Source organism: Eublepharis macularius, chromosome 4 (assembly GCF_028583425.1).
Source record: "Eublepharis macularius isolate TG4126 chromosome 4, MPM_Emac_v1.0, whole genome shotgun sequence".
Classification (NCBI taxonomy): domain Eukaryota; kingdom Metazoa; phylum Chordata; class Lepidosauria; order Squamata; family Eublepharidae; genus Eublepharis; species Eublepharis macularius.
Window position 1 is genome coordinate 48,835,981 of NC_072793.1, and position 226,268 is coordinate 49,062,248.

At 44.0% G+C, this 226,268-nt stretch overlaps 12 protein-coding genes and 2 non-coding genes across 19 annotated transcripts; 7 read left to right on the forward strand and 7 right to left on the reverse strand.

Moving 5' to 3' along the window:
- Nucleotides 1-734: 734 nt before the first annotated feature.
- IER2 (immediate early response 2) lies at nt 735-3,420 on the forward strand. Its single transcript, XM_054978781.1, has one exon. It carries the CDS (start codon nt 896-898, stop codon nt 1,667-1,669), a length of 774 nt encoding a protein of 257 aa, XP_054834756.1. The 5' UTR covers nt 735-895; the 3' UTR covers nt 1,670-3,420.
- A 10,976-nt stretch (nt 3,421-14,396) lies between these two features.
- WDR83OS (WD repeat domain 83 opposite strand) lies at nt 14,397-24,606 on the reverse strand. The gene is made up of 4 exons (XM_054977779.1): nt 24,337-24,606; nt 21,224-21,329; nt 15,728-15,825; nt 14,397-14,651 (listed from the first exon to the last, which is right to left on the reverse strand). Exons 1-4 carry the CDS (start codon nt 24,384-24,386, stop codon nt 14,585-14,587), a joined length of 321 nt encoding a protein of 106 aa, XP_054833754.1. The 5' UTR covers nt 24,387-24,606; the 3' UTR covers nt 14,397-14,584.
- A 142-nt stretch (nt 24,607-24,748) lies between these two features.
- Nucleotides 24,749-33,772, forward strand: WDR83 (WD repeat domain 83). 2 transcript variants are annotated; one of them, XM_054977665.1, is made up of 10 exons: nt 24,749-24,791; nt 25,253-25,516; nt 26,041-26,161; nt 28,495-28,600; nt 29,631-29,679; nt 29,779-29,905; nt 31,316-31,383; nt 31,749-31,857; nt 32,176-32,290; nt 33,247-33,772. In XM_054977665.1, exons 2-10 carry the CDS (start codon nt 25,414-25,416, stop codon nt 33,397-33,399), a joined length of 951 nt encoding a protein of 316 aa, XP_054833640.1. In that variant the 5' UTR covers nt 24,749-24,791; nt 25,253-25,413; the 3' UTR covers nt 33,400-33,772. The 2 variants fall into 2 exon arrangements, with proteins under 2 accessions (XP_054833640.1, XP_054833639.1); XM_054977664.1 differs by having other exon boundaries at nt 24,761-25,003.
- Nucleotides 33,773-38,787: 5,015 nt separating this feature from the next.
- Nucleotides 38,788-40,695, forward strand: LOC129327585 (guanine nucleotide-binding protein G(I)/G(S)/G(O) subunit gamma-7-like). The gene is made up of 2 exons (XM_054976338.1): nt 38,788-38,874; nt 40,546-40,695. Exons 1-2 carry the CDS (start codon nt 38,788-38,790, stop codon nt 40,693-40,695), a joined length of 237 nt encoding a protein of 78 aa, XP_054832313.1.
- Nucleotides 40,696-43,450: 2,755 nt separating this feature from the next.
- On the reverse strand, nt 43,451-53,525 carry FBXW9 (F-box and WD repeat domain containing 9). 3 transcript variants are annotated; one of them, XM_054978752.1, is made up of 12 exons: nt 53,425-53,525; nt 51,620-52,467; nt 50,406-50,840; nt 49,184-49,326; nt 48,417-48,545; nt 47,795-47,907; nt 47,259-47,350; nt 46,203-46,351; nt 45,369-45,482; nt 44,933-45,022; nt 44,397-44,462; nt 43,451-44,181 (listed from the first exon to the last, which is right to left on the reverse strand). In XM_054978752.1, exons 2-12 carry the CDS (start codon nt 51,627-51,629, stop codon nt 44,107-44,109), a joined length of 1,416 nt encoding a protein of 471 aa, XP_054834727.1. In that variant the 5' UTR covers nt 51,630-52,467; nt 53,425-53,525; the 3' UTR covers nt 43,451-44,106. The 3 variants fall into 3 exon arrangements, with proteins under 3 accessions (XP_054834727.1, XP_054834729.1, XP_054834728.1); XM_054978754.1 differs by lacking the exon at nt 51,620-52,467; XM_054978753.1 differs by lacking the exon at nt 53,425-53,525 and having other exon boundaries at nt 49,184-49,323; nt 51,620-52,574.
- A 1,053-nt stretch (nt 53,526-54,578) lies between these two features.
- On the reverse strand, nt 54,579-82,590 carry TNPO2 (transportin 2). Of its 2 annotated transcripts, none has more exons than XM_054976024.1 (25): nt 82,458-82,590; nt 79,737-79,852; nt 78,724-78,799; nt 76,441-76,590; nt 74,406-74,512; nt 73,303-73,436; nt 72,501-72,582; nt 71,923-72,045; nt 71,638-71,756; nt 70,751-70,811; nt 69,098-69,266; nt 68,435-68,587; nt 68,104-68,329; nt 67,540-67,711; nt 64,399-64,485; nt 63,915-64,022; nt 63,453-63,611; nt 62,161-62,248; nt 61,257-61,355; nt 60,606-60,701; nt 60,034-60,109; nt 58,790-58,889; nt 58,545-58,619; nt 57,775-57,905; nt 54,579-57,119 (listed from the first exon to the last, which is right to left on the reverse strand). In XM_054976024.1, exons 2-24 carry the CDS (start codon nt 79,833-79,835, stop codon nt 57,798-57,800), a joined length of 2,667 nt encoding a protein of 888 aa, XP_054831999.1. In that variant the 5' UTR covers nt 79,836-79,852; nt 82,458-82,590; the 3' UTR covers nt 54,579-57,119; nt 57,775-57,797. The 2 variants fall into 2 exon arrangements, with proteins under 2 accessions (XP_054831999.1, XP_054831998.1); XM_054976023.1 differs by lacking the exon at nt 82,458-82,590 and adding an exon at nt 80,595-80,616.
- On the reverse strand, nt 67,919-67,989 carry LOC129329505 (small nucleolar RNA SNORD41). Its single transcript, XR_008596993.1, has one exon. It is a non-coding gene; the product is annotated as a small nucleolar RNA SNORD41 (small nucleolar RNA).
- On the reverse strand, nt 69,731-69,799 carry LOC129329506 (small nucleolar RNA SNORD41). Its single transcript, XR_008596994.1, has one exon. It is a non-coding gene; the product is annotated as a small nucleolar RNA SNORD41 (small nucleolar RNA).
- A 5,004-nt stretch (nt 82,591-87,594) lies between the features above and the next one.
- LOC129327386 (RING finger protein 11-like) lies at nt 87,595-100,853 on the forward strand. The gene is made up of 3 exons (XM_054975993.1): nt 87,595-87,821; nt 96,138-96,307; nt 99,210-100,853. The coding sequence occupies exons 1-3, from the start codon at nt 87,690-87,692 to the stop codon at nt 99,379-99,381; spliced, it is 474 nt and encodes a 157-aa protein (XP_054831968.1). The 5' UTR covers nt 87,595-87,689; the 3' UTR covers nt 99,382-100,853.
- Nucleotides 100,854-101,892: 1,039 nt separating this feature from the next.
- On the reverse strand, nt 101,893-109,177 carry TRIR (telomerase RNA component interacting RNase). Its single transcript, XM_054975994.1, has 3 exons — nt 108,920-109,177; nt 105,673-105,750; nt 101,893-104,972 (listed from the first exon to the last, which is right to left on the reverse strand). The coding sequence occupies exons 1-3, from the start codon at nt 109,169-109,171 to the stop codon at nt 104,865-104,867; spliced, it is 438 nt and encodes a 145-aa protein (XP_054831969.1). The 5' UTR covers nt 109,172-109,177; the 3' UTR covers nt 101,893-104,864.
- Nucleotides 109,178-109,474: 297 nt separating this feature from the next.
- GET3 (guided entry of tail-anchored proteins factor 3, ATPase) lies at nt 109,475-122,820 on the forward strand. Its single transcript, XM_054975207.1, has 7 exons — nt 109,475-109,899; nt 112,892-113,039; nt 113,942-114,090; nt 114,866-115,016; nt 115,370-115,477; nt 117,650-117,847; nt 121,545-122,820. The coding sequence occupies exons 1-7, from the start codon at nt 109,739-109,741 to the stop codon at nt 121,674-121,676; spliced, it is 1,047 nt and encodes a 348-aa protein (XP_054831182.1). The 5' UTR covers nt 109,475-109,738; the 3' UTR covers nt 121,677-122,820.
- A 7,067-nt stretch (nt 122,821-129,887) lies between these two features.
- On the forward strand, nt 129,888-149,460 carry BEST2 (bestrophin 2). The gene is made up of 10 exons (XM_054976045.1): nt 129,888-129,929; nt 136,531-136,710; nt 139,312-139,406; nt 140,161-140,394; nt 144,270-144,424; nt 145,111-145,188; nt 146,616-146,768; nt 146,977-147,057; nt 147,248-147,402; nt 147,956-149,460. Exons 2-10 carry the CDS (start codon nt 136,559-136,561, stop codon nt 148,542-148,544), a joined length of 1,692 nt encoding a protein of 563 aa, XP_054832020.1. The 5' UTR covers nt 129,888-129,929; nt 136,531-136,558; the 3' UTR covers nt 148,545-149,460.
- Nucleotides 149,461-150,549: 1,089 nt separating this feature from the next.
- On the reverse strand, nt 150,550-176,851 carry HOOK2 (hook microtubule tethering protein 2). Its single transcript, XM_054976044.1, has 22 exons — nt 176,719-176,851; nt 171,846-171,931; nt 169,008-169,080; nt 168,426-168,476; nt 167,791-167,923; nt 167,377-167,444; nt 167,003-167,065; nt 166,694-166,774; nt 162,710-162,867; nt 162,456-162,596; nt 159,967-160,168; nt 159,564-159,674; nt 159,312-159,399; nt 158,825-158,894; nt 158,070-158,207; nt 157,134-157,221; nt 154,328-154,362; nt 153,989-154,071; nt 153,666-153,769; nt 153,350-153,457; nt 152,418-152,489; nt 150,550-151,775 (listed from the first exon to the last, which is right to left on the reverse strand). The coding sequence occupies exons 1-22, from the start codon at nt 176,764-176,766 to the stop codon at nt 151,602-151,604; spliced, it is 2,175 nt and encodes a 724-aa protein (XP_054832019.1). The 5' UTR covers nt 176,767-176,851; the 3' UTR covers nt 150,550-151,601.
- A 39,187-nt stretch (nt 176,852-216,038) lies between these two features.
- Nucleotides 216,039-217,988, forward strand: JUNB (JunB proto-oncogene, AP-1 transcription factor subunit). 2 transcript variants are annotated; one of them, XM_054978862.1, is made up of 2 exons: nt 216,039-216,077; nt 216,498-217,988. In XM_054978862.1, exon 2 carries the CDS (start codon nt 216,522-216,524, stop codon nt 217,371-217,373), a length of 852 nt encoding a protein of 283 aa, XP_054834837.1. In that variant the 5' UTR covers nt 216,039-216,077; nt 216,498-216,521; the 3' UTR covers nt 217,374-217,988. The 2 variants fall into 2 exon arrangements, with proteins under 2 accessions (XP_054834837.1, XP_054834836.1); XM_054978861.1 differs by having other exon boundaries at nt 216,044-217,988.
- The last annotated feature ends 8,280 nt before the right edge of the window (nt 217,989-226,268 follow it).

Here is a 226,268-nt window from a genome sequence, read left to right on the forward strand (position 1 = left end):
GGAACAAAGGAACTATATTGCCTTTGTTGATAAACAGTGGGTATTTTTTGCAGTGCTCCAAATTACATTAAGCATCTGTAAAAGTTACTGCATTACACACTGACTGTGTGCCTATGGTTATTGCTTTGTGCCTGCATGCCCCCACAGCTCATTAATGACTTTCATGGAAGTATCAGTGGGTCAGGCATAGCTACAATTTACTTCCACTGGCAAGTGTATTCTAGCATGCATTCATCAAGGGAAGTACATGTATGCGCGAATTGGAGCCAGTCTTCCTGCTTGATTCTCAGTCTTTCAAACACGTGCAACTGCAAATCAGCCCCGCTTACTTCAATTGAACCGGAATGCAATACATGTGCTTCCCCGGGGAAATTCCCGCCCAAGCAAACCGCTCTACTCTGAAGTAACGACCCGAGGAATCCTCCGCCACGGGTCGTGCACTCTCTTAATCTCCAGTTCCTAGGGGATGCACGTTCTAGGGCCAAATCTGCGCCGCAGTCGGAGCACAGCCTGCCGAGGGTCGAGGCTTTTCCTGTTGGGCGTCGTCCCCTTGGGCTGCGGGGCCTTTCGCTTTCTCCTCCTCCTCCCCCACCGCCTGACATTTCCGTCTACCCCTCCCCCTCGCGGAGAGGGCGGCCAGAGGCGCGCGGCAAAAGGGCCGGATGCGGCTCGCAGAGTGGGCGGAGGAGGCCCAGGCGCTGAGATCACCGGCAGTATAAAAGGGAGCGCGCTGGGCGCGGCCCCGCTCAATCGGGGCGGACGACGCGAGCGAGGGTTCTTCGCTGAGGCTACGCGGCCGATAGCATCGCGCACAAAAAAGGTGGGGGGCCACTTTCGCCTCCGCAGAGAAAGGACAAAGGCTTCCTGCCCGCGCCTGGAGTGTCCAGAGGCTACCATGGAAGTACAGAAGGAAGCACAGCGCATCATGACCATGTCCGTGTGGAAGATGTACCACTCACGCATGCAGCGCGGCGGCCTCCGGCTCCACCGCAGCCTGCAGCTATCCCTCGTCATGCGGAACGCCCGGGACCTCTACCTCTCCGCCAAGCTGGAGGAGGAGGACGAGATGGCCGCTGGGGTCGGCCCTGAAGGGGACTTTGCCGGGCGGCAGGCGCAGCTGGACTTGCAGACGCCGAGCCCTGGACATCTGGAGGGAGCTTCGTCGCCCCCCAGCCCGCAGGCGCTGGAGGAGAGACTTCCCCGGGCGCAGCTCGACGCGCCTCTTCTCAGCCCGCCACCTTCGGAGACGCAGCCGCTCGCCGCGCTTTCTGCCGGCCTCGAGCCGGAGCCCATGGAGACCCAGGAGGAGCCCAGCAACTCGCCCGCGCCCCCCCAGCCTCGGACTCCCTGGGGCCGGTGCGCGTCGGGGCCTCCGCCGGGCGCTGCCAAGCCTAGCCGCAAGCGCCGCAGCAGCAGTCTGGGCAAGATAGGCGCTGCCGAAGCCGGCTTGGTGCCCAGCAAGAAGGCGAAGCTGGTGGAAGAGGAAGGCGAGCGGCAGCCGCAGCGCCAAGAAGGGCCTTTCCCGAGCTTAGCCCGAGTCCTGCAGGACCGCTTCTCGGGCTTGATCCTCCAGCCGCCGGCGACTAAGGGCGGCGAGGAGCCCAAGGCGAGCTGCAGGCAAGGGGACGGCGTGCTGAGCATCATGGTCAGGGCCGTGGTGGCCTTCTAGAGCGCCCCCAGCAGGACTCGGAGCTGAAATGTCTCTCCAGAGAAGCGGCGCCTGCTGAAGCCCCTCTTTCTCGACGGGGCAGCTGCACACCGCCTCCCACCCCCGGCCCAGCGGGCCCATCTCCTCGGTGGCGGGGCCTCGGCGGTCGGGAAGGCGCGCCGCGGGAGGCTGGTGACGGACGGGGGCGGGGGGGGGGGCACCAGCGGGTCCCTCCTCCTTTCCCTCCCTGTGGGCTTAGGCGAGAGACACTCGGGTGGCTTGGGAGCGGGCGAGACAAAGCCTGCGGGAAAGGGAGCGACGATTGCTGAAGAAGGACGCCCCGACTCTGCCGGCGAGCCCGGGACGCAGCTGCTGTGAGCCGGACGAAGGACTGGCCTCGCCAAGGAGAGCGTCCGTGTTCGTTAATGGAGGAGCTGGAACGACTTTGGGGGGAGGGGAACCCCGGAACATGGGACAGACTTTAAGCCAGTCGGTTCTTTCAGTCTGATTTCAGACGGTTGATTCATGTGGAAAGCAACCACTGTCTGTAGGGCGTTCGTGGTGGTGTTTTTTTTTTTTTTGTTTTTTTTTTTTGGTGCTAGTCAACAACAATGACGTGCTTATCCTGCCTTTTAAAAAAGTTGTTACCTCCTCTGGGTGGCTGTTCTGTTTCTCCCTCATGGTTTTTTGAATGAGATTAAAGGGAGGGGAGTCCAAGATCCTTAGGCAGCTGGACTAGCTCCCCTGAAGGGCTAGAAAGCCCTGCTGAGAGCTGTTGAAGAAAAGCAGCTTTGTCGGTTCCCCTCAGCCCTGGTGGTGGGGGAGAGAGCTACTCTGCATTCCTTTCCTCAGGGCCATCCCTTTTTTCTTACCTTGTAATTAAGGATGATGAAGTGGCCTCTTTCTTTGTGCCAGAGAAGATCTCAAAACCAGATTAGTCTTGCCTGTGTGTGTATGATGAGAGCAGGAACAGAAGGGGAAGAAAAAAACCCCAACCGGTCATACTAGTTATGACACATTTCTCATATGACTGGTATTTGCATTACACTGGGTCCAAGAGGGCAGGGGATTTCCTGCTCATGCTGCCTTAGCTTTTTTTGTGTTTGTGGCTACTGTGTGTGTGTGTGTGTTTTGTTTTTTTTTAAGGTGTGGGAAGAACCCTGAGTGAGTTGACTGTGGGGGAGGGGTGGTTAAAGTACAGACATCAAAGGCAGTTTCCCTAGATGACTTAAGCTGTTGAGATAGGCCTTGAACATTGGAGTGGGGGATACTGTTTTTACACCTGCGCAATATTTTTCTCTTGACGTTTTTCACTCAGTGTTTCAACAATGAAGCCTCTATTCTAATTCTTCAGATTAGTGGGATTTCTGCATCATGTCATCTCCTTAAAAAAAGAAACTGACCATTCTGTGGAGTTCCAAGACCCCTTTTTTTGCCTTTGCTCATGCAGTATTTCTTCTGTTTGGTCTACTGTGAAACGCAGCTTATTTTCCTGGTGTCATCTGTGTTCAATAGAAATCCTTAACTGTGTGTTTAATTTAAGACAAACTCTAGATTGAAGGTTGGGGATGTTCATGAAATACTGTTTGTTTCAGATTGATGACTGTCGAGGTACTCTGTAATGCTACCTGTATGGCTTTAACGTTTTGTAACTTGTGTTTATGTTCTGTTGCTTGACACGGGGAAAATACAGGCTTCTTAGGTTCTGGTTTTCACCCTCATGGAGTTAATAATTTTGGTCACTGAAATAAAGACCATCTTTGAGTTTTTAACTGCTTTGGTGTTTCATTCTTGATGACAACATTTTAAAAATGTGTACTTAGAGGGTTATTACCCTTAGTTCCTGTGAAAGGGTGGAATGTTCAAACACTTCCTGGGTTCTGCCATCTACGCCTCGTACATTAAGAATGGTTGGATGTACAAAAAATAAGAAAATAAAGAACCAAAGGGGCCTGAAGTTGAAACAGCAAGCTGGTGGCAAGAGAGAGCAGCACATGCTAAGGGCCAGAATTCCAGATGTGATATCTAGGCAGTGAATTGGATAAAAATCTGAACTCAACTCCCATCTCCCATAGCTCAATGGTGTTCCCTTAAAAACTAGCCTAGAAGGCATGTATAACTTGACTGGGTATGCTAGACTCCTAGTGCAGCCAGAACTAAATCATGTTCCTTGTTATGTTGCAGTTTCTAAGAGTGGATGGAGGCAATGCTTAACCCATAGTTCTCCCTGTTTGTCTTTTAGGCCGTTACCACTCACATTTCAGAATTCTCCCTGTTAGGTAGCTTGGGACAAGCTATTGAGTTGCATAACAATACGTGGCTTCAGGATGGGTGTGAGAGCATTGGCTGCTTATATTTAGAACTGCAGTAACAGAGCTTGTAAACTTGTTTATGATGAACTAAAATAGCATTTCCATAAACACAGGCCAGTAGCCAGCTGGACAGTACAGGAACACAGTACAGGAGGTTGGCTATGAGTGCTTTGCAAAACATTAGCAGCTGCAGTGTCTCAAAGGTAATCTATGGAAGCATCTTGTGCTCATCTGCAGTTCTTGGGACATGCTGCAGAAACCTTATGATAAGGATTTGTTTACACAATAGTTGTTCAAAGATTGGACCCCATGGGGCCTGTGCACCACAAATTTTCAGATTGCAAAGGCACCTTGAGTAGAATTTTTTATGTCAGAAAATACATACATTCTAGTTGGGTAATTGCTGGCCAACGAAAGAAGCCTTTTGATTATAATTCCAGTATGATTTTTTCTGTTTCAAAATATACACAGGAATGAAACTGAAGAAGAGATAGCTGGTTGTTTAGGAAATTAATGCATATTATTAAAGAATGGGAGTTACGTTTTTTCCCTCAAATCAGTAGTCCTAACAAATGCAAAGAAGCTTTTCAATAATTCATTAACTTTAGGATTTATGATTTGGGGGAAAGTTTAGCATTTAACTTCCCACTAATTTTAAATAGCCAGTGCTCCAAGGATTCATTCTGGTGCATGCATTTGACAAATGGGAACAAAAGCCTATACCACAAATTTTATCTTGTAGCATTTTAAGACTCTGTTGTTCTGGTTTTCAGTAGATGTTCTATGAGACAGCTGGGGGTGTTGAAATCGATGGTGAATGGGCCCCAAGGGCTAAAGGAACTCCTGTGATTCAAGGTTCAGGAATTCACTTGTAACCTGAGCTGCAGCCAGTTTAAAGGCCATAAGCTGGTAATTTTCCCTTCTCCACAATCTAGTTACCGCTTCCCTAGTTAATTTTATGAAATCAGTTCTTCAACTGGTGTGAAGTGCTTGATGTTTCTGTAGGAGGCACAGCAGACACATTAACATAAGCTTTTTTCTTCCACTGCAAAGTTTGGGATTACCATCACTGTTGTTAGAAATAGGAGTCTCTGACCTAGTTCCCCCCACAGAACCTGTGCACTTCATATTGCAGGTTGATACTCAAAAGGAATTTAAAAACCCCTCCATATAGAAAGCTAGATGTAGTTTCTTCTGTGTTGTTTAGTTTTCATGTGAAGAGTTTTTAAAAAAAACCTTTGTATGGAAGTTTGTTCAATTTGAAGTCATACAGCTGAGACCTAAATTTCCCACTAAGTGAGAACCTAGGCATTAGATCAGCCCAACCCTATATCTTCCCACACAAAACCTACTCCACCCCTATCAATGAGTCAGCTGCAGAGTCACTCTTGGTCACAGCTTGGTTGCTCTGATACTATTCACAAAACACCAAAACGGTTATGCTGCAAAGAACCGTGACCTACTTTTCTACGAGAGCTGAGCACTCTGTACAAATGGAAGAACAAGATGCTGTTCTGATTTGGCTCCTGCTGAATGTAATTTCCTCCCCTCTTGTAACATACACTAGGAGTACTGAACACAATTGGGAATGGCTAGGTAGAATCAAAATGCCCAGTTCATATGCCCATAGGCCTGTACTGCTGCTTTCAGTAAGAAAAGTTCTTGGAAGGTCCTGTATTCTTTCTGGTATATGGCTGCTGTGAATCTACAAAGGGAAGAAAAATCTCCCTTGGAGACAAGACAAGATAGCTTTTAGAGTTAGAGCAGGGCTTTGCAGGTGGTCTGTATTATACATCTTCCACACAACCACTAAAAAATAAATGTCCAGTACTAACCCCCACAAAAACCCCTTTGTGGCTTGAGTTAGATTGTGTAAAATCTGGCAGAGACCTGAAATGCATCTTTTTCCTCTTAGGATGCTTGGAAGTCCTGTAACCTTTTGAGCAATGTGATCTTTTGTAAAACGCTAAATACTTTGAGACAGTACTGTTACCTGAGTGAAGTAGTATAAACCCATGCACTGAGGAAAGAATCTGCATGAGAATCTTCCCATCTAAATCTTTGGGGCGGGGGGGGGGGGAAGCTGGGAGCCTTTTTGGAAGATTTTTTTTTAAAGCACAAACTAAAAAGCAGTAAAACAAAACTGTCTGAAACACTTTCTTCCCTACCAAACATGAAATCAAATAATGAAGATGCATTGAAGACATAGCCTTTAAAAAAAGTGTCCAAGTGCAGGATCCAGTCTTTCAACTTACCTTGCTGCATGTTGTTGCTTTCAGCTCTTTTCTTCTGGTCCAGCTCACTTTACAGTATGGAAACTGAGCTGGAAAATAATTCTAAAAACCTCTAAGTAAGGCTGGGCAGGGTTTTATCTCACCTGCATGTTTTATTGCTGTTTAAAAGTGGGCGGGGGGGGGGAGAACAGATCCGCTCACTACTGTCGTATCAGTGAGTGAACACATATATAAAGAAATACACATGGGTTCTTCCATCATGTCCAGTCTGGCCCTTCATAGTGGAGATTATTATGTTGATCTGAATGAGTATGCAACAGAGTTGGGTGAGCCTTGAAAGCCAGAATCCTGTTTCACTAACATCAGTGGAACCAAGAAATGATGTTGCTTATTTCTGGGCATCCCCTGATTTTATCTCTGTCCTTCCACACATGCTGACAGAACAACTAATCAGAGCCAAGAGTTATTCTTAGAGCCACAAACAAAGGAAGAATTGCTCCAGATAAGGGTCTGGCTTGCTTTTGGGGTACGCATAAACCTTGTTCTGCCAGATTATTAAACAAGCTGCATGGCCTTTCAGTCTATCCATGGCTGAAGTAAAACTTTCCATTCAGTGCCTGCCAGTTGCCCTGTGCTGCTTTGAAAATCCCCTTTTTTGCTAGCCAGAGGGTATTTTGAGCCTATGGACTATACATAAGACCATGATAAGTTATGTTTTGGGGAGGACTGAGATTTTTAAAAAGCACTGTGTTAGATATTTACCTTTGCTGCCCCCAGTGAACATGAGAGAGGACGGCACACACAGCATTATGTAAGAAGAGGACTACAGCTCTGTGGCTAAGGGTTTGCTTTGCACATAAGGCTCTCGGGAAGCAGGGCTAGGAAAGATTTCTGCCTGAGCACTTGGTGACAGCACACCAGGAAGAAGCACTGCACCAAACGTATTAATCTGTCTTGAGTGTGAGGAGATGATACAGGTTGTAAAAGGACGAGTGATTTGCTTCAGCATTAGCCAGATCCTTCTCTGTGCAGGATGAGTGACAGAAGGAACACTTACAGATCTATATGCATATTTCATTACCACTGTGAAATATGGGCACAGCACAGCTTTCTAGCCCTATGGTCTTCTATAAAGTGCATTGGTTAATAAACATACATTAAAAAAACCTGTTTGCAACATTATACTATATATTATTTAAGATGTGTTTGAATTGTAGAGTTTCTGTTCTCTTTAGCTTTCTTGCCCTGTGCTGTGTGGGAAGCCCCCAGAAAACCCAGACTATTCTACATTGCACCTAGGGGCCCTGCCACGCCATTCACTGCCTGTACAAGACACTCCCCCCTGTGAATAGACAGAAGGGTCTTTGATAATGCCCCAAGCACATCTCTAGCAGAACAAAGGCAGCATAGCTAATGGCTCCCACTCACACTGTGATTCTCTGCCAGGAATCTGAACTCTCTCCATCTCCCCCCGCCCCCCAAGGCACAGGCTGAAGGACAGAAAAAAATCCAAGTCAGGATATGGGGGTTGCAGAGCAAGAAAGGCCTCACACACCAAATGAAGTCAGGTTGGTTTCCTGTGCATCGCCTACTCCTGGAGACAGGATACCAAAGCGGATGGCCTGTTCCGCTTTACCATGGGCCAGGCTGTATCCGGCACCTGCTGAAGTTCCTGTGTTCTCACGGGTGAGGGGAGGGGGCACCACCATGGGACTATCTTTACACCCTCAATCAAATGAGATTCTTGTCCTAGCAGTCAAAGCTTCTCCCCATATCCCATTTAGTCCCAATGGATGCAAAATATTTTGAAGCTGCATGAAGCTGTCATTTTTCTCCCTTTTGGTTGTACCAAATTTCTCTCTCGCTCAGTGTGAAGCATAAAGAAAAATAGCTCCCAGTCTCCCTAGTCCCTGGATAATCATGCAATTTATTCCATGACAAAGACAGTAATCCTAAGCATGCTTACTAGGGAGCAAACCTTAATGAACTAAATGGGTTTACTTCTGCATGAACATGCTTAAGATTGTGCTGAAAATGTAAGTAGTAGTAACATCATGATCCCTGAATAAAATATACAGGAAAGGCATACAAGTGTGTTAATACCAACTACAAGTGCTGCCATTCCCATCTAAATATGCACATACTTTCACAGGTATAGCTTAGTACCAACTCAGTTGTTTCTGGATTTCATGGTTGCGTTCTCAGCTTTGGAGAAAAAACTTTTCCATGTTACAAAGATGGCAAGAGTGATAGCAGCCAGCTTGATTGGTAACTTAGGCAAGAATTGTAGAATTAGTAGGAATTGCTCGAGTTTTTCATCCTGGGACCGATTTTCCTCTGCTCAACTTCCCTTAGCCTGGGTTCTCCATCAGTGGCAGTCCCTTGCTAGTCATTTCATGTCCTGCCACATTGCTGGAGCAGGCCGGAATCCCACGATTGCTACACCTCTTAGTGTGCAGAATTGCTATTGACTATTATCCTGGGCTGGGAACAGCCAGACAACCTCATTAAAGTGCTCCAACCTGGGCAATTACGGGCCACACCTCAGAATAATTAGCACCCATGGGAAACTGCTTTGTAGACAGGCTGCTTAAATTAACAGCTACAGCAGGTTATTCTAGAAGTGAGAACTCCTAACCCCCCCCCCCCGCTGCCTTCTCACTTGTCGATAAAGGGTTCAGGAAGAGGCAGGACACTTTTAGGAACACGAACTTCATGGCACAATGACCTCTTTGCACCTTGGGTTCTCTGCCTCTAACCACTTAACACAGAAGGGAAAACAAAACCTCTCAGATATTTCAAATCCCAAAATCCTCTATTAGAAATGAACAATCCCTCCTTCAATCCTTCGAGCATGAATAGTAAGAACTAATGCATACAACAAAGTAATTGCTGAATGGAAAAAAAAAACCCTGTCTGAATGAGAAGTCCAGAAACACTCATACTCCCCTCCCTGTATTTCTTAATTCCTTACAGAGACTGATACTTGTGCACTCTATTGATCATTTTAGTCACCACAGCCCCCGTTTTGACGTTCCTAACCATTTTAACCCTCACATTTTTGTAGGAAACAAAAGGATTATTGTGATTTCCATTTTTACCACAAAACGGAGAAGCTAATATTCCATATCCTGCACTCATACAAATAAAACTAGCTTTCTTATCTGATTTCGTGTAGCAGTTCTAAGGAACTCCAAATCAGACTTAACTTGGAACTGGCTGAAAACCAATTCCTCCATGGAATTGACAGAATTTATGTCCGATGGACAGGAGTTATGCTCCAGGCCTGGATGAGTTCACAGTGAGAAATGGGAAACTAGGGTGGAAACAGGGTCACTTCTCCCTTTTTCGTTCTGCTTTTCAGATTAGTGAGACAGCCATAACCCTTTTTGAGCCAGTCTCTTTTCTATGGGAAACCGGGATTCTCTCTTTACCAGTCTTTCCCTTCTACCCCTGCAGCCACTATTGGGGAGAGGAAGGGAAGCCAGAGGAAGGCAAGGTTTTCCCTCTTCCCTTTATATGATAATTCATATAAACATTTTGCCATACACTGTACGAGAAACCTGTTTGGCTAGAACATAATACCTGCTGGGAACCACCAGGGTGATTGGAATCCTATGGGAGAAAGCTAGATGAGGTGAAAGGGCTTTTTTATTTCCTCCTGCCCAGACACAATTCCTTAAGATCTTTTTAGTTTCCACTGATTGTATCTCTAGAGTGTAAAAGTACACCGATTGGGCTGAGCCTCCCCAGCCCTTGTCGCCTTCAGACTACAGAGACCATCTCTCCTCCTGCAATTCCATTTCCTTCTTCCCACACTAGGTGCACAAGCTAGGTGGCTCATGGGAGCTGGCTTAAGGGAAGTGCCATGAGGCTGCTCAGACTGTTCTTACTCCTACTGCTAACAAGGAAGCATTCTCTCAGTTTAGTCTGGGCACACTGCCAGGCAGGCTGGAACAGCCTGGCTGACAGAAGCCTTGACCCTTGATAACAGTTGTGGGAGGGGAGGTGACCAGGATCAGGTAGTTACAGGTAGGCTCACTCAAAACCACTGACACATACGCTGTGAAGATTATTGGCGCCTGTGTTTAGTTTGCCTACTTCCTGTCTTCCCTCAGGGTTTATCCTCAAATTCATCTTCTTCCAATCTTTTCTCCGTTCTAAACTTGTTATGGATTTGGACATAGAAAATCGACAGTCAGAAACCTGGCAATATTTTATCCTTTCTCTGCCAATGACCCCAAATCAGTCTAACTTCTTAGAAACTGCATCAGAGAGAAAAACCCAAGCCCACACCTGGTCAGCAGCTGTTGTCTGTCTGCAGATCTCACTAAAAGCATTTTCTCCTCAGTCCCAAATACAAGAGCAGTGAACTATTACCCTGAAGACAAAGAATGGAATCCCTGCAGCACTTCCCCTTCAAAACTGTGCTAGGCATGAGTCATATGGCTTGCATGTATGTCTGTAGCCATTTTGTTCAAAGCTTGTATGTCTATCAGGAAGATCAGCACGGCCCTTTATAGCAGGAGAAACTTGTGCGTATGTGTGAAGGTGACCCTTTGTGGGCTTTCAGGGTGTTTGAACTAGCATTTGTATATTAATGTGTATGTGTTACGTAGGGATTACCAGCTAATGGCCACTTGGTCAAGTCTTATTTCTCCATAGGGCATTGCCTAACCACCCTTAGTTGTACAGACATAGGCAGTATGGTAGGAGGCAAAGCAGGAACAACACATTAGGGGATGGTGGTTGGGACCTTAACCTGTCAAGCCTCCCTCCTCAAAGTGGACCACAGCAAAACTAGCTACTGATCAGAGGTATAAAAATACACATATTAAAGCAGAGTCTCTGAAAAGGGAGAATAATGCATACAAATTATTTGGGCATGTTATGTATTTGCATGAGGGAATGAAACATCTGGATGCCTCCGTACCAAGTATGGGGCATATATATGTATGTGTGCACTGTATGAGGAGTACTTATTTGCCTAGATCAGTAAGGTAGGTACACCCCATTCTGTCAGCAGCACTTACAGGGTGGAGCTGCGTTCCTTCCTGTACAAAAAATAGTAGCTGTTTTCCCCTGGCCTCAAGCAGCCACTTCTCCTTTTTCTTCCTCTGCATCTAGAATCACCCACCCTTGCGTTGTACCCCTACGGTGTTAGAAAGTCTTGGGACAGTTAATGAGTGGGGAGGTGTAAGCCTAAACAGAATCCCTTGGTGACTGCACTCAGCAGAGCTAGTAGAGAATGCTTAAAATCATGAGGGAGAGAAGCACCTTCCCAACCTGTTACCTCTTACTACAACCATGTACCCATGCTGCTCTATTCCTTCCTGGCTATCCGCTCAGTTCCCGTGGAAAAGAAGCCATTCTCAAAGCTCCTGCAAGTGTAGGCGAAGAGAACACTGGCTTATTCAACAAGGCCTGCAGGGCAAAAGGTTTGCCCACTTGCACCACAGTGCCATCAAACCGGCTGTGCTGCTCAGCTCTCTCCTTGGGAGACAGAAAGGCATTAATCTTGAGTGATTCATCTCAGCCGTGGTGGCCTAGGAGTCTCCTTGTTCCCATAATTGAGTTCATGAGCCCCACTCCACTCCCCACAAAGGAGCAAAAGGATCGAAACTTATTTCCCTTTCTTTCCCCCATCGCCTGGGAGGATACGATTAGAGAGTTTACCAAAGCAAAGGACTGTAACCTTGCAGGCTGAGGTAGCAACCCCCATAACACCTAGACACCAATTCAGGAAGGCGAGAATAACCACCGAGAGAGCGTCTGAGAACGCAAAGTGCGCTTTCTTGATCACTGAGTAATCACGGCCCAGGGGTGTGAAATTAAGGAATAGGGCTTCCCATTCAGCTACCACAGCTGCCACGCAGGCTTATGTCCAGGCACCGAGGCGGGCAAGAATTCCACCCCTTCGCCCTGCACGCGTCGCCTCCTTGAAACTGGGCTGCGACTCGAGCTCTCTGGAGTGCTAACACGCCGCGGGCGGGCGAAGCGACCCGCTTCAAAGGAGGCTCCGGGCGCCTCGCAAACCTCCCGAGTAAGTTCATCTTGCCCACCAGCGTCACGCTGAAACGGGGAGGGGGGCTTAGTTCAGGGGCCAGGCTTCCTTCCCAAGGGCAGAGTTCTTCGAAAAAGGGGAATGTAGGTCAGGGCGGACGCAGGAAGCCTGCCCTGCCTGCCCTGCCCTGCCTCCCGAGGCCTTCTGGGTGGTGGAGCGAGCAAGCCAAAGACATGCTGGTGCCTGCGCCCGGCGCGGCCCCCTCCGGCTGCATTCCACACCAGCTACGCGGCCCCCGCTCCGCCCCCGCCTCCTGCCCGGCAAGCGCGGAAGCGGGGAATTTCCTGGCACCACTTGCGGAACAGGAAGGCGGAAATGAATACAGCGCCGCGCCAAAATAGACTTGAGTGGGGGAGGGCCGCTTCCCTCTTAAAGGCACAGGAGTCCCTGAGGTAGAAAGGGCTGCCCGAGAGGGACGGGCGGATTCCCAGGACACGCGCTTCCTCGACCCCCTCCCCTCCCGCCCATGCTGAAGAGGCGCTGCCAGCTCACCACGGCGAGCAGAGCTTTCTGACGCGCACGTGGGAAGTAGAATTGCTCAACAAGCGGAGCCAAGCGATTGTATCGGGCGCGCAGAAATTGGGTGGAGAGAAGAAAGGAAAACCGCGCTCCCTGGGTCGCTCCGCTTAACTTCTGTATAACCTGCCAGTTCCTGGCTCTGAAGGCATAATTTGCAAGGCGGTAGAATTGCTTCACTCCTAAACATGCCTCGAAAGGGAGGCACCACTCTCAGCCTTTCCAATTGTGAGCATAAGTAACAGCGCCGAAGGTTAGCTAGTCTCAGGTTGCCTCCTTTTATTCCTGCTGCTCCTAAAAGACATGAAGTGACGCTTTTTCGATCGTGCCCCATAGAAAGCATAAGAGGCAAGTTAAAAGTGGCATCAAAATCCATATAAAGTGCTCACGTAGCCTGTGAATGAGGCTCTGACCAGGCCTACTCAGCCAGGTCTGTCTCTGTCTGACAGACACACAAACGACAGGACAAAAACCTCTTACTATCCTTCAGATTGCATTGATCTCCCTCGCAAGCGCCCCCTCCCCCAATTGACCTATAATCCCACTGCAGGTTTCCGCTACCACACACAGCGCCCCTCATCCGGAGCCCCCTTTGCTTTATACTCCAGCTCTGCCACTCCCCCATCTCCTCAGGAGGAGTACAGCAGGAGGTACTGGGGGGAGGAGGATTTGTCTGGAAGCCAGAAAATAGCAGTGGGGGAGGGGAGCAGGCATGAGCCAACAGCTGCATTCCAGACTCTGGAATTTAGCCAAAGAACAGTGTCTTGAAGTAAGCGACAGGCCTAGTGCCCCAAAGCCTTTTGCTGATATTTGATCCTTCTTTGTGTAAAGAGTGCTGCTAAGACAAACCCTTTAAATTAGTTACAGAAAAGTAACTGTCACCCTTGCCTTCTATAATCCTAGTTCAGCACAAATGTCAATCATCTCGTACATAAAACATGCATCATGTAGAAACAATCATATTGCCACTTTTAAACTACACTGAGAAAGAAGTGTATAGATTATATAAGAGGTGATTGATTGATTAATATAATGAGAGTGGCCAGGATTCCCATCTCTGTTTTGCCCCCACTTAGATCAGTGGAGGGCCTCCTGTATCACATAGCTCTCGTACACAAGTCCTTAGCAGAATTCCGTGCTGCATGTTAAAAGCTGTCTGATTACATGCTTCTACAGCACTCCTGATCTGACATCCGACTATAATGGGAAGCTGCCAAACAGCATGGAGATACATAACAACATGAAAGATATTTTCCCAGCCACCATTTCACTCACTTTGACTCTGATAGTTGGTGCGGAAAGCAAAGCTTCCTTCACCTTTATTTAAAACTTTTCTATGCTACCTTTCCACCCAATTCAGGGTCCACAAGGCAGTGAACATTAAAACATTTCAAACATTAAAAAAGCATTTAAAATACACATAAAAGCACATAGACATGGAGGACGGCTAATAATTGATGCGGGTTGTTAGAGTGGTCTGAACCACAGCTTTATTTCCTTCTAAACTTGACAGCCAACTCCAGCAGTCTGGGAAATGTGGTGAGAGCTCTCTGTGTTTATTTGCTTGGCTGAGAGTTGAACTGGTGCTTGAGCAAAATACACTATTAACACAAGTGAGTCAATTTGGCATTGCACCCAAAGCATTTTTAATAGCCATCATTTTATTGACATCTAAATGAGTACTCCCAAATTATGCAACACTTTGCTTGTGCAAATGCAAATGGATTGCCTGAGAAAAATGTCCTCTCCCCTCAACAAGGACTACTTTCTGCTCTATAAGAGCAGAACTCTATGGAGAAGTGTTATCCTTTCACCAAGGAGGAGACATGGGCTGAGGATTTTGCAAATAGGACATCACCACTGCAGAGATAGACAGCCTGGAGACAAAAGAGGGAAAGAGACAATTAGAGTATAGTCCTACTATTACTTTGTCAATAGCAACCAAGTGTTGATATTAACAGAATGAATTACTAAATATGATAGAAGAATTCCAAAATGTGTTTCAATTCTAAAAACCTATATAAGATAGGTTAGCCAAAAACATTCTCCATAGTACACATAATCATCACTGTGTTTCAGGAAGCATGCACACATACAGGAAAGACCACTGTGAGTAAGCAATGGAAAGTGCCACAGAAGCAGTGTCCCTGTTGTGAAGAGGGTGTGGTTCAAGTTGGTACAGGGTGATGTAAATAGAAGCAAGTAGAAAAAAAACATTCTCTGTAGTGAGAACCTGGCTGCACAGAATTTATTTATTTATTTGTTTCGATCTCTATTCCGCCCTCCCCCACATTAGTAGGCTCAGGGCGGATTACATTTATGCACATTAAAAATTTACAGTTAAAAACAAATACAATATAAATATTTAAAATACAAATACAGCACAGCACTAAATTCAGTTAAACCATTTCTACTGTCACTAAAGTTTGTTTGGAGGTGGATGTTTTGATAGGGAGGGCTCTGTTCTACCCTATTCAGTCGGCAGGGGCCCAACCCAGCATCAACCATATGCCTGGTGGAACAGCTCCATCTTACAGGCGTGGTGGAATGATAACAGATCCTGCTGGGCCCTGGTCTCATCAGACAGAGCGTTCCATCACGTTGGAGCCAAGACCGAAAAGGCCCTGGCTTTGGTCGACGCTAGGCGGGCCTCCCTGGGGCCATGGACCATTAACAGTTGTTTTTCACTAGATCAAAGACTGCATGAGGTTTTCCATGGAAACCTGCATTTTTAAAAAACACTGGAAGGTAGCAGTGTGCCTCAAGTTTTGCAGATTCTTCAAATAGAAAATTTAGACCTGGCTGCCAATCGGACTCTGCATTTTCACACAGCTGGGATGTTTGAACTTCCTTAGGTATTTATGAAAGGTAACACTTTATCTTTAGTCAGCAGCAGCAAAGGAGATATTTAGTCAGGAATCAAAAAGGGGAAAGAATTGAGAAGATGGCTCACATGAAGCTGCTCATCATCTGTTTGGTGTCTTCTGAGCTCCTTGAATTAGCAAAGCTGATAAATGAGCAGTAGACAGCAATCCAGGCACACCACTTTAGCTGCAGACACCATGAGATAAACACAGAGAAACCCTCAATAGAATCACAAGGATTTAGCAGTACAATAACATGATCAAAAACACTCAGCCTTGCTCTTCTAGTAAAGTTAAGAATTGGATTCACTTCTAAAGAGGGATAATTTTGCTAGACTATGCTCACTTAAATTCAGTGGCCACACAAGCAATTAAATATACTTGGCTTCTAGAAAACTAGAATGTATTAATAGTACACTCCTATCTCTCAAACAATAAGATGACCACATGATTCTTGGGCATTTGTAATGTCAAGAGCGTTCAGTGTGTTCTCAGACTCTACAAATTAAAGGCTACAGTGACTTAAGAACCCAACAAAAAAAAGAGTATGCAACTGTGTGCTTTTGTAATCTGATTTATGTCAGAAAAACCAACTACGGAGAACCTGAAGAGAGAGATAAGGAATTAGTCAATGTTCATGTAGTTTAAAATTTTGTTAACACACACATTGAAATAGATACAAATATATCTACTTCTACCAACACAGCCAAATTTGTGGATACTTAAATTGGGGGACTGGAGCCATGAGCAGACTAGACAGATCTTTCTACAAACCTGAGAAAAACTCTAGGTATGCAGAAAAATCTGAAATCTAAAAAAAGAATAGACTGACGGAGGGTAGTTTAAAAAACCCAAATAGAAGAACCAGCACCTTTAGCTTTAAGAAATGAACAGCCTCTGTGGCCATTGCTATGCAATCACAACAGTACTGCCAGTTCAAGCCTTGATTTTTGTCAGTAAAAGAAAGAGGGAGGGGGCAAGACCCTTTTCAGGACTGTTTTGGCCTTTGAGGGAGAATTCATTGGGGCCAGGGCTGGCAGCAAGCACCACATGATTTGCTACCACGTGATTTGTATGACTCACCCAGGCCCTGCTGCTTAGCTACTCCACGAAAGCCAGTGTGGTGTAGTGGTTAAAGTTTCAGACTGGGATCTGGGACCCCTGGTTTGGATCATCGCTTTTGTCATGGAAGCTTGCTGGGTGACCTTGGGCCAGCCACAAACACACAGAGACATACACATAGAGCCTATCTGACCTCACAGGGTTATTGTGAAGATATAATGGAAGAGAATTATGTAAGCTGCTTTAGGTCCATAATGTGGGAATAGGTGGGGTATAAATGAATAAATACAGCCGAAGATGGGGAGTGAATAAATGTGGGTGGGTGGGTGGAGAAAAGGAAGCAGAGAAATGTGGGGTTATGGGGGCTGCTGGGAGGAGGGATAGAGGAAATAGTACAGGGAGGAGGATGCATGGGAACCTGAGTGCCCCTTGCAAGTCCTTGCAGGTTTCCCACCACACAACTTGGCCAGACTTTTCCCAGGGAAAGGCTGCCAGGGGAAGGAAAGAAGTGAAAATGAAAGATGGGGAGAGGAAGACAAAGGTAGGTTGGCTGGTGGGTGGAGAGGGGACAGGGAAAGGGGAGAAGAGATAAGGACTTTCAGGGAAGAGAAAGAGGAAATAAAGGGGAGGGGTCCCCTGCTTGTTCAAGTTAACTGTGATATTTAAGATACAAAAAGACATTTTTCTGAATTTTTACTTTAAATAAAGAAAAGATGGAGCTGAATGCTTTTTAAATAATATGTAATATAAAATGTAGTATGCAGGATGTCACTTTGATATTAGACTGGATACAACAGGTTTGTAGTGCCCTTATCATCATTTAATTCTCACATCTATGGAGATGAGAACAGCAGTAGTTAATGCAGGCAACCTTTAAGAATGAGTTTATCCCGACACCATAATAGTAATGTTTGAACTGATGCTATGAGTCGGACATTTTTTACCTTTTGATGGCTACTTAGGGTTTTTTTTTTCCAAACAGTGATTAAAGCAGCAAACCTAAGAGCCATTTCCTGGGAGTAAGCCCCACTGAATGAACTGCAACTCATGTCTGCTTAGGACTGCTGCCTAGGAGTACAATCTTAAAGCCAGGATGTGAAGTGCTGTTCATAGCAACTTATGCCAGCACAAGCCCCATGATGGGTGCTGTGATGAATAGGAACAAGGAATGGTAATGAATCTCCTCAGTGCAGCTGAGGGATGTCTACATGAGAAGGTACTAAGCAAAGGGCTTGGATTTTGACATAGCCAATCAGCAGGAGACCTTCCTCAATGACTGAGGCTGATAGTGCAAAATCTCAGCTATGTATGGGATTCCTTCCAGGGCTGCCAGTATCTGGAGTGTCATACATGCTAAGCCCGTGCTACTCCACAGCATTACTTTTGCTCTGTAATCAAATATCTCATATACTAATAGCCAAGTGGCCCTGATCTGTGGATAGTGGGGGTTGGACGGAGGGGAAACTTGTGGTCCCTCCTCTTGTCTTTCCTATTTTTATACATATGGCAGATTTTGACACCAGTGCCAATGGAGAATCCCCAAATGCCCCATGATATGCTGGTTTTCCTATCTGCCCATTTGGGTATCCAAATATTTATTTATGGCATTTTTACTCTGCATTTCTTCAAAAAACAGGAATTAAGATAAAAACAAAATAAAACAACAACACACCTTGCCATACAGTACACATAACAAATCAAACCCAAAATTCCAGCCTAGAAACCAGATAAAAGGTCCTTTCTGCTTCACCTATCTGAACAATTCAAGCTTGCAAATCTTCTGGAAAATTAACAAATTGGAAGCCATTCCACAAGATATGGATCATTATAGATAAAACTCTAAAGCAGGCAGCAGCATTTTTAACTTGTCCGCATGATGGCATTCACAAAAAGCTTTCATCCACAAAGTGGAGCTGATGTAAAGGAGTCCACTGGGAGAAGCAGTCCTGTATATATAAAGCCTTTTATGGCCTTGGGCTCGCTCACGCAGGTAATAACCAACCAGCATGCTGAACTGAACTTGGAAGCCAACAAACAGTGAATGAAGTATTCTCAAAGATAAAACAAGTGATTTGTAGCTAGCTTCAAATCACAAACAAGCTGCTGTATGTTGTATAAGTTCAAGTTTTCTAATTGTCTTCATGGCAGCCCCATGTAAAGTATATGTCATTAGTCCAGCCACAAGGTTACTGAGGAATAGATTTGCATGGCCAAATAAAATTTCCATATAAGATGGGGGGGGGGGGGGAGAAGCACTTGACTCCAAATGGACTTGCTTCCTCGGCCTTACTGCAGGATCTAACATCTTCCAGACTTTTAAGTGAATTAGACAGACTGTACCACATCAAATGCTGAGAGCACAATATCATCTTACTTTGCAAAATACCGCTCAAGGCATTTTCCTTCCCATCCACAGAGACATGAGCCCTTGCCTTGGGAAAGTGAGGATCTTTCTGTGGGAGTTTGCCCTGCTGAGTGAGCTATGGAAACGTCCCAGTGATTATATAGTTGGATTAGCCATGCTCCCTCTCCTTGCATGTCAGCCTATCAAAGGCTGGAGGGGCATTTGCAGGAGGGGATTCCCACACTCATCTGTGTTAACAAAACTCCTATTGGGCATGTCATTATCTGCCCTACAGCAGAGGGTGCAATGTTTCCTTTGTTCCTTTTCTTGGTTTGGGGCATGTGTGTGTGTAGCAGAGTGAAGTCAGGGAAGCATTTCAGCACTGCTGCACACTGCTTGGCTGCTTTCTTATACAGTCAGCATGAGGGTGCGGTCCGCATGCTACCTGGCAATTGGTGGGTGTTGCTATGGACTCCACTACAGTTGTTCTATTCTCCATTCTTTCCTTTTTAAAATATCTTTTTCTCTACTGGAAGAGCACAGGATACCAGCTAGATATGCTGGCACCATGTGGCATCTGAGCGTTGGGATTGCTCCAGCCATCTCTGAACTGATTAACCTTATATGAAAAAGACCATTTTAATTTTAAAGATTGACTTTAGACCTTAAAATGCTATGCCATATGTTTTGATATAACTGCACATACAGGTCCTCCATCCAGAGTGCAATATCAAATGAAATAAAAATTCGTGTTTGTAAATCAATACACCAGCAGAGATTGATAATTCCTGCTATATTTTAATATATATCTTGATTCTGGAATTTATAGGTGAATCTTAATTACTATTGTAATTATTAACTCATCATAATTCAAGGATTTGGTTGGTGATTGTAGTTCATGCCCTTCTATAGTTTTGTATCCTCCCTTATCTAGAAAAGAGATGTACTCTTGTTCAAAAGTCTTTATTTCTAATTGCAAGTCAGACTCCTTCCACAGAACAAAACCTATAGTGTTTGATACAACTGTTTTACCTACTGCAGGAAAGAGACACAGTGAATATTCAATTAAAAGAGCTTCCTTTAACAGTGTACATTACACTGCCTTGTGCTATCATTTTGGTTTTCTTCCAAAGCCATTAAAACTCACTAATATGTCTTTTGTAGTTCTAATTGCTGGAAACTTCATTAACATGATCTGAAGCACTATGTTATCACTAATTAGTTCTTAGCAATCAGTTCCAGTCAGGGGGGCTTGGTGAAGCTATATTGTCCATGTGCTGTTCTTGTGTTATTACTATATGAAAAGCCTAGGCCAAAGACACAGTAGCTTTGGAAGATCTAGTAATAATAACAACAACATTCGATTTATATACCACCCTTCAGGACAACTTAACGCCCACTCAGAGTGATTTACAAAGTATGTTATTATTGGTTGTTGTGGATTTTCCAGGCTGTATAGCCGTGGTCTTGGCATTGTAGTTCCTGACGTTTTGCCAGCAGCTGTGGCGAAACGTCAGGAACTACAATGCCAAGACCACGGCTATACAGCCCGGAAAATCCACAACCATTGTTCTCCGGCCGTGAAAGCCTTCGACAATATATGTTATTATTATCCCCACACTTAAATGGTGGAGAAATGGAGATGGTCTAGGTTCAAACAACTGAACCTTGTGTATGGTCCTATCAGGTAGTTCTAGGTTGCTTTCTGTTGTTTAATGTATCTTAAAAATGCTTATGCTCTGTTTCAGCATTTCTCTGTTTCTGAACTAGATTTCTGCTGGTTTTAAATCCTTGCAAATTTGTATCTGTAGACCATGTTGAAATGTGCATGAAACTGTACCAACTCACACTGTGTAAAACTGCCTTGAGTCTCATTGAGAAAGGTGGACTAAAAATAACGTAAAATAAGTTAATAAAAATAAATAAACCCATCTTAAAACAGGTAAGAAGGAAACACTGTGGATCTTGTGAACTAGAATAATGTAATCCATACATTTCTTCCAAATATAACTAATCTGGGAGTGTTTATGACTAATCATCTGAAATTTTGTAGAACTATACCAGACCATATCATTTTAGTAGTTATATAGTAATGAGCATCTGAAAGAACATTGTGCTTGATTTGTGAAATCGGTATCTTTGATGCCATGAGATCAAAGGCTAACCACCTACTGCTTACCTTCAGCATCAAGCCACACATACTGAAAATCATTCCCAGTAGATTCATGTAATCTGGTGTAGGGTCTTCCAAGGTAGGATTATTCTCTGTAGATGGAGGCTTGTACCTACAAGTAGAAGAATTACTCATTGTGAGAGAAAGAAAATACTATATTATTCTTGAAAATAAAACATTAGCTCTATCCACAGCAATATCATGACTGGACCAAGATATAGATAACATTTCCCTGCTAACGAACATTTTTCAGGCTGTTTCAGTTCAGCATTCAGAGTACAGGTCTATATCTATAGCCTTTTTTGCATGAGCGATTTTTGCCATGTTTGTCTCACCTCTTTGGGTTTCCTTCTAAATTCCAGACAATTAACTCCCCCTTCAGATTTCAATGCAGCGTTTCAAGGGTTCACTTTCGAGTTTTCTGCCTGCGCCTTTTGTGCCTATGCTTTTTCTATGTGAGGAGAAAACTCAGAAGCAAACTCTTGAAACGCCACATTGAAATCTGTAGGGGGAGTTACTCATTCGGAATTCAGAAGAAACCTGGAGAGGTATGGGGCCAAATGCAGCAAAAATCACCCATGGAAAAAAAAGGCCTATGTGAGAAGAAGTAGTGCCAATACCTCCAATGCCATTATCTCTCACAATGTACACTTCACAACTCTTAAAACACAAAAACATCTTCCTTAAATTGTTCCATGGCCATTTCAGATTCAAAATGGAGGCCATTTGCTTAACCCAGGAGAAGGCAGTCTTATTTTTATTAGGGAAAAAGGCAGAATTCAACTCCATACTTGTAGATCCAGTTCTCACAAGTCATTCAATGGGTTGTATAACTAACCAATGCCCCAAAACTGAGAAATGTGCATGCTATTTCTAAAGGCTTATGAGCAATCTTAATTGAGAAAAAGAACTGTGTTTTGAACCATGGCCAACCATCTCAGTATGAGGTGTATGTAGGCAACCCTACCAGAAGCCAGCTAACGTTAAGGGTGGGAAAATATTGGCCCACAGCTGGAGTTTCTAAGTAGTAAGATGAAATAATATTAAGGGCATCCCTCCATACATCTTTATAGTTATTTTGCACAGCTGAAATAAAATTATGCAGATGGAGAAGAACTTGCGTAAAAGGGAGCAAGAATGAATGTCTGCCTAAAGATGTGAACATCTTTTTTCAGAGCAAAGTTTGCCATGTAGCCCTTTGGTAGGGGGTAGGAAAAGAAAGTTCTTCATCCTGATTGCAAGTGAGGCACTGTGGTACAGTGGTTAGAGTGTCAGATTAGAATCTGGAAGACCCAAATTCGAATACCCCTCTTCCTTAAAAGCTTGCTAGGTGATCTTGAGCCAGTTATACACGTTTAGTCTAAACTACCTCAAAGGGGTGCTGAGAAGATAAAATGGAGAATGAAGCAAAGTGTTTTAGATCCCCCATAGGGACAAAGGTGGGGGTATGAATTAAATAAATGAATATGGCAAAGGATTAAGTTAATGCAAACTGGCTAGCTAGTGCAATTTGCTCGTTTACCCCAAACATACTAAGCCCATCCACATGCACTGTCTGGTAAGATCTCAATCCATATATGTTTTTACCATACTGTTCAGTTTCTCTTCACAGCCTCAGCCAATTAGACTCTCCTAGCATAGATTCTACAGTGAAAAGGACAACATTCAAACAGACAAAAGAAAAACCACTCTTTTAATTACCAAATCCAAACAGTTCTAATATGCTTGCCTTGAATATGTTTGTTAGCAATTTATTTAAATGTTCAGCTCCAAAATAACAGGGAGACTGCTCCTCCCAGAATGACAAACTTTTAAAAAACATCTAGCTGGTTATATGTTCTTTTTACTCGCAATGTCTTTGCTTATTGACCAAAAATACTTTACATGGCAACATTTCTACCCAATGGAGATTACTATTCACTTTAATGTTTTAATCTTGTTTCTTTAATCTCATCATTATCTGGGTTATTTCTCAGATCGAAAACCGTCCCTGCTGTTGGTTTATGTGGACTTGTTAAATTTAATACATACCTATCATACAGTAATGACACAGTATATAAGGGGAATATTCCTATCATACGCCCTGCTGCAACCAGTAGAAAGTTACTCACAGTTTACTTCTTTTGAAATCAACAGGACCTTAAATTAGTGGCGAAATCCATGCTGGATTTCATAATGACATAAGCAGAGCTTGCTTTCGCAGGATTTGAGCCTAGGCCTATAATTTGCAATATTTAGCCAAGGAAGCAGATTTCAATCCATCGTCTATTTTATATCACTACTACACAGAGTACACTTGATGCACAGCTAGTATGCACTTGTTGAAGAAGGATCCAAATATACAATGTCCAAATGCTCATGTTGTATTATTTTGTCAAAAAGTCAAGCTTCTCCCCCACTACGGATTGTGAAACTGTCCACCTATGAAATGTGATTATGCAAATATTATCACACCTATTAGTGTCTGTGATGTAACAAATGATACAAGCTGATCTTGCCATTTTGTAAAGGTTTTGACAGTTCTGTAGTTATCCTACATCACTGGAATAATCATGTAGCTTTTAAAAAAGTGATCCAATCGATCAAGGCCTCCTCTTTCTAATACACTAAAGACCTATCACTATTAAGCCTTTTAATTAAATAATAATAACGTGGAAATCTACTCTCCGGTCCTGAAAGGCACATCTTCCCAGATTAAAAGCACCACCCACCCCGAGGCAGCCCCACACACATCTTTGTGTGGACCTGTAGACCTCTGAACTGAGACTAAAGTTTGGAGTTCGCTTTGATCGTCAAGATAAGCCCCTCAGGCTCCCACCGCCTCTGCCCTAAGACCCTCCTTCTGCCGCGACGGTGGTGGTCTGTCTACTGCAATGCTATTTTGCCTAGCCATTCACAATGTCAACAGCGTTGGCCGTCTTTTTTCGCCCTCCCTAACTCGTTGCCATAGTGACCCCATTGCCTTCCGGGCTACCTTCATGGTGACTCCATGCACCTCAGCGCCCTCTTTCGTAGCACTCTAATCCTCAACTCAACACTATTTCCTTCGGTGCTCTGCGACTCCTGTGCCCTTGCCGGGCCACTGCCTCGGTAATACCCAGGCCCCGACCATTGCTGACCTGAGCACGCGGTTAGGCCGCCGCGGATCCGCCATGTTGTTGCTGGACATCGCAAAGCGTCCCAGGCTACTTCAGGCAGCCGCTTCAACAGCTTCAGCTTCCGTTTCCTTTTAGCCCCATGGGGAGCAATACATACAGTAACACCGCAGAACTCAAAAGGTTTAGTTCCAAACGGTAAAACAAGCTCTGGTACGCGAAAGCTTATGCTAGAATAAATGTCGTCAGTGTATCTCTGGGGTCCTCTCTTATTTTACTTCCAGGTGGTGACCCTCATTCATCTGATTCAAAAAACGTTGGAACTGCCTTTTCTCGGGGAAATGTCTGGTTGCGCGACTGAAGGGGGCGGGGAACACGCAGAAATGACGCGGAACCAACGCATGGCAGCTATACGCCCTGGGAAGCCAATTGGGATGGACGCGGTGCTTTTCCTGTATTCCCCCATCTCCAGTGTTTAGGTTGGGTTTGTTGTAGGCATTAAAGATTTAAGGAAGCTGTAGTAAGAGGGTTCAATTAAGGTCGCAATTAGGCCAGTATTCTATTAAGTGGGGTGTGGGACTGCTCGAATTTCCCTGTAAAAAGAACTAGAGTTGGCTTCAACTAGCTATAGATCGAGAGATTTTAAGACAATAGGGATGGTGAGAGAGTTTGCAGGCGGCTCTCGAAAAATGTAAGAAACCCTAGATTTGTATACTTAGTTGAGACTACAAAAATATTGTTAACTAGTTTGGAGTGGGGTGGTGGAGAGAGGGATCTAGACGGCTGACCGAATGTACTGTAGTATAAGGTAACGTTAAGTAATCTGGAGTAGGCACCCCATTTTAGAGATGCAGTGTCTCATTCTAAAGGCTATGGTAGCTTGGGTGGATTTCAGCGTTGAAGACTGATTTCCAGCCAAGTGCTCTGTGTTGTTTTGCAGTAAGGTGGTGTTCCAAGTTGATAATTCTACCAAAAGCAAAGCATTCCTAACCCTTCAATTCAGTCTGGGATATTCCTGATGCGTGAAACTCTGCACTGGATGTTGCTGTATCTTCAAGTGTATGGGAGCATCGCTTGTGAAGGAAGTTACTTTTCTCCATAATGGCTTTTCCAGAACCCAAACCAAAGAAACCTGAGCTGCCTAAGAAACTGGTGAGCACCTGGGAATGTAAACAGGGAGCTGTCAGGGCTGTACGGTTCAATGGTGAGTGCATTCTCAATCCTACACAATGGAGATTGTTATATAATAGGGCTGGAAAAGCTACGAAAGAGAACGTTTTATGGTCTACAAGGAAGTTGGGATCTATTGTGTGACATCAATTTTTTGTGATTCATTAGATGAAGAAAGCTATTGCAATGGGTGTGAGGAGGTCCTATGCTCCAGGATGTGGATTTTGTGACTGCATGGAGATGGTGTGATCTGTGTAATGTAAACGGACGACAGCACAGGCTGGAACACTGGACAGGATAATTATGGTGTTCTTAGTATAGGCTGTAACTAACAGCATTGGAAGCACTGCTTGTTGGGAGATGCAGTCTGGTAGAACAGAAATTAGGAAATAGAAAGGAAGACATACTGCCTGGACCTAGTTTATTTTACTAAGTGGCACTTGTTTTGTTTTGCTTAAGTTATATAAGAAAGCTAGTTTTGAATTTAAATTGTACTCAGTAGCTTGATTAAATGGTGGTGTCTAGTGATTCTTAATTTTTCCTTTCTCTTTCCCCAAGTGGATGGGAATTATTGTCTCACTTGTGGCAGTGACAAGTCACTCAAGCTCTGGAACCCCCATAAAGGAACTCTTCTCAAGACCTACAGTGGTCATGGCTATGAGGTGCTGGATGCAGCAGGGTAAGAGCTAAGGGGGAGGGATCCACTTTTGTTAAGAAAGGGCATTTTCTGTGAAATATTTTTCTGCAAAATTGAAATGATAAGCAGCCACTGTCTAGGTTGTCTCATAACTTTTGAGCTTTGTCCACACCCATGATAGGTAGAACTGTGTATAAAATAAAAAGCTGTACTATTAAAGAACTGAAATCTTTGACCTGTATGTAATGGGCAAATTAAACAGATGCATGTTCGTAGACTTGGACCCCGCTTAGCATTTCCATGGGTGAACACAGAGAGTGTGGTGTGGGTTTCACTAGTCTCTCCCCACCACCACCACACACAAGAGACATCTCTTGTCTTCCAGGAGCAGCATTTTTAGGGTTGTTCTGGGCTGCTGCAGGAGGAAGGAGTTAGCAAAAATTGTGCCATCCTCTCTTCTAGGAATAATAGGCAGGATCCATCCATATTTTGAAAAACACATTCTGTTTCTGCTATTTACCCAGTGAAATAGATAGTTATTAATTATACCATAATACAGGGTTTTCCCTCATCTGGTGCCCACTTTTCTTGATACCTGCTGAACTTTTTAGAAGGTGGGTGGGGCCATTGTAAGGTAAGGGCTTCTTGCTGGCGGCCCTCATTCAAATGAAGGAGTTTTCCACTGGAGGATCAGAAAGACTGGTAAGCACCAGCACTTTACTTAGTCATTGAATGGTTGCATTCCTCCTTCAGGCTTTCCCTCTTCCCAGGGGGTGTGAGGAGTAGACAGGCCAGATCTCCCTTACAGCAGGAAAACTCCTACTGTTTATACCAGTTTCCCACTGGTACTTCCGCGGCTAGGGTGAGAACAATAGGGGGAAATGGGATGGCTGTGCTGGCATCACTCCAGTGCATGTAGTCTCTTCTAGCAAAAACTGGAAGTGACATCTTAGTGTCTGAGGCAGCACACTATGATTTGCTGGAAATGACATTGCTCACTGATGCACCTGACCCCAATTCTACCTAGTGAGAATTCCTGCATTAATGCTACCCACTGATCACCAAAGAAATAGTTCTGTCACCTTAAAGACTAACAAGTTTATTGTAAGTTAAGCTTTTGTTGGCTTGAGTCTACTTCATCAGATGCAGTGATGTGAACTATCGCTATGCAAGATTCTCTATACATGAGGAAAGATTGAGGCGCTTGGGGCTCTTTAGCCTGGAGAAAAGACGACTGAGGGGAGACATGATAGAGGTTTACAAGATAATGCACGGGTTAGAGAAGGTAGAGAAAGATGTGTTTTTCTCCCTTTCTCACAATACAAGAACTCGTGGGCACTCTATGAAATTATTGAGCAGTCGGGTTAGAACAGATAGAAGAAAATACTACTTTACACAAAGGGTGATAAACACATGGAATTCGTTGCCACAGGAGGTGGTGGCAGCTACAAGCATTGCCAGCTTCAAGAGGGGACTGGACAAATATATGGAGCAGAGGTCCATCAGTGGCTATTAGCCACAGGAGATAGATGGTATTCTCTTTGTGGGGAGGTGGTGCTCTGTTGTCTTGGTGCTGGAAGGAAGGCAGTGGGAGGGCTTCTGGTGTCCTGGCCTCACTGACAGTCCTTTAGATGGCACTGGATTTCTAGCCACTGTGTGTGACAGAATGTTGGACTGGATGGGCCACTGGCCTGATCCAACATGGCTTTGCTTATGTTCTTATGTTCTTAAGAGAGAAAAAAGATGTGACCAATGGGGTAAAAGACCTGGTTTGTGATATAGCTCTTCTCTTCCCTCTATGGGCCCCTCCACATGCAAACTTGTTTTTCCTACTTTCATGATGAGAAGTATTCTTTTTAAAAATGGAATCTGAGATTCTCTGTCAGAATTCTGTACCCACTATGAATTGTGTGCTCTTAGAGCCAAAACACACGTTAAGAAAAACCTAGGTTCAGCACGTGTTCTCTTACCTCAAGGTTTGCCGGGATCTGTAGGAGTCCTGGAAGCTTAAAGATCTGTAGGGGTCCTGGAAGCTTAAAGTCCTGGAAGCTTAAAGGATCTGTAAGCGTCCTGGAAGCTTAAAGGCGTCCTGGAAGCTTAAAGCTTAAAATACAGGCGCCTGTATTTCCCTTTCCCTTTTTGCTGCTCTGTAAATGCTAAACTTTAAGCTTCCAGGACGCCTACAGATCCCAGCAAACCTTGAGGTAAGAGAACACGTGCTGAGCCTAGGTTTTTCTTAACGTGTGTTTTGGCTCTTAGTTCAGTTGAGAACACCTTGGGACTGAGGTCCCTTGAATTAGGTTAGGAAATGTGGAAGCCAAGAAATGATATTTCTGTGCCATCCTAATCCCTGTTTCTTTTATCTTCTCCCACAGATCATTTGACAACAGCCAGGTTTGCTCATGTGGATCAGACAAGACAGTTGTGCTGTGGGATGTGGCTACAGGGCAGGTGATTCGCAAGTTCCGTGGCCATGCAGGGGTAAGACATGCTATAATGTTTTGTCATGTAAATTTTGTTTAGGTTTTATTTCAGCGATTTAATGTGGGTTTTTGAACATATGTTTATTGTGGTTATAAATGTAGACCTCTAAAGCGGGGGGCGGGGGGCTGGTGAGTGAGTGAAGCATGCTGTGAGTGGACAGTAGTGGTACCCTAGAGGGCAGAGTGAACTGAGTTTAGTCAGAGGAAAAGGTTCAGTCATTTTGTGTCTGTGAGTGTGAGAGGAGAGAATTCTGTGAGTGAAGTGCAAGAGAAGATGCTTGTGTTTGACTTTATGGATAAAATCAGCCTATGTGGCAGCTATGGAAAAATAACCTTTTGTGACTGTCCTTTTATAAATGATTGAAGATCTGCACCTGCTTTGAAACCATCATGCTTATGAACTATTCTGAAACCATTACACATATGTACTTACAAATAAACTCTATTTCTGATTAAGTAAAATGCCTGTTTCAGCAAGAATAAAGGATCCTTTTTTTACCTCACAGCCACCCCCACACACTGACCATTCAATCTATAGCTATACTGTAAGTCAAACTGAGAGAGAACTAAGGTCTTTGGTGGCAGCAAAAATCTAAAGGAACACTAAGAAAGGCAGGGAGGCAGTATAATATTAGGTGTCATAAAGGAGGCAGAACACCACACGCCTGTGTCCTTTTAGGGTATCAGGAAAATGTCTCCATCCTACAGAGGTGCAGAGAACAGGAGCTATGTGTAACCATAGTTGAGGGTAGAAATGATATAAAAATGACTCTGTATTGCCTAGAAGAGTCCTTTTTATGTTAGTGTTGTGGAATGGGAGTAGTACTGGAGGTTAAACCTTGGTGAGAATTACAAGAGCATGAAAGGTTGAAGTGATTGGTGAGAATAAGAGCAGAGAGAAAGAAATGGGTTTTACAGAAGGTTATAGTCAAAAGTCTACTTATGTCTGCTCCCAAGGGCAGGGAAGTTTATATGTAGCCTTTGGGAAAGCAGCTGTCTCTAATATCTTCCTGTTTGTTTTTGGGCAGAAGGTAAACTGTGTCCAGTTCAATGAAGAGGCTACTGTGATCATGTCAGGTAAGGAATGCTTCCTTTGCTGCCCCGCTGTTTCCTGAGAACTGCTTTCCTGGCTTAACCTGCTGGGTTTCGTTTTTGTTTTTTGCTGCTATCTTGCAGGATCTATTGACTCCAGTGTCCGCTGCTGGGATTGTCGTTCACGCAGACCAGATTCCATCCAGATACTGGATGAGGCCAAAGATGGCATCTCCAGTCTGAGAGTGTCAGATCATGAAATCCTTACAGGGTAAGGAGGAGTAAGATGAGATCAGAACCAATACTAGCGCTATCATAGTTGGAGACGACTGCTCTACCAAGCCCCAGCCAAACTCTTTGGGTCCTGCTGAGTGTTTCCAGCCCTTTCTGCTCCTCTGTAGTGGGTTCTGAGAACTTTGGGGGGCAGTGGGGAGACCCATATGACCACAATCGGAATACAGAATACAAAACATCATCTTTTTAACATTAAGTCCTATAGCATTTACAAATTTGAGAATTTTAGCTTCCTTTTTTTAGATGAACAGATGTGGTCAGTTTGTACCAAATGCTTGGAAACCAGAGGATACATCTGGTTGTTTTTCATTTTATGTTTTTGCTTCTGTATTTGACATGCTACTGCTTTTATTATAAATGAAAATTTTCTTTTTAAGTTTTTGTTCACATGTAAAGCTTTTTTAAAAAGTTTAAAACAATAACCTCTTTTAAACACCTCCGGTCCACTACAGGCCTTGCAACTTCATGACAGACCCAGTTTCCCCCTCTGCATGTTGTCAAAGCAAATTACTTCTAAATTTTAGTTGACAGTTCATGGCATTTGTATACCAAACAGTCTCCATTTTGTGACTTCCTTCCATCTATAGGAAGTTTAATTTAATTAATCCACCTTGAAGCTTAGTGAGAAAAGACTATAAATAACAAATCAATTTTATTCTTACCAACAATGTACTTTCCTTCCAGTAAATCATTAGCCTAGTCTTTAGAGCAAAGGTCTTGCCTTCTAAAATGCTTTTTGTTTCTTGTCTTTCTCCTCGGCTTTATCTGTTCATTTGCTTTCTGCTCTGTTGTTCTTGACTGAGTAGAAAGTTTTCTGTATGTTCAGTGTTCCCTAGTCCCACACCTGTGCCGTAGCTTAAATGTTCTGAAGGTTTTTCCTCATGGTCTGGTGGGAGAGGAACAGGACAAAAAATAAAAATTCTCTTGCATTCCTTAATGGTCATTCGGGAGCGGAGGGTTCTCTATCAGCAGGACCCTGGCTCCTGCCTTCTCACAGGCCAGTTTTGGCAACTAGCATATCTACATTCAGAAGACTCATTTTCCTCATATGAGAAATGATTTGAATGGCAGTTTCAGGTGAAAGAAGGAATGTAATGCTTCATTCAACAAGTGTTGCTGATCTCTTAGCCCTTCAGGGGCTTTCCCCTTGAACTGCTGAAAATGTTCACAAATACCTGTTGTTTTTTCTCCAAACACATTAGTTCTACATGCAGAATTTCTGCAAAATTTGCAATTTATATGCACTTACGTGAAGGATGCAAATAGTAAATGTATCCTATCTCAACATGTAGGCTCTTATCTTTCTCAACATGTAGGCTTTATAGTTTTAGAATTTAGAAGGCTTAAAGTACTGCTCCATTAGCAATGACTCTCTCTCCTTTCTCAGTTCTGTAGATGGGCGTGTCCGACGTTATGACCTACGTGCTGGGGAGCTGTACTCAGACTATATTGGAAGTGAGTGTGCCTGATTCCAGGCTGTGGCTTCTGGTGCCTTTAAAATGTGTGCCTTTAACTTTCCCTGCCGTGGAAATGACACTGACCATTCCTGTTCAATAGATCTGGTGCAGATACAACATGAAGTGTTGTTGTGAAGCCACATTTTGCATCTTCAGTCATATATTATTTCTCTGCTCCAGATAGTGGCAGAACAGCATGTAGTTGACTTTCTCCCTGCAAGCCAGTATCCCTATCAGTCTTCCTTGGAATCCATAGTATTGGGCAAAAAGCTATCGCAGTACTAGGACAATGTTTATGCTCAGCCTCTTGCTGCCACATGTGCACACAGAACAATAAAACCCAGCACTGCTGTATTATTGTAGGTCCCATCACCTGCGTGTGTTTCAGCAAAGATGGACAATGTACGCTGGCTGCTAGCTTGGACTCCACACTACGCTTGCTGGACAAGGATACAGGCGAACTGCTGGGAGAGTGAGTAGTGAGTGCAGCAGCCGGGCTGTCGACAGGGGTGGGATACAAGGATCGCATTGCCCCAGTGCTGAATATCTGCACTGGCTGCCCACTTTTCTTGTAAACCATCTCAGGGTTCCTGAAGAGGTGGCACATAAGTTTTCTAAATAAATATATAATAAGCATTGTGACTTTTGCCTTCCGTTATTTCCAATGTACCTCTTCACTCAAGCCAGCCACACTTGGACCAGATGGGCTGCTGGAGAGACCTTCACTGTTCTGCATGATAGAAATATTCTTCTCATTCTCATCCCATCTCCTCCCGCCCCATATCTTTAGATACACAGGGCATAAGAACGTAGCCTACAAGATGGACTGCTGCCTGAGCGAGAGGGACACACATGTTGGGAGCTGCTCTGAGGATGGCAAAGTGTATTTCTGGGACCTGGTTGAGGTGAGCAGAATTGTTCTTCCGAGACTTCTCAGTGAGTCATGGCATTAGAGCTTATAGGTATTGTGCATGCTATAGAGCCTGGAGAATCAATTCCCCTCAGGTGGACAGGGGCCATATTTAACTGTGAAGAAAGAAAATGACAGTCTGCTTCCCCCAGATTAGTAGTGGTCAGAGGGAAATGTCAAAGTCCTACTCCTTAGCCTTGTTGGGGGAAGGAATAGTAGGTGTTTTATCTGACCTAGTTGTTTTGGTAGGGCTGCTAACAACATAAGCAGGCTGCAGCAGAGTTAGTGCAGAGCATTTTTGAGCCTAGGAGTTGCCTGGCAGGAGAGTAATTGTGGTCCACCCATTGGGTTGCAGAGCGCTTTGTCATAAGATGGTTGGAAAAGCCTTGCCAAGTGCAGAATTTTGATCTGTGCAGGGCACAGTGAGGTTCACGCACAAGTACGCATCTCTTCTGCTGCCTGGCATTTCTTTCCTTGTCATTGGATATGTTAAACATGGATGTTCCTTCCTAACATTCCTCATCCAGCAATGTGACTCTGCTAGACTCTCTTCATCCTGTAGAATCATAGGGGGAAGAGAGGGGCGCGAAGGGATAGCTCTGTGTTGAGGAAGTAGCTTTAAAGATACTGGAGGCTGAGTACAAAATCCCTCACATTTCATTGACTCCCTATTAGTTAATGAGATGTCGTTGTCAGAAGTGTTGAGGGATGTGGTACTCTCAGGATGGGTGCCATTTTGTTTGAGCATCTAACAAGATGATGCCCTCTGTAGTGGGCAAGCAATGGTGACTGCAGTGTATATGGGACTCTGAACTTGAGCCTCTGAGAAAAACAGACTATAAATGAGGCAAATAATCCAGGTCTGAAGGTTTGGGTACTAGGGCATGTGTAACTTGTAACCTTTGGAGTTCTTGCCTCCCTTATATCTGCAACTGTTCTGTCTCTTCATAGGGATCCCTGGCTGCAAGCTTACCTGTGAGCAACAGTGCAGTCCAGTCACTGTCCTTCCACCCAACAGAGGCTTGCTTACTCACTGCAGCAGAGGGCCTTGTGCAGCTTTGGAGGGAGGAGTCATATGTGGTGGAAGAAGGACCACCTGCTTGATCATCATCAATCTAGCTGGAGCTGAGAACTCCAGATGCAAGCAGATGGAACCCAGTAACCTACCTCTTTTATGAAACATCACAATGTGCTCACTGTCTCTAGGAAGGAGTAGGGCATCGGACTAGAGCTGTTCACACACTGGACATTCCGTCTTCAAGTCTTCTATGCCTTCTAGCAGTTTAAGAAGAGAGGCCTCTTCCTCTGCTAAAATTGAAATGCGTCCTGTCACTTTGCAGTGCTAAATATTACAACCACTAATTCAAGTATAACGTTGTCTTGTAATTTCACCAGGGTAGCTATGTTCCTTGGGTCCCAGTGAGAAAGGCATACTATAAATAACAAAAATAAAATGTTAGTGTATTATAGCAAATTAAATGGGAGCCCAGTGGTACCTTAAAGACTAAATGTTCATTCTCAGCATAAGCTTTTTTGTGTCAGAGCTCACTTCCCCAGACTGCATCAAGTCTATGGACTGAACAGATGTGAGAGTATCTCATTCCTTACATTTCAGGTTATCCGCCGCAACTTTCTGGATACACCGTGTTAAAAAAAACGACTAAAACCATTTCATTTAAACCAGTACCAATTTCAAGGTGCCAAATTAATACAGAATGGCCAACTGTGTAAAAAGCTACCAAGAGATACCCCTGTCTCCATGACTCAAATTCATTCAAGCAACAACTAGATAGAACTCTCAGAACATTCTTCAATTGTCATGAAGAATTAGTGGCATCCAAGTCAGACCAAATGAGGACAATTTCTTCAGCACTTGCTTCTAAATCTTACCTCAGTAAATAGGACTCCCGCTTTCTGCAGAGTGCCCGGGAGGACGACAACAGTGTAGGCAGTGTGTGTGGCTTTTGATATTCTTGCTGCCCCCTTCAGAATGGGAATGGTGACCCTCCAAGCTCAGTGGGAACCTTTCGGTCTTTCAGCCTTCTCATTTTTGCCTGCCCTTACTCCAAAAAGTTTGGGGCAACATCTCCTACTCCATTTTTGCCTTGTGAGATACGTTAGACTTAGACCAAGTGTCTGGCCCCAGGTCACCCAGTAAATTTGATGGCAGAGTAAAGATTTGAACACAGCTCTCCCTGATCTTCATTCAAGACTCCAACCATTATGCAACACTACCCCTCTTTTCCGATCTCTGAGCCTCAAATGCCAAGTCTTTCAAAATGCTAGTACTAGCCATAATTCAGATACACAAGCATCAGAAATAGCAGATGGTAAAATGAGTTAGTAGTGACTCAGACCAAGAGTTGATTTATAACACTTCACCAACAGATATATAGATGCCACAGCCATGTTTCTAGAGATACTGTACCTAGTATAAAACCTGTTTGGGGTGAGATGTACATGGAGTAAGAACAAGTTGGATGGGTTGGAAGAATTTAATGAAGGAAATACTTTTTAGGGGACCTGAACTTCTACAAGAATAGAAGACTTGGAAAACAGGAAGAAAGGAACTGATTTCTACTTCAAAGGATAGTGTTCAAAGACAGCTGAGTTAGTTATTACACAGTCTGATTCCTATTGGTCATTTTCTTCTTCTGAACCTAGTCAGTCTATAGTTTCCTCTACTGTATTTTTTAAATTTTAAAACACCTTTGATAGTGGCACTGTGCTGGTAGCTTGTTTTTTGTAATAAGTTAACTAATTTTTATCTTGGTTTAGAGCAGCATATGAAAGGATAATTCATTTTCTGCTGTGTTGTGGCAGAAGACAAGTTTTCACTTGACTTATACTTGGGGTACATATTTCGACACAAAATACATGTGTATTATACACAAATATGATGGGTGCATCAGAGGGACATTTGGAGAAATGCCTGTGGCATATTGCAATGGCAGAAATGGCAAATTTAGAATCACATATTTATTAGATGTTTTACGAATTTGGTCCAGACAGGTCATTTTAGGAGGTCTAGGTGAAGATTTTTCCTCTCCTTAATGAAGACTGCTACCAAGTAACTAGTTTGTTGATGGGAATAGGTAAAGCTGATGTGTAAATAATTAGGGAGAAACTTTCTCAGAGAAAGTACTTCTGTTGCTAGAAAATCACCTTTTAAAATACTTGCAGGCATGCGTAACCTAAAGCTCTGCTCGTTGTACTTGAAATATAAAGGCCAGGGCCAGATGTACGGTTGCCAGCACCCAGGGCAACCATAGTCAGGCTCTACGTGTGCGCTTGCTCCTGGCGCTGTGTGATGATGTCACTCCCGTGATGTCATCACGCTGGGGCACCTCCCCCCCCCCCCCGCAGCGAGCCGGCTGTCCTGGCGCGCCGCGGAGCTGGCAGCAGCGCGAGTGGCTTGGAGGCTGCCCGCGCTGTTCACCTGCCCCACAGGACAAGGGGCGGCTGGCTTGCCATGCGCCCCTTGTCCTGGGGAAAGGCGAACGGCGCAGGTGGCTTCCCAGCCACTCGCGCTGCCTTTTGCCTTTCCCCAGGAAAAGGGGCGCGCAGCAAGCTGGCACCCCCTTTTCCTGGGGAAAGGCAAAAGGCAGCACGGGTGGCTGGGAGGCCGCCCGCGCCATTCGCCTTTCCCCAGACGCGCTCCCGGGGCTGGCAACGCGCTCCTTGGGCTGGCAACTGCGCCCGGCGCCCCCTCTTTGGCAGCACCAGGGGCAGACTACCCCCCTGCCCCCCCCCCCCCGTCGATCCAGCCCTGATAAAGGCACTGAATGGAAAACAGACCCAAGTACAAGAAATCAAGAAAGGATCTGTGCTGTGAAAGAGTGATACCACCCAGCAAGCTTCATGGCTAACAAGGGACTTGAACCTGATTTGCCCTGTTCAGCCACAGCACCACAGTCACAACACCACACCGGTTCCCAACATAGTCTATATGATTATACAGGGCTTTTTTTCTGGGAAAAGAGGTGGTGGAACTCAGTGGGTTTCTCTCGGAGGAAATGGTTACATGGCTGGTGGCCCCACCCCCTGATCTCCAGACAGAGGGGAGTTGAGATTGCCCTCCGCGCTGCAGCGCGGAGGGCAATCTAAATTCCCCTCTGTCTGGAGATCAGGGGGTGGGGCCACCAGCCATGTGACTATTTTCAAGAGGTTCCGGAACTCTGTTCCACTGCATTCCAGCTGAAAAAAAGCCCTGTGATTACACAATCTACACAGTCTAGAAATTAATTATAGGCTGCACAACTGGACAGCCCAGTGGATTGCAGTATTCCTTGGAAGGAGCCTTCTGGCATGTTTCATCACATTGTTTGAACCAGTTTTACAAGGTTGGGAAAACACTATTGCCTATTCGGTGTCAGTGTCTATTTTCAACAGGATATGCTTTACTTTATTTCAGAAAAGTCTACATAACACATTGGTTTTTAGACAAAACAATAAAAGGTTAAAATAAAAAAGGAACAATATTATTCCTGAGTTTAAGAGAAGAAAATGCACACATTTTTAAAAGCTGAAAAATCAACAGGCTTGCTTCTTGAGTGTCCTAACTCTGACTTAATGGCAATGGTTCAGATTTTAGAAGCAGCTGAAATGTATTTGGCAAGAGTGGTGCAGATTTCATTCCTGGAGAGGAGATTAAATATGTGATAATCATCTGAATGGATGGGGAATGTTACAAGAAAGGACACTATCAGGAGAGCTTTTAAACTACTATGGAATTTACATGAAAAGAAAAAGAGTTTCAGAGGCTGGAAGTTCACATGGAAATATCCTTTGGTACATGAGGTGTTGCATAGTCTACCATATAGGTCTAAAATTGGTAGTGCATTAAAACAGGCCAAGGAGGAAAAAGTGGCAGTATGAAGGAACGGTAAGAAAATGTAGAAACTTGTTTTCTACAAAAGGTGTTGAGGGCATAAAGTCAATAGATAGCAAATTCATCTGGCTCTGTTGTAAAATATTCCCAATCAAGTAATTCTAGCTGTTTTTCAAATCAAAGTGTTAGCTCTACTGAACCGTAACTCAGTCAAGTCTGGAATAGAACCTACTTATACAATTTTGTACTTATACAACAAGCACTAACAAAAGAATCAGAGCATAACCAGAGCAAAAGGGAAGTAAGAGATTCTGAAAGATACAAAGCTAATCTGAATTTTCTGTCAGTAAACCAGGCAGAGATGGTGAGCTGTTTTGTAGCAGCTCCTAGTAGAAGAAATGCCACCCATCATCACACAACGTCTACACATCTGGGAGCACCAAACAATACTAGAAGATGATTGCATCCAAATTGGGGACCTCATATAATTTTTTCTGCAACTGTTGTCTGAAACACCTGTAAAGCTGATGGGATGTGTTGTCTGACACCAGAGAGCTAAAATCTCCAGACAGCTAACACGGTGGGGGCAGCTTCATTTTCCATGCTGTTGCTCAAATCTGGGGGCTTGTGCTAGTGTTTCCTTGTGCTATGAAAGCACAAAGGATCCAGTAAGATCCTTTGGCGCTCCAACTTCTGTCCCTAGCTCTGTTGGCAACTGCCTCTTAATTCAGGAATCTCCAGTGAGCATTATCAATTTGCCATCACCCCTCAACTGGGAACGAGAAAGGGATCCACCTACCTTTCTGTCCTTGTCATAGCAGATACTATTTTTATATTGGATGACATTTTGCAGCCTAACCAGCAACAAGACTCAAAAGAATCAAAGGCCATTGGACACTAGAGATAGATCTATTGACTAGCAGGCAGCTACTGCTCAAGAAGTGAACGAGCAACAAAACAAAGAAGTGCCCTGGTTTGTGACGCCTCAGTCTATGCAAAGAGAATTCTTCCTTTGCAGAATCCAAGAAGCAAGACACAGCAACTGAAGGCCAGGGGTTGCCTTCCATACTCAAGGTGAGCGGCCAATCTTTCCCCCAAGTGCTGTCCAAATTTAGAGAATGCTAAGAAGGCAACACAGTTTGCTCTAGATTAAAGAAAAGTCTTTACATTTTTTCACTATGACCCTAAGGATTTTTAATTAAAAATGAGTGCAAAAGAGCTTGGCTTCTTACTTCTAATCTGTAGTAAAATGTTTAACAGTGAAGCAAGGTCTGGAATGCATCGGTTATATAGCTGCCGTCACCATGACTGCTGGGTTTAAGGGGTCTTGCCCCTTTGGAAGCATCTAATAGCTGGAAAGGATGCGACTAGTGTCTGGATTCTAGCACCAACTCTTATCACTCAGTGATGATCTACTCAAAGTTTGGCATAGGCTTGCTTCAAGCTTAGTACAAGGTTTTGTTTTCGGGAAAACCTGTTATTAGGAAACCAGGGAAGAGAAAGACAAGCAGTCCACAAACCTGCCACCACCCAGTCAAGAAGTGGTTGACTTTCAGTGGCAATGAACAGACACCAGGTAGCAACTGAGGGTTATCTAGGCCTCATCCAGATGGTCCTGTTGCTGTTTCAGGCTGTCTGTCCTATTGGAGAGTCCTGCTTTAATGTCGGAGAAAGCAACCACCAATGCCAGTCAGGGCCATCAGGCTATGAAACTGCTGCAGGCTGAGGCTGGGTTGGAGAGGATGATGGTAATTGTGTATTATAAAACCTATTGGGATTGTGGGTTTGAGAGAAAAACCCTCTGCAACGGTCTCACATGAAAGTGCAGAAAAAGTCAGCCCCTTAGGCTGCATACACATAAATAGATAAAAGATTCTTGGGATTTAGATCAAAGTTAGAGGTGCTGGGAACAATCATAGCCCTGACTCCTTTCTGTTTCCAACAGCTAGATGGGGTAGTGAGAATACCCATCATCTCCACACATGAACACACATACCTTACACTGAATCAAGCCCTTAGTCCATTAAGATCCATATTTTCTACTCAGACCGGCAACAGCTCTCCAGGGTCTCTGGCAGAGATCTTTCTCATCACCAACTACCTGCTTCTTTTAACTGGTGATGCCAGAGATTGAACCTGGGACCTTCTTTGTGCAAAGCAGAGGTTCCTCCACTGAGCCGTGGCCCCTTAGCTTTCCAAGACTTTGGCTAGAATACAGTGACCCTAGGTAGTGCCCTAGGAATGAAGGGCCAGAACCAAGTGAAATTCTGAAGTGCTGTATGTATATCTTAAGCCAGAGACATTGGACCCAATTGGGTTATTAGGAAACCAGCTATTCAAAGCAGTTAATCTTAAATCCCATTTAAGTTTCAAAGAACTTTATTTGGATCATGATTAGTATGTTTTGGGCAAGAGTTCTACTTTAGGAGGATTTCTGTGTGAATTCCAATAGAGGATGCAACATCTATTCCTTCTGTCCATCTCTCATGATCACCTAATCAGAAAGCAGCCCCTGGGACTTGTCTTGTTGCGTGGACTGATGGCAGCAGCATGTCTCTCAATATCACAATGGTTCTCTGGTCATAAAAGCAAGTCTGAAGGAATAATCCCTATCAAGGAGAGTCATCTGCAAGGACGGTTGCACTGGCTCTGTGGCAGGAAGAGTTTCACAAGAGTCAAGAAAACTCTTCCTCTGTATATTAGGCACAAGAGGGTCATCTCTTCCAGCGGAGCAATTTTAGCTCAGTTTTCATTCACTGCTGCTAGTTTAAACTGGGCAGTATAAACTTGCAAGGGGGCTGTGTTATAATCAGTTTTCAGGAAATAATATGACTACTAATACTTAGCACTTGCATAGTATTTTGGAGCATTTCAAGGGCATCACATACATTACCTTGTACGATAAATATCCTCATATTGGAGAGTCAGTACGAGAGAATAGCTTGTTTATAATCATTGTGTAAAGTTGCAGCAGTAGTTAAATGACATGCAAAAGAACTTTAAAAATATATCTAAATGTATCTCAATGTGAATAGAGGTGTTACAGCATCATGCATAAAACCAAAGTAATGATGACTGTGTGCTGGTTTTAAAACATCCTAGAAACCGTTATGGGGATCTTATGAATATTCCATTCACTTTTGTAAGGATTTCCTGACCGTTGGAGGAACTTGAATCTTGATCAACGTCAAAATCTGAACTGCCTTGTTTTCCACATTGTGTACTAAGGATCTGTTACTCTTTTTTTTTAATTGGAGGTGAAATTTAAACCCAGAATTTCCTGAAGCGAGATCAGTCATTAACAGAAAACAGTTAATTCTCACCACCTGCACTAATACTCCATTCCTTCCCACACCAAAAATGGACCCCTATTCCCCTCTCCAGGAGGATTAGCTCACAACTCTTTGTTCTCCTTTCAGGTGTCTAAAGCAGCCAGTGACTTGATGCAATATTGCCTAGAACATGTCAAGAACGATCCACTGCTGATTGGCATCCCAGCCTCTTCCAACCCCTTCAAAGAGAAAAAAGATGTGTGCTATAGCATGAGGGAATTGAAGCATCCCTCTTAACATGTTTTTCCAGCCCTTATGTATTGTTGACCTAAATCATTCCCCCAAATTGTTCAACATGAAGCAGGGCTAGTTTTCCTTCCTCTCAAATCAGACAATGCAGGAAATGCCACATAAGAGTATATGGTGAAGCTACAATAGATACCAAAATTGAAAAATAGTATAATTCTGAACAATGAAACAGTGAAAAGTAGCTTTAAATGTAATCACAACCATCTCAGTGGAATAAGTACAGAGACCAGTCTTAGTCAATTTCACAAGACCAACTATGTGATGGACTGACTTTATTGTGTTTTTGGTCTTGGGAGGCTTGGTCTTGTGAAATTGACTAAGACTGGTCTCTGTACTTATTCCACTGAGATGGTTGTTTGTAATTACATTTAAAGCTACTTTTCACTGTTTCATTGTTCAGAATTATAATATTTTTCAATTTTGGTATCTATTGTAGTTTCACTGAATTGTTGGTCCCTGGGCTATTGTTGTGTGTTTGTTTGAGTTCTGCCCTTAGGGTTGCCCTTGGTTTGTGTGTGTTTTACATAAGAGTATATGGCCGAAATATAACCAGATATTACTAATCAACCTCACATATTTTACTGTTCATAGTGTGTATATCTAGATATTTGATATTTGTTTTGCATTGTGCTCTGAATTTTTAACTGTTACCCACCCCCCCCACCTGCACTGGCCTGAAAGCAAGACAAAAATGGAAATAAAAGCAAGATTTACTTTCCCTAAAATCTGTTACCGATATCGCTATGAAAAGCAGTTCTATTTTGAAAGCACAACTCTTTATGAAACCTTGCAACCCTCCTAGTAATCTCTGCCCTGTGGGGCACCAAGCATGCAAATGCATGGGAAGAGATCTAGGCTATACAAGTTCAGTTCTTCCAGTCATACCCAATCTCTGGCCGTACAAACGAAAGGAAATGGAACACTTTCCAATTCCTCTTTTCCAGCAGTGGCTATGAAGGGGCAAGACGATCAGTCTCCAACCTTTATATACTCAGGGAAACAGTTTGAGTACTTCACCTGCCTCCTCCTTAAAAATCACAGTAGACAGTGAAAGAAGTGCTTTTTGGGACGTGTGTGACTCAAATGGTTATTTCCTTGGGGTCTTTCCTCATCCCAGAAATCTGGCTGTGGATGTATTTTATTCCTTTGATGTGCCTCCACTCACATGCCATGACTAAAAATCATGTTCAAGCTTTTTTTGGAAGCTCGAATGGTTTCAGTCTTGACTTGGGCTGGATCACCAGAACCTGTTCCACAGTTCTAGGAAAGAGTTCCAATGGTTTGCTAGTATCAGTAAGACAGGATTGCTGTAGAATGGCGGAGAACAAAAAAAAAGTATATAGTCTTACCAAGCCTCATTTGTATTGCGGGCCTGTAATTTTGCAGAACTACTGGATTGCATCAGGCCAATTATCCACTTAGTTCAATCATCAGTCTTAAATAGCAGCATACCTGGATGCTTCATTGCAAACCTATAAGGGACCAATTAGTGATATTTTACTGACCTCTACACTCCAGTAATTCCAAAGATGTAGGACAGAGCCACAACCTGAAACCATGATACTCTCCTATGTTAGTTAATTGCTAACAACTCCATGAGCAGGGCTTTACACAATCCGCAAAACATACCCATTGGGTCAATTACCAAACCAGGACAATGACTACAAACACTTTCATCTAAGTCTGGATGAAAATATCTGTTTTTCCTCACATTTGAGACATAACATAATCCCATAGCCCCAGTCCTAAAACACTGTAAGGTGCTATACTTGAAATGTACCCTTTAGTTGAATAATGCAAATCAGTAGTTCCCTGCTAGGAGGTTACATCAAGCAATTCCAAAGTGTGGAGAATATGTATAAATCCTTAACCCACCTGTGCCCTACATCCTTGAAATACCTCTCCCTTTCTTGTGGATTTTTTTCAGATCTACCAAACAGGGATGAGCTAATGGTACAAGACTCCAGATGCTCAGGCTGTCTCATGGAAGCCAGAGACAAGGACATGGTGCTTTTGCGGCCCAGGAAGAAGAAACAGCAGCAACCTGCTCTAATTAAGCAAGGTGGTACGGGGATGGCAGAGGGAATCTTTGTCAGAGTCCGTGATGGCTCTCAGTGCGATTAAGTGGCCTTGGTTAAACTAACTCTGTAATCTGCATTTGCATAAAACATGTATGTATACAGATATCTGTTGGGTTATTACGCTGTTGTGGAACTCTTTTCCTTATAAGAAGGTTAGTCTAGGCTGCCTCTTAGTGGGAACTAGGCTGCTTGGCTATGGAAGGGTAAATGAGTTGAGCAGCACTGGAAGTCCAAAAGTTAGTGTCCATTTGTATTTTGCCAGATTTTTAGGAGTGTTTTTTTAAAGATTGCCTAGGCAAAGAAGAGACCTAGAAATCCAACTTTACAAGAAATGTGAAAAGTATTTTAGTACATAATGTGCTTAGGAATACACATACGTACTTTTGAATTATTTACACATAAGAGTTACCAATTCTTGGGCCAGAGAGAGCTCAAAAATTAAGCAAGTGGATGTGGATAAATCCAGTAGCATACCTGTCTTGTCCATTTGTATCACAAGTTCTATACTTGTATGGAAAGTATGTTCCACAAATTTCAAAGGAATTTGCATTCAAATAATTGGATTAGAAATCCCCCCTTAATCTGTGCCTCATTGCAGCTGGCTTCCTCCTGCTCTTGAAAAATGTGCTAGTATGGAAATAACAGAGCTGGTAAGAAAAACACAGTCAAGTTCTTCAATACACTGTCTTATTTCCAAACCAAGAAATGCAAGGCAGCGGCATTTAAAAGGCAGGCTACGAGCCGTGAGAAATAAACAATCCACCATTACAACACATCAGCCACCACAACAGAACATCTTTAATAAAAATGTAAACATGGACCAGAATTTGGTGGCTAGAAGGTAATTTATGCCTGACTGCAAACTCCAGCCTCTATTCTGTGTGCCCCCCCCGCCCCCCCCCCACTTCAAGTTGTTCTCAGGGCTAGAACTGTGCCTGGAATGTTATAGGGTTCAGCCGCAGGACCAGCATGTTCTCCTTATCCGCCACACCGCTCAACAGGCAGCTCTGCTCCAGCCTGTACAGCAGGCTTAGCAATGAGTGCCCGCCCAGCAAGAGTGCCCACCCAGGAGACAGAGATTGTAAGTGGGCACATGCTAGGGAGAAAGAGGAGCTTGGATGTGTACTGACGTATTCATCACTGTATAAGCCTCTAGAACAAGCCCAGGCTGAAGCCTGTGACTTCACAATTCCATAGTGCATACAAACAACCTAAAGCTCAACAGGAACCAGGACTCTAGTCCCCAACAGGAGGTTGTCCAAGCTGCAAAACTTGGCACCCCTGTAGCTGCAGGTCTGGATCCATGGCTGACTCTTCATCACACACGGAGTCTCCAGACCTCCAAAGAGAGACCACCTGAGGCAGCTACTGCTATGTTCCCTTCAACGCTAATCTGCAAAAGAAGAGAAGAGGAAAAGTGGTTGGGGAATTAGCCCAGCAGATGGTGCTAATCTCAAAAAAGGTTCCCTGGGTGTCTAACCTCAAAGGAAAAAAACAGCTCCAAAAGCCCCCAATTCTAAGCACACCCTGGCTCCCAGGGGGGCTCCCATGAAAACTGCCTGAAATACCTTTTAACAGCATTGCCTCCCCCCATCCAATTGCCCTTACCCCACTTAGCATGTAGTTGTGTGTCCGTGAACAGATGGCCTTTGGTGGATCTGTGGGAATATGGACCTGGAAAGAGAAATACGAGGGATTGAGAGCTTGAAGCTGGAACTCTTGACAGAAAGACGTTGATTTACTATAGCAAACACAAAGAAAGGAACGGGGAATATAACAGATGGATTTTGAACCACTGCAACCTAACAGAGTTCAGCTCCACAAAAAGATATGAGACTGATGAAGACAGACAGTATACTCTGAGGGCATTTGCCTGTAAACTGAGACAGGGAACTCAGCTTAAGGTGGCCCTTGCCATCCTTCATCGCTTCTGTTCTAAGCCATTAGTCCTCTCACACCTTTCACAATTCATAGCTGATGACCAGAGTTCTAGTTCCCTTGAGCTAACAAACATTTTATCTGCATTACAAAGCTGAGGAAGATGGTGAAGTCTGGCTTTGCTCCCATACATTCAGGATGAGAAGAAAAATTGGACCTAAGACTGCCTATGGTTCACAGGCCTGTAACTTAGGTACAACTCTTACACGCAGCGTCTTGTCAGTAGAAGTTGTGTACAGTTTGCCCACCGAGAGTTGGACTCCAGTGATCTGAGAGCGGTGACCCACATCAAAGTGCTGCAGAGAGAAGAAAGAGTGAGGCTCTGAATGTGCCATGGCAGCCAATGCAGGCATGCTTGCTTCATCTTACAGTACCTGCATTGTCTATGGTCAGGCCCTTTCATTCCAGTTTTGAGGAAATCGCTTTCTAGCTTACATTCTATCTTTTGTTGTGGTTGGCAGAACAAAAACCACCCCAAACATGAGATTTCTACTGTGAATCTTAGCGGTGTTTAAAATATCACCACAAGCTACTTAAAGTAGTGTCTTATCTATGCTTATAAAGGCACAGCTTATTTTGTAGGTGTAAATGAGAAGTATAATCTTTCCCTGCTTCCCTGAGATCCAACTTTTCCTAGCATACCCTTATGTGTTGAAAGCTGCCCCCTTGGTTCTGAAACACATACAGCAGCCCATGGTTGTCTCCAGCCCACAGCTGAGAACCCTGGTATGACATGGTGAGGAGATAGGAGTCCAGCTGTGGAAGGAAAGAAATAGAGGTCACTGCCAAAAGGAGGAATAAACCATCACACACGGATGTATCTAAAACTTTGACTCTTGAAAGCTTATAACCAGAAAATCTTGTTGGTCTCCAAGGTGCCACTGGACTTGAATCAAGATATACAAAAGATATCTGTTGGTAGTTTAGTTAAACAACTAAATCAAGCCACACATGGTGCAGTGGAAAGTAAAAGATGCTCAGAAATGATTGCCAATACAACCTTGGAAAAAAATCCTAGTGGTAAACATGAAGATCAGCAAGACTCCAAGTAAAATGAAATACCATCTCTCTACAGGGAATAGTACCATGTATGTGGAGGAAGAGATCACACATTTGAGGGGGGGGACCACAGTTGGAACTGCCATTAAATAATAATCACAACAACTTTCAAGCTAGACACAAAGCTGTAGTTTATGGTGCAACCCTGCCACAAACTCAAAAGTTTTATTTATTTATTTTATTTTTTATTTTATTTTTAACCTACCCTCCCTGCAAGTGGGTTCAGGACGGGATACAACATTAATTAAAATACAACTTGAAATCAATCATAAAAACAGAAATAACCAAGCATCCAAATTTAGAATGGAGGATCAAAGATTCATTACAAATTCAAGAGAAAACAGGTACAAACTGGGCTCTTTCCCACAGTATGCTTGGCTATCCTCATCAGGAAAACAAGACGCTCGGATGTCTCACCTGTAGCCTCTGAAGGACACTGTTGGCCCTCCTGTCAAAAAACACCAGTGTCCGATCCTCACTTCCAGAGATGATGAAGTGCTCATCAGCTGCAAGGGACAGGACCGCACTGGAATGGAGCTTGCGGCTTTTTACTAGGGGTTGAGAAGCTGTGGGAGAGAGGCCAAAAGATGCATCTCAAGTGCACAGTTACTAACACGGGCTTCACAAAACAGGAGGTTTGATCAGCCAACACCTCACACATGGCCGGTCCCTAATCGGTCACATCTCCTTGCAATAACTGCAAAGAAGAGAGGATAGAGCTTTCTCTGGGAGTATTCTGATGAGTTCTTTCCCAACTAAACTGGGGCAAGGCTAGCCCACTGTTTGGTCACCTTTTGCTAGCCCAGGCAAGTGCACTTGGTGGAAAGTGCTGTCAAGTAGCTGCCGACTTATGGTAACCCTGTAGGGTTTCCAAAGAAGGAAATGAACAGAGGTGGTTTGCCATTACTTGCCTCTGCATAGCAAGCCTGGACTTCTTTGGTGGTCTGCCATCAAAGTGCCAACTAGGGCTGACTCTGCTTAGTTTCTCAGCTCTGATGAGACTGGGCCATCAAGATGCAATTAGGAACCACAATTTCCACACAGTGAGCTTTCTAATTAAGAGAGCAGAAGGACGGGGTTGAATGCTAACTGTGTACATCATCTCAATGCAAAGATGCCTGATTTGGGGGGGGGGGTACACCACTGCCTTTCTAAATGTCTGCATCTGTCTTTCTCTTTTCCATTAAGAAAATAAATAGCTTTTCTGTATATCCTTAGTTCCACATACATCAGATACATGCAACTGTGACTGCGTTTAACCAAGCTCCTGATTTGAGCTGGGTAGATTTGATTTTCATTCTCAGCTGACTAAATGGACTGGAGGGGAAGGGAGGCAGAATGTCAAGGAAATAAAAGGACAATGCAAGGAGAAAGTGCATCATGGACCTGTCCAAAGTACAGAATGAAGGCACTGAAAGGAAGAAGGTTTGACCAGTCAAGGCACCAGCACTATTGAAAATAGCTGGCACTAACCTCGTGGGTCATATACTGTCACTTTCTTGTCATAGGTTCCCGTGACCAGGATGTCAGGCAGGTAAGAAAGGCACAACACAGCTGCTTTCCCTCTAGGATGAGGAAGAAAATCAGATGAAGTGCCAGATTGCCAGTACACCTCTGCTTAGCCACAGCTCTCTTTTGCTTGTCATGTTTTGCAAGAGGAATAAGCTGATGTATATTTTGCTGTCTCCTACAGTTATGTAACATCATCTGCCTTATGAGATGATAGCGAAACAGGCAATATCGTATTTACAGTTACTGCTACACTGGCTGGAAACTAGCCTTCTGCCTGCTTTGCTATCTCTCACTCCCAAAATCAGAAATAATGGTTTTCCATATACAAGTGTTTACATATTTTTCTCTGATGATCCCCTTTTCCCATCCTCAAGAACCCAGAATGTTGAGATGGGTCCCCTTATTCAGCAGAGCATGTAGAAGAACTCCAGATCCTGCCATTCTTACTTCACATGCCCAAATACAACCCCCAGGAAAGGCTGCTAGTGCCACATTACCTGAGTTCTCCAAACTGCTGCCCATCAGCAGCTATGTCCCAAAGCTTCACTGTGCTATCCCAGGAGCCTGAGCACACCCGGTCATCTCTTGAAGCCAGTGACCATACCCATCCCTAACAGGGAAAGAGTTAAGACCTGTTTCAGCCTTCTCTCCAACTTTTTAGATGCAACGCAATCTCATGCCAGTGGCACACAAAAACATGTGGCAATTCCCTCCATCTACCTTTTATTATTGTAACTGCCCTAAAGCAAGTAATAGTTCCACATACTATAAACCGGGTAAACTTGATCTCTCACACTTGTTTAGGTGTGAGAAACCGGGATGAGATAGTTTAAGTAACAGCTCCATTTCTTGAGTGGACTGACAGCTTGTTTTGATTTTGACTTTTGAAGGCTGATGGAAATTTGTGGCTAATATTATGCAATTCCTAGTTGTAATTTTTAATTTTGTTTTTTGGGTCTCTAAATATTTTGGTGGTAGGGTTTTTTAATTTCTAAATGTTATTCTAGCCTATGTACAAAGTTACCAGTAATAGTATTAACTTTGCTAGGATAACCTTTAGAAATAAAAAAATACTAACCCCTCTTGAGCGAGCAATTCAAGGCTGCAGATTCCGATTACCTTGTGCGTCCCATTGCGCTCCGTTCCTAGAGCCTTCACGAGCACTTTTTCTGGGGCTTTGCCCAACTGCCTCAGGTCCCACAAGTTGACATTTCGGTCCCGAGAACCTGAGACACAGAGCTCCCCACCCTAGGTGAGAAAAGAATGAATTAACATCTAGAAAAAATAAGCCAGTGTCCCTTCTGAAGGGGGGGGGCAGGTCAGGACAGGCAGCCCAAACCTGATCTCTGCCTAAAGAAAAATTATGCAATCATTACATCTGCACAGATAATCCTGAATGCAATATCTGGAATAATCAGACAAATAATTCAGGGTGTTAAACATCAAGGAAAGGATTCAAATGGGCAGTATAAACAAAGGCAGAAAGAGCTTAGCAGGTCATAGCAGGAGCGTCAACAGGTGCTAACTGGGTAATATTCAAACTCACTGCAGCAAGCATAAAGTCTGGAAGTTTTTTTAAAAAGCAGTCAATGTATGTAGACCAACGTTCTAAGGCTGAGAGGATCAGACCTCTGTCCCAAGGTCTCCAAAAGAAAGTGAATGCAGCATATAAAAACAGGAATCTCCACTGTCAGTCTGACTGGACTGATTCGAGAAAAGTCCCCTCCCAGGTGATTCACCACAAAGATGTTTTGACCAATCTAAATGAAGTGTTCAGGATCCTGATAAAAAAAATTCATGACTGGCTATGTGCAAATGGAAAGACCTGTTATGTCAAGCAGTAATACTGCTCTAGTACAGCAGCTCAGAAATCAAGCAGTTTTTACCTGGAGGAGCAGCACAGCGTCAACTGAAGCAAAGTGCCCATCAGCTAGAGAAAAGTACTCTGTATTCTTGCCATCTTCTGCCCACTGCTGGAGATGTTCCTCTAGTTCAATGCAGGCAGCTGGCCAGTTAAATTTGTCATCTACTGAAACACGGATAAAGGAATGCAGCTATGTAAGACAATCTCAAGCAATGCAAACAAATTTTATTTGGAATAGCTATACACCATTTTCCTAAATAAATTAACACAACACAAATAAAATAACAAAGAATGTCTACAACTAAAAAGTAGCTGCTTCACAACAGAATTGGGTTGTGATCAGTTCAGACACCACTTTTGGAAATGAAAGGCAGGATCTTTAATTCCAGGCTCAACAGCTCAACCTTATCAGTGTCATGTCAAGAACACAGCTAGTGCTGAGCATTGTGCAACTCTCTGAAAAATAAAAGGGATTGTTTTCTACTTACAACAGGGAAGACGAAGAAAAGAGGCAGAAAGGTTAAAAAGGAACTTTTTCACAGCCACCCAAGAATTTGGTCATAAAAAATACACATACACACACACAGCTCAAAAGGTTCCAAAGTTACTTACCAACATTAACAATAAACCATAAACTGGTTTCTGGGAGAACCAAGTTCTAAATTCCCACTCTACTATGGAATGTCACTGGGTTGTCAGGGAATCTGACTATAACGACAGATTCTTGAACAAAGTAGGCCTGCAAATTTGTTTTTAGTTTTCAAATCTGCAAACATGTACATGCTTCTTACTGTTTCAGTAGTGTTCTTAATATCCTGTCCTTGAGAAAAAATAAACGCCTTCATGTCAGCCATATTGGTCTGTAGTAGAACAGCAGCTATGTGTTTATAAATGCTAAACAAAGGAGAGTCGATAATAATAATTTTATTGTTTACTGCTACAGTATTCTTGCATTTTATATTGGGAAGGGAAAGTAGCACAGGGTTACTTTGCAAGTGATCCTGAAAAGCACAGTAAATTTAGTAGTGTGGGTTTCATTTCCCAAAAGTCCAGGGTTGCTATGCACAGGCAAGTAATGGCAAACCACCTCTGTTCATTTCTTTCTTTGGAAACCCTACAGGGTTACCCTAAGTACACAGAGGAAAGAGTTTATCAAACACAAAAAGCTGCTTGAGAAAAAAACACACATTAAGCCTAGTGATGAATCTCATTGACCCAACTATGAAGTTAGCATTAGAGCCCACCTTCCACAACTGGGTAGCAGCTGCCAATCCTCTTCTGCAGGCGAATTCTCCACATAACTCCATCCTGCACAATGTCCCTCAGTGTCTGACAGACCAAAGGAAGGACACTCAGGACAAACCTGGCCTGCAAGTAGGAACAGATCTCCAAGATCAGCTCTAGAGGAAGAGACAACAGCCCCGAGACTGTCTCATCACTGACTGGAGACTTTTTTAGCTCTACAGGAGGTGACTTGTGGTCAGACACTCGGGCCAGCCCACCTCCTGAGAGAGATTCCAGGGGCAGACACTGGGAGGCCTGAGTGGGCTGGCCTGGAGGACCAAGAACGCGTTCAATGTACTCTTGAGCCTGAGCATCCAGATCAGTTTTGCTCTCTGTGTCAGAGTCATTGTCAGACGACTGATGTGCAGCAGAACAATCGGGATCCGCATCCATGGCTATGTGGAGAAGAGAAACAGAGAAACAAAAGCAACAATCTCTAAAACTGGGATCGTGTGCTGCTTTACCATCAATAAGTACCAACGGTATAAGTTTTTTTTAATAAGGCAACCAACAACATGTGTGCTGGAAATTATACCAAGGTGTTTTATTTATTTATTAGATTAGATTTTTAGTCCGCCCTCCCCACCAGGCAGGCTCAGGGCGGAGTACATCATTTCAATGTTCATAAATAACAGTTAAAAACAGATAAAACAGTATACAAATAACATTAAAACAACTTTATACAATACAGCTTCTCTTCAGATAGCGACAATAAAATACTGTTTTTCAAGCCCTGGCTCATATGTAGGATGGTGGACAGATCTTTAATGTGGCCAGTGGGGGCCCAACCTAGCCTCCACCATATGCCTGGCGGAACATCTCTGCCTTATAGGCCCAGCAGAAAGATAATAAATCCTGCCGGGCCCTGGTTTCCTCAGACAGAGAGTTCCATCAGGTCAGTACCAGGACTGAAAAGGCCCTGGCTCTGGTTGAGGCCAGGCAGGCGTCCCTTGGGCCAGGGACCACCAACAGTTGTTTATTTGTTGAACGAAGCATCCTCTGGGGTACATATGGGGAGAGGCGGTCCTGCAGATATGCTGGGCCCAGGCCGCATAGGGCTTTATAGGTCAACACCAAAACCTTGAACCGGACCCAGTACTCAACTGGTAACCAGTGCAGCTGGTGTAGTATAGGTGTTATATGTTCCCTAATCGGGACCCTTGCAATTACTCACGCAGCTGCATTTTGGACCAGCTGTAGCCTCCGGATCAGGCCCAGGGGAAGCCCTGCTTAGAGCAAGTTGCAGTAGTCTAATCTAGAGGTGACCGTTGCTTGGATCACTGCAGTTAAGTCATGGGTTGATAGGTAAAGGACAAGCTGCCGGACATGTCTTAGACAGAAAAATGAAGACTGGGCAACCACTGCAACCTGTGCCTCCATAGTCAAAGAGGCATCCAGGATCACCCCCAGCCTCCTAACTCTCGAAGCCAGCGCAAGTAGCGCTCCATCAAGAGCGGGAAGCTGGAGTCCCGTGCCCATAGCCCCCAGACCCACATGCAGGACCTCCATCTTTGTGGGATTTAATTTCAACCGACTCTGCTCCAACCACCCAGTCACAGCTTCGAAGGCACGCTCCAAGACATCTGGGGCACAGTTGGACCAGCTGTCCATCATCAGATATAGTTGGGTGTCATCAGCATATCGATGACACCCAAGTCCAAAACTCCACACCAGCTGGCCGAGGGGGCGCATATAAACATTAAACAGTAATGGGGAGAGTATTGCCCCGAGGGACACTGCACACCAATGGGTGGTGGGATGACAATTTCTCCCCAAGTGCCACCCTCTGTCCCCGACCGTGGAGAAAAGAAACAAGCCACTGTAAGGCAGTCCCTCGTATCCCCACATCGGCAAGGTGGTGGGTCAATAGATCGTAATCGACTGTATCGAATGCTGCTGACAAATCCAATAGTATCAGCAGCGCCAATCCGCCACGATCCAGCTGCCTGCAGAGATCATCCGTGAGGGTGACCAGCAACGTCTCCACCCCATGTCCCAGGTGGAAGCCAGACTGTAAGGGATCTAGGGATGAGGAATCATTCAGGATTTTCCATGGGCTCCTGTGCTAATCCAGAAACAGTTCCCCTCCTCCCAATAAGATTATTAAATCTCATAAACACAGCAACAGGTTTGAAGCTCTTATCAAAGTTTCCAAGGACAAAACCTGACACAATCCTGGAGAGAACAAGTGGTCAGGAAGTCAGGATTCTCAGATTAAATAACACAAAAAAGCATACCTAACGCACATTCCTGAGTGACATCATTCATAACCCTTAGTAGGTGCATTCATTTCACAATGGCAGGTGGTCTAAAAGGCAATTTACTTCCCCAAACTCTATGCAAAGTTCAGGGCTCTTCGAGATAAAGAAGAGCCAAGCAAGGTCAGACAGGAGGAGGACGGGACACTGCCCTCCCCTTCGCTCAGCCCCTGCGGTCCCCTCGGCCTCCATCACCTAACGAGGAGGGGCCGACTTATAGAACTCGCAGCACTGCGCGGCTGTCAGGGGGAACGTCGAGTCCCTTTCCAAGCAGGGGCGGCCTGGGAGGCCAAACGGCCCCTCCTGCCATCAAGCCCCTCACCCAACGGAGAGCCAGAGGGCTGGCGAGGAGGCTCTGCCCCGCTGGCCGCACCGCGCAGGCCGGGCGCTTTAGGGCAGAAGGGACCAGTAGGGCGAAGCCCGACGCCGCTGCGCTCCTCCCGGCCAGCTCCACTGAGGGACGCGGAGCTCTTGGGCAGGGCGAAGCTGGCCGCCGCCGCCCTTTTCCTCGCCAGCGGCCAGTGGAGGGGGCTGGAAGGTGCATCGGGCCCACTTGCGTTTCCCCCAGTGAATGACAAATGCCCCCTGCCTGCCGCCCCGTTTCTGGGCAGGAAAGAAGGAGCGCGGCGGCCATCCAGCGGCCGGGCGAGGAAGGAAGAGAAGGGGGGACTCCAGCAAGCGGCGCGCCCCGCCGACCCGAGTGGCTGAGCCAGCGACCCACCTTTGCGCGCCCTTCTTCCCTCCAGCTGCGGAGAGCCGCCGCCTCTCTACCCCCGAGCCGAGGCACCACCGCCCCGCCCGCCCGCTCGGACTTGGAACCGGCGCGCCCCATCGCCAAGGAGCTACACTTCCGGCGGCCGCCAGTGACGCGACCAGCGAGCTCGTCCGCCGCGGGTGGGACGACGCGCCCAGGGCTCCCGGGAAGCGCCGGCAGCCCTCCTGCCAATAGGCGGCCGGAAACGTTGCGACCTCCAGGACAGCCTTTAGGCCGCTCCGTGGCGCGTTACGTTCGAAGCCGCTGATGCGGCTAGAATTCTGACGGCCGTTTTAGGGGCTCCGTGGCCGGCAAAGCTTCTCAGCTGGGTCGCAGTTGCAATGTTCCTGAGGAGATGCTGCATATAGTCACGTTTGTATACATCCAGGATGGCACCTAGATCGTTCTAAGCCTTAACTGCAGAAACAGTAGAAGCGGAGGAAGGTGGGTGCACAGATGGCACTTACAGTAGTGAGGTAAATATGTAAGCCAAATGGCGAGTTAAAATTGTATGTTTTATTAGATATAACAGCATTCTGCCACAGACCACAGCAAATATTTTGATGTAACCATTCAGTAGGCTGGGGACAGTCCATTTAACACCTGTCTACCTCATGAGCTGTGCAGGCTTTTCAGTGCTTCTAAAAATAATTCTTTAAACAATCACCTGCTTTCCACCCTTTCCTTTCTGAGGGAAGGAATACTACCATTTTTGAGATTAAATTGAAGGTGTCTGCGCTAAACGTGGTGGGTTTGTAGAAGATCAGGAGATATCTAACAATTGGACTTACTTGCTTCAAGCTACTATATACCGAGTCAGACTACCAATCCATCTTGCTTGTCTGTTCTTTCTGGCTGGCTGTAATTCTGTACAGCCTTACACAAATGGTTTGGTTACACAATCCTCTAATTGGAGATGAAAGCACTGAAGGTGCAAACTTTTGTATGGAAGCACTCCTTGTGGCTTAAACAGCTTCCTATGTCAAGGTAAGACCACCTTCTCATAGCAGCAAAGGGCCATTGAAAGATGAATAAAAACTGAATGTTTAGGATTATACATTAACTGAAGAATGAAGAAAAATGTTCACTTAAGACACTGTCAAGAAAAATGGAAACTAGAGTCACAAGAAATTGTTTTTAGTTGACAAAAAATCATACATAAAATGAGAAAAATCTCATCTGAGCAAGGTGCAAGCAGCTGCTTCAACACTAGGTACACTGCAGTTCCACCATTGGAAACATTACGGCACATTTACAAATATACAAATCCAGGATTAACGAACAGGAGGCAATACTAGAAGCACTTGTACAAAAAAGACAAATTCCATTTCAAGAGGCAGTCATGTCAAGTAGCTTAAACTTCACTAGATGAATGAAGAGTTCACTTCCTTCTTTCTGTATTCCTGGGCATGTAGTTTAGAAGCACAAGCCAGGATACCACCTACTTACTATCTGTGCACACTTCTTGCCCATGCATTTAAAAACAAATTGCTGCTGTAATAGAACCCTCTGGAGGTCCCCCCTCCCTGGATAGGGAGAAGTTGAGAATGAGGCACAAGAGGGACCACTTATAATAAAACCATTAAAATGCAAAGAGCTAGCTGATTGCTTCCAGAGACCTGCTCAAGTTCCACACTATTAAAAAGACAAATCGAGGAATGCATTTGCAAGTTTACTATCATTTCTTTGAACCAGCTACTCCAGAGGAGTACAGGGGTGACTGCCAGTAAGTCACCTTTAGGATCAGGAGAAAGCCCTCAATTGGGGGCCATCTCCAAGCTAAACTTTTTCACATCCCAAAGCCTGTACAACAACACCCCGGCATATTGTACGACAGAGCTCTGAGAGTTTCAAGCACCAGAACATGTGAAACAGAGGTCAGGGACAGAAAATGGGAAGGGATGTCAGAGAAGTTTAAGTTACTGAGCAATCTCACAAATATGTTCAAAACTTCACCTCACTGTTCCCTAAGTGTCACGCCCTCCTCATTCCAAGAGAGCTGGGTGCCCACCCTCAGCACATATTCTTTAATATCACCCACCACCACAGTAATGCAGGACATTAGGCACAGTGCAACCCAGTTGCCTGGCTGTCAAGTCCTAAAAGCTTCTGAAGTTCCACTGGGCTCTGCTCTGAAGAATGCTGGGGCGATAAGCTCCACTCTCTGTCGGCCTCCTCAATATGCTGCTTCCTAACACTTCCTTGCACAAGCTCCATCAATGCTGACTTCGTAGAATGTTCCAGGTGACTGTTTCTCCCCCAACATGTCCCCCTTCTCCAGAGGTTGCTCTTACCAGGTGAAGCAGTTCTGTTCCTTCCTTCCTGCCCCTCCTCCATCTAACTGCCTTTGGGGAAAAACAGGCTGCTTCCCTATTACATGCTCTCCACTTACCATTAAAAGGCTATGGCTTCACTAAGACAAATGTATTCACCAAATCCTGGATTCTATTTCCAGGGGCTAAACTGATTTGATCTAATGAGAATTCCTTAAGACGACAACCCCGTTAAGCATGCAGCAAAAGCTGTGAGCTTCCACTGGCCATGCATGGAGCGCTCTACTTTATTAATTCCTCTATGCTGTCTTACATTTACTGCCCCCTTTTGTAAACCAAAGTGGCGAATGTGGCACAGAACTCTTGAGACAGAAAGTGTAATTTACCCTTATACACAAAAGCCACTCTGGCCACAAGAGTGCAGGACACAACAGATTGTGTTCCATGCAAAACTCATCAAGTGCACATTCGTTTCTGCAGGCCTTTGGGCCATCTACCGTCAGTCCTTCTCACTGCCAGGTGGAATTCAATATCCCTCCTTGCTCTCTCCTGCCTCCTACAGCTGAAGTAATGCAATAGCCGTGTCACAAAGTAACAGCTGAACAATAGGGTAACAGATTCATTGCACTGTGGCATCTTCTTAAAAATTAAAGACATGCTTCTCCAACAGTATTTCTTATGACAAGTACTGCTCCCTAGATGACTGGCAGGTCCCCCACAATGTCAGAGGCTGCCTTTGCTCCGAGCATTACATCCAGCGCACAGTGCCACGGCAGCTATGGCAAAAAGGGCTTGTGGGTTTCCTTAAGATTCCTAGATGAAAATGCTTTACACTTAGTCATTATGGGCTACTCACAGGTTTGCTAGTCTACTTCTTGGTCACCATGCAGTCTTAAAAAGGTGAATTGCTGATCTCTTGAACACCGGTGACTGGAAATATACAGTAGTATAATCCCCTTGGATTGAGTTTTAACCCTTCCCTCTTCATCAACTAGGTTTTAAACCATTAGATCTTTTAATCCCATTTTAGCATCTTAAACCCTATCCTTTATTATTATTAGCTAGTCCTTTATGATGGCCCCTAGTTAGATCCCCTTCTCAAGTGTTGCAGTTTAAGATTGCTCCCCTTTCTCAGCCCTGGGCTGAGCCCCACCCCACCCATCCACAAACAATGGTCTCCAAGTAAAGAGACCTTTCCTTCTGCCAGTGAGATTTAAATTGGTCATGGAGGCCCACCCTCCCCCCCAACTTTGTAAATTTCAGGAGATGAGGAGCTAAGTCATTTATGTCCCACAATGCTCTTCCCGTCCTCCCTAACCCCCCATTAACAGGGATCTGCAACACTGGGTTGTGGACGTTCCCAGTATCCCTCCCAGCGCACACAGGAACCTGAAGGAAGACACAAAGAAAGATTGGTATTAATAGAGGTATGAAGACAGTAAAGACAGTATCATGTGACACAGCAGAGCCTGTCTTAGTTGCTCTAGAACTTAGTTGCTCTAGAACCCATTCAAACTTGTGTAGCCCAATGCAACCAAGTCATTCTGCTCCCACTACATGTAGCAGTACTAAGGTGCAGCTACAATTAATGAGCACATTCAAAGATTAAAACTATACGATGGTGATCCATTCCTTACCACTGTGTTGCAAAAAAATATGGTAAGGGCTGAATCTTGATCATCAGGATGAGAGAACTTATGGGTGAGGAATTTGTACTAGGTGGGGACTATGCAGTTACAAAAGGATCCCTCTCGATATTTTCTGATCTACTTCATGGGCAGGGGAATGATACCTATAATAGATCAGTCTGCAACTTGCTCTCTACATATCTTTTCATCCTCTGCTCAAATGTCACAGAGATGACTGAGTATATAACTTATCAAGCTTCTTCAGTAACCACCACCCATATTTCAACTTTTTCACCTCCAACAGCTCCCCTCCATTAATACTTTTCTTCCTTCCCCTCACTGTTGCTTCCCCATTCCCCTACCATTCAGTTCTGGGGTTGCAGTGCTAGTTTTACTGGCATATGCTTGAAACTCACCGAGTATGGTTTTGCTGCTTTATCTAGACCCCATAGAATGCAGCGAGCCTCTCCTTCAGAAGCGGAGGAAACTGCTCTGAGAACTGCTGCCAATTCTCTTCCCCAACTTGATCTTTGAACCCGTGAAGAATCTGAGAAGGAAGACCACCACATTATGCCTGCCTTCCTCACAAACTAGGCTGTTCACACACTCAGAATGAACCTAGGAGCTCTGGCTCTAGCTGCTAATCAAGGAATGTTCCCTCCATTCTAACATACATAGGTGGCTCCAGTTTTTTTTTTCTTTAAATGCCAAATGGATGCTGATGCAGCAGTTATATTTGCATGTCCATGAAAAATGCCAACATGCACAACTTCAATTTATAACCCATCAATATGAAACACCCTGAATTAAAAAGCAGATGAATAGATGCTTTTCTGACAAATAAGCCACATCATTCCAGCAGTGTGTTTCCAACCTTATCAGTGGAGTCACTGGAGCTCAGACATTTAAAATGGAAGTCAAGGATCAAAAGTATTTGCTTAAATCTGCAGGCAGGGCCAGTCGCAATTAGCCTAGAAGCCATACCGCCCATACTTACATTAGGGACTCTATTAAAACTATGTTAAGGCTAGTGAATTCAACAGTAAGTATCCCTAACTAACAACCTGTGTTATGGAACAGTAAAATGTGCCCAAGACAAATGCTTTACCAAACAAATCATAGGTAAGTGAAAGCCTATCCTTTCAGCCCACTGCCAAAGAAGCCTCATCCCACTACAGTAACATACCTTATAAAACATGTCCCTCAGGTCATCCTTTGGGCTCACCCAGGAAGCAACAGCATCACAGAAGAAAATAAAATCCTGCAGAAGGATGAATTTTTTTTAGAAAAGACCAAAGTACCCTATTCTAAGCACATTATATTAAGAGATTTGCAACTATTCTAAATCTGTGTAGGACCTGTGTATTGCACCTCAGGAATCAGATCTCTGTAGGAACTGGCTACTAAATACAAAACACCCCCAGAAGTTACCTGAACTACTCCACCAGGGTTTACTCCAATCATCATACAGATGCCTCGGAAGGCCGAGTCCTTCTCTTCATTATCACGTATGTTCCTCAGAGATGTACACCTGTGAGCCAGAGCAGACACTCTTGTAACAACCACAGGACGGGGCCACTTGGAGAACACTGACCCTTCGCTTGTTCCTTCAAACCCATGCACCAATATAAACACAGAACAGAAGTACTAGCTCAGTGTTTTTAAAGCAGGCAAGTTACAAGTATGATAAAGAGCAGGAAAGGGATGAAGTTTTACCAAACAGCCAGTATTTCTTCCTTTCTCTAGTCTGTACTCATCCCCTGATTTTTTACTTGCAAGTATTCAATCAGAGCATTCTTTGGGGGGTATTTGGGATTCAATTTAAGTTTAGGTAAATAGAACGCAAATCTCTCCCTCCACATGCTTTTAGTCACTGACAAGCCTCTATCCAATAAAACAAGACTACTACTACACTTCAAGACCTTTCATCAAAATATATATGCTTCAACGCCCTTTATACTTCAGGTTCGATCTTATTGTATTGCCAGCTGAGCGAAGCCTGCAGAGCAGGACTTCACCTAACTCCTCCTCGGGTTGCTGCAGTCCACTGAACTTCTTCATATTTTGCTCCTCTTGAGTCGAGGAATCCGCAGGAACGGGGGGGAGGGGGGTGCAATGGGAAGGGGAAAATTCCCTTCTCCTGCCAATGGAAGCACCATTCAGACTATGTAACTGTTGTTATACCAACGGAACAGCACTTTCCAGCCCTTTGTTTTTTTTTAAAAAATCATTGATACAGTATGAGAATTACATAGCTATTGTCAGATTTGGGGCAGGGGAGGGGTGAGATGGGGAAGCAGGATGTGTGGGAAGAGTTATGGTGCTGGACTAGATTACAGGGACTAGCCAGTGATCCATCCCTGTACAAACCACACTGCACACAGCCATCACAACAGTAATGAATGTGTTCTGTATTGCATTCTGCCAGACACAATATATTGCAGTCTCCCTGCTCAGGAAAATGGGAAAATGTCATATCCTTCTAATAAAATGAGTTTAATGGACAGTATACAGATATGTTTATCTACTGGGCAAAACAATAGTGTAAAAAGGCCTCAAGATCCATTTGCAGTCAATCTAGAAGCAGTAAATGCCCATAGCTGAAAGGGCAGCACTAGTGTGTCATTCCAAAGTGAGGGTCAAGATTGTGGCTTCTTTATCAATATAACACTAACCAGGGTCTGATAAACTGCTGCAGCATTGGTGCCACCTCCTGAGGACATACGTAACCCAAGCGTCCAATCGTGATGGCTAGAAAAGGGAAAGAAACATGCCTGTCACAACTGCATGCAGAGTATCCTTGCCAGCTCTGTAGCACTGAGAGATAGGAAGGATGGGTGTAGCCAGATGGCCACAGCAACTAGACCACATTGTACCAAATGCCTAGTGTGGTAAGAAATAAGGGTCAGAAAAAGTTCACACTCCAGTGCAACACATACCTCAATAACCATGTTTAGCTACAGTGTGCACAGAAGACCAGAAAAGGCTTCTAGAAACCCTTTGATCCAGGGCAACAGAAACATTTAGGCTGGTTGATGGAACTTGCTTAAAGTTACTTCAGTGTCAGTGAAGAAATAAACCCCAGCACGATGGATTATGTGCTCTAGCAGAAATAAAATTAGATCCCATTTCCAAGTGAGATGCATACAAGAAGCCTAAATTCCCTTTGTATGATGAATATTGCTAAGGAACATGAGAATACCTAAAGATAATGCAATTAGACCAAAAGAATCAGGACGCCTCTCACCTGTGTTCTCCAGAAGTGTTTTGGGGGTATTTGGGCGGTTGATGATCTCCACAAGGTTATTCAAGACCATCTGGACATATGGCTGCATTTCAGCTCCTGGTGTGAAGAAATCAGTCAGCCAAGCCATGTGTTTGTCTAGCAGTCTTAGTCCCCAACCTTGGCTCATCAATACCCTGCTCTCTGCTACACATTCCTCACCCAAAAGAGGAACCAAACTGTGATTTGACTTGCTGGTTAATAAGAGAATGGAAAGTCAAAAGAAATTTGTGTCAACCTCAGGAGTAAAGTATGAAGCAACAGGTTACACAAAGGAGGTAACAGAAGGCCACAACTACAGGTCAAGTTGAGAAAAGGAATCATAGTAAAATCTTGGCAGACATCACTACAGTATCTCACTAAGGATTAATTCAGACATAATCCAGACATAAGGCAACCTAGTTTCAACAGCAGCAGAAAGAGAAACTGAAGACCCTTGCAGAAACTCAAGACCCTTACCTGTAGTGAAGTAACCACATAGGGATTAATCATCTAAGCAAACCAATCACTGACTATTCTAACATGGTGAACATATGCAATGGGCCAGATGGGGGTCCACAACTGCCAAGTGACATGAATAACACTCATGTCACCACAGGTCCCTGATACACTTACCCATCTGCATGCAGATTTCTCCAATAGCCCAAGTGGCATTATTGCACACAGAAATGAATTCTGGATTCAAGTTGGTCCCTAAGATGGGCATGAATTCAGCTAAAGAGGGGAGAAACAATACTAGTCAGTTCCAGTTGAATGGCCAAGGCAAGGAAACATGGGGCAAGATCACATTACTAGATCAGATCCCAAACAAATTCAAAGTCTACAGGACTGGCTTCTGTGTAAAAGCACCAAGGCAGGGGACTCTTTCAGCTAGAGTACAGGATCTCCGGTACAATCTTAGACTGTTAAAACAACCCTTGTTTTAGGGTGTAACACTCACTCTGCTAAAAGGGACTGATAGTCTGCCGAGTTCAGTTTTTTTCAAAAGCTGCAGCAAAGTGAAGAAAATCTGTTCTTTGGAAATAGTTGCAACGCTCAAGATCTTGTGGGCCTTGTCTATGTTTTTAGATATGTGCTTCATTTTTACTCAAATTGTTGCAGCTCCCTTGTTTTGCAGGATTACTAGTTCTGCACGGCCACAATGGCAGCAGGGCACCATTTTTTTTTAAAAAAAAGATCCTACAAAGACAGATACACTTTAAAAGCTGTTGACAATATTGGTAGCTCTGTGCCTTTCCCATTAGCCCATACAGAGGCTCAGAAAATTGTTTTGATCTCACAGCAAATTTCTATTAGCAGAAGGGAGGGTTTTGTTAACTCCCACCACCATACTACAGACATGACTTGTCCTTTGTGCTGATTCATGGGGGTCCCTGTTCGCCCAGGAGCATTTTTTATTCCAATAATGGAAATACCTCCTATTTGTGAAGATTTATCACAGGATTTAAGCCAAATATGAACACAGAGACCATAACTGTATCACATCCAGAAGCAAAGGACAATCTTAACAAGTACCTACCAATGCATGGCTTGACGTGCATGAAACAGGCTTTGGTAAGATCCCCCAGAAGTGCAAAAGAGCTCTGCCGAACCTCTGGCATGGTGTCCTACAAGGAGAGTAAGAAAGGTTAGAAGGTCCAGTTCTGTCTGCACTCTTTACTGGGAGTTTGGTACTATAGCTAATGTCTAAATCTTGAAAAGGAAAAATAAATGTGGAAGAGCGAGCTGTAAAAGTCACGTTCAGAAACTTGTTCATTCTTATTCTTAAGGGGTTGCAGTTCTGAAGCTTCATACTAAAGGTGACCTTTTTAGTAGTAGTATTGTAAAGGTGCTTTGTACAGATGTTGTGGAATCTGGCAATTCATGGTCATGGACTCTCTCCTAGACAGTGAGAAATCACTGCATCAGACTCTGTCACAGCTATATGGTGTAGTGAATAGTGTTGTACTAAGAACCAACAGGTCTGAATGCCCACTCTGCCATGGACGCTTGCTGGGTGACCCTGGACCAGTTTCTCACATTCTCAGCCTAACCTACCTCACATGGTTGTTGTGAGGATAAAACTGAAATGAGGACAGTAATGCAAGCAGCTCTGGGTTCCAGCTGGGGAGAAAGGCACGGTATAGATGAAGTAAATGAATAATGTTCTCAAAAAAGCAAATAGGTACAAATCCATTAGACAGCTGTTCCAAAAGCAGACGTCGTACCACTATCAGTCCTTGGCTTCAGAATTTCCTCTAAACGGTGAAATCTCTCACTGCTTCTGCAACATGTATGCCAAAGTCTACTTTATCCTATTCTGCTTCTTCACCATCTAGTCTCATATTAAGTTCAGAATTTTCTCCCATCTTCAAAAGATTGCCAATTTGAACACAGAAAAATACCAAATACACCAACTCCCTCCTCTCCAAATGTTGTGGCAGTAGACGTACTATTCACCCAATCCTGGAAGCATTTGGGATATTTCTGTAATCCTGCACCAGTGGTTTGTTTCTGTTGGGATTCGATGTATTTTTCTACACTAGATCTTCTGCTGCCTAGCCCATTTTTAATCTTAAATTTTCCAAAGATGCTTTCTGTTTCTGCTTGCAAGCCAATTATAGCACTTTTTTGTTCTTCTCTAGTTTACTCATAACCATATAATATGCAACAGAGTTCAAAATTTTACCATCAATGCAGCATATCCCCAGGCTCATTACCTATTTTTCAAAAAGTCCTTATACCTTAGTTTCTCAGGGACTTTTTAAAAAGAGTTCTGGAAACTAATCTGGCCTTAACAACTGCACGTGCAACACTGGAACTTTATCCCACCTGCATGCACTGGAAGAGCAGAGTCATGATATTGCTCCGAGCTACAAGCTGCTCCACATGACATCCCAGACCCTCAGCCAAGCCACTCAGCAAGTCCAGAGCTACAATCATGAAGTCTTTATCAGGAGCCTCGTACTGGTCTGGGTGTTGACTATACATCTGTAAATTGGAGGAAGGAAAGCCATGTGCCTCAAAGAAAACATTCAACTTCAAATACTATATATAAAAATCCACCAAGCAATGGGACAGAACAGTTGTGCCATTAAAGCAACAGATAACTCCACTGAACCAAGGAACAGAGTTCCACATGATAGTTACATCACTCTAATGTATTTATGTTCATTCTAATTAATTCCAGGTTGTGACTGTGCTCCCATATGGCAATCCCCAGTACAGAAGTGGCACAATTTTACTTTCAGTGCTGTATACATCACATTCCCCACCATAACCAGCCTGTCATACCATGGCTTGAGCAAGGGTCTTCTGCACCAGAGTCACGCAACGCTGGTAGACAGGTTCACAGTATGGGAGAAAGCCACTCTGGAGAGCAGTTGCTACAGATGACAAACACTGCAGAAAGAAAACAGATTGGCTCACAGGACATGCACAGAGGACCATCTGGTTCATATTTCCTTGTATGTGATCACCGAATTCACTTAATGTAAAGCCATTGAGCTCAATCTTGAAAGGAAAATGCTGCTGTGTACGTTTTCTTTCAAGGAGCAAATGGTTTACCAATGGCCAGATAGCAGGAAGGATGGGTGAAAACAAGTATTTTTTCCAAAATGTACATGACTCTCACTTCATGCTCAATTATACAGATGTTGTAATCCATTTTCTATTTCAGACCCTGCGTTTGATTCTGACAGACATGCCTTATCACTACAGAGTTCAGTGCTCTGCAATAGAAAGAGCCCATTCAAGCCGATAATGGCTGATCACTCACTTCCAAGAGAGGGAAAAGGTCCTTGTCTTCATCCTTCAGCTCATTCCACTTCTGGATCAGTGGGGGCATCAATTTTTGGATGTATTCCTGGGGGAGAAAATACCATGATTACAACCATATTGCAGGCAACCATCCCCAAAACCACAAACAACCCAGAAACCTTCAGATCCACAATCATTCAACATACTGCTTCAGGATTCGAATGTCTTGAATTATTGGTCATCACAGTTTCTGGACTCATAACAGGAAGCCGCACAACAAGACTCTGATCTCACTTACTCTTAGCTGACAGTAAGAGGCAATTCTGAAACTCCACTTACTTGGGTAATGTTTACAGGAGACCTGTAAATGCTTCCAACCATCTCTAACTCACAGAAACCTGAGCACGATGGATACTCAAAATTTAGATTAGAACTGATGAGAATAACAGATTTCAAGGTTGAAAAAAAGGTAATATATTTAGGCATTACGCTGATGGGGATGAATTGTATGCTATTTCAAAATAACCATGTTAAGACATGGAAAGAAATTTAAAAGGATATGTTGAGATGGGATTAAGTGCAGTTGTCCCTTGTTGGGAAGAATATCAGTTAAGATGAATGTTTTACCTAGGATGCTATTTTTGTTCCAGACAGTATCTGTTTTAACTTCAGAATTACCATTTAACCAGTGGCAAAAAGATACCAACATTTATATGGCAAGGGGAAAAACCAAGAGTTAAATACAAAATTTTACAAGATGCAAAGGAAAGAGGCAGCTTAGGTTTACCAGACTTGAAGTTGTATTGTCTACATTGTCTAATGTCTAATGTCGATGAAGGAATGGATGCTTCTGAGAAAAGATAGGCTCTTGACTTTAGAAGGTCATGACCTGAGATTTAGATGGCATGCTTATTTGTGGTATGATAAAGTAAAAGTCAACGTAGACTTTAACAATCATTATATTACGAGAGCCTTTAAAAATAATTATACTAATTATATTAGGAGAGCCAGCTTGAGAATTTGGAACAAATATAAACCAAGACTATCACAGAAGATACCACTTGGGATTTCAACAGAGGAAGCTTTTTATAGAGCTGAAATGACAACTAAACAGAGATGGTTGACTTATAGAAAATTATTAGAGTTCTCACAAGGAAACTGTAAATTGAAGATCTAATAGCTAAAGGCTATAAATGTCAATGGTTCTTCTCTGCACAATTACTAGGAAGGTTTAAATCAGATAAAAAATTATGGGGCTTTGATGATGATAAGACAGGGTTTGAAAAAGAGCTTTGTACAAATAATGAACATGTTATTTCCAAAACATATAAACTTTTGCTGAAATCTGAAATGGAAGAAGAATGTATGAAAGACTGTATGGTAAAATGGGCTAAATTTTTTGGGTATAACATACAAATAGACCAGTGGGAAAATACGTGGGTAAAGGTGCTCAAATTGACTTTGAGTTCCACACTTATGTGAGCAACATGAAGGAACATTTTATCATCTTTGGTGGACCTGTCACAAATTCATATGAGAATACAGAAAATTTTCAAGATCAATATACAAATTAAACCAGAAGCCTTTTTGTTGGAACTAATGGACAAACAGCTGGAAAATAAACATGGTATCCTATTTCTATATGACAATGGCGGCTAGGCTTCTGTATGCACAAAAATGGAAAAGTCTTGTATTCCCTTCAATGGATGACTGGATTGTGAAAATGATGGAGTTAGCGGAGATGGCTAAACTTACAGCTCTGATCAGAGAAAAAACACTGCCTACTTTCATGGTTAATTGGAAACCCCTTATCGACTTTCTGCATGAGACAAGAAAAAATGAATTGATGACTTGTGCATTTGAAGCAGTATTGAAAAGAAACTTTAGGGGTATTAAAACTACAAGTATAATGTGTGTAAAGATATGATAAGTGTTATAGAGGAAAATGGAAAATGTAATTATTTTTATTTCTTTTTCCTTTAATTTTTGTTCTTTTCTTTCTCTCTTTTTCCTCTTTCTATTCTTTTTTAATTTTTCTTTTCTCTGCCCTTTTATTGAGCTTTTAATATTAATAAAATTAAAAGTATTACTTTTTTAAAAAAGAAAAAGCTGGGAGAACTGAGACCTGTCTCATTTAGTCTGACCCTAAAAAGGGGGGTTTGAAAAAAATATATAAACTATCTGAGAAGATGAGATGAGAAACTGGACATGGTAAACATACTTGACAAGTAAAACTGAGAAGTGTGTGGCATGCTGCTATTTCTGAAAGATTTTCTTAACCAAGGCAAGACCAATTTTTCCTTGCTGAAGCTCAACAACATAGCTTCTAGCATCTGATAGCCAACAGCTGCCTCCAACTGCAGGACACTAAGGCTACTCCTCTCTTAGATGCCCCATCAACCACAGCAATAACTGAGGTCACAATTTCAGGGTGGTACAGCTCATGCCACAGTACCTTGTTTTTGAAATTTTGATACAAGAAATGACTGAGCACTTGTCCTATCATTGTTCTGGCAAGTCTAAATAGGGATCATGCGATATCCTGTAAGCATATGAAACTATACCGTGTCAGACCATTGGTTCATCAACCTCAAATGCTAGTAAAATGTTGTCAGTCTTCCCCAGCCCTCCTACCTATAACTTAACTAAAGACAGCAGAGATTGAATACAAGATCTTCTGTGAGCAAAGAAGGTGCTTGCCATCTGAACTCCAGTGCCACCTCCTCATCCTGACTCCAGAGGGCAACAGGCTGTGGTTCAGTGGCAGAGCATTTGCTTAGCATGCAAGAGGTCCCAGGTTCAATCCCCAGCATCTCCAGTTAAAGGACTAGGTAGCTGGTGATATGAAAAGCCACAGTCTGAGACCTTGGAGGACCAATGCCAGTTTTGATGGACTGATTCAGTGTAAGACACTTTCATCTGTTAATGTTTGTGTTCAGAAATAATGGCAAGAATTCTCTCGTTTCTTTTGCAACCTCAGTAATAGTGAACTTTAACGCAGTTTGGGATTTCTCTTCTCTAGAAATTTCAACTGTAGAATCTCAGCTTCAAGGAAACTGACTTGCTGGACATCAACGGTGGCTTCGTTGATTACTGCTTTAGATGGACTGGCACCTGGCAAAACAATAAAGTTTGGTGCCAACAGAAAGAACGCACATACCGGCTGGTTGAGGTGGTGCCCAACAGAATCAGCCAGAGTGCCAATTGCATCATACAGGATCAGCAGGTTCTTGTGCTGGTATTTCCCAAAGGCAAAAACCAAAGTATCCAGGATGAAGCTGAGATATGGGACCAACTCAGTGCACGCCTCCTCCTCAAGGGTGGCAAATGCACTGAAATTAAAGTTACAAAAGAACAAGTGTTGGTCAGTGACAAGATGATAGAAACACTAGAAATAGTAGGAGAGGAAGACTGAAATCCACAGCAATCTATAGCCAATCGTTATATTCCTAAAGCTTTGGAAAGCAGTTTCATCTTATAAGATATATATCCACAATATTCAAGATATTACATTTGATCTGAAATATCAGGACATCCATCTGGATCAGACAGTACAAATACAAAACCCATCATTTTGGAGATCAAACTTCAAGTTCATCATCACATCCAGAGAACGCCTTCTGTATCTAATAAGGCTGACCTAGAAGCTCAGTGCACCTAATGATGTATTTCATACATCTGTTTAATAGCTTATAAATTAAAATGATGCTTGTGAACAAGTTACCTGCAAGCAGCCTCTTGCACTCTCTTGTTGCTATCAAGAATCCGCTTCAGCAGCTCAGTCATTAGAGGCTTGAGATACATATCCGGGGGCTGGCTCACAACCCAGTGGGCATAACGACTTAAGGTCCAGCAGGCGATGGAACGCACTAGGGCCTTCTTGTCAGAGAGACATTGGATCAAGTGGGGAATCAGCTCCGGGAGGTAGGGAACCATACCCTGCATGCAGCCTTTAAAAAGCAGGTAATTTCGTTAGAAATCTAAAACTAATCAATTATCTGTTTATGTAAGATGACTGCTAGAGGCAAATCCCTTGTTGAGTCCAATATCCTTACCTTCAGCAATGGCTCCTAGAACAAGGATTCCCGACTCCTTGATAACCCACTCAGGGTGGAAGAGCAGCCCCTTCAGCAGTGGAAGCAGGTGTGGGAGGAGCTCATCTCTGAAGACATTGGCTAAGACATCAAGAGCCGCAGCAGAGCACTTTCCTGATGGAAATAAGTGGACTATATAGTAGGAAGCTATCTACTGTAAGTACAGAGTAACAGATAAAGTGCTTCTTAAGGACAGCATCTTTGAACCTTGATACTTACAACGTTTGCACCTCCACCCATGCCACTAACAGTTTCCAATGAGAAACATAATGTACCTGTGAATAAACTAGGGGTTCTAACTTCCCCCCCACACCAACTTCAACCAGTTATGACTGGGTATCACACAAGAACCTCAACTGTTCTTAGCAGTCAAAAGAGCTATACTAAGAAATAACATTTTCCAATGGTACAAAAACATAGCTGGCTAGAGAAAACCTGAACGTTTCACATATATGGAGGCTGCAGTTTACTGGTCAAGGATACCCTAATGGACAAGCCATGAGACACCTTCCATCTGCCCGTCTTTTGCAACACATTACATATCTTCTGCCCTGCTCTTAGCACTATCACAGTTGAAACCCACCAATCTCAGGAATACAGTATCATGGTTATTCCCCTACGCACTCAGATTCCAATCAGATAGCGTATCATCATCATCATCCTCATCCTCTCCATCTTCATCATCCTGTAGCCGTTCCTCTTCATGCTGCAGAGTAACTGTGCGTGACTTGTGAAAACGAGGCTTGATATCCTGTTCACTGTCAGGGATGGCCTCATCTTCTTCCACATCACCCTGCAATTGAGGAGCGGGTTAGTACGTAAATCCATTAGACAGGGAGCCTGGCCAGCCAACAAAAATAGTATCTTACAAACAATATTCCATTTTCCCCTCCAGTACAGGGCTGATCTGTGCCTCTGAATGTATATAGTTACTCCACACAAGGCAAGGTACAACAAGTGTCTCCCCTGCCCCATGATTTCACTTCCACTTCTTTGATGGCCTTCCTCTCCACCAAGCAACAAAACCATCTGATGCTTTTAAGACTTTCCAAAAGACCATGCTGAGTAACATTTCAATCTGAACTGCCATAACCTTTATATAACTATATATAAACTTATATAACAGGGAAAACTGATCTCTAGAGGTCCTCTATGAAGTAATATGAGAGCACCTGTTAGGAAAGCTTGCTGTCTCATCTTTTGCTCCCCGAAAATAAACACTACAAACACCTGTTGGACCCTTCAGACCATGCCTTTATGGATCAGACAGTACGAATACAACAACACATCACTGTTGTCAGGTTGAAGATATTGCATCACTTCCATGAAGGCATGAATTCTGCTAATTACTTAATCTGGGCACACATGTCTATCACATGTTTATTCCACCCTTCTTCCAGTGAGTTCAGGCAGCAGAAACAATTCTTCTCACTTCATTTTATCCTGTGAGGTAGACTAGGCTGAAAGACAGAGGGTGGTCCAAAGTCAACTAGTGAGTTTCAAAGCAGAGATAGGATTTGGAAGGGTCCCTCTGGTCATGGTTAAACACTTGTATGTACTATGATACTATCTGAATTACCCTTTAAGGAACCATGCTAGATTCCAAGAAGTAACAGATCCTTTACTATAAGCTCTATGTGGCAACTGGCACCACAGGGAGGGCCATCAGCTTTCCATGTCCATCCAGGATCACTCAAGACAATTGAAAAAGCAGGCATTAGAACTCAACTGATCTTGTCCACATACCTGAGCACCTTTCTTATGAAGCAATACAGCTAGCATATGGGTGAAATTTATCATGGAGTCTGCAGCAAAGAAGTTCCCCTACCAGCCCACAATACCATGGACTCACTGGCAAGTGAGCTACCGACCTTTTCCAAGTTCCACCATAAAACAACAACGGCACACAGATGGCTTAGTGAACTGAAAGGCATGGATATAAGTGGTATGTTCATTTTTTATAGACATGGTGACACAAAGCATTAAATATTTGTGCTGCTGTAGTCAGCAGCTAGACTGCCTTCCAGGCTAAATCTCAAAGTATAAGAAGTAGGAAGTACAATGTCCTAGTTGCAGCAATGGAAGGCAATTGTTTGGGCACCTCATTATTAACCATACTACCATGTACTATGTCAGCACCAACAATGGTATAAGGAAAAATGTTAAAAATGTTACAAGTATAGTCCAACACACGAAAGGGGGGAGGTATGAATCAAGAGGAAATCAGAAAGCAGACACCCTAGTTTTTCCAAGCTCTTTGGATAGCTAGAGAAGTACCTTCAGCAATATAATGTCAATTTCGGAATATTTCATTCCATTCACCAAAATTGGAATCAACCTGTCAAGGGAAGGTAGAGGAAAAAAGATTCAGTAAATGGGGCCTGAAGACAGAATGACACTGACCACAGCTGATGACAAAGCCAGCAATTACCAAACACGAATAAAGACATGGGGGTGGCATTTTAATGGCTGACACGCAGATACAAAGGTTCCATGTAGCAAACAAATATCTACACACTTATGGCCTTCATTAGTCAGGCAAATCCAACAGCAAGCTTTTAACCACGTTCAAATATACATCTAGAAGCATATTGCCAACATTAAAAGCCGAATATACTGCTGCTGCTTTAGACTGAAAAGCAGGCAAATGTAGGCACACAATAAGGGTGTGCAGCAATTGTGTAGCAGAGTTGTGAACAGAACATGGTCCTCAGTCTTTCCCCCACCCCATACTGCATGATTCTGGCAGTTCCTTCCCAACTCATAGCAGCAGCCTGCCAAAAAAGCAGAACTGAAAGCAACAGTCCTTCTAACTATTCTAGAGAAGACTTCAGTTACAGAGACATCCCTGAACCTCAGTGAAGCTAGCCTAGGCAATAAACCAGTTTTTCCCTTTCATTTGTTTTCGCATAGAGAGAAACTGCTTAAAGATACAAGTGATAGCATTCACAAATAAAGAAAAAGAGCATGCAGACTGCTTAGCCCAAAGGTGATCCTTCAAATCTAAAAATATGGACCAATAATACATAGGGGTCTCTGTGATCCATTGTGTCTTCATCACATATACAACCATGCTGCCCATTAGCTGGAAGCAAAGGAAATAACCTTCAAAACTGCCACTGCAGAATGAGAATAAAGCTGATTATACAAGCTAAGCTACTCACTGCACCAGATGTGAAGAGAGCACCTCCTTGCAGATGGGTTGTTCAGCCAGGGTCAGCCAAAATTCACATGCTTCTAATGCCACATTCTCATCACTATCCTGAGTCCTCTGCAACATATACTGGGAAGGAGACAAAGCAGAAACATAAAACCTGGGCTCAGTCCCAGTCACTGCCTATAGCACAAAATGTCAGACAGTAGTATACCATCAAAAGTACACCCTATTTGGGCTACGACCTGCCAGTAGAATTTTATGGAGACATGCTTGGAAGAGGGAGGATGCTTACCTGAATGATACTATGCATGTGAGGGATTAATCGGTCAATCCGCACCTCAAGCAGCATCACTAGTGCTCGGCAAACATTTTTTCGAACCTCAGGATCTTCATCTACTGCCAGGGCAAAGAGATGCTGCCAAGACCAGGGAGAGTTAACATTTTTAAAAAGTATATATAAAGATATATTTTTAAAAACCTTCAGAAAAGAATTCCCACCTTATCTATGCTCTCTAGTCAACTAGCCCAAGCCACAGCCTTTCTGCCACTGCTGGTTCTTCTAGAATTTGTAATTTGTTTTTTGTAGTTACTAAATCACTGTGCTCATGCGTTTGTTTTTTTACTATAAATACGTTTAACAAAGTAATAACAATAATAAAGCCCAGTAGGCCAGGACAGTTACAAGGGTAAACTGGGAATATCTCCTGAAACATGATCCAGAACCTGCTGCAATACAGAGTTTTCAGGGCAGGATTTCCTCAGGTAAGTTAGTGTGGAAAGTTTTCCCTAAAAATTAAAGTTAGAACGCCATGGGTTTAATTTACAAGAAACCATGGCCTATGTGGCCTTCACTCCCAACAGTAACCTTACCTCAATGAAAGTGTCTATGTTATCCATCAGTGCTTGGGCCCTGTCCATGATAAACTGGTTAACACAGGCAATGGCATGAGATCTGACAAGGAAAGAGCACACACACCGTTTATTATAGCTATTACTATACCCACACATCCCAATAACCAAACATGTATTCTTTGGGTTCAAATGCAGTTCCAGCTAATTATAAATAAGAGTTCACACATAAAAATGCTAAGCTTATAACAAAAGAAACTGAACTTTCAATTCAATTTCTATGCATGTTTCCGTATTTCTGTGGGAGAAAAAAAACAGTAATTTGTTTCCAAATTTTCTACTTCCCATTCTCACAAAAGCCCAATAAAGATTCAAAAGCTATTTCCCATGGAAGCATTTGTCTAATTAGACAAATATTGTTTGAGGGTTTTTAAAAATTCTTTTAATTAAAGACTGTTTGAACCGCAGGTTTTAGAAATTAAACCATTTTCAAAAGTTAAAAATATTCCCAATGCATGCAAATTAAGAAGCAAGCTAAGTTCTCTAAGAGTTGTTAACAAAATTCTGTTACATTTAGAAGGTAAGACTAGTCAAGGTAACTAACTCTGATGGGAACTCACTAACATTAATATTTCTTCAGAATCCATATTTAAATTAGATTCAAAGCTAAAAAGCAACTTCCCCTTATCCAAGATACAGCATAACCTCCTCTGGATGAATGAGAGAGGTAGGAAGACCAGCCACTTCAACAGAGTTCTCATACAAGATCTTAGCTCAACTCATGGAATACATAGCAGAAATCAGTAGTAAAGAAGGCACACACCTAATTTTGGGGCTGCAGTGCTTGAAAAACTGAAGGAACTTTGGGATCATGACATTAAGTGGCCGATTGAGAGCATCACTGTCCAAGAGCTCAGAGGAATCTTCACAGATCTTCTGTAAGGCACCAAAAGCCCCCTAGAGAGCATGACAACAGTTAGCACCAAACACCCTAGATTGGGGAAACAGGCAAAGGGTATTCAAGCTTCATACAAAAGCCCACAATCCTGGCCAGGCTTGGGTGTTCCAATTGTTCTAGCATGAGCTGCTTTCATTCTGATGAGAGCTGTGCTGAAGGAAAGGCTTTTAAGTGACAGGCTGCCAATTTGAAAGAACGTGCTGTCCTCCTACCCTCAGCCAGACATCCCACACAACAGCCTGAGATGTGCCATCTAACTGCGTAAATAATTAGGGATGCTGGAAGAGAAGCGGCAACAGATTTAAAGAGAAAACCCCATTAGATGCATTCTGATCAAAAGAAGGTGGGGAGCAGGCTACAACTAAGGGTGTCTAGGAACTACACAAACTGATTAATTTCAGATTGAAAAAGCAGGCAACACTAGATCTGTACTTTGATCTCCCACCTACCAAGTAGCCCAAACCAACTCCTTTTTCACAAAGCCCTTTTTCACAAAGCCCTTCCAACCAATCTAATCTTAACCAGGCTTCTTATAGTATCAGTTACAGTGATGACAAATTGAAGCTGGTGTTACTTCAGTAGCAGCATGCATAGCAAAACTGTTTGCTGCCACAGGAAAACTACATTTCCATCAGGCTGTGTGAACAGCCACCTTGTTTTAAACTTCCATTTACCGTTCTGCAGTGCAAGCCAATGCATATTTACTCAGAAGAAAATCTCACACTGTCCAAAGGGCCTTAACATCAGGTAAGCATAAGACTGCAGCATTAGTCATGTTAATAAACTTAAGTGCAGTGTGAGTTGCTGTATTTCAGCCAGGAATGCTTGAACACATCATCGAGTACACACTCCCCTTATTACATTCCCAAGAGATGTTTCTGTGAAAAATACAGTCAAGCTCTATAATCACAATCTTGTTGCTGGTTGCAAATATTCCTTCAGTTAAGGCTCAGGACTTTCCCACTCACCTCACAGGTGTTGTAGTCCTCAGAGTTGAGCAGGTTGCAGAGCTGGGGCAGAAGCTCTGGCCACATCTGCAACTCTCCTTTAGATGCAATGGTGGTTATAAGAATTCCTAGCAGCAGAAAAAAACCAGTAAGTTCTAGGATAGTATTAGTACATGTTCATTTTGGGCTCATTAACTTAAGCCGTTTAACCCTCTTCATAGCTTTAAATGCCAAAGACAAGCAAGTTTTAAAAAAAAATTCTAAACCAGTAAGCACGAATGTGGTTGTGATTAGTGCTGGACTAGAATTTGAGAGAGAAGTTCAAATCCCCATTCTACTGTGGAAGCTCATTGGGTAACCTTGAGCTAGTCACTCTCTCAGACTAACATTGGGCTGTTACTGTAGGGAAGAATGTTATAAGCAGCTTTGGGCTCTCCCAATGGGGAGAAATGTAGGGCATAGCTATCTACAATAAATACACAAGGCTCTCCCAAACACTCCAACCAGTCATCTATTATACCCAAAGTTGAAAATTGTCTCTAGCATTGTACCCCTGCATCCTGATGCCTGGCCCTGCTCTGTAACACCTCTCCCACCTCATGTCCAAGATATAAGGACTGAAGGATCTTCATTCTATTTGGATCTCATGATGTGAGCTTTGATTCATAAAAGCTTATACTCTGGAAAATTTTGTTGGCTTTTAAGGTGCAATTGGACTCTACAACTACAGACTAACACGGCTACCCATCTGAAACTGCTTCTACAATAGAAACATAGACTTCCTTGGGTGTTGGTGGGCTTTTCTTGTTTGGAGGTTTTTAAGAGGAGGCTAGATTGGCCATTTGACAGTAAAGCTGATTCTATGACTCAGTATAAACTTAAGCAGATTGTGAGAGGGAGGGCAGGAAGAGATAAGCCAGTGCTAGGCTGTTATGGCCCTTTTTCATATGCCCAGGTTAACACTGATTACCACCTTGGGGTCACAAAGGAATTTTCCTCCAGACCAGATTGACCAGGGATCCTGGAGACTTTCTATCTTCCTCTGGGCATAGAGCAGCAGTCACTGGGGGAGTGGGAAAGAGGTAGCAGTGAATTCCCTTCATTGAACAGAAGGTTGGAGGAAGTGACCCAGGAGAGCCCACCACCTCCCAAGGAAGTATGTTCCACTGAGGAATTGCTCTGTCAGGAAGTTCTTGCCGATGTTCCGCCAAAAGCTCTTTTGATTTAATGTTAACCCATTGGTTCTGGTCCAACCTTCTTCGACAACAGAAAACAAATCCATTTCATCCTCTATATGACAGCCCTTCAAATACTTGAAAATGGCTGTAAAATCATCTCTTAGTCGTCTGTTGGGTTATGATTATTTGATAAGATGGGGTGTTCTTTTAATGCAGAAACTACATTTGATTTTCCCCACTTCCTACATTCCACATAAGGCATAAGCTGCCAGACCTATCAGACCTATAAATATGTCAGTACCAGTAACACACAGTATATGTAGAGCACTCTTAAAATATGTTGTGTACTTGTTCCATCCAGCATATAAATTTGGCATGTTAAGTTTTTGGAGAGCTGAGAAAGAGGAATTCCACTTTGCAGCTTAAATACATCTGCCACAACACAGTTTCCTCTAACCAATACCATGATCTTTTCATATTTTGGTTCTATGCTGACCATGACAGATTTACACATCTCATGAGCAATACCATGTAATGCCTGCCAATGTACCAGTACACAGATAAAATAAACAGGCCCTTATCCACAGGTTTACAAATAACATTGTCTTCTAAACAAATTTGTGTTAGGTCAGCTTTTTTATTTCTGAACAAATAAGACACAACAGCAGCAACAGTTTTTAGAAAAAGCCTCACTGGGAACATAAATACTCCAAGTATGAGTTTTCAAGTACAACTATAAAGCAACTCTTTATGCCCACATCCTATAGGCTTTAATGAGTGGAAGACTCATCCGTCTACCATTGCTCCAAAATACAAACTGAAGGTTTTTTTAATTAGACGTAAATTCACTCATACCACATCCTTCCTCTGATACTCACCAATGGTAGCTCTGATAAGAGAAGAAGCATCCCCTATGTTGTTAAGACATTCTTGCTTAATGAACTCTGCGACAGGCTGAGGGAAAGTCTGGTAATGAGCCTTCACATTGTTCTTCAGGATCAGGCCACTCAGAGAACGGGTTGGCTCATCTGTTTAAAAAGATCATTTTTGGAGAAGAAATGTATTCTGTAAGATCTGTTATGACGACTCACCCCAGGAAGATACACAAACTGAGGAGGAGGGGGGAGAAAAGAGAAGACAGAGAGGTAATAGTGACCTGGCAAGATAAGCTGAAAAAAATTAGCACCACCAACAGATTACTCAGTTGCCATGAACTGAAGCACTTGTCTATACCCACAGGCAATTCTTCCAAAGGCTTCACTCATGACAGTTTCTCACAACCATCTTATACAAGAATTTTAGATACACTTTTGTTTACAGACAGGTGGTGTGATGTAGTGGTCAGCATGTCAGACTAGGATCTGGGAGACCCAGGTGTGAATCCCCACGGTGCTATGGAAGTTTGCTGGGAGACTCTTGGGCCAGTCACATGCTCTCAACCTAACCCACCTCACAGGGTTTAACAACCCTGCAGATAAAATCGAGGACAGGAGAACAAAGTAAGCTGGGACAAAGGCAAGGTATAAAAAGTAAATAAGAAATACAGAAACCTTACTGGCATACTGTATTTGTTACCTGATCTTCAGGCAAAGATCAACACCTTATTTAGTCAAGAAGCTAAACAAGGGGTCAAGATTTGGCCATGGAATGACATAGGATATCCAATATTAATATAAGATCTGATTAGTCATCCAAGCACAGATTTTAGGAAGTTCAGTCACAACATATGTTACGTATTAATATGTGGTATTTCCATTTATCAGATTTATTTTAATGTGCCTTATTTTTATGTTATGTACTTTCTCAAACAGGGCACAAATACTTCCAATTTATTGCAGCCAGGATTTTGAGATAATCTTCATTTGCTCAATTCACCACATGAGAGACTTTAGACTGGACAAACATTCCAATTACCCTAGTTTGGTATAGATACCAAAGCACAAGAAAACTGGGTTGACACATTTTTGTATATTTCCTCACACTAGAACCCACAGTAATATTGAGTACCACCGCTCTCGCCTTAAGCTTCTCACATTAGTCAGCAATGGAGAAGTGGGCACAAACCCACTATTAAATTGACAACAGGAAAAATACCCAAGACAAATTAAATGCTGCCACATCCCTCTTTTTGTGAAGTGCACATCTGCAATAAACTAGAGTAGTAGTAAGCGCTGCTGCCTAGACCCCAGTGAATGAGATATGGAGCTATGTTAGATTTTTCCTGGGCCAGTCTATTTAAATAGACTGAAAGACTCAATGTGACAGGGCACTTTTTTGGGCAAACAACTTTTGTTGCATGCACCCTTGAAGACCATAAAATAGCTACAAAGATCTCTTACTAAGTTAACTAATTATGGCAAGCTTTTGTAGAATCTTTGTTCTACAGAATGGGAGTACTTGGTTCTCAGCTAAACAGCAAAACTAGTGCAATTCTACAAAAAATTGGAAAGATGCATTTTTCCCAGTCACCTCAAAAGGTGGAAGAACTACTCAAAGTTGTAGTACACAAACTATTGCAATGTTATTTTCATAAATAAAATACAGAAAATTACTAGAGACATTTGGTCATGGTCACACAGCACTTGTATCTTTAGGGTCCCTCCCCTGTTATTTGTGCAATTACAATGAGACTGCATTCCTAACCCTTGTACAGACTCTTGAGACACAATCCCCCTTCCAAACTCTGCAACTGAACATTAACCCTTGTGCTGCTGCTATGAATAAAATAGTATAACTTCCATTTTACTAAGACTAAGATCAGAAACAGCAGCTGGCAAAAGAAACCTACTGGACAAGCTTTTGCTCACCCACTTCCCTCTCCTTGGTGACCTACCTTTGACTTTAAATATGACACACAGAAAGGCATGGCAGCCAACTATTAATTACTTATTGAACACCAGAAAGACAGGGAACCACTTTCAGTCCAATAGTCTGAGCATTATTTATGGCTGCTACTCAAGTACCATGAGTTATGCTGGTCTCCAGTTTTGGTGGAAGAATTATCTATGACAGTGTCACCAGCGGCCAACGTTTTGTTTGAGAATGGTTTGAGTAGTCATTTTAAAGGACCAAACATGATCCATGGTATCAATCAAGATGAGACACTCCTTCCCAAAAGAACACACACACACACAGTCTGCAAGCATTCCTTTGTAACATACCTTCAGATTTCAGCCGCGTCAAAACAAATATCAAGTAGTTATTGAAATCAGGGAACTGGTTGAGCTGTTTCAGTTTCTGCAACATTTATTAAGAAATTTTAATTGTGTGCTGCAAGCATATATTTCCAAATCCATATCTATATCTAGCCACACTAAATTAGTCTGAGGACTTTTCCCCATTTTTAGAGCAATATTTGAGTCCAGTAGCACCATAAAGATCAGCAAGATTTCCAGGGTATACACTTTCAAGAGTCGAAAGCGCTCTCCATTTGTATCTGAGAAAGGGAGCTTTGATTCTCAAAAGCTTATGCCACGAAAATCTTTTTGGTCTTTAAAGGTGCTACTAAAATCTTGCTCTTCTACTGCAGACCAACATGGCTACCCACTTGAAATTATCTTTACATTTTTAGAAAGTTTAAATGACATTAAAAAATAGTTACATAAACAAGTGAACAAGTCCAAATTTGATCACATGTAACATTCAAACAAGGAACAATCTCTCTCACTCAACATCTCCACTGAATAAATCCTATTCCACTAGGAAGCAAAGGGACACGTAAGCTTTCCATTCATTTGTAATTCCCCTTACCAAAGATGCTTACACATAGTAAATTTATTCATCAACATCATGTCCCAAACCCAATGTAGCCAAACATCTATTCCTTGTAAACAATCCTTATAACCATCACTATTTTCTTCCTTCAAAAATGCTGAAGCTTTACCATTTGGATAACCAATCCTTGGACACTCAAGGGTCACTAAATACAGTATGCAAAATCTGGGCACCAAGATCATAATCCCAGAAACATAAGAGAAATGCTTGCTAGCAATATTCTGCAATAGTTGTTTATCTCACTAATCTTATCTCACTAATCATTCAGCCTTGTCATATATAATATGACACATCTTGGACACTCCTCTATATGTGAAGTACAACTTAATGATCATGTATTGTTTTCTCTTATATTGGTCCCAAGCACTTTCTGTAACAACCTTGACTATTCCAAGGATACATCTTGCACAATACGTTGGGTTGCTGTGTTTGGAGACTGAGAATCTTTGAGTAACTGAAGTACTTGCTGGAGACCCTGTTCATCTGGCTGCCAGTCCATGATGGGAAGCTGACTACCTGTAGAACAACAAAAAAAGAATTCCTAGTATGACACAGCCAATAATCAACTCACTGCCTTAGACTGCAACTTAAAGACACTTCAAAATACAGTCAAGATGAACTATGTATGCTGTGCCTGACCATCATTCATGCAATCAAATACATGTAACCCAGGTAAACAGCACATTGCTTTACACTGTCCAGGCTAGGTTAAACCCAGGCAAAAGGAAAAATATTTGAGGTCCACGGAAGTCCAAGACATTGCCAATAGATCCTAGAAAAATTATATTACATCAACTAAATAAATTATATTACATCAAGGAACTCTAAATGGAGTTTACAATTCCACAAGGTAGGGTAGGCTGAGAAAGAAACTTGGCCAAGGGCAGCTAGTGAAATAGATTTCCTATGCACAAATAAAACACTCAACTATACTTTACTTATGCAGTTTCACCATGAGTTTCTTATGCAGATGTTGCATATTTCTTATGCAGATATTGCAAAGAACATTAATTCATGTAATATAAAGCCTATATATGTATACTATATATAGATATAGACTTCACCATTTTTGCCGCATATATTATCTGCTGCTTTAAATATGTACAGCTATGTACAACCATCGCTCCATGCTGTCTAATGTTAGCCCTAGAATTGATGATGTTTTGCTTCAGTATCTCTACTATGTCTTGGATCCTTGCTAATGCTATGTCTTTACACTTGTATATGTTTACCTTATGGTATTTTGAAATGTACTTACTTGATACTGATCGTATTAACCTCATACTGTGTAATCCGCCTTGAGTCTCAGTGAGAAAGGCGGACTATAAATGACGTAAATAAATAAAATAAATTAAAAATAAATATAGTCAAGTGGAATGTCTCACCTAACAAATATCATCAGCAAAACCATGTTTCTTCATCAAGAGGCATTTAGAAACTGCTAGAATGCCAGAACAACCATTTGTAGCAGCACAATCAAGATACATAAATGACTCATCAGAGACATTCAGTGATTGGGCGAACTTGCATAAGGCTTCTACATACAAGAAGATACCTTATGAGTAAAGAGATTACCCTAATATATGTAGACATGGTTTTACCTTAGAAAGCAAAGGGGCTGAAGAGACATTTTATTTGGCAGGCAGGAAAAGGTAATTAGCTTTCTTAATACCATTCTGGTGGTGGAACATAAGCCAAAATTTTAAAGTTCATGGAGTTAAGAAAAGGTAAATCCCGTATCATGAGAAAAAGAGTTTTCCAGGATTCTGTTTCAGTCCAATAGGAGATATGCTTGCCCAGTCCCCTTCCTAGCCTCTACACACACTCATTTGATGGCAGTCACAACCTGTGGACCTGTGATTATTTGCTCCAGATAAAGTAGTCGAATGCTAAGATGTATTGTGAATACTCAATCTTACATTGCTATTCATTTGTTAAGTACAGTTCAAATGCCTTCCAGCACAGTTTTGTTACTGTATCTTCAAAGCTCTAAGTGTGTTATATTTTGCAAATGGGAAACCGATCTTTCCTGTTACTGCCATGTGACTAAACAATTATGACCAACATCTATTTTGCACTGGCTGTTGACAAACCACCCAGAGCCATACAAACCATGACTATGTTGTTTTAGGAAGTTACTAACACTTATTATAACTTCCAACATTCTTGTGCTTATTTACTTTTAGCTCTGCTTTCCAGTGCTAAAGCACATTCCTACTCCAATTGTGAAGATGTACTGCACTACAGCTAACACCCACAGCAAGGCTATTCTCTCATCTACTGAACTTGCCCTTCATACCTTACTTTAGAATAGGGACCTGCAAGGATTCAGGCACGCTTGGAGGCAGGCACACTGCTTGCCTAAACAACTCCACGCCAGGAAACAGAATATTAGAACTAGAGAAACATCACAGCAAGAACCAAACCCTTTATTAAGATACAACTAGCTACAGGGCAAGTTCCCGTCTCTCTTCCCCATTTATAGGTCTGCCTGGAGCTATTGGTCATGCTTGAAATCTCCACAGTGAAAGACAGTATACCGGTGAATACCAGATATAGCGTTAATAAAAACGAGGCGGGACTGTTGCCTTGGTTGTATGCCGGGCTTGCGAGCATCCTAAAAGGCACCTGGCCACTCCCTTCTGAAAACACGATGCTGGCCTAGACGGTGCACGACTTCTGCAGCATCACCTCCCACACCAAGAAGCTTGGAAGCCGCAGCTGCTGCGGGGCCGCCTCGTTTCAGAACGGAAGCTCTCATGCCCCTCCCCCAAGCCACGCACCACCAGGCCCGCCGAGGAGCTCATCCGGTGCCGGACACCGCGCCCCCCCCAGGCCTTCTTTCACCTCCAGCAACCCCCCCCCCCCCACACACACACACCGCACGCGACTCGTACCCCCTCCCAGCCTTTCTTTTCCACGCGAATTCCGCCCCCCCCCCCCAGCTACCGGCCTCCCTTGCCGCCTCCCTGCCGCCCGACCCAATCACCGCCAGCCAACCAGCCAAACCCCCGCCCGGCTCCTCAAGAGGCTTCCCTTCGCCGAGTTCCCATTTAGGCCCAAACTCACAGCGCCTCCTCACACCCCCGCCACACTCGCCGCCAGCCCCTCACAAGCCCACCTGCCCGGCTCCCGCGTGCCCAGATTCAGGCCGCGGCGTCAGCTCCGAGGGAGGAAAGGAAGGAGGGAGGGAGGGAGGGGGCGGCAGCAGAAGGCGAACGCGACACGCGGACGATGAACTATGCCGGCCGCCGTCTTCCCCGCTCACGTGACAGAAGGAAGAGCGCGCTCACGCACGTCGGGTGAAAGTAGCAGGGCGGAAAGTCACGTGGTGTGCGGAAAGCGCGGTAGCCACGCCCCCTTCTTCCTCCGTCTGTCAGTCCATAAGTGGTTATGCTGCTCGACCCAATGCGGCGCTTGCTGAGTTCCTGCAAAGGGGAGGGGCTGTATTCTCTCCGCCCAGATTTTTTTACTTCCGGCTAAGACCCTCGACCGGGATGAAAGCAGATTTAAAGACAGCCTTCATCTCGTTCTTCTGCCCGCGTAGTCGCACGCTTACTTAGAAGTGTTTTCAGTTAAAAGCGGGTGGGGGACTTTCGAGTAGACGTGCGCGCGGTGCGGTTCCTTCAGGCGCAGCAGCCTTTGCGATTCTGCTTTACGGCACTGTTGTACATTTGTGTTGCTCTGGGAAAGAAGCATACGTTGTATTCCGTGGAACTTCTACAATGTGGTTTGCGGGAGGAACCAACACGCTTAGTGCTGCATGTCTTCCCGAAAGTCAGTTCCTCTGATTTGAGTAGATTTTACTCTCAAGTAAATAAGCATAGAGATGCCGCCAAAGGGATAAAATATTGGGGGCATCATGTAAGCACATCTACAGTGGGAACACCAAGTGATAGTAACTGGTGAAGCAGAGCCACGACTTTTCACACAGCCCACAACCTTCAGGGAAAGTTGTCCTTACCAAACAGGATTTTGTCCCTGCAACTGAACCTTATGATGCCCTTAAGGGTGCCCTTAAGGGTGCCCTTGTGTTAGACATAGTTATGAGAGTTGTGCTGTTTTGTTGGGATATACTACAGTTTATTATGGATCTTTGATTAACTTGAGGTAAACTGTTCTTGCAATTCTTATGGCTGATCATAAGGAAGAGGGGAGAGTACCAATATGGGTACTGAAAATGCAAGTGCATGCATTATCTGTCTTTTATGGACAGAGATTGCAATTTTAACAGTTTGGATGTTTGTTGTTTGTGTGAATGCTTCCTTTTGTGCATAGTAAGTGAGGCACTGTTGTGTTTCTGTCATAGAGAGCAGGATGCCAATAATACGATCATAAGAACACTTTCCTGGCAGTAAGCTCCACTGAATAGACCTGAGTAGGATTCTGAGTAGACCAGCTTCAAATTGCTCTCTGATAGTCTTATTTATCTTTCCTCCTACTTTAAGATATTGTATGGGACTTGGCATGATTGCACTGCACAAGTACTATTGTTTACATATAAGAACATAAGAAGAGCACTGCTGGATTAGACAAGTGTTCCATCAAGTCTAGCAAGCTGTCTTACACAGTGGCCAACCAGTTGCTATGGAAGGCTGGCAACAGGGTATAGAGGTTGAGGCCTTCCCTGAAGTTGCTTCCTGACGCTGGTATTTGTTGGAAATACAATGTCTTGTGTACAGAGAAGGCAGAAGACACAGAATACCTGCAGGGGGCAGCCAGTCTGACAGATAGCAAAATAAGATCCTTTTCCTCTCTTCTGTCCTTGCATATTTCCAGATTGATATTCCTGGGCTACTTCCTGCTTCTTCCCAGAAGCCTCTCCCAGTTTAGTAAGGTAGTTAGTATTTATTGTATTCCTCTGCTTTCTATCATTGTAGTTCCTGAATAAACTCTCTTCATTCACTCCTCAATCAGACTCAAGATCATTCCTAAGATATACCATACCCTACAGTATTCAGGAGTTCACTGCCTATGAATGTAGTTTTCTTTAAGCTAGTAGTCACTAATAAACTTATCCTCCATGAATCTGTCTAATCCCCTTTTAAAGCTGTCTATACTTGTGACCATCACTATTTCCTCTGGCAGTGAATTCTACATCTGATTCACTTGTGTCATAAAGTATTTCCTTTTGTCTATCCTGAATCTACTGCCTATCAGCTTCATTGGATTCACTTGAGTTCTAGTATTATTGGAGAGGGAGAAGAAAGTTCTCTATGTTTACCTTCTCTATCATGTCTGCCACACATCTGTAAATAGGATACTGTGGTACTTGCTGAAGGCACAGCTTTTGCTGTGTGCATGCTTTCATCTCTGGGTTATCCCCCTCCCCAGAACAGCTGGCCAGCAGTGCCTTGGGGCTGCAAGTGCATCCTCTGTGCTTTCAGCCTCAAGCCACCTCTAGTAAGCAGGGTGATGAACTCTTTGGCAGAGGTGTTGGCCCAAGCCACTGGTAATCATTTGGTACTGAAAAAGTCTCATTCAGTCACAAAAGCACTAGCAGTACATCTGGATACTGAGTTAAACTTTATAACACTGAAAACATTGAGCTCTTCAACAGTGTTTTATTATCATACACATAGCATATAAACGGAGTACAAAATTTGTCACATTTAAACAATAGACTTGTTCTTGAAAATATACAGGAATTATCATTCTCCAGCTGTGGAATAAATTGTTTTACATTAAAATCTACATATTGCACAACTTGAGTGAGGATAACCTTATTTTTAAAAGCATCGCACTAATACCAAAAGAGAAAGTATTCCATTGGAACTCTTTTCAGTGGGTCCACATTTCCAATGTTTCTGTTGGAAAATTGGGAGAAAGCCCTTGGCAAAAAACAGGAAAGGGAGAGTAGTTCTGCCCCAGCCCCTGCAGGCCTTTAAATCTCTGTCAAGAAAAATGATGTGCTTCTGTCCTTATTTATTTATTTACTTTATGTCCACCTGTCTCCCCAATGGGGACTCAACATAGCTTACATAATTCTCACCTCCATTTTATTCTCACAACAACTCTGTGAGATGGGTTGGACTAAGGGTGTATAACTGGCCCAAGGTCACCCAGAAAACTTTCAAAGCAGAGTGGGGATTCATATCATGTACTGAGTTGAGTTCGGGCTGAGCTAGGCTCCTAATGCCTTGATGTTCACTAAGTCTTCAGGCGTGGGGCCCTCTGGTGCAGAAGGGCCACGCAGGTTCCAGAGGGTTCACCATCCCCCAGACTATCTTGGTGACTTCATTTGGCATGGGGTGTTCCAAGCTTACAGGGGAGGGGTGTTATGTACTGGGTTGAGTTCGGGCTGAGCTAGGCTCCTAATACCTTGATGTTCATTGGTTGTTACTTGTTGGCAGTAGCCAATCGATCCACAGAAATAAAGACCAGTCACAGGGCTACAAATCAGTTACCTTGTATATAGTTAATGCAAATTGAGGACTCTAGTTGTGTGTGTTCCTATTGGTTATTGCTTGAAAGGGGCATAGGGTTTATGTGTATATGTGTTGAGCCTCTGCTTTCCTCTGTCTGCTTCCAGTTCTCAATAAAGCTCATAGTTTGGTGTAGTGGTTAAGAGCACAGTACTCTAATCTGGAGAACCGGGTTTGATTCCTCACTCCTCCACTTGAAGCCAGCTGGGTGACACGGCTCTCTGGAGCTTTCTCAGCCCCACCCACCTCAACGGGGTTTTTGTTGTGGGGATAATAACAGCATACTTTGTAAACTGCTCTGAGTGGACATTAAGTTGTCCTGAAGGGCGGTATATAAATAGGTTGTTGTTGTTGTTGTTGTTGTTGTTATTCCTTTGAGCTGAAATCACAATATGTAATACTTGGGTCTCCCATATCCTTGTCTGACACTTTAACTACTACACCTTGCTGTATAATGTCTGGCATGATGCTAAAATTAAAAGGTACAAGAACAGTGTGCATCTTATGATAATTCCTACTCTAAGGTATTAAACAGTGGAATGAATTTTAGCTTTGATCATGGAGCGCCACTATTTGTTGACAATTGAACAATCACTTTTTAGTGTGTTGTACTACATCTGATTCTTGCAGAATTGATTTTTCTACAATGTGAAGTTCAGACTGTGATGTACACTGCAGAATAATAAATGAACACCAACGGTCATTTTGTGAATGGATTTAGCTGTTTAAATGCCATCTAATATTAATTTGAACAACATTCCCATACTCGGTGGTGGTCAACACCCTTACTCCTAAATAGCCCTGTTGATTTCAGTGAGTCTACCTCAGAATCACTTTTCTGATCTGGCAGACATGGCTGATCCGGCCACCTGGATCCAGGCCACAGTAATGTCAAGACTGGATTACTGTAATGCAAGTCAGTTCGGAAACTCCAGTTGTTGCAGAATGCAGCAGCAGTTACTATCAAGAGCAAGGTGAAGCATGCATATTACTCCCAGTCTGCAGTCACTCCATTGGTTGCCCATCAGTTACCAGGTTCAATTCAAGGCCTTGGCGTTCACATAAAAAGCCCTTCATGACCTTGGTGCCTCATATCTGCAAGATTGCTTCTCTGTGCTCCACCATGGCAGCTTTGTTCATCTGAACAGGGTCTTCTGCAGGTGCTACTCTACAAATGGCAAAAAACAGCTGCCTGTACATGTTCATTCTTAGTGGTTGCCCCCACCTTATGGAATGGCCTCCTTGAGGAGATGAGGAAAGCTCCTACTCTCCTGCCTTTCCACAAACCGTGCAATGCTGAATTACTCAGAAGGATTTTTTAGCACAGGCATAAAGACTGTAGTGTAAGGAATAGTGCAGAAAGATGCTCGGTAAAGGGAGAGAGACTGTGGACTATACTACTGTATACCTGCTCAGTAATTTCTACATCATTTAATATGTCAGGTTAAATTGCTTATTTTTCCCCAGCATTTCCAGCTCTGCATTGGATTCTGTTTATGTTCAAATTTCACCAATCCATTTGCTTTGCATTTTAAAAATGTTTGTATTGACCTACACTGTGTAATCTGCCCTAAGTCTCAGTGAATATATATATTATATATTTGCTATTTTCTTCCATGAGGGGAAGAGAACACCCGACAGGAAATCAGATCACTGCAACAGAATTTGTCCTTTGAGCACGTACCTATCGTTTAGGTCCCAAGCGACCTTGGAAACTGAGAGGGAAATTCTTACCTGGCTGTCAACTCTCTCCCACCCCCACCAGTACTTCACATTGCGCAAACGCAAAGTGACTGCGGCTCGGACTACAAGTCCCGACAAGCAACGCGAACTCTCTTCCACGGACCCCCATCCCGGAGCTGGAGAAGGGAGGTTGCTCGGGCCGGACCCAGTGGTGGTGCTGGTGGCGGCGGCCCGAGCAGGCGGGCATGGGGGGCTGCCTTTCCTCACAGGCGGCCGATGACCTTTCGTTGCTCAACGACTCCACGGGCGACGGGGCGAGCCTTGGGCCTGGGGATCCCCCCCCACCGCCCACCTCTGCTTCGCTGCCCCCCTACCAGGTACCGAGGGGCGGGAGGAGAGGTGAAAAACAGCGCCTGGCGCTTCGGGGCTGACGTGCCCCAGCTACGGGCGCCGGGAGTCTCTTGTGGGCAGCCTCTGGGGCTTCGCTGTGCAGAGGGTAGCAAGCTGACATGGGGGAAACCCGAGTGGTGTTTACTGGGGGGCTGGGGGGGTGCGGCTTCTTTAAGCTTTTGGTCTGGGAGGACTATTGGGATCAGGTCGGATAACTGGGTTTGGCTTACTGGACCGAGTGGCGAGGGACGGAGTCACAGAGATGAGCCCTGAGTGGCCGACCAGACTGTCTGTAAACACGGTGGAGACTCGGGCTTTTTCCACGTTTGTGACTGTGAACTGGACGCTCAGGAATTCAAGGTGAGAGATCCATTAAGCCCGGGATGTTATCACGTTGAATTTTCTCCAATTTTGATTCAAAGGTGGGTGAGTGATGGTGAGCTGATACTAGGGTCAGAACTGGGGCTGGAGAATAGTATCCCCCTCCGCCTCTTGAAGTTTTGGGCTGCTGGGACTGAGAGGTGGGATTACTGGGCTACCTAGTGCTGTGTTGGCAGAGTGAGGCCTCTGTAAGCATCTGGATTGAGTGTCTAGGGCTGAGACCATGCAGTGCAATTTGGCTGAAGGAATAAGGTTTATCTGTCAGTTGTGGAAGGTGCCGCCTCATACCAAGGCCTGGGAAACCACATAATGCTAGCTAGCATGTTTTACTGGACAATGCTGAACTTGGATTGCAAAACTTTGATAAATCTGACAAAAGGAGCTTGATTCTGGAAAGTTTATACCCTGCAAATTGTGTTAGTGTTGTTTCTGGACTCGAACTTTCCTCTTCTGCTGGAGACCAACAGGCCTACTCACCTGAAAACTCTAAACTGACATTCTTGTTCTGCTGTAAAAGCTAAGGGCTGCTTCACCTCTTATATTTTTTTAATGTACATTAAGATGTTTATGAGCATTCTTTAAAAATGCAAATTGTTAATATGGCAAACATGCATTGTATTAAATACTCTCTTCAAGGAGACAGGATTAGCTGTAGCCCCCTGTTGAAAATAACTCTTGAGGGCAGATCTGGGTCATTGTATGAAACTGGCCTCACTGGGCAGCGTAAGGCAAAGCACCTTATTTACCTCACAGGTTGGCTGTGTGGATAAAACACATAGATGACCCCATTTACACCTCCTGAATTTATTTAAGGAAGAACAAGAATCTAATGAAATAAATAAAAAGAAATATCTGTGAGGAAGAGGTATGCTGAAATGGGACAGAATGTGCTTTAGCTATCCTGGGCACGATGTGAAAAACATCAAGTCTGATTCATCTTTAGAGGAACAGCTACCAAAGCAGGGCTGCTTTGATTTATTCATTTGCACTTCAAATTGCTGGGCATTGTACAGCTGTTTAAGATAAAATATATCCTGCTTGCAGCATAAAACAAGACAAGAAAGAAAAAGAAAGAAAGAAAGAAAGAAAGAAAGAAAGAAAGAAAGAAAGAAAGAAAGAAAGAAAGAAAAAAGAAAAATCAAAGTAAAGGCTCATCATTTAGAGGAAGATAAATTGTTAAGGAGGTCCTTGAATGTAAAAACTGAAGAGAGTTGACTGTCAGGTGGAAGGGCGTTTCAATGATAGAGAGCTGCAAAGGGAAAAAGATGCAGGCAGACTATAGAGGAGTTTGGTTATGTGAAGAAGCTGGAGCCACCAAGGGCAACTGAAGTTGAACAGAAGGAAATTCAAAATGTGAATTGCCTTACAGAAGGTGCCAGGAAAGGGGCCTTTTCACTTGGTGAAAGAAGCTGAACTGCCCTGGCTTATTGTAGGGCTTTGATCAAAAGCTCACAGTCCAGGCTGTGTGTTAGTTGTTGTGATCTTGTTTTTCTTGTTGAATCTCTGGAAAATACAGTGCTATGACAGTGGTTCTTGTACTGTAGGTTGAGAGCCAGAAGTGGGTTAGAACTCTCTCACAGGTGGGTCATGAGGACAGGAAGAAGGAGGAATTGGATGAGCTAGGAGAGAAGATAGCCTTTGTGTCTGTATAATGTGCAGAATAGCTTTCAAATACAACTTGTTGCTCAGTAATGCTATATATTTATGAATGCTAAATATGAAATAAAATATCAGTGTAACCTGATTTGTAAGAGGAAATTACATTGCAAGTGGGTTCCAAAAGCTATAAAGTAAAGTATAGTAAGTTTGTAAATGGGTTCCACTTCTGAAAGTTTGAAAACCACACTGTTGTGATATTGAGGGAGGCTGAGTTCTTATACGTTACTCATTTCCACAGACAAATTACCTAAAAAATTTAAAAGTTTGGTCTCATCATTGTAACAGTTGTTCTCTGTGCCTTTAATCTTTGCTTTCTGATGCCCGATACTCATTTTTTAGCAGTTTGGTATTGTGCATATTTTTGCAAGCTTCCATGCCTGATCAGGCTCCATAGGTCTGTATTATCCAAAGTAGACTGGCTGATCTTCTCTGAAGGAAGAAGAGAGAGGGATGAATTTTTATTGTTTTATCCTTGCACATCACCGCAGACCTGTTACAGTCTATAGGGATGGTATAAGCAGCACAATGTTTTTTGAGTTCTGTGTAAAGCAAGGAAATATAATAAAATAGGTGTCCATGCTCCAGAAAATACTAGAGGGGGTTCTTAGAAGAAAGAAAATCAGCCTGCCTGCCTTGGTAAGTGGAGAGAAACCAGAGACAAGAGAGATCATTCATACTAACAAAAAATTTGTTCATGACAGTTCTTGGTTTGGGGCAATTCTCTATATTGCCACATGCCACAGAGGCAAGTATGTGTGCATCACCACAAAGTAACATATAGTTAGCTAAAGCACCTTCATTAGTTACAGTGCTATGGCTCTGGAGCATATGAGCATTGATCTTGTTGGTTTCTCCTGGGGGCTAGGCAGAGGTGATGCAAGCTGAGGGGAATGACAGGGTAAATGGGAAAGGATTCCTGAGCTACAATGTTGATGATAAAGATGGTGAGGATCATATGAAGCATTAACTAGCCTCCACCAATCTTCTAATTCCAATTCACCTTTTGTTAAATTGGATCTCATGAACCATTTGATTTTCATGGGAATGTGTCCATCGTTGGAATGATGGATGAGTTTCACAGCTCTGGCCAGATTGAGAGAGTGGTCTTGCGTGCATGCCAGTACCACTGAGACATTGTACTGCAAGGATTGGGTTCCTCAGGTTAGTATAGAGAAATCCTTTTCAATAAACTGTTCCCAAGTGATTAAGCGGGAGTTGATTGAGTGCTGTTCATCTGATGCAGAAGTGAGGGATTGTGTGAGGAGGTCACCCAATTTAGACATTTTAGAGGTGGCGTAGGATAACTTGTTGGCAAAGATCTCTGTGTTGACAGTATCTATAAGAGACATTCCCATTCCAACCGGGGCTATCCAGTCTTTTAAGTGGTGCTTCACTCTTGTAGAGTGATTGGTGCCTTACCATAATTTAACCCATTCCTCCCAGCCTCATTCACTGGGGTGGAGATAGGGGGTGCATTGGGAAGCATGAGGCAGGTGTTAAGTCCTATTAGACAGACACGGACCTCCTTCATAGACATTTGTGGGTGCATAAGCACTTTTTTCTTGGATATCAGTCTTCAGGACGAGCTCTGATAATGGGATAGGCAGCTCTACAGAGAGCGTCTGCATTGAAAGGCTTAAAGATTAAAGTGGCTGGGTTCTTTAAGCCTATAGAAAGGGTATAATTCCCTTCTAGTGGGAATAGTTAATAGTTAAGGTACTTAATGACCTGAACAGTATTTAAGGGGAGCGGAGATCACAAGGGGACCCTGTCAGACCAATTACCCAGTCCGGTGGACCTTGTCGCAAAAGTTCTTGCCCAGTTAGCATCCAAGAAGTTTGTTGCCAATCAATGTGGTTTGAGTCTAGAGGGATTTGTAAGGGTAATAACTAGCTGGTCTTCCTTGTCCTGATGTTCATAAGTACTAACTGCTATGACAATTTGGAAGGGGTCTCCCACATTCCAGACAGCTGCTGAGACTATAGCAAGCTCACAATGCCGGTGGACTTCCTCTGCTGGTAAGTCCCCATTAGAAATGTCCATTGCCTCCCTGGGCAGCAGTTCACAGTAAACTGGAATGGCTGGAGCAGAGGTGTCCCCTGGGCTGTAGCAAAAAGTTTCTTCCTCTCCAGAAGCCTTGTGGATGCGCTTGGCTTCATCAGTGGAAGGGCATTTTAGGGATGGATTTCCAGTGGCTTTTGAATAGGTTGTTGTATACTGCCGGGTTTTGAGCATTAACATAATAACCCATTATTTTACAAAGCATGTTGTCTACAGGGGTCCTTTTTATTTTACAGTTCCAATAAGGGATTGGGATTGTGAGCTCGGGGATAGTTGGCTGAGTGGATATGGCTGCAAAGAGAGAGATGCCTTTTTCCAGAGGGGAAAAAGAGGTATAATTACCAGTCCTACGTAGAGGTGGCCTTGTGGGGAAATGAGAGTCTGCAAGGAAGATGTCTGTTTTAGACACTAACCGGAATGCATAATACACACTAGAAAAAACAAACAACTCTGCTGTCTTTTAAAACAACTTAAAATGGGATGTGCCATTTCCTTCTCTCCCCCCACCCCCTCTTGTTTTAGAAAGCAAGAGAGAGGACAGGCTATCCCTGGTATGGCTGAGTGGGCCATGAACATATTTGCCAAATTTACAGGTGGTTGGGCAGGCTCAGAGAGACCTGACAGTGGAAGATACCACTGGCTCATCTGGTGTCACCTGGATGGGAGGAGCAGGAGCTGCTTGGTCAGCTGGTTGCCCTTTCTAGTCTTTAAGCTGAGAGCAATGAAAATGCTTAAGCCAAACTCCTCCCTTTTGGGGGAGTTCAACTTAATAGAATGCAGGGCTAATCTTCTTGGTGATGTGGACAGGCCTTAATTATTTGGCCATAAGGGTGTGTTCCTTTCCTGAGAATTTTCTGTACATTACTAGTTGACCTTCCCATTGACGGGGGTTCCTGACTCATCCTAGCCTTTTATCGACAGATTGCTGGATGGCGCCTAGCTGGAGCATGGAGCTAGATCTCATTGTGAATGGAGGAGACCTCATTGATGAGAGAGCAGACCCACCCATCATTAACAGCTACAGTTTTGAAGTCTAGGGCGAGACTAGTGTTGAGCCAGAAAGTTTTGAGCAGGAGCCTTTTACGTTCTGTCATAACTAAATGAGAGGGAAAACCATGAATTGCCTTGGTGCTCTGGAGGGCCGTGAGGAAAATGGGCAGTTTCTTGTCCCAGTCTTTACCAGAGGAACGAACTATTTTGCGCAGAGCTTCTTTAAGGGTCTGGTTTGTGTGTTCAATGTGGCTGGAGGACTGAGGGTGCTGAGCTTTGCAGAGTTCCTGAGTGACTTCACCAACAAAATGAGGGCCCATAACCAAATCTAAATAGCGGGTGATGCCCAACCTGCTCCGAATATTATTAAAGAGAAAGTGGGCTGTAGTGGCAGCCATATTGTTCCTGCAGGGGAAAGCTGTGACCCATTTGCTAAAGGGATCAATAATTGTGAGACAGTATTTGTTGCCTCAAGCAGTGGGTGGAAAGGGACCTATAAAATTGATCTGAATGCTGGACCATGGACCCTGTATCCGCTAATACTAGAGCATTGACCATGGCACAGAAAAGACAGTTGTTTACCCGCTGTTCTACGTGCTGATGCATACTTGACCACCAACCTGTATCCTTGACTGTGTCTAACATTAAGTCTTTCCCTCTGTGACTCTGCTCATGAACAAACTGTATTAAATTTTCTCAAAACTCAAGGGGGCACAATCCAATGGGTGTCCTGGGCATTGTCAACAACTCAGAAAATTCCATCTTTTTCTTCATTTTTATACTGACCTGTTGGATCTTTGCCTGCTGCGGCCACTTGGACAATTTGGGCATCTTCCTTTTTAAAAACAGGTAGATTTAGGTAGGGTATGGGGAGAAGGCGCTGTTGCCTAGTAATTATAGGGTTAACTTGCTGGGAAAGGGAAAGTGGGTCCGTTCCATTATCTTCCAGGGCAGCCTCTTTAGTGAAGGTATCGGCCCGATTGTTCCAAAAGCTAACATCTGTGGAGTTTTTCTGGTGACCTTTGACATGGGTAATCCAGGTGGGGGCATTTCTGTCTTGAATTAGGGCACCTATAAGGAGTCATTTATGCATGTAGGATAATGGTTTACCATCGGAGGTATTGCAAACATTGTTTAGCCAGATGGGAAGCCAAATAGTGGCTGCAATTGCAGTCCAGTCAGAATCAGTGTATATTTCCCACTAGGGGTATGTGCTTCAGGTATCCAATTCCAGTAAAATACCTGAATTGGGCCAGATTTGGAAAGCTTCGGTATTTCTGAATTGGGGCCAGCATGCTGGACCCAATTTGGAAATACCGAATCAAAGCTTCTCAAAGTTTAAAGGGCCCTTTCGCAAGTGGCAAGGCCCTTTAAACTTTCCCATTCCCCACCCTTACCCCCCCACCCCCACTAACCTGGCACCATGCTGGAGGAGGCGGCCCTCCCACTTCCCCACTGGCATCCGGCGGTGGCGCTGGCCCTCTCTGCCGGCCAGCTGGCCGTGCCTGCACGGCGACAGTGGTAGGGAAGGCCCTCTCTGCCAGCCAGCCACACCTACACAGTGGTGGCAGGGAAGGCCTTCTCCGCCAGCCAGCTGGCCAGCACGGCATTGGCTCCGGCCTTCCGCCTGACCAGGGAAGTGGGGTGGGGGGATGGGGTTAAAGGGTGGGGATGGGCCTCCCCCCTGTCCCATCACTTCAGTAATCTCTGAATCTTTACAGAGCATACTGAAGCGACTTAGAAACCTGAATCCCATTTCGGATTTTGGGTTTTTCCGAAGCTTTTTCCCACTTCGGGTAAATACAAAGCAGGAAACCCGAATTTTTTTGAGTGCACACCTCTATTCCCCACACCTCCACTTGAAGCCAGCTGAGTGACCTTCGGTCAGCCGCAGCTCTTCCAGATCTCTCTCAGCTCCACCCACCTCACTGAGTGATTATTGTGGGGATAATAACATACTTTGTAAACCTCTCTGAGTGGGTGTTAAGTTATCCTGAAGGCCAGTAGATAAATCGAATGCTATTATTACAATGTTATTATATGGCGAGGGGCAGTCAGGCGGCTCAAATTCCAGGATGGCCCAGAGGGCTTCTACCTCTACAGCCTGACTCAAATAAGGGTGAGCTTGAGGAAGGGATCTGATTGCTAACACTGGATCACCCTGATTCTAATCCAACACTCTAACTACTGCAGCTATAAAATCTTTGGAGGACCAATGAACTCCTACATCTGTTGAATGCATCTAGATGAACCTTTGTTGCGTAGAAGTGGCCCAACAGTAGTATACTGTTAGAGTGTAAAGATCCTACCCATATTCCTTTCACATATTGGTGCCCCCTTGCTCCAGAGCCATGCACTCTAATGATGGTGCTTTAGCTAACCATAAGTTACTCTGTGGTGATGCATACATACTTGCCTCTATGGCATGTGGCAGTATAGAGCATTTCCCCAAACGAAGAATTGTCATGAACAAGTTTTTTTATTAGTATTAATCATTTCTCTTGTCCCCCATTTTTCACCACTCATGTTTCTCTAAGCCTCTCTGCACCAGCAAATTGCATTCTTGTTGAATGATGTGTCTATTCTCTCTGAGTGCTCTGGAAAAACCTGAATGCCAGTACCCTGATTACCCTTATCTGTGTGCAGCAGAATAGCTTTTATCTGACATTTTGAGCCCTGCATATGCCTGAATGTTAAATTGTCTGTACATGTGAATGCAAGATTAGTAGTAGCTATTTATAGTTACACCTTTGTAAAAAATATGAAGAGCCCCATGGCACAGAGTGGTAAGCTGCAGTACTGCAGCCCACGCTCTGCTCACAACCTGAGTTCAATTCTGGAGGAAGCCGGGTTCAGGTAGCTGGCTCCAGGTTGACTCAGCTTTCCATCCTTCCGAGGTCAGTAAAATGAGTACTCAGTTTCCTGTGGGTAAAGTGTAGATGACTGGGGAAGGCAATGGCAAACCACCCTGTAACAAAAAGTCTGCCAAGAAAACGTCATGATGCGATGTCCCCCCATGGGTCAGTAATGACTCGGTGCTTGCACAGGAGGCTACCTTTACCTTTTACCTTAAGTCAAAAATCTTTTGAAAGGGCAGAGTACTTCATAAGAAAAGTTGCTGATTGGATTCTGTTTGTGCACATTTCCGTGTGAGTACTGGCTTGGTTACAAGACTAGTGAACATTCAGCCACTTGCTCTTTTGACTTTTTAGGAACATGCACCAATTCCAGTATATCATCCAACGCCCAGCCGGCCACGTCTTGCCACACAATTGACAGAAGAGGAGCAGATCCGTATCGCTCAGAGGATTGGACTAATCCAACACCTTCCCAAAGGAATCTTTGATCCAGGCTCAGAGCCATCAGAAAAGAAAATTAAAGAGTATGTCTTCTGTGTGCAATATCTTGTATTTACTCTGCTAGCTCCAAAACAGTTATTTGCTAATGGTGCATAAAGAGAATATATGTACTTCAATGACTAGTTGTGCATGTTGTTTTACACACTTGCATTGTTAGGTATCTTAAAACCATTTTTCACCCACTTCCTAAGTAGAGCAAGTGTCTTGAGAATAATTTATTGGGAGGATAGCAAGATTGTCCAATTATAGAAGAAATTTGAAGAAAGCAGAAAGCCAAGTTAGTCAGAGAGTGGCTGTAGATCAAAATAATCTTTTGGAGACACGTGAAATGCACAATGGCCTCCATGTTTGACTTCTGGTATTTCAAGAACGAGTTAGAGCCTGTTACCTCTGGATACTATAGTCGCCAATCTTTCCTGTGTTCCCCTTTCCCCATCAGCCCTTTCCAGCCCCAGGAAAATGTATTCCTGGGATCACAGAACTCATATGGACTAATAGCCACACAGGCCAGGAGGCTGCAGTGGGGAGGAGTGGGGCAAAGTTGACCTCTCTCTTCTGCTATGCTTACAGAATAAGCAGAAAGGCAGTTTTGTCCCCACCCCCTTCTCCACCCCTACAACAGTCTTTGAACCCTCATGGCCCACTTGGGTCCTGCAACCCCAGAAACAAACATTCCTGGGGTTGGAAAGGACTGCTGGGGAGAAAGTAAAGTGGGAAAGATTCATGTCCATCTTTGACTTCTGCTGATGGATTACAGGATCCAGCATTGTAATTTGATAGTTATCTTGTCTCATCAGTATAGAGGAGGCTAAAAGGAATGGAACCACAAATTCCTTTATACCAACAGGCATAGATGAGGCAATCCAGACTTCCTGTGGTTACTTGAGATACTATGCTGGGTCTGTTATGTGCTTCCTCATTTCCAGTAGCCACACTTCCATAGTGAGGCCCATCTCTTGTTTCCAAGGTCTGCTAGTCTAGACAGATGGTTCCCAACCTGCAGGCCGGGGACCCCATAGAGTAGTTACAAACCATCCTTGACTCCATATGCATGCTAAGCATTGTCATTTTGATCTGTTGATTTTCTCAATCAACAGATACAACTATTTATTTAAATCCTGCTTTTCTCCTCGGGGACTCAAAGCAACTAATAGAAAGAAGAAAAAATACAGCCAAACAGACCTGCCAAGCAGGTCTCCTTTTGCAGCTAGCTGATTTTTCTGCCCAGGTCTAGGCCAAGAGCAGGAGAAGGGCCCTTGGGCTCACACCTCTGCACATACCCAGGCCTGTACACAGAAAGGAGACCGTGACATTTCCTTGTATTTTAGCTGGTTTAATCATTCATTCACTTTGGCTATATGGTGGCAGTGATGGGGTGGGGAAAAATAGATGCTGCCAGTGTTCTTACACCACAGGCTTAATAATCCACCAAACACAGTCATTTGAGTCAGGAAGCTGCCTTTAACACTAGCCAGATGTTTAATCACTCACTGTCAGCTATTGCCTCTCTTCCCAGGACGCTCTGCTGCTTCTGCCAGCCTCCATTCATAATGGTACAGCCACCATCATGTGGGCGTTCCACAACTTTTTCACATTAAAGCGGTCCTTATACTCAGAAAGGTTGGGAATCACTGCTTTAGAGACAAGCTCAGACACAAAAGAGTTTTTTAGAAAGTAGATGATTCCTGAGGGGAGACGAGTTATATTATCGGCCAGATGAGGTTATTCTGTAGGGTTTTCCCCCCTCTGAGGTAGAGACTGCTGTTTATGTGACTATGGAAGTCACATCTAGAAACACTTTGCTTTTTGAAGTAGAGATTTTGCAGATTTATAATGAAATAAAAAAATCTTTCCCTTTCTTCTCCATTGGCATTCATTTAACCTCTGGAATTGTTTCCCATCTAAACACTATTACTGGTTGTAAAAAGAAAAGATACATTAATAGAGCATTCATGCATTTAGGTGGAATAGAGAATGAAAGTTCTTAAAGCTACTTTGAAAGACAGGAGAGAACAACTTACTGTGGGGGGGCCATTCTGATTTATAACACAGTAGGAAGTGCTGGCTACTTTAAGAAATGGGATTTTGGACTAAATATGCTGGCTGGCAGAGATTATCTTGCTATATAGAAAGTGCTTTCTTTCTCACAATCAATTGGCCGTGCAAATATTTGGGAGGTGGAGGGAAATCATTAGGTCACCTCTGAGCTGGTAGTGTGATCTGACCTGGTATCCTTAGCCCAGCTTTTGAGGAACAAAGGAATTCCTCTAGTCCTGTTGAACCTGGGGCACTTTGAGAATTTTAGGAACAAGCAATAAGCATGACAACAAAATGGCTACCATGGGGGAGTAGGACTGATCATAAAATGGCTACCAGGAGCTAACCACACAATGCTGGGAGGTTCCACAAAATATTAGCAGTTCTAGGCCAAGCTTGCAGCTATAATGGAGACAGTTGTTTTTGAATGCTCGCTGGTCATAAATGTGATGCCTCTTGGGGTTTTCTAAAGTGCCTTCTACTCTGAGGAAGTGGAAGAAAACCCAGACTGGCTCTTTTCTTTAGGGAAGCAGCAAGTAAGTGCCATAGAACACATCAGCAGACACCACATCAGGTATTACTGCCTGCTAGGTGTTTCCAGTGCAATACCTTCAGCTCACTCCTCTGGAGCATAACACAAGAGTATTTTCATGTTATAAATAGAGTTCAATATACTAACTTTTGGGGTTAATTTTATGAGGTTTAAAAGCACTAACCATTGGGAAAGAATATAAGTAGCTAGTGGTTCTATCATTGTATTCTTGGTTCTTTGTATCTGAATTGTTATAATGCAATTTGGTCAGGGAATACCAGACTTGAAACCTATTTATACTTCCTTTTGCTAATGCCATCTTCCCCTCCCCCCCTTTTTTCTCTGCCTGGCTCCAGGTGTGTGATCTGCATGCTGGATTTCGTATATGGAGACCCAATCCGGTTCCTGCCATGCTTGCACATCTACCATGTACATTGTATTGATGACTGGTTAATGCGATCATTCACATGTCCTTCGTGCATGGAGCCAGTTGATGCTGCTCTGTTGTCCTCCTATGAGACTAACTGAGGTGGCACCATGCCCTGCTCTTGTTAATGCTTCCAGACTGGGGCTATGTGGGAGGCTGGGAGGTGACACTTTTTTTTTTTGCACACTTCTGGGATACACCAAAGAATTCTGTGGCAAAGAACTCTGGTCCCAGACCTCAGAGACAATGCAGAGCCATTTTGGGCTTGGCTGGCTGTACTAAAGGCTGATTCGTGCCGTAATTGAGAATTTGTACCCAAACTTGGTGAGAAAATGGCAGAGCCAGAGTTGTCCTTTCACTCCTTCCACAAATGATTTTAAGGTGGTCAAGATAGTTGTTTGAAATAATTCTTTGCTCTCATGTCCCTGTTTCCCCAGTTGAGTTAGGGTTTGGTTTATGGATCTCAAAGACAATACCTTAGGATTTCACTTTAGAGGAATTCTAGGGTTCTGGCTCTGGCTAGTTTGTGGTGAAATCTGGGGCTTTCTCAAAAGCATTTTTAGCACTTGCTCTTTCATTGCATGGGAGGAGTGGTGATTAGTATAACTGGGTGGAAACAGCAGTGTTGTTCATATGCATTGCTGACCACTGTTAAGTGTATGTGCTGCACTGCAGAAAACAAGCCTACAAAACAGTTCTTTGTGGGACACTGAGAAGCAGAAACATTGGCAGTAGAGCTGTTTGAGTCTGGGGTTAGTTGAAGGAAGAGTACTTCTATTTCAAGGTTGTTTCAGCTAAAGCGAGTGCCCATAAGAATGCCCCGCTTCCCTTGCTCTTTTCTGCTTTTAGTTTTTTTTTTCCAGTCAAGATGGGAGTTTTTATCCATTCTGAAGCTTTTGCAGGTTCAGCGTACACCCCTGCTCATGTTCAGAAGTTTATAGAAGAAGACTATGCCAGATCAATAGAAAAGTTTTGTCACTTTACTAAAACAGATTTAGAGAAGCAAACAGTATTTCTCCCACACTCAAATTCTCATTCAGGTGTAGTTAACTGTATTTCTGTTTGATAAGCAAAGATTGCTCACAGTTCAGAATTTCTCCATAAAATTATCTAACAGAAGCAGCATTGACACTTTTCAGACAATTTGATAGTGCCTGTATGGCACAAGTGTTGGAAAAGCTATTTGTAAATAATTTTTATAGAAGGTTGGTGATTCAGTACAATGAATCCTTTCTAGATTGACGATGGGTTAAGGCACTCAAGTGCACTACTACTAAAAAGGGTGAAGACTTTTGCTTGGCTGTTTGCCCACTGTTTACTGTTTGCCTTACACAAGTTCAAGTGAAACCCCTTGTCTCATAGAAATCTGCTAGTGCAGCCCATTGGTTAGTGCCATGCAGCAAGTTCCCCCATTTGGAAAGGCTGCCCTTAGTCATGCTCTATTGTTTATTGCCTTGCAGGTGGAGAGGCGTGAAAAGTGCTTTTCTGATTATGTATTATCCTTAACAAGGATTTAGCACTTCAAAGTAAAACCAATGTATATTGCATTCAAATAAAATAAGATTGCCTATAATCCTTTGGGTTTTTGTTCCTAAAATGACTGCTACCATTCCTTCCATTGTCTTTTTGTTTAAAGTGAAAATGAGTGACTTTTGTCTAGCAGCGAGTTTTTAAGGACTTTGTTCTGCTCCAGTTTTTCTTTCCTGTAAGTAGAATGATTGCAGTTGGACATAACTTTATAGTGGCAATATCCCCACTAAGGTTTTGGCTGAGAAGAGAGACAAGCTGCCATCTGATTTTCAGAACAACTTTCTTGCCTTCAAGGAACAATAAAGAATAAACAATTAAAGGTCAACTGCAGAGTTTGTCAGCCTAAGGGATTATGAGAAGATAAAGTCTTACCTTGGGCCCCTGAACTACTCCTCTTCTGGCAGCCCCTCTCTTCCTGCAATGCATGCCAGTAGTTTCACTTCTCCCAGGCAATTCAGACATCCAAATGTGATAACTGCCATTCAAGAGAGGTTTTATCTGTAGTGGTACCAGAAATGCCAGAGCAGTTCTAGCCATTCTGCTTTAATATAATGGGGAACGGACACTAGATGCTAAAAAATGTCAAACAGGGCCAATGAAGGGGTGGGGTAGAGGGGGAAGGAAATTAAAAATTAAATAAAAGAGAAAAATAGACTATTTTTTGAAAAGTTACTTCCAAGACTTGCGTTTAGGGAAGTATGATTTGTCTTTACTCTGACTCCATGGACTATTAGTTACATTAGCAGGATTAAAGGGGATAATGGATAAATTATCAAAGGTTTTTAATGTTCATGTGAATATAAATTTGGAAGGGAATCCATTTAAGGGGTCATAGCTCAGTGGTAGAACATCTGCTCGGCCTGTAGAAGATTCCAGGTTAATTCCCAGCACTTCCAGATAAAAGGATCAGATAGTAGGTGATGGAAAAGACCTCTGCCTCCGATACTGAACAGCTGCTGCCAGTCTGAGTAGACAATACTAATTTTGATAGTCCAAGGATCTGAATAATTATAAGGCAGCTTCGTATGTTTAAGAGGCAACCTGGTGTAACAGTTGAGCAAATAAGGATGAAAACTACAAGGTCGTAATGGGAATATTGTTAAGTCGAAGGCAGCATTTAGGAAGGAAATGGGTATTTACAAGCCAATTTAAGAGCATAATGTATGTATTTTTACAAGAGTACACTGAAAGAAACAATTATCTAGAATGTTAAGATGACCAATTTGTCAGGCCACATTAGTATTAACTTCAAAGAAAGTGGAGCTTTATACACACACACCACAGTATCTAGCAGACTTTCTATCTTTTCTTTCAGTGTTAAGCAGCTTTGTTCTATCCCACACTTCTAGTACGTTCTGGTAATGTTTCGATGCAAAATATAAATGCAACTTTAAAATTTTCTACCCACAATTAAAGATAAATAAACCTAGTTTTATGTTTGCATCAACAGCATTTTTCCTCCTTAATGGTACAGTCTGGCACTTGAGCACATGCACTAACACTAGCATTAAACAAGCTGCTTATAGTGGACTAGTTGTATCTACTTATATCAATGTTTCCCAACCTAGGTTCTACAGGATATCATCAGTGGTTCTGCAAGGACCTGTGGAATAAATTAATTAAAAAATTGAAATACTACAAAAATCCAAATCACTTTTAAAATATGTAAGGATATATAAGTGCATATATAAGTATTCACAAATAATTTTTCTTGACAATTTAGCAGTAATTTAATTGCATTTCCTGCCATCAAAATAGCATCCCTATAAACAGCAAGTTTACCCAATGGTTTCTCCATATGGTCATGTATCCAGAATAGCAAAAACAAGTGCTAAAGCATAGTTATCATTTAGGTCCTCTAGTATAGCTAGTCAAATGAATAACTGCATGACTGATAGCCATTCATTTCTTCATCAATATGTTGAACCGTCCCTATACCGTGGACGACTGGTATTATCTCTGACACTAGCTGTTGATAATGGAAAACATCAAAATAGATCTTTTCAAGAAAGCTGTTCCAGGACTCATCTCAGTGAATTATGGCTGGTTTAATATATTCAAAGCTTTCTGCTTGAAGCATATGATACGAGAGAGTTCAGCCTGCATAATTATGTATTTCAGATTAACTACACAAGTAGGGCCATAAGACTGGTCACCTTTCCCTACTCTTTCATCACCAATTGAATGATCCTGATCAGCAGTTCCCATGGGACTGTGAGAAGTAATTACCTGTTCTTTTAAGTTAGAATAATTAATCCCTTAAGCAGAGAAATTCCATGCTGGGCATTCTCAACCATGGGATACAAAAAGCTGCAGTTAAAGTTGACAAATACCCACAATAAATTTTTGTTTTTTAAAAGCTAGTATTGTGAGTGATTATCAGTGTTTAGTGCTAAGCTGTACAGGTTTAAAGCAATAAAGAAGGGAGCCTGACCATATCTGTAGCAGGGAAGCAAACTCTCACTGCTTGTAACCAAATACTAGTGAACTATTTAAGCCTCCACAGTCTCCCTACAGTAGACAGTACTTCTGGTTGGTTGAAATTCCAGCAAATATTCTTAACATTTAAAAAGAACATAGTTTTCTTCACCCCAAGAGGCTTTAAGTTTCCTACGCAAGTTTCAAAACTCTGAGAGATAACAAGTCACTGCTTTTGTTGGAAAAGGAAGTATTTACATACAGAACATCTGACGTGTATGCTCTTTCATAAACACTTTGATTTATTAATCATCCAGATAGGTTTATCACAGATGATGGTAGATTAGCTCAGCTGGTCTTCCTTCAGCACATGAGATACACATTTAGCACTTACAGGTTAGGTATTTTCTATGTCCTCCCCAACACAGAGCCTTTTCCATTAAAAGGCCCTAGTACAAAGCTACAATTCAGAAGTGATCCCAATTGCACCTCAGCATAAAATTGGAAGAGATGTGATTAGATCTCTAAAAGATTGCTAGAAATACACCACAGGCTTTTCTACGAAGTTGTCATGTCCAGCCATGCACAGCAACAACTGATCTCATGGTTGTCTGTGCCAGGGATTATATTTCAGCTGTTAGAACACCATCAAGAGTAATGTGAAGAATCCAGTTGGGAACACTAAGGGCAGAAAAAAAGCCAGGTCACATGTCCACGGCAGGCTATTACCAAACCAACAGCCACAGACCAACACTTCTAGGCCTGTCATCATAGCTCAATGCAAGGACATAAAAGGCTGGTGAAAGGCTAAAATCTTGATATTTTGGAGTTCCATTTGTCCTAGGCAAGTCTGTAATAATTTTAACCTGTTTTTCTCCAATAAGTTAATGGTACAGTGTTAAATGCAGAACGAGTTCTACCTTCTTAGCTAGGAAACAGGCACAGAATAATCCCTGGTGCTGGATTGGATCATGCATAGCAGAAGGCTAGAATAGGCTTAAACAGCAGCAACTAGAATTCAGAATGAAATCACACAACCCACTGCAATACTACAGTGAAATGGGTAAAAGAAACAAAGGCAGAAATACAGTCACAAAACTGCCACTTACAAAGAAACCCTGCAGCAGTCAATTTTCATCAGCTATCGATAAGGAAAGCTGAAAATGCTCTGGAGTTCTCACTGCCTGTAGAGCAGATTACTATATGTGACTGCATCTAAATTCACCTTCAATAGGAAGATAAAATTATTTTGGCAGAGACAGAGCCACTTGGCTCACATCATGGTGGAAACTTCAGCTGTACTGGGTAATGTTAAGCAAAGGCTGTGTGCTTTGAGGTGTATGGGGAGGAAGTCTCTTGCCTGATGATTCAAGGAAAGACATAACAAACCAATTCCACTATTTTGGGATTACAAGTAAAAAAAAAATCTGCAACTAAGCCAAAGTTCTTAGTTCTCAGAAAAAAAGGAAAAGAAAACAATACATGAACCAATGAAGGAGGCTCTAAGTTCCCAGGTATAAAAGTATGGCAAGTCACCTGCTGCCATGGCAGCACTCAGTCTGTGGGGCAGAGCTAGTTTCCTTCGCTGTTTTAAATAATTATGTACATCAGAAACAGTCCAGGCTGGAGCTGAAAGTTATTTCACCAAAGGGCGGGTTTTATCATCATCACTGCATTGGTGGGCTTTGTACTTTTTCACTTCAGCCATATATTTGGCCCATGCATCTCCTTTACTTGTCAAAACCTACAAGAGAAAAAAAAGGAGGAAAAAACAAATTATACAGCTAGAATCATCACACTTGCATAGGTAAGAACTCACATACAATGACCTGTAAGTAGCCCAGGATATCATACTAGGAGAGTAAGTTGCAGTGCACACCTTGTTGGACTCAACTGAGAGGCCCTGTTCAAACCCTTGATTGGCCCCTGGTTAGACTCTCAACCTAAGAGGCTACAGAAGGTTGTTGTGAAGATACAATACTTTCACCACTGGTAAAACAGGAACAAAAAAAGTGCTGTTCTCTTGTTCCTGAAGATGCATAATAGCAGTCCTGTGGTGATAAAAGCTCTCCTGGCACAGAGCAGGGGATTAGCATGAACTTCAATACTGTGTCATTTACAAACCCACAGAAAGTGGACTTTCATCCAATACGGTTGTTCAGATATCCTCTTACACACAAATCTCAATGAAGAATTTCTTTTGAATGATCAAGATTCAACTGCCCAGCAGCTGTTCACATCTAAAGAAGATGGTCTTCATGAAGCTGATAATCCAGACCCCAACTGCAACAAAACCTGTCTCGAATGACATGAGGGCAGAAATACCATAACTTAACCTTCTACCCTCATTAAAGCTGTCTGAGGAGAAACAAGACGCTGTTGCAGCACAATGGGCTTTCATCAGTTGGTTATCTCTGAAACTCACAAGACTTGTCCCAACTCACCTCATCCTCTGTCTTTTGTTTCTTGGCTACCACTCCTGTCTTCAGGGCTAGCTTGCTGCCCCCTCTCCGCTTGCCCACCTGGGTGAAGGGATAGAAGACTGCAACCGTTATAGGAGCCCTGGGAGCTGCAAGGGGAATGTAGCCCACTACATAACGGTATAGGGAGTCCTTCAATTAGATCATCTTAACTCGCCATCACACCTGTCAGTCTGTACAGAGCTGCCGAGCGTTACTTACACCGTTGCGCTAGGAGGGTAAAAGGGCACCTTAGCAGTGTTCAGCAATACATCTGTACAGTTAAGCCCAAACATAGAAACACACGACAAATTACAAGAAAGGGAAATATCCAAATTGTTTCCACATTTGCTGCTGGCTACTAAATATCATCACTGAACTTTCACTGACTCCTTTTCAACATCACTGCCTGGATACATGTGAAATGGTTTGATTATCTGATAATCAGGTCAGCAGAACTCATTGTGCCCCATAGACTAATCAAATTCAAACTAACCAAAAGCAAACAGCTAAAGAATGAGCTGTTTATTTATATGCCTAGAGAAGTGCTGTGCATGCTAATGTCACCCTAGAAGCGTGCATGATCTCCATACATTAAGCAACCTGGATTCCTAATAGCACCTGAAGGCTTGACTCAAAATCTCAAATTTCATTTTATAAAGAATCTCTACTCCATAAGAGAAAAAAAACAAATATATGGGTAGTTATAAAATAAGAAACATAAATAAGCAACGAGTAGAATTCAGTGATCACTGACAACTTCCAGAACATTCTAGTTGCCTTTCACACACACCTGAAGTGAGTCTGCCTGTTTCCTTAGAATGTCACTTTTAAAATGTTTCCACCTCTCTCTCTCTCTGTCACACACACACGCGCGCGCACACTCACTAACAATGGCAATAAAATCAGGACAGGAGAGTTTGCTTATTTTCTGCATCTTATTCCCTTAGAATAGGGTGCCTCCCCCACTGATTTATTAAAGCTTGACTAAGACCATGTAATCACATTTGCAACCTTTCCTGGTCAGCAGCAGATTTCAGAATCGGTATCCCAAGTAACACAGTAAAAAGTAGTCATTTCCATTCCAGGAGCTATGCTGGAATGAAACTTTCTGCGGCAGTTCTTCCACCTCATACTGGAAGAGAAGTACTTCCATCTAAGCACTAACAACAGCAAAGTTGAGAAAGGAGAAATATGTTGGCTTTCATATGACCACAAGAAGATTATTATTTTCTCTAAATGCTTCGTTCCTGACACAGCTTTCAAAAGCCTGTATCAGTCAAACAGACATTCCTCCAGAAGCTAGTTCCTTTCCTTTCCTGGTACAGCTCTTTTGGCCATCGCCTTAAGCCTGATCCTATGTTAACAAACAAAGACCGGAATACTAAAACTACTATTGCCAATATAGTGATAAAAGAATCTCACCCCAGTCACAAACTTTTCCTAATTGTAGGCTGGATTACTAAAAGCTAAGATGCCAATGACCTGGTTGTGTATGGTTTCTTATCTTGTAAAAGAAAAGAAAGGCTCTGATTAATATTTGTGAGCTCATTCTTCTCGAGTATCAGAGTAATCCATCTTTCTCTCTCCTCACTGAAATTTGGGCATTCAATTACTAGGTGAGCCAAGGTTCTTATCTTCCCTGTATTACAGAAACATTTACATTCTGAAAAGGGAATTTTCAAAAAGCAAACTTTCATTTCTGGAGTTAGTACAGCGTTCAATCTAGCAGCCAAGAAAATAGCTCGATATCAAGGTACTGTCATGGACTTTAAATATGCTCGTATCTGGAGGTTGGAGTCCATTATAGGCAAGGGGACAGACCCTTCTTGCTCACTGATTTGTACTTCTGAAATCTAGCAGCAATAACTGCCTTTTGAAATGCAGTTTTCTCACTTCCTTCAAAAAGTAGTAAAATTGGAGTAAAGCCTAATTGTTCCTCTCTGGTCAACCAGCATCTTCCATTTACTCTGGAAGGGATCTTCTCTCAATCTAAAAAGTAGTTTAGATCTGTAGTTAAAGAGGATCTTGAAGTCTAAATGCATCCAGCCAAGCTAGTGATTTCAAATTCTTGAAGAGATTGCAAATTCTTGACAGATAGCTATACTGGAAGCTTGTTAAAACAAAGCTTTATGCTCTGGCATCTATATGCAAATAGCAGAAAGTCCTTCCACATCTACTGCTTTCATTTAAAGCAATCTTCTATGAATGTCACGACTGACATTTTTCGCTCTGCAAAAGCAAATAGCATTTGACATCTCAACAGTTGTTTTGTGCTCTGTGCTTTCTTTTTTAAAAACAGAAGCACAAAAAATGAAAGTACAAGTTGCAGTGAGTTGTAGTCGTGGATTCTAGAAAAAAAGTCTACTTATTTCCAATAGCAGAAGCTGTAGAGCAGGATTACAAGGAGCCAAAGATGTCTAACTAAAATTACAATCAATTTGGAAGCAAGTCATAGTGAAATCAGTAGCCACTAATTTTCAAAGATGGTTAGAAGAACCAGAGAATGAATTACATGTTCATACTTTTTTTTTACTATGGACTAATAAAACAAATAGGGTATTGGGGTAAAATACATTTTCTTTTTACATATAGTAAGTTTCTAATGCCTTCACAGCATCAACAATGACAGCAAAATCTCAGAGTTACTGATTCTCAGGTCTGTACTTATTTCAAAGCCAACAATAAGAAACCCAGCAAAGCATTAACTTGCACAGCAGTTACTGATGCTGATCACTGCAGCATTCTTAGCATGCCTGGGCTTTTTTTTTTAAAGTTAAAAGTTCAAAGCACTTATTTATACCTTAAATAAAATCAGGAGAGAGGCAAAAACTCAGTACTGAATACCCTCTCCCACTGACTACAATTCTGGCACGCACAATGAGGACCCTTCAAAACAGAACTATTTAACGGATGAATGGGGGAGGAGTGAGAGATGAAAAAAGTAAAATTAAAAGTTTGCCCGCTCCTACTGGCAGGACCCAATGTGGAGGAGGGGAAGAGAAAGATTAAAGTCTGTTGAATTACTGCCTATTGCTATTCTGCCTACAGCTATTAAGGGCACAGCAAACTTCTTCAGACGACAATCAGACTACCCTTAACGAGGCAGGAAACAGAGAAGCCGCAGATACTGGGTTATTTATTCGAAAGTGGCGGCTCTCGGAATAAAGCAACTAGAAGATCTGCACGAAGGGATACAAGGAAAGAGAAGGTCAGTGCCCGGATCCCTTACGAAGCTAAGGGCGCTCCCGCTCCGCTTCTTCCCCGGAGGCTCCTGCTCCCCGGGAGGCTCCGTCCGCGGTTCGGTCTCTTTCTGTTTTTCGGTACCAGTTCCCTCCGCTCCCGCACCGCTTCTCCCGCCCGACGCAGCGGCCTCTTCCATGCGCCGCTTAAAAAGCTCCAGAAAGGAACCATCGTTGGCGAAGACATTCACCCCGCCCGGCCCAGCCGCCTCAGAACCTGGCCCACCACCTTGCGCCGCCATCTTGTGCCCTCCTCCCTACTTGAGTCTACGCACCGCAGAGCATGATGGGGGAACAATGGCAACGCTCGCTATTCGCGCAAGGCATGGAGGGACATCTAAAGGATTTGAAGAAGCGAGTGTTGCTAGGCTACCACGGACGTCAAAAGGGAAACCGTTGCAGTCACGCATGTCACGCTCTGTATGAAATGACTGACAGATCTCCTAAACCAATCAAAAATGAATATGGAAATGGCGTAATCGGAGGGAATGAGAGGCGGGCCCTTTGATGACGTTTCGGCAATACTAAAAACGATCAAGCAGGAAGCTGTCGCTAATCTACCGTAATAAAACGAGTTTGGGCAATTCCACGGTCAGCGAGGGGTGTGCTCTACTGTAGAACTTTTGCGTTTTGTGACGTACTGACTAACATTCGGCATTTCACAAACGCCTGAGAGGAAGGGCAGAGGAAAAGAAGGCCGGGCTCCTGCGCGCTTTCATTGCTGGCGAAGGCGCTGCGGGAAGTGCTGCTGCCCGGCCACCCTTTATAATGGTGTAGCCGGGCTTCGTGTCACGTGACTTGGTTCCAAGATGGCAGCGTCAGGGTCTGGCTTAGCGACTGAGACGGATGAGTTCGAGGACGCGCCTGACGTGGAGCCGCTGGAGCCGACGCTGAGCAACATCATTGAACAGCGGAGCCTGAAATGGATTTTCGTCGGAGGAAAAGGTGGCGTCGGCAAGACCACTTGCAGGTCAGCTGGAGAAGGAGGATGGCGGCGGCCCCTGCAGGGCTCTTTTGCTTCTGAGCGTTGTATGGCAGGCAGTAGTTCCTATGTGCAAGTTCTTCGTCTCCGCGGGGAAACTCTGCCTGTTGAATTTTTATATTGTGCTGCTGTCAAAGGCAGAGGAGCGGAGGTGGGGCGAGTTAAGAAGCCGCAACGAGCTTCTCCCCATGTGGCGGAGGGAATCCTTAGGCGAGCTGGTCCGGTGTACACGTGCGAGCAGGTGTGCCTGCACACGTGCTATGACATGGGATTTAAGTCTTCGTTTCAAGGCCACCGTTCCCAAGCGCTGAACACAGCCGCTTGAGTCCCCTACCTGCCGTTAGGCGGGTCAGGAGTGGATCTTACTTTTTGAGACTTCTCAGTCTCTGGGTTCCTTCTGGGAGCACCTGCACACGTGTGGTCAGTAACTCTGGACACCAGGTTTAAATATAAGTTGTTTATTAAGTTCAGGAGAGTGTTTGCGAGACATGAACCATTCTAAGAAGCACAAAGTAAAAGGCAATGAAAATAACAATAGCTTGCCTAAGCTTAACTAAAACTATCTGACTAGACATAAAACTTGCTTGCTAACTTGCATTCTCTGAAATAGCTATCAGGTTGTTCATACTCACACAGAGAAAGAAAAATCCAAACCACGCCAGGCAGCTCTGGTCATTATAGAGTCTGGCATGGAGCAAATAATGGTAGAATAATGGTTGGAAATGATCAAGATTGAGAGCCTGAGATCTTGCCAGCATTAGAGAGAGCTGCTGTGAGGAGCCACCTTTTCTAGAGCTGTCAGCCAGTCAGGGTACATTTAGATTACAGTGCTACTAGCATGAGAAAGTGGGGAGGGTGACTGGAGCTGATAGTCCCTTCCGCCCAAGGACATCTTGCTTTGGAACAACAGGCTGCAGGTGCAGTTAATTAAGGAGCCTGCTCATTTCCTTCTCACAGTTGCAGGCCAGAACTGGGCCTGTGGAAACACAGGCCTGAACCAAAGTTGCTCAGGGTAAGCCAACCATATGAGGCTGTCCTAGACAAAAGGCTAGATGTTTTCTTAATAAGTTACATACCATTCTTGACAAATTAGAGCCCTACTCAAAGCGGTGAGCAAAGTCAGTGTTATTATTATCCCGCTGAGGAGCTGGGGCTGAGAAGAGTGGCTTACCCAGGGCCACCTGCTGAACTCATAGTAGTGGGATTCAAACCAACAGCGTACTGATTCACAGCTAGTCGCTATTCTCCAGCAGCACTTTCCACTTATTTCTAACTTATGTTTTAGTGATAACATTACATGACTTTGTAAGTTCAAGGTTAACTAATTTATTTGTTGTTAGTGCTGCAGAGTCTGTAGATTTGTACAAGTGCTTCTCTGCTAGACTATCTTCTAGGCTTTGCTTAAAATACTAGTTTTGTTTTAAAAACACCTAGAATGACTTGAGTCAACAAACCTTAAAGCTTGCCTTCTGCTTTGCATCTCATCTGAATCCTCCATCTAGCTGACAGTGCCTCCTTGATTATATCATCTGAGCACGATGAAAGGAGTTCTTGGTGGCATGTGTCTTGGAAACTTCTAAGATAATGAGTCTGAACATATGGTAGAAATGTTAAAACATTATTGTTAAGTTGCTTTTCGATACTTATATTTTTAAGGGCTTGGGCACTTGGTATATGCATGAAGTTGATTTTATTATGCAGTGTAATAATAAAACATACTTTAATTACTTTGGGGGTTTTTAAAGATTATAGTCTGTTTTGTGTTTAAGGGATGGGAGGCTTACTTCCTTTGGAGTAAGTATAGCTGTCCTGTATGGGGCTTACCTCTGAATAAACATGCATAGGTTCGTTGCACATATGAATATAACTAGAGGAGGCTTGAGAGTAGCTGCTGATTTCTGGCAGCAAAGAATCTTTCTCAAGCGACCAAGTAGGGGAGCATTTATAAAGTAGAAGTCAGTTGGAGTTTTGTTTTGTTGTTGGTATGTACTATATGTGCCCTGACCTGGATAGCCCAGGTGAGCCTGATCTCATCAGATCTTAGAAGCTAAGCAGGGTTGGCCTTGGTTAGTAATTGGATGGGAGGCCTCCAACAAAGACCAGAATTGCAGAGGCAGGCAATGGCAAACCCTCTCTGATAGTCTCTTGCCAGGGGTTGCCATAAATTAGCTATGGCTTGAGGGCACTACACACACACATTATTATTATTATTATTATTATTTATGTCATTTATAGTCCACCTTTCTCACTGAGAATCAAGGAGGATCACATAGCGTGAGATTAGTGCAATCAGTATTGGGAGTATTTCCATACAGTATCAAGGACATTTCTATACAGTGTTAAGGACATTACCACAACCAAGTCATAGGATTTTACAAAGACGCAGCATTAGCAAGGATCCAATACAGAGTTGAAGAATCGCTGAAACAGAACAGAATCAATTCTAGGACTGACATTAGATAAACATGAAGTACATATTCAAGCAACAGATAATACACAAGGAAACGTAGTGGTGAAGTCTATGGTCCCTAACTCATTAGCGAAGCATTTGAGACCCCTCCATCTAATACTTCCCTCCGATCTGAGTAAAAAGCCTTTTTGAATAATTTGGTTTTGCATCATTTGTGGAAAGCCAGGAGAATGGGGGCTCTCTTGATCTCCTCAGGCAGACCATTCTATAAGGTAGGGGCCACCACATTTGGTTTGGCAACTTTTTGGTTTAGCAACTTTTGTGAACCTGCAAAACAGAAATTGAGATAGCTGAGCCTCCAAGGCATGTGTTTTTTTCTGCATACTAAAATCTTGCTGCTCAACTATTGCTGCTCAATAGTTGCTAGACACAAACCCTGTCATTAGTTTCTGGGTCATAAAATTTAGTGTGGGCAAACTGGGACTGGGACCACTTGACATCTTAGACTTTTTTTCTCTCTCTCTCTCTCTGATTTTAATAACTGCACCTTACTTCACTTTATGGACCCAGCTGCAGCCTAGCTGTGCAGCTCTCCAAAGTACGTGAGAGCGTTCTCATCATCTCCACTGATCCTGCTCACAACATTTCAGATGCCTTCGATCAGAAATTTTCCAAGGTTCCCACCAAAGTAAAAGGCTATGACAACCTTTTTGCCATGGTGAGTGACTTTTTCTTTCAAATGGTGCAGTCAAAGAGCATTTCTTAAGCAAACTTATGTTTTCTTCCTTTTTGTGTTGTGTACTGGGACATAGTTGATTACTCTTCTTTTCCTAGTCCTGCTCCATTAGCAATATGGGAGATGAAGAAAAGGTTATATTTGTTTTCTCCTCCCTGTATGTAATTTTTATACCCTGTGCCCTACCCCCCTTCTAAACTAAAAAGCCCCATTTTTGCCTTCTCTTCATAGGGAAGCAAGTAAAGATTGGGGCAAAAATTTTCTGTGGCAGCCCAGAATGTACTGTATCTGTCCTTGCAGAACACAAGCTCTGTTTACTAGCTTAATGTTTAAACTTGAGTAATTCAGTTTAATTCTTATGAGAAAATGTTAATGAAGTGAACGTTAAGGGCATGATACTGCTGATATTTAATACTTTAAAATTCATTAATGTCATTTGCAGAGTCACATATATGTTTCACTCTCATTCTTGAAGACCAAAGGAACTTCTCTGTGTACAATTTGGCTGGATCATGCCCTTAGTTTGTGTAAAGTTGCATTGAAGGGTTACATAAATAACTTTATCCATTCCCTTGGATCCACCCCAACTGTAACTTCCCTGGGTGCGCAAGCATAAACAATACCACTGCAACATCCTAATAAATAAATTCAGTTTCAAAGTACAAAGAAATTAATAGTGTGCAATTTGTTACAATTTTGAGTCCAATGCAATTAATGTGAGTTTGATAAGAATTGTATTCATAATGTTTTTAAAAACCTGTTATACAAACCAGACCTTCCATCTTTATATTCTAAGCATCACTGCTTCTTGTTGAATGACCAAATATCCTTGCCAGTATTTTGTGAATGTTGCACTTACCTCTTCTGCCCTTGCTTGTTCCCAGGAGATTGATCCAAGCCTTGGTGTGGCTGAGCTTCCAGATGAATTTTTTGAAGAAGACAACATGCTAAGTATGGGCAAGAAGATGATGCAGGAGGCAATGAGTGCCTTTCCTGGTATCGATGAGGCTATGAGCTATGCTGAAGTGATGAGGTGAGCAACGTAGTTTTGGGTATTAGGCATATTGTCGCCCTCTTGCCTATCTAAGGCTGGCTTCAGAAGCCAAAGAACAATGATCTTTGTATTATGCCATTGTGGGCTTGGGGATAGTAGAGGTGAGAAAATACCATCTGCATGGATCTCCCGATGTGCTGGAAGAGAGTAATTTAGATCTTTCTAGTAAAGAGGCCAAGAGTTGCATTGTTGTGTGACTGTAGTAAATAGTGCAGGTTTGGACATATTTGTGCATGCATTTTTTTGTTGTGCATTTTTTGTTGAGGTTTTACATGCACACGCTTTTCTCACAGTAGAGGAAGCGGTAGCACTTACTGAATATTGAGGCAGTAGGGGCACCAGGTGGAATTGGGTCGAAGCTGAATACTGCCTTCTGTACTGTATTTGCAATTCACAAATTGTAGAAGCTCAGACCAATAAAATTGTGCTGGGGTTAGCAGAACCCATGCGTGATAGCCGAACTTACAGGCCTGCAATACAGTAATAGCTATCCTGGGTTTATTATACTTTATTGCCATAGCAAGGAACAAAATCTATATAAAAAGTTTGTGTGCAATGCTATTATGTCTCTGACAGGGAGATAGTAGTCTGCTATTACAGTAGAATTACAAGTATACGTCAGCAGACATAAGAGCTATGGAAAGGCTTAGTGTACCAAAAAGGGCCAGAGAAGAACAGAACATTAAGAAACAAAGTGATTTCTAATGTTCCTGCCTCTAAGGGCTGCTGATGGTTCTCTCTGTGGCCTGCACAGGTTGGTGAAAGGGATGAATTTCTCCGTGGTGGTGTTTGACACAGCACCCACAGGGCACACGTTACGGCTGCTCAATTTCCCCACCATCGTGGAACGGGGACTAGGCCGCCTGATGCAGATAAAGAACCAGATCAGCCCCTTCATATCGCAGGTAAAAAAGGAGAGGAATCAGAAGCATAGTGCTCTCTTGTTGAAAAGACAATGCCATATATATTTCTTATAAGCTCCTTCAAATGGCATTTCCTGTCTCCTGCATAGTCCCCAGAGTTCTTGCAGTGCTTGGGAGCAGTATGAAATGCTGAGTTTTGGGGGGTGGTCAAGTTGCTTGTAGTGGTGAGTACTGCTACTACTTACCATGCGTTGTCCACAATATGGGTCTGGGGCTTTGGCTGTACCCCCTTCTCTTAGCTTTTCCTGAAATGCTGTGCTAGCCATAGAATGCTAATAAGACCTCTGTTGATAGAAGCCCATTACGGCATCTTACTGAAGTCTGTTCTTCACTAGATGTGCAACATGCTTGGCTTGGGAGACATGAATGCTGACCAACTGGCCTCCAAGCTGGAGGAGACCCTTCCTGTAATCCGCTCAGTGAGCGAGCAATTCAAGGATCCGGCAAGTACTTTGCAAATAGGGGGGTGGGATGTGGTGCCACGGCTAGGAGGAACTGTGGAGAAGGAGCCAAGTGTTCAGTCTGACCACAGGAGGGCAGAAATTAAGAGTATGTTGGTGCAGGCTTTTGACACACAGGGCTCATAGCTTGTTGTAAAAGTTGGAAGCCTAGGTAACTGAATAGCAGATACTACCTTCAAGCCCTACCTAGATGGTTTCTTCTCTAAGGAGCTTACCATCTATATTCTGGCACAGAGCTTTTGGTAGGTGTCTGTGATCTCTGAGACCAACATGCTATTGATGAATGAATATAAAAATGCAAATTTTTCCTATAGAAACACATATTTTGTATCTTCATGGTCTATCTGGCCCTATTTTCCCATCAGTCAATCTGGAAAATAGATAAAATCCTCAGATTAGAATAAGGTGATACATGCTGGAAACAGAATGTTTTGAAACAGTCTCTCCTTAGTTTCACATACTCCACTTCGAGCAGCAATGGGACTCTGTGTTACTTGAGCCTAAATTAATTTTCCATTTGTGGCAAGGAAGTGCAATAACTGCCTACGTTCACTTCTGGAGCTACTGGCAGAGTTAAGAGTTGAACTTGGATGTTTAGCATCCTAGTTCAGTCTTTCTTGCATTTGTAATGTCCTTCACTGAGGCAGGTAAAGTTCTAGCAGTCAAGGAACAAGTGCGTTGGTCAGTCTCAGTCATTTAATATGTCTAGCTAAGCTTTTGCTTGCTAAGTATGGGCTGTAGTTTTGGGAGCGAGTTAAATTTTGGCTAGTGGATGCTATCTACTGCCCAGGTTCTTATGCACTCCTTTAAATCCAAGTGCAAAGTGTCAAGTTTTGCTGAAGATGTAGAAGATATTGTGCTTGTCTTTGCAATGTTACAGTAAACTTGTCTGGAGAAACTGTCAACCTTTTGACAGAGATCTTGAGGAATAGTTGCCTCTTCCTAATTGTAGGTGTGGCAGAACTGGCACACCTGCAACTGACACAGCCCCATTATTTTTGGGAGTCATCCCTTGTAAAATGAGGGAAAGGAGTTCAGAGTGAAGAAGCTATGACAGTCCATGGTCCTGAGAACTTTCAGTTAGATGCATTGCAAGGCCTGGAGAGTTTTATATAGAGTAATAGGGTAGATGTTTGTCCTTACCATCCCTTGTATTTTTCATGCTACAGCAGATAAGGAATGAGATTCTTGTCTTTTTGATTTGCCATGAATTCTTCAGGTGTGTTTGTGAGATAGAAAGTGTGTATTCCAAAAGCAATTGGAAGAAACACTAACCATGTAAAATAGCCAGCTGCCTGGCCATTTGGTACAGGAAGCAGGTGTCCTCAGGCAGCACTCAAGTGAATTGCCACTGTTAGCCTTAAGGAGCTTATAGTGTCTCTTCAAGACTAGATGGCTGCACATCAGGCCGTTCTCACCTTCCTGGGAAGGGGGAAAATGGCTCTGAACCCTCTTCAGCTTTGGGTTAAAAGCTACTTAAGAGTGTATGCTAGGATCCACTGCTTAAAGCTTTAAATCTAAAGCATGAGCAAAGAGGGAGCACTTTGGCCACACGTTCTTTCTTTTTGTTCCTCTGGCAGAAGGATACTGACTGCCTAGATGGCCTGTTGTTTTTCTGGGCTAGGCAGCGTGGCTCAGCGCTTAAAGGGTCTGGCTATGTTTTTTTCCTTTCTGTCTTTAGGCTAGAAAGTCAACGAGGGGAGATAAAAGGCTAATAGCTCCCAGAATACCCTTCTGTATGTTTTGCAGCCCTCTTTTGATTGGGCAAGTGAGACTTTTGGAGTAGGCGGCAAGACAGTCCAGCATCTTTTAGCCTCTGAACATCCCAACCTGGCACCCCGTATGATCACGTAAAAGCTAGAAGCCTCCCTGTTTGCTAACTTTAGTCTTGATGACAAGAAAAAGCTAAACAGGGCTGCTGAGGCTGCGCAGAGGCTGGCAGTTGTCAGAGCACTTTGCAGTGTGCTTCACAGCCATCCTTTCCTCCTCCGCTTGTAAAGCAAAAGGATAGCATGGAGCAGGAAGAGTCAGAAAATGAGAAGGGGATTGTGTGGGGCAGAACCAAGGTGAATGGAACAGGGAATGAGTGACAACTTCTGAAATCTTGCGTTGCTGAACTTACGGTACATTTCACTTCCCTTTCCACCCTCTCAGGAGCAAACCACATTTATCTGTGTCTGCATTGCTGAATTCCTGTCCCTGTATGAAACAGAGAGGCTTATCCAGGAACTGGCAAAGTGCAAGATCGACACACACAACATCATAGTCAATCAGTTGGTCTTCCCCGACCCAGAGAAGCCCTGCAAGATGTGTGAGGCACGGCACAAGATCCAGTCCAAATACCTTGATCAGGTATGGTTGCAGGCAAATGGTGCTTCAGTTCAACAGTGTTCTCACCTCCATTAAGTAATGTAGCAAGAGTTGGTTATAAATCTGCATCGTCTTTGCCTATTGAGTTGTTGAATCTCAGCTTCTGGTAGAATGGGGAAGCCCATAATCTGTATGGCTGGCTCTTTGGTATTTTCCATTTACTATTGGTCTCAGGATCCATGTTCCACAACACTCCTCTTGGCCAACAGCTAGCTTCTCTATTGGGGTGGAGTGAACAAGATAGGGATGGAGGAACAGCTTTCTACTGAGGTGCACCTTGCAGTCTCTGTTGCCTAACGAATTGGAGGCTGGCAACAGGGTTGCTAGAATAGCAAGTGAGGTTTCTTCTCATGTGTGTTGCTGTTCAGTAGGCTCTGGCTTCTTTCTCATTATTTTGGAATGTGGAGAGTTGTTTTTAATTACTCCTGCCTGTATGAAAGGGAAGTTTCTGTGGTAGTTATGGAGGGCTGTTTCCATCAAGAGAAAACTGTTAGACCTGCCTAGAAGAGACTTTCAAAATCCCCCCTTTCCCTCATGTGGTCTCTCTCCTTTTTTTTTTTGTCCCCTTCCCTTTTTCTGTCCCTTCTGTTTCTTCCCTTTTCTTCATCTCACCCTTTATTCATCCTTCCTTTCTGATCTTGGTATTCTTGTTTTTCTTTTGTTATCTTCTCCTTCCCAACTGTTCTTTTTCCAAGAGGTTTTTTTTTTAAATGCTTCTTAGACTTCCTAGCCCTATTTCTCACCTCAGTTTCTAATCTCAGTATTTTCTATATTTCCACTTTCCCTGTCCTCTCTTTATTCACCCTTTTCCCTTTTCAGAAACCCAAACTCCCAGAGTCCAGACCCAGAACCTCTGTAAATGCCAAGTTGAACTCTGGAAAGTCCATAGTAGTAGTGATAGTAGTGGTACAAAGATGTCTGCGAGTCATACAAGGCTGTAGTTTGCAGGATAGGATTGAACCTTCAAAGCAGTGATTCACAAGGTGGTGGCCCTGGGCACCATGGCACCAGCCAGTGGGTTTCCCAGTACCCGATTGCGTCTTCCTTAAGGGATAAAGCCAGGTCTGACTTTCCTTTGCATCTTTGAAGGAGAAGAACCCAGAAACAACTGACTTTATAGGGGAAGGATTGACTTGCAACTTTCCAATATTTTGTTATTGGCCCCACTGGTACCCCATGGCAGCCACTTTGTGGTGGTGCCCATTCCATGTCCTCAAAATCCTAAAAGTGCACCCAGGCTCATCAAGATTGGGGGAACCCCTGCTCTTAATGAAGTGCCTCCCAGCAATAGGACGAGAATTCTCCTCTCTCTTTCATAGATATGCTTGGGTTTCATTTCTCCCTTCTTCTTACCTAACTCTTAAGTTATATTGCTATGTTTTTCAACAAATAAGGTAAAGGTAACCAGGGGCTTAATATAGATACAGTCTGTTATGTGGAAATTCCCAGTTGGGGCTCTGTGGAGAGCTGACAAGGATGTCCCTGTTCTTTATTATCTTTAAAAATGTCTGCTGTGTACAGATTTAAGCTAGTGTAAATGCCGTGGCTGCCAACCTAGCAAGAGCTGGTCAGTGAGAAAGCTAATGTTCTCATGACAGTGAATTTGTTGCATAATGAAACACATAACCATGTTGGTCATATTTCTTCAAGGTGCATAGCTCCTAGATACTAGTTTAAGATTGTACAGTAGATCTGCTGTTGGTTTAGGGAGGCTGCCTGTGATAATGCTTGCATGAGAAACCTTTTGGCAGTGAACATGGGCACATTTGGTATTAGGCAACAGTGTGATGGTAGAAGTGCTGCTGCCCATTCTTCCTGCAAAAGATAAAGCACCTTTACTCCTTAGGGCATGGGGACAGTTCAGGTGGCCTTCCCTTGGAGACTTAAGGATCCAGCTAACTTCCAGAGTATTCTAGGGGGTGTGTGTGTGTGTGCATGCAGGTATTTAAATATGACTCTTTTGTTGTCCTGTTAATATCTTGGAAGAGAGAATTTATTTCTCTTTGCCACCACTGTACCTGCAGAATCTTGTCCAGCTCAATTAAGTGTTTCTTAACTTCACAGCACCCATGTTTATGCCCCTGGCCGAAAGCTGTTTTTCCTAGTTTATCCTCCATAAATCTCTCTCTGCTCTGAGCTAACTTGGAAACATGCTTAAATGCTGTTCAAATGTCAGGTGTCAGAATTATCTACCAGTCACTGAAATGTTTGGGAGCTTTGGAATGATCTCCCTGACCAGTTTTTTTGCAGGATCCTTGGGGGTGAGAAAGCCACTACCTGTAAACTAGGTTCATGCCCTCTCTGACTTGTAAAGTTTTGTGGGATAAATCAAAGGCTTCTCTTGCCAAAATTAATTCATCACTGATGGAAGGTACATTTCCAAGTATGCTGAAGGAGGCTATGGTGAAGCCTTTATTGACAAAAATCTTCCCTGGCAAGAGAGAATTTGGTCAACTACAGACCTATATCCATTCTTTTGTTCTTGGGTAAGATCTTCTAGCAGGTGGCAACAGAGCAGTTTCAGGATTACCTGACTGTCACCTATGCCCTTGCCCAATCTCATTTGGGTTTCAAGGTTGGTTCTAGAACCAGGGCAGCTTTGGCTGCTCTGGTGGATAATATTCAGTTGCAATGGGACAGAGGCAATGCTTTATTATTGATTCTTCTTGATCTGTCTGTGGCTTTTGACACTGTAGGTAAATCAATTTTGTTGAGGCACTTGGAAAAGAAGGTGGAATTTTCAGGGACAGTTTTGGTCATTTCTGTCCAAGAGAACATGAAACCCTTGAGTCATCTGCTGGTGTTCAGTACTCTCACCAGTGCTTTTCAATATTTATGTCATTACTAAATGAGATCACCTGCATCATTAAAGCCAGATATCTCCACCATGCTGATGAGATCCAGCAGTTCAGTCCTGAACTAATGTCTTGAAGCTATAGTCAAGTGGATAAAGGGTCGCAAGCCAAAACTGAATGCTGATAAAGGGGAGGTAATATTGGTTGGGAAAGCAGATGTTTTGGAGGGGATTCGTTTACCATATTTGGGTGGCATAAGTTAGTGTTTCCAGGTGAAGAGTTTAAGAGTGCTCTTTGATCCAGCCTTCTCTCTCTCTCTCTCTCTCTCTCTCTCTCTCTCTCTCTCTCTCTCTCTCTCTCTCTCTCTCTCTCTCTCTCTCTCTCTCTCTCTCTCACACACACACACACACACACACACACACACACACACACACACACACACACACACACACACACACAGAGAGAGAGAGAGAGAGAGAGGCTGGAGCTGCTAGACATATGTTTTCACCTACAATTGATTCACTACTTACTTAGCTTTTTTGGACTATGTCACTGTAGACTGGGGCTGCCCCTAAAGACAACCCAGATGCTTCAGTGAGTGCAGAGGGGGCTGCTTATGGGATTCTTAGCTTTAAAAACTGTTTTTGAACTGGTAACATCTGAAGGACCATCTCTCCCTCTCTCAACCTCTGTGCCACCTGCTCTGCTTGCAGCCGTTTCTGCTCTTGAGCATGTTCTGTGGATTTGTATTCTGTTTAATTATGTGGCCACAATCACATTTGTAAGCTGCTTTGTGATTAAAAGAAATGGGATATAAATATTTTAAGGGTGCAGTGGTTAGGTGCACCTAATGACTATTGTCCTGTTTTTTCCCCTTTCCCCAGATGGAAGACCTCTATGAAGATTTCCACATTGTAAAGCTGCCACTCCTGCCCCATGAAGTGCGAGGGGCTGACAAAGTCAACACTTTCTCAAGTCTGCTACTGGAGCCATATAAGCCACCCAGTGCAAAATGAGACACTATGGATTGGCTCCCATTGATGCCCCTGTCAACCATTCCATGCCTGCCCTTCCTCACCCCTTTCCTGCTAGAACTCCTCCCCTTCCAGTAGCCTTGTTTACCTCTTGCAAATATGTGATTGATGGGCTTCTGGTGGGATTGGAAGAGGCAGAATTTGGAGTTCCCACATGTTTCTTCCTTGATGCTGATACTTCGTAGGACATCCCAAAACCAGCCACAGCATTGGATCCTCCCCCCAACACACACTGATCAGCTAATTCATTTAAACATGGGTCATGGTTTCTCTGTCACTCTGGCTTCTCCTTTTGATCATATCTCCTTGGACTGAGGCCTTTTTGGTTGAGGTCCCAGTCAGGTACTGTGGTGATAGACTGTCACTCTGTTTACACCAAGGCCATCAATCCTAATGGGAGGTATGTAAATAAAGTATAAGGGAACTAGTTTGCTGCTCTCCTTCAGTCAGACCATGCTTTTCATTTCTGGTGGGAGATCTCAGCAGAGTGTGGAGGACAAATGGGAGTGCTGTAGAATGTCCTTTGTAGTAGGAGAAGATTAAAAGTATCCATGCACGTCTTCTGCTTAAAAGTTTTGTTTTCTGAAGGCTAAAAAAGCATGGAGAATGAAGATACCTTGTACTGCTCTTCAGCTTTACATGAGAGTTGACCAGAAGTGTGGGTTTTGAATTGTCATGAACCCTCAGATTTGCAGGGTTTACACATGGTTTTCAAGTTCCATATAGCTTAAGTAGATATAAAGTGAAAGATCCATGATCAGATCTTCTGAGATCTTTAATTTAAAAACAACTTTGGGGTGCTTTGAAGAGGGACTGGGGCACAGGGAGTCTCTTATTTGGAAACAGCACAGGAGAAAAGTAACTTTTTTTCTTCCCCCAAGCTGTTAGGAGTGGAAAGATGGGCACCTCAACAAGACTATAGTTCTAATTCTGTAACAATGGAGGAAATCCTAACTACAACCCATCAATTTTGCTTTAATTCAAGCTGTAAACTGATACATAAGGAACTAGCAACTCTGCATGGTAGTTGATGGCAATATGTTCTGTTACTGTTTCTGTTGTGAAGATGAACAAATATGTGGGAGGGAGCTAGAAGCACATTAACACAATAAAGTATTATACACAGTCCTCTTTCTGATTGAAGGAAGAAACTTTGCTCTTCAGGAGACAAATAAATAGGGTTTATACAGGGTATATAGTCAGGTCAGAAGAATATTGACTGAGTGAATCTCGGGTGCTATTTACAAATTATGTTTTCTGTGTTTTTCCTAACTGACTGGGAAAAGTAACTTACGGTCCTGCAGGTCCAAGCTAGACAAGATGGGACAACTGTGTGTATGAATTCACTTCTGTCCTGTTGAGACTGGGGTGATACTTTCTTCCATTAAGTACACAGAGGAGGGGAGTTAAATCATGCCCCTTCCCCTGATATCTCACTGAGCCCTGTTGCTTGACACATTTTTCTTTCAGCCCAGCTCTGACATGGTCCAGGTAAAGAAGGGAGAAAAGTGCCCTATAGTCTCATGATGCACTGCTACATTATGGTTATATATATTTCTGGAATGAAAGGCAGTTGGCAGGGTGCCATTCAGAAGAGATAGCTGGAAAACCTAAATGGTTATCAGTGAAAGTGAAAAGGATGTCCGTGTTTGGAACCTGATAAATGAGGCATGTGTGTTTGATAGGTAGGTTGATAAGTGATTTGGACAGGATGCTCAAGCATTCGGTGAATTTTTTACAAATCAGCTATTATTTGAACTCAAAACTTCCCTCAGATTTTAGCACTGCAGCATTTCTGCAGGTAAATCTGCGATACAATATAAAGGTAATTCAGTTGACATATTTCATCTCGGTGAAGGGCCTCGTGGGTTATTTGTACATATTGGCGAAAAGGTTACAGACCTGGGCTCATCCTTGTTCCAGTCAGCAAGGGGGAGGGGGGACAGACAGAATGACTTATGACAAGGGCATCTGCAGCACATTTAAAAGCACACCACTTATGCAGCTCTTGTTGCTGCCAACAGGATCTTTCTAGGGCCCACAGCCAAGGGGAAAAGTTGAACAACTGTGGGCTGGAGGCCAAGTCTCTTATGTTTCCAGTATTCCTAGCATTAAGTAAAATGCTTACTTTTGTGACAATAATTGGCCTTTGACCATTAGGCATCAGAATCTTGATTTCTAGCCTACCTCCTGCTGTGACAAATATCACTAGAGTAGATATGTGCTACTTGTCCCATTTGCCTTTCCTGTTGCCTGTGGGACTAAAGGGTCTTGACCCTTGTGATGTGTTAGTTTGTTTACCTGCTTTAGATCTAGTTGAGTAGCTCTAGATACAAATGAACTTTGGTTTCTATTAGTGTGGAACACTTACCTGCCCCAATGCCCCCTCCCCCCCAGTTTTCTTATTGAAATAGCTATTGACAGACTGAATCTGACTAGTTCGGTTATTTGCAGTTACTTCATAGTAGGTATCGGAAAACCTATAAGAAGCAGTAACTTGTATTTGCTATCAGAGATAGGGGAAATAAGAATGTTTAGTAAAAAACATAAACCTGTTCAAGTAACACACAGCCTTTTCTGGGGTTAAGTGATAATATTTCAGTTATTCTTGGTACACGGAACAGTTATCAGCCCATCTTTTATTCTTAAGGTGAATATTGGCCTTTCTCTCTCAGGATGCTCACAGTGTAAATGCTAGCTCCTCTTCAAATCACAAATCTCAGAATTTGTTTCCCTCAGAAACTGGTCCTTCAGCCGGCTACATTCTCTCCCTAAAGCATTTGTTAATGCTAGTCCACTTTCTCACGATCAGCCTACCTTTCTGAAGGCACAACTGATCTGAGTGAACAGCATAAGCTTTTTCTCTCCCCCTGCCCATGCTCCCTTCTGGTCATTCCGCCATCCATAGGACTGGTTGGCTGCTCTGTGTACGTGCACCCCAGCCTTCCCCTCCCCATGCTTTTTTTACAACAGCCCAATGTGCTAGGCTAGGTTTAGAGAAGCTAGTAAAGGAACAATAACAAACTGCAAGTTGAAGAGTAAAACATGGACTGGTGCAGAGATTATGCTTTGACAAAACTGTTACCTAACTGACAGTATAATCCTGTCTCTCACCAGAACCATTTATTGGTCTAAGAATAAGTTTTCATTTAGAAATGGGGCACAGGGGTCCAAGGTTCTCAAGCCCACAGTGCTTTGTAAATGGTACTGTAGGCACCTGAGAAGTAAAAAGAGAAGGTCTGCCAAATGGTTAGATTTGGGGATTGAGGATTCTAGTTCATTTCTGGAATTTGTTGCACAACAGAGGGTTGAAAACTTGATTTTCTGTCGTCCTTCAAGCTTGCACTATGTTTTGGGGAGCAAAACAGAAACACATCCCTTAGTTATGGTTTCCTTGTGTCTGTAGTTCTTGCTGTCTTTGTCAATACTAGATGGTGGTCTTTAAAATCTTATTTAATCCTGTAAATGAATATAAACATAGTGCCCTGCTATGTACCTCTAGTCATCTTGTGCAGTTCCCAGAGTATACAGAAATATTATCTAATGCTGCAGTATATTCTTCAAAGGGTCTTATCTGGCTGGTCTAACAGATTTACTTGGACATAAACCAAACTTTGAAAATACAGTACATTGCTCTGATGCTTTGAAAAAATACACATTTATGGCACCTCCAGGTAAGCACATGCATTTTTGGAAAGGGAGGCCAGTGGAGTTTTGTCTGACAACTTGATAGGAAATTGGAATCCTTTAGAAGCAGCCTTATCTTGCTACTCCCCCATGTAAGTTAAAGCAATTGTACCTGTTTTTATCTTGCAAATAGTGGAGGGTATGCACAGGCAAGGATATGTTAAGCATTTGCCTTCCAGGCAGGGGGTAAAAATCCATTCTTGGTAACATCTATGTTTAGCAAGACTTCATCTCTTTCCCACAGATCTGTGTGCCAGCCAGGTCCTATCTCTCTTCCTCTCCCGGAACTGGCAGCCGTTAGCATATGCACTACATGATTATGAAACACAGGTTCTTGTAGGTGTGTGTACTGCTGTTGTGTACATGTGTGGAACGGCTCAGACAGGCGCCTGGGGGTGGCTGCAGCATTATGTAAGTTGCTTTCTGACGCTGTCTGGAACTCATGTCTGTCCCAGCAAGAGGTTGGGGAGCTCATTAACACTAGTTGCTCAGTCAAGCATCCAAAACCCCAGTACAACCACAGGAGACCGCTATAGTTTTCTCATTAAATAAAACAACTACAGATGCTTGTTAGTAACAACTAGTTGTGCATGCATTTAGCTTGTGGACCTCTCATGTTACTCAACCTGAAATGCAAATGTGCCATGATTTTTTATCATTAGAGCCAATTTCTGATACATAGCTTAATCTCAAAATACATTATGTAGCTGAATAACATCTTCCCATTCTAAAAGTATAAAAAAGGACTGCACAAGAATTTTCTTTCTTTTGCTTTCAACATCACAAAAAGATTAAAGTAGAAGTGGGCCTAAGGAATGATCTTTCTGGACCAGTGTTTCTGCAGGCCTTGAGGGTTTTGACAATGAATATGCATGTTACCCGTGAGCATACAAACAATCCCTCCACAGCAAGCCCAAGAGTTACCTGTATCTGCATTGATATCTTACATTCAAGGTATCTTAGATTCAATGCATGTGCTTTAACCCCCATATTTATCCAGGTGCTGGTGCCTGGTTTTATTTTTACAGTGAATGTGCGTTGGCTTTTTCTTACAAAAAGTGTATATTCACTGTAATGTATGTACAAAGCTACTCTATGCCTTTATAATTCCATATGGATTCCCTCACACAGTTGTTCATACAGCATGTTGTGATGTCACCTGATACAAGGCCCAAGGACAAGTCACCAGAAGATTCAAACAACTGATGACAGAAATTATGTGTTGTGAAATGCACACCCATCTGTTTTGGGGACTTAATGAGTTTGGATGATCTTTTGTTCCAAGAGGGAGCTCAAAAGCTTGAGCAAACAGCCAGGGTTCAATTGTTGGAAGCAGCCTGTACAATCCCAATTCTTGCGCAAATTGAGCTATAATAGTTTTCAGCAATAGATTCTGCCACACAAACTGGAATTGCCTGACTTGACTGAAGGGTAAGGATGGCATTTGCTATAAGAAGAAACACCCCTGCTTCCACTCCAGTCTCCTTCATTGGGGCCACTGCAATTGATGGAGAGGCTACTGGTTAGTGCTACCCAAGCATAAGAGCATTTGGTGTAACCATGCTCGCCCTAGTCTCATAACTGAGTTTTATCCATTCCCTTGACTCTTGATCCTTCTGGCCAACTACTACCACCACAAAAATCTCTCAGGAATTCTGTCTTGCCACCAAATAGAAATGTTTGTAGTGAGTCAAGCACATGGCAAATGTTATAGTTTACTTATCTTTGGTTCTTACATCTAAAATAAAGAGCTCTGTTCTGATGCATGGCCTCAGAATCAGATGCTGCCATACTGGCTCAATCACTTAAAAGAGTACTTACCAAGTGTTCTCATAGACACATCCACTCAACTGCCAGGGTTGGGCTCCAGCAGGTGCCTGCCCGCCTTACTCCCACTTGGAGCTGCACAGGTCACCACAGTGGACGAAAACTTGGAGCTGCTGCATGCAAATGCATCTCGAGTTTTTTAAGGTTTGGAATGACCATTGGGCATAGATGGGCTACAGGGGCTGCTGGGCAGCTGGCGGGGTGTGGATTGCTGCTTGCTATTTTTTTTAATTGATACTGATGCTAAACTCACTCCTTTGAAGTCTAAATCAAACAGCCGGCAGTGCCCAAGGGTGGTGTTACTGTCCCTGTTGAGAAAGGAATGCACTATAGTTGTTGAGAACCAGTGGAAAGGGTATTAGTGTAAGAGTAAGGGTGCAAGTTCTGCCTTTGGCAAACCTCTACCAGTAAGCCTCAGTTCCATGCTGTAAAATGGGAGTAATGGCAATTAACACTTGAGTGGAGACAATATCATAAGCCTTCGAATGATGCCTAGCTACTTTATGCACTTTACAAATAGCAAACCAATTTCCAATAATGTTTACCGAATTGTGGGAAGGGAAGAGAGAATCTCTAGCTCCTTTTCGATGTCCTAAAAGTGGTAAGGTGGCTTGGCTCTTCAGGACAGCCCTATAAAATTCACTGCAAATGATACTTCTCTCCCTAGGCTAACTGAAATATAGACTCTCTGGTTTCGGGAGATGGGATTTACTCCATTTCTAGGTCCAAGCGGTGACATGGAAGGATGGATTTGTTTTCTGCTAAGGCAGCTAGCTAACTAGGCTAGGTGTATCACGTCCTTTATGCCTCTTCCAACAGAGATACCAAGCTGCTTCCAAAGTTGGGAACTTTGTAAGTCCTGCTTGCCTTGGTTTGTGTCTACTACAAATGCCTCACCTGAGACACTCTGCTTCTCAAAGGGACTGCTCGTGGGCAGCATGGTTGGGTGCCAGTTTGTTACTGAAGTAGGTGGTTTATTTGCTGTGCAGGCCACTCATTAACAATAGGTGGGAAGGGCACAGCCAGTCAGGGGTGGCTGGGAATATCATAACATACACAGTAGAATTAGTTCCAAGCACTCAGGAGTGGACCCAGCAGCACCCTTAGAGCTGGGAAGTGGTCTGGAAGAATCCAGGATTTCTGGTTTTCCATTTGTTCAGTATTTTAATCACAGCAAGCACCATCCCTCCCTCACTAAGTTGGAAGCAGAACCCAGGGTTTATGGTTTTCATGCAGAAAGGTCCAGACAATTAGAGAAGAGAATAGATTTTCCCATTCCCATTCCTACTCTTTTTCTGTCCTCTGAAATATTTCCCTTTGTATTAGGAGTGTTTGCCCAAGTGTTTGCTTGGTTCATTGCTGTTCGAGAAGCCAAACCTTGAGGCTGTTGACTTGTCAAAAAACTGGAAACGGAAAAAGCCCAAGGGGTAGAGTGGCTCCATCAGGTTTACAGAGGAGAGCGGATTAAATGTACTTATACAGACAATGGACAGGTTCTATAATAATAACATTCAATTTATATACTGCCCTTCAGGACAACTTAATGTCCAATCAGAGCGGTTTACAGAGTATGCCATTATTATCCCCACAACAAACACCCTGTGAGGTGGGTGGGGCTGAGAGAGCTCCCAGAAGCTGTGACTGACCCAAGGTCACCCAGCTGGCTTCAAGTGGAGGAGTGGGGAATCAAACCCAGCTCTCCAGATGAGAGTCCCATGCTCTTAACCACTACACCAAACTGCGTCTCTAGAAGCCAAAGACCTAGAAAATTTAACTGGTAATCTCAATAGGATTTCTGGGACGTAAAACGTGGACAGATGACAGAGACCCAATGGCTGCATGTCAGACATTGATGTAACCAACTCGGCATACATTCCTCATACTGAGCCTAGAACCCAGAAACCATTTTTTAGTTATTTGTAGCCATCCTGGGAATGAGGAGACCAGAACTCCATATAAGCAGGCCCCTGAATCTTCCAACTGGCCTCTATTTAAAAAAAAAAAAATGGCGCTCCAGCCTCCCAGCTTTTCTACACTGGCTGCATTCGTCAACTTGAAGACACCTTGGGATTTCATGCCCTGACCAGAGCCAGGAACGAAACATCAGCTTCATTTCAAGGCATTCCTTCTGTCTCCCTTCCAGGCTCATTTAAATAAGCCCCATTCTGCTTGGAAGGCTGGGAACAGAATGTGGCAGCCAATACAGTCTCCTAGTTCACACAGTACTGCTGCAAACCTACCAGGAATATCCTTCCCTCTTCTTTGTATCTTACGCTAGTTAACGTTTCTCCTCTCTTACATTATTCCCACTGCTCGCTAATGCGGCTATAAATCTGACAAGCTATTTTCCAAGGGATTTTCATCCTAAATCTCTTTCCCCTTTCCCTTACAACTGGGGAAAGGAACTCTGCATCCTCACTCCCCTGCCTGTGCAGCCCTCCTCATCCCTCCCTCCCGCCACTCCCATCATAATCTGGTGCCAAGAAATCAGGGAGTCCTCGCTGGGAAGAAGTGTAAAAGGTCAGGACAGGGAGCAGAAGGCTAGGCTCCTAAGTATTTAAGCACCAGCAGGGGCTGCCTGAGTTGTTTTTAATCACCACACCTTGCCTAAGAGCAGCTTTCCAAGTGGCATTTGGGTTTGGGGAAGAAAGGAGTTGGCACTCTGGATTTTCCTGTTCCTGGGATTTTCCTCAGTAAAGGTAAAGCTGTACTCTTATGCAGGTTAGTGTCTCATTGTTAAACTTTTCCCCTTCATGTCCAAGGATCAGGAAATATTCATTGTGTCCTAGTCTGGAAAGGAGCTTGCTGTTTTTCTTGCCATTAACACCATTGGCATTTTGGTTCCATAGATATCTGCAAAATCTCGGCTTCTTTCACCGCTATTATATGCCATTAAAATTATTATTAGAAAATTTTACCTGAGGAGAAGTAAAGATGTGAAGGCTTGGCCAGGTGGTGAGGAGAAATCTGGAAAATATTTGGGATTCCCACCCCAAGGTCTTTTTTCCCCAGTGGAATCCTATGAAATATTTTTTTCTTGAAATTAGTGAAATGCTTTTTTAAGGCAATGTCTCCACTCAAAGTGAAAATGTTGAGGGCTTTTTCAATTTTTTTCATTGGAAAAATTGGAAAATGTTGAGGAGCACAAAAAGTCCTATGAAATGGATTTTTTTTCTTTTGCAATGACTGAAATGTGCTAAGATAGCATAGGGTGCAGCCATTTGGAATGCTCTCTTGCTTTAGAGGTCACTATATTTGCAATTTTGCTTGTAGAAAACTACCACAGTTATACTTTTGAAATCCGTAAATGTATCAATTAATACAAGTCTGTATGCTTACTAAGTTTTAAATTATGCATTTTCTGCTGTTAAAGCTGCAAAATGGATTTAGGTTTGATAAGAAAGTTAAATATTCCATGTATTCAAATATTCCCAGAAACTGGGGGGGGGGGGCTGTCTTTTTTCATGGCTTCAATATTTCTGAAAATTTTACAGCTTTTCTGAGGGATGACTTATGGTGAATTTTATATGCCTGAGGATCAGGAATGGAAAAAGAAGCCTGCACTTGCCCTCCCCTTCTGAACCAGCGTGCAAGCCAAGATGATTTGCCCCAGTTTATGTCTTGCAATTGTGGCTCTCTGTGATATGAAAATTAAAATCTCATCTCATAGGTTGCCTTGGACAAATCATATGCTGTCATCCTCAGTTTTTCCATCTGTAAAATGTATTGACAGTGGTCTCGTGGATGCTGTAATGCAAAAATGTTGAAATTTGTCCTAGAAATGGGGTGATAAGAGCTGCAAACTAATAAAAATAATTTTTAAATGGGCAGTAGTGGAAGCAAGGACGAATGGTTCAACTATCCTGGGCTGATTTTAGTAATGAAGTTTTTACAGCCCAGTCCTTATAAACATTTAACCAGAAGTAAATTGCACTTTCAACTGGCAGATTATCTCCTAGTAAACATTATTTGAATGCAATTTACATCAGTTGCAACCTCTAGGTTTAAATGATAGGTCATGATGTTGATAGCTTTTTATCCTTCAGCAACGAAAGTCTTGTAGTACCACAGAAGTGATATTGGTTTTCTTTTGTCATAAAGTGGCAGCAATATCTCTAGAATGTATCCTTGGTTCTGAGTATTTTCAGTATGTTAATGCTTCTAGGCTTTCTGTCACAGGGGAACATGCATAATTTTGTCCCAGATGGACTGGCTGAAGGAAGACAAACATAAACATAAAAGTAACAGTAAAGAAATGCCTGCATTTTCAATAAACATAAAGGTGTTTTCCTGTGGTACTGTGGTTCTTTTGTTGCAGCTGTTGTATATTATTTAAGAGCAAAGTGTAGTTGCAATTATTGGTGTATGATTTTTATTATTTAAATCTTGGTTATGCTTGAAACTAAAAAACAGTTTTTTTATTTAAAAAATGGAAAGATGATTGAAGAGTGAAGTTTTCTGCCCTTTGGTTCTAGGGAGAATTTACAGACAAAACAGAGAGAGGCAATAGGCTTTTAACAAGCTTTCTGAAAAATCTATAATTATGGACTTCTTTTAACCTTTGTGAGTATTATCATTACGTGTTGGAGAATGTGAATCATCATTACCCACTGGCAATCTTCCTTTTACACCACACATGGAGCTCTTACATGCTTGCTGTGATGTAGACAGTTGGATCTCTCTCCAAGAGGTTGCTGGGAAGCCTTGTTCCTGGGAAAGTTCCATTGCAAGGACGGCCTCAGGCAGACCAAGCCTGTTGGCTAGAATACTTTCATAACCCCAATTCAGAGCAGTTAATACTTTAGGGTCATTTTGGCCTCAAGACATCAAACGCCTCACACTGGTGCATACCTACATTCTTTTTTTTTAAAATTGCTCCTGAAGGAAAGACAAACATGATCTTTGGGTATTTGTTGAGAGAAAGAGGTCAGCTCACACAATAGCCTTAGATCTTCGGTGGGAGGAAAAAATGGGCTTCAATGAAAAAGCTCATTTTTGTAGTCTGGGAAGAGGCCCCCTTCAAAGTTTTTGCCTGATATTGTTAAGCCAGGAAGATTTGATTGCCATCTGCACAGTGGGGGAGATTTGATTTCCCAATTCAATTTGGAAAAACAAGTAGGCAAAAAGAAACTCTCAATGGAATGTCTCCAATGGAGGAAAAAGGTTGGCAGACTGCAGCTGGTGAGGATCTCTTGCCAATAGTTACCTCTAGGCAGCATGATGCCTCATCATCTGATTGGTCAGGCCTCTATCAAATTGTATCCTGGGAGACCCTTAACAGTTGAGTGGATTGCTATGCAAAGAAAGGGCTGTAGTGGGAAGGTGGGATAGGTTTTCCAACAGAAAGCAAGAGGGACCTCCACACGCCCAATTTTCTGAGGCCTCCTTTACCATGTGGACTTGGTTACCTGCTGTTTCTACAAATTCAATAGTAGGCCCATCCAAGATAACATGATTCAAATGGGTTATTAGCATGACGTGATCGTTCTTAGATTGCAGCTTGCTTCATTAGATGCAGGGCTGTAGTCTGGAATGACACAATAAGCTTGCAGTCAAGATGGTTCCCAGAGAAAGGATTTCTCAGATGTTGAACACATTGATCCAACATGCACAAGCCAAAAACCCCTTTGTGCTGATCCTCATACTGATTTCCGCTAGACCAAGGCAACAGCCAAGAGATTGCCGAGGTGCAATCCGAACAAGGGAATATTGAGCAAAGCCCGTATCATTTAGCTCCTCTCTCTTCTTTTTTATATTTCCTGTTCTTCCAGTTTAGGAGTAAATCGTGCAACGTGCACCATGGGGAGCTATGCTCTGAGCGTACCTTAAGTCTATTAGATGGTACAGTGGTCCTTGATGTCTGTCTTTTCTCGCTTAACCAAGGAATGAAACCTTTCTTTCTAGGATTAATTTTGTGTAAATTCTCACTATAAGTAACTTAGGAATGGTGACAAAATTTGAAACCACAAGCTTGGAATTAAAAATGACCCTGCTAGTAACTGACAATGCTGTAGAGGTGGGGGGGGGGAGCTTCATTGCCCTCCAAAGTTCTAGTACTTGTCATTTTAAATTGAGACTGTTAATGATATCTACATTCCTTAGACTAGATGCTCCAAAATGCAGTTGCTGTGTTGGTGCATGTTCTTTGGCAGTTGAAATTGATCTGGGAATTTAAATGGAATGAATGTAATTTACAGAACAAGTCCCTAACTCCTCGTTCTTAGTCCCATAATTTAAGAATCTCACCTACATCACAAGGGCAGGGCATGCAAATGCATCATAAAATGCAAAGTATTCATTCAGCCCTTGGGAGAGAATTCTAGTACTACAGTTGTTTAAACTGATTGTCTTCAAGAAAGCCAATAAGAAAATTATCCAACAAACCAATAGATTTTAAATTTATGCATGCTCGGCTGAACTGCAATCAGTCGCCCCACCCTTTGTAACCTCTATTTACTGCTCAGGGTTCCACCCAGGAAAATACTATAACTTCCAGCCATCAGTGTGAGAAAGTGTGCATGTTCCTTCATGCAGTATCTTCCCCTTCCAATAAATTCAGACCTCTCTGGGAGAAAATGTTTTGTTGTACATTTTCTGCTGATAATTGGCCATTTCTAAATTAAGACTAGGGTGGTAGCGGGGGTTGTCCATTGCTTGTAAGAATGTATCTGTCTCTGCTCTAAGTTACTTTTGATTTGATTCCTACGATAACTACAAGTGGCACTTATGTGTTCTCCGTATGCTACTTACTTTCCTTTAATTCTTCGTGATTTCCAGTTTTTCTTCTGGGAATAGTAATCCCTCAACAACAACAACATTCGATTTATATACTGCCCTTCAGGACAACTTAATGCCCACTCAGAGAGGTTTACAAAGTATGTTATTATTATCCTCACAACAATCACCCTGTGAGGTGGGTGGGGCTGAGAGAGCTCCCGAGAACTGTGACTGACCCAAAGCTGGCTTCGAGTGGAGGAGTGGGGAATCAAACCCGGTTCTCCAGATTAGAGTCCTGCACTCTTAACCACTACACCAAACTGGCTTTCTCTCTGTGTGTGTGTGTGTGAGAGAGAGAGAGAGAGAGAGAGAGAGAGAGAGAGATGTTCTGGTCAGCTATATTGGGTCAAGAAGACAGAAATTGACTCCTGGAACCACCTGAGACCACAGATCTATTTCTTAGTGGTACTTTTGATCACATTTAATGTCATTACTTTTCCATAACTGACAATATATGTTTAGAACCAGTTTATCTTTAGAATATTGGCATATGTTTTACTTTAAGTTACTTGGAAGTCTGTTCAGTTCTTTCATGGTAATATTTAATATTGTAACCAATAGAAGGGATCAGAATGGCGCCCTAGGGAAGTTGCAATACTAACCTGCATTCTCCTTGGTGTCTTTACAGGGTCAAGAAACTTCTGTTGCTCTTTAGTCATTTATTTACACAATAGATGGGCAGTTAGTGGGAGCTGATCACACCCATGCTCATTTGATTACATTCTGCATTTGTTTGACTTATGTATAAGTCTGTGACACGCTTTCTGTTGTCTCTTACATAGCTTGACCTTATGCCCTTGCTTTGTAAAAAAAAAAAAAGTCCTGCTTGTCTTAGGGTATATGCACTTACCCAGGTGACTATGGATTTGCTGAAGTGGGCTTTGGCCCATGAAAACTCATGCCAGGATTAGTCCCAGCAAGACTTCTGGTGGTTTTTGAATGCTGATCATGAGAAATGTTAAAAGAGAAATCCCATCTCCCTGTCTTTTCAATCAAGCATGTTCATTTCTCTGCAGAGCAAAAGGAATGCCAGCTTCATTCAGCATATAAGAGAAAAAGTAGGACACAAAAGGAGACCACTCTCCATTGTCTCCACTTTCTTGGAGTGGCAACACTGGTTTGTGTCAGGGATTGCTCCTTGGAATCCATCAGACTTAATCATTGTAGTGGGATAGATCCAGTGATTTGATTGCACATCAAGGATCTTCTCCATTTTCGCCTCTCTACAAAGAAGTCCCTTCTGACCCCAGGAAAGTTGGTTTGCAGAGTTGCAGAACCCACATGGAGTACTAGCTAGGTAGGTCCATGTGTTGTGGTGAGGAGGGGATGTTTCAGTGATCTAGAACACCAAATCCTTCCCAAACAAACCCCCGCCATTTATGCAATTACCTGCTCTTCAAAAATGATAACACCCTTTACTGTTGAGAGGTTGTTTGTATGGTATGTCAACTGCAAAGAGGCCACTTCAAATCACTGTCTACCTGTTTGTAGTGCTGTGGAGACAACTGCCTACTCCACATGGTAAACCCCTTTACCCAATCATTGTAAAAGTAGAACAATTCATGGTAGCTTCTGGGTGAGGAACATAATATGAAAACTGATCCTGAGAGTTAGTGGACAACTATGTCATAATCTTAGACATTTGATTATGTATAACTACGTGAAGTTGCCTTATTCTGAGTCTGACTCTTGTGGATGTAATGCAATGAATGTGTAAAGTTTACACTTGGTCTTCCTAGCCACACTGAGTTAGGTTACAATACTTCCCATTTTGTTGATAAGATCACTGAGGCTGAAAAAGAATTATTTACCAGTGGTCAGCTGGTCTTCCACAGTCAAAGTTCAAGGTGCTGAACCACATTGGCTGTGATACCTGGGGAGTTGTCAGATTCCTGTCTGGTTGAAAATATTTTGGAAGTACAGGCTCAGTCTATTCTCTAGAATTTTCTTTTGACTGAGTGAATGCATTCTTGACACCCTTTCCACTTAATCTCAAAGACCAGAATTTTACAAAAGACTCATGAGAAGAAGTTTACCCTGTGGTCTCTCTGCTGGACATGACACAACTTTCTAAGGTAGCAATGAAAGGGGAAAATTTTCTCAAGTGTCTCATCAAAAAGTAAGGCCTTCAGCCAGCCACAGGGAGGTATGACCTGCCTCTGGCTGTTTTGGATCTCTTCCCCATTTTCATTGCTTTTGCTACCTTTGGACCTCTTCACATTCACTGGAGAATGCAGCCCTACTGATGGAGGAGTGGTTCCACCAACCTATCCACAGGAGAGGAAGAGGGGGAGGGGAGATGGAGATGCTTTTTGGGGATCCCCTCTCTCTAGGGAGCAAAGTAGAGATGCTGGGTGTGTGTGTGTAAGCTTGCAGTGAATTTAATGCTAGTCTCTCAAAGCAGAAGTTGCAGGACGAGCAAGACAAGGCAGTTGAAATGCTCCCAAGCTTTCTCTACAGCAAGGGGTGTTGCAGAAAGCATGATGAAGGCTGCTGATGAGATGCTTTCGGTCATGGACGCTTAACCCTGCTTCTCCCTGCACAGGAGACCCACTTAGTCTCTGTGTTCTGCAATGACTGTGACGTACACAGCCCGTGTGGCCAATGCCCGATTTGGTGGCTTCTATAAGCTGCTGTTGCTCTGGCGTGGAAGCATCTACAAGTTACTCTACAAGGAGTTCCTGGTCTTCTTTGTCTTCTATGTGGGACTCAGTGTCACTTATCGGTAAGTGGACAAATGGAGAGACACATGGCAGATGTTGGCCAAGGTATCCCAGCAGTGACCAAGAACAGGTGGACAGATCTTCTGACTGGTCCAGTGGCACTTCAGACAACTCCATAAAGCAATGTTATTTTGAGTGGAGGGTGTGCGTGTATTGGGTGATTTTAAATGTATTAATCTGGCACTCCCCAGAAGGGCATCTCCAGTTCAACTCTTTTCATAACAACTATAATTATGTTGTTTTGAACTGATCCTGAAATAACCAAATAACCAACCAGCAGAAGTGAACATGGCTTTTTAAAAAAAAAACACCCTGGAAGAGAACTTATATATATATGGCTGTTCTTGCTCTCATTTCTTCATGGTGTTGAAATTTAGATTAGCAAAATGTTGGTAATGAGGTGAAGTGTGTATGAGCCTTCTGGCCTTTTCTGCGCGGATGATTTTGCCAGTTCTGGCCACGTTACCAATTTTCTTCTGAATTCTGCATGCTTAACGCCCCCAGATTCAATGTGGAGTTTTCAAGGGGTCTCTTTGAATTTTCTGCATGAGCTTATTCCCCAATATTTTTCTCGATATGGTTTTGAGGAAGTGTTTTCAATCATGCAGAATTTTCTTTCAATTCTTTCCCCTCCACCCTCTGTTCTGCCCCCCCACAGGCCACTTCTTGGTGATTGGTCTCTCCATTCTCCTCTCAGCTCCTCCCACTCACTTTCCCCCTCCTCCTTCCCCTCATCCTTTCCCAAGACACACCTCTTTTTTGAGGAAAACTTAATGACATTATAATGTCATAATGTTGGTGTTAGTGCATTGTGTCAGTTTGTCCACCAGTGCCAGTCACTGTCTCCCATTTCTGGGCCAGCCTGCGTGGGGCTCTACAGTTTTAACTGTGGGGAGGAGGGGTCATAAGTCAAAAACAAAAATGTCAACATGGAGAATTTGTTTAAAACCAGTCATGATGTTATAATGTTATAATGATGAGGTTATTTTGTGTTGTGGTTACATGGATCTCTTTTAGGTTTTCAAATATTAGCTATCTATGCTTTTTGGGTATAAAGTTCTGTGTTTGGGTTAATCTGTGCCAACACTGCAAACGTTCCATGTTGGGTTTTCTTTCACTTTAGTTTCTCTTTTGTTTTTTGTTTTTTTTCCACTGCTAACGCCTTAGTGTTGGGCTCCTCTGGTCATCATGATGTCATAACATAAAAATGTGATTGGACATACGCAATTTTTTTTAAAAAGGGGATGGCGGTGATGTGAGAGCATCCACGATGCCGACAGTGACACCAACAGTGATGTCCACACTTCATCGCATAATTCTCTTTATATTATGGCGGTGAGGACAAAGAAAGACAGCACCCAGAGTGGAATTAAAAACTGTGTATAGTAAGATAGGTAGCCAAAATGAATCTGATCTTTAAGTCGTGAACACTCAAAAAGAAAGGAGTAAATCACCCGCGTGGAAAAGGCTTTCTGTCTCATACTGGCTGTAAAGTCCCACTCCTCTGAGTTCAAATCCTACCCCCCACCCTCTGGTTTTCAGCACTAGACTACCCTGCTCCCTGACTGTTTTGGGCCAGCTTGGGTCTCACACAGCAATGGTAGTTTTTTAAAAAAGTTTCCAGAGGCATCATGGTACCTTCAGCTTCACCTTCCAGCTTTTCTTGTGCTTTGCTACAATTCTTCCTAAACCTGTTTTGATGGTTTTTTAAAAAATGATTGCAGTCAAAGTGCAGTAACTGCCACATGAATGGGAAACTGCAGATTTTTCTCAGTCCCATCAATATCAGTGCCATTTTCCATGCCCCGGACTTCCATGGCTGCCATTCTCCCTTCTCGTACCACCAGAGGGCTTTTGGGGTCTCCCCACCTCCTTTTTGATTGGTAAATAACATATTGCTAGTAATATGAGTGGAAACCCACCAGGTAGATATGCAGTTGCTGCTATGGATGCATTAGCAGCAGCGACAAGAACCAGAAAGAGAACCATCGCCACGTGAACACAAACACGAAGCTGCCTTATACCGACTCAGATAATCGGTCCATCAAAGTACAGCCTACTCAGACTGGCAGGGTCTCAGGCAGAGGTCTTTCACATCACCTACTACATGATTCCTTTTTAAACTCGCAGTGCTGGGAATTAAACCTGGGACGTTTCCCATGTCAAACAGATGATCTACCAATGAACCATCGCTCCTCCATGTGGAAGCAGCTTTGGTGTCCAATCAGCTTCTAAGTCTAGGACGGCAGATTATCATGCTCATCACTCAGTGTTAATAGCTGTGTGGGGGTGGGGGGGGGACACATGCCCATTTTTGTGCATGTGCATGACACAAGTTCTTAGCTGCTGGCATTTGTGTTTCAACAAATGCTGGTGTGGGAAGTTTCCCCAGAAAAATATGTCCAGACCCTTCCTTCTGTTTAAGACAGTCACTGTTTCCATTTAAAAGCCTGTACTTGCCCTTCAGGTGATATTCTCCTCTTGCATGAATGAAAACAGGTGGATCTTGGCAAGCTTGTCCTTGCGTGTACGTGTGGGTGTGAGAAGCCTGCTGCAAGCACACACCCTTCTAATTCTTCTCTCCTTCTTATTCCCATCTATAGCTGTGTCTTAAGAGAAGATCAGAAACGGTACTTTGAAAAGCTGGTCATTTACTGTGACAACTATGCCAACCTCATTCCTGTCTCCTTTGTTCTAGGTGAGATGTTTGAACACCAATTCCCTTTCCATGGGAGCCAATGCTCCACCCTGATGCACATGTCCCTGTCCATCTGCTGGAGCAGACACTGAAACTAACTACATTCATTTTCTTGGCTCCTTTTTGCCTGTTCTACGGGGGTTGATGGGGAATACCGGATAAACTTCTAAGTGAAGAAGCAAAGAACAGCTCCTGGTTTGGATCTAAGTTCCTGCAGGCTATCAAGGCAGTGGCATTGCAGAGTATAATACAGGCTCTAGAAGCTTAGTCTGAAAACTGGGTAGTGTGTGGATGATTAATATATATATCTTTTATACATATTAGACAAGATGCTGGAGCACAAACCTCCAGTAGGTGCCCTGTATTGAGTGCCCTATACTGAGATAGCTGTTGGCTACTGTGTAAAACAGGATGCCAGACTAGATGGGCCACTCGTCTGATCCAGCAGAGCTCTTCCTATGAAAACCTTGCTCAGAATAATCTGAAAACAGTGCCCTGTACCCAGGGGTCTGTTTTCTTAATCCTTTTTATTTGGAAGCTGACTTTGGTTCCTCCTTGAAGAGGGAAAGGCATTCTGCAACAGTTCAGATGCATTCTTCCTGTTGTGTATGCTCCCAAGACTGGGCTCTGGTTTGCATAACAGGTCCCAGGCCTTTAGTGTGAGCTTTCAGGTTAGCTCAAATCATATAAGACCGCATGACCGTTACGGGGCTGAGTGTTGCTGAAACCCTCCCTGTCTCCTGGATTCATTCAGGCTTCTATGTGACACTGGTGGTGAACAGGTGGTGGAGCCAGTACACCTGCATGCCAATGCCGGACCGGCTGATGTGCATCATCTCTGGGACTGTGCATGGCACTGACGAGCGAGGCCGGCTTTATCGACGGACACTCATGCGGTACAGCAGCCTGTCAGCAGTGCTGATCCTGCGCTCAGTGAGCACTGCAGTGTTCAAGCGCTTCCCTACCATTGACCATGTGGTGGAGGCAGGTGAGTGCTCCACTGGCAGCCTTTCCTCCCATCAAGAGAGTGTGATTACAGGGATGGGACCTCTGTGGGAAAGATTTTTAAAAAATGTTTTCTGTAGGGATGCTCAGAACACCTTTTAATCTGATATATGTCCATGTGGAGCAGCAAAAATGGGGAAGTAACACCCTCCCCCAGTGCTGTTTCTGCATGGGGAACCCAGACCCAACTTATTAAAAACACAAATATGTCATTTGGCCCTAAGTGGAAGCAAATAACTTGTAGGTGGAATGCATACTTTAGCTAGGGGCTAGTCAAAATTCCAGAGCAGAAAATGCAAAAACACAATTTAAATGTCACTTTTGATGGTGTTCTGCTGACCCTTGTTGATTCAGTTAAGAGCCATGGGGTTATACTTCATCCAGCACTGCTACTAGAGAAGCAAGTAAATGCAGCTGCAAACAAGCCTTATTCCAAATCAGTCTAGCCCGGAAGATGGCCCCCTACCTTGATATGGCCAACCTGGCCACCTGGATTCAAGGTATGGTAATATACACTGTAAGGCACTCTACAGTGGTCTTCCCTCAAAGTTAACTTGGAGACTCTACCTGCTGCAAAACATGGAAGCTCAATTATCATCAGGAGCTATGTATAGCATGTGTATCACTCCCATCAGTTATGGGGCTCAATTCAAGGTTTTGGCCATCACACAAAAAGCCCTTCATGGCCTTGGTTCATATCTTCCGGTCTGTTGTTCTCCCTATGTTCCGCCACATCACCTTTGTACATCTGAACAGAGACTTCTGCAGGTACCACCCTGCAAATGGGCAAAATCAACAGCTGCCTGTACATGTGCATTCTCTGTCGTGGCCCCCATTTTATAGAACAGCCTGTCTCAAGAAGTTAGGAAAGTTCCCACTTTCCTGGCTTTCTGTAAACCAAACTATTAAGGAGAGGTTTTTTACATAGGTAATAAAGCTGTTTTGTACCAAAATGGTTCAGAGAGATACTTTGATAAAAGGATAGGGACTGTAGACTATACTACTGCATACTGCCTGTTGTTGCAAATATGTTCCTACTCAGTAGTTTTCACATTGTTTGATATGTCATGTCAAATTGTTTGTTTTAGTTCAGCATTGTATCAACTCTGTATTGGATTCTGCTTGTTTTCAGATTTCTGCAATCTATACTCTGGCGCATTGCTGATTGAATGTTCCAGCCATTGATCATGTTGATATACACTGTGCAATCCACCTTTGAGTCTCAGTGAGAAAGGCAGGCTATAAATAACATTAACAACAACAACGTCTTGTGAAAACTGACTTCAGAGGAGCCAGAGGAGCCCCGCCCCCCACCCCCCGCCCCAGTGCAATGTCTGTTATAGGCCCATTGACCAGACTTGCATTGGGACTTGGTATTTCTGTGCTTGGAACTTAACTTCCAGACATGTGCAGGCCCAGTTTGGATCAGGACTGTGGGAAGAGGAAGCTTAGGCCCCCTCCCACTGTCCCTGCCTGAAGCAGCCCTGAGGAGCTGCTATTTGTCCAGCCGGGGAAACTTATGTGTAGCCCGTCAATGCATGTACATTTTACCAACAGAGAAAATATTGTGTCCCTAGGGCTCTTTCGAGTCATGAAAATGGCATGAGGCTAAGCCCCCTTACCCTCACCCCATGCACCATGCTCTGGATTCAAATGAGGTTCTTACATACTTGGAAATTAAATTCAGAGATCAGAAATCCCAACATATATCTGATTGGTGTAACCAAGATGGATATAGGGGAAACATGAGAAGAGTGTAACCTATAGTTGAGTATGTGTTATGTGCCATCAAGTCACCTCTGACCTATGGCAACTTTATGAATGAAAGACCTCCAACATATAGTTAGGGCCCTTGAATAAAAATGATTTCTCTTCTGGACCTGGGTGCAAATTCCAAAGGCTGAGCATGGAATGCTCTCCAGATTTGAGGGCCAAACTGGATGTGATGCTTTCCATCCATGCAGCTTCCAGTGTCTGTTTGCTTATTTTTAATAGCAGACCTGCATGAGCCTAAATTAAATCAGGACGAGAGCGAAATCCAACTCCAATCCGAGTCAAAAAACAAAGAAGCAATAAGCAACAAGACAAGAATGAACCATCTCTGAAGCAAAGTTCCTCTCTTCGCAACGGCTAAGAGAATTGAGGGAAAGGGGGTCACTCCTCCTAGGCCATCATGGGACCCATTTTAGGCAGAAAAACCAGTTAGTCTACATGACTGGGGAGAAGCAGCCCCTAACGGAGCTCGAAAGAAGCTAATACGTTTCTCCATCGGTAGGTGTGCATGTGCACAGTCCCAGTGTGGGGATGCACAGAAGAATGACGATGAAGAGAGGGTTATACCTCCTACCCCTATACCATTTCCCCATCCTGAAATGGCTCTTCAAAGCTACTATTTGCCCTACTGGTGGAACATACAAATCCTTGGAGTTAGCTGCTATGAGCACAACACAACCAAAATTATGCACTTTTGATTTAAATAGAAGAGTTAAGTGTACCCCTAAATATCACCTATTGAAAACCATGAAGAAATTAGAAAAGATTCTTCAGCGTAAGGAAGTGTCACTGGAGACCAAGATCAAGATTAATTCATACTGTGGTATTCTCCATTACTATGTATGGATATGAAAGTTGGACAAGGAAGTGAGCTGACAGAAAGAAAGTTGATTAATTTGAAATGTGATGCTGGAGGAGAGTGTTACAGATACCATGGACTTAGAGTTCCCATTCCCCCGCCTGAGACGGGGGATCCCCCAATCCCGCCCTTCCCCCCCGTGCCCACTTACTTGGCCGGTGGGGGAGCACGCTCCCTGGCGTACCCCCTCCCCAGGTGGCACAGCGTGCCTCTGGGTGGTGGGAGCACTCCTGCGCTGCAAGAGTGGGTGGCAGCAGCAAGAGCAGGCCGCTCTTGCCACCGCCGCCACGGCCCCTTTGTGCCAAACGAGAGTGGCCTGCAGCGGTAGTGGTGAGAGTGGGCCATGCCAGCGAGAAGGGCCCCCTTTGACCCCCCCTTTGACCCCCACATGACGATGGCACTCTTGGAAATGACATCATCATGTGAGCTGGGAGCACGCACGCAAAGAAGGAATCCGGGGTAGGTGCCAGCTCCCAATCCCCCGCTGGGAGAGTCCAGGGACCTGGGCATCTCCCGTCAAGGGGCTCCAGGTCCCTGGCAACCCTACATGGACTGCCCAAAAGACAGATAAGTATGTTCTAGATCAAATGAAGCCTGAATTCTCCCTGGAAGCTAAAATGATGAAACTTCTCACATCATGAGAAGATAAGACTCACTGGACAAGACAAAAATGCTAGGAAAAGTGGAAGGCAGTGGGAAAGGCAGACAAGACAACATGAGATGGATTGACTCAATAAAGGAAGCCATGGGGTTCAGTTTGCAAGACCTGAACAAGGCTGTCAATGATAGAACATTTTGGAGGTCATTAATTCATAGGTTCGCCATGTCAGAAGCAACTTGATGGCACATAGTGCACGCACACACATTTTGAAATCAATAGGAATTAATAGTGATTAGCTTTCGCCGTATCATGCAACCTAAATTTGTATTTTTTTCCAGTGTATCATACAAATTTATCTCAAATGTAAGTATAACTTTCAATATTTCCCAGTTTTACTAGTAAAATTCTCAGATCTGGAACCAAAGTAAGAAAGCTGGTATCGGTATAGGCAGAGAGGTGAATGTTATCCTCCTGTACTGAGTATGCCTTGCCATCCCCAGCTCCTATTCAATAAACTATACTGAATAAACATTGTTGAGAACACATGACTGCCCACCTACTAAATAGATGAAGGTCAAGCAATCATTGTCACTCTACCTACCTGCTCTCTGTCTTTGTTTTCCAGGTTTTATGACACGGGAGGAACGCAAGAAATATGAGAACCTGAACTCTTCTTACAACAAATACTGGATCCCTTGTGTCTGGTTTACAAACTTAGCTGCACAGGCACGCAAAGAGGGACGCATACTTGACAACAGTGCACTCAAGCTACTCATGGAGGTGAGGCTGGGAGGCCTGTTGTCATCATGACAGCCTGTCTGTTGTAGTAGGTAGAATTCTGAACAAGGACGTGGGAGATGCTGGTTCGTACCCCTGCTAGAAAGCTTGCTGGGTGAACTTTGGCCAGTAATTCTCCCTCAGCCAATCTTACTTCACAGTATTGTGAAAATAACAAGAAGGATGAACTATGTAAACTGCCCTGAACAGCTACCCTGGTGTGTTCGGTACCCTGAAGGTGGTTGTCTCTCTCTCTCTGCCCTCTGCCCTCTCCCTTTGCCCTCTGTTTTGTTATTTACCCTCTGATTCAGGAGACCTTACACAGCAAAGTGAGAGCCAAACTATAAGTGACGCCTGACACAGGTTGGACACTTGTCAGCTTTCCTCAAGTTTTGATGGGAAATGTAGGCAGCTTGGCAGAATGTTGGACAAGTGACAGTTGAAAAGTCCATTGGACAGCAGTCAGAGGGCCAAGCTGCAAGACCAAGACACCTACATTTCCCATCAAAACTTGAAGGAAGCAGACAAATGTCCAACCTGTGTCAGGCGTCACGTGTAGTTTGGCTCTGAGAATGAGAGAAAAGGGAAAGCTTTTTCTGTGTCCTCTCTGGCTCTGGAAACATGGAAGAATTTTAGCTCAACAGATGTTTCCATGCATGCCCCATCTAATGGCTCTTCTTTTTGTTTAGGAGTTGAATCTCTTCCGAGGGAACTGCAGCATGCTCTTCCACTATGACTGGATCAGTGTCCCATTAGTCTACACACAGGCGAGTTACGGCCCTTACAGCTAATCTCTGACTGTTTAACACTTGTGACTGGGGTTATGTTCATCTTGTGAAGCAGCTTCAACTTTTGTCTGTTCTTTCCCACCAGACACGGACATGTTAAACTAAGGATACAAAGGAAGCAATGCTGAACTTCATGCGTTTCTTCGCTACCAGTACTTCCAGAGACTGGAAGTGCAGGTTATCTTATCCAACCCTGTGTTTAAAAAGATTACACAAATATAGGGACAGAGGAGAGGCCATTTGTGAGGAAGAATCAGCATGTGCTTATCCCCTCAACCTGGGCTTGCTCCAGGTTTTGGAGCTCAGCTGGAGGGAAAATTGTTTAAAATTATCTGGGAGAAACCAGGAGAGACACCAACTATGCCCCTTTACATGCATTTTAATTTCCCTCACTCATATGTGTAAATAGGAAGCCATTTCACTCATTCCACAGCTGGAATTGGCCTCAGAGCCAAGTGGGCAGACTCCAAGAATCTTTTTTTGTGTGTGAGAGAACGTGGCTGTTTTACCCCTGTGATGATGAAGCAACACTCATATGCTGAGCTATAGAGAATGCTTTCTGCTCAAAAAAGCTCAGCTGTTGAGCCAGGCCTATCTCAGCTAATTTGCTCCACCAGAGATGACACTGTGCATGGAGTAGCAATGAACAGATGCTAATGTTATGTGGGATATATGAGATTTAGATCTCCTCAGGTGCATACTAGTGGTGGAAAGTGCCATCAAGTCATAGCCAATGTGGGGTGACACCCCTCACCCCGCTCCAGTATTCAAAGCAAGAGGCATTCCTTGGTAGTCTCTCACCCAGTTACTAACCAAGGCCAACCCTGCTTAGCTTCCAAGATCCAATGAGATCAGGCTAGCCTGGGCTATCTCCGTGTATAATAGTTCAGAATAACTAATACCCTTTAGTTGTGTGCCCACAATCACTATCATATACTTCTGATCAGTTCCTATAGATGAGTTACCTTTAGCATGTACAAATCCTCTTTGGAGTAAAAATGTGCATTGTTTCTATTCTTTCCACATTTACCTGGTAAGTAGTATTTTTAAATCCTATTAGTAATTGTGTATGGAATGTATTTGAGAATTAGTAATTAAGAATGTAAAGATGTGATCGTGTGCATGAATGCAACATTTAGAATTCTCCATTCTTCTATTTAAATATGCATTGGGGAATAGGGTTAAAATGCATTTAGTTACTACTGTTTTGCATCACTGAACTCCATGCACAAAAAAAAATTGTATTGAATACTTGCGTGGTGCCACAATAGGATGCGTGGTGTGATCATAAGACATTCTTGCATACTAATCCAAACGTGCACTGAGCAGGGAATTCTTTAACCCAGGGCTCCTGGAATGCTGTGACACCCCAGTCATTTTGTTTGCTCTTTGTCCTGCTTCCACAGGTGGTTACCATTGCTGTGTACAGCTTCTTTGTAGCTTGTCTCATTGGGCGACAATTCCTTGACCCAGCCCAGGGTTATACAGGACATGATCTGGATCTGTGTGTCCCCGTTTTCACTCTGCTGCAATTTTTCTTCTATGTTGGATGGCTCAAGGTAGGACAGGTTTATATGCATTAGACTAGGGATGTGGAAGCAGCCAGGGACAAGAGAGGGGGAGCCAATCAAGTGATTTGAAGGGGAGCAGTTACCATGTTTGTTATCAAATTGTCGTTTGGCCACAGATAAGGTGAATGTAGGGATGACTTAATATATAGCCAAGATGGTCAGTCTCCTGCTCATGATGAATATGCATCCCTTGCAGGTGGCCGAACAACTCATCAATCCTTTCGGGGAGGATGATGACGACTTTGAAACCAACCTACTGATTGACAGGAATTTGCAGGTACCTCCCCCGCCTTCCTCTGTTCAGAGGCAAAGCAGCTCTGACATTGCAAGTTAAGGATCATCTCAGTAATCTACTAATGGCAAGTCCAAGATGCGGCCTAAGGACACGAAAGAGTCCTCCTGGTCTCAGCTGTTAAGGCCCTGGGCCAGTCCTGTCGTGCTTTTAAAGGGTCTCATGTTGTCCTCAGGTCTCCATGATGGCTGTGGATGAGATGTATGAGGACCTACCCCTCCTGGAAAAGGATAGGTATTGGGATGCCTCAAATCCTCGAGCCCCTTACACAGCAGCCACGGTTTCCATGCTGCATCAGCCATCCTTCCAGGGATCCACCTTTGACATGACGTAAGTGCCAGAGGGCAGAACAAGAACCTACTATAAGAAGAGCCCTCCTGGATCAGACCAGTGGTGCATCTAGTCCACCACGCTGTCTCTCCCAATGGCCAGTCCATTCATGCTGGAGGGCCAACAAGAGGCATGGAGGCTGCGGCCTTCCCACGATGTTGCCTCCTATCACTGGTATTCAGAGATTTACTGTCTCTGAATGTGAAGCCTTAGTCACCACAGCAAGGTTGAGAAGATCTCTGCTATAGGGCAGAAAAAGGGGGAAACATTTTCATGGCTTGTTGTGTGTGGAGGGGGAGGCAGAGGAGGTTTAGACTGTTAAGGCAGTTTTCACTCACAGAAAGGGCAGCTAGCATTTTCCTCTGGACTTTCCAAACATGCCTGAGGTAGGGTTAGATATCGTCTTGTGCTATACCTGTTTACCATACTATACTAACACTATTCTATTACAGTATAATGTTTCTGGACAGTTTGAAAGAGATCTGCCTCAGAAATTGTACTGCAAACTAGAATAACTGAGTGACTCTCTTTAATATTCCTACTTGGTTTACAGTCTGGCCAAGGAAGATATGCAGTTCCAACCTCTAGAGGACATTGCAGAGCACAGCCGCCACGTACCTGCTCACCTCCTGAACCGTTTACTTTCCACGGCCCCTGCCGCTGGTGGCTTTGGACGTCGACTCTCTCTATTGAGGCGCAAGAACAGCTGCGTCTCTGAAGCATCCACAACCTACAGCTGCCTCTGTCAGGATATCCACACCACACACTGCATTTGTGGCCCTCCTGGTCCGGGTGTGCCTGCCAGTAGCGTTCACTTTGAGGGAGATGAGGAGCCTGGTCCTGATGCCACTGACCCAGCCACAGACACACATGAGGACCTCCCTGAGGCCCACGACGACAAGCTGAGTGACCCAACGCAGAGCCTGCTGAGCCATGAGAGGGCCAACAGCCAAGAGGCAGGGTCCCTTCTCGATACGTCTGTTCCTGCTACAGCTGGTGCCTCTTCTCAGCCTCTCCCAGACCACAGCCCTTCAGACGCTCCCTTCTTTCATACCCCAAAGGAGACCTCCAGCAAGGGCCTTCCCACAGCCAACTACCCCCACTGGCTACAGAGTCCAATTGAGGAGGAAAATGTGGCATGAATTTATACCTCAGTCCCAACAGAGCTGACTGACACTGGATCAAGGTGTTGTCCCATAATTATGTTACCATTGATTTCAGGGCCCTCAAAACCCATGGGACCATTGCAATGAGATTGATGCAACCACCTTTGCCGCTGAGAATGAAAGGAAATTTTAATAATTGACCTTCCTCTGAGATAGGTGGCATTGGACAAAGACCACTTGTAAAAGGGCACTGCAGTGGGCACCTATCTTTACTGGCATATTGTGGCATGGAGCCACAGCATGAGATGAAGTATAGTAATCTGACCCTCTCTTTTCAGCAATGCACACGTTATTTTCATTTGCTCTCACGCTTAAAATTACGGATCCTAAAGAGGTCAGAGGTGGGCAAGCGGGGCGGCTCTTGCTGTTTCCATTCTGTCCCAGGCCTAGGCCCAGCTGCTCACTGCTTCTTATTCTTCTCATACTGGAATCAGGCAGGCAACATGGAAGGGAAGAGAGAGAATGGCAAAGACTCCAGGACTTCCCCCTGGATTTTTCTATATGGATGTGTTCAATAACATTTTAAAAGAAAGAATTTTAAATTGTATTTTGTCTAATGTTTTGGGGGAGTGTGTGCCAATACAATGTGGCTCTTCCATTAATTCAGCACTGCATGCAGGATTCAAATGCATCTTATGGAGAGATCACTGAACATGAAACTAGCCTTCCCATTTCACGTTACAGGTTTGAAAAAAAATCTGTATCTTGCAGGGTAGAGGACCAGGAATAACCCACTGAACATTTACAACTTGCTGACAGAAAACTCTTGTTACTGTCAGAACTTTCTACTAGATTTTTAGGGTCTTGAGTAGAGGAACACGTTCCCTCCAGTGTACTACCCCTGACCTCCCTTGCCTTGACAGCCCCATTCCTCTGGCTTAAAAATACGTGTGTTGCAGGAAAGGGGTGTGTGCACTGAAATCAGTACTTTCTATTTACATTTTTCCTCTCCCCCCAATCTTGCCTCATTGTCCACTATACTGGATGATAAAGGAGGTCCCTTTTTTAAAAAAGGTTCAGCCATGCTTGTTTTTAGTCACAGTTGTCCATAAGGGCAGCTATCTGTATTTTTTTTTTAGTTCCCAATTATCAACAGGAAATAATTACACATTGTAGCAAGTACAAGGATGCCATCTCTCAAGACAAGGAAACTAGTTATTGGCAGTGAATATATGCATTTTCTTACTATGCAAGTAAAAAAACCTCAACCTTACACCAACACTAAACCCCAGTAAGTTTTCAGGCTAAGTATCTGATCAGGTGGCACATAACCATGCTTGCAGAAAACTAGAGGTGGATTTTCCCTTCTAATTTAGATCCATATTGCCACCTACTGTAAGAACAAGATCATTACAGCTTTATTAAAAATTACTGGCAGAAGTAGTCCTAATGCAGCAGAAGCATAATGTGAGCCATAAGCTCCTTTAGACAAGTCTCTTTTAAACCTTCCATGCCAGTAATTGCCCTGTGCAACGCTCTTTCCTACAGATCTTATCTCTTATCAGATCTGCAGTTCTTTTGACATATGATACTAAAATGAAATCCAGCACTCCTGCTGAGGTTTCAATGGTAAAAGCAATTAATCCCATCCTGTTGTGGGATAGGAAACATCTTAGTGCTATTAGTAACCTGTTCCATCTAGCATGGATCATAGGAGCTGTATGTTCTTTTTCTTGTATACCGCAGTTCTTCCTTTCAAAATAGTTTTTGTTTTCAGCTTAATTTTTCTACTCTTTAATAGTACTAGAAATTTTATTCATTCTGGGAAAACCCATCCTAATCATTGCCCTCGTATTAATTCCTTGTTTGTGCAACTTTTGAGGCCCAAGCTGTTTACTTTAAGAAACCTCAAATAACTGCAAGTTTGCACCATCAGTGCTTAAAATGAGGGTAAGGAATTACTGGGTATCACCCTCCCGGAGCAAGAGCACTGCACAAAGCAGCATTTGACCCTGTTACAGAAATCAGAAACTACAGGAAATATGTTAGTGTTTTTATTTGTAGTGTAAAGTTTTTCAACATTTTCACTGTATCATTGTAATTCAGGCATCTATTCAATAGAAAAATAAAGAGATGCCTGCCTGGACCAGTAAGATAGCTTTACAAAAGGTTTAATTTACAGCATTAAAACTATGATTTTTTACTAAAAATCAAAACTTTTAAAGAACAGGTTTAAAAAGTATACTGCGTCTCACAATTCCCACCAGAATGGAAACATAATCCAAAAAAGGAAGGCATACAAGCTGGAAAAAGACATACGCTTGGGGAAACAAAAGGACTCAAAATATTGCTGTGAAGACAGTGTGCATGTAACCTATTAATGGGCAGGACTGTAAGCTCTTGTAAGTCAGTTCAGTGTGGATTGTTTTTCAAGTCCAGTCCCTTCTTGGAAAGGAGCCATGAGCCAGCAGCCAAAGTTCTGGCAGGTGTGCCTCAGGCTCAGCAGACAGCTGCAGGGAAAACAGGGAAGGGGAAAGAGAGGCAAGGTGCTGCCTCTGAAACTGCACATGGGACTGATCAGAGCAGCCACATCTTTATATACTCAGCACCTGGTAGCACCTTCATAGAATCCATCAGAGTGGGGGAGATCGCAGCAGTCGAGGACAGCCCTGGTTGGTGCACACAAAGATGAAATCCTCAAAGGAGGAGTGATTTAAGATACACAAGCCACTTACAAACCAGAACTTGAGGAGGATAGGTAAGCAGTGGCAATGAAGGGTACTGCCCATCAACCAGCGCATTTCCCCCATCCCAGATACCCAAACTCGGGGGTGGGGGGGAGTATGCAGGTCTGCATACACTAGGTAAGATTCAGCCTCTGCTGCCCATGACTCTTCAATGTACACCCCAAAGCACCAAGGCTTGGCAGAGGAGGAATCTTAAACAGCAGAGCATGAATTAATTCCAACAGTGAGATTGACACTTGACTTTCTCCAAGGAGATGCTATTGCATGAGACACAGACTATACTTACTTTGAGTACTACACCCAAAGTGAACATTCACCAGCAGAGCCGTAGAACAGCTTGGCCAGATCAGGACAACGGAGAAGCCTTGTCAGGGCCAGTGTATCGAAGCAGCAAGGGCTGAGCCCTGCTCAGGTGGCTTCGTCGAGCGTTGGTAGCCAATCTTTGCTGGGCCAAGAAGGACTGGACGTTTGTAGTGGTGGATGATCGCTCCTCTGTGACTCGCTGATGCAATGCCAGGCCCTGCAATGGGAGGCAATGGAGGAAAATATTTAAGAGCTCTTCGACTTGTGCAAACAGACTTTTGGACCAGGATCTTTTACTTTTTCCTGTGACAGGTCTCTGGCCAGGACGGCATGTACTCCATGCCAAAGGATTCTAAATGCTACCTTTTTTTAAAAAAAGCCAGCATTTGTGACATAGAAATGCCAAATGTTTAGACATTTCTATACTACATTCTGTGCCTAATCAGCATCCAAAACAGTGTACAACAATGTAAGTTTGCAACACCACTGCCATGTGCATAATAGCTTTGCACAGCTTCTGCTACATGCAGGAGAAGGACAAGATACACACAGACCTTCCTTCCCAACTATGGCAAGTCCAGCAAAACATCTCTTTGGGCTTCAGTAGTTTCACTTGGCGAAGCCTGAGTGGTTCCAAGCACTGCACCCCCAGCTACAACAACTGGAAGTGTGTCACAGAAGACAAGGATTCTCGCTATGTGGGATTCTATACCCGACACTTCATCTCAAATGTGCAGTGCGCAACAGCAGAGGTGTCAGATTCAGACAACCTGTTGTAGCCAGAGTGCTGCCACCTCTGCTGCAAAGCAGCACAGCAGGCTACCCCTTGCCAAACCCCTCATGTTTATGGAAAACTCACCATGTTGTACCACGCAGAAATGATGAGCTTTTCTTCCTGCTCCTGTCGAGATTTTGCCTTCTCAAAATCAGTCTAGTGAGATGGAGAGAAAAGTTATCTCAGGCCGACATGCCAACTTGGCAATACAGGTCAGGCCCATGGGAGCCCCAAGGCTGATGCCACATCCCTATCCCCAAGATGCACCACCTGCCATCTCAGAACGAAGGAGGGGAGGGAAGAGGCAGAACGTGCCTGCTTCTTCCTTCATGTTGTATATGTTTGCAGTTCCCTAGTCCCGCCCCTCTTTGATTCCACATGAAAGCAAGTCCACAGAAAGGAGCAGGCAGGACTGTCAAAAGCAGATCAAGAGAAGTCAAAGCCTGGATGAATTTAAATCATGTGGAAAGGGAAAAGCACCACTGCTTTATGCCATAGGCATAAAGTGGGAAGAGGGCCTTAGCATGCACTTTCTTGTGGGTTTTAGAAACATACCATCAGCCAGAGTGTTTGCTCCATTTTATAATTGGGATTCAGTGCCAAAGACAGAGGGCAGGCCCCTCACTACCACTGTACTAGGTCAGTCATTCCCTGCCCCTTGTCAAGATACAGATGTTCAAGGAGTGTCTGAACTCTTCACACTCTATTCCAATTCATTTTGCTCTAAATTCATTTTTTGTAAAAGCTGATCAGACTATTTAGAGATCTGAGCTACAGCTCTTGCCACCTGCCATCGCTTTCCATTCCCCTCCAAGTGGCCTGAATGGTACCAACACCCCAAAGACTGAAGTGCTGCACGATCCACAAATTACAAGTAACACAATCTAATTACCAAACCCCCCCAAGAGCCTCCTGTTATGTCAGGCCCTCCAGCTGCTTAAGATACAGCCTGGCATCATGATTGATCCAAGGAGAGCCGTAACCGCTCCCTAATGAAAGGAGGAAGAGTCACTTACCTCCAGATAGTTTATCTTCTTATCTTTTTCCTGTAGCTGGTTTTTCAGAGCCTGGATCTCCAGGGGAACAGCATGAGGCTGCTGCTTGGGATCTAGCTTCTTGATGACCTGTCAAAGGATTGAGAGAGAGCCACCAGGTTGAGCAGGCTTTCTTGCAAAGCCAGAGACTGCTTAGTTTCCAAGCAAGGACCAAGAACAAAGGTTCTAACAGAGTTACACTGCAGGGACACTCATGTGAGAGCTACCACAGTATTCTGCAGGACTTCATCACTAAATCCACGTACGCTGTGATACACAGCAGGAAGACTTCACTTACTGTGCAGGCCTTGTCCATATAGCGCTTGTATCGCTCCTCCATGGCTCTCATGTCCTCATCCTTCTTCTTCAATGACTGCTGTAGTTCATCAATTTTCTTGGCGGCTGTTGAGAGGCAGGAACATCAGAGCCACCCAGAATTCCGGGGTAGGAGAGAGAAAAAAGAAAGGGGCTCCATGTTCTACTCTAAACCCTCTGGGAGTCACTGTTTCTATGCAGACAAGGCTAGAATTCCACCTTATTACACTTGAAGCAAACAGAGGCAGGCTACAGAGCTGGGAGATAGAACTCTGTATTCACGGGCTCTGACACCCGACCACTTACTAGTAGTATCCACTTTGGGCTCCAGCTCATCCAGACATTCCTTTTTCTTTTGCAGCTCTGCATGAGCCTCATGTAATTTTTCTCTGGCCAGGAAAAAAGACACAGGAGTTAGACACGCGGCTGGCTTGACAAACAAAGGACCCCAACATTTGAAGGCTGTAGGCTAAAGGTCCTGCTTTGCACGTATGGCAAGGCAAATCTAGCATAAAAAACATACAAGGTTTTGACACAAGCTCTTAGACACATCAGATGCAACACAAGCAAGTTCCCCTTGACCATGAGCTGTGGCAAGCTCCTTTTCTGGCCCTGCCCCAAATAATTGAGAATGGAATCACTTACAGATGCTCCTCCAGCTTCTTCTGCAGCAGAGAAGACTAAAAAAAGGAGGGGAGAGAAGAGAAGCTGATTGCTTTAAATCCTCTGATCTATTGTTTTAGCCCAGCTATGCTGCTTGCTCATCCATTATTAGTTAAAAATCACAGGAAGTTAGTTGCTGAGTAGTTTGGTCAGTAGAACAAGCCAGTGCTAACAACATTTGATTTATATACCATCCTTCAGGACAACTTAATGCCCACTCAGAGTAGTTTACAAAATGTGCATTATTATCTCCATAACAATCATCCTGTGAGGTGGGTGGGGCTGAGAGAGCTCTGGAAGAGCTGTGACTGGCCCAAGGTCACCCAGCTGGCTTTAAGTGGAAGAGTGGGGAATCAAACCCGGTTCTCCAGATTAGAGTCCTGCCACTCTTAATCACTACACCAAACTGGCTCTCAGTATGGGCAGCATCAGAAGTAACATATAGATTCATTTGGTCCAGTACAGGGGCCTGTAAATCAGCAATCAGAGATCATGTCAGTCAACAGATGGTGTTATTTTGATTGGGTATCAGAGGCATTAAAAGTTTTAAATTTCCAATTTTGTCATGAACAACACAAGGTAACTGGGATGGTGCTGGACTCAAAAAGCATTTTAGAGAAATGGAACAAAGGGAATTCCACTCAGCTGGGCAGGCATGAGCTCCCATATAGGCATAGCAAAGGGCAACAGGAAGACTTTTCAACAGAGCAGAACTGTAACAGCTATTTAAGAACCCTGGATGTGGATGAGGCTACCACCTCAGGAGAGACAGGTGTACGCCAGGCCTGGGATATCCTCACTTCCTCTTAGTTTTGAAGGCAGCCTGTATGATGGAGAAACAAGGCTTTCCTCTATTTTCAAGACCACCTTTGGCCTGTCATTAGGGTATCAGGAGGAGTAGGCAAGCCAGAGCAGATCATGCACATTCAGCATTTACTGGGGCTCCTCCTTGCCATACACAGATGTTTTCTGACACGGCCTCTTTGCAAAGGTGACTAGGGTATCATAGCAGATTCCTCCTTCCTGCACTCATTTTGGCTTGTAAGTACAAGTTTCTGAATGGATTATATCCTTAACTCTTCTAAACCATACAAAGTCATCTGTGTCCATCCGGCCCCCAGTCAAAAATCTCAAAAAGGACGGTTTATATTTTGCTCCAGGTAAACTACAGAAAGTGCATTTGTATATATTTGGCTTGCTGTATACAGTTCATGCTTCAGCTAGTCACAGACACAGGTGAGGAGCAACGTGGGCCACTAAATTCTGATCAGACCATGGAAGTTGTATTTATCTTCCCTCTGGCTACTGAGAGTTCACCAATCACACTGTCAAGTCTCTTTTCACAACCATAAGGGTTAGAAACTTGCAGAATTCTACGTCCTGAAGATTTCTGCTTCTTTAAAAAGCATCCTTGCTACCCCTGTCTAGAATTGCCACAGGTTTCTCATAGAATATAATCTCTAGGCTCCTGTGGCCTCTGCAATACTTCTCTGCCACACATCCAACTTCTCCTACTGCATCACCTCTGTCCTGAGGTAGTTGCTCTCAGTGATCAGGAGCACACGGCCCACTCACTCCCTTTCAATGATCCCAAAAGGAGTAATACCTCACTCTTTGGGAAACACTGAGTCTTGACTGTTTTACAGGCCTGTCAGGACACAAGATGCATAATTATTTGTACTCCTCTCCCTCCAGTGTCTCATGTCCTGTGCCTCCCACACCAGATTCAGAAACGGTGAAATATAGTTACAGATTAAAGGAGTGAGAGACCCTCACCTTGTCTTATATATGAGATTTAGGACTGACACAGTAATTATCTGGCAACATTTCACACACAGAACACCGTTTTAGAACACCAGATACTGAGGAGCAATAACCACTTCAAAGCAAAAAGCCATGATTGCCTCAGGTTCAACAGTGAGAGAAGTGTGCTTGTGCCACCCCTCTAAGCCTTCCGAACAGCCCCCTTAACAGCTTGTAGATTGTGAACCCAGAGAAACTGTCCCTCCTTGATGCACTAAGACAGGACACTGACAGAAGAAGCAACAGTGAGCTGAGAGCAGAGTAGATTAGACTGCAAGTACTTACAATGGCCTGGACAGGACAGATCAGCCAGCAAGTCAGAAGGGGAGAAAGAGAGGGATGTTAGCACAGTGAGAAGGGAAGGGTCCAGTCAGAAGTTTATGGGGAGTTTCAGTAGACCACAGGGGGAGGATATATGGCTCTTAACTAGGGCTAGACAAACCACACTGCACCCAGGGAGTCCTCTGCCCTCCTTCTAACAGGCAACAAACCTCCTCCCTTAGAATAGATAGCACCCTCTTGTGTAGGACCAACAGTTCAGTCTAGGAGTTCACAGCTCCCAAGAGAGTGGCCTCGTGCCATTTAGCATGGAAGTTTTATGATCTAAAGAACCTCTGCTATCCCCATTAAAACAATCCTGCCAAGTGACACTCATCACTTGAAGATCGTTGGGGGAAGATAAATGGGGAATTACAGGCACAGAGTACAAACACACACACACACACACACACACACACACACACAAAGAGTGCACATAATCCTGCATGAGATGGTGCAGCACAAATATCACCCCCCCCCCCCCAAAACACTGGTAATTTAACAGTTCCACTCTGGGCCTGGCAGGTGGATGAACGCCAGCCTCCATCAGAAGCTCAGCCTTCAGGAGGAGGAAAGGAGAGACCATGGCCTCCGTGAAAGCCTTTTCTGACACCTCCGCAACCACCTCTGTGGAGGCCTCTGAAACCCCATTCTGCAGCAGACTCACATCCTCTGCCTTGCTCCCTTGCTCCTGGAGGGCCCTCTGGAGCTCTTCCACTTGAACTTTCAGCTCTGAGACCTGCTGCTGACACAGTCTAAATGGGGTAAAAATGCACAATTGAGCAGGGAAAGGGTAAGTCAGTCGCATGTTAACAAGAGAAAAGCTCAACACAAAGTGGCTGTCAATTATTCTTGGCAACTGGGTACTGAGAGGAGGCACAACAGTAATCAGTTCTCACAGTCAGCAGACAGTGGGCCCTACTTTGGCAAAGCGTGGGCCCTACTGAACACCCATATCTGCCCCTCTTCTCCACAGAGCACCCATTATTTTGCCCTACTCTCTACTATGTAGAGGTGAAACATGCAGAGTTCTCTGGATGTGAAGTTACAAAGAACATAAAATAGTCTGTATGATTTAAAAAATAACTTAATGTCAATGAACAAAGCCAAGATTTGAACCTCACTATTACATGAAAAGTGTATTAATACGGTATTATTTTGTTACATGGGAAGTATCAGTTAAAATACATAGGCTAGAAAGAAGCATATTAGTAATAAAGTTCGCATTAAACCAGGCAGCAAGTACTTAAACTCAAGTATCCTCTACTTAAATATCCAAACATCATTCCACTCTATGGGCAAGAATTAGCTGTTGCCCTATTGGTTTAAAAGAGAGATAAATATTATTACTGCCCATCTAGGACTGTGTTAAAAGTGCTTGATTTTACCACCAGAAGTCAATTTTGCTAATGTACTTATTTGGTATGTTTGCCTGCAATTTTGTAAACCAAAACATTAGAAATGATGTACTAGTCCCCTTCCCCCCGTTTTTGTCAGGGACGAAGCAGGATATGTGAAGAAAGGTAGGGTCTCCTCAGCCTCGTTCTCCCAACAGCATACACAGGAGGGAGCAAACCTCTAAGCCTTCTAGCCTTCTGGGTACCTTTGCTGTGCCTCCAGCTGGTTCTTGGTCCGGTTTGATTCTTCCAGCAAGCTCTGCAGTTCAGCCTGCTGTGTTCGGTATGACAACTCCTGTGCACACAGCATCTTGTTCTCATGCTGCAGCCTCACAATGGTTTCCCTGAGCACAAGTAGCACACCATGTTAGAGTCCAGTGGTACTGAGGATCAGCATCAGCTAATGGAGTTGCTCACTCCATGTGTGCAGGCTATTCTCCAACACTACCAGCCCCCAGAGGAAGGCATGAGGAGCTGCACTGGAAGACTCTGGAACACACCAGTTGTCGTGGAGGCCACCATATCCCATGCATGATGGGATAAAAAAAATCTTCAGGCAATACACCTTTTTATTACCATGCTATCCATCAGAAACAGTGACTACACTTGGTTCTGGAAAAGCCAGGCCCTAGTTAGTAATATGTCAGAAAAAGACCTGGGGATAGACAATCGCACATAACAGTAGAAGACTCCCTTGGGACCAACGCTTACAAAGATTGGGAAAATAAACCCACCCAGAGGAACCCCCTCCCCTGCATCAGCAGCAGCAGTGGCTGGGGTGGACCGCTTCACCTTAAAATCTTTCCAGCTTGGCTATTCTGGCCACACTAACTCCAACTCCCAGCTGATGGAAGCAGACAAATAGAAACATGCAGGATGGTGATCCCGATGTGGATAGATACCACAGCGTTTTGCCCTCCCCATCACCCCACAACAAGATGCCCAGAGATCAGAACTTTACTTGAGTTCCGCTGGCATGATCTCAGCAGCCAAATTGTCCACAGGAGAAGCAATTTCTTCTAGCATGGTATCTGCAAGTATTGTGCCAGGAGAAAGATGTTAGACAAGACAGAAATCTGGGCTTGAAAGCAAGGTCTGAAGGGATTCATCACCTCAGATAAAGAAATGGTCAACAGTAAATTCATGCCTATACACCTGTTCAAAAACAGAGTGATAGTGTGCAACAAAGCCTTTGAGACACGGTCACATCTCAGTCAGCAAAACTGCAATTCTTAATCATCCTCCCTAGCCAACTGATAATGGCTCTTGGGATTCCTGCTCATGGTTGCAGAAAGCAAACAGCAGGTATGGGGGGACAGGATGGTAAGTCTTCACTATGGCTGCTCAAGTATTTACAAGACTTAAAATGTAGACTACCATGATATGATCGATTTTTAAAAAAAGTCTCTCCCATCATAAATATTGGAAGGTATTCCTTGTATACTCACCAGCTTGGCTTAGGAATTTTTGCTGCACCTGAGCACATCGCAGTTCTTCATTGGCTTCCCGGAGGGCATCCCGTTCTTCAATCAGCCTCTGAGAAGAGTCAGGCATTAGTCCATAGACTACAGTAGTACTTTGTCCCTGACACACAACCCAGATGCCACAACTCCTGATCTCCAAAGTTCCCCATTCTTCCACCAGAATTTCCTCCCCAAGCCCTTCAGAGAGCCCATCAGGAGAACCAGGTCCTGCATTACCTCTTTCTCTTTTACCAATGCTTCAAACTTTTCCTTGAGGTTTTTGAATTCAAACTGCCATTTCTCTGCCTTCAAGGCCTCCTCTGCATGCTTGCTGTGCAGCTCCTGCACCTGGATGAGGGGGAAACACATAGGAGTTGTGGAGGTTTTCTTGCTGGTTCCAGCTCCTCTTCCTTCCACACCAGGGGTCTACCTGAATAGTCACACAGCACAGATACAGCTACCAGTTCAGCTCTGGTCAAATGAATTTTTAAACCCTGGAGGCATCAGCTGTGGCTGGACAATGCTCTAATGTGCCTTTTGAGTACCTCTAAGTCAGAGAGCATATTGCTGTCCTCCGTCAGGCATTTCGTTACTTTGAAGGTGTTCCACAGATTAAGTGTGCCCCCTGTTGTCACCTCACCTGCCTCTTATGTGCCTCCAGTTGCGTGCGTACAGCATTGGCACGCCGCAACTCCTCCTCCAGTTCACAAGTGCGCTGCATGTAGACTGTGTTCCGCTCCTCAAGCAGTCGAACCTGCCGTCTCAAGTCACCCAGGTCTTCCAGCTTCTTCTTGTAGGAGTCCACCATGGCCTCCAGCCGTCCCACCCTGTCCGATGAGTGGCTGCAGTAAATGAAGGAGAGGGGAAGACGAGAAAGTGTTACTCCTTTCAACACTCGCCTTGAACTCTCACAGCATCTCCTCCACCATCTAACCAATAACTCTTCTGCGCATGGAAAACCTCAGAAAAGAACAAAAGCTGCAGCAGAAAGGCCAGAGTGTACCAAAGACCGAAACAATCATGGACAAGCAATTACTTACCCCTTCTTCTGTTTCCAAGCCCTGTATATATTCAAGATCTAACAAGGAGATTATTTCAGACTTTCCACTGTCAAAAGGCTATATCTAGTCCACATATTCTGGGCCTAGGAACCAGGCACACCACCACCTAGGGAGTGGAACCTAAATTAGGGTTTGGATCCAGCAAGGCATGGATGGTCACAGATTTTTCCCACGTCACCCACCCACTCTGTCAGGACTGTCCCACAGGCCTTCCATTCATTCTTTTGCACCTGCCTAACTTTTGCATTCCAGCTTCCTATGCTCCCAGGACTGGAGAACCGTTATCTCCTCGGCTGGGCTGGCTCGCCGCAGTGGCCTTGAGCCAGCTCTACTGAAGTTACTCCCTTCGTTTTGTTCCTGCTTCTATGCTTTGTGGTCTGGAAGGGAGGGGGAGTGGGGTGAGGACAGTTAGTGGGGGTGACGGGTTCAGTTCGTCATTCCTAACAAGGGACCTGTGTACAGGAGATGCTTTTATATTGCTTCTGACTATTCTATGGACATATACACGACAAAGCCAAGGTATCTAATAAAACCCATTTACTCAAGAGCCTGGATTTCTTACTGAAGGGGTCTGGAGTCTGGGCCACCATATCCTGTCTTCCATAGCCTGACACACTCAGCAGTTGTTTCTGCCTTGGCAGAATTTGTTCCTGGAGTTGTGGAGCCCATTTGGATTAACAGCCACATGAGTTTGGAGGCTGCAGAGGTGAGGAAGAAAGAAATGGCCCTTTCTGAATCTTTGATCAACAAAACTCCATTGACAAAAGAGTTAGAAGGGAGTGCTTTCTCATTCCTTTCCAATGCAGACTCCTGACCTACATGGCTATTATAGTCCACACAGCCTCCGTGATCCCAGAAATAAACTTTTCCAGGGTCAGAGAAGACTGTGGGGTAGAGGGGAATATGGGAAAGATCTGTGATCCTTGCTTCTGCAGAGCGCTGACTCCAATCCAGAATCGCTGTTTACCTAACATCCACGCCAGAACTCATTTACTCTATATTCCCATCAGCTGCTCCTTAGATTTGAAGAGACATATCTAAAATTCTGTAGTTTCAGACACTGCAGATAACAGACTCTAGTTCTGGAAAAGTCCCAGTTCTTTCAAATAAACTGCCAACATGTTTTCTATCGAAGACAAGGGCTGGGGACTTTTCTTAGCAAAAACTAACTGAATTCTCCATCAGAAGCCATGTTTCACATGCACACACGAATTCCTGAACTCTCAAAACAACAACCTTGAGAACACACTTCCTTCCCAGAATGTCAAGTCTTGAAAAATAAGCAACACTGCTTATCAAGGCTGTAATAAATATACATGCACCGTCCTTGAATACACTGACATTTTTCTGGTTTTCCCCTTTCAGAGGCGACTCTTACAGAATTCCCAAACTGTCTCTTGAAATCAGTAATTCAGGTGTGATGCAAAAGGTTCTGGGAGTGAAATCTGGGCTATACGTGGTATGCATCTCTGAACTGAAGCCCAACTCTTCCTTGAAAGCTGCCGCGTCTAGAATATCCTGGGCTCAAAACTCTACCATCAGAGATGTGCTCCTGTCTTCTACGCCTCCCTTCAGCTACCACTGGCAGTCTGGGATTCTGTGGCCTTGCCTTAGGTTGGCACTATATCAAATACATACAGATTGGAGTGGTGACTTATTTATAAGATTTATATCCCATCTTTCCCTTGCCTGTCTACTTGGGCAGAGTGTTATCAATGGCAGAGTTGTTGCCACTTATCCCCCCCTCCCCTGCTTGCATTAAGAATTAGGCTATTGATGGGAAGTATTTCTGAAAAATCAGCTCTCTGTTGTGTTTGCAGCTGTAAGCCACTTTAAGTCTGCACTGAGGGAAGAAAACTGGGTTAAATAAAGTGGCTTACAACTCCAAATTAAAACTATACACAATAAAAACCCCTTAATCCCCCAAGGAAATGCCAGAGAAGAAATCACACCTGGGAAGGGCTGAAGGCTAAAGACGTCTAGTGGACTCAGAGAGGCCTGGCAGCAACATGAACAACACGGGCAGCCTTGGCCTGGCCTTCGTGCATATTGAGTTTGACCCACTCACCGCAGAACATCCATTTCATCTTTCAGCGCTTGGGCTTCCTCGGCCAGGCTAGTCAGCTCCTCATTACGGTGTTGCAGCTCTTGCACCTCCTTCTCTAGATCTTCACAGCGGGCTCGGAAGTCATCCCTGCCACTTTCCAGCCTGGCCAAAGACATCTCATCAGCAAGATCTCTATCATAACCCACTGAGCCGGCTGTCCTTGGAGGATAAGCCAGAGGAGAAGGAATGGGGCGAATTCCCAGCACTTGCCCTACCTGAAGTTTTCCTCTTGCAGCTGCTCTATCTGGGACTGAAGCAGAAGCAACTTCTTGCCAGTGAGGCCAGCAGCATCCGACTCCAGAGCGTTCTTCTGATCCCTCAGGGTCTTGTTCTCCAACACCAGCGTATTCTTCTCCTCCGCCAGGATGGAGATCTGAGCAAAGGCAGAGAATCAAACACACTCCCAGCAGGCAGGGGCCACAGAACTCTACAGCATGGTGGCCATTGCGACTTGAGCCAGTTCTAGCTCAGAATTCACGTACTGCTAACAGACCAACAGCCTCATCCTACAAATTCACAGGAAAATGGAAGGACAGAAGAGCTTCTCATGGCTTGGCTGCAGGCCCCTCCCTTTGGCCCTCACAAGGGAAGCCTGGCCTCCCACCTGCTATCAGGCTGTCTCTCAAGTGGCTTCTCTGCTACTGCCCTCAGCTAGTTTGCCCCCCTGACTGCTCCAGGCATGGATTTAGTGAATCAGGAAAACTATGCGGCTGGCAACAGAGAAGCATCAACAGGTGCTTGTGCAAGACAATTTCCATGACTGGCTTCTGACTCCAACACACACACACACACACACACACACGCTACTGAGACTAGTCTCATCCTGCATTGTTTGATTGCTGTGGGATAGAAACTGTATCACCCAAGTAGGGATTTCTAAAGCACTGACGTGCTGTGGAGAGGTTGCCAACAACCTGGAGGAAAAAATATCCTGTCCCCCTTAACACAGGCTTAACTTGGGGGAATGGGCACTGAAGCTTTTCATAGCATTTTATTTACTTCATTTATACCCTTCTCTCCAGTGGGGATCTAAAGTGGCTTACATCATTTGCCTCGCCTCCATTTTATCCTCACAACAACCTTAGATTAGGCTGAGAGGGTATGACTGGCTCAAGGTCATCCAGAAAGCTTCCATGGCAGAGCGGGGGATTTGAACCTGGGTCTCCCAGTTCAACACTCTAACCGCTACAGCATGCGGGCATGGAAATAAATAACATCACCAAGAAATAACATCCTGTTAAGCCTCTATTCAAGGGGTAGGACACTGTTTCTCTAGGCTGTTGACATCGCTATGAGGACGGCTTGTTCCTTCCCTGGTTGATCCAGCAGGTTCTTGCCCAATGCCTGAGCTCTCTCTGAAAGGAGAAGGTCAGCCCTGCCTCTACTGCATTTGTTGCAGGTAACCTGGGCTGCTATCAAGGATAATGCTGTCAACTGAAGTATCCCTACATTTTAAAAGTGTCTTACTTTGTTTGCCTTTCTCCCCTGTTGAGACGCAAAGCTGCTGATGTTGTTCTCCCCTCCATTTTATCCTATATTAGGAGAGACTCATTAAACAGTTCGAGCCTCTTTCTGCAACTTCAGAGCCTGGAAGATGGCTTCTTATCTTGACACGGCTAACCTGGCCACTTGGATCTATGCTATGGTAACATCTAGGCTTGACTATTGTAATGCTCTATACATAGGTCTCCAATTAGTGCAAAACACTGCAGCTCGACTGTTATCAGGAGCAAGCAGGAGCATGAATATCACTCCCATCCTACAGTATTGTTTATTACATACAAAGTTCTTCATGGCTTTGGTCCGGCATGGGACTGCTTCCTTCCCTATGTTCCTCCATGGCAGCTTCAGTCATCTGAACAGGGTCTCATGCAGGTGCCAGGCTGCACACAGGTAAAGTCAACAGCAACTCATACACGGGCTCTCTCTGTGGTGGCCCCTATCCTGTGGAATGACCTGCCTGAGGAGATTAGGAGAGCCCCCACTCTCCTGGATTTTCATAAATGATGCAAAACTGAACTATTCAAAAAGGCTTTTTACTCAAATGGGAGGGCTGCATTGTAGGGAAGATGCTTCACTAATGAGTTAGGGACCATAGATTTCATCACTATATTGCCTTACATATTATCTGTTGCTTTAAATGTGTACTTCTATGTACTACCTGTGGTCCATATTGTCTAATGTTAGTCCTAGAATTTATTATGTTCTGTTTCAGTATTTTTTCTACTTTGTATTGGATTCTATGTCTTTTAAACTTGTATCTATTACCCTATGACATTGTTTATGGAAATGTCCTTGATACTGTACTGAAATGTACTTGATACTGATTGTACTAACCTCATACTGTGTAATTCTCCTTGAGTCTTGGTGAGAAAGGTGGATTATAAATGACATAAATGAATGAATGAATATTTGTTTCCACAGCTATATTTGTAGAGAGCCTGAAGGCTCCCTTCTTTCATCTTTTGCTCCACCAGTCTTCCAAGCAGTTCAGGATAACATAAATAGCTTTCCATTTCATCCTGGGAGCTACATTAGGGTTGACACAGCATGGCTGGAGGATGAATGAACTTAAGATGAAAGCTCCTGGAGGGCTACTGGTGGCCCAGAGCAAGTGGCCCTGATGATGCTACTAGCTTGGCAAGGACTGCTCAGCTCAGTTTGCTCTAGGGCTGTTCTAACAGCCCAATGTTCCCTGAGGCTGGCCTAAGTTCAGCCACAGCCCAGAGGGATGTGAACTTGAACCTCCCCAGTCCTAGTCTAACTACGACACCAGACAGCGTCTCCTCTGCTCAGCCAACACAAATCCTCTTCCACATCCTGTACAAGCACCTCTTCCAGCACTCTCAAGCAGTGGTTAAACTTGTCAGCATGGTACATGCTCATGCAAGGTTAGGCTGGTCCCATCAGGCACAGGGGGACCACTGCTGGGTGAGTGGCTCTGTTATCATAGGCAAGAGCTTGGGAGAGGGGGAGGACACTCACCTTCTCGAAGGGGGATGCATCTCCAGGGGCACTTTAGCACCTTGGAGGAGTAAAGGGTGGGTTTAAGGGGGAGAGATCAGTCTAACCCTTTGCAGACCTCTAACCACCCACACTGCTAATAGTTAGATGTATTTGTTTGGCCCCTGTGCAAAACAGAGGCATTCCCATTAATTCTGAAGGGTCACACAGGAGGGCGTCAGAAAAGGCAAGAATTAAACCTAGGGCCCAGAATCAACAAGGCAGTTCTGCTCTCCACCTGAGCATCTCAAGTAATGGGGGAGGGAACAGTAATGTACTGGGAGGAAGAACAAGTGCTCACACACCACCACACTGCAGGCAATCCCAGCTGGTTCCATGCAGCCCTGCAAGCCCATACCATTCAGAAAGAACTGTACCACCCACTCCCCTCTACAAGTGAGGGCCTGCATGGAGAAGCAGGGTAAAATATGTTCTTGCACTGCCTTCTCCAAGACCGCAAAGCAAAGAGAGAATCACAGGAAAGACTAGAACAACAGGTAAACTGTGACAAACTAACTAAGTAAGTTCGTTAACACATGAATAAATACCATGTAGCAAAAGTCGTATCAAAATATATCATAAAGTCTATGTAAAGTACAAAAGTATACCATTATTAAAATGCTCAAGGTTCCAGCTCAATTCATGTTAACAAACTGCAGTCCTGCCGAAAAAGGAATCATAACAGACAGAATGTTTAACCAGTTTACAGATGGCTTTACAGTATATTTTGATATAAGAATGTTTGCTACATGGTATTTATTCATGTGTTAATGAGCTTGCATAGATAGTCTGTCACGGTTCACCTGTTGCTCTGTTCTTTCCCAAGACCAGGTAGAATCTTCAAACATTTTGAATTGGCTACTAGTCCAAGTGTAGCTCTCAAGCCAGCACGCATGAAGTTGTGCAATATGAAAGGGAAATGTTAATTCAAAAGACCACCCTTGAAATGGCATGGCGTGCAGGACTAGACTTCCCTGACAGTTCAAGCCCCCACAACATCTCTGGAAGACACCAGTTCTTGCCAGGGAGGGACAAATTAGCAGACACTCCAAGCTGCACAGCTTTACCTTTAAAATGGCAGAACATAGAGAGGCTTTGCTCAGCTATTACCACCACCATGTGATGCACATTTAGAAATTGCTTTCTAAGCAAAGCTGACCATCTAGAAGACTCACTTGCTCTCAGGAGACACTGACCTGCTGCTCTAGCTCATGACAACGCTGACGCACGTCATCTGTCTCTTCGAGGTCATCGCTAAGGAAGTAATACTTCCGGGACTACAAGACAAAGCAGACCACAAGTGAAGAAAGAAGGCTGACTTAGCCAGTGAGAGGGAACATATTGACCAAGGCAAGCAATTCAAGAGCAGCTAAAGTCTAGTTTTGCTACCTCCCTTGCTCACTCCTCTTTCACCTCATAAGGAAAGCGTAAATTTAGCTCCCCTGTCCCTGCTCAGCTTAAGGTCTCTGCATTTCCACCATTAATTTATCCCACATCACAGGTACCTGGCTGTCAAAGTTCCCATACGTCTCCGAGTTCAGTGTGTCCGATGAATCTTTGGTCAGCAGCTGCAGGAAAGGAAAAGTTTAGTCCCTGGCTACATAAAGATGACTCAACCTTCCAGGCAGTGTATTCTGGGAAGCAGGCAAAGGTCCACAAGCAAATGCTGTTGAACTTTATGTAGGAAGACCAGGGCTGGTGCTAAGGGAACAGTTCTAGGGATATGATTATTGTCCCCACAGCTCCCCCCAATACAACTCTGGAGCAAACAGCTGAGAACTAACAGGGACTTTCTAATGAAGAAGATGGTGATGATGCCATCTAAGATAATGCTGTCCCATGGTATGCCAGACTGCAGATCAAACTCAGCCACACTCACCTCCTGTATTGCTGTCATAACAACATGCTGCACAGACTCCTCTAGAGTCATGATTTGTTGGATATGATCTGCAAACAGATGAGGTCGGATGCCTGTTAAACTAGAGCTTTCCCCCTTTGCCCAGTGCCCCACAGCTCCTTCCATTTGAGTCATGTGGTTATCAGGGTTAGGGAATGGCCTTCTGGAACAAATTATAAATCACCTGACGGATTACTGTGGATGTAGCAGAATGGTTAATGTCCCATCACAAATTATTTCTGCCTAGGACAAACTTTAAGCAGCAGCTATTCCACAGGGTAACAGGAGTGAGGAGAATAGGCTGAACCAGCCTCTAAAGAGGCAGTCTAGATGCATACCCTGGGCGCAGGTATCAGACACAGCCCCACGGCTACACACTCATTTGTGCATACATACCTTGCTTCCTCTCACAGCTGATGGCACAACCTAGCACCAACTGTAGTAGCTTGCCCAGTTCAGCTGTGTCAGACAGCTCTGCAACCAGGGCCACATCAGGCAGTAGATGTTCAGAGACTTGGTGGCCTAAGACCTGAGAAAGAGGCATTGGAGACAAGAGGAAGAGGCAACTTCGGGCAGCCCCACAGCCCTCCCATGTTCCTGCCACCAAAGTCCTCTCCATCTAGCTCAAAACTAGAGCCATGAAAGGCAAAACACAGGACAGGGCTTTGTTTGGTATACGGAAAGGGGCTTTAAAGTATCCTAACTTGTGCTTAAACACAGCCATTAGCCCAGTAGACTGTGCCAGTCTAATCCATGTAGCCAGGCAGAAAAACTGCTGAAAACTGCAAGCCAAAAAAACCCCACTCTTCTTTCTTCACCAATGAACCACAAACATGGACACAAATCTAATCAAAATTTTAGGTGAGTGATTTTGGCAAATTTATTTGCAAGGCTTCCATGGCATGCAGCCATCTAGAGTTTTAGAGAGAGGTCTGATCTGCTTTTCTGTTGCCCTGTTACAGTCTGGATTTCACAGGAAGCATATGTCATGCCCAGCCGTGCCAGAAACCCAAGCAAGGAAAGATACTCACATCCTGAGAATATTCAACTACACTCTGCAGGACCTTCTTCAGGTTGCTCATCTGGGGGCAAGACAGAAGAAAAAGGACATCTGTATGTGCAGTTTTGCCCAAGTGTCAGAGATTTGCTTTCCAGAAGCCCACCCTCTGCTTTGGCCCCTCCAAGTTTAACTATGCCTCCTCTTGCCCACAGCTGCTGAGATAGCAAGGGTCTGAATCTAACATATCCTGTGCTGGAAAGGAAAGGTAGCTGCACCCAAAGTTACTCTGACAGGAACTGATAGAGTCCAACTGCTCCATCCAGAAACAGAGCCCAGGTCTTCTATCCTTGAGGCAGGAACACTACAAGCCTTTCTACTAAATTTCTCCACCACCTTCAAATCACACAGGTGGCTGGCACAAACCATTTGAGTCCTGTCTAAAAAAATTCTGAAAACATCATAACATCCAGTAAATCAAAGAGAATCTTTGTTTTCAAGATACCAACAGCTTCCAGGGGTCACAAGACTCTTTCTTATCTCATGGGTGTATTTGGCTTGCTGTGCACCTTGGTCTTTGGGTTGTCAATTTATCCCTCCCCCCCATACTTCATACCTTCAGCCTCCAGTTGTCACCAGCGTCATCTTTAATCCGCAGAAGCCAGGTTTCGTTGAACCAAGCGGGATCTCTGGAAAGGAAAACCATAATGAAGCGGCTGAAGACCCCGACTCCAACAACTGACCACAAATTCTCAGCACTTCCAGGGTATCCCATGTAAAGCTTCAAGTGCAGATTGATTATACAACAGCTATCCCACTGTGTGTGTGTCACGCTCCACTTGCCTTCCGCCTCACACACCAAGACTTCCTTCAGCTGACCCTATGTGAATTCATTAGCAACTAACAAGGAAAATTACCAGAGATACGAACAATTCAAATCAAATCATTCACCCATTCATAAATATTTAAATTATTTTTACTATATAACAGTATGAAGTGTTACATGCTAGAGTGCTTGATGGTTAAATACATCATAAATATCATACAAAATATCCCATATAATACAGTAAACTCATACAAAAAGTCCAACCAGTGTAGAGCTTCCACAAAGAAGACCAGCAAGATAAGTAATGGTATTCATTAGGTCTATTTCACCATATCTTGTTTCTTGATGCTTTTATGTTTATCTTTTACAGTGTCCGGCGACCAGGCCAGACTTGGGAACTCTCCCAGAGCCACACACCCCAGAACCCAGACTGGCAGCCCCACCATCCAGCCTTGCCACCCTTGGCACTCACCCAACAAGGAGGAAACAAGCAGCAGCAAGGAGGAGACAGGCAGCAAAAGCACCCAAAGAGAACTGGAACACCAAAGAGGGCCCAGGTGTTGACAAGCCCTGGTCAGCAGAAGGCAGGCTAGATGGCCCAGGTGCTGATGAGCTCTCGTCAGCAGGAGGCAAGCTAGATAGCAGCTCCTGGGTCCTAGCCACTGCCCGCTTCCCATCCAGGCCCTTAGAGCGGCCCAGCCTAGCTGGAGGAAGAGGGCACAGGGGGCAGAGACAGTCAGCCCACGCCACCACAGGCAGCAGATCAGGGGCAGCACCGGTGGTACAGGGCCACACCCCAACCCAGTGGCAGGCACGGGAAGAACTACAGCCCAACAACCCAGCAAACAGGCTAGAGGGGATGGAAAAGGGCCAGGAGAGGCTGGGGGCAAAACAGGCACAGCTGTGGCTACCTAAGGCAGCCAGGGCAGCAGCTAAGCTGCTGGGGGTGGGGCTAGGAGGTGGTGCCTGGGAATGGTGAGGGGATAAAAGGGAGGTCCACCCACAAGTGGAGGAGGGAGGGAGGAGATTGAAGGAGCAGGAAGTTTGTTTCTGGAGTGGAGGTCAGTCTACTCAGGGTTGTAGAGAGGCCCCTGGGAAGTACCCAGGGCCCAATCACCCTGCTTCTGAAACCTTCAGGAGCCAATATCCCTGCAGCTAAGAGGGGCTAGTGGGCCAATAGGGGTGGAGTAGACCCAAAGGCCAAGAAGTAGAAGTCAGGCAGGCAGTGAGTGAGCACCACCACAGCAGAAAGAGACACGTGAGGGGCGGGGCACACCTGAGCCTGACATACAGGTACTGTAAATCACAAGAAGTGTGGAAACCTCCAAAGACAATGTGGTCTAAAAATTCACGTCAAACACCAATATTTGGTTGTAGAGCCTGACGGGTTTTGCCAGCACTTCCTATCCCATTTCGACCCTCAGCTTTTTCAAAGGCTCATATACAATGTGACATACACAAGATCAGCCAGGAAATCTAAAGCAGTTTAGGGTACAGAATCTGGATCTCTTCAGTTTTAAACCACAACTGTAACCTCAAGGCCATCCACTTCTCCATCTACATGTGCCTGTCCATAGGAACATGGTGCGCCTGTGCGAGCGCCGGGGGCAGTGGGGAGGAAAGCCCATGGTCTATGGGGTGCATATTCATCAGATATTGTTTTGTTTGGGCTGAGGGGAAGAGTTATTGTGTCTGAGGTGGGGCAGGGGGAGGTGTCTTTCATCCCCAGTTCACTCATGGCAGCTGGTGTTCAAATAGCACAGAGCAAAGGAGGAGGGCAACCTCCAGCAAACACAAACACACACACTTGGGGGTGGGGGATAAGTGGAGCAGCAGCAGCCACTGCCAGTGAACTGGGGGTGAAAGACACCTCCCAAACAATATCCAATGAATATACTCCCCATCCATGTTGTCTTTGGAGGTATCCATACTTCTTGGGATATACAGTACTTGTAAAAGATAAACATAAAAGCATCAAGAAACAAGATATGGTGAAATATACCTAAAGAATACCATTACTTACCTTACTGGTCTTCTTTGTGGAAGCTCTACACTGGTTGGACTTTTCGTACGAATTTATTGTATTACATGGGCTATTTTTGTATATTTATGATGTATTTAACTATGTTATTTATTGATTATATTTAACCATCAATGTTCAAAAGCACTCTGGCACGTAGCACTTTATACTGTTATATAGTAAAAATAATTTAAATATTTATGAATGGTTGAATGATTTGATTTGAATTACCTCTGGTAATTTTTCTTGTTAGTAACGTTTTCAACTCTGGATGAACCCCCCTTTTCTGGTTGTTTTGTTTTAACCTACGTGAATTCATAGCAAAGTGGGAAGCCTGCCCACTGCTCTCCCTCCGCCAAGCAGTAGTCTGCATGAAGTGGTTACAAACCACTTGTTATAATAGAAGAATGGGAAAAGATTCCTTTTCTGTCCTCAATCTCTAGCAGCAAAGCACATTCAGCTAGTCAACTTGCTGGCCAGGGTACAGGCAGGGAAGAACAGTGAAAAAACCCTGAGAGCACATCGAGGGAATTTTCTGTCAGTCCCTCAAGAAAACCCATTAAAGTACTTCCATTCTGGGTTAAAGCCACAGATTCCATGACACTCACATCTTGTGTAGCACCTGGGCAATGGCGACCCCACTGGCCAAATCCTGCTCTGTGGCACATGGAGATGGAACCTGGAATATCTGCAGCTGGAAGAGAGAGACATCAGCCTTGTAAGTGACACACTCAAAGAGAAAGCCCTCCTTCGCCTGAGAAAAGGGGAAACATTTTAAAATGGAAACAATATTGGCCTGGTCTGCAGAGCTTTCTACAGAGTGGCACAACTCCAATCTCTGTTGTCAAGTACGATTTGGCAGCACTGAGCCCAGAGAGAGAGAGATGTACAACACACATCTTTTTTTTCCTGGACAACCCACATCTGATGGGGGCGGACAAGTAGTTACACAACATTTGGCATTATAAGGAAAATTCTCTGCCTGATAAAATTCTTTGTAGAGTTAGAAGAGCACAAGACCATTGTTCAGCTACCAAGATCTCTTAGCGGTTTGAAAAATCATAGAGAACGTGAAAGTCAGTGCCAGCAGATACATTTGCAGCAAAACAGGGCCACACACCCCACACATACAGTGAGCTCAAACACGAGTACTCCCACATGCCCGCTTGGCTGACACACACGCACAGTGAATCACTAAGCAGAAGCAGCCCAGCTGTCACGCACACAACAAGGGCATATTTGGTTATAAAGGTAAGCCTCACTAGCTACAAGCTAATGTATCAAAAAAGCTATCCAAAAAAGCTATCAAAAAAGAAGAAAATGATGGCCAGAGAGGAACTACAGGGTTTATTGGTATGTGGCCGGGGGGTGGGGGGGTGGGATTCTGGACTATGTGGATCATGAGGATTGGACTTCTCAGTTGCCTTAACGCTTTGCAAGTCTGCTGCAGCTTTGGCTCTCTCATGCAATAAAAACCACAAAGGACCCCCCCCCAAAAGTCAATTTCCTACCTTCAGTCACTACTAATATGGTTAAAGAAAACATTTTAAGTTCCTCATAATCAAAATGAAAAGAATGTAAGAGCAAATAAGCAAGATTTCCTCCTTTGCGCAAATTAGTCCAATTTACAATTTGGGATTTCCCAGTTACAGAACTGAGCCTGATACTTGTTCCTATCCATCTTGTTAAAATTGCTTAAGAGAGAACTGTTCTTCAATGTGAACATGCCTGTTTTTGAGGCCAGTTACCATCGTTATCACCAAAGCCACCTGATTCCACAGATTACCTAAAGGAAGAGAAATCTCCTTCTTTTGGATTGTTGGGAACCTGCTCTTTGTTTAATGTTGTTAGATGATTTCCTATTTCTCATAACTTTCAATGCATATTAGGCGAGCCAGTGGCAAAACCTTTATTTGGATTGATTTCTGTTAGACTGCATAATTCAGCACTTTCAGCTTATTTGTTTACTTCATTTGATACGCTGCCTTTCTCTCCAATGAGGACCCAAAGTTGCTTATATCATTTGCCTGTCCTCCATTTTATCCTCACAAAGCCCTCTGAAGTAGTTTAAGTTGGTGATTACCCCAAGGCTACCCAACAAGCTTCTACAGTAGAGCAGAAATTTGAACCTGTGTCTCCCAGATCCTAGTCCGACATGTTAACTACTACACCGCATTAGCACTCAGAACCATATCAGTATCACTTATGTTATTGCCTGGAGATAGCTTGCCAATATTTGTAGAAAGCTTAAGACTTAGGAAACAGCAAATGCCTGCTCCCTAACTGTTTTCTCCTCCCTGGTATATGCTCTTGACAGATTCCCATAGTCTGCCTTTATGTTGGAAAACAGTTTGCTGTGTCACTGCCTCATACAAGCATCAAAAGGCCTCTGGTTTCAACACCTGCCCCCCTTCCCCCAGCAGAGGTTCTTGCCAGGTGAATGTTTCCTAAAATGAGTGACCTGGAGCCTTAATCTGGCTAATAACAGCAAAGCACATGGGCAGCCACCTTCCTTGCAGCTTGAGCTTGAGTAGTCTCTAGGCACCATCTTCAGCCCTTCTCACACAAGATACCTGTTTCTTCTTGTAGCAATCAACAACAGTCTTGCTTTGAGAAGGGATGAATTATCAATCCATTTGCATTTCAGACTTGTTCCTTGTGTTGTCCAAGTCTCTGACATATGAAAAATTCTGTCTCCTCCCCTCCACCGCCATTCACAGAGAATATCTAAGAGAGTTTGTAGGCCCTGCCACACAAGGTTGAAGAACAAAATGAGCTATAAGCTCCTGTTAGAATTGCTTAGATTCAGTGTGGGAAAGGATTCTGTATCTTTAACACCTGGACAAAGAAACAAGTTTGACAGGCACCGCTTTTCTTCTCATTGCCCTGCTGGGAAAAGATGCTTGTGCTGACATTCATACGCAGCTGTCTCATACTGAATCTAGCAACAGTGTCTTCTGCGCTGGGCTGAGCACAGAAACAGTTGGTATCTTTGGCACACACTTCATGGCGGAAGGGGGAGGGAGAGAAGAATAAGCAATTTTTCACCACTGCTATTACTGATAAAAAGAACAGAAGGGGCTACTCAGTGTAAGAGCATAATGGCAAGGAAAAATCACTCCAATAACAACAGTTCCTAAGATGTTAACCTGATTAGTTTAATGCCAGTTTTTCAGTAAAAAATAATGGAAACACTATTAAGCAGGTATATACACACTAGAAAAGAAATGTGACAACAGAGAAGCATAGAAAAATACTTTAAACAAGCTTTGTTTGCTCTAACTTTAAAAGAAAAAAAGCATTCTGCAAACAACAAATTTTGTTCCAGCAGCATTCCATTTTCTGACAGGATATGGTGAACAAACAGAAAGATAGTATAGAAGATTCTCTATCACATCTGTGGCATGAGGTATAATCAATAGTCAAGAGAGCTGATTAACTCACTGGACAGAGTGAGTTAACAAGGCTACTCTCAAAATCCATTACACTCAGGATTCAGAACCAATGAACAAACGTAAATTTACTTTTAAGGCAAAGCAATAGTCACAAAATAAAAAACAAACCCTCAACATCTTGCAGAATAATCATTGCGTTACTTTGTTCTGAAAGTTGAAAAGAATAGGGTTTTTTTAATTGAAGAGATGTTTCGACTTTCAGGACTTGTGTCAGTTAAGGGGAATATTTCTTTACTGGGTGAAGATAGAGCAGATACCAGTTGAAAGATATCACAGTTTAAAATTAATAGAAGCAGTGATTCACAACATATTTTACCACTGAGATGGACAGCTTCAGAACAACCCCCTACCACAGCATCATAATAACATTACTGCCTTCAGATATGCACCAAAATATTGATGCACTCAAAATATCCTGCTTTTAATTCTCACTGTCACTGGAATCTCCAACATTTTCTAACACATTAAACAAAAAGCAACAGTAAATGTACTGCAGTTCTTGTACTGCAATCTTGCCTCTTAAAATGTTTAACCTCAAATTAATGGCTTGATTCCAATGTTACAAACAATCCAGAGTTTGTACATCTCACAAACAATCTCTGGGTTAACAGAAACAAGCGCACATATTTCTCCCTTGTAGAGTGTGCCACGTCTGAAGTTTTCAACTAACACCAGTTTGTCATGGCAGCCAAAGGCAGACACCCTCACTGAAGCTCTCTTTCACAATAACCAGGATTAAACCTCAATGTATAAAGACACCTGCATTCAGATGTCACAACTTGGAGATCAACACTTCAGTCTTGGCACCTAAGGAGACCAAGGCGGGGCTTCACAAGCTCAACAATTAACCATATTCATACCCACCAGAAACAAACCCGGTTTTTCTATAATGTCTGAATTAGCAATAGTTAGAGAAATTCCAATGATAAGAAAAGGAATCCTTTTTTTAAAAAAATATTATAACTTTGTATCTTCAATTAATGTTTTGCCCCTGCATATTTTTAGAGCAGGCTGAATTAGATATCCCCCCTCCCTAAATTCCATTACCCAACTGGAACTTTGACGAATTGTATATTAATTCCAGTTTCTGAATAAAGAAGAGAAGGTGCCTGAGAAAAAGTAAACCGCCTGCTCAACTAGATGTCCTGTAGGTAATCATATTTGTGTTGGGGAGAGCAAAGCAGGTGGGCCAATGTTGTTACCCACTCTGAGCCCATTCGTGTGGAGAGTGGGTTATAAGTTTACTAAAATAAAATAAACAAGGTATTTTTGAAAGAGCTGGGGCAATGGAATCCTTGTTAATATAAAAGATTCCACAACAGGTAACAGAAGGTTTATACTGCTTATCTGAAGGGAAGAAGGGAAGTTAAGGGTGGGGGTAGGGGGAGAAACTAAAAAGAGATCATCCCATAGAGCTAGAAAATTATGTATCATGAAAAACGCAGTATCGTTGTGACGTGACTACAGGCGCCTACCAAAATAGCTTGAGACGTGAAAGCAGATTTATAGCACTGCGAGATTTTGAAGGGGCTTTGAGGGCTGAGGCAGGGAGTTACAGGAGAGAGGGCTGAGGTCTAATGGAGGGGAAAGAGTTTCAGCCTGGACCTAGACCAGTTACGCCTTCGCATACTTTTACCAAGCTTTATCGTGCCAGGAAGGTTACAGCAACATGTTCAGGCGGAATTTCCCCCTATCTTTCAAGCACAAGCTTATGGGAAGCGCAGTGGTCGTACACCACAGCTGTGGATTCACAGAAATAAAAGGTGGCGGGGACTACTACAGCATAATAAAGTGTTTTTTTTTTTTAAAGAAAGACGTGCAGTCTTGTGTGCGCGCAGTTTAAAGGCGAAAGAGGCATCCGGGTAAAGGTGCCTCCATTTAGGAAGACAGGTGTGGCGACGACATGGGAGTCACCTTAGAGAATACTGCAAGGGGGCGGCGGGCGGGCGCCGGTGGCAGCGCGCCCCGACTCCCCCGAGAAAGCCTCTGCAGCTGCCTGTGAGCCCGGCTCCCGGCTCGTCCTTACCCAAGTAATGAGCGCTCCGCATCGCTCGGCCGGGCTCGTCTCGCTCATGACTCCGCCGCCACCGGAGCAGCACCAACACCTCCGGCGCCACGCCCCCTAGCGGTCTCGAACGGCCTCACGTACGCCGCTCGCTCGGCGCCATTTGTAACCTGGGAGGAGAAAAGGGAGTCCCGCCCGAAACAGCGGAGACGCTCTAGGAGGAGCGGGAGGAAAGCGAGTTTCCACTACCGTGTGTGTTGAAGGAGGGTAGGTGGGCAGTTCCAGGCTTTAATCTTCCGGGGAGGGGAGGGGGGAACCCAAGCGTGGTGCTGAGGCTCAAGCTTACTTCAGAGACTTATCCTCTGTCTTGGGGGACCAGGTGTGGGTAATCTAGTGTAAATAGACTCTGCTCATGCTCAGAGGAGATTTAATTTTTAAGAATATACTTAACTCTGACCAGGATAACCCAAGTGAGCCTGATCTCACCAGATCTCAGAAGCTAAGCAGGCTCGGCCTTGGTTAGTAGTTGGATGGGAGACCTCCTCCAATGAAGACGAGGGTTGCAGAGCCAAGCAATGGCAAACCACTTCTGTTAAGTCTCTTGCCATGAAAACCCCACCAGGGGGCTTTTTAATGGGTCGCCATAAGTCAGCTATGACTTGAGGGCAGTCTCCACCACCACTCAACCCTGACACTGAAAACAGATTCCAGAGTTTAACCCGGTAATTAAGCCAGTTTTTGACTCGACACGGTTGTATTGCGCTGCCTCCACGTGTAACCGTTACTGCTGTGGTTGAGAGTCGCTTTGTGCTGTTTAACAATCACTGCCTGTTTCTCAGAGAATTAATTTTAAAAAGAAGAATATATTAACGAAGAGAGTGCTGCATGGGAGCAAATGTTTAAGCTTCAGATGCTGCAGGACTATGAGTTCCCACTAGGGGCCAGCCATGTGCCTTGCTCTAGCCCACGGGTGCTTATGCCTTAATAATAGTCAGTACTGAACAAAGTTACTCCCATAAACTGGTGTAACTCTCATAATCTGTTTGTCTTTAAAATGCCACTAGACTCTTTATTTCCCTTAGAACAAGCTAATGCAGCTATCCCACTGGAATGTGCTGTTTTAGATTTTTTCAGGAGGAGCCAGGTTTGCTCTTAAGCTACATATTCAAATTTGTACATACATATTTAATTCTAAACAATGACTTCCTCTCCTGCTGGCAAAATGATAATTCTCAAGGGACAATAAGAAGGCAGGGGGCTCCAATATTACAAAAAATACACTGGCTGCTGATCCATCCTCAAGCCAATTCAAGGTGTTGGTTCTATCCTTTAAAGTCCTACATGGCTTGGGACCAGGCTATCCTCTCCCATATGTTCCTGCCTGTGAGTTAAGATCACAGGGAGAGGCCCTCGGAACTGTCCCATCAATCAAAGAAGCTTGGTTGGTGAGTATATGAGAGAGGGCCTTTTTGGTGGCAGCCTCACAATTATGGAATAGGTTTGCCAACTCTAGGCTGGAAATTCCTGAAGATATGGGGGTGGAGTCTGGGGAGGGACCTCAGTGGGATATAATGCCAGTGGGATATAATGGAGTGTCCACACTCCAAAGAAACTATTTTCTTAAGGGGAACTGCTCTCCATAGTCTGGAGATCAGCTGGGAGATCTCCAGGCCCCAGTTGGATGTTAGCAACCCTATCATGGAACAATCTTCTCATGGAAGTGTGCCTGGTCCCCTGCCTCTCTTAACTTCAGTAGGAAGCTGAAGACTGCTTTATTTATAACGGCTTTTGTTTTGCCCCTTTTTAATGTATCAGTGTTTTAAACTGGTTTTGATATATTTTTGTTTATTTCTGTTTTATATTGTAAGCCACCTTGGGTTCCTCTGTGGTGGAAAGGCAGCTTTAATGTTTTAAATAAATAAATAATAAATTCCCTGCTTCATATTCCATTTGCTGAGGCAGATAGAGACAAGGCTATTCCATCTTGGAAGGGAAAAAAATTCTCAGCATCCACCCATTATCCCTTTTCCACAATCCCCACCTTATGTTAAAAAAAAATAGCAGAGGCCACATATAAAACTGAGTTTTGTGGCATCTCAGAGGCTAATATTTGTTATGATAGAAAGCTTTTGTGAACACAGTACATCTGTTAGTCTTTAAGGTGACACAAATATCTTTTTTGTTTTTGCTGCAAGATACTCAAAGAGTTACCATTCTGGAATTCGTAAAAAATAAAAGCTCCCTATTATGGATGCCTTTGATGGTCTACTTAGTCTCATTCCACAGATGTGGCATGTTGGGATTGCAAGACTGAAACCTGATTTACATTTAAATGTGTGTAAGAAAGTTCCATTAAACCCAACAGCATTTATGAAATGCATAGGATTTAGAGCTGCACAGAACTCTAACCACTGTAAAGTATTATGGAACAAATAATAACCAGAGAATGGGTCCAGATAGACTTGCCAGCAATTGGACTCTACGCTGGTTGCTGGAGATCCCCACCCCTCCAAATAATTTATTCTTACACTAAGAAAACCTAGAATACAGGACATGTGATCTATTTCTTTGTGTATCATCTTCCCTCCAATGTGCTCAGCATAGTGTTTAGTCTCAAAAGTCAAAACTACCTGTGAGGTAATGTAGACTGAGAGACAGTGGCTTGTCCAAGGCCTCCCAGTGTGTTTTACAACTGACTGAGAATTAGAGCCAGGGCTTCAGACATCCAAGTCCGACACTCCACTGTGCTCCACTAGCTGTTTAGCTACAAGTGTGTGCCTCAACAGGAGAGCCTTGTGTTTTCTTCTCTCACATCCCCTGCCCCATGCAACCACCGAGATGGAAAACAAACTCCATGTGGGAAAGTTCCCAGCCGGGTTATTTTGGCTGCCTTGGGTGGAAACGTGTTATCGGTCTCTGTGACTCAGGAGCAACTCAGACACTGTCTGCTCCCAGTCCCAGCTTCCCTTCCTGGGATGGTCTAGTATTAACCCTCAGAATGCTAGCAGAAGGCCATTTCTTCACCATGTATGGTTTCAGAGCTGTAACAGAAATATTGGCTGGTTTTGTCCCTCTCTGTTTCTACTGCCTTGTAATGGGACTCAGTCCTGTTGTGTCTCCTGCTCCAGTTTCCATCTCTCAGAGATGGCTAACAGTGCAGTCCTAAGAAGAGTTACTCCAGTCTAAGCCCTTTGATTTCAGTGGGCTTAGATTGGGGTAACTCTGCTTAGGATTGCACTGTAAGAGCATGAACTGTGACCCAGAGATTCTATGATTCAAATCCTACCTCAGTCCTGAACTCACCAGTCACCTTAGGCAAGCCAGTCTTCTCTCCGCACCCTATGCACATCATAGAAATGATTGATGAGAAGAACACTGGTTGTTGCTGTGATTACTGAGGTAGCATGTGTAAAGTGCTTAGAACACTCAGGAAAAGTGTTCATAAATCCTAAAACGATCATCTCCCCGGGACAGCCCCTTAATCTCATTCCTTGTGCTTCCAGCAGCACTGCCAACAGACTTCATTCTCATCTCTCAGCCTTTAAACATCACAGAGTGGTCATGATCCCAAACATCCACGAACATCACAGAGTGCAGCTTTTTCACTTTCCCCTCCTGCTGTAGCCCTCTCAAGCCCCTGAAATTTTGTTCCTGGGAATCAGCAGACTTTCAAGAACAACACAAGGAGCAAAGTGAGGGTCTACAGTGGGAGGGGGAGATTGACAGAAATTGCGCCCCCCCCATCTTTCGATTGAACATTTCCATTGGAGGAACAGCATGGTTGGACACATGCTGGTAGAACTGACATCTGTCCATTTTTTATGCACAATGTGTATTTGTTTTTCTTTTGGCATATTTCTTATGGCCATTTTTTAAAGGTGGAAAACCTCCTCTCTCCCAACGCAGACCACTCTGTAATACTGTTTACTGTTCAGTCCAGTTTTTGTACTCTGGTTTTATGTCCATGGGGAAATCTGTACAGATCCGCAGATAGTATCTAGAACAGGAATTTCTGATAGGGGTTTCCTAGTGATCAGATGGGAATACCTCATTAAGCATTCTGATAAATATAGAAGAGTTACTGTCTCAGGACATTTTTACCAGCTCTCTCTATGCATTTCCATTCCCAAATGCTTTTCAGTGAAAATAGTTTTGCATTCTACATCAGCTGCTTGCAAACTGCTCTATATCCTATTGCACAATACAAACAAAACATACCAACATCCCTTTTGATCACACTCTTCACACCAAACACATGCCCCACCATGCTTCATAACAGTACCGCATTCATCACCCGCTCCTACATACTCAAGTATACACCTACACACTCCTACGTACCCTCTGCACACAGACAATTCATACTATCACAAACCACACACACACACATATCCACCCTTTCTGTGCACATACACACACCCTGTCTCTGGCGTGCAGTCCCTTGGCAGCTGTTATGTTCTAAACACGTCCTAGTTGGAGAAGCCGCCCACGGTTAAAAACAGATGATATCACAGAAAAGCAAACGGGAGGAAGAAGAGGGGAAGAAGAATCCTTAGGAATCAGAGTCAGAGGTCACGAAAATGGTCTTTGATTGTCACGATTCAGTTACTCCAGACTTTCCTTGGCTTGGGGCAAATGTAATAGTTTGTATGTAGGAGTGTGGACACCATAAATTGGGGACTGGCTACATCATGTTACACAACACAGTCATTTAGCACTGACATACAGTTGTCTCTAAAGTGAGGTGTGTTACCCAGTCCCACAGTATGGAACAACACCCAAGTCTGGAGCAGGAAGTGATTAATCCCATGAAAAGCAACCGGGGAATTTTAAGGATCAGGAAGAGCGGAAATAGTCAGACTGGCAATGAGCCAGAACTCTGGGGTTCATGCCCCAGCTCTCACCAAGCATGTTTAACTGATATACATATTTAGGGCTTTGGGGTTATGTGACATTCGAAGAGCAGAGTATTGTGCTGTCCAGTGCTACTTTACGAAGCTGGGGTGAATGCTGACTCTTCTAGCTGGAGATATCTCCCCAAAAGTCCTCACAATCCACTCCCTGCCCACTAATAGTGCCTTGGAAGACTGGAGTAGCTCTGACTTCCTCTGCCTTGCAGGACCCATTGACACTTCCCTCCCTTCCAAGGAACATTTCTTCCACGAGGTCTGTGTGTTTAATGGTGGTAGGCCAGCAGCTGGCAAAGCTGTAAACAGGCTGGTAGAAAAGCCAACACCCCATTTCTAGGGCCAAGTTGTTCCTACCTGGTCATTAACTCTCAGTTACTTAATGGCCTTTAATAGCTGCTAATTACAGCCTGGTCCAGGGAGGGACGCAGCTAGGTGCTAGCATCCAGATCAGAGAGATCCAGAGCATGTTTAGTGGCAGTGAACGCTGCAGCGCTCTAAGAGGAAGGCAATGGAGAGATGTGAAGAAACAGATCCTAAGAGGTTGTTGGAAAAGGGGATTCTGCATCCCTTAGCGGGTGGCTTAAGAAGAACAGATGCCATAGGAGTCATCAAAATGAATTCTTCCTAGCTAGGCCTGCTTTTGGTCTGGGATTTCCCAACTGGCAATGAGAGACAGAGTCTAGCTGGGGCTGTCCCAAAGGTCAGAATAAAAAGCTGTGAGATATAAAGGGCAGGGGAATCACACAGTGTTAGATGCAGAAAAATGCACAGGGTGCAGTTCTGAGTAAAACACAGATGTGCATATAAACGCTTACCTGCATAAATACACCAGCAATACTTTTTGCATTTCCAAATGAATGGTGCTCTGTGTAGGTTAAGAATGACAGACGGGTCAATACATCCCCTTAGTGTATAGTGGTTAGTTAGTGCTGGACCCAGATTCAAATCCTCACCCTGTCACAAAGCTCACTTAGGCCGTTCTGGATCTGATCTGTAGCCTATCCTACCTCACAGGGTTGTTGTAAGGAGGGGAGTATAGTATAAATTACTGGGAGCTCCTGGGAAGAAGGGCGAGATTAAAATGTACTAAGTACATCGTCAGAAATAAATAATCCTGTAGGCTGACATTGGCAGATAAAGGCAGCAAATGTGAGAGAGGGATTGAACAAGGGGGACTGAAGCACTAGCTACTTTTCTTTACCTTGAACAGGGGCAGCCCAGTCAGCTGCATGCACTTTAGGAAGCTGTTCTGCTTGTGGGGGGGGGGGCAGGTTTTCCTCTTTGCTGCTTCAGACATGTTTGGCTGTCGTGAAGCAGGCAGGGAGAGGAGGAGAAGCATTGGCAACTGAAACAGTTACAGGGGAGAGAAAGCTCATTAAGCACTCACACTGTTAAAAAGGCAGAGAGTATGGACTGGAATCAGACTCTCCGCCCCAGCTCTCCCCCGTTGTAGCCTAACAGCTGTTCTCACCAGAGACCCCTCTCCCACCCTTGCCAGTGGCCACTTCAGAGCAGCCACGGGTCTGACCCCAGCAAGCATGCTGAGCCTTTCCCGGCAGGCAAGTGGCTGGGCCCATGGCCCTGCTGGGAAGGGAAGTCTGTTTTCTGTGACTCACATACTGGGTGAGGCAGGCCCCCCCTCCCTCTTTGACCGCAGCCACCACCAGGCACTATTCCAGATAGCAGTGGGGAGGGAGGCACATCGCTCTCTCTCTCTCTCTCTCTCTCTCTCTCTCTCTCTCTCTCTCTCTCTCTCTCTCTCTCTCTCTCTCTCACACACACACACACACACACACACACACACACACACACACACACACAAAATAGCTCAGCCTAACACTTCCCTCTCTCTTTCTTTGTACAGTAGGGATGAGTCTCATGGAATACATGGGAGACTCAGAGGACTCGCTGGTAGTCTTGTGTGATGCAGGCCATGTGTTTGCTATAAGTTCCACAAGCTGCAACTAATGTGCACATTTAAGTTTGTATTCAAGGATAGCAGTGAATGCAAGCAGTCTGTATATGTATTTGTATACATGAGGTGTATCTGTGAAGTAGCATGGTATACAACGTGTGTTATTACCTTTGAATTAATCCCTTTTCTGTAACATGGCATGTTAGCACATGCATTGTGTCTGAGTGTACTACATATGTATGTGTTGGCTATATACTACTGTAGTCCTATGTTGCATCATTATGCCTATGCACTTGAGTCCCTGTGTTGTTGGACATTGCCTTGGGCTATGTTGTCTACACTTGTATGGTGCCAGCTTTTGGACTTAGGCAGTTTGTTGCTGTGTAGTGTCATATAGTTAGGTTCATATTGCCGTGTACAGTATCTAGGATATATATCGTCACGCCCGTGCTACTAGTTTTGTGAGACCTCTCACCTACGTTGTATGACCGTGTCTTCTGGGAAGTGTTGTTTTCTACGGTTGTTTGTCTGTGGTTGTCTTGCTCAGTGCATATAGGGTTTTGCTACAGGTGAAGGGAAGGAACCCAGTGACCTTGTTTATTTCACCCCTTGCAGTGGTGTGTGAGGGGAATCAGTCAGGACTTGCAGTGGGAGGAGATTGGAGAGAACAGCCCAGCTTGCATAGATCCCTGTTCCCATGGCAGCAAGAAGACTGAATTGGGACACATCCCCACACCCATTGTGGCGCAAGCTTTGCTTATGTCACAAGTCATTGCCATGGTAGCAGCTGCTTCCTGTATTGTCTGGCAGATCCCAAGGCCTCAACAATGAACTTCCTGTCATAGGAGGGAAAGAGCATCTTTAGCTGGAATCAAGGGAGGGGGCAGAGCAAGGGATTTTAGGGGGCATTGGGTTCAGCCTTTTGCATAAATAGTGTACCAGAGAAGATCCTCATTCTCCTGTATTTACACCCAGGATGACAACTGCACATGTAATAAGCTTATAGTGACCCTTCCCCCAGTTACTCCTGTTGTCAATAACCTTTCCCCTGCAAGTGATCTGGCCTAGCCATTCTAGCCTTTTTTGTAGTAGTCTATGGTTCTTTCAATAGCCTAATTATTAGGCATGTAGTCTAGCCCCTTCTACATTTTCTCACTGCAGGGGGCAGGCCTGGTGCCAATCTGGGGCTTGATATCCGAGAACACCCCCAGCTTCCCTCCCTTTCCTGGGCTTGGTGTAGCACAGCTGCTGGGAAAGGGAGCGGAGCTGAGCTGACGCAGGGATGGGGTGTGGGGAGCAGCTCCCAGGCCTTGGAGTGCAGCCCGATTTGAATTAACCCTTCCCTAGGCATCAATACAGGATGTGCCATTCTGCGCAGGAGGCAGCATATCCTTCCAATGCTGTGGGCAAATGGCAGTGATTCATGGAGGACCCAGCCAACCACCCACCCACAAGGATCCCCAGCTGTATGCTATCACAATATGCTGCATGGTTGGATGAGCCATAGGGGATGGGGAGAGGAGAAAGGGGCAAAGACAAGTTTTTAGAAACTATGAAGCAAAAGCAGGATTTGTTGCTGGTGTTTCCTCAATGGAAAGCACTAATGTATCTCCCCTGCCCCCCCAACTACCACATAGGGGTAAAATGTCCTGTATCCGGTTTCCAAACACCCTTAAAAGCCAGCCCATTCTCCTAGCTATTATCTAGATCAGAATCCAGTCCCACAGGGAAAATAATACTCCATTTCTCAACATTCCATACCAGGCCACCTTCCGCAAGGAAAAAAAAGAATTAAATGACATTTTTAATAAAAATCTCTAAGCCAACTGATTTCATCAGCAGCAAACCACTTAAGCTCTAGTGTCTTCTAGAGAGAAAGGGCCATCAGCTCAGGCCCTGAATCAGTTTGGAGTTCCTTTCCATGTGAAGAAAAATTCCTCAGAGCCAGCAAGTGTATGGTTGCTGTTCATGTGTTGAAGGGGATCTTGATGTAAGTGGCAGTAGTACAAGTTACATCTTCCCCCCACACACCCAACTTCGCTTTACCTGACAGCTGACATTCGTAAGCCGCCTGTCCAAAGTTATACGCTGAGACCTCCAAACCTGCTCTAAAAACAGCAGCCATCCAGAAGGTGAAAGAGGAACAAGTGGCAGTAATTAACCACAAGTGACTCTGCCACTGTGGAACCTCTGCAGCTGAGACCAGTTTTGGGGTTATGCTGACAGGTTCCTCTGAAGCCCTAGTACAGGCCATTCTGGGAAAGCTTTCTCATGGCCCTTTCTTTCTCCGCCCGCCCCCGCACTGATTTTCTAGAACTGCCGCAAGCTCCAGATACCTTTTCTCAAGTAGGAATATCACATTTCCTCTGTGGTGGCCCCTATCCTGTGGAATGACCTGCCTGAGGAAGTCAGAAGAGCCCCCACTCTCCTTACTTTTCGTAAACAATGCAAACCCGAACTATTTAAAAAGGCTTTTAACTCAAATGGGAGGGCTGTATTGTAGGGATGCGGTCTCAGATGCTTTGCTAATGAGTTAGGGACCATAGACTTCATCACTATATTGCCTTACATATTATCTGCTGTTTTAAATATGTACTCTTATGTCCCACCAGTGTTCCACGTTGTCTGATGTTAGTCCTAGAATTATTTTCTGCTTCAGTATTTTTTCTGCTCTGTATTGGATGTCTTTTAAACGTGCACCTATTTACCCTATGGCATTGTTTATGGAAATGTCCTTGATACTGTACTGAAATGTACGTGATACTGATTATACTAATCTCATACTGTATAATCCGCCTTGAGTCTCAGTGAGAAAGGTGGACTATAAATGACATAAATAAATAAATTTCCACCTTACAAAATATGATTTTGCCCTAGCTAGCCATCGTGAATATGTGTGGTAACTTTATACAACTGTTGCAGGCACTTACTGGATAGAGCCTGGACTTCTATAAAAATATAGTTTCTGTTTTATTCTTTAAAAACACTTCCTCTAAGCAGTTCTTTGCTGTGCCACTCAATAGAGCATTCACATGCACTTAAAATATTTTTTTAAAAAATTACTACTTACACAATGTTTAGAAATGCCTCTCTTTTTTTGGGGACCTTTTAAAAAAATTTAGTTTGTGGAAGGCTGTGTACTTCTCCAGTAGGTAAAGGTAGTCCCCTGTGCAAGCACTGAGTCATTACTGACCCATGGGGGGACGTTACAACACAACGTTTTCTTGGCAGACTTTTAACGGGGTGGTTTGCCATTGCCTTCCCCAGTCATCTACCCTTTACCCCCAGGAAACTGGGTACTCGTTTTACCAACCTCGGAAGGATGGAAGGCTGAGTCAACCTTGAGCCGGCTACCTGAACCCAGCTTTCGCCAGGATCGAACTCAGGTTGTGAGCAGAGCTTGGACTGCAGTACTGCAGCTTACCACTCTGCACCACGGGGCTCTTTACTTCTCCAGTACTGGGGCACATATCTTCCCTATTTTTTTTAAAACTAGTGAACAGTATGAGGGTCCACTATAAAGGGCAGAATATTGTACTGCTGGTGGTGGATCCACTTCTGCAAATCTGCAATCCTTACTCAAAGCACTTCTAGATTATGGGACCTAATGAAAAATACCCTGAGATACACCCTCCCAAGTTACTAAGTTTTGTTCTGTCCTAGAAACAGGGCATGGACTAGAATGAGCACCAGAACAAAAGCTATCAGCTAAGCAATGCACAGAAAATCCTATGAAGTAAGAGCTTTTTAAAAAGCCCAGAGTATATCTTTTCATGATCTTTCTTGAGTTTTCTAGGGGATGCACAAGCTGTGCTGCAGCAGTCAGAGAGTTACCAATCGCTTGCAAGCAATCTATGGGAGGGCTCGTGTATATTCTTTGGGTGGATATTGAAAGGGATAGTGAGATGGTGCCGGTCAAGGAAAAACTTCCCACTGAGCGAATCAAGCTTTATGTATCAAAATCCATCTGGCTCAGCATGCACCTCCCTGCAGAGCCCCCTCCCTCACCCTTCGCAGCTGTGTCGCCTCAGGCTTGGAGCCTTGTGAATTTTGCAAGCTAAGCAAGGTCAGGCCAGGGGAAAATGTGGAAGCGACAGCCCTCAGGAAAATTTGGGTAATGAAGGGGCACTCCCCTTGGCTTCAGAACCTTCTCCGCTGCATCATTCCTGTGCCAGAAGGTACTTTGATTATTGGGGCCACAAAAGTTCTGACTTTTGTAATAGCAAGCTCAGCAGATAAAGTTCTTCAGTTTGTAAGCAGCTAACACAATGATCATGTGTGTGTGTGCGTGCTGTGTTCTAACAGGAGGCAATGAAAGCCATCATTCAATTTGAATAGTATTTCCTTTCCTAAATTTGTCTACCAGGACTGTTGTGTGGCAGTTTAACAACAGGCTTTTTTCCACTTCAGAAGCAGCTGCATCTCAACATGAGTATTTCAATATAAATTGCTCCCCTCATCCAGAGAGTTATAGATCAACTATGGGCAAATTCAGTAAAACTCTTTAATATCAAATACTAGTGATACTTCAAGATTCTAGTGTAGTTTCTGCTTGCAGTCTGGGGCAAGCCAGTGTAGACCTGAATTATTTTCTTTTTCTTCTCTTTGGTACGACTACCCTTTGTTTCCATCTCCTTGGAGATCATTGCCAGTCCTAGCCTCTTTCTATTCCTTTTGCAGTATCTTCAAAGATTTCATCACACTCAGATCTGGAGAGCTGGTTTTACCATCAGTTTTGCTGATTAGTTTAGGAAATTATGGGAACCACTTTCATATTTCAGTCCTCTGTTAAACCAGAAAAATGAGTACAGATTCCAATCATTCAGCAGATGAGTCTCCTAGAGAGAGTTATTCTTGCCTCTATTCCTGATGCTTCTATCTGGTACCTTCAGGATTTGTCTTTGCCGTATACTTTGGTAACATCTGTATACCATTTTAGAATGAATTCAGACCTCCTGCAAACTACAGCTAGCTTCCTTTCCATCTATATTTAGATAAATACAATTTCTGCTCCTGTGTGTGCAGATATCCTATACATTTGTCTAATACTAGAGACTGTACTGATGCGAGGAACAAGTCGAGGAGTCAGGTTCAGTAAAGAAAGCCTCTGCAACAGAGATATGAAGAGCACATGAGACACATTGATGTGCTCATCTGTGCAAGTGGGGTTTGCCATTGAGATAGGAAGCAATAAATAGTGCAGAGTTGAAGACTGAAAATATAATGGATGTTGCAAAAAAGGTAGCATCCCACTGAAGGCACGTAAGATGAAGCAGTTGCAGCTGCATGCGGGATCACATATGGAGAAAGGGCAAATACAGACGTAATATATAAACATAGTCAGTGCTTCAATATATATTTATGGATTGAAGTAAAGGAATGTATATGCACATTTATAGCAATGTTGCATACATATGTATTGTACATATGAGACAACATACAATGGTATGTATTAGAAAACAAACGAAGAGGACTGGAGCGTGCACTCAAAACCACCATAGCAAAACACAGGGTATCTTCCTAGAAAGTCCAAGTGTCAGAAGGCCTATTTAGCCAATCCAATTATTGCTCTAATCTGTGGCTCACAGGCTCAGTATCTTCTGGGAAAACTCAAAAGAGTAATATGAGATTTTGAGTTTTTGTCTCTCCTTCTGAACAATCATCTCTGTGAACTGTGTAGAAAATTGTTTTGATTTCATTCCTGCTGGCATTTATATTTTAAAGAGTTCTGTTTTGCTGTCATTTGGTTCTAATAAAGTATTTCATTACTAGGTTTCGATTTATCTCCCCCTCCCTGGACCTACAATATTTCCTTTTGACGTGCTTCCCCCTCCCTGGTATCAAGATGGCCTTAGTGTTGTTTATTCTTGCCTTTCTTACTAAGTTTGAAAATCAAACACCAAAAAAGTTATGTATGGAAGGAATGTGGAGGATGGAAACAACTCTCCCACTGTCTCTGCCCGTAAGCCCACATTTCTGGTGTAAAAAATCTTACCCCAACACCACGTGCGTGGGGTTCGGCCGGGATTACTAGTGGGTGTGAGAGGGCCTCCGCACGTGCTTACAGTCACTGAAAACAGGTTACAGGGTTCTGTCCTCGTTCAGGTATGCCGTAAAGCCGCCCCGCCCCGTTCTGCCATCTGTAGGGAGTAGGCTCAGATCGTGCCAAATTATTCAAGTCCTTCCAGCGCTGAGGGGGCGACCGGGGGATTGTGGACTGCGCTCCGCCTTGGTCCAGTGTGACTCAACCGAAGGCTAGCAAAGGCTGTTGGGGAGGAAGCGGAACGGCCAGCGCAGAGTCCCCTCCTTCAGTGTTAACCCCGGAGAGACCGCCTGAAAGAAAGCGGGCTTGCAAAGCCCGGCGGCACTTTGTTCTGAGAGGAGAAAGGGGAAGGGGCGGGAAATCCCTGGGCAGGCCACGGGTCCTGGAGGCCGGGGAGCAGCTGTGGCGGCGTTGCCGTGCCGCTTCCCGCTCCGCGGCTGCTGACTCAGCGCGTTGTGGGTGCTGCTGACTGGCGACTTGAGGGATCCCGCCGGCGAACCCAGGGAGCTGCTCGCTCGGAAACGGCTTCTGCCCCCGCAAAGGACAACGGGTTCACTCGGGGTGCGTGCGCCTTCTGGGCCTCTCCCCACCCCCCTCCGCCTCCGGATGTGAGCACGGCTGCAGGAATGAGGTTCAACCGGTTGCGCCGGTCCCTGCCCTCGGGCCCCGGAACCTCATTCTCGAGCGCTGAGCAGGCCGGACCCAGGAGCCACAGCCTTTTTCCCGTTGCCGGGCCTGGTGCCAGATGGGGAGGCTGGGTGTTGTGGGCTTCGTGAGGTGGGATCAACAGAGAAGGGGCAACCGAAGGAAAGGGTCGCCGGCGCTCGCCCTCTGGACAAGATTTGAACATTCAATCCGTGTACAGTGTGTGCGTGATTGTTTTAAATGCCTGTGTTGGGTAACTCACGTTACGTACAACACTCGCACAGCTGAATGTGTGATACAAACCACTCATTTATCTAGCTACCAGACCCTGGTTACACTTGCAAAGCGAACACTCATTGGCTTTTTCTTACAAACAGATGTATGAGGATTCACTGTAAAGGCAACAGAGTACAATACAATACGCGTTCCCTATGACATAAGCCTAGATTTGCCATCTCCCAGGTAGTGGATGGAGATCTCTCAGCATCACAACTGATCTCCAGGCCACAGAGGTTACTTCATCTGGAGAAAATGGCTGCTTTGGAGTGTGGTTTCTAAGGAATTATACCTTGCTGAGGTTCTCCCCCTCCCCAAACCCTGCTTTCTCAGGGTTCCAACCCCCAAATCTCCAGGAATTAACCAACTTGGAGCTGGCAACGCTACATAAGCCCTGTTTGCAAGCTACTGTGAACTTATGTTCAATCTGTACAGGGTATGCTTGATTTTTCTTTGTACATGAATTCTCACATTACAGATAAGTACAACTGAACGTGATGCAAAACCCATATTTATCCAGCTACTGGTCCTCAGTTTAATTTATAAGGTGAGCTCTTGTTGGCGCTTTCTTAACACATGTAGGCATGTACAGGTAGGATGTATGTGCACTCACTGTAGCATGAACAGGGATACAGGTAATCAGTGTTTACATCAAGGAGCACATGAATTAAAGGATGGAACCATGGAATTTTTAGTCTTCCTTTTGTGTCTCCTGAGTCATGCACTTTTCATTCTTATTTTGTTCTCATTACAACAGGAGAGTGACTTTTAGAAGTCTTCCCATTTTACAAGGAGTTGAGACTGAGAAATCATAATTGCCAATGGCTGCATCATTTTTATGCTACAGCAAGCCACTTTTTGCTGCTGTGAGCTATTTTTCACAAATGATTGGAGCAGTACTTAGACTCAACAATACCAAGTGTAGGCTTCACATGGAACACTTCCCCACGAAGAAACATTCCTTAATGAAGTAAAGGGGCATCTGAGGGAAATGGCTGAACTAGAAACTTTTCACTTTGATGTCTCCCGTCATGTGTATCCCCATTTGTAGTCTGACATACAGTCCAGTCACATACGCTTTTTGAGAAAACTAGGCCTGAATCTACACAGCACCAGGGAGCCACAGCCAATTTCAACACCATAGCAAATATCCCTATAAATACAGTATTTACTCAAATGCAAGATTAGGTTTTTTACCAGGTATGTCATAAAAGGTGGGGGACATCTTATATTCACAAACAAGTTACAGTTATGGCCAGTAATAAAAAAATGATGTACCGTTTTTTAGAGTGGTTGTGTTACAATCCAGGTTGACTTACTTTCAAGTAAATACAGTACAAGTGTTTGAAAACATAGGCTTGTTGGGTTACTATATTATATTTCATGGGTATACTTCAATTGTGAAATAGCCATTAGTCTCTGTGTATGGTACAGTGGTTCGGGTGTTAGAATAGCATCTTAAGAGATCTGAGTTGTTGTTTTTTTACCAATTTTATTGATACTTGATTCCAAGATGTAGCGATTGTTGACTTTGCTGCCACCAATAATGAAGAAATCAATTCCTGTCTAATCTGTGGAACTGGAAAATCTTGCCACATATCTAGAAATATTTATTCGGGTTTCAGGGGGATAACATAATTAGTTATATTGTTTATCTGTTGCTGAATCCTTAACCAGACTTCCTTGATATACTTACATTGCCACCAGCAATGAATAAAGGAGCCAAGTTCCCCACAGGTTTTCCAGCATAAAGCTGAGATATTTGATGTTATTTTTGACAGTTTCTGAGGCGTAAGGTACCATCGGTGAATTATTTTGTATGATTGAAATTTGGTACTTATAACTTGTGAGTTGATTAGGCGTGATAACCAGATTTTTTCCAAATCTTTTGTTGATATTTGTGTCCCACAGTCTTGTTGCCATTTTCTGTATATATTTGAGTTATCTATTTTGAGTGTTTTAATAAGAGTATCATAAATTCTAACAATGAGGCCTTTACGTTCAGGCTTATCTGTACTTAAAATGTCTTCAAAATCAGTTTTTGTATTGGCCATTATTTCTTTGGCATTAATTTGAGTTGTAAAATATTTTAATTGAAGATACATATACCATGGAATTGCTTGCCCTATTTTGTCTTCCAGTTCTCTTTTTTCTTTTAAACCTCATTTCGTAACAATGTCATTTAATTGCAAGTTTGGTGAAATCTTAATTGGAATATAATCCTTAAGGTATTGTAAGAGATCTGAGTTCTGATCCCTACTCAGCCATGAAACTTGCTGGGTGACCTTGAATTAGTCAGCCTTACCTACCTTACAGGGTTCTTGTAAGGATAAAATTCAGAGGGGGGGGGGTGTTGCATACCTTAATGACCACCTCCTGCCTTATGAATCTACCTGACCATACATGTCAACTTTGGAAGCCCCCTCATCTGAGGCTAGATGGGTAGCAACTTCAGAAATGGCCTTCTAAGTCGTAGCACCAAAATGGTGGGATTCCCTCCCCAGGGAGATTTGTCTGTCCTCATCTATCATTATTTGCATTCAGAACCAGCTTGTCTTCCACTCAAAACCCACAGCTTTGCCAGTAAGTGAAAACTTGTTTGTTTCATGTGGTGCCCTTATTGATTCTCCTCCCTGTTTAATTGCTGTTTTACATAGAACATTTTGGAGGTCACTAATTTGTAGTCGCCATAAGTTGGAAGCGACTTGACAGCACATAACACACACACACACCTCTTCTCCACCTTAAGGGCCCTAATTGGGTAGAAAGGCATGATACAGACATTTGAAATACATAAAGCGGAGGAAGTTAGAACATGTGTGCTATCCTGAAACCCTGTTTTCCCCATCATGTACGGTACAAGAAATTGGATCTCAGGACCAAAGGCCAGGATGTTGGATCCTTAGCCTGTAAGACAGCACACGAAGAGGGACAGAGAGAAGTGGAGCAGCAGGCTTAGGTGGTATATTGGGCATTGGTTAGTTAGACTATTTAAACATTAAAACAAAAGGTACTTGTGTTCTGTAAAACAATGTTTCAAATAAAAGAACTTTAAAATAAAACAAGGGATATTCCCTAAATCAAAGCACATCTGGCAGTTACAATCCCTGCTGTGCCTCAGTCCTTAGAGACAAGAACATGAGCAATGTCAGTGAAGAAGGGGAGTCCAAGGATCTTCTGAGGAAACAGCCTCTGTCACTAACATCAGTTGCTTCCTCTCACTCTCAACCACTTCCTGAACACTAGCACATTGTTTTCTGCTGTGGTTGACTACAGAGGAGGTGGGGGGAGGAATATGCATTTGGAGGCACATGGCAGGAGAATGGCAGGGTTGGTATTGTATATCCTCTCAAATCTTATACAATGGAAAGCAGTCCTGTGACTTCCAGTTCTGGTCCTGTGACTTCTAGTTCCCCTGCTCTAGCTATTAGACATCACTCCTTTCCTCCCATCGGGGATCCAGAGAGGGAGCTGAAAGTCAGTCCTTGCTGTGCTACCAATTCCTGAGAGTTCTTTGGGAAAGTCCCTGCCGCACCCTGTCTCTCTTTCCCCATTAGTGCAATAAAAGAGCTTGCAACTATCCACTCTGCTTCTGACATGTTTAGGGCTGGGCGTTGTTAATGATTTTACTATTAGGATCATTAATGAATGTAGCAAGATTGTAGGTCGGAATAAAAGGCCTGGAGAGAGTGACATGCTTGGGAAGAACCGTCATGCTGATGACAACAGCACTGCTGCCCTTGGGTACTGAGAGATTCATTGGTTCCAGGGCTTTTTTTCTGGGAAAAGTGGTGGTGGAACTCAGTGGGTTGCCCTCAGAGAAAATGGTCACATGGCTGGTGGCCCCGCCCCCTGATCTCCAGACAGAGGGGCGTTTAGATTGCCCTCTGAGATCAGGGAGCGGGGCCACCAGCCATGTGACCATTTTAAAGAGGTTCCAGAACTCCGTTCCCCCGCGTTCCCCCTGAAAAAAAGCCCTGATTGGTTCTATCCTAGAACAGAAATAAGAAAATATTTTCTAGGGGCTGAGTTCTCAGAATGCATGGGAGTGGGGAGTAACCAAGGTAAAACCATTCATGGTGGCTATGAATGGCCCTGAGTCAACCCTGGGATGGAAGTTTCTCTGAAGAGCTGACTTAGACCAAATTCTAAATACTAAAATGCCCCCCTTCCTTTTCCTCCAGTGGATTTTCTGAATCTCAGTTTGTCCTCATGCAACCTGTCTGGTCCTGTAGTTTGTCAAGTTCAAACAGGGCTCTCCCATACCTCTGAACTGTCGCACCCTGATTGAAATGTGTCACGTTTGCAGTGTTCCTGATTTTCGTCTTCTGTTCATGTTTTTCTTTATCTACAGCCACATCTAATAGGCTGCTAGAAACTGCCATGGTGGCCGTTACTGAGCTGCCAGTGAAACTCCTTCAGACATCACAGGCTAGCCATATCCAGGGAATGTGAGATTGTTAGGAAATGTAACTGTCTTGTTCCATAAGTGACGTCCTTCAGCTTTGTGAAGCTCTGTGGAATATGAATTCTCTCAAACAGTTTAGCCTTCTTTGTTTTTCCAAAGACGTGTCCATCTTGCACAAAGGCTCATAGTTTTCCTTCTAGGCACTGCACTTGGCATCCACTTTTTTGTAGGTTCAAGTGGGTAGCCCTGTTGGCCTGCAGTAGATGAACAAAGTTCAAGTCCAGTAGCACCTTAAAGATCAACAAGATTCCCCAAGGTATAAGCTTGTTGGTCTTTAAGGTGCTACTGGACTTGATTACCTTCACTTTTGTGTAGGTAATCTTTCCCTTGAATAGCTGTATCAGCCCCCACATGTGGAAACAGTCCAGAAATCTAGAATCTTCTAATACGTGCTCCATGGCCTCATGCTCATGCTTATGAAATACAAGATTCTGTGGATCACTCCAAGTATTGGAATGCTAGCTAGTAGGGTAGAAGCAGAACAGGCTTTGTACAGATTAGAATTTCCAGTTGACTTAAAGGCCACACTCCCTATGTGAAATCTTCTAGGTGCATTTGTATGGGACCTGGGAGAAATTAGTCGGACACATGAACATAAACTGTGCAGTCCTGAGGGCTGCAGAGGTGGAGGTGGCTGGCCGCCAGCACAATTGTGGTGGTGCTAGTCCATTCCCTAAGGACGTTCTGCAGGGGGAAACAAAAATGCACGGCCCTCTGCAAGCCACAGAAGGCATAACAAGTGCGCTGAAGACCATAGCAACTCCAGCAATATCCACCAGTCAGACACTGGCATGTGATACCCTGTGAGTGGCACACCTTCCCACCTTCCACCCCCACAGAGAGCAAGTGGACAGGGAGGGAAGGCCTAGCAACAGCACAATCCCAATAGAGGCACATGAACCAGGGCCATATGGAAAGAGCACCTGTGCAGTGGATAGGACGCTTACCTCTCCCCCAGCAAAGGCAGCAAAAGTTATGCCCACTGGCAGACATCTCTGCTGTGAGCCACACACACACTTCCCCTGCAAAAGTAAAAATAGACCAGAAAAAACAGAGGCTGCCTTGAACTCACAGCCTCCCCTCCAAGCCTAGCACCGTATCCACTGGGCAAAGAGGAGATGTTCACCGGCTTTCCAGCAGGCAGCAGATACTCCACTGCAGCCCTGACATCACCACCAGCCACATGGGGCCAGGCAGAGACCATTGCTCAGACAGGCATGACTCAGTTGATAGCATGGCCAGGGCTCTTGGTTTGATCCCCCACATGGGGAGAGGCTAGTGGCAGGCAAAAGCCTCGCAGCTGGTATTTTGCTCTCGCAAATGACAAAAAGGGGAATGGGATGGCTAGCTAATGGGCTGCCCCAGAGACCCATCGATTTGGCCAAGATGCCGCTCCACAACCCTCCATCCACTGCACCCATGGCAGCATCTCCCTGCATTTGCTGTGGTGTGTCTGCCCGTGTACTGACAAGCTGTGTGACTTAAAACATGCCAGTAGTGCTATGGAAGAGTGTGGGACCCAGAACCCCTCTTCCCAGAGCAGCCACACATCCCCCTAGACCACCCAACCCCCATTCCCTATACATGCTACACACAGCAGCCAGCCGTGTTTGTGTGTAGGAGACCTAAGTGTGAGGTCAGTCCCCAAGGTGCCCCTGGATCCCTGCTATGTTGAGCGGCAGAACAAAAGAGAAGTCCAGAGGCACCAGAAAGACCAGCCACAGCCGTCCTAGTATGGGCATCCCTCAGCACATTCTGTTACCATCCTAATGACACTTACAGAACCCGTGAAGGTACTTGCTACTGCAAGCGATTGATCCAGTTCTTCTTCTTTTGCTGCTGCTGCTAAATAGAGCTCTGATCGTAGAAGGCAATGGGTCCCAGTTTCTCATGACAGGAACACACGCCATTTATTCTAATTCTTGAATCAATATTGCCAAGATATGCGAAGGTAAATTTATTCCCAAATCAGAATTTCATCTAGAAATCCGAACTGCTACCTCTCTAGGCACAAGAATCTGATATGTTGTGTATACTAAAGATCAACGTTCTTGACTTTCATCCCCCCAGTTGTAACACACCAGGCTCCAAATTCCACTCTGAGCTGCTCTTACCACCCCAGAATTTAGTTTGTGAGTAAGGATCCAGGAAGTGGATATTTGACTTCCATGTTTTGATTTAATATTTGACAGCACATGGGTTATTTGCTACTATATGTTTTACTATTCAGTGGAACTCTTCCCCATTTCTGTCAAGGAATATTTATAGGAAAGATAAATTGAGCAAGTCCCAAAGCATCTAAAATTCATGACCAAGTGTGGTGATTGGTGGCGGCAGGGAGGGGAGAGACAAGCTGAAGAGAGCTGAGGGTTAGAAGTCTCTAGAGCATGAGGCTACTTGCAGCCATCCCCATCTCAGCCAGCTGTTTCTTGGAAATGTGTGCAAAATAATCGTCCTTTATAGCCACTCTGAATTTACTACATAATGCTGGTGCAGTACATCGATTGTGAAGTAATGTGTACTCAAGTGACCTTGAGTGTAAGAGTCCTGGGTTCTTCCTGTGATCTTTGTAATTGTTTAGGAGCAATACAATATCAGAGGTGTCATACACTTAGTGCTTAGTTTCTTTTTTCTTTTAAAAGGTGTTGGGACCCATACCTGTCTGGAAATTGTGCCCCCTTTAAATCCCAGATGTGTAATATCCGCTTGCAGCTGCACAGTTTCAAAGCTGAACCTTGACGCTGAAAACAAGTTTCCAGGCTAAACCCTAATGAACCATGTATCCAAATCAACTGCTACCCCATACACAGCCTTTTATTCCACTCCTGATATGTAAAAGCAACGTGCACTTGGAAGTCACTGCATTTAAATTGGATTGGAGTCTAAAAGAAAAGGTAAGCTAGCAAAAGAGAAGGGTCTCAACCCTCACCCATCCTTTTCTTGAAGCAATTCTAGGCATCCTCTCTTGAATAGTAGGTAGGTAAAGGTAGTCCCTTGTGCAAGCACCGAGTCATTACTGACCCATGGGGGGACATCGCATCACGACTTTTTCTTGACAGACTTTTTATGGGGTGGTTTGCCATTGCCTTCCCCAGTCATCTATACTTTACCCCCAGGAAACTGGGTACTCATTTTACTGACCTCGGAAGGCTGGAAGGCTGAGTCAGTCTTGAGCTGGCTATCTGAACCCGGCTTCCGCCAGGATCGAACTCAAGTTGTAAGCAGAGCTTGGACTGCAGTACTGCAGCTTACTACTCTGCGCTCTTACCTCTTGAATAGTATGTTATTTGAAAATATGTGTACCCTGCACTTTTAATGCGTTTGTTCCTGAGGCAGTTGCAGAGATCCAAAATCTTAAGCAAAACAGATAGGCGTGGAGAAGAACCCGGGACTGAGCTTTCAAGTGTGGCATCAAAATATAAGCAGTATGTGTGGGGGTGCTCGGGGTAGAAAACAGGTGAGTTGTGGTTTGGTACTCAGGAGCAAGTAGAGACCTGCAAACATTTCAAGCATGTATTTTTTGTTTATTTTCAGTATCTGGGTTATAACTTATCCACTCATCTTTGTAGCTGATTTGCATTGTGAGAGTGCTATCCTATTACTCCCCTTCCTACTTTCAGTCACTAGCCCCTTTGGGCTGATAGGTTAGTCCCTTAGCAGTTCGATTGTTCATGAGTGTTCTGTGACGTCAACTTAGCCAATGACTAAGGAGACTCAGTTCTCTGAATTCTATGGTTTTACAACATCACTGAAGCTCTGCCAGAGGTTAGGAAGGGTTTCTTTTTTTTAAGGAAGCTTGTATTTCACCCAGGTTCTGGTCTGTCTTCAAATCCTTGTGATGGGGAAGGAATTAGTAACGTTTCTCACCAATTGTCTTTTTACAACGAAGGTAAATGTCCCCAAAGTGGCAGGTACCCACATTGTTTGTTTGTGTGTAGGTTTGTGGAATATATGTTGTAAAAAGCTATCTCTTGGTCTGTAGTAGAAGAGCATGCTTTGGGTCTACTAATACCTTAAATACCAACTATTTATTTATTTATTTATTGGATTTATAGCCTGCCCTCCCCACAAGCAGGTTCAGGGCAGGCCCCAACATCATATTAACAGGAATTACAATATATAAATACCATAAATTACTATAAAATATCACTTAAACCCATGTAAAACAGTAAAACAATAGAACACAGTCTAACAAGGACCTCCAAGATATGACAGGGCAGTAACTTCAGTACATACCACTGTGGGTGGGCACAAACAGATCTCAGGCTTTGGAAGCGGAGCAGACCAGACAAGGGACCAGCAGGATAGTTCGCCAGCTCCTCAACCATTCTCATAGGCCTGGCAGAACATTCCATTTTGCAGGCCCGGCAGAACTGTAGTAAGTCCTGCAGGGCCTGAATCTCAGCTGGGAGAGCATTCCACCAGGCTGGAACCAGAGCTGAGAAGGCTCTGGCCCTGGTCAAGGCCAAGTGAACATCCTTGAGACCAGGGACCACCAGCAAATGTTGGTCTGCAGAGTGTAGCAGCCTCTGGGGCACGTACAGGGAGACACTGTAGATATGCAGGTCCCAGTCCGCTGAGGGCCTTGAAGGTTAACACCAACACCTTAAACTTGACTCGGAATTCAACCTGAAACCAGTGCAGCTGGCGCAGTACAGGTTGCATATGTGTCTTAAATGGAGTTCCAGTAAGGACATGCACCACTGTATTCTGGACCAGTTGCAGTTTCTTGGTCAGTTTCAAGAGTAGCCGTGTGCAGAGTGAGTTACAGTAGCCCAGTCTGGAGGTGATTGTTGCATGGATCACTGTAGCTAGGTCATGGCCAGAGAGGTAGGGAGCAAGCTGCCTGACCTGCCAGAGATAGAAAAACACAGATCTGCCGACTGACGAGACATGGGCCTCCATTGATAAGGAGGCATCCAGAATCATACCCAGGCTCCTCACTGTCGATGCAGGCATCAAAGGCTGAGTCTTGGAGCCAGATTCCCGAACTAGATTTCCGGCGTATGAGATATAAAGGGAGCTCTGACTCTTGAAAACTCATACCCTGGAAATCTAATTGGTCTTTAAGGTGCTACTGGACTTGAATCTTGCTCAGTTAACATGAATGTGCCATTTGCTATGTTTTCACCCGGTTGTCTGAATGGGAGATCACTAATGTCACAAAAGGGCTTTAGCAGTTCTTAATTAGAAACATGACATAAGAGTTTGGGGGAATGACAACTAGACACAATCCCATTTTGAATTTGAACAGGGACAGACTCAAGAACTTTTAGCTGGAGTTGGTTGTTTATTTCATTTATAACCCACTTTTCCCACCCGTCTCAAGGCAAATTGTAGAGTACAGAAAGAGAAATAGAATGTAATCATACTGTATAGGACATCCAATGATCAGTGCAATAGAACTAGAAGTAAAAAAGAGTGACAAAACAATAGGACTAGGAATACAGAATTAAATGACAACGTGAACACAAACTGCCCAGGAGTCGGACTAGAAGCAGCCATGAGGGCTGATGGGGGTCCACATTGTTGCTTTGGATAATCTGACGGAGGATTACTGGTTTTGCTCCCTGCATCAGGACTCTGCTTCTGCTCTGCTTCTGGGCTTATAAATTAAGGCTATATTATAAAGACACCATAACTGTCCAGTGTTGTTTATTTAAATCATCCCCTGCATATTATCAGCTCTGAACATCTGAGGTGGTTTATATACTAGTTAATAAAATCGTCAATAATAAAAACAGCTAGTTAAAACAGAAATCTCCTATGTAAAGAAAACCAAAGTTCTGGACTTCTCCCCATTCTTGGAAGCAAGGAACACTTTAAATGCGGCTGGGGAATCCTGAGACTCTAGAAAGTGAAATTGGAAGGTGCAGTGGGCTTGGGAATCAATTCAGGCTTGAGGGGCACTCTCTGCTGTAATTACCCAACTGTTTTTGTGCATTAGGAAAGCTCCAGGTGTGGCCAGTTAAAGGGTTTTAAATGCTGACTCAGGCTTTGCCACCCCTCCCCCTTGCTGTCCTTGAGCAGCACTGGTCTGGCCAGTATGGGTGCCAGGCCTCCTATTGTAGCAGAGCTGGGAGGCGACGCCGCCCTGGCGCCTTGCTCTGCCCAGCCCTGGCTGGCAGGGAGGCGTCTCTGGCCCAGATGCTCCTGCAGGGGCAGGTTTCTCTAGGGTGGAACGTGCCTGTGTGGAGAGAGGGAGCCTGCATTTGAGACCTAGTGAGATGGATTCTCCTCCAGGGAAATATTTGACATACCCACTAGCTTCTCTTAGCACCTCAGCAGAGGGAGGAGAGGAAAGCAAGCCACACCGAGTAACTTTTTCCGTCCCAAACAGCATCCTTATTACTTGCTTTATTGACAATCCCCAATCCTGACTTCTTTCCCACCACTGTATTTCTTTTCTATTTAGGATGACCAGTTGTTTCGTTTGGGAAAACTATGTTTAAGAACACATGATTTGCTTATTGAATGTATGCCTCTCTATCTCAGTTGCTGGATCATAGTGCTGAGGGAAAATGCACCTTCTTAATTTTTAACTGTCATGCAGTAAGTCTGGTTAAAAAATGGTGACAAACTTTCATCTTCAAATTTTCAGATGACCATTGCACTATATGACTTCCTCATACCAGCATGAGGTTGACACTGATTTTGGGAGGGTGGGGACGGGCTTCTGAGCATTTAACAATTGCATGACAAATAGAAATTGTTGACCTGAATGGTGAAGAACAAGAAGTTCTTGGGAGATACTAGGAAAGGATGCTCAGCATCAGTTCCCTGGGCCTGAAATGTCATAGAGCCCTAGATCTGGAAGGTGCCTTCTAGGCCATCTAGTTCAACATCTGCTTGTTCAAGACAGCCAGAACCAGAGCATTCCGGACAGATGGCTACTTGAAGACCTCCATTCCCCTATCATTTAAGCCCATTAGATATAGCTGGAGCAGCAGAGAAGAAATCTTTTGCCTTCTTCCATGTGACTGTTCTTCAGTATTTATAGCGTATGATCAAGTTTCCCCTCAGTCTTCTCCAGGCAGGGGTGAAAGTAACTTAAAATTTTCACTGGCACTGTCTCTGGAGGAGGGTGTGGGCTCAGAGCAGAAGATGGGAGGTTTTGTTTTCATCGTAGTACTCTGTATCAGCTTCCACACCTGACTTCAGGCAACAAATACCCAATTCAACCTTTCCTCGAAGGATTTTCTTTTCTGGACCCCCAACTATCTTTGCTGCCCTTCTCTAATCCTGTTCCAGTTTGTCTACGTCTTCCTTAAATTAGGGTGCCCAGAAATGGGACATAGTACTCCAGATGAGTTTTGTTATGTGCAAAACAGACAGGTACTATTACTTCTTTTGACTTGGATATTATGCTTCAATTTAATGCTGCCTTAAAATAGCATTCGACATTTTTTTAGCCACTGCTTCATGCTGCTGATTTGTGTTCAGCTTTTATTGTCCGTAGTCCTCCTGGGATCCTTTTAACATGTACTACTGCCAAGCAAGGTATTTAATGTCCTATATCTGTACATTTGATTATTTTGCCTAGATGCAGAACTTTGCATTTCTCTGTGTTGAATTTCATTTTGTCAGGTTCAGGCCCTGGTTTCCAAGCTACGAAGGTCATTTTGATTTTTATTTCTGTGATAACAGAGCTTCTGGGGCTCTGGGCAGATTGAAGGAGGTAGCTTGGGGTTTCTTTTACATCTGCTGCTGCCCAAGGTGTGATAGCTTTGAAAGGCTGGGAAGGGGGTTGGAAGAGCTTCCGCATTATGAACCAAATCCCCGCTGATCTATGGGTTGCTGTGCCCTTTATGCAGTAATGAATTAGTATATATATGGGTGCACGTAGATGCCCTTTCTTGCCACTCCCATTAACATTGAGTATGTGTTTGCTCAGTACTGGGGTGTAGAAGCCATACAGTTCTCTGTTATCTTTCTGTCTGTCTGTCTCTCTGCTAGCAAGAGCACCTTTGACTTACCATTAAAGTGTTTTCTATATGGATGTGCAACCATATGTGAGTATACCTTCAGTTGTTTCAACTGTAGCTGACATTGACAGGGCTGACCTGTATTGTTAGGGTGCAGTTGTTGTTTGCCGTACATGACCTTTTGTGGTTTTTCAGACAGGCCAATCTTGTTCTGCCTCTGGGAGGAGCAAGAACATGATCCTGCAGCCTCAAGGCCGATTCATGCATTACAAAGTCCTTGTGGCTGCCATGTGGGCCTTCAGTCAGATGTGTACTAAGAGTTCTGCACTGGGAATTTAATTCCCATGGGCATGAGGGCCTGATTCAAAAAGGAACAGTGGGGAGAAGGGGCTTCAGACTCCCCCCACCCTCATACTGCTCTCCCAACTGAAAACAGCCTGGGAGGGCTGCCGTTTGCCCGATTGTGTATGGATGGCTACATGAAGGTTTCCCCAGTGGGGCAAATAGTAGTCTTGGAGGCAATTTTAGGTAGGGAAGACAGCTGTGAGGAGGAATGCTGAAGACCTACTCCCTGCACACCACAGTCGATGTGTATCAAGCCCCCACAGGCCTTGGAATTAAGTTCCCAGTTGGGACCTCTCTTATGAGAACACATTTGATCAAAAGTCCTCATGGCATGTAATGCACGAATCACCCTAGAGACTCCAGGATCACGGGTCTTGCCCCACATCTCACACTCAAGGATGGACGCAGCCATATCCAGATTACTCGAGTGAACTCTGCATTGGAAAGGGATGAAAAGCTATGAAGCCACCATTACTACAGTCCCTCTAAAGAGGTGATACGTGAATTTTCATTTTGGAGGGGTATTGACTTTGCCATAATGAGAGCTAGGACGTTAGATGGTTTTAAACAAGGTATTTTATCAAGAGAAGAATATTCCTTGTATTAAAGTATTGTGTGTGTGTGTGTGTGTAGGAATGGAGGAAGTTAAAAGTTTATCTGAAGGGCCTATAATTTTAACTCTTGAGGCTGTGGCTCTTCTTTACCCAGCATCCCACTGAACCCACTTTAAGGCTCATCAGTGGGAAGAAAAAGCAGCACAGAGGGAGTCACATACACACACATTTTCAGTTTGAGAAGGAGGGCTTCCTATCTGAAAAGGTTCCACTTTTTCTTCTCTCAAATATCTTCCACTTTTTCCTTTAGACAGAAGGGTAAAGTTTGAACTGCTGCTTGGGGTGAGTAGGAGACAGCAGGGCACAGCCCTGGGATGGGCAGAAACATGAAGAGCCAGGACTGGAAACTCCCTGCCCTTAGCATTAATCCCTATCCACTCAGAACCCACAGCTTGGCCAAATACTTTGCCCTTCCCTCAGATCTGTATTACAGTGAGAGTATTTTAACACGCACACACACTGACATGTATGTGTGTGTGCGTGCACATGTGTGTGTACATATATCTATATCGAGGGAATGGGAATCAGTAAAGCAGTGGTTAGATGGAAGAGATAAATTGATCAGCGTCCAAAATATTAATGAGGGTTTATTTTAGGAGGGGAGTGGCATCTAATCTAGTTGCTGGGGTGAGGCAGGAAACAGTGGCAGATTCTGTATCCAGTTGTAGAAGGACAGTTGTTCCTAGTGATTAGGGGGCGTTAGGAACCAGGTCTCCTGTGTAAACTTCCAGATCTGGCTTCAGGTTGCTGATTGTGAGCAAGAACTGAGGGTATTATATAGGGAATGAGGCCTGGTTTGAGCAAATCAAGACCAGTATGCACCTTTTAGACTTTCTTCTGGCCTTGATGCATTGCGTAGGATTCTGCCTGTGGTATCCTCCTGAGCTCGGTTATGAGAGAACCTTTCTGGGACTCTGTTCCCTGTGGCTGTGCCTGGCTCTGTTACTGCCTTTCCCCTGATAAGGCCCGACATCCGTCTCGGTTTTTATGACTGTCTGGAGTTTAGTCCATAGCACGTTTGTTTATTTCCGTTAAGAGACTGTTCCAGTGTCAGTCTTCATGTGCACGTCCAATACAGAGAGGGCAACTCAGGGCTGCTGGGGCTGGGGCCTGTGAATTAGCACAGTTGATCCCCTTGTGGTTCATACACAGGTGCCAGCCATGCCTCCCACACTGGAGAAACTGCTCAAATGTAGTTGCTTCATTCCTCACGCCCTCTGACAATCTGTGTGCAGACTGAACTTTATTAGGGAAAACTCCAGCACCTCATACACAAGATCACACCCTTCTATTCTATGTTAATCTGATCAGTGTGGGATAACTACCACACCTTATTTATGTACTTACAGTTTTCCAAGCTGGAGTTCCAGACATGTATTTGCTACAGTGAAAGAAATCCTGTCCTTTCTTGGCTACAAACTACACCCTCCCCTTGCCACTTTATAACTCTTTGTCAGTGACTCAGGTCTGCTTCTGAACATTGAATTTGGTCCTCATTAAGAACATTAGAAACCCCATTTCACTCAACATAAAATTAGAAGAGTGGAGGCCCCATTTCACCACTATGATTGGTTAAAAATGTTGGTTTTAGAGGGTCAAGAGAAAACTAATCCTTATTAAATTACCTTGAGTAAGAACTCACAGAATTGATGTTTCTGCCTTTAATTAAAGTAGATCCTCAAGGAGATCTACACAGAATGGAATCCTATGGACAGGATCTCAGTGGATACATAAAAATGGTTAAAGAGGTAGTAAATTATCACGTAATTAATATATAAAGATGGACCCTTGTGTCATATCATGAAAAGTATATAGATTTTAGAATGGACACTCAATAGGTATATTTGCACAGTACAAATCTGTAAACAGTTGACCCTTGAAAAATGGTCTCAGTAAGACAGTTTGTATGTAAAACATTGCTCCTTTTATAATCAATTCTTGTGGAGCAAATCAACATTAAACTTAAAAGAATTTTCAACTAGTGAAATAGGGAGGTGAAAAACTCAGAACTGAACAAAAACCATTTATTTCAAATTCTATTTTTAAAATTTTGATTCTGGCCTCAGAAAATATTATTCAGTCAGGGTACTTTAAACTTAGTGGTCAGGCTCTTGATTGTTTGGTTATTGTCACCTACCTAAGGGATTGTTTTGTGATTGAAAAAAAAAGATGGTTTTCAAACTAGTTTTGATCCTAAATATCAAATATGAACTAACATTAACTACTAGAGCCCAACCCTAGAACCTGGTTTGAAAGTACTGGTTGGGTCTTGGGGTGGGGGTTGCGGGTGGGAATGCATACAGTCGGAGCAAAACTAGTATGGCAGATCATTAAATAATACAGACAATATTTTAAATTTTAGCTTTATTGATTCTCCAGGACATTGATTGTTTTTTTCTTATTGTAAGAGTAAAATCAGATACAAAGTGAAAATAATAAAAGGTGGCATTTATGAACATGTTCAGAGTGCATTTTTCATACTAATATGCAGTATCAGCCCCCTTACATTTAATAATAGAGGCCAGACTTTTCATTTTCAGAAATTGTTTTTTTCCAGGAAACAAAACAAAAAGCACTGTCAAGCTACTGATAACAAATGTGAAATACTGCTATAAGAGATCTGCAAGTTAAAAGGGGAGCATAAACTGGGAGAATGAACAAATGAATAAACTACTGAATAGTAAAACATAGTAGCAAATAACCCATGTGTTGTCAAAAATTAAATCAGAACATGGAAGTCAAATAGCAGAAGTGAATTATAAAATCTTATCACTTGTCAAGCATCAAAGGCAAACAACACATGTGTTTGCAATCAACAGTGTGTTACCTGGCAGGAGGTTCCAGATATACATAGGGCAGCCAGATCCAAGTTGGGAAATTCCTGGCAATTTTGGAGGTGGAACCTGGAGAGGGCAGGGTTTGAGGAGGGGAGGGACCTCAGCAGAGTATAATGCCATAGAGTCCACCCTCCAAAGAAGCCATTTTCTCCAGGGGAACTGATCTCTGTGTGGTGTGATCAGTTATAATTCTGGGAGCTCTCTTAGACCCCACCTGGATGTTGGCAGTCCTAAATGAATATTTGCATGAACTGTGCTCCTATAGAAAACAAAAAGAAATGCCATCTTAGAACCAAAAAGCCAAATTGTTCATTCCCAGCAATTGCTAAAGTTCTTGTGGGATTTCTTTATATAACCAAAAAGTTTTAAATATGATACTTTATTGGCTCCTCCTATGTCTCTGGAGCCAACAGAGCTGTCAGTATCCTAATGAGTTCCCATGCCTTCTTTATTTTATTGCACTTGTATTCTACTCTCCCTCTAAGGCTCAGAGTGGATGACATCAGAAGTATAAAACAAGGTAGCATAATAGATAAAAACAATTCCAACTAATAAAACACAGTGGCATTCAAATTGCACGATCCCTCAACATCCAAAACCCATGTGGTGGGTGATGAGCTATTAGATGTTGTGCAGATCAGGGAAAGAATCCCTCCTGGTAGGAGGCTGATTTGGGGGGCGGGGTGTCTGCTTACTTCAACCATCATATGCCTGGTGGAACATCTCTGTCTTACAGGCCCGGTGAAAGGATAGTAGATCTTGCTGGGTCTGTGTTTCCACAGACAGTTCCACCAAACTGGTGCCAGGGCAGAAAAGGCCCTGGCCTGGTTGAAGTGAACCTCCCTGGGGCTGGAAACCCCCAGCAGATGTAGGTCTGCTGAATAAAGGGCCCTCCAATGAACATATGGGGAGAGGCAGTCCCTCAGGTACGCCAGTCCCAGTCTGCTAAGAGCTTTAGTCAAAACCAAAACCTTGAACCTAATCTGGAATTCTACTGGCACATCTGGCGCAATATCGGTGTTATATGTGGCTGGAACGGAGTCCCAGTCAAGACATGTGCTGCTGCATTCTAGACCAGTTGCAGCTTCTGGAGCAGCTCCAAGGGCAGCCCAGCATAGAGCGAGTTGCAGTAGTCCAGTCTGGAGGTGACCATTGCATGGATCACCACAACTAGGTCAGAAGCTGAAAGGAAAGGGACAAGCTGCCTGATCTGACTGAGGTGGAAGAACACAGGCCGGGCAACTGCCATGACTTTGGCCTCCATTGACAGGGAGGCATCAGACTCCTCACCACCTGTGCTGGTGCAAGAGGTGCCCCATCAAGGGCTGGGAGTCAGATTACAGAGCCTGAGAGCCCATGGCCCAGGTGCAGCACCTTCATCTTTGTAGGATTTAACTTCAGTCAGCTCTGTCTCAACCATCCAGTCACGGCCTCCAAAGCCCTGGCCAGGTTATCTGGAGGGAGTCCGTTTGGGCATTCATCAACAGATAAAGTTGGGTGTCATCAGCATATTGGTGACAACCCAACCTGAAACTCCAGCTGGGCGAGGGGGCGATGTTGAATAACATTGGGGAGAGTATTGCCCCTTGTGGAACGCCACACAATAAAGGGTGGCAAGGCAATAACTGCTCCCCCAACACTACCCTCTGTCCTCGGCTGTGGAGGAAGGAGACCAGCTACTGCAAGGCTGTCTCATGAATCCCCATGCAGGGAGGCAGTAGGTCAACAGATCATGATCGACTTTGTGCTGAGAGATCTAGTAACAACAGCAGCGCTGACCCACCTTGATCCAAGTGCCTGCTGAGATGGTCTGTGAGGGTGCCCAACACTCTCCATCCGATGACTAGGGCAGAAGCCGGACTGGAATGGGTGCAGGACAGAGGAGTCATCCAGGAAAACCTGCAGTTGCTGTGCCACCACCCACTCAATCACCTTACCCAGAAATGGAAGGTGTGAAACTGGGTGGTAACTGGATGGGTCGGTGGGGTCTAAAGATTTTTTTTCAGTGTGGACGGGGTGGAAGTTATATTTAGTTCTTCCTAACCAATTATCCCAAAGGGCTTTCCACATATAGGGAAGCTGAGGCTATGGTGGGGAAGTGACTCAGCTTCACATGCCGAATCAGCAACAGGCCCAGGAATAGCACCCAAGAGCCCTGACACCAAGCTCTCCCCATACATAGTAGGCCTTCTTATCTTAACAGAGAAAAACATTTTCATTCACCTGCAACCCTATCCTCTGCATGCTTATGTTCATTAGTTTGTTTTGCAGAAGCAACTCTCAAACAAGACGAGTCTTGTGCTGACCAGAAAATTGCCAATTTTCAATAACCGAAATCTGATTTTTGACAAACCCCCCTCCCCAAGTGGAATAATTGCCTCTTCACTCTGGTGAAACAGCTAAGTGATTGAGAATTAGTAAGTTAGTCTGTTATTTGAAGCAGAATTGTAAGTTGTTGATTGTGATGTATATAGGCTTGAAGCCCTAATGAAGAGCAATTTAGCAATGTAATGAATACTGAATACCAAATTGGCACACCAATGAAGTTGACTTGGTAGCCTACATTCAGGCCCTAGTGCTGGGATAAATTAAAATAATTAATTTGCCTTGTGTGTAATGAATATTGCACAACTCCATTAAAAGCAGAAATTTTGCCACTTGCTTCAGCAGGAAAAGAATTGCACTTTTCAGTTGTCATGCTTAGAAAAGTAAATTTCTAATTTGCTTGCAGTGTTGGACTGATATTTGATTCAGTTCAAAACATTCATTAAAGCTTTAATAGTGGACAAGATACACTATTAAGGTGTACAAGATAGCATGTTATTTTTTTGAATAGCACTATTGAAAACCTGAGGGGAAATCAGAACATAAATCCATGTTTTCTGTTAAGCTACACAAAATAAGTATCTGTAGATTTATACGGCTTCCCAACTTTCTACAGTTCATCTCAGTAGGAGTGCTCCCTCCTGTTGTTACTAACAGTGCATTCAAACTGACGAGAGCCAGCTTGGTGTAATAGTTAAAGAACAGGACTGGGACCAGGGTGACCCAAGTTCGAATCCCTTTTGTGTCACTAATAAGAGTTGCTAAATGGCCTAGAGAAAAAAATGTCCTGTCCCATTAATAGAGGCTAAACGGAATGTTACCAGGTGATGTCATTTACCTCAATGCCACAAAAAGGTTCAACTGACCATTTCTATACATTTAGCCTGTGTTAAAAGGACAGGGCATTTTTCTCCAGGCCTGTTAGCAACCCTAGTCACGGACTTTTGATCAGTGACCCACTCTCAGCCTAACCTACCTCACAGGATTACTGGGAAGGTAAAATGGATGAGGGAAGAACCATGCATACCACCAAGAACAACTTGAAGGTAGGGCAGTATAAAAATGTACTAAACAAACAAATCCTAATATATTTGTGTGACAAGTTCTAATAGATTTTTAAAACTTTTTTGGCAACCTTGATGTATACTCCAAAAGTACAAACATCATTATGATGCTATTTCATCCACCCCTCCTCAAAACATCCCTTGCCAATACAGAGAATCAGTAAAGCCAGCTGCACAAGCCTTGGGTGAAGGTCTCAGGGCTGAGGCCAAGATGCAGCCTAAGGAGCTGTTCAGGCCTATACACGCCTAGTATATTGAAGCCTCTTCATGCTTAGCAGAGAAGTATTCTTACCACTAGTCCCTTTGACAGTCTATAAGATGCCCTTGAAGTGGTCCACCCAAATCTGGACTTTTCTCTTCCCTAACCAGCAGAGCAGTCGCCTCTCTCCTGGGCTCTAGCATTTTTTTGCACAAGAGTTTCAGCTCTTCCTGGAATCTTACCTTCCAGCTTCTATTTATTTTCTGATTTCCTTTGCCTTGTTCTTCACAGTCCAGATCATGCAGGGTTAAGACTTACATATTGGCTATCAACTTTGCCTGTGCTCTGAGTTTCCTCAGCCCAGTTCTGATGGGGACTGGCTATGCCACATAAGTGAATCACCCAGTCTCCCTTGCACACAAATGCCCCCGATTTCGCCTTCCGCCTTCTATTCCCCCCCACAAAAACCTCAAACAGTGGTATGTTCAGACATTTTCTTTTTTCTAATGGTGTCACACTATGGAACAATTATGCCATTTTAGTCTTTCAGGAAAAACTCATACTGCTGCTGAACTTCCATTTGTACTGCCCAGATTTTATATAGTTTTAAGAAAGTGACCAGAATACCAAGTCGTCTTCTGCTTCAGAACTGGATACAAAATACTGCGGGGCAAATCATACTTTTGCATATCCCAAACAAACGTACGGGAGTGTTGCTGAATGGCACAATCATCTCTTTAAAATGCTGGAGAATTCAAAGAAATACTGCCAAGCTAAGCAAAGTGTGTGCTGCAACACACGCTGCTGGATGCTGTGTCACTGATCAGATATTCCTGTACTTTCTTGCTAAGGCACTCCAGCCCTCCCCTTGCATACTGCTGGTCTTTCCCCACCCCCCCTTATGCAAACTCTCCAAGGCTGGGTACCTTTTCCATGCTTGCCAAGCAAGGGTGTGTTGCCTACCGCACCCTAACCTTCACCCTCCCACATGAGGCCTGGGTTTAAGCAGCCAAACAAAGGCAGCGATTAAAGGGCAACACCAGAGGCTGGCACTTCCTGCTGTGGTACCTGGGAGGACAGCAAGATCCAAGACTGACTGTCTTGCCAGCCACGTGGTTGTGTTCACCCATTTTGGCAGAAAGCCCATCTGAATCTCCTTTTGTCGCTTGAGATTTCTTCAATACCTCTGCATCACTTTCAGTAACACAGCATTACCTGTGGCTCTGTCGCTTTCTTTCCTCTGAAATCTGTTACCCTCTCCCCTTCTCGCAATGTCCTCATGCTTTAGTTCCACAGAGCGCACACACACACACACACCCCTCCAATTCAACAGTCCCTGTGCACATGACAGGGTTTGGATTTATACCAAGATGAGAGACTGTAATGCAGGGAATGGAGGGAGACTTAGGGAGCCTATGCTAGGGCAGTAACGACAGAACTACTAAGCAGTGAGTCTGGCTTCTCTGAGGAGGCACAGGAAAGGCCACTGGTGGGGAAGGTGCCACGTATACGAACTGAGGCAGGTGGAGATCTGCCAGTGTATATCCTCCCAATCCATAGCTTTGACCAATGTGTTAACAATGTAGGTGGACAAAGGGAAAATGGCACCACCTATTTTCACGACATACTGCCTCTTTGTGGTTTCCTTCTGGACTCGTTCAAGCCCGTGGGCCTTCCTTCAGTCCCACAGTCCAGTTTTGGAATGTGTAAAATAATAAAATAAGAAAGCACCAAGAAAGTCTTTTGTTCATTGCTGCATAATGATAATTGGCCACAATGTGGGCCACAATGAAGGACTTCAGCCACAGCACCATCTTCAAAATTTGCCTCTGTTTAGCATATGCCAAAGTGGGGCTGCCAAGAGTCACCCAAAGACTATGCCATACACAACATACCACCTCTGCCCCCCCCATGCCTCCTAGCCTAAACATCCTAAAAAAAAAAACCGCATAGCTTTCTGTTGACATAGTCTAAGAATTGATTATACATTTTTTCTCAATTCTGTTTGTCGTCTTTATATCCTACCCTTATTGTGAGGATATCAGAGATCCCCCTCCCTTTTATCATCACAAAAACTCTTTGAGGTAAGTTAGGTTGAAAGACTGTGACTGGCCCAGATCACACTCGTCCCTGCATAAAGGAGCAACTAGATATATGCCCTGGCCAGCCTTCTGAGCCCTTCGGCAACAAAGGCCCTCAGTATCCGCCTTTCCCAACACTGGCCACTGGCCTCTGAAACCCTCGCCCCAGCTTTCCATGTTCTGACCCTTGATTCTGGACCAGATATAAAAGTGGAGCTTTCTTTTGTTTTAGTCTGGTTACATTTTAGAATGGTCAAGACAGTTTTGCTGTTGTTGTTCCTGAGCTAGAAGATCTCATTATCACTCTCTCTACGAAAATCTCGTCTAATGGGCTATAGTTTTTGGAGAGAGAAGAAAGGCATCATTTGAGAGAACAAAAGAACATGATCTTGTTTATTAGAAACAGCTGCTTATGTTCTAGACAAAACTATTAACCATCTACCATCTGTATTAATGACTGAGAGTGCAATCTTCTGCACATTTACCACATTTACTGGAAAGTAAGTCTACTGAAGTTACGCATTTAGGAGTGGGATATCAAGATCCTATCACAAGTCCCATCTATTGGAGATTGGATACAAAAGTTGCTGTACATGGCAGAAATGGACAAAATGACAAGAAGGCTGAGAGACCAGAATGCTGAAGAATTCTTTAAGGATTGGGGTAGATTGAAGGAGTATTTGGAAAAAAAATGGGACGTGAAGGGGAAACTGTGGCAATTTGAAAGTTATTAGGGGAATTTAGTGGGGAAAGTAATCTTTACCATTCAAAGAAAAGTTTTAATGATTGTAAAATTTAAATTTTAGATAGATTTAAGGTTAATGGAAATTATTCAGTTTATTAATGTAATAAGAGTTAATTATATACAGAGAGAATAGAAAAATAAGTTATAGGATAAGATATGGGTTGGAAAACTGTTGGAAGTCACCAGAAAAGGGGGGAGGGAAAGGGTGGGGGAAAACTGATATTTAGGTTTAATAATTGAAATAATGTTTGTAAATTTGTACTCACCTAATAAAAATTTCTTAAAAAAAAAAAGATCCTATCACAAGTCCAGTATTTTAAAAAAAGGTTCACTGTATTTGTCTTATAGAGTAGGTAGGGTTGAATCTTATGTGGAGCTTTCTTTTGTTTTGGTCTGGTTACATTTGAGGAGGCTCGAGTTTTCCCTTGGGCAAGAAAATCTCATTATCTCAATGGGTTATACTTTTTGGAGATAAAAAAGATAACATTCTGCTAAAGCCAGAAGAGAATCTTTTGTCAGTGGAAGGAGGAAATCTCTGTTAACAGAATGAATCTGTAGGAGCCAGTCCCATCTCCATTTAATGATCTGACTACGGCTGCTGTCTTCAAGCCAAATAAAATAGGACTCTAGTGACATCTTAAAGGCTAACAAAATTTATTCCAGCACAAGCTGTCATGAGTCAGAGCTCACTTCATCAGTTGGACTGGACTATATATCATTAGGTCTATATTCCCAAATTTGGGGTGGGGGAGGTGTTACAAGGCAAAGCCAGTATAAAACAAGAGCCAATAAAAAGAATAATCAATTCACTCCTTCAACTACCCCTTTTTGTGTTGTGAACATAAAAGTATTTACCTAATGGATGCACACTTAAGTACATCTGATGAAGTAAACCCCGACTCAAAAGTTTATGCTGGAATAAATTCTGTTAGTCTTTAAGGTGCCACTGGACTCCTGCTGCAGACTAACACAGTTACCCATTTAGAATTGTCCCCAAGCCAGTGTGAAAATGCTTCATGTATCATGGTTTACAAAGTTATAGTTGTTGGGCAAATCCTGGTTGTAATTAGTATGATCCTCTCCCAGTATGCCACGCTCACAAAGAAGCACACACCCATCTCTCTTTATAATTTGGTCCCTCTGGAAATGTATCTGTGAAGCTGTAGTTTCTTCTTGGTGGTGGTGGTGAATTAGAGCTCAGTTTGTTACATATATTGGACTAAAGGAGACAGAAGTTTCTCTTAGAGGTTGAGATAGCATGTGCACATGCCCGTGTGGGTAAATAAGAGCAGAAGACTGAAACCTGTATGTAACATGTACTCTTGTTTGCAGAAAGAGAAACCCACCCAAACCTTGTCCACTGGACTCGATTATCCCTTTTAGCTATCCCACTTTTAGCTATGGTTGCACTGGGTAAGCTGGGGGGGGAGTTATAACTGCTGGGTATATCAGAGTCTTCATATTCACTTTTTCATGAGTCCCTCTTTAAACTCACCTTTACCATGAAGTGTTTACTTTAATCCCTAATTCTCACATCTCTCAGATGTAAATAGTTGTACTACATATAACTTAATTTTCTCACATCCATCATTTTTTACCTGCAAATCTCTCTACCCTGTTCACTCCCTTTCTTTTCCACAGTCAATATTTATTTATACTGGAAGCTCCTTGGGGCAGAGAACTGTGTTTTGCATGTGCAAGTCTGTAGAGTGCCATATACACTGCGGGTGCTGTGTAAATAACATGGCCTTCTGAACTGTGGTTCTGTTGGCTTTTGGGGTGTGATTTTCTTGGGGAATTGATCGTAGAATGCATGTCTTGCCAAAGCTGCATATCAGTGTTTATTTTGAACCGGGGTGTAGCCGTATGTTTGGGCTAGGTCTTAGTGTGGTATTTAAGTCTTTGTGGTTTATGTATTTAACTTTTGCATTTTACTGGGTGATTATTCTGTAAATCTTCCAGTGATATGTATCTGCTCATGGGACTCCTGTTGGGGATGTGTGTGCATTCATTTCAGCACTGGATGAATTGTACAAGGTATGTGGGGAAAAAATAGTGTTTTGTGCCCAGAGGTTAAGTGCATATTTGGGCTGAGTCCTTATAAAAGCTGTTTCATGTTACTGAACTTTTGTGCACATGCTAATTCTTACAATGAAATGCATTCCCTGGGCTCTGGTAATGTACGAAGCTCTCTTTAACTCTTCAGAATCGTTTTGGGCTTTTTGCATTTATTTATTCAGTAAATTTGTATCCATCACTTTTTCCAAAGAGCTCTGGGCAGCATAGACAATTTCCCTCCAATTTATCCTCACAACAGCCCTGAAAGGTAGGTTAAGCAGCAAGAAAATGCCTATCGGGTTTCCCGGTGAATAATTTTGAACCAGGGGCTCCCCAGGGCCTAGTCCAGCTTTCTGTGGAGTATGACTCTCCAACCCTTTTCGGGAGCTGCCTATATCAGTCCTATTGGCATCTCACCTGGGCAGCGTTTCATGTCACCCTCGTCCCCAGCAGCCCTCCCTCCTGGGCTGAGAGTGCCTCGCCCAACGCGAATTTAGGAGCTATTGAAACCAGCATTTCCCATACCAGATCCCAACTGGCGGGCTGGCGGGGCCTGAAAACAAAGGCCCGGTCGGGGAGGCGGGCTGTTGGCGGGCGCCGCGGCCCGTAGCGTGCGCCGGAGTTTCTGTTCCGCGGCCGCGTGCGTGTTCGCTGGCAGGTCCCCGCTCCCCCGCCCAGCCCCGCTGCTCTGACGCGGGCGTCTCGCCACGCCCCCTCCCGCGGCCTGTTTACTGGGCCACGAGCTGCCGGGCAATGAGCTCAATCCTCCGTTCGCGTGCGCCGCGAGGGGCGGAGCCGCGAGGGCGCCCCAGCCAATGGCCCCGCGCTTCCGCCGCCGCCGTGCGTGAGGCTGGAATAAAAAGCGCCGGGAAGCGCACGCTGCAGCTGAGATAACTCAATCGGCTGTAGCGCGCCGGAGGCTCCCCTTGGCTGGTACGGTACCCGCTGCTTTTGCTTCTCGGGGTGGGCTGGCTGCCAGCGCAGTCGTAGCTCGAGCCCGCGCCCGCCTTCCGTAGGGGGCAAGCGTGATTCATCCTCGCTAGCGGAGCTTAGGCAGGGCGGGTGGTGGAAGCAGCAGCAGCAGCAGCCGCCGGAGCTAGCGAGCGAGCGCCGAGCTTCCCCCCTTCCCTTTTCTGCCTCGGAAATCTGGAAGCGAAGCTTGGGGAGGGAGGCGGAAGCGCAGCTTTCCTTGCTCGAGAGAAGAAGCGCAGGCAGCTAGGGCGAAGGCGCTCTCGGCGAGCCCGGACGGTCCGAGCTCGGGTTTCCACCCCGGCCCCTCCCAGCGCGCGGCTGATGTGCACGAAGATGGAGCAGCCTTTCTACCCTGACTCCTTTCTCTCCGGCTACGGGCAGGACTACAAGACGCTGAAGGCGGGCATGGCGCTCAACCTGTCGGCAGAGCCCTTCCGCGGCCTCAAATCGCAGCTGCCGCCTCACCTCCGCGGCCAGGAGGACGGCCCTGCCGGCTACTTCCCGGCCTCCCTCCAGCAGCAGGCCGAGACCGGGAGCGCCTCGCTCAAGCTCGCCGCACCGGAACTGGAGCGCCTGATCATCCAGAACAGCAACGGCGTGATCACCACCACCCCGACGCCGCCGGGCCAGTACTACTACCCGCGGGGCGCCACCGAGGAGCAGGAGGGCTTCGCCGACGGTTTCGTCAAGGCGCTGGACGACCTGCACAAGATGAACCACATGCCGCCCCCCAACGTCTCGCTGGGGGCGGTGTCGGCGCCCTCGGCCAGCAGCGGCTACGGGCCCTCGCTCCCGCAGGAACCCCCGCCCGTCTACACCAACCTGACCAGCTACAGCCCCGCCGCCCCCCTGAGCAGCGCGGGCAGCTTCCCCAGCGCCAACCTCAGCTACCTGCCGCAGCCCCACGCCCTGGCCTTGGCGCACCCGGCGCGGAGCTTCAAAGAGGAGCCCCAGACGGTGCCGGATGTGCAGAGCCCGCCCGTCTCGCCCATCAACATGGAGGACCAGGAGCGCATCAAGGTAGAGAGGAAGCGGCTACGCAACCGCCTGGCCGCCACCAAGTGCCGGAAGAGGAAGCTGGAGCGCATCGCGCGCCTGGAGGAGAAGGTGAAGACCCTCAAGAGCGAGAACGCGGGACTGTCCAGCACGGCCAGCGCGCTGCGGGACCAGGTGGCGCAGCTCAAGCAGAAAGTCATGAACCACGTCAACAACGGCTGCCAGCTCCTCCTGACAGCCAAGATCCAGCAGTCCTTCTGAAGGGCCCGCCAACCCCTCCGGCTCCAGAGACCTCGGGTGGGTGGGGGGGAGCAGCGAAGAAATGGACTCCTCGTACAAAGTTTACACGGAACAGGCGGAAAGGCCGAGTTTCCAGCTCTTCAGTTCTGAAGCCCTGTTTCCCTCCCTCCTCCAGTTTATGTCTGTGACTCTCAATCTGGTGGATCCAGAACCCCGATTTGTGCTGAGTGTAAGTTTTTTATATTTGTGCGTGAGTGTGTGTATTCTTAAAAAAAAAAAAGCCTTTTCTCTGCTGCGTCGCTGGATGGTGCAGTGGGACTGGAGGTACTCTGGACAGAGCTAAAAACTGGCCCTCTGAGCTTTGCTTTGTGCCAGTGGAAAAGAGGATAATGTCTGCTAACTTATGACTGAAAGAAAAGGGACCAAGACACAGGTTGATAGGGAAGAGATGGACTCTCAGCACCTTTCTTCCTCCAAGAGGCCAGTATGTGGACTAAAGGGTCACTGAGGAAAGGGGGTTGTTTACTACTTGTGCTCTTATTTCTTTTTGAGTCCTCAAATTCAGTTTTTTCAAAAAATTGTATTTGTGTTTTTGACTTTTTATTGAAGCTATTTAAGTAAAAATGTTCTACTTTACCTATGTGCCTTCTTTTTATTAAAAAATTACCTACCCTTCTCTCTCCCCACACCTTTCAGATTGGAGAACAGGACTTCCCTATGCTAGGCTCTAAAATGGGATACTTTCCAGTCGTTATAGGAACAGTTTGCCTCCTTAGTCTTCAGATGAGGGAAGATGTTTGTTTTGTTCTACCTTAGCAACAACTTAATGGATCTCCCACTGGTAGCATAAAACTTCCTGGGCCGTCTCCCTTCCTGTGTTTTGATCTTACTAAGCGGCTCATTAAATTACAGGCCTCGTACAATTAAGGTACGTCATCTTCCCTGCCGTTCCTCCTTTCCCCTTCCCTCCCTCTCTAATTTTCCCGCACTCAGTCGATTGCCAGGATGCCGTGTTCCCTTCGATGTCTCGCGTCATTCTCTCGAGGTTTTTGGAGTTAGCTCCCCTCCTTTCCTTTGATGTCAAGCTCTGAGCTTTGATGCAAGAGGCTCGAATGCTTAGAAAACCCGCTGAACCTTTTCCCGTTCTCTGGCGAGGGACAGGAAGGGGAGGGGGCGCGCAAAATCCCCGAGGGGCGGCCGCCCACGCGCCTAGCTTCACTTCCTCGATCGCTCAAGTTCTGACTTCAGCTGAAGTGGGTGGAGCCTTTGGGCCATGAAGGAGGGGGCTTTTCGCGCTGACGCAAAGGAAGAAGGCCATATATGGTCAGTTTCTGCTTAGTGACGTTTTCTGGTCGGGTTCCATTCCGGGAATCCCCGCCCCCGTTGCCAGGCATAGGGGCCTTGGACGATGTCAATTTCCAGCCATAGAAGGAAGGGGCCTGATGCTTTGGGGCTGGGAATGTCCCAGGGCGCCGCAAACACACAAACCCCAGCGAGTTATGACCCGTTTGCGTTGGGCTGCAGTCCAGACAACGCGAGTGTATTGTTCGCTCAATGGTTACTGCCGATGTGTGATATTGTTTTGAACGATCACAAAGTCTCAGTTAAACGAACTGTAGTCGGGGAAAACAACAACAGCGACCCAACCCTTGCCACTCTCAGTGAGTGTGCCGGTGGAATAATTGCTTCATTTTTTTCCCAGAGGCTTCCTGTTATGATTGGGGGTTCCTTAAGTGGAAATAATGTTTGGTATTAGCATATAAAATGCTGCTGCTTTTACTTCCAGCAGCGTACTAGAACAATAACAAAGTAACCAGATAAAATCCTGGAAAATACAGCAACTATGTAGCACCCATGCTGTCTGGCACCCAGGGAAGAGATTCAGAGAAACACATAGTACTACTACAGAAGCAAAAAAAAAAAGGGGGGGGGACCTTTATGTATGGTAGGTAGCTGAGACATGTGACTTGCCTAAGGCTGCCAAATGCGTTTCATAAAGGTATGGGAAGAAGGACTGTTGGCTCCCCCCAAGAGGACAGTCATTTTGCCATTTTTTAAATCTTGAAACCATGTTTCTTTTCAATGCCGGTTCTGAAGACCGCACTAGCATGTTTAGGATGATCTGGCTAGGTTTCATTGCTTCTTGCCCCACATACTGATTTGCCCCAGTCTCAATGTGTTCACCCATGGAATACAGAAAGTACTATGAGAAGCAAGTGTACATCTGTAATCTGAGGCAGCAGTACCAATGATCAAAGAAATGAGCTCTCATGGTCTACAGTACAGTTTCAGACACAGAAACAAATTAGAATAATTTGACCCATAAAGCTGTGAGAGAGCCCAGTTTCTGCTCACAAAACTTATTTGAATCAGAGGTGTCTAAGTGATACAGAAACCAAACCAGTATCATAAAACACCATGAGCAGGAGCATGAAAGAATGCTAAGCTGATCAAGAAATGCAAACTTCTTAAAGGGAAGTAGCTGCAGGTCAGTGAGGCCATACTCACAGATGCAAGCAGATAGCAAGTGTGTGTGCGTGGCAGTATAGCTTAACACTCTCAAGGGACTTTTCAAGAGGGTTTTTTTCCTCCATACATATTAATTGGTGAGGGGAAACTAGAGGAGCAGCAGAACTGCCTGGGCTGCAGTGAGGTGCTAAAAATCACCCATATATACCATGTTGGGTCCTGATACTGCACTCTGATGCTTGTCTTGAAATCCCAATCCTTAAACACTTTCTGTTTTGGTCATGGCCTTTCCCCACACTCTGCTCAACTAAACATTGGGATAGTTTGGAAGATCGCCTCTAAATAAGCCAACATGTAAGTAATATGTCCCTGACAGTCACTGTTGCCACAGGTCTGGAGAGAGGGATGAATTCTCTCAAGGCCATATGCTTGGTAATGCCTGTTGCTGAAATCAAAGGTTGTGTGCTTTATTTATTTATATTTTTATTGCCTTTCTCACTGAGATCCAAGGCAGATTGTATAGTGCAGGCTAATATAATCAACAGCTAGGACATTCACTGAGCAAAATACAGTATGATTAACAGGATATTCAATGAAAACAGATACAAATGGGTATAGTAACAGGAAAATTTGAAAACAAACATAAAGCTGATCTACAGAGATGAAATATTTCTGAAATGAAACATAATTAATTAACATAACTTTAGCAATGTGGACCTATCCAGTAGAATACCTGTATCAGCAGATAGTATCCAATAGCATAGTCTATAGTCCCTGTCCCTTATCAAAGTATCTCTTTGAGCTACTTCTTATGACACAGTGCTATAATATGAGTAGAAAGCCCTCCTGAATAAATCAGTGTTGCCCAGTTTGCAGAAAGCCAGGAAAGTGGGAGCTTTCCTGACCTTCTCAGGAAGGCCATTCCATAAGATGGGAGCCACCACAGAGAAAGCGTGTATGGGCAGCTATTGATTTTGCCCAACTGCAGGTTGGTATCTGCAGAAGGCTCTGTTCAGATGAGCAAAGTTACTGAGGTAGAACATAGGAGGAGAGGCAGTTGCATAGGTATGAGGGACCAAGGCCTTGATTGTGGCAGTCATGACCTTGAATTGAGCCCAGCAGAGCTTTTTTTCTGCAGGAATGAGGTGGAACAGAGTTCCAGCACCTCTTAAAAATAGTCACATGGCCGGTGGCCCTGCCCCCTGGTCTCCAGACAGAGGGGAGTTTAGATCGCCCTCCGTGCCGCCAAGCAGCGCAGAGGGCGATCGAAACTCCCCTCTGTCTGGAGATCAGGGGGCAGGGCCACCGGCCATGTGACTATTTTCACCAAGGGTAATTCAAACTTTAAAAACCTCTCCCCTTGTTCCAGCTGACCCAAAGTGATGTCATTGTGCGGTCTTGAGTTACTGATAACTCAAGAGTCACCACCTCTTTTCCCAGAAAAAAAGCCCTGGAGCCCAATAACTGATGGGTAGCCAATGGAATGGGAGTGATATGCATGTTCTGTCTAGCTCGTGAAAGTAAATGAGTTGTAGTACCAGCTGGAGTCTCTGAGTTAATTTTGAGGGAAGACTTAAGTAGACTGTATTACAGTAGTCTAGTCTCCAAGTGGCTAGATCAGCCACTTCCAAGGTAGGGGCCAACTTCCAGATTAGTGTGAGTAGTGTGAGTGCAGCTACATTTATGTGCTTCTCTAGTAGCCGTACTGGATCCAGTATAACCCCATGGCTCTTAACAGAGACAACCAGGGTCACCTGAACCCCATCAAATGTCAGAGGCATAATGTCCTTCAAGATCTCTGCTTTTCCAACTAGCATGACTTCCATCTTGTCTAGGTTAAATTTCACTTTGTTTGCTTTTAGCCTGTTAACAATAGCTGTCAAGCAGCAACTCAGTACTTCTATAATATCACCAAAAGATTTGGATGGCAAGATATAGAGCAGGGAATCATCTGCATATTGATGACATGCAATTCTATAGCTATGAATTATTTATCCTAAAGGCTTTACATAGAGGATGAACAACATGGAGGATAAGATTGTCTCTTGTGGAACCCCTCAAGATAATTCCCATAGGTAGCTGGAAGGGCTCATAAAATGAGAGGTAGAGAAGCATGTGAACTGGGTTCCCCAGCTCACTGGATTTTATATTTATTTTCCTTTGCCTGCAGTACGTCTGTGGCCAACAGAGCTGTCTCCAAGCATCTTGTATTTGGAGCATGACATTGCAAGGCATCCTACAGATGCCTTGGATCCAACATGTATGATTGAAGCTTTAGGCTGGTCAAAACAAGGGAGCAGATTGTGAGTTCTGAAGCCCTCTCCCCTTGTCCAGTTGAGGAACACTGTTGACACACAGATCAAAAAGTCAAGGTGATTCAGAAGAAAGTTAGTGGGATGGGGGGGGGGCATGTAATGGAGAAGTTATAATCAACTTCTGCTGCTAAGGTGAGAGGCAGACTGGGACAAGTGCCTTGTTCCGCTTACCCTGTTCTTGGGCTAGGGCTATGGTGAAAATTCATTACATGTCACAACCTTCTGTGACTGCACTGAACAATGTACTCTTCTGGGCCTAAGAGGTTCAGCCACAACATTGCAGGGAGCTCAGAAAAAAAGGTTTTTGACCAACATAGCCTTCTTTCTCATATCACTGGTGATATATCTCTAGGAAAAGAACTGAAAGCCAGTCATTCTACATGCAGTTTTCAAAGGGGTGAAGCACATGTTTGGAAAATACATTTAAAGGAAGCATCTGAGTTCTTCATAATGACCACCCAAATATCTGGGTTGAAATTCTAAGCTGAGAATTAAATGTTGAGAAGAGGTTATTGCAAGCATCTTAATTTCTTTTAAAAGGACGGGATTTCACATTTGTATACAAGTTGAAAAGGTTTTAGTTGTCCAGACTTTTTCTGAAGGGAAAAAAATCATGGTTGTCATAGCTCTCCCTATGGAATGGCAGTGGGAAAGGTGACGGGATACCTACACCTGGACCTCTGCTCTGGAAGAAAAAAGGGAGCCAGGAAACAGGTGTGATGGTGAGGAGAAGGGTGGCAGGACTTCTGTATTTTATTTTTCAGCTTTTGATAGGTGAGAGAGATGTGTGACGAAGTCTTGTTAGTTCTGAAAGTCCTTCGTTCAGGTTGTGTTTCCAGAAGGAAGGGGACCTTCCTACATTCTGTCCCCCATTACAAGGAAACTGCAGGGCTAAGGGGACCAATATAGGGTTCTCCTAGAAAGCACTCTTGGATTTTAAATGCCAAATCAGGGAAATACCCAGTTCAGCAGGAGTAGAAAATGACATTCAGGGTTATTGGCTTTTACTTTTTGTATTGGTAAAAAGTTGTCTGCTTGAGATATGGGTAGTATAGGGAAAGCTTGAGACCAACTAGCCAGTGTGGAGTAGTTGTCAGAGTGCTGGATTAGGTTCAAATCCTCACCATCCTATGGGAGCTCACTGGGTGACCTTGGGCCAGACACTCTTAGTCTATCTCACCTCACACAGTAATTGTTAGGCTAAAAAAGAGAAGGATAGAATGGTTTAAGCCATTTTGGGTCTGCATGGAGGATCGGGGTCTACATACAATAAATACTTGTTGTTTTTTCATATTTTACCCTTTTCTTTCTTCCCTGCCTCCCTGTGCATTTACCAAGAGTGACACTCCTTGTTGGGAGCATCGAGGGGTGGGGCCAGGCTTCTTGCAGAACCAGCCTGGAGTTATCATCAACAACAGCCCGCTGTCCCCGGAAGCAAGTGGCTGACGTGGAATGGAATGTGGCTTCAGTGCGTGCCGTGGCTGTAGGCCTCAGTAGGACATGTGTGACACACAGCAGCACCCCGACCTCATGTCATACCTTGGGGCCAAACATGGGGCAGGATGAAAGACAGTTGTGTCATCGCCTTCCAGTTCACCTCTAGGTTTTTGAAACTGTATGGGATGCTAGAGGGATGGGCAGGTACAGTAAGGCACCAGGGATCTGTTTAACATTCTGACATAAGAAGGGAAGCTTAAAGGAAATGGAAGGGGGAAAATAAAACAAGTTAACAGGGACAAATATAGCATAAATATAGTGGGACAAAGCCAGGACAGGAAAGGCACAAACCAAATTGTATCTAGTTAGAGAGATCAGAATCTTTGGAGTGTATGTGTGGCTAGAACAGTATCAGTAGCCAAAGTCAGGTGGGATTTATTAGTGATGTAGGTATTTATACCCCACTTTTCTCTTCAAGGGGACCAGAAACATTTTGTGTCATTGTTATTCCCTCCATCACAACCCTGTGATAAGAGGTTGGGCTTTAGAAGAGCAAGATTTGTAGGACCATAAAGACCAACAAGATTTCCGGGGTTTGAGCTTTTGAGAGTTGTCAGTTTAGACTGAGAGTTTTTTGTCCAAGGTCACCCAATGAACTTTTATGGCAGAGTGGGAATTTATTGTTCTACTCTGAATAATAAAAATGGCAGAATTATTGTATATGTATCTCTGCTTCACTGTTTACAAACAAGGAAACTGTGAGGGGACATTTAACACCTGGAAGAACAGGGATGAGTAAAGGTTAAGTAAATGGAGGAACATGTTTAAAATTCTTGGGAAATCTGAATGAATTTGCTTCAGTGAGATTCAGAGAAGGATGCTGATGTTAGTTGGGCAAACTGCAGAAAACCAGGCTGTCCTCTTCAAGAATATAAGAACAACTGGAGTGCTCTTAACAATATATTCCATTCCTTTAAAATCTTGTCTTTGTTCTGGGGTCTGAAGGTAGACAATAACACTTAAAATCAAAGTAAAGCAAACATAATTAATCGTCAATGCCCAATACTCACACCTGCTTGGTAGAGCATTTGCTTTACATGCGAAAGGTTCCAGCTTCAGTCTCTGACTTTTTGTTTAAAAAGATTGGGTAGAAGATGAGATGAAAGACTGAGGAACTGCTGCTTGTCAAACCAGACAATACTGACATTGATTGACAAATGAACTGACTCAATATAAGGCTGCTTCATATGTTCAACCCTGGCTGTTGAATGCCAGAAACCCCTTCCCTCAAACTGATGGTGTATGTTTTATACGTATTCTTGATAGTTTAGGACTTTGAAGGGAAGGGAATTCTACAACTGAGGAACAATAACCAAGAATCCCTCTTCATGAACTACAAATAGATGCTTGAATTGTTCAATCAAGAAGGTGCTCTGAATTGATCACAATGATACAAAGGAAAGAAAGCAGCTGTGGAGAAATCTGACATCCAAGCTTTATAGTTAAAACTAGAAACACAAACAAGGCCTATAGACAATAGGGAGTACCATAGTAGTATTGCCTATGTTTTGAAAGGAGGGGGAGGAGGAGGAAATGGAAGAAGAAAAAGAAGACAAAGAAGAAGAAGGGATCAACAGGACTTTTAAGTTGACTTCTGTCATCTTCCTAGTTGACCTGTATTTGGGAATTCATTTGAAAGTTCAGAAAGAAAATCCAGTCATCTCTATTCCTTTGTCAAAAGTAGTTCTGTCACCAACTTAGTTTCCTTATTTGATACAGTACATGGTTTGGTAGGGAAAAAGGGAACTCAGCTGATACATGAGGACTTCTTCAAGGCTTTTGACCTAGTCCTTCTAAGAAAGCTTGAGCAATAAGGATTAGAAGAAAGTAATGCAAAATAAAGTGTGCGGTCAGTCAGAAATTGTTGTAACTGGCTGACATCACATGGTGTTGTAACTGGCTGACATCACAGCTTGTGAAGAGATAATTGGGGTCAGTGCTATTTAATGTATTCATTACTTCTAATCGAACAAGCGAGTGACCAGTACAATTTCCATATTTATCGAAGGTAAAGAGTTGAGTGCAAATACAATCACTTTAAGTGAAAGACTGAAGACAAAACAAATCCCTTCAATAATTAGTAAATAAGGCCACTTAAAGAAATGTTGCAACACTATTATACAAAGGTGGGTGAACAATTGTTTACTCTTCAAGCTCTGACGCTGTAACATGACATACACGGAGATGTGACAGGGTAAACATTAAGAAAAAGTTCCTAGAGTGAAAAACCAGCTCAGCCATTAGAAGATTATGGAATTTCCTCGTGAGAAGGGAGATCAGGGAGTTTCTTTCCCTGACTGCTTTTAGGAAAAGGTTTTTACTGATACCTCTTTTATATACATTAGGCACAGGATATTCTGTTTAGGGTTAGTGAACACATGCATCCTGTTGGTCCATCTACCTCAGTATTGTCTGCTCTCCAGAGTTACAGGTCAAGGTTTTTACATCATCCACTACCTGATCTTTTAATGGGAGATGCCAGGGATTGAATTTGGGGCCTTCTGCATGTCAAGCAGATGCTCTACCACAGCCCTTCTAGTATTATATTCTGCAAGTTAGCCTTTCTATCCTGCCCTTCCTCTGAGGAAACCAGAGTAGTACACATGGTTCTCTTATTTTTTCCTCACAATAGCCC

What these genes read in the sequence shown, in the direction of transcription:
- IER2 (XM_054978781.1), top strand. Translation starts at nt 896, where the DNA reads ATGGAAGTACAGAAGGAAGCACAGCGCATCATGACCATGTCCGTGTGG.
- WDR83OS (XM_054977779.1), bottom strand. Translation starts at nt 24,386, where the DNA reads ATGTCCAGCAACAACATGGCGGATCCGCGGCGGCCTAACCGCGTGCTC. An exon ending in TGTGTGGCTTGATGCTGAAG is followed by an intron (nt 15,826 to 21,223) that starts GTAAGCAGTAGG and finishes TGGTGTCTGCAG; the next exon opens with CTAAAGTGGTGTGCCTGGAT. An exon ending in CAGATGATGAGCAGCTTCAT is followed by an intron (nt 14,652 to 15,727) that starts GTGAGCCATCTT and finishes TTTTGTCTCCAG; the next exon opens with GCTGTCTATCTCTGCAGTGG.
- WDR83 (XM_054977665.1), top strand. Translation starts at nt 25,414, where the DNA reads ATGGCTTTTCCAGAACCCAAACCAAAGAAACCTGAGCTGCCTAAGAAA. An exon ending in CAGGGCTGTACGGTTCAATG is followed by an intron (nt 25,517 to 26,040) that starts GTGAGTGCATTC and finishes TCTTTCCCCAAG; the next exon opens with TGGATGGGAATTATTGTCTC. An exon ending in ACAGGCGAACTGCTGGGAGA is followed by an intron (nt 31,858 to 32,175) that starts GTGAGTAGTGAG and finishes CCATATCTTTAG; the next exon opens with ATACACAGGGCATAAGAACG.
- LOC129327585 (XM_054976338.1), top strand. Translation starts at nt 38,788, where the DNA reads ATGTCGGAGAAAGCAACCACCAATGCCAGTCAGGGCCATCAGGCTATG. An exon ending in CTGGGTTGGAGAGGATGATG is followed by an intron (nt 38,875 to 40,545) that starts GTAATTGTGTAT and finishes TTCTCCTTTCAG; the next exon opens with GTGTCTAAAGCAGCCAGTGA.
- FBXW9 (XM_054978752.1), bottom strand. An exon ending in CTGCTACCCAGTTGTGGAAG is followed by an intron (nt 49,327 to 50,405) that starts GTGGGCTCTAAT and finishes TCCGTGTTTCAG; the next exon opens with TAGATGACAAATTTAACTGG. An exon ending in GACAGTATATGACCCACGAG is followed by an intron (nt 46,352 to 47,258) that starts GTTAGTGCCAGC and finishes TCTCTCCCACAG; the next exon opens with CTTCTCAACCCCTAGTAAAA.
- TNPO2 (XM_054976024.1), bottom strand. Translation starts at nt 79,835, where the DNA reads ATGGACTGGCAGCCAGATGAACAGGGTCTCCAGCAAGTACTTCAGTTA. An exon ending in CTCTCTTCACATCTGGTGCA is followed by an intron (nt 70,812 to 71,637) that starts GTGAGTAGCTTA and finishes TTCCCTTGACAG; the next exon opens with GTTGATTCCAATTTTGGTGA. An exon ending in TCTAGGAGCCATTGCTGAAG is followed by an intron (nt 68,330 to 68,434) that starts GTAAGGATATTG and finishes TGCTTTTTAAAG; the next exon opens with GCTGCATGCAGGGTATGGTT.
- LOC129327386 (XM_054975993.1), top strand. Translation starts at nt 87,690, where the DNA reads ATGGGGGGCTGCCTTTCCTCACAGGCGGCCGATGACCTTTCGTTGCTC. An exon ending in CTTCGCTGCCCCCCTACCAG is followed by an intron (nt 87,822 to 96,137) that starts GTACCGAGGGGC and finishes TTGACTTTTTAG; the next exon opens with GAACATGCACCAATTCCAGT. An exon ending in TCAGAAAAGAAAATTAAAGA is followed by an intron (nt 96,308 to 99,209) that starts GTATGTCTTCTG and finishes GCCTGGCTCCAG; the next exon opens with GTGTGTGATCTGCATGCTGG.
- TRIR (XM_054975994.1), bottom strand. Translation starts at nt 109,171, where the DNA reads ATGGCGGCGCAAGGTGGTGGGCCAGGTTCTGAGGCGGCTGGGCCGGGC. An exon ending in GCGGGAGCGCCCTTAGCTTC is followed by an intron (nt 105,751 to 108,919) that starts GTAAGGGATCCG and finishes CCCTTCACCCAG; the next exon opens with GTGGGCAAGCGGAGAGGGGG. An exon ending in AACAAAAGACAGAGGATGAG is followed by an intron (nt 104,973 to 105,672) that starts GTGAGTTGGGAC and finishes TTTCTCTTGTAG; the next exon opens with GTTTTGACAAGTAAAGGAGA.
- GET3 (XM_054975207.1), top strand. Translation starts at nt 109,739, where the DNA reads ATGGCAGCGTCAGGGTCTGGCTTAGCGACTGAGACGGATGAGTTCGAG. An exon ending in AGCTATGCTGAAGTGATGAG is followed by an intron (nt 114,091 to 114,865) that starts GTGAGCAACGTA and finishes TGGCCTGCACAG; the next exon opens with GTTGGTGAAAGGGATGAATT. An exon ending in TCAGCCCCTTCATATCGCAG is followed by an intron (nt 115,017 to 115,369) that starts GTAAAAAAGGAG and finishes GTTCTTCACTAG; the next exon opens with ATGTGCAACATGCTTGGCTT.
- BEST2 (XM_054976045.1), top strand. Translation starts at nt 136,559, where the DNA reads ATGACTGTGACGTACACAGCCCGTGTGGCCAATGCCCGATTTGGTGGC. An exon ending in GGACTCAGTGTCACTTATCG is followed by an intron (nt 136,711 to 139,311) that starts GTAAGTGGACAA and finishes TCCCATCTATAG; the next exon opens with CTGTGTCTTAAGAGAAGATC. An exon ending in GGATCCACCTTTGACATGAC is followed by an intron (nt 147,403 to 147,955) that starts GTAAGTGCCAGA and finishes CTTGGTTTACAG; the next exon opens with TCTGGCCAAGGAAGATATGC.
- HOOK2 (XM_054976044.1), bottom strand. Translation starts at nt 176,766, where the DNA reads ATGAGCGAGACGAGCCCGGCCGAGCGATGCGGAGCGCTCATTACTTGG. An exon ending in GCGGAGCGCTCATTACTTGG is followed by an intron (nt 171,932 to 176,718) that starts GTAAGGACGAGC and finishes TCTCTCTTCCAG; the next exon opens with CTGCAGATATTCCAGGTTCC. An exon ending in CAGCTGTGAGAGGAAGCAAG is followed by an intron (nt 167,445 to 167,790) that starts GTATGTATGCAC and finishes ATCTGTTTGCAG; the next exon opens with ATCATATCCAACAAATCATG.
- JUNB (XM_054978861.1), top strand. Translation starts at nt 216,438, where the DNA reads ATGTGCACGAAGATGGAGCAGCCTTTCTACCCTGACTCCTTTCTCTCC.